General features: G+C 45.7%; 1 protein-coding gene across 1 annotated transcript; it reads left to right on the top strand.

Moving 5' to 3' along the window:
• Positions 1-3306: 3306 nt before the first annotated feature.
• On the top strand, positions 3307-241159 carry NEGR1 (neuronal growth regulator 1; the record flags this gene model as incomplete). The annotated part of the gene is made up of 7 exons (XM_084290681.1): positions 3307-3614; positions 113307-113539; positions 150179-150304; positions 163984-164115; positions 186538-186658; positions 191582-191733; positions 241035-241159. The coding sequence occupies 7 exons, from the start codon at positions 3307-3309 to the stop codon at positions 241157-241159; spliced, it is 1197 nt and encodes a 398-aa protein (XP_084146807.1).
• Between the last annotated feature and the right edge of the window lie 47199 nt (positions 241160-288358).

Genomic DNA, 288358 nt, shown 5'->3' on the forward strand with positions numbered 1-288358 from the left:
GTTTGTTTGCTCTTCGTTGTTTTTCTTCCACGTTGTTCCAAAAGACTCCAAGTTTTCCAAAATACCTATCATGCATTTAGAAAGCAGAAACAAAGTTTTTGTTACCAGGGTTCGTATCACGGCAGTTCTCAGGTGGCTGTTCCCAGTCAATGTACAACATTAAAGTCATTTGGCAACTATGTTGAAATTCTTGAATACTTTTCAAAATATGTATCTCAGAAGTGAACAAATCACAAAATCAAAGCATCTCAGAATTGCTGAGGTAGGAAGACGCCTCTGGAAATCATCTGGTCCAAACATTACACGGGATGGTTTTGAATATCTGCAGAGAAGGAGTCTCCAGAGAAGGAGACTCCAGAAACTCTCTGGGCCATTGGATAGATGGGAATTGGAGCTCCGTGTAACAAGATTTTGATCTGAGCCATTAACAAGACTACAGGGCAGAACGCCTCCCGTTACCGCAGTGTGCTTGTTTCAGAAGACCAGAGGTACCTTGGAAATGCCACTGGCGTGGATGCTGTTAGGACCTGAAATACAACACGCGTGTTTCCAGCCAATGTTAGAATGTGAAGAAATGGTCAACTTCTTGACCAACTCACGGGTTACTAGCCGTTGGTGGTTCTGTCCAAAGGACGTAAAAATGAAACCAGCTGGAATTTGCTGTGACCAGGCATTAGGATCTGACTGAACTGGCAGAGCTCACTGAAAATCAGCCGCCTGCCAGCTCCCCACTGTGCCACGCGAGGGGCATCCAGGAGCAGGTTACTGCACCCAAGAGCAGCACCTGGGTCCGTGCAGAGCAAGCAGGGTACCGCAGGGCTCTGCCCGCAGATGTCTGAATTACTTGTTACTCTGCTCATGGTGAACGCTACCTTCAGGATGCTGACCGACCATACCCAGTCTCAGAGTTTTTTCTAGTCATTCAGCTTCCATCTTCTGTCACTAGCATTAAGATGTTCAGGAGAGGAAGAAAAGAAACAAAAAGGCAAGTGTGAAGTTTGTGAACCAGTCTTGAATATCTGTGCAAACTGTCAAACAAGTACTTGCAAGCCACCAATACATGTAGCTGTTCCAAATGACTCCAAACAAAAATACGCTGCCAAATCACAGGAAATACCATACGGCCTCACCACTGCTCTGTGTGAAGTACCTGGCTCCTTGAGGAGAAACTAACGTGCTACAACGGCCACGTGGCATTCACAGTAAACTAGCTGAAGTGGCAGAGTGTGTCTGTGTCCCTGTGTCATGTCCATTCCCCCCCCTTCCTGCCCCTGGAAATATTTTTTCTGTGTGTGTGTACAGCTGGTACAAGATCATTTTTTTTTTCTGCAAGCTTCCTGGACTGGGGGGACGTGAGGGAGATTCAGATGAAAGAATTTAGTCTCTGGAGCAACCCTGATTGGCATAGCTGTTATTGACTCCTGACCTGCTTTCTTTCTCCATTGCTCTGCAACTAGCCTGAGAGCCAGGGAAAAGGAATCCAAAAGTGAAAAAAAAAAAATATATTGGCTATTGTTGATTGAGATTTATGTGATCTCCCATGAAATTAATAGAATGTTATTGAGGAAATGTCTTTTCTGCTTCCTATTTAAGGAGGAGCAAATTATTTGATTGTTCATTAAGGTCAAGTAAAAGCGACATCATGTGACTCATTAAAGATTGCAGAGCTCTCCCTAAAATTAGATCTCGACTATTATATCACATCTTTCACTAGGTGATCCGAGTACTTAATGCATCAAAACACTTCAACGGCCTCTCCAGTTCCCACGTGGTTACAGGGCTTCCTCTTCTCCATACCAACACGACATACTTGTGGAAAGCATCGCACCTTGGACAGGTCTTTCCCCCAAAGACTAGGACGTGTCACTGAAGATCAGAGATACATTCCTAAGTGTTCTGTCCCAAATACTTGGGAAAAGATCAATAGATTTGACAAATGTTGTCAGAGCTGCTGTAATAGAAATGTTTTGCGTACCAGTTGCACTAGGAGCCACATTGCACTGGGGACTGCAGGGTAAGGGGCTGAGCTCATGGATCTGTACTCTTTTGTCTGTTTGCTATGAAATAATGGCATTATCTAGTCTGGGTGCTTAGCTTAGTTGTTGAAAGGAAGAGCAGAAAGGCAGCCTTGAGAAACTTTTTTTTTTCTCCTAACAAACAAAAAAGAAACCACCTTCAGGTTAACCTGAAAAATAGTGAGGTGTGCACTGATTTAGGAAGTGGTGGAAGGGACCATTTTGCAGCAGAGATGAGGGATTGTGCTTGTGTTACACCTGAGAGACTCTGAGCAGTGGGATGGGAGCCGTGCAGAGGAGATGGCTGCTGGACCGCAGCCTCTGCAGGAACAGCCGCTGGTGGCAGTGGGGTGGTGACGGTGGTGGCGTGGGCCAGGCCAGTCTGTGTCAAATGGCCTCTGGTCAGTGAGGGAAATGGAAATGCGTGGTTAGAGGCTGTCCTGCTGGGAGGTGGGTGTCTGAATGCACGGTGCTGTGCTGGAAATTCTCCTGGCAGCGTTTCTGATGCCCAATGTTCAGCTTGTGCGTGCAGGAGGTTCCCAGGGCTGTGCAGGGCTGGCTGAGGAGCCCTGCATGGGGCAGCAGCAGCGCAGGGAGCTGTTGGAGCTGTCTCCTGGTGGGGCTGCGTTGTGGTGAGGGCGAGTCCTCCACATCAAGCATTGCGAGCCGTCCTCTCCCCCTCTTCGTTTACCGAGGGAAGGGGCAGGCCCCCTGCAGTGGGGCGCAGTGAGCAAGGGCAAAGCGCCCAGGGGAAGGAGCGCGTGTCCCCCTAACGCTGAGCTTAGAGGCACGGGTTAGCGGAGGGCTGGTCAGTGCCAGCTCAGAGCCGGGACCCGGTGATCTCGAGGTCCCTGCCCACCCGGCAGTAATTCTGTGGTGCTGTGGCAGAGCCCTGGCGGGGTGCTGGCTGCTGGAGACGCTCGCCGGGCGCTCGCTGCCCTCACACGCTGCCGCTGCCCACCGGGAGCGGGGGGGGAGCCGCGGGACCCCAGGCCGTGCCCCGGGGGCAGAGCAGGGGGCGTGCGGGCGGCTCGGGGCCGAGCGGGGCCGCTGCGGGCTCCTCCCGCGGTCCCCGTCGCGGCCGCCGCGCGCCCCCGCTCCGCCCGCCCGCGCGCGCGCGCGTCCCCGCTCGTCCCTTGCGCGCGCCCGCGCGCCGCCAGGCCGGTTGCCGGGGCAACGGCTGCATGGCAACGCGCCGGCAGCCCGGGGGCCGCCCGCCGCCGCCGCCGCCGCCGCGGCGCGCAGAGCGCAGAGCGCAGAGCGGGCTGGCTGCCCTCCTCCCGCGCAATAGATGCTGCGGCGGCCGCCCGGGAGCAGCCACGCGCCGCGCTCGGGCGCCGACCGCGGGCAGCACCAAGGGGCCGCCGCCGCCGGGGGCCGCGCTCGGGCGCCGCCGGGCCCAGGGGCAGCAGCGCGGAGCGGCGCGGGGATGGCGCGGCCGGTGCGGGGCGCAGGGGGCTCCCAGCAGTGGCTGGCGGCCGTGCTGCTCGGCCTCTGCTGCCTCCTGCCCCCCGGCCGCATCGCCGCGCCGGGCGGCGACTTCCCCGGGGCGGCCGCGGACAGCCTGGTGGTGCGGAAGGGGGACACGGCCGTGCTGAGGTACGGGGCGGCGGCGGGGGACGGGGGGTCCCGGCGGGGGGCAGCGGGCGGGGGGCAGTCGGCACGGCTCGGGAGGGGAGGGGAGGGGAGGGGAGGGGAGGAGAGGGGGCTGCAGCCCCGGGGCCGTCCCGGTGGCTCGGCGGGGCAGGGCGGCACGGCACGGCACGGGACGGGACGGGACGGGACGAGTCCCTCGCCCCCCGGTGCCCCCGGTGCCGTGTCCCGGCGAGGAGCGCATCGAGCCCCGCGGCAGCGCAGTGTCCCCGGTCCTAACTTTTATCCGTACTTTGGTGCCGCGTTGCCGTGGTTACGGGCACCGCAGCTCCCCCGGTGCGGAGCTGGTGCCGGTGGGGCTGTGCCGGGTCCCTCCCGGCCCGTCCCGTGCCCGGTGCCCGTCCCGGCTGCGCCCGAGCCCGGCGCGGTGCCAGCGGCTGGGACGCGCCGTGAGCGGCTCGGGAGGTGCCGCCGGCAGGAGCTGGGAGCTGGGGGCCGGGAGCCGCCGCGCAGCCCGCCCGGCCCTGCTGCAGGAGCTGCTGGAGATACAGCAGGGGTCTGTGTCGGGCTGTGTGTGTGCGCCTCGGCTCGGCGCTGTGTTTGGAGGCGTCCTGAAGTCCTCGTGCGTTCTGCCTGCGGAATCGGGGAGCGAAGGAAGCACAGCAATACGCCTGCCTTCCTCGTGCCGCTCCGGATCTAAAGGTTGCACAGAAGGGAGCTCGGTGAGCTGGCAGGCACGCAGGTGCTCAGCCGGTACCGAGCGTTTTCAGGACGTAAGCGAACGTATATTTAGAGCCACCTCATTCAGACGTCGTACAGGTGCTCTAAAGGTTTCCTCTGGGCGGCTTTCCGCCAGAATACGTGCTGTTTCCTAGGCCTGGGGTTGTGTCTGAAACTCAGCGTCTGTGCCGCTGGATAGGTTACATAAATGAAATCAGGGCTTTAAGATTAAAGCGTTGCTGTTGTCTCACAAGCGAGGGAGAATTTCTGTTTTGTGAAGAGCTGGTGTGAAAGGGAGCATGAACATCGCCGCTTAACTCCGGAACAAAGCAATTAGGTGGTGAAATAACATGGGGTTGTAGCTGGGTGGTGTTTTTTCATTCTCTTGCTCTGTGATTAATTTCTTTCATTTCTTACGCCTTTCGTAGGCTTTCCTTCAAATAGCAGCTTGTTTTGTTTTCAGCTGGGAATGCAACTTGAAGGGGGAGTGCAGGAAGCCTACAGGAAGGCACCTTCCAAACAGGGCACGGGAGAGGGGCAGAGCTGCTCGGTGTGTATCTCAGGGTGCGCATCGGCGCTGCTCCTCCTGAATTCTTCCTCACCAGATCTCTGTAACTTAACGTGTTTAAATACACAGGAGAAGAAATGCTATTAGTGCCCTCGTTATTGGAAGCTGGCCGTTTATTTAGATGCAGATCCTGGTGAGCTGGATGAAGCAGTTTAGGGGTTAAAGAGGAGTGTTTTCTTCCAGCTCTGTAGCCCTCTGGATTTAGCTCCTCTCGGTTTCTGTAGGCTGCAGCATCCCAAGTTGGCTGCGTGCAGTAGGTCCCTGCCTCCTACTGCAAGATGGCCATCGGTGCCTTCCTGCTGCCATGTGTTGATTCACCCCTCAGCTCCTCGCTGCTCTCCGGCAATGAGGGCTCGGAAAGTTACCTCCTTACCCATTACAGATCGCACAGCGCTCCGCTTAAAGCGTCTGGTGTTCTTGCTTCAATAATTAATGCTAGGAAAGGGGAGCGATTCACGTGGCTTTGAGTCAGCGTTTTGCTGGCCGAAAGAAGATCGCGGTGATTTACGAGACGCACGTTTGCGTTTCCACGCACCCCCTGGCAGGGCACATCCCACGCGGTGCCCTCGGCTGTGTGCCAACCCGTGCGGGGGGCTCTGCACCCCGCGGGGACATGGCCAGTCGCCTGTGTCAGGCCTCTGCCCGTGCGCCTCGCTCCTACCCAAAATGTGAGGGCAGGGGGCTCGTGGCACCTCCCAGTGAGCACCGCGGGGGCTGGACGCGCCGCAGCCCAGCCTCAGTCCTCGCGATCGCTTTCCATCATCGTCACTACAAATGAGGGCTGACGCCTCCTGTACGGGTTTCCAGGTAAAGCTTCCCCGTGCTAACACACAGCACATAAACCCCGCGTGCCCCTTGCCTTGCAGCAGTTAGCTCCCGCCTGTCGAGCCCACGCAGCACCAGCATCGCCCCGCGTGCTCGTGGCACCGCCGCACACAGCGGCAGCAGCTGTGAGAGCGCGCCCAGCTCCCTCAGAGGGCCGGGGTGGGGTGTGCCGGGGAAAGCCTCTCGTGAATGACTCTAAGGAAAACCCGTCCTTCTGCAAGGTGTTCTTTCTGGTGATGAGCTCTTTCTGTAGCCTGAACAATTAAAAGCTGGGTCTTGTTTGTTTTCAGTCCGTGTTTGGTCCATGCTGCCCCAACACTGTTTGTTTTACCAGTTATTGAAATCTGAAGGAATTCTGTCTGACAGGCAGTTGTTTTGTATGACAAAGTAATTTGAGGAAATGCTTGTTTTCAAAGTATAAATTCTGTCCTGCACCTGCTCTGTATGCTTCCCAGGTACTTGCCTAGGATTTAACGAGAAGTCCTGAGGAAGGAGAGAGAAAGTTGTAAAAATGTTTTTATGAAAGCAACGGATTGCTACGTGGTGAATCGCTAGGAGTGCAGCCGGCAGTCTGCCTTTGCAGAACCGGGCTGCTCTGCTGATCCTTCCAAAGCCCCCCCGTGAGACAGGGATCGCCCTCGGCTGTCTCTGGAGCCCCGACACGCCGGCAGCACCGGGGAAGTGGCGGTGCAAGGGAGGTGCCAACCGCGGTGCAGCGGGCTGGGAGCAGCCGGGGGGACGGCTCCGCTCCTGTGGGGCTGCGGCTGAGGCCTCGCTGCTCTGGGGGGCTGAGGCTGCCTCTGCTCGCCCTGGGGAGGCAGCGAGGGCCCCGGGGCTGAGGGTACAGTGGTCCCCAGGCTGGCGTTTCCTGGGCTGTGGCCACGCTGCCCTCGTGGCTTCACAGACCCGAGAGAATGGTGTTTGGTTACTAACAGCTCCTATTTACCTGTCTGTGATGTGTAAACAGATCCCGCTTAGAATCCCTAAAGGTACAAATCTGAGGATGATCAAAATGGTTTCTGGAACAAGCAGCCTCTTTTCCTGCATTTTGTGTTTCTATAGCTCATGGCTGATAAAAGCTAGTGTACCTGGTAGTTCTTTTGTATTGTGCAGTCACAGGAAATTAGGGGTTAAACCTGGCACATTTCTAAACCAACAGACTTCTCTCTGCTGTGCGGGTATGGAGTAATTTATTAGATGTATGCTGTGGAATACATTAAATGGAGGGTCTTTAAAAGACATCTAGATGTGGAGCTCAGTGATACGGGTTAGTGGAGGACTGGTTAGTGCTAGGTCAGAGGTTGGACTTGGTGATCTTGGAGGTCTCTGCCAACCTAGACAATTCTGTGATTCTGTGTGGATTAATCACTGTGTGGATGAATCACTGCAAAGGCTGAAGCCTCCAGCAGCTGGGTCAAGGCTCCCAAAGATGTGTGAAGATGTGTGACATCCTCCTGGTCTGGGAGATGGGGCTGTGACTGCAGGGCTGCCGGTGGCACCACGCAGGAGCTGTGCCTGCCAGGCCAGGGGCCGTGCAGCCGCCCCGAGGGACCTCGCAGGCTGGGCTGGCCGGAGCCTCCCAGCTCCACACGGGGAGGTGAGGAGCTGTTCTGCACGTGGAGGGGTCACCAGAAGGAGGTGTCGTGAACATTCGGCATGACCAAATATTTGGAGTGGCTCTTGTTTTCTCACATAAGGCTCAGGTCCTACATTCGTTTTTGGTTTTCTTTTTTTGTTGTTGCTGCTTTCTTGGACACACGGTGCCTTTACTGAGAAGTGAGTTCCTGCGTGCTGGCTGCTCTCTGATAAATAAATGAGAAATTATACACTAGGCAGGGTGTGAAGCTGCGTATAAAGAAGTCATCACAGAAAATGAAATAAATTCTAGCAAAGAAAATGAGAGGTGTTTATGGTAAATGAACTCAAGTCCCTCCCAGGCTGGTGTCCGGAGGTGAGGTGTCACAGCGCTGCAGCACAGGCTTTATGGAGCGAGGGGTTGCAGCTTTCTGTCTTGTAAACATGCTTCGAGGCGTGTTAATCGCTGTCAAGCTCGCTGAGTTCTTTATCACCGTTTGACTGGCCCAGGTGCTTGCTGTGTTTTCTGTTTGCTGCCCTCTTGCTTTCCCTCTGGATGCAGTAAGGGCCGTGTTTGAGCCACTTTGGAATCGGCCTGGTACGGGGACGGATTCTGTTTTGGCACCAGCAGGTTGGCAGCAGCAGCAGCATCCTAGCCCACGCCTCCAGCTTCTCTGGCTCTGCAAACATCCTGGTTTCCAGACCGGGCTTCCCTTTGCAGGGGGTACAGCAGTGTCTGACCGCAGGCACGGGGGAGCCCTGGCCAAACAAAACCTTCCTGGGACCACTTCCAGTTCCCGACTCTGCTTCCCCTGGCTGCGGGCAGTCAGGAGTGCAACTGGAGGTTTGTGGTCGTCGGCTGGGATTCTCGTGGGGGCTCTGTGCCAGTACGCCCGGAGCTGCGAGTCCCACAGAATCACACTTCAGTGGTCCCGAGGAGCAGCCCCCGGCCTCGGCCAGCTCGGCGAAGGTGCCTGTGGGGGTCAGGCAGGGGGTCAGGCAGGATCTCACCCCGAAGCTGTTGGGGTCTTCAGGGGAGGGCTGTGGGTGCCTAACTCGTGTCTAAGTGGGGGGTGCTGACTGTTGGGCTTGGGAGTTCAGTGCCGCTTTTGCCTTCCCTTCCAACAAGAGCTGTCCTTCAGCAGCAAATGGCCTTTGCCAAGGGAGCTGCAATGGTCACGGAAAGCTGGTGACACGTCCACAAAACATTCTCCATCCGCTGTCATTCGCATTACTGGGGAGTGGCATTTGGAATGAGAGTTTTGTAGTTTGACTAAGAGAAGCCTATCAAGAGTGTATGGCATATGTAAACATTAAGAGACTGTGCATATTCTGACATTACAGTCCCTCTGATGCGCGTCCGTACGCCAGTGTTGGATGCAGTTGTGTGCAAGCATGTACAAATGCAGGTTTGTCTTTGGGGACAGGTGGTGAAATAAATATAAAAAGAAATCCTCTTTCCTTTATGATTTCAGCAGGTACATTTCTTGACTTCCGTACTCTTTTGGTATTCCTGTGCAGTTCAGGATCATAAATTATTTGGCTGTGTGAAGCTTTGTTCCTGTTTCTCTGAAATACAGCTGTGTTACGTGTAGACTGAGGTGCACACACACCCCTGTAAGATCAGGCTGGTGTTTGGGTAACAATTGCACGTTCCAAATCTCTACCAATTTTTAAATAAGTGTATTATGGCACTTGCCTCTCATCCATGAGGTTTACATACATAAATTCATAGAAAATGAAGATAATTTATCTTTTTAAACCACTGCGAGTGTTTCAGGTGTTACACAGAGGAAACAATAAAACAAGGAATCAAGAGTGGAAAAAAAGAGTTTGGTCCAAAGGGCTGTTTGATGGTGCAAGAAACAGACCTGATTTCCCTTTTTGTCATCCCACACAAGAGGTGGCCGCAGCCCCTGGCCCAGGGCAGCCGCCGGGCCCCACAGCCCAGCAGCAGCAGGGGGCATTGGCTCCGCGCTGCTGGCAGGAGCCTGACCCAGGGCTGTGCCTGGAGACACAGAGCTGTGCTGCAGCGGGATCGGGGACCGCTCTGGAGACATCTCAGTGCTTTAGAGACGTGTGTGTGTGGGTGGGTGGTGCGGAGGGGCTTGCACTCCAGGTGTGAACATGGGTGCGCTCCTGATGCCGGCTCTGGTGCCGTGGCTCTGCGGCTCCCGAGCACTGCCATGGGTGAGTTCTCCCTGGCCATGGTGTGCTGTGGTGCCCTGCAGTACTGGAAGCACACTGAACTGCTTTAACATGGCAGGCCGGGCTTTCAGAGTCATTCTGGCCCTCGCTTGGACCCCTCTGCACGCGGTAACAGAACCAGCAGGGAGAAGGTGGTGATGCCGGCACTGCCTCTGCGGCTCTAACCCCCCGTGGCAGGGGTGTGAACCAGACGATCTGTGAGGCCCCTTTGAAGCCAAGCCCCCCTGGGACTCTGTGAAGGCTCCCCCAGCCCCGGCCGGCCGGTGGGAGCCTGTCCCCACCCCTCTCGGCCCCCTCAGCCCCGGGAGGTGCAGGTTTCTCGCCCTGCCGTGGCTCCATCCAAGCTCAGCGAGGTGCCGCGGGTGGCAGTGGCAGCGGCAGGCAGCCCAGGGCTCCGTCTGGGTTGGTGCTGAGGGCTGCCTCACCCTGCTTCAGCTGCGTGTCAATTGTCTGGAAGGGCAAGGAGCAAAGACAAACCTTTGTCTCCCCGTGAGTGCTATTCCCCATGAGGAGCACGGGGAGGATTTTTGGTTAAATAACCCTCTGTTAAGGCTCTGCCTGCTGGCAGAGGTGGGGGTGGTCTTCGGAGTCCTCTTCGGTCTTGGCTCTCTGTCAGCCTTTGAGAAGAGATGATCAGTACGAAATCCACGTCCTTGTGCGAACAGAAAGGTCCCGCTTAAAGCAGAGGAAGGAACTCTGCGAATTTGTAGATTTTCCCCAACTCAGCCCAGACTTCGGTTCGAGGTTCATGCCAATGCAGCGATGTGCTCCTGTAAGCCGTAGGCAGCCAGGGCTGTCCCTCCCTGCGGCTGTGTGAGCACCCCATGGCATGGGTCAGTGTGCGAGGTGGGTGTGCAGGGGCACCCCCAGGGAAAGCCCCGGTGTGCAGCCTGGCAGAGGGGGCTGAGCACAGCCCTCCCCGTGCTGCGGGGCCGCCGTGGCCCCTTGTCCTGCACAGCCCTACCAAACACCTCGCGCCTTGGCGCTGCCGTACCAGGAGCTACCGGGCTACCCGCTGGTTTTCGGCTCCGCAGAGAAAACAAGCCAGAGGCCTGACGGTCAGCATGGCCCGGCACTGGGCTCAGCATGGGGTCTGGCTGCTCTACCTGCTAGTGGTGGTTCTGCAGTTCCTGGGCATCTTCAGGCTTATATCGTCACTGTCTGGGGTGGCTGTGGACGTATGCCAGGGTGGAAGGATTATGTCATTGTGCACAGGCAAAGTTTGGATTTTTATACCTGCAAAGCTCTTTCAAAAACACGAGATGAGCTAGAACATGCTCTGTTTTATAACAGAGAAGCTGTCAATCTATTTTAAAAGATTTTCCCTTGGCAACAGCAGACAATCTGGTGGTCAGACAGCCAAACAGCTATCATTAGTCATGCATAATTAAAACAAAGAGAGTATCCAACTGTTAGCAGTATCAGTTTTGTCTTGGAAAATCTAATTAACATACAATACTTCTTGCAGAAATCTCCTGCAATTTTTCTTATGCAAACGTCAATGTAAATGAAGGAAATTATATATATTTATGTGCAGCAGGCTGCGTTTTTTCTGTGTTTATTTAAATACACAGGAATAAGATATCCGTCCAGTTCAGTACAGCATCTGCGATGCACCCGTTGAATTTACATAACGCGCTTCTGTTGGAAGAGTGCAGGAACCTTACTGCCTACAAACACAGGCATACACAACGCACGGTACAGTTGTACGTCTTGGATACTTCACTGGGTTCGCATTAAAAATGTTTTTGGCTGGGTGTGATCCACCAGCACGGGACTGCCATGGGGAACCAAGGGCTCCCTTCCTGACCACCCACCCCCGTTGGGCGAGGACACGCCTGCTGGGTTTGTTCTACGTGGGAGAAGGAGATGCAGGTCTTGGGCCCTGGTTTCCTCGGGAGGGACCGAAGGCTTATTGTGTTGCAGCGCACGGCTTTGAGGCTTGCTCCACGTGCCATTAGGTGCAGAGGGGATGGGGCTGCCCAGGGCACGGCGCAGGCATCGGTGGTGTGCAGGGCCGAGAGCTGCTGGGGTGCTCCGAGAGGTGGGAAGCTGCACCACGAGTGTTGTAAGTAACCAGCTAAAGAAGAAAGCAAGGCTCCAAACCACGCTTGTGTTTCTCACTGGGATGGTGGCTTCTGGTAACCTCGTCCAGAGGCACTGAGGCTGTGCTACCAGCTACAGACTCGGCGTGCTCCATTAGGCGGGGGTGACACTGAAGGCAGTTCTCTCCAAGGAAAACGTGATTGAAGAAGGGAAGGAGACGTTTCAAACAAAGTTCTTGTTGATTTAGCATGATTAAGACATATGTGAGCATCCAGAATAAATGGTGGCACCATCCCGCCTCACCCCAGCAGTGGATCCCGCAGCTGCCCTGGGAGGCAGGGTTGGTGCCGGCAGGACTCTGCCCCGTGCTGCCGCTGGCCCCTTCCTCCTGCGGCCTGGCAGCCAGCCCCGGGCTGCTGCGTGGCTGTCCCCAGGTGTCACGCTGGTACCTGCCTGGTGCTTCCTGAGAAGGTGCTTGGCCATCCACCAGGCAGCTGTTCTCTCCCAGGAAAACCCTTCGGTATGATAGTGTGATTTCTGGCTAAGGTGACAGATACACAGATACACAGGCACACGTAAGGGTTTTTTGTTTGTTTTTTATAGACCTAGCGCTGGGTTTTTATCTTAAAGCTGTTAATTTGATGTAGAGGCTGATAGTTTCTCTTACCCATGAAATTGGAGCGCATTCCTCACGTCTCCAGCTGTCCCCTAGGGCGAGCTCAGGCAGCAGGGGGCTCCCCGGGCGCCTGTCCTGGCTGCCCCCCGCCTGGGGAAGGTGCTGGGTGCTCGTGGCGCTGCCAGCGCGGGGAGGGAGTGGTGGAGGGGATTGTGCTGCTGGTAAACACAAATGCTGCCGGAGGAAGTGAAGCCGGATTTTGCTAAACCATTTTTTTCCCTTTTTTTCCCCTGCTCTTTCTGCTTGTCGATGCTCACTGCCTAGAACTTTCTCTTCCACTTGTCCCCTGACCTGTTGTGGGAAGTGCTGCGTGTGCCAGTCGGCTCTGTAAGTGGCAGGATAAGGTTCCTGGTGCAGCCGAGTGCATTTAAAATCCAAGTGGGTAGTCCAGCATGACCCTTGTGTGAAAACTCTTCAATAATTTTTTTAGCATGTTTTAATAAGCCTGCCGCAGTGCTGAAATATCTATGAAAGCGCTTTTACCTCCATTTCACTGGTTCTGGGTTTTAATAACAGCGGTGAAGGTTTGCAGAGACAACATGTTGGAGCACTTCATTCCCGTGGGAACAGGAGCACAAGACCTTCTCTAGAAGATAAGCAATGTGCGATTGCTCTCTGCAATTTCTGGTTTATTTAATCCAGCCAATTTTACTCTCTTTCGAAATAAGAGACCTGGTAACAGCGAAAGCACTCGGGAGGGCTGTGCCAGCCAGGAGGGTGTTTGCTCCACAGCAGCCTCACCCTGCGCAGCGCCAGGGCCGCGGGCGCTCCCGGCTCCCCAGCCAGGCAGCTCCGGCAGGGCAGAGGGGGTGTTCTCGGGTATTTCTTCGTGAGCTCAAGCTAGTCTGGAAAGCTCGTAGTGGTTATTATTATCGGTGGGTGGGCACTGCTCCACCAGAAGGGGAGAACCCGTGCAAATAGCGCAGCGTGGGCCTGGCGCAGCAATCCATCGCCGCCGCAGCCGAGGAGTGGTGCTGCTGCGAGCTGGGCACCAGGGCCTGCCTGGGACACGGTGCTCTGGGGAAACAGCTCCTGTGCCTCGGTTCAACCACTGTAATCCCAATTTGCTGGTTTTTACTTATCTGAAGGAAGTTTAGCGGGGAGGGTAGCTTAGCACACCCTGTTTGCCCGTTCTCCGTGACTGTGAGTGCTACTCACTAAAAACATTCAGCTTGACACAGGAGCTCCAGGCATAACCTTAGCGTTTGATAAATTGTGGTGTCACTTAATTTTAAAATAGAGCTGTAAACGTGTGACAGAAAAATGAAAATGTTAAATATTGAAGCCAATATTTTAAGTAAGTGATACGTTGCAGTCTGGGGATAAGCGCGTTTTTACGTTGTGCGACACACTTCGACATAAAGTGTATATTGCTACTGCTCAGATTTCGTATCGGATCAGCTACTCTGTGCTGTACGGTACAGAGCAGCCTGTCCTGTGCTGGAGGTTGGGAACTCTGTGATGCTGTGGTGTGTGTAGGAACTGGGAGGGCTGCTGGTGCCCTCCAGGTGCGTGCGCAGGGGAACGCTGCGCTGCATTGGGTGTGAAGGGCGCTTGGCACAGCTGGTGCTGGATGTCAGAACCACGGCCCGTGCCTCGTTCCTTCCCAGGGGAGGCTGTAATAGCCGGGGCCTCTGTGGACTTCTGCTTGGGTAGCTTTGGACCCGTGAGCACTGAGATTCCTGCGAGAGAAACCGGTGCCCACAGTGCCTCCCTGGGGGGTTCCTGCCTCAGCATCCTTCACTTGGTGCGGCCTGGCCCCTGAATGGGCTCACACAGGTAAAGCACGCTGTGAAGCCCAAACGGATGGGCCATACTGCGGTGAAGACTCAGCAAGATGTAAAACACTGTGAATTTTCTCCGAATTGGCTGAGTAAAGATCAAGAGTTCTTCCTGACAGCAGAGGAGGAGAACTTCCTTGCCATCACCCATGAGTGTGAGGGAGAACAGCAGAGGTTTAGGTGCCTCGGGTGGAGAACAAAACTGCTCATTTTCCACGGAGGCTTTTCTGCCTGTTCAGGACGCCCAGCACTGAAGTGCAGAGCAGACAACAGCAGCCAGCAGTCACCCGGAGCTGTGGGCTCCCGACTGCACGGCGATGGTGGCAGTGGCCGGCGCTCCACCACGGCACGGGGAGCTGGAGGCTGCGTCCTCCTGCATCGAGGGGCACGGCCGGGCTCTGCTGCCCTGGTGGTGCCCAGGCACAGCCCGTGCTGCCTGTGTGTGGGGACAGGGTGGGTGCTGTGGTGCCGGCAGCGAGGCAGGGGTTAGCCAGGGGCAGACGTGGACGTGGCAGGGCTTGCAGGGAGCCCGTTGGCGGCTTCTTAATTCTCAAAGGTGTGTTGACTTCCCTGAGTGCCCCAAATTGTCCTCATGTAGCGTTTCCTACTGATTGATTGTGGTTTCTTGCTGAAGGAGTAGGAGTTACAAGGCATGCTATACCAGATTTTTAGGTTGATGAGACTCTCCTTTAGCTTTGTAGCAGAAATTGGGAAATGGTCCTAGAAGAACTTGAATGGTGTCAGCACACTTTGAGGTGGATTATAGATGAGGTTGTACCAGACCATGAATGCTTACCATCTGCAGGAGACTGATTGATTTGGGGAGTGAAATCCCAAATAATTCAATAATCCTGAACTGTCCTATCAAGAGTTTTTCAAAGGTGGCCAGAGGTATGTATGCCTTGGCAGGAATAAACAGAGAAATACAAGTAGTCTGTGTTTGTCTACTGTGGCACAAAGCCCGAAAGGCTGAGGTCTTTTCTACAACATAAATGAACCCAGCCTTGTTTAAAACATGATTTAAAATTGGAAACTCTATCAGGTCTAAAAGCAATTATTGCAGTTATTCTGTTTCTGACCATCATAATGTAGCAGTTTTTAATGAGGGATTTGAATCAGATGAACTAAATTAGTTAAAAAATGAGCACAGCTGTATATGAAGGTCTCAGAAAGGACTTACGTTATTAAATTGACTTATTTTAGAATCCGTGCTTATGAAGTATTGAGTCATCTGTTACAGTGCGTAACTGAGCTGTGATGAAAGATCTCATACCTAGTGAGAGTCAAAAAGGCAATGTGTTTGCAGGTGTGTGTTGCTTACAGAACCAAATAATGCATACTAATATAATGTTGAAACATGCATGTGTACAGTATTTATTCTTTTTTAATTTGATGGTATATTAAAAAATTACAAGTTAATGCATTAAAAACTACGTATGCGCTTATCTCGATGTGTCATGTCATAATTACCTTGAATATTATGCGTTTACCATAGCAATTAAATCAGTAAACTGACAAAATCGCATACTTCTCAAATTTGTTATATTTACAGAAATGTTGGAGTGTTTCACTGTCTAACTACTCCTGTAGGTCATCTTGGTATAAGTTAAGTTGTATTGCAGCTCTCAAGACACTCCTTGTGATTGGACTCACGCGGCCGCTTCCTAACTTCTAATCACGCTCCCACTCCAGCAGCGTTATATTGCTAATAACTAACTGGAATGGAAATTAGAAGTAAATCTAAAACGAAATATTTTAAATGTCGCTGAAGTGCTACTATAAACAGTCAGAAATAAGTTGATCAGTCTAAGGTGTTTGCTGCACTGAGGCTCTCTCATATGCCAGGATGCCACCCCAATCTTCACAATCTTTTCAGTGTGGCTGTAGCAATGCGCTAAAGCTTCCTTGCGTCTCTCTGCAATGGCAATGGTAGTTTCCCTTCCACAAAGAAAATTCTGACCTTTACTGTTGAAGTTACTTTAATCAGGATTTTTTAGTAATGCATTTCAGGGTGTAAATTTACATAATGGTTTGAGAATCGTGGCATGCACCGTCCAAATAATTTAGAAAATCCTTTGGAAGATGTTGGTGTGTTGAATTGCATCATTCCTCATTAAGTCTGGAAATCCTTCAGGGCTGTTTCTGGAGAAAGAGGGGCCACGAAATAAACTGTTGATCAGACATTTCAGCTAGAAATTAAAATATCAGCATCCAGTTCCAACATCTACATGACTATTGCCCTCCAGGAATTTGGAAATCCATGCTTCCAAACCAGGAGATTCATCTACTAGCAAAACGTGCACCTAGCACTTGTCGGGGCTCTCGCGGAGAGGAGCCCTTTCTTCTTCTGTTTGTTCTTCAGCCTCATAGTCCTGCTTTCTAAAACAGCCGTGCCCTCTGGTGCTGCCCAGGGGCTGGCTGACCATCCGAAGGCAGTGCCAGTGCTCCCCGGTGCCTCTCTGCTCCTGGCGGCACGAGCCATGAGCCCGTGGTGCCCGGGGCTGCTGCGTCCCCTGCCAACCGATCAGCCATGTACCAGACACGGCAAGTGCAGGGAAAAGAGCAAGGCTGCAGTTCTGTGAAAGATCCCAGAAATCATCAAGGTGTCTTACCATGAAGACCTGCCTGAAAGCTCCTGGTGGCGTGGCACAGCTCTGCGGCTGCAGGTCGGGGGGGCCTGGATTCGGGGGCCACGGATGGCAATGCTGTGCTCAGCGGTTACCTGGCTGGCAGGTGGGGTATGGGGGGTGCTCTGGTGCTAGAGCTGCCAGCCGTGTGTCCTCTGAGGTCACGCGTGAGGATCCCATCAATCTTCCAAGGAAAACGTTGCAGTAAGCCCACACAAGTTGTTTGTCCTGTAGGAGTCTCCCTGGCAGTACCCGTGCAGTGAGCGCCGTGCCGGGCTGTCTGAGGGGGCACCCAGGGCCGTGGCACACAGACGGTCATCTCCGTGTGTCCCCCGGCACTTCCTCAGCTCGGCTTTTGGCCTGGGCCCATGGCCTGAGCCCTGCACAGGTACGGAGCGAGGCCAGGGGCGGGTGAGAGCGCAGGAGGCTGTGGGGAAATGACTGATGGTCGGGGTGCGGGCACCAACCCGCAGGTGCGGTGCGTGGTCACATTCACAGGAGCCTGGGCGATGAGTAGATACGTTATGAAAGCAGCCTAATTATGATGAGCAATTTTCCCCCTGGCTGGAACAATTGGACTAGAAAATTGTGCTAGGCTTTCCATTCGGAGGCTATTAAATAGCAGAAGAAAAGAGAAGGAAACACAGTTTTTGTCGCGGTTACATTTCCTTTTTTTTTTTTTCAGTGTAGTCTTGCACATGGCCAGGACTTAATTTAGAATTAATTTAATTATCGCGTTCAACACGTGACTTTTTTCCTCACCTGCACGTTCAGCTCCTGGCAGAGGCGGGTGCAGGAGCCGGAGGGAGGCTGGGCTCGCTCGGGGCACCTCGAGGCTCGGGCTGGGCGCGGGGCTGGCTCCGTGAGGACACGGCCGGGGAGCTGGGGCATGGGCACAGAGCCGGGGGCAGGCAGTGCTGCTCGCAGGCCCGACCAGCAGGCAGAGCTCGGAGCCATCTGTGGTGATCAAGGGGTGAGGGCAGGGGGAAGGTGGCGAGTCCCGAGCACCCCGAGCCCGTCAGTGGGTATCTGTGGGATGCCAGATGCGGCTCGACGTTTCAGATGAAGCTTGGGACGCAGCTGTGGAGTGGAGAAGATCCGGGAGTCATTAGCACAGATACAGCACACTGATTTTCTGTGGTTTTGCGTCCTTCTGCCTGTTCTGCCAGGAGACTGGAGAGCTGCCACCCCCGACAGACCTGGTGCCTGGGTGGGCCCGGCGTGACCGTGCCTTGTGTTTGGATTTCTCCTCTTTGTCTTCGTGTGACGTGTCTAAACGCCCGATCACGAATTTTTGTCTCTGTAGGACACGCTTGTGACTCATTCCTGCTGGTTTTGTCTCTGGGCAATGGGTTCGAGATGAGTCCTGGCTTTGGAGCTGAGCAGAGCGCTCTGTGTGATACTCGTCTCGCCGGGTGCAGTGGTTTTGTTCACATATTTCCAGTTAACGTGTGTTCTTTGACAAATACTGCTACGACTTAAGTGGTAATATAAATAATTAATATCTTCGGATGCCTGGGATTTCTAAATATAGGTGCCTGGCACACCGGAGTAGTTCTACCACCTGGCATGTTATTTCTTTTCTGTACCTGTGGCCTTCTGTCCCCAGCAGTAGTTCACCTTTCTCTCCCCACCATCTATTTCAGCATTAATGTTTGCTGCAATGAAGGTACTCATGCCTGGGGAACGCATTATTCTGTTTATGAAAACAGTAATAACCCTGAGCGCTGCACATAGATCTGGACTTAATTCAAATAACTCTCGAAGCATTGCTCTTCCAATGGATTATGCTGATTCCTGCTTTTTTTTTATATTAGCTAGGTAAAGTGAACAGTGAAGGAGAAGATTTTATATAGCTAAATTTATTTCTAAATCAAATATAATACTTCTAGAATTACTGTCTTGAAAGGCATACTTTTTAATATTTTAGACACATCTGAATAAATTTTACAAGATTAACCAAGTGAAGGATCACAGGGAATATTGTTGTGAAGCATTCATGGAAGTAATGCTAGTGTGGCAAATGCAATACGAAGCTAAGGATGGTTCAGCACATTTCTGTCTGCGAGCCACAAGTCGTGGCTCAGGGAAGAGCCAAGCCTCGAGCAGCGACCAAGGGAGGAGACACCCAGCCAGTCACTCACAGGGCGTACACGGGGTTTTCATGTAAAACCTACGGCTAGTTAACCTGCTGATTGCAGCTGCAGCAAATCACAGAGAGGATCCGCTATCTCACTAAGATTACAGTTCATGATAAAACATTTTTGGTTGCAATGCTCAGTGATTGTGAGTACATAAAACAAAAGCAGCCACCAAACAACGCGTAGGCATGAAGCTTCAGATGCTCACTGAGCACGAATGGGTTGGAAATTGCTGTGGTGCCTCGCAGGGGAGCGGGGGCTAGATGTGCATTAACATTTTTGGAAAACCTTTTGAATTCTTAGATGGAAGGTAATACATTGTAATAGCAGCAAGTAATATTATTTGGTACAGTAGCAAATGATGTTCAGTATTTACAATTCATCAAAGTTTATGTTACCCAGAATACAATTTCTGTGCAAATGTTTGCTGTCTTTGGAGAGGACTTGACACATTATTCATAAGTTAAATTACAATATCCAAAGCGCATCTGCTAGTAAAATTTCTGACTGGGTGCAGAAGATCAATACAAATCTATTCATAGCAGACTAAAATACTTCTTTTTTTCTTGTTTAAGAACATTAGTTTGACTACATGGGTATGCTGATTAATAATGTACACCCGAACCTCTGTGACGGCAGGATCAGGAATGTTCTTACGCTTTATCTGGAGAAGAGTCAGCAACCTTCCCCTGAAACAGCCAGAGACATTCATTGGACTGGTCTTTGAAGGCGTCAACCCCTTTACGAAGTTGCAGTCTTGCACATCAGTTAATCAGTTGATAATAGAGAAACATTCAGGGAATGAGTAAGCGCCGTGGGCAGTGCTTGGTTCTAGTTTTGGCCATTTTTAACAGCGGTGGCTCCGTGGGGCTGGGGTTAGCTGCTCGAGGTGCTGGGTGTTGGATGGCGCCGTGCCACTGACGGGCACGCTGCTGCCGAGTGCCCACGGCGAGCCCCGTGCTGCCAGCGGGATGGAGCAGCTCCCGCACACCTCCTCTGAGAACCGCGGCTGCGTCTCCTCCTCTGGTCTCCCTTCTGCCGGCACTGTGCAGTATTGCAGATTGAGTTATTTTTGGAAAACACTTACTGTAGTTAGCCCCCCCCCAGCTCGCTGACGTGGAGTTTCCCCATCCAGCAAAGCTCTGTGATTGCATAATTGCGGCCGTTGTTCTGGGGAGCTGCACTTTTTAGCACGCATTGGGCTTTAACAAAAAGTGGATAGTTCCTGTAATGGCTCCAAAAGCACTTTCACTAGCAAAGGAGTTCTTTAAATAGTACTCGCTGAGCGAACCGCTAATTTGCATGACAGCTTGATTAAACGTAACCTGGTTCCACACGTAATTTATTTTGAAATTGTCGAACATTTCCATTCCATCCCATTTATTTTAAATTAGTAGACTAGTTCAATTAGATTATTTAAGAAAAAAAAAGTAATTTTTATTATCTTAATTTGTGTAAACTCAAATTCATACTTTAAAGTGGTTTGAAAGTGGTTATAAATAACAAAGCTGTTTGTGTCAGCATAAAGATCTGTTGTACTTGTTACTGTGATGCATAATGGAATGAAGAATTAGGGCTATTAATGTTCATCTTTAATTTTAGAGGAAGTTCTGTTGCAAATTTTGCTCTGTATTACAACAAATATTCCTGACTATGTGGTTTCTGGGAGAAATGAACCCGAAAAGATAGCATATAAGAATTCATTTTACACAGCTCTTCAGGAGGACGCTGTTCTCAACAGAACGGGATTGCCAGCCTGGGAAAGTTTCGGAGCTGGTTCTTAATTGCGTGTGAGATGGCAAGCAAGAGTTGTTTTGAACAATTAGTGATGCTGAGCTGCTCTTGCATTTTTCTTTTCTGCTTTACTCTTGGTTCAAGTAAATCCTTTGTAAAGATTTCAGAAGTCTTAAAATCCAGCCCTGGCTGCCCTAGACAGCAGGGAATGAAGCTATGCCAGGGCTTGTGCTTGTGTTCTGGGTGCTTGGGAGTTCAAAAGATATTTGCAGTTATATAGGTAGAAAAAAATACATCTTCTTTGAAGCTGGGCTAAATGTCAATACAGTTTAGGAACTTTTTGTTAAGCTGCAGTTGGAATAATTGCTGGGAATACCCCTTCAGCTCCAGGCGAGATCTTCCCAAATTTATTTCTAGGTTCCTTTCGTTAGCTTCTCCTTCTAGGGGAAGACCTGCACAGCAGTTAGAAGTGAATTTCAGATCCGATATGAGTATGGACCCATCATTTTATCTGACCTACCACCTATTCCAAACTGGTGTTCTCTTGGGTATGTCTGCGTACCCACCTAGGTACAGATTATGTCAGACTTCTTCAAATGTGTTTTGATCACTTTTCAGAGTGCTGTTGTCATTATTTGTGTCTCATGGCAAGAATGAATAGCAAGTGTTTGTTATAAATTAAATTTTCGCTATTGGAAACAGTAGAGAAGGTTCAGCTTGCATTCTGGCTACGTAATGGATGCTACTTTTGTGGATAGTAATAAGTATTTCTTTTTAATTTCTTTCCTTAGACCCATACTAAGGCTGTTTTGATGATTCATTGACCATGTTAATTAATTTTAAAGGCTTTTTTAAAATCCTCTTTTCATGATATCTTAAAAAAATCTAAGTGACATGGGAGCCTGCAGCTTATTTCCAATGTAGTTTTAACAATTAGGAGCCTAAGTGTTTTTGACTTGCTTGTGTCTGAGTTATTTCTGAAACCAGGGGAAGAGGCTTCTGCAAATTGTAACCTGGTTATTGGTCAGGCCCGCTGGGACTGACACCTGCACAAACCCAGCGACCAGCGGTGCCGGCACAGGAGCAAGAAGCTGCTCTCCTTTCTGTCTCCATCCAGCTCATGGCTGGAGCTGTAACAGGTTTAATAGCCGACCTGCGGTGCGTTTTTCCCAAACGTGTTTGTGAACATATCTCTGTTTGTTTACTTTTCAAACTTATCCTTGGGATTGTTAGTTACACAAAGCATCTGAAAGGCTTTTTGTGGTTCTGCAAGGCAGCAAGCATTTTTAGATTGGTTAAAGTAACTTGTAAAACATGTCAAGTGCTGATTTTTCTGTGCATAGTAATTTTGTGTCAGGAACAGTAAAAATAACAACAAAACCCAAAGGCCAGGTGTGCTGTGAAATATGATTTATATTCATGCTAATGTAGCATAAGAGATATTTGATCAGGGCGGGTTCATCTTAATTCACTGCTGGAGATTAAGGTTTCTGGATTAGAACCCAAATCTACTGCTAAAGATAGAAACAAATGCTTTCAGAGGGCAATCTGGACACCCGAAATCTGCGTATGAATGTCTTGGGATGGGTGGAATAATCTTCTTTAAATTAAAATAATTTGTAACTTAGGAAAGCCTTTGTTAATGTATGGCCTCTGAGATTGGTGGCGTAAACGAGTTGAATAAATCCTAAACCCATAAAAATACTCTGGAGAAAATCTTATCCTCCTGGAGCAATGTATGGCAGACAAAAAAATCTCAGAGCCACTGGGCAAAGAGCTCAATATACTCCCCAGGAACATTGAAAATGAGTGTGTAGAGGACAGGCAGGAGTTTTGCCAAAACCCAGTCAGTTTGCATTTATTGTCATCCAACTTAACATGGCCAGCTGCACTCTTCTTGAAAGCTGCTTGACTTGTAAGTCTGTCCTCTTTATTTATTTATTTGTTTATTTATTTGTCCCATAAGTACATCTTTTAAAGGGTCCTACTCCATGTCTTTGCTACATGGGGAGGCTTTGGATCTCCTTTATTATTTACTCCCTCATTTCCTGTCTCTGTTCTTGACAATTTAACTTGCTATCTGCATGAAGATGACAGATACATTTTCATTTGAAATTTGCATCCTAGATTTGCAAACGAAAATAGCCATTTCTTCCTCTGAAATCTCTTTGTAGATGCCTGCCAAGGAGATCAAGCTTTTTTTTTTTTTTTTTTTTTTAAAAAAAAGATCACATCTTCATTTCTGCCCATCTCTCCCAGATGTCCTCTCTGCTAGCTCCCTCTTGCCCACGCCCGCAGCCTGGCTGCCTGTGCCCCTCTCTCGGTTCCCCTGCCCGTGCTGCCTCTGAGCCTTGCTGGTTCCTCCTGTCCAACTGCCCCAGACTGGAACTTTTGACCTGTGAAATGAGAACTCCTATTCAGTTCTTTGTCAACTAGATTAACAAATTATTTTCCTCTGATTTTAAGAAACACAATCTGCTATGCTCCATTTCTTTATACCACCGCGACAAACTGTCCTTCTGGTATCCTGCTTCAGTTTCTTCTGGCTCCAGCTTCTTCGTCTCATCCGGGATAATGTGTTTGTTTTAACATTCAGGTTATCAGGTAGTAATAACCAGCCATGAAAATGAATGTCTTTAATTTGGCCACTGCCCTGGATGTGACAGTGACAAAGACAGCTCATTGTCCGTGATGGGGCGTGTAGCACCTCATAGGTCTTCATCTGCAACTCTCACTGCTAAGTTTACAATTACAGAACGGAAAACAATGAAGACAGAAAGGAGAACATTTTACCATTTTAATGAAAGCACCGAGACATGTGACACTAAATATATTTCTAAAAGATAATTTATTTCCTAAATCACTTTCACTTTTGAATATGAATAGTAGTTGTGGAAGAAAAATACCTGCGTCTAATCTGGAAGTGAATGAGCATTGGGAAAAATACTGTGGGCATGCTAGTAAATATTTATTTGTGATAGATGTGCATAAGTGAAAGATAGAATTCAGCATTCACTAAGGTTGAATCCATCTCATGTTGTAATTTATAAATTCCAAATTTATGAATATATGTATGAATGACTGAATATAGACTCTGCTTTGAATGCCAGCAGTTGAAGGTCATGCCATATTTCATTGGAAAGCTAATATTCCTAGTGTATATAATAAGATTTCACATCTGATCTCAAAGTAATGATTACTGGAGCATTTTAATACTCTATTATTGTGTAAGTAAATGTAAGTATGTAAATATTTTTCTTACACTTGAAGAAGCAAGTACTGTTTCTGTTATGTAAGAGGTACCCGATCCCATCAGCGTTCATGGCCATGAAACCTTACCAATAGGAGAGGCTCAGACTAGAAGGAAACAGTACGTTGCCTGTCTTTACATCAGTGTTAAAGTTTCCAACAAGCAGCCGTTCTTCTTCTGGAAGGAAGTGGACTGATGCCACTTGGGAATCATGAAATGCTTTCTGAAGCAGGTGTTGAACACCATCTAGGACTGATAGCCATCTGTCACCCAGGGGATCTGGATGCTCTGAACCTTGGAGTGCTACAAAACTTGGCTGAGAAGATCCCCGTCTGAGTGAAAAACCCAGCAGATTCACGTAATTAACAAAAACAGTACTATGTATAAATATATATACATGTATAGCTCCTTTATGAAGAAGGAACTGCTCCAAATCGATCAAAGTTCCTTGAGATTTGTCTGAAAGGCTGCATGTACTGAGCACTGGCCTTACTGCTGCTCACTGTTTGAGTTAGTGCTATAAAAGTTCTTCTGTTCTTAAAAAATAGGGCAAGTTGCAACATCAGTAGGGCTATGTTGAGTGGTTTGAGATCTAGATACGTACGAGAAGAATCATCAATGTGAAATCAGCGCTGCGTGGTGGGAAGGGGTATTTCTGTCATTGCCCATGGAGTCAGCCTGGTAAACTAGAAGCATTTCTGTGCTGTTTTCTCCCCGCAGTTATTTAGCAAACAATTTATTCACGTGTCCTCTGTTCATAAACCCATAAATCTTTTCTATAAATAAACAGTTCAATTTTGCTTTAATAGTCAATTCTACCTTTGGATTATGGAAGGCGGTACTTCTAGAACCAGTGATTTCTGCCAGGAAAAAAAAAAAAAGAAAAAGATGCCTTGGTATTAGAGCGTGCTGGGCTCTGGTTCCCTCCTGAAAACCCGGCGGTGGGGACGCTCACCCTGCTGTTTGATGCAGCACTGCTGAGGAGTGTTTGCTTAAAGTGCCTCACTGACATCTTTCAATTCCGGATGCATATTAAAATATTGCGAGTAAAGAACAAAATGCCCGAAGCAGTTACTACTGCTCTGTTTTTGTATTCTTTTGGGCTCTTTCTTAGCTAGGCTTTGACTTTGTCACCAACCTGGATAATGAATGCCGGGAGAGTCGACGGCTGCTGCTGGTTAGCGGAGTGAGCTAATTGGAGGGGCCTGCATCGGTGACAATTAGGAGGAAGAACAGTGGAGCAGATCAATATCCTTGAGAGCAGGCTTTGCGTCCGCTGGGAATCTCTGCCATGACGGGGCTGCCGTGTCACGGAGAAATTAGGATATAGCTGATTGCTGTGGGTAATTTATTTGCTTCAACTTCTATACCTATCAGGTATCAGGTGTATGTTTCACACGGTAAGCTGCATTAGAGATTCAGGTATCAGATTTTGACTGATACCCCGCCAGCAGGCTCAGGATGCTGCAGTGGTTATACATTTATATTATTTTCCTTTGTGAGAGTGTAACATTTACGCACGTGACGCGCTGTCTGGTATGTTAATTATTAGGAAGGTGATTAAATGCCTGCTGCCGTGGCGGGGCGGTGAGCAGCGTGGTGCCGAGGCAGCAGCTCGCCCGTCCCCGGGGCTGGGAGCAGCGCAGTGCCGCGGGGTGGGCAGGGAGCGGAGCGGGGCCCAGAGCTGGGGCCTGCAGCTCCCCGACACGGAGCCAGCTCGGACAGTGCCTGCGGCACCCCCATGGTACCATCTGGTGTCCTCGTGTTCCCCTTCCAGCTGACCACGATACCCAAAACGTGGAAACACCGCCTGTGGGTAGAAGCGCTCACTCGGCATTCTCAGGCAGAGATTGTAGGCGTAGGCACAGAGTCGGTAACGGGGGAAAAGACCTCTTGGAGCATCTTTCTGCCAGCCACACTGATGAATTCACCATTTCTGAGGCTGCCAGAGGTGGATGGGAAGTGCTGTTCCTGCTGGTCGGCCTTGCTGAGGTGCTGGTTGAGGAGCGGTCGCTGTGGCTCCACGAGTTGCTGCTGTGAAGATGAACTGGCTGGGTTAACGGGGGGAAGACCCATGCACATCTGGCACAGGATGAGCTTGAAGCTTCCTGTGTGATTTTGGTTTAAAAATATTGCTAAAAGTTTTCAGAAAGTTTCTGCTAATGTGCCAAGAAGTCGGCGGTGCCCGTGATAAGTCACGTTGCGGGGCCCTGACAAGCGGCGCTGGAGCTCGCTGCGAGGCGATACAAATGTGCCTGCGCCGCCGCTCCTGGCATTACCCAGATGTAATGAAGATATCCTATAATCTTGAGGATCCAATTTACTAACTGTCAGTGTTAATGTAATCTCTATAGAAGTAAAACTCCGGGTTTGACATTAACGTGGACATAGACAGAATCCGTTTCAGGTGAGCATAAAAATTCAGTCTGTGAGGTACCTGTGACTGTCACAGGTGAAAATATTTGCTAATGAAGTGTGTATTAGTCCTAGACAGGTAGAGAACTCCCTTAGTCTCTTAATTTACTTTGAATAATTCATTAGCTAGCACTCTTCACCCATGACAGTCATAGGTAAATCCCAGGCTGGAGCTGCTAATTAAAGTTGCAGGATGAAGGGAAGCTACTAACAAGACGCTAGACGAGTCCTCGAACAATGCAGAGGTAATTCTAAGCGCAGGAAGTTTTATTGTTGGTTTTCACAGAAGGGTAAGGAAATGCTGAGGAATTTACACTTGTTATAACAAATAATTAGAAGTGTGTGTGAACGTAAATGCGAGGCTGAGCGAGGGCGAGATGCTCCCCTGGTGCCAGCCGGTGCCTGCAGAGCTGCAGAGCAGTCCTGAGGGATCATTCAACAGCTTGTTGTGAAAATTTGTTGAATATTTCACATTAAAAAAAAAAAAAAAAAAAGATAAGCAATGAATTTGTGGCGTTTTTTTTTTTTCCAACACATTTTGGGATAAATATATAGCTAAAATATGACCCGTGTCAGCTTAATAAAAACTTGTTACCCATGTGATGATCTGTACATGCGCTGTTGTCAAGTGAAACTCCATAGTGTGTTTGTGGAATGAAAACATAAACGTACACTTTTGGATGGTAGAAATTAACCTTTTGCTGTTTCTACTGTAACATGAAAGTTAGAACCCTCCAAATAATGTTTTATTGGAGGCTACAGAAGACTGGATCTGTGCTCTTACTGCTGCCTGCTGGGTTCAGCACACAGAAACATCTGATGTCGGAATACATTTAAATTGTTATATATTAGGAATGAGATCTCTAGAAATTTCTGTGGGAATATTGGGGAGGATAAAAGCACATCTTAATGCCTTATTTCAATATATAAAATACAACAGTGTATTTAGACAAAATGAAATGTGTTAAAGCAGTTTATCTTATTTAAAGAAAGTGTTTAATAGGAAAGCCTGCAGAGCAGAGCTTCACCCGACCTGGGAAAGGCGAGAGGAGTAACTTCCAAAGCACAGAGCAGCCCAGGTGCCGTAGGCCTCCCGAAACTTCTGGGGACAGGGGGCTGGGGGACAGTTACGCTTCCACAGGTGCACATCAACGTGAAAGAAAGGGTATCGCACAGAAGGCAGCTTGGTCTTTTGATCTGAACTCCAGGACAAATATCTGTTGTTACAAGAAGTGGCACTTGATGTGGAATTACCGGAAAGAAGTTGTGCCAAACCCGCCGAGTGTCCCTCACAGCACTGCAGCAGGATGTGGCGCTGCGGGCAGGGAGCGGTGCTGGTGGCAGCACGCTTTCCTGGGGCCTGCCTTGTCCAAGGGGAAAATAAATAGAATTTCCTTCTTATATCTAATCTAAACCTACCCTCTGTGAGCTTAGAGCCATTACTCCTTGTCCCGTCACTGTGCTCCCTTGACAGAGGAACTTTCTGGAAGAGCAGAACATGAAGTGGTTGAGGTAGAAATGTAGTGGTAATGGCGAGGATGTTAAGATTGTGGAAAATGGATCTTATGTTGGTGAACTAGCTCGTAAAGCAAACAGTTTTAAAGCATTTCAGTGTATGAACCACAGCAACCCCCCTGTGCTTGGGAAAAACAAAGAAATGCAAACTGCCATATAGCTACGCGTAGATCCCAGGCCTTAACAAGGAAATCTCCTGATGAATTCTCTGTAATTTAGCATGTTTTTGGGTTCTGAAGGGATTCGAGCTAATTCCATTTGCAGCTCCCAGCTGAATGTGCCTGTGCCACCTACTGCCCCAGACAGTCACCGCTGCTGACCAAATGTCCAGGTGAAGCGCTCAGCCATCGTCTGACATAGCTGGCCGACTGCCGGGCTCCTCCAGCTCCTAATGAAACTCGGCGTTTGGAGAAGTTGAGCAGATTCTCTGTTTTCATCATTTTTCTGTGGGATACCAGCAAATATAGAAACTGTGATTTCAGAATCACATTTTGATGCTGTGCAGTCTTCCCGTTTGGGGCGCTCTGCCAATTGCTGCTGGTCCAGGAAAGCTTTGTGCTTGCGAGCAGCTCTGCGGTGATCCGTGTGCGGATGTTTGCAGAAGGTCTAATCCAGCAGTACGCTTTCCAGTTCATACAACTTTCTGATTTCATTCGTGCAGCAGGTGACTTTGCACCGACTGAAAGTGATTTTGACCAAAGCCACATTGTGATTCATTTCCCATCTGTATTCAAGCGGGATCTATTTTTATGCTTACATAGAGAATGGGGTGACTACAGACAACTTGCATGCTCTCCTTAGAGTGTTTCCAGCTGCAGGTTACTGAGATGAAACAACACTGTACCTATCCAATAAATAAGAGATAATACCAATTTCCCTACATCACAAGAATCAACAGTGCATCCGAAGAGGTGAACAAACTGTAGCATCTGCTAAGAAAGACAAAAATAAATCAAGGGTTTGATTTGTACAGACCATTAATTGGGTGTTTCAGTGCGTGTGGGTGAGGGAAGTAAAAATTGGTTTGTTTTATGCTGCAGTTCTTGCTGTGGAGAAATTTGAAAGAGAACTGCAGCAAATCAAAGGGAAGATGAGCAACAGTGGCAATCCGAACTGTATCAGCAATGCGTGATATTTACGCCTATAAAGAAACCACTTAGGGAAATTAAAAGTGCAGTTGTAATTATGGATTGGTCCCAAAAGCAAAGGGAGCCTGAGACCCCGTGGTCTGTATAAATGCTTACCTGTGCAAGGGCCCGTGGTGGGTTTGGATGCAGCACTACAGACTGAAGCCCCTTACTTTGCAGCAGGTTCTGTGCCTAAGGCATCGGCAAGTAAAGAAGCAAACCTCTCCGCAGAGCCCCTTTGGCTTGATGACTAAATTCCCTTTCAGTAGAGGCATGTTTGGGAAACGTTTACATCACGGAATGGATGCGGTGTGTTGTTCAGGGCTTTTATACCCGTCTTGGATCTTCTAAAAGATGCTGGCATGTTTTCTTCCACCTCAGTCTGACTTTGAGGAAGATGAAATGCAGCGATGTACTGCGCTGGTGACAGTGTTGGAAAGGGATCTTCGTGTCTAAAGCACTTAATGTACAGGGCAGGGAGGTTTAGGAGCAGCTGATGGCCTGCTGTGTGCAGCACGGAGGAATTGCATTGCATTGCAGCGCCCGCAGCTGCACTCAGCAAGGAGCCAGGCACACGGGTCTCGGTCCCGCGAGGTGCTTGGGAGGCAAGGCCCCGGCACCCCATGCGTGTGATCTTTCAGCGTGTTTGACCTTGGCGGCTCCAAGCACGTTGGTGCTCAGCGCGGTGCGGGGCGGTTCTCCGCAGTGTCCCCGTGGTGCTGATGGAAGAGCTGTTCGTTCTCTCGCATTAGTGAAGAGGCTGAGGAAGTCCTGGTGGCTGAAGAGCATCCTGTACCTCAGGCTTTGTTTTGATTCCTCCAGACCCCTTCTTTTCCAACAGTAATGTTTAAAGACACACAACTTCACCCTACGGCCCTACTGCCCACTTAAACAGTGTCTCATCTGCTGAACCCCAGTACTCACCTCTATTTCCACTTAACTTGCACAGTTTTGTTTTTTGAACTGTGAACTAAATTAAAGAAGTGCTCAGAGCGGCGTGGTCTGCTGTCACAGGCTGACGGTAACCATGCCCGTGGTCCTCAAAGTCCGCCTGTGACTGAGGGGTTCACAGCAGGCAGGGCTCAGGGAGGGAAACTTTGAGAAGAGCTGGTGCAATTGGCTATTTTCTGAGAAAATGAGGAAACATTACCATTGCACCTCCATAATAAAGTACATTGAATTGCAAATGGCAAGCACGTAGTTGTGATTTAAAATGCGAGCAGCTCTTGCAAATCAATACTAGCTATATAAAAAGAGTTCAAAATGATAATAAGAATTAATCCTACAGAGAAATATTCATGGCAGTCATGATACACTGATTTCTGCCAGTCACGGCTTGATTGCGTTTACAGTTACATTTGTGGTACTCTTGATAAATCCGTGATTGGAAGATAATGCTCCCGTCTGAACTAAATGCATCTCGGAAAAAGTCTCAGGACAGCGAAATGCAGAGCAGACCCCAGGCCTCACCTCTCCGGTCAGCCCAGGTTTGGGGCAATGGGGCTGTCCCTGTGCTGGGGCCCAGCGGTGCCGTGGCTGGCTGACAGCCTGCTGAAACCCACCCGCCCCTGGCAGGGGCCTTCACCGCCCCAGGGAGCTCCCCTTCCCCACAGAAAAAGGAGGAGATTTCTGCCCCAGCTTTCCAGGAAGAAATGGTTTGCCTTGATCTTAAATGGGGCGTGCTGGCACCGGGAGCTCCCTTTCCCTTTCCATGGGCTGTGACTCTGCTGGGTTTTGTCCTGCTATCTAGGAATAGCTGTGCTCTGTTGGCACTGGTGCACCAGGGTCCTGTATTTTCTACAAGTCCACGAAACACCATCGTTATTCAAAGTTGTATGTTCAAACAATTTGACTTGCTGGGATGCGTTATGGATAGCGTATCTGGGTGCCTTGTGCTCGGTTTTGTTGTAATTCCAGTTCTTTTGAGAAGACCGAATGCTTCGCTTTCTAAGCTATGAACATCATATTGCCACATTTGCTCTATTTTATTTTTTTCTGACAGCTTAATATTAGGCGGTTTCTTCTTTTCTCACTTTGTTTGTTTCACGTTGGTTTTAGAGATTTGAACTCTTCTCTCTGGAAGCTGCTCTCTTCCTAAAGGTCCATTACTGCCCACAAACAGGCAGTTTGTGATTTCAAAATTGCATTTAAAGCTTAGAAGAGACTTTAGGCAGCAACCTTCTTTTCTTGTTCATGTGTAAAGCAACCAAATGATATTTGGAAAATGAATTAAATAATTGCGGAAACCTTGGAAAAGAGTATGAAAATTTGCAGACATTTTCACATAAGAGCTTTTTTTTGGTACTGTTGCACATTATTAAATTTACACAGGAGCCTTAAGTGATTTCTAAATCCAGGCTTCATTGCAAAACATATGCCTACTTCAGTTCCTCCACGGCATTCAACCTCTAGTGAATATTTTGTAACACATCCTGTTATTATCACATCCTTCCAAATTACTTTAGCTTTCATCTTCCTATGATCTCCATCTAGACTTGTGCTAACACGTTCTCATCCACGTGTTTCTCTGGTGGGATATTTTGCCTATTTCTCACGATCAGTCTGTGGATCCAGAAGCTCTTGGTGTCTGGGGAGCCCCCACGTGTCTCGGAGGCACTGCAGGACTGCAGGAGGTGCAGAGGTGCCCCCGCACCCAGGCTGGAGGGTGTGCGCTGCCCGCACAGCAGGGTCTGGGGCGCATGTGGAGGGGAGCTTGGAGAAAGGCTCCCTGCATGCAAGAGCTGCTAAAGATGAAGTTTGTATCTTCTCCTTCTCTTTCTTCCATTCTTCTCCTTAATATGAGGATTTTTATTTTGTTGATTCATAGGTTATCTAAATATGAATAGGTTCGCATCAATCAGCACTGCTAGCACTGCAGGATGAATATAAACATTGTGTTCGGTACTTCCCTAAAAGAATGAGGATGTGTCTGAAATGTAAATCCTCATCCTGCAGTCTTTTCACATGAATCCTTGAAGCCTAACTCTTTAGGTTTTTTCCCTTTTTCCTTAACATTAATCAATTATTTTCCTCCAGAGTTCTAAATCGGTTTGCAAGAATTTATGTTATCTCTGGCTTTATGTTAATTTCTGGAGGTTGGTAACAATCAAGTATTATACAAAGCACAAAAGTTAGAAATGAGAAATTTTCACTCATTCCTCCAGATGAATGTTTGAAATGTATATAGTCTGTTCAGATTTCCTATTTATTCAGTGACCAAGTTTTAAATTGCACATGGTAATTACTCGCTGTTCTCCATACTAACACATTCTGGAGCACTGAGGGAAAATTACGGTGCGCTCCTCATAGTGTGAGGAAGTGAACGGAGGCAGGATGCACCCCATGCAGGGGCTCCAGGGAGACAAAGAGCACGTGTACTGCTGCCCGTACGGAAGGTGCGTGCCGGGTTGTAGTGGTGCCATTGCCATTAAGTAAAGCTGCAGGTAGAAGTTTCCTGCAAGCCCTGTACGTGAAGGCATTAAAAGATAACGCCCTGAACCTAAAAGCCTTCCCCTACAAATTGGGGCCCCTAATTGTTGCTTCAAACACAACAACCCCAGAGCTAATCCCAGCTTAGCCCACAGCACCCAGGCGTGCCCCCTGCTCCGAGCCGGCACGGCTGGAGGCCGGGGCACGAAGCCGTGCATGGGGAGCAGCCCCAGTCAGCCCCAGCCAGCCCGCTGCTTCACGGGGCATCCCGCAGGCTCCGAGGACAAACCGCCTCACTGCAGGGTGTCGTTGAGCTTCTGCAGCATCTCCACAAATATTTGTATTTAAACTCGACGATTAGAATGAACAGCAAACAGTGCGCACGAGGAATCATTAGCAGAAAATGTGATTATTGCACCTTACGTTTAAAATGGTTTAAGTTAGTATTCTTGACAAATAAAACACCTGACCTTTTATTAAAGGGGATGATTGGTGTTAGTAATTAAAATACGGCACACTAAAGATAATACATCTTCCAAGTATCCCCGGCTAATTTGTCTTTTCTTTCCTCATTTGAAGATTTTTCTCACTTTTTGAGGTTTTTCTTCTAATGATTCTAACTGAAATAGTTTAGTGCTTATTGAACTGAAAAATAATTCCCTAACCTTAAGCTAGAAGTTCTTGGAGATACATGGGCTTCCTTGCAACACGAGAAACACTTTGCTGCTGCACCTTTGTTATTTAACAGTTTCTTGATGTTGGAAAGAAAAATGGTCAGAGATGGTACTCCAGCAGTACAGGAGCTGCTACACTCAACCTGCATGGCCACAAAAAATTGGGTTTTCAGTCCCCTCATGGTGATGTTCTGCAGTAGATGGTTATTGAGGTGTCAGAGGTGGAGTTCAGTTGACGTGTCAGATGCAGGAATTCACACTCCACTTTCAGGCAAAAGTCCAGGCCTGCGCGGGGTTGGTCATAACATTTGCATCACGTTTATCAGCTGAGATTGAATGCTACTACTACCCTTGGTTGAGCACTAAAGTTCCAGGTGCTTTTTTCCAGAAGACCTGGCCGAGTGCTCTGCCTTCCTGGAAGAGGCCAGGCCTTGCCCCGGGCAGCGGGGGAGCTGCGGCTGGTGTCGGCAGGGCTGGCACAGCCTGCTCTGGCGTGCTATCAGTAGCAGTGTAACAAGTCAGGAACGGGAAGAAAAGCTTTTTTATAACCACAGTCAGGTCAGTGGGATGAAATAGGAGTTCAGGACTGCAGGAGTTCAGAAACAAAAGGCTTCCAGAGAGGTGGTGCATCCTCCCGGGGTGCGTTGTGGTTGGGTTTATGTTGGGCAGGAGAGCAGAGCTCTCAGTTCCCTCTTGCATCATTTCTGATGGTTTTTCACTCATTGTGTGCATTAATATGAAAAATGTGTATGGCGAGCACCTTATATCAGGGGTGGTCTATAAATTAAGATTGATTTTTATAGTCTTTGATACACAGCTGTTAAAGCATTAGTTCTCAAAGACTTTCCTTCCTATGGTTCTGCGTAAAGTAGTGGTGGCCAGACTTTTAGGGTATTTCAGAGTCCTACAGGTTTGGACAGGCAGCTACTTCTCTTTCTAAGAACTGTCTGAGCACACAAATTCCATGTCATTCAGTGGGAGCTGAATGTTGCTGAGTAGCCATTTCTGGAGTTCTGTTTCAGTCTTTAGGTAATTCAGGTGTCATTTTTAATCTTGCCACTAATGTGCTCTATGCAACAAAAATTTCAGCAGTGAAACTAGCTCATCTCTTACCTAAAACTTACTAAAATTTATTCTCCTTTTCCTTACCACCTGAATTTTCCATTCCTCCATACAAATCATGATAGTCAATTTTTAATGCAAATGAAAATGTTGACCTACAATTACAGAGAACAGATTCAACCAGTCTTTATCATCTGGGGGCAAAGGCAGACCTTTTGTGTTGTAATGCATTAGTTAGCCAATACATCTGAATTTACATTTTCTTGGATGAATATCTGGAGCAATACTTGGAAGTCTGAAGCTTAGTGCATTTTTATTGTAGTTAGCAGCTTTTGACTTGCTGTAACCCACTGTTTACTGAAGGTCTCGCTCAGTCTCAGGTGATTGCGCTGCACGAGGGCATCTCAATAAGAGGTAAGAGCAGACTCTTAAGGCAACTTGATTTAGTTTCATTGATGGCAATGAAACGATGGCAATCTAGGTGGTTGAGAGAGAGAATAAATCTAAAACATAAAATAATGACACAGATGTTCCCACAAACAGGAGTAAGTTTCACTTCTGCCCAGGAAAGCCCCACCTCACCGCACAGCCGCAGGAAGCGCTGCAGGGCGAAGCCGGTGAGCGCCGTTTCCCAAGCTGGAGAACACGGGTCAGGGCCCTGAGCGGGCTGGGGAGGAGGTGCCCAGGATGCTGTGGGGGATTTGGGGGATTTGGTGTGCAGAGCACAGCATCCCTCATCCCTCAGGCATCTGCTGATAGCTTGGTGAGTGAGCACGGTAAGCACGGAGGGCTGGCCGGAGAGCACGGCCCTCACAGCACGGCCCTCAGAGCACGTCCCTCAGACTTCAGCATGGGAACCTCTTCCAGGCGGGTGCAGCAAGGACTTGGCCTGTCGCTGGGTGGGGACCCAACCCGCATGGGTTGATGAAAAAATTACCTCCTGGCTCCTCCACACCCCCTCCTTACATCAGGAGCAGAGCTGGCTCCCCGCTGTCTAAGCAGAAGGAGGAGCTTTGTGTCTTGCGCAGGAAAAGCAGGCACAGACATATTAGGTCCTTTCCTGTGTTTTCTGTAGGCTTAGGCCTCGTGTGCAGAAGGGGCAGACCGTCAGGCAGAGGGGTTTGAGGTCTGTCCTGTAGACAAGGCTTCTCAAAGCTGCATGTTGAAGTGCCTGGTTTTGAGGCTGTCGTTAGCTGGTCCTTACGCTTGTAATTGTGAAATTTATCAATCAAGAAAGAGCAGATATTTTTACAATCTTTTAGATGCTTCTCAACTGAATCCTGATTAAATTTAGGCTCTTCATTAGATTTCTGCTAAGTTTTTAGACTAACAGAGAGCATTTGAGAAAGTTTGGGCATTTTCCTGTAATCAGGTCTCCATTATAAGTGCTGCAATTCTGTTCAGCTGCTGCTCGCCTTCGCTCTTTGTTCAGCATCTCCCTTGGGTTTGGATGCGGTAATTGATAGGATCGCTGGAAGGACTTCCATCGGTGACTCACTGGGTGGGAATGCTAAGCATTCCTGCGGTGTGAAGCCTACTCACAATTCGATTGGGAAAAGAAAATGCCATATTTCACTGTAGCACAAAGGCTGCATTGACTGTCATTTGCAAAATAGTTGAGAAATGACTAGTAACTGCTAATTTTGGGTGACTAGCTGTGCTTGTGTAACGCTGTGAACACGATAGGGAAATGAACCCCTCAAAAAATAATTGAGCACTGGGCTTTCTGCAGTGAAGGCCTGCAATGCTTCCCAAAAGTACTTTGTGAGATCTTGCATAAGTTTTCCTTTTTTTTTCTATTCAGAGACGAATACTTGTAATGAGTAAAGGGAGAAGAGCAAGTCACAGCAAGACTGTTAATGAGAAAACAGATTTATGTCTGTAACTCGGATGGAAAGGACAACAGAAACAGGGAACAGGTCAGGCACCCACAGCTCGGCTGGGAGCACCTCGTGCCCAGGCAGCTGCCGGAGGTGCCAGAGGAAGGGTCCCGAGGGGGCTCCGTGCGGGGGCAGCATGCTGAGTGCCACACCAACACACCGCAACACTCCCCAGGCAATGCACACCCTCACATCCACAGGCCCTGGTCCTCCTCATGAGTTGCTGGAGCCTCCTCCTTGGTGGTATTCAAAGGACAAGGTCCCGAGCAACCACCCCTGTCCCATGCCTGTCCTCACCGCCACTGCAGCCACTGAAACTGCAGCGGTTTAGGAGGGCTTTGCCTATACAGCTGGGTTCTGCCTATACAAAGCACAAAGGCACGTTATATATTACGCCAGGGGAGACCATCCTTTTTCTGGGCAGAAATCTAGATAGTTCTCACCAATTCCATCCGTGTCAGAAGTTAAAAGGCAAAAACCCGGTAAGACATCCATCCTTGTGCGAGGTGCGCTGTGAGGCTGGGAGCGCGCATCTCCCTGCTGAATTCACGTTTTTGCTAGCTGCAGGAAATGCTGCGCTGCCTTCCTCCATCTTAGCTCGCTGCCTCCTGAGACTTTTGTCTTTCCCCATCACGGAGTGTTTGCAGTGACTTTGAATTCAGGTGGCAAGGCACGCGGTGAGACAGCAACACTCGTGGTCTTTTTCAGCTAAGCTGGAATAGGAGCGTGCTCAGGGAACTGTTCATGTTAAGAGCGAGTTTCAAACATTTTTATCTGTGTTTTCAGAGGACCTTCACTCACCTGACCCTCCCGACTGGGAGCAGGTGCCCATTCGGAGCACCCCTTTGCAGTGGGGTGGGCGTGACGAGGATGGGGACGGGAACGGGGATGGGGATGGGGATGGGAATGGGGATGGGGATGGGGACGGGGACAGGAGGTACGCCGGGGTAGCCAGTGGATCCGGCAGGAGGGAGCGTGTCGGTGCCCAGGGCTCCTGAAACCTGGAGTATCTGCAGAGCAGCAGCGTGAGGGAGCAAGAAAAGCAGCTGGCTCCAGCAGCAACGAGCGTGCTCCTGCAGCGGCCAGTTTCCCAGCCAGCAGCGCCTCGACGAGCTGTGGGCCCGGAGACGCGGCCCTGGGCCGGCACAGCGCTCTCCGCAGCACGTCCCTGCGTCCTGTCCTCATGAGCACAATTACTGGACTTTGTAGAGCCTTTCAGATTATTAACGTCGCTTGGATCAGTTTTCCTTCTCTGATTGTCAGACTTATTTTTCATACCTCCTACTTTGATCCAGGTTTTCGCTTATTGCCTAATCATTACTAAGAGATGACAACAAAAATGTCTTGTGTTATCTTCCTCCTCTCAGTGTGAGCTCTCATTAGCTTTGAAGTATTTTATCAAAAAAATAAGATAAATTTGTAATTGGGCATCTTTGCTGCAGGCGAGACTATTTTTTAACAAGATTTGCTCTGCGGTTTTCACTTCTAGATCCTTTCTGTTGAACTGACGATGTTTTGAGACACTGCAACAGGTCGCCCAAGGAAGCTGTGGGTTGGCCTAGATGATCTGAAGGGCCCCTTCCAACCCAAAACCTTTGGTGGTTCTGTACCAGAGCCGAGTGCTGCCTGCAGTGCCACTTGCACAGTGAAGTAGGGCAGAAGTTTAGCATCCCGTAACCTGTCAGTGTAGCATCTCCTCTGGCGCTCCCTGAAGTCCTGCCATCTTTTACCAACGTTACATTGCTAGTCTGAGACTGGGAACGTTCCTAAGGGTGGAAGTAAGGCCGCTGGAAATGCTTCTGACCAGGGTTTGGTAGGATGCAGGTGACCTAAGAGCAGGCAGAACGAACCCTCTGGGATTACAGCTCCTGCTCCCAGGCTGAAGGCAGCAGGACGGTACGACGAGTCCTGGAGGTCTGCAGTGCCAAGAGAAAGGCATGGGCAGCAGAGATGGGAGGGGACGGGGGCACAAGGGGAGGTTTGGCTGCTCCAGGCCATGATGCGATGAGGGAGCAGCAGCTATCAGGGCTGCCCCCAGCCCCCTGCCCTCCCGCTGGCACGGCCGCAGCAGCGCTGCCCAGTAGCGGGGCGAAGGAGCGGGGCCACGTGTGTGTGTGGGGGACTCTGGCTGCAGCACGTCATAGCACGCCTGTGCTTTTTTAAGTTTCAACAACCACGAAACACAAATGGTATTAAATTATCCATTCCTGTCCGTGAGTTCCCACAGTCACACCTGGACAAGCTGTTTTCCTGGCGGTAGGTCACACGCACCACCAGCTTTCCTAAGCCAGATGTGGTTGCTCCCAGCACCCCAATAAATCGGATTTTTGTTCAAAATTAGTACCGCAAGAAAGGAGGTCTGCAGCTACCTGGCTTTGTAGGTGTTGGACTTGTGGAGTTCTGATGTGCTGAATTTCAGAATTAAAAAGCACTTGCAGACCAGCTTACTGTAAGGGATTTTTTTCTTACTTAACACGCATTTTAATAGAATTTAGTATATATATATATATCTTTTCTCCAAATCTGCTTCTTGTATTTTCTTATTTGCTTAAAGCATTATTGTATTTTTTTAATAAATTAACTTTCTTTTTCTAGCTTTTTATTTTTTAAAGAAAGTTACAGGAAGGAGGTATGTTGGAGCTTTCATTATTTGGGAAAGCAAAGCTCCGAATTAAGGTGCACGTTTAACCAATATCCTAATTTATAAGGCGTCTATAGCGATTCCACTAGAATTAAAAGGCAGAAATCAATTAAAAAATAAATGGTACGCTGTGCAGAGGTGTCAGAGCAGCAGCACCATGACGATCCCAGTGCCCCACGAGCTCTGGGCTCTGTTCTGCTGGCTGAGGTGGGCTCCCAGAGAAAGCAGTTGCCGCCCTGCAGACCGTGCCCGGGATGGTGCAGAGCACTGCAAGTGCAGCTGTGCGAGGCTCTCCCCAGGGCAGCACCACGGCCCATGGGTTCTGGCCATCAGCACCCTCGGGAGTGCCCCCCAGGGCCGCAGCTCCTCGCGCTCCTGCTTCGTGCTGCTGGGAGCCAGGCTGCTGGCTCGCAGAGCGTCCAGGAGAGCTGTGCCTGGCTCCCTGAGGCAGCTCTCGTGCCAAAGGCACCCCGTATTAATTGCAAAATAATGGAGGGGTGAAGGTGAGTAACAAAAACATTTCCCTCTCCTCTCCTGTCTCAAAATATTTTGGGGGTTTAATTTCCTTTCCCAGCTGAGTACTTTAGGGAATGTCAAAGTGTTTTTGATACGGTGTTCTAGCGAGAGAAGTTATCACCAAATGGCCTGTTCCTTTTAGCAGTAATACCGTTCATGCATCAGCACCTGCCTCTTCATCCATGGTAGCAGCTGTTTGAGCTGCAAACAGGAATGAAACCTTGATGGCTTCCTGCTCCGTGCTGGAGCGTGCTGCACCACCCAGCCCCGTGCTCCAGCGGTCCCCTGGGGGACGCCTCCGCTGCTGGGCAGAGAGCATCGTGCCTGTCCGTGAGGGCTTTGGGCAGCCTTTGCCTAGCAAAAGCAAAGACGGCTGGTTTTTGTGCAAAGGTTTCAGTGTAAAATCACTCTGAAATGGAGGAACATGAGGCTGCAATGAGACCTGGGGAGTTTACCCTGAGCGCTCAGGCGCACGTGGGCCGTGCCGTGCAGGCGGCAGGCACTGCGCTGTTGTCTTCCAGCTCCACGTGGGAGAAGTTACAGGCGCAAATCCCTCAGCAGCAGGGCAGTTCAGAATGATTACACCCTCCCACCTTAACGGCTGGGGGATAGTGCTAGCGAAGTACACTGAAGTACTCCTTTAATTGACTTTGCAACTTGGTTTTCCCATCCTAAAATCTCACAGTCCTGCTCCCAGAGGGCTGTACCGCAGGCAGCTATCCCAGCCCGGCCATAGCCCTGTAAATATTGCACCCCCACACACTCTCATGCCGTGCACGTGGTTTTAGAAAAACTCAGCAGAACATCATCTGCACGTTGATATCGCTGGAGACAGCTCTGGGGTGAGCTGCAAAGATCTCAGTGAGGCTCTGCTCTCAGCGTACAAGGGGCTCTTGCCAGCATCTCTTCAGGTCCTCCTCTGCTCCGCAGGCTGCCCCTCGGGGCCACCCCGCCATGGGGCTGCCGGTGGTGCTGGGATCACACCCGCAGGAACAGGCATAGCCAGACGCTTGTGTTCTCCCAGTGCAATTCCCTAAAATACAAAGCGAACGAGGTGGCTCGGTTTTGTTGCTGGTGCCCAAGTGGGCAGGAATCTCCTGTGGCATGTAGGTTTTTTTACCCTGTGTTCCCAGCGAGGTGTGCGTGGGGAGCCCCCGGAGAGCCCCTGCGGGACCGTGGTGACCAGCAGGGGGAAGGCCCCGCAGCTCCTGGTGGTCGCTGTTAACTGTGGGTGTCTTAAAACTGCCCCGTTTTGTGCCCGGTGGGTTTGTTTTGAGGAGCTGCTCCGGCTGCTAACGCTGGGTCACCCAACTTGCAGAGATGCCGTCCTGGTGCCGCGGGCAGCCGGGCTGCGAGGCGGCCGGCGGGGCAGCACGAGGGACGGCTGTGGCTCGCTGCCAACGAGGCAGCTTCCAAACTGGATGCTTAGCATAAGTAAGGAGATAGCCAGTGTGATTTCTCATCATTAGGGTGAAACCTCATTCCTTTTCAGTTGCTTTTTCATGTTAATTTTGATGGCTTTCATTGGGAAGATTCAGTTATTTTATTCCTGCTCCATTACAAAATGAAACAATGGTGCAAGCTAAATAGTATTAGGAAAAAATAAGGTGTGGGGAATTGACTGTGATTGCACAGCGGTGGAATAAAACCATATTTTATTGGAAAAATAATAAGTATGGATTGGCGCCGCCGTATGGAGCAGGCTGGTCTTATTAAAGCAATCTAACTACGTATATAAAAAGGGCAAGTATTTGTTGAAATGCTGCAAAGAGGAACTGGGTCTGTACTGTCCATCACTGGGAAAATGCAATTTTTATGTTTAATCTAAATTCCCTTTTTCACTCAGAAAAGTTGTTTAGTATTCCTTGGAAGCTTTATTGATCTAGGAACTCTGCCTAGAGCTGAAAACTGTCTGAGCTGCTTCCACAAGCAGGTTTTGTAAGGGACAGTTGAAGCAGGGACGTTGGCTCCGGTTGAACCCTGGCAGCCCAGCCGCCCCGGTACAGATCTTCCTTCACTTCTGCGTTTGCTCTCCTGGTCGTCTCGTGCTGGGGTGAGGGATGAACGTAATAAATGGTGGTAATCAGTAGAGTAAAATGTTTCCTACGAGTAGGGAAGAATTGAATCTGCTGAGCTGCAAAGAGTTTGGATTTTTCTTCTTTCAACAAAGATTTTGTCTGTCTGCCATCAGCGTTGTGCAGCCCCGCAGTATTTCCTCTCTTCAGCCCCTGCGGCTCCTTCCTCCTCCCACTCCTCCTCTTCCTCCTCCTCCTCCTCCCGCCCAGCAGAGCGGCTGTCGAGCAGCCGGAGGGGTGGCTGCAGGCCAGGACGTGGCCGCACCGTGCTCCTCGCCTCCCAGCCAGGGGAGAGGGCAGGTTTTCTGAAGCTCCTGTAGGCTTCACGTCTTTGGGAGCCCCACGGCTCCATTCGCTGGGGCTGTCACACGGTGGGATCAGCAGGCAGGGGGCCGTGTGGGCAGGCGGGCAGCATCCCTTCACGTGGCAGTGAGGATGAAAGGCCGGTGCCTGCAAGCACCGCTGCCCACGTAGCGCAAATAATGTTAACTATCCATTTTGCAGAAGGAGTATTTCTTTTTAAAGGACTCGTGGTTTTTAAATTACAGGGGAGCTGTCACCACGAACAGACGATGCCGGTTAACGTGTGCTCAGCTTCCCTGTGGCGCGGGCACAGCGGCCCCTCCTTCGGGTGCAGAGTTCAGCCGCGTTTCGGGGGGCTGCTGTCATCCAGAACACGGGCTTCCAGCCCGCCGCCCATTTGTCTCAAATCAAGCAAAAAGTGTTTGAGCAGTGGCTGGTTACGGGGAAGCCATCCTCACAGAACCAGAGTGTGGGGGCTGGCAGTCGGGCCGAGGCTGGGCCCGCACCGTAACAGGAGCCGCGTGCGGGGTCCCCGGGGAGCTGCACAGCCCGGCCACGCTGCTCGCCGCTGCAGTGACAGGGGCTTGGCGATGAGGCTGCCGTTCGGGCACTTTGCCTGATCCCCTCGCTATAAAATGCAAGTTTTTAAAGGCTAGCCTACTTGCCAACTGTTAATTATTGAAAATAAAGTATAACTGCCTTTAGGTTATTGACTAAGCCACTAATTATTAATTTAGTCGCTGTTGAAACAACGTCCTTTAAATAAGTGCTGGTTTGGATGTATTCAATAAATTATTGTCCTTTACTGAAAGGTATTATTAATCTCCCATCACCGTTTAAACGTTTGAATTTGCAATGAGCCGTTCCTGATATTCAAGATATTATTCACTTTGTTAAATCTTAAAGCAGGATTTTCTGATGTGAATACCTAATGTATGTATTTATCAATACTTCTGTAGCACTTGGCACCACAGAATAAAAGCTTATTGCTGCGTATCCTCCACATATCCTTCATAAATCCATGACTCTGTCTTTTTCTAATTAAGTTGGAGAGAAATAGAGAATGCAGACCAAAAAAATAAATAAAAAATCAGCCCTTGAGAGAGTCATCCTCTAAGAGTGTGTGAAAGCAGAAAGGGAAGTTTGACAGAGAGGACTCAAACTTATTAGGCAGATACTGAAATAAATCAAGACATCCCTCTTGACACAAGAGGCTTTCTGCAGTGTGAAACAGAGTCAGACGTAAGGACTCAATCTATCAAGTATTGGTGATGGAGTTCAGATACAGTGCATGGCAAGTGAAAACACAGCGCGGTGATGGACCTGGGTACCTACAAGCTAAGATTTCCAGTCCAGGCTTGCACTGGATCCTCTCTAAATCATATTCAGTGTTTAGGTTTAATGTAGGGTATTTTGTCCTTTTAACTTCAGCGTGTCTAAGGAATGTAGGCATTTTCTGTCCTTGCTACACTGTTTGTACTATTCGCAACTATGCAGAAAGTGAATGACCTGCTCCATCTACCTGGATTTTACCTCTGTGAGAGGCATACACCAGCTAATATAAAGAGAGACTGATCTTCGACGTAAAAATAGTATTATATTGACCCAGATGGGGAAGGATCTGGCAATGTGGCAGTTAAAATCTTGCACTAGACGTAGAGGAATTTCTGTGTAGCTTCTGTGTAGAGTCTAACTATTTTCCGTGGAGTTATTGGTGTGCTGCTTTTGAGGATCTGGCCCTTCGTAAGTTTGATGATGACACTAAGAGTATAATAACTAAAATATAATGGCTTATTCCTTCAGTGTAACAGCCTGAGGAGATTTTTAAAACTGTAATAACTCTCTTTACAGAATGTATTGTTTTCTATAAAGTAACTTCTTAATGTGTTTTCATGCTCTGTATTTTTAATTCTTGATTCTTGAACTGGAAGTTAAATTCTGATGTTGATCTGGTGTTAAAATACTTGATACCTATTACCCATCAGACACTTTGCTAGACAAGGTGTGAGTGGTATGCATTGCCTCAGAACCAGTTTTCACTCTACATCTTGATCAAAGTTACATTTTCTTATTTGTACAGGCTCTGATAAAAGTGAATTTAGAACTACTCAATGCTTAGATAATTTCCAAAGGTCCACCAAATTTCTCACGTTGGAGTAAAATACAATGTATATGCTTTGAAGTATTCTATTTAACACCACAAAAAAAAAAAAAAAAATCTGAACTGGGAAATTTGCAATGATCAAGCAGCTCACTCAAATGAGACCTAGAATTTTCCAAATAGAGTCTCAGAAAATTCTGTCCTTTTAATCCAGCTCCCTTTCTTTCCAGTTGCTTTTAAACACGGTTAGTGCAAAGATTTTTCTATTCCAATCACTTAAACTCCCATCTTTAATGGAGAGAGCTCAGCCAGGATCCTTTTTTCATTATGCATTCCTTTAAAAAAATAATAAATTGCTTTTTCTTTCCAAGACAACGTGTCAGTTACAAACTCGTGGTATCTTTCCAGGCTGAAAGGCTTGTTCCTCATGACAGGTGTCAGGATCACTGGTGATGCAAATTAATATTAAAGAACAATAAATGAGTGGCAGAGGAAATCTTCAAAATCTTCTCCACCTAAGACACTCAGCTGTGGACCTTTAATGCCCATAAAATATGAATTGCAGCTAGGCAAATTATTGAAGGATTCAGAGCATTGATATGTGAAGAGCACGAGAAGATCCAGCTGACAGGCTCTTAGAAAACCAACCAAAGCGTTTTAGATGCCACTTGGGCGTATAAATAGCTTCCATACAAGAGTGGTACTTGGGTAGTTCGGTGTAAGGATCAAAATTGCAGTCATTATTATTCAGGTTTTATTTATTACTCATAATTCATAGCTAAATTATTTTACAAGTACATGCCTCTAAACACTACTGTTTGAAAATACAACTTTTATCATAGAAAACAGGGGTGTGTACTTGGGGCTGAAAGTGAACAGAGAAAACTTCTCGGATTACCTAGGGAAACCTAGCGTTTTGAGAATGTCTCTGTTCCCCACATCATATTAAGCGTTATTTTTGGCCCTGAGCACTGCGTGTCCACCCCTCTGGCGGGATGGTGCCTGGGGCTGTGCAGGGTCGAGGTGCTCCGTCAGGCCCCGCGCCCCGCTCGGCCTTGCCAGCCCCAGGGACGGTGCTCCCGGGAGCAGCTGCTTTCCCTGCAGGAGATGCTTCCTGTGCCCAAAACGTTCCCTCATGTGAGATGCCTGACGCTTTACTGCTCAGGGTGTAATAAATACATGGGGGAATCAGGCTGTAGGATCGCGCAGATCATAAACGTGACCGTACGCCACTCTCCACAACAAGGGAGAGACAACACAGAAGAAAGGGCTCCGTACAGGAGGCTGTGTCTGTGCTGAACCCCTGGGCTCCACTGAGGTTCCCAAGCTTTTCGCAGGGCACAGGGAAGGCAGGAGCTGCTCACAGGGCAGCCGCAGAGCGGCAGCGGGCCCACCTCAGCCCGGCGCCTCGCTGGGCCGCGGGGCCTGCACAGCGCCCACACAGCCAGGCGGCGGCACGGCTCTCTCTTTTCCCCGGGCAGACTTCTCCACGTCAGGAACGGAGATATGTCCACGGGAATCCATACTTAGGGTGTCTTCAAGACATGCAAACAACCAACCTTCGGAGAGGCGGCTGTGCATCGTGTTTAAAAGGAGGCTGTCCAAAACGCATCCACGAAGGCAGTTCTTACAGATTCTTTAGGTTGATTCATCCTTTGTTACGAGGCACTGGCTTTGTATGGTCCCATTCACCTTTTCTGCGGTGAATTCTTAATTATAACCTTGGTGTCACTGGGAAAATCTGTAATTGTCTGAGTATTGGTTCTAGCAATTTACTTTTTTTGGAGTCTTCACTGCTATAAAATGCAGTATTATGAAATAGCACAGGAAAGCTTAGTGTAAGTAATTTTTTAGGATCGATAAGTGCATACACAACTGCAGCTGCAGATACGTCTGAGGGGCTGTGTGCCACAGCCATCATTTATTCCGAGACTCCGGTCAGACATGCAGGGTTTGTTATCTCTGCTCTCATTGTTGAACTGCTCGTGCTTTCTGTAGAAAATAAATTTATTGACATCTTAGTCTGTATTGATTAAAGCCCAGCTCTTCTTCAGGCATGAATTTTCCTGTTTTTTAACGTGAAAATGCTATGGATAGCAAGCAGAAACAGTGGAAGGACACCTCGCACATTCACAGGCCCACAGCTGGCATGCTTGCAGGTCTTCATTCAGCTCACATTACACAGGTGAGACCAATATCTAATAGATAAAGGGAAAGGTCCCAGCCTGCTGGCATGCTCTGTAACTTGTTGTGGCTATTCCCATAGCCAATTTTCAATAACTCAGTTTTTACACAGGATACCTGTGAGCATTCTGCTTAGTTTTTCCTTATATATTTTTAATAGCATGACTCCTGAATTGCTTCTGGTCAATAACCCCTTTACATTGTTGGCTATCTTTTATACATGATACAGTGAATTAAACATGGAGAAAAAATCTTTTGAAATACAGTTTCTATACATGCTTCTCAAACACATTGGTTTAGTGAGACAAAGTAAGATAAAGTAAAGTAAAATATAAAGCAAAATAAAATAAAATCTCCCTGAAGGGGACTGCTTTGTTTTTGTGGAAGTTCAACATAAATATTTATACAACTAATCCCAAATATTAAGGAAAGTAAAAAAGTAAAAATCACTACTGTTCACCATAGTGAAATCCTACTTTGTTTTTTTTTTTTTAGCAATATCAACTTGCTTTTATTTCATAACTGTTGGACTAAGTGACCGGAAAAATTAATGATAGGAAATGCTTGCTCTTTAGCGAGTACTTTACATAAGAACAAAATCGTAGTGGCTGGACTGTATGTTGTTTTGGCAATAGTAAAGACCACGGTGGTGAAGGAAGTGCTGCAGTTGTTATCTTCTCATCCTCCTACCTTCGTGTGCCTAGGTGCTGGGAAGTACAGTATCTCGTGTATTTGATGCACACAGGGCAAGCAATTGCGTGGCCAGAAAGGCTTCCAAAAGCCTTCTTAGTCCAAAAGGACTTCTTAGTCCTGCCTATTTATCACACATCCTCCTATAGAAATGATTTTTTTTCTCATCCTTATATATTACTTGCACCTTATTTAATGCACTTGAGATCTGGGTGGTGAGAGGAGAGAGATGGGGATGTTTTATAAGCGTCTCTGCTTCTGCAGGAAGCTTGCGTTCCCAGCCGGGCAGTGAGCATCTCACCAGGGCGTTCGCACAGCTCCTGCCCAGACTTCAGCGAGAGGCGGAGATGTTCGGTCTCTGCAGCTTTCCTGCAGGGTCCTCTTCTGAGCGCTACGTTTGTGTCCAGGTTTGAGAAGACGAGAGCCTAATGTCCATTCCCTTTCTGCACTGGACAGACCCTTCAAAATGACACTGAAATTCTTTCTGATGTGATGGCCTTCTATTTCATTACATATGCAAATCAGGTAATTACTTGCTGGTATGCAACCACATGCACATTTTTTGCATGGATAATTCAGAAAATTGTGCCTCAGGTGTTAAATGTTAATCTTTTTCCACACATGCCACTCAATTATTTATTTTAATGCACTTTTTTCACATACACATCTATGTCTGCCTTGACACAAGCAAAAAATTACATCCCTTGAAAATTCAACACTGTGTTAGAAGATAATTGCAGTTTCCCATAGGAGAGAAGAATAGTTCTTTTTTTTTTTTTTTTGATCCATAGTTTATTTTGTAGTGGGAATAAGCTCTTTGTAGAATATTTGCAATAAAAAGCTTTGAGATTGATTAAATGCCTTAGGTTCCTCTTGGCCATTAATCAAACTTGGCAGCCATTTATTGCTTTGAACAGTGCAAGGCAGGAGAGATAATCCTTTAAATATAATAAGTCCCTTCAATATAATGAAGTATAAATACTAGCATGGTGATGTAAAAGTTATATCTTTTAGTAATGACATAGTAATAATGCATTACTCATAACTGATGCTCCTACTTTCTAAATTTCTGACAAGCACAAGCGGTTTATCATTTATGTGGGGAAAAAAAAGTTACCTAGAAAGAATTTACCTTTTTAACTTCTAGTTAGTAAACAAGCAAACAAACAAAACAACAAACTGGATAAAAGGGAGAGGAAAAAGACAATCTGCTAGGAAATCAGCCCTTTATTTTAAGTATTGCAGAACCTTTGGGATTAGTCATCATTTCCTTTCTAAGTGCAGCACAGCAGCACAGCAGCAGGCTGGGTGCTGACCCTTTGGCTGTGGCCACCATCCGTGGTCCCACACGCGCCAGGCGCCGAGCACCACGCGGTGATCCCGGAGTGACGAGCAGCGCTGGGACTCCTGGGGACACCGGCTGTTCACAGGGCATCGCACTGCCTTGCTTGGGAAATGCTACGAGGTGTTTAGAAGTATTTGTGAGGTTGCCTGACAGACACATGTAAATGCAGACACCCCAGAAGCTGCCCCCTGGCCTGGCACCCCCAGATGCCTGAGCAGGGTCTCGCCTCCCCATGCCAACTGCCCCAGCTTCACCGGTCTCTTTTTCGTTGCAGACAGCAGATCTTTCTGGAACGTGCACCAGAATTTACTGTGTGCTAGAGCCTTGGGTTTTCTAGGACACTTGCTTACCCTAAATATTTTTCCTTTCTAGTCTCCGTCTGTTTGCGGATAGACCCAATTAGTCAGATTTCAATCAGCACTGAGCTCTCGGCCTCAGGTTTAATGAAGGCTTGCTTTGAAGCTGCTATGTCTGAGACTCAGGCGGCTGCTGCTCCCCGTTGCCTGCTTGCGAGAGCTGTGCACATCGCTGCAGACAAGTTCTGGTTTTCTGTCGTGTTTTACTTGACGCCAGAAGGGCCCGTTTCATCAGGCGATGGTTCAAGGCCTGGAGTCTTGGTGGTGGAGATGGGACCCAGAAGGGGACGTCAGGTCCTCCAGTGGAGTTCGAGCAAGGGGTAGTTCTTGCTCTTACCCAACACGGATTGCCCACAAGAACGATGTCATCTGTTTCTGGATGCCAAAAGCATCCTCCTTCTGCAGCGGTGACCTCTGGTTTGGCACAGCTGGGCAGGGAGGTCTCAACGAGATGGGCACGGCTGCTGCCGAAGGGCTGACCCCTCCAGGGGCCGGGGGCTGCGGGGACTGCAGTAGCAGGGCTCAGGTCTCCAGCAGAACCTGCCCTCGCTGTGGTCTCCGCTCATCAAACTCAGGTTTGCAAACCCCAGTGAAGCCCCCAAATGCTACGCGAGGACTTGTCCTCCCTTTACACAGACTGTTCTGAAGACTTTATACCTGGAGTTCTGCTGATTTTCATTTTTATTATTTTTCATCTCCTTATCTTGATTTGTACTTCTATGGATAATTATGTTTTGCATTCTTCTACTCTGAAGAGTGCCTAAAAATACAAAATTTACCCACTTCACAAGCATCCTTCGATGCATAGGCGCAGAAGATCCCAGAGGACAGCGCATCTTTCTGTTCATGTTATTACAGACGTGCACATTCCCTTTTTCTGATTAGGGGAGCTTCTGCCCTCATAAATCCCCTGGAGCCCGCAGGAGGGCACAGCGTTCCCCCGGCTGTATTTCACCACTGACCCCTGGGAGTGCAAACCAAAGCAAGTGACAAGAAGGAAGATGCAGGGATCCATTTCACATTACTTCTGTCAAAACGCGCAGGGCTAATTGCCTGCGGTGGTTAGCAGTGCCAGCAGAAGGGAGCTCCCGGGGAGCTGCGGGTGGAGGCAGCGCCGAGCGGCTGCCACGTCAGGCACAGGAGGAGCTCTCCTTTGGTAGCTGCACCCATCGCAGGGCAAAGTGACTTACAGAGCACGGATCTAGCAGCTCCACCCGAGAGCCAAGCAAGGCTCCTCACCTTGCCATTCGTGGTGTTTTGTGTCGTGGATCTGTTCTTTTCCTGTTGTATTTAGTCCTGCCTTGAGTTTTGGGGATGGTCACAGCCGTGGTTATCTCTCCCTGGCGGCAGAGCATCACTGACTCCAGGGCCTGTCCCTGCAGCTGTGCAGCGGGGTCAGTGCAGGGGCATTCGGAGACAAGAGGGAGTGTTTGATATGATGCTTTCTTTAAACATTTATAACATTACCGAGTTTGAACTTTAGATATAGAAAAGATACTGGTTCCGAGTCCGGAAAACACACAGGATGCCTTAGAGGTTATTTATCAGAAATTAACATCATCAACTGGAATGAGCGATATTGGCATCATCTCTCTGGTTTTATTTCAGAGCTTCAGTGTAAAGTCTTACTTCCGTATAAATTTATTATTTACCTTTGTTGATGGAGACCTTGTCTCAAGTTATTTATCATATATATCATGTATGATTATATTTCAACTTCAAATTATTACTGGCAGATATGTCTATTTTCTGGCACCTCTCTTTATTACACTTTGTGCTGGGCAATTCATTTTTCCTGATCAAGTCAGGGTGTCAGACATACAGGCCCCATGATTTATTACTCTGCTTCCATACTATTTGTCTTGAGTATCCAGCTGTTCTCCAGCTGTTATTTTAGCACGTGTCCTACCTTTGGAAGGTTTGAGCTGTACTGTAACACCTCTAATGTAACTCATCTTCATAATCTAGTGTGATTATATTACGTACGGTAATCATTGCTGGTAATCTTCTTGCTCTTCTAATTATTATTTTTTTGAGTATTTTTATATCCTATAGCTAATTAATAATTTTTGTTGCTCTATGTGGTTGAAACATCAAAGGAAACTGTAGTTTTTGTTCGGGTAGTTCAGAGGTCAAAACAAACAGAACTTCTGCAGCACTGCATTATAAGCACATACTCTGTGTTTATTTGTATGGTCAGCAGCGAGCACAAAGGCTGCCGTGAGAGAAATGATGCTCTTACATAGCACTAGAGCCTGTAGCAGTTCAACAGTAGCTGTTTAAGGACATGTTAATTGTTATAAGCATTATCAGATATGTTTATTTTAGTAATAGTACTTAATTTGGGTTATAATTTTAAAATTTGACTATATCTTTAATTGGTGACTTTAATTCAACCTGTGATATAGTGAAGGAATTTTTCCATAAGACGAAGGATGTTTTACCCCATCAAAGTTTTTTACTGTTCCTGATTACATTATTTTATATCCTGTCAAGTGCTGCCTAATTTGTGTCTTCAGTGAAAACATTGCATCAAACTAACCACAGATACAAGGTGTTCTGCCATGTTTGATTGAAAAATTAGTTTGTTTTTTTGTTAGCTTGGCCCCATGGTAGTGTTTGTTGGTGGGTTTTCTGTTTTTTTTCTTTTCTTTTTTTTTTTTTCTTTTTTTCTTTTCTTTTCAGGAGGAGGGGTTCACTTTATGCAATACAGGAAAAAAACTCTTACAGTGAGGGTGCTCAGACACTGGAAGGAGCTGCCCGGGTTGTGGTAGCTCCATTGGTGCAGGTATTCAAACCCAGCTGGACGTGGACTCTCCCAACAACTCCTTTACAGAAACTTGGCTCTTTCAGCAGTCAGACACCGACCTCAGAGCCTGCTGACCCTCGGGGCAGACTGCAGGGCTTCAGGGTGCGCCCAGCCTTTAGTCTGGGAGGATGGGGTGAGAGCGCTGGAGCTGGTTACCAATATCCTAGAGTCCTCAATAAAACGTGGTGTTGGCTAAGGCACGTTTTGTTGTGCTCGGTCTGTCCCTGGCACGTTCTGTAGAACAGACACACATGGACCTAAAGTTCATTTTGTCTGCTGAGGACGGAACGATTTAAGGATTTTGGTGTTGCATGATTGGTTGTGGAAAGAAGGGATGTATGTAAAGCTGGCTATTCGTTTCCATAACAGTAATGCTAATTATTTTCAGCTGTGCAGTCTTTAAGAAACAGAAATGAAGTTTTTTGGAGAGGTTTAGGACTTGCTGAGGGCAGAGGGGCTGCAGTGGTGTGTGCGGCCGGGCCGTGGGAGGGCTGCAGCTCCTCATCTCTGGGAGGTCCGAGGCCGCCCACTGAGGCGGTGGGGACAAAGCGAGCTGGGCACTGCCCTGCTTGGTGCCGCTGGTCCTTGAGCGGCTTCACTTACATTTTGGGAAACCAGACCAAACACAAATTTATTCCATTTCCTATTCGTAAATGGCTACCGTGTCCCTTTTCACATGCCGAGCAGACCTCCTCATATTTAACTAAGGTGTTTTCTGTAGCCTGTCTGCTCAAAGTTCCTGTTGTTTTAGAACATTTCCTTGGGAATATTTCTTAGTGAGAGGTCTGTTTCTGCAGCTGGCACCCAGTCAGTACCTGTAACCCCTCCCGCATGGCACAAGCGGCGGGCAATGGGGGGCAGCGGGGCCCAGCCCACGGCACTGCCCAGCACTGTGCCAGCACCGGCACACGGGCGTGCAAGGGCAGGTCCCTATCCCGTGTGTTTGCACACCCATCTGTCATAACGGTGGTCACTCGGAACAACGGGGAGCTGAGGAGCTGTATGTATGCCTGAAGGCTTCCAGGAAGTTTGACAAATAGAGAAAGGTGCATATTTGTGTCTTCCTCACAAATTAGAAATAATTTCCCGTTTGTAAAGAAGTAATTTATTACACCGATCATGTTAAATTAGTAGGTGGGCCAGACTCTACTCTAATGTTAATGAATTATTTTGGTGCCATGATGCTTAATATCGAGTCTGGATACTGCCCAATATTTCACGTCGTGTTTTTCCTTTACCTCGACGTATAAGGGAAATACATTATGTGGAAGCAATCTTGTTTTACCAGATTGGAACTGACTCGTGAATTAAACTTAGAAGAGGAATCTTTCTTGTGTTTTAATTATACAAAGACAGTACGTCTGCAGTGCTGTCACATTGTGTTCCCTGAAATGACTTGTCTGGATTGCCATTTTGCTAAATCGGAGGTAATTGAGCAGGGATTATCCACAGCACTGGAAACATAGCCATTGCCTTTGTTAAGCCAGCTCCACAAAGACTTTATTTGTGAGCAAGCATAAAGTTTTTTAAAGGGCTTGGGACTAAAATGCACAGCCCCTCTGCCAAGTGTTCATACTGCACATTTGTGAGTGTGCGTGCAAAGGCCAGTTCTTTACAAATAGGGTCCGGAGGGATTGTTAACAGCAGATGAAGGTTTCTGTGTATTCACCAGCTCTGGGATTCCCCATTTGCCAACACTAGAAGAGCACTGTATTATAAATGAGAACAGCTTGCCGAGAGCTGTGGTTTCATGTTCTCTGAGAAGAGATGAAGTCAACATGTTCCGATAAATTTGCAATGAAATGTAAGAGTGGGTTTACTTCCAGTGGAATGCATCTTCCACGCTGAGAGGAGGCTGTTTTTAATTATTGCTTCCTTACTGAAGTGCTTTGTAAATGTGGTTTTGTGAGATTCTTTGCGACAACTTGTAGACATCTCAGAAAGGATTTTGAAACGCTTTTCTGGGGTGACAGCATTAGGGAGTTGGCAAAAATGTGAACCTGTGTTCATAATAGCCAGCCAGTTTCTCTATTTTGAGGAAAATTAAATAAAAACCATTTAATTAAATCATTCCCTACTTCCCTGACTGTTTGCGTGTGGCAGCGTCTCCAAAGATGGGATCAAAGGTCTGTGGAACAGGAGTCCTTCCTGGGAGAAAACACAGCCCTGGTCACACAGCCACGGAGCGGAGAGGGGAGGGCAGGGCAGGGCAGGACAGGGCAGGAGACGTATTCCAGGCGTGTTTTCAGGTCCATGGGGGGCTCTGGCACAGCTCCGCTTTCTGCTGCGGCCTCTCCAAGAGGGTAATGTGGATCTCCGATGGGACGGGCAGCGTTCAATCAGTTCCATCTGAGTTCTTATTTCACAGCACACATGTGTCCTGGAAAGGCTTTCAAACAGCACCTGGCACATCATTTAAATGATGCCGCAGGGAATATGCAAGCAAAACTGGGTGAAAATTTAGGTAAACTGTTGTCTCTGGGGTAAATCTGTAGGACTTGTGTTGGTTTGCCAGGCTAAGGACTTTACGTGCAGCGTGCGAGAAGTGAGGCTGCAGTACACGAAGGAAATTCTACACAAAGAATTCAAAATAAATTTGTATTTTCAGGCTGAAGAAATAAGGTCTGTTGAGTTAAATACATCTGTTATTTTCCACGTGCACAGTAAGAATGTAAAACTTTTACGGACAGTTACGTGCAAGATTTGTGTAACTGGAGTCGGTATTTTACATAGCAGTTGAAACCAGCAGCCAGCCTAGTGGCAGTGCGAAGAAGAAAACCACCTGGAAGCAGAGACAGGCAATGCTCGGTTTCTTTCAGAATTCAGGTCTGGACTCCAAAATAAATGTTGGGACCCAGGTACGGCCGGCACCGAGCTGCTCCCAGCCTGGTGCCCACCTTCGGGGAAGAGGAAGAGAGGGAAAAGGGAGAGTTTCCTGCAACTCCTACCAAAAAATGCAGTGCCAATTTATATTCATATTTATAATGCTTATTAATTGTCCAGTTTATAACCCAATTTGCAAATCTCACTGGAATGGTCAACTTAATTAATCAGGTTACAGCTGCTCTGCACTGAGAAAGATTAAAAAGGGAGGGACAGAGAGGGGAAGAAAAGGAAGTGAACAGAAGGGGAGGATAGGATAGGATAGGATAGGATAGGATAGGATAGGATAGGATAGGATAGGATAGGATAGGATAGGATAGGATAGGGCAGGGCTTTCAAGTGTGCTGCCATGGGTACAGCATGTTTGTGTCGTGTTGGGCGGCCCTGGGGAGCCAGGACTGCGGAGGATGCTCAGAGGAGTAGCAGGATCTTACTGTAAGACCTCCAAAAAAGGCTTCCTGAATGATCGTCTGTCCCAGTGAGAAGCAGATACTCATACCAGTATAATTAATTAAATAATTATAAGTATTTGGGGCAAAATATTGCCTTTCCTTTTGCCTCTGACTACCCAAAAATGAGAGCATGGTGCGCTCTAACTAATACTGCCGAATTACTGCCAGCCGGTACACTCCGTGTGCTGGCTAATTCTGCAGCCTGTGTCCGTGAGAGCTGCGCTGCCTTTCTACATCAGGCTGTTGGGCTCCTCAGTCTCAAAATTTTTGCATGCTGGCAGGAACAAGCTATTAGGTTTATCACCGGCTTCTTGCCATAATGCTAAAAGTGACACCTACAATAGCAGAAAATACACGTCTCTCAGACATGCTATTTAATTCCAGCCATTCCCTTCTGACTTCTGGGTATTACACAGATGGTTATCCTTTGCTTGGTGCATTAGAAAAGGGCTTTCCACAGGCTTGCTCACCCGGAGCGTGCGTGGCAGCCCCTGATGGCAAAGCACAGCTCCTTCAAGGACTTCGTATTTATCTGCCGAGGCCTGAAATGGAAGTGCCTTTAGCCTTTTTTTGTAGATATTGTGGCTTTTGACCCCTAATGGCCTTTCTCCTTGTCACGTAAGGTTGTTCTATTTCAAGGAGGGCTCCAAGCCCTGCATATGGCACGTCCGAGGGAACACCCTGCGTGTGGTGCCAGCCTCCCGATGGATGACCTCGGGGCGCTGCGCACCATCTGCATCTCCTCAGCACACCGATGGAGACCTCTCCGCTCAGCATACAGGGTACCTGGTGCCGGGCGCTCTGCTGCTGCTCCCTTCTCACCCCCCTTGCACAGGGTTTCTGTGCTCCGGGCAGGCTCTCAGGAGGTTTCAGAGCTGCTGATGGGGCGCGTGGCATTCGTGGGGCGCAAAGAAAAAATCGGTGATTGAACATAGGCACGTAGAGGAGCTGGATTTAAGAGAAATAGCGTCACATTCACTTTCAAAATGTCTCTGACGACTTGCTTTGGAAACACTTCCCAACACCCCACGTGATGGTTTGCTTGGCCTGTCCCTGCAGTGGCTGCCGGGGGCACGCCGTGGTGTGCGCGTCCACGTGCTGGCACGCCGTGTGCCTCCCGCGGGGAAACGGCACCTGCCCAGCCTGCACCGAGCTCCTGAAAGGCACGATTCAGGGAACAATACGGTGCCACGCTGTACAACTTGCATTTTCAGTATTCAGAGAACTTAAAGAATTTGTTTCTTCTTGTGAACGATGGAATATGCGACTGCTGAAATATCCCAGCAGGGCCTCCTTAGGCTTTGCTGTGGAAATTGCAGTAAAAGTAAACAGAAACAGAGAACGAGACAGGCAGAAAAAAATATTTCCATGAAGCTGACATGGAGCTTTTCCAATTTCAATTCTGTTAGAAGTATGTAAAAATGGAGTGTTAAATAAAAATAATAATAATAAAAAAAAAGATTAATTATCAATTCTCAAACACCTCTGGGTGCATTATGTGGGTTTCAGCCATACTTATTAAAAGACACAGCTTTGGTGTTTATGACCCTTTTGTAGTTTAGCTTCATTTTTCAAAGGAGAATACAACAAACCCGGTACGCTCAGGGTGTGTCTGGCTTAGAGGGGGTTTGTGTCCTCTGTGCTGTTGGCCTGGTAAATCCGTCCTGATCGCTGCTGAGGTTTTGGTTTCCACACCACACTGCTTGTGGTTGCTGAAGGATGTGGGGATGGTTTCTAATTTCCAAGCTTAGCTACATTATTGGAGCCACCTGGGAGGCGCATCAGACGGGGCTGTGCTGGGACCCGAAGTTCAGGAGCTCCTCAGAAGAAACTTGCTTGGAGAGGTACATGAGATATGGTTTTCTCTGGTGCCGTACAAACTGGGAAAAAAATGGTATTGAGCAACAAAAAACAGCAATAGCAAAGTCAGCAAAGTTTATTATATCTGTTGCTTCCATAGCAGTCAAAGCTTTGCTTGCATACAAGCAGTATATTCAGGGAGTAAAGAGCGTGCCCTGACAGGGATACGGTGGCTACAAAAATACAGAGTGTATTCGATTAGGGCAGAATTCATTGCTCTGGTTCCACAAACAGTGTCCCTGCATGCATGCAGAGGTGGTAAAGGATCAGTTTAAAATCCTGTGGGAAAGGAGCCTGGGGCAGGCTGTGGCAAGCCTCCCTGGGGGCTGGCACCTCCCCGTGCCCACCAAGCCAGCCGCCCTCCCTCTGGTCACCATGCCCTTACTGAGGGGTCACCCGCACTGTCCCGGCGCTGTGTCTGCTCTGTTTGCGGAGGGAATTTTAATAAAACACGGTTCTGTGTGGGTCGTGGTGACCGCTGGTATTTATTGCAGTAGGAAAGAAAAGATTCCCGTGAAAATGTGAAAAATGTCTTCAACACACCGTATCCCAAAGCTTTCTGAGGAGAAAAATCCCATTTTTATGATAGTTTAATTGTTCTCAAACTGGCTGTTTGTGACGAGGTAATTCAGCACCCAGAGTGAGTAATGGGCGCGAATTGCCGAGCAGGCAGAGCAGTTATTTGCCATGGTTACACCGGGAGATGCAGAAAGGTGCAATTATTCTGAGAGGTGCTGCAGATCCTGTTTACTTTTTATTCTTACCGTCTTTCCAATGTGCTTTTTCTGTCTTCATACAAACAAAAAACAATTAGGCGTATTTATCCAATTTTGGTGCACAGCGCCTGTAATTAAAAGCCTGCTCATGGCCTGGGGGCTGGCGGCGGTGGCAGGGGTGGGCCGGGGCTGGGAGGAGAAGCCGGCGGCCCCATGGTTTGGAGGTGGAAGCTGGAAACACCTCTGGGTGGGTTGGGGCCGCGGCCGTGCCCGGGGGGGCTCAGGCCAGGACGTGTGGGCGCAGTGCTGCACCTGCTCTTGCCTCACCGCGGGTGCCGGTTCCCCCGAAGACCACGGAGCCTTTGGGGCCGTGGCTGGGAGCACACCCTGGGAAATGTCAAAGGACGTGCATTTTGGCACACCTCAACTCAGAAGTGGCATAACTGATCAGTTCCCAGGTGCTGTTGTAGTGCCAGCAACACGCTTCTTTGCTCGGACACTTCCACAAGGCCTCCTGAGCCCTGGGCACCTCCTGCATCCATCCAGGTGTGTTGCCCAGGCTTCCTTTTCCCCTGTCCTTCTCCGGGGCAGCTTCCTGTCTGCTGCTGGAGGGAGTGCCACTTCTGCCCCTCGCACCCCCAGCTTGTGAGCATCCCACCACCCCTCGGAGCTGCCCCGAGGGAGGCAGGGTGAGGATGGGGCCCAGCACAAACCCTCCCGGCCAGCACAGCACAGCACCAGGCCGGAGCAGCCCGGTGTGCTCTGTGCCACCACACGCACAGCCTTCCTCCCGGGCTCCAGCTGCCTCTGCCTCGTGCCCTCGTTTAGCAGGCATGGCTTTGATCAGTCCCGCTAAATGCACAGAGCTGAGAGGATATTTGGGGTTTGATCAGTCTCACTAAGCACACAGAAATAAAAGGATGCTTTTTCCTTGAAAGAATTATTTTTCACGTCGTAGGAGCAGGTTAGTGGAGGAATTTCAAAGGAGTTGCTCTCCCGGGTGCCCCTTCTCGCTTGTTCGGAGCCTGTTCCAGTCAGCGGAGCAGGGAAAAGGAAGATGGATTTGTCATGAAAATATAAACTGTTGGTTACCACCTTCAGTACACAGGCAGGTGATGGCTAACCTGAAATTCAGCGCTGCGCTGTCCTTTGCTTGTCAGAAGTTCCACTCCTGTTCCATAGGCTGTTCCCCTTACAAAATGCTTTGAGACAGAATTAAGTAAAATAACAGAATGTGTTGTGACTTCTGCTGCTCTTTCATCTTTCAGAGGTTTTGTTTTAATATTTAACAATATTTTAATATTTAATAAAACTGGAGCTTCTATATAAGCTTGTTACTCCAGACCCTCTGGTGTGACGCTAGGATGCTGCCCAGCCATAGGATTACTAAAACACCTGATGTACGGTTGTTTGGCTGCTCGGTAACACGCCTCTCTGCGAACAGAGCAAGCCAGGCACCATCAGGTGTCTGCTCTGGCTTTACAAAGTTCCTCTGACAGCCACCCTGAAAACAGCTCGTGCTGTAGACAGCGGCCGCTCAGCCAGCTCAGAGCAGAGGTCGGTGGCACTGCCTCCTCGGTCAGCGCTGGCATACACTGCCAGCATCCCTCTAACAGCTCTAGCTGCATGCGGCTGTTCTCTTCCCATGAAAGCGTGACTTGTCCTTCCAAGTGTTTTTTGAGCATCCTGGAGAAAAACTCAGACCTGTGTAGAGTTTTATGATTTTTTATTCCTTAAAAGAATTTAAATAAATAAAGCACCACCACTCCAAACAAGCAACTTTAAGTGCATGAGTTGGTAGTGGTGGTGTAGTCGTGTTACTCTGGGTATTCCCTGATGGACTGTGGCTCTGCAGTACCAACCTGTGCTCAGTTTGGGAGAAGACAATCTCCAGCCTGCAGTTTTGTGATGGTAAACTTATGGGTGAAAGTGGCTACACATCCAAGAACTGGATCAAAATCTTTTCATCTTTATCTGTGCAGTTTTCTCTCTCAGTTTATGTTCATGCCGATAGGCGTGGTTTGGGGGGCTGTGGGTTTTATGGAGATGATTGCAAACCAGCAATTAACACTCCTGCTGACTGCTTTTCTCCTTGCTTGTGACATTGTATTTTGTAAGGCTGTGCAGACACAGTGAGAAAAGAAAATTTCTCAAATAAAAGCAAATAACAAACTCAGCCCAGATTTTGTGAAGGCTCTATTCCACAAATACTCTCACATTTTCATTTCATTGCTGCATTTAGGTCATTGAGGTGTTGAATATTTCTTCAGCTATTTGTTTGAAACACAGCACATCTTGGCAGGAAATACATTTTGACGTCCATAATCTCTGTTCTTCTACCCCCAATACCGTAAGCCAAGAAAAACTCTGACCAGCCTTCAGCCACACTAGCAGATGATGCAAGGTGCAGAGCGAAGCGAGGGAGCTTCGGTCTTCTCACTCAGCGCACTCCAGGCTGCTTCTGTCTTTTTTCCCACCGAGGAGCTCTGTGAGTTTCCTTTCCAGCTGCTCCACTGATTTCCTCATTTCCCTTTTTCTATTTTGTTCTCAGAAGCAGCAGGGAGGAGTGAGCAATCACTGCTTCTGAGATATGCTTTCTAAAAATTTCACCGTCAGGACTTAGGGTATGTTTTTTGGTCTTATTATTTTATGTTTGATGAAAACAGAAGATAGCCAATAGCCAGCATGAGCTGACGATCACACCCCATCATTGCATGCCCCATCAATAGAGCCTTCAAAAGAATTACATAGTGAAATTTTCACACTGGATGTATGTGCATCACTGCTTACTGAAATTGAGTTTGAGTGCTTGAGCACATTTCTACTTTTTACCGTGATAGAGCACATTTGAAAATGTGATAGAAACTCTTCAGGCCTGTTACAGTATATAAAAGATGCATTTTTCTCCCATGCCAGACCATCTTTGATTTTTTTTGTAGCCAGTCTAATAAGTATTGTTATTTTTTCTTCACATTAATTAATAGCTTGTCTTGTGCTAGTTGAACTCACTGTTCATAGTGGTGTTGGTCTTTGCAATGCCTCAGATCTAGTATTAGGAAAGTCATAATCCATATGACTATAATTTACTATGAGAAAACACGGGACTCATCTCTATCTGACGTTCTTAGGCTTAACTCCTTCTATAGATTAAACATAAATTAAATTCCCTAGGTATGGAAATTAAAGAAAACTATAAACAGTCGTTATTTAAAATGCACTTATAGCAGCTGTAATTGAAACGCAGGCAGGGTAACAATAGGGAGTTGTGTTTGCTGTCGTGCTTCGCTCTGTGAAGAGGAGGTGTGCGGTACCACAACAGCCACCGTGAACTCGCCGCCGTGCTCTGTGCTCAGTTCCTGGTACCGGCACTTTCCTGGCTTACCATCTGCGTGCATGTACAGACACACGCACAGTGTGCTCAATGAATACACGTACATGTTCACACGTGTATATGAACATGGATAACACACGTATGATGCAGCCTTTAAGAAGTATCGGAGCCCGTTGAAGCAAAGGGGGCAGCTCTGTGGGCGCTCCTGCCCACAGGCTCTGGTGGGAGGCAGCAGCAGCAGCAGCACATGGCCTCCCCCACGTTGGAGCTGCTGTAGCACCCATGCTGGAAGCAGAGCTCAGCACCTGCTCGTTTCACTGCCCACACAGCACTAAGTTGGTTGCTTCCAAACCCAGCGCTGGCTTGTTCTCCAGACAGTGCCCTGTACCCGGCCGGCAGGCTCGCAATATCAGACGACCACATGCACATCCAGGGAGATGTCTGCTGGTGGCCTGCAGGCAACTGGCTGTACCCAGCCTCAGAGAAAGAATAAAAGCGTTCCTCCCCAGCCATTTTGGAAAAACGGCCTGCAGACTGAGGAGGTCCCATAGTGCTGGTGTTGCTGGGGGTAAGCTCACCGCGATGTGCCGGTGGCTGTGCCAAGCCTGCTCGGGGTGCGCGGCACCTTCACAGGTCTGCAAACCTTCCCTGTGATTGGAAGAACCGTTTTCAAGATGTGAAAAGCTCCTTATGAATCCTTCCAGTTTGGCTAGAATTTCCCTTACTTTGTATGTCTTACCGGTTTTAATTTGGGTAAGTTATTCTTTGTGAAAATACCAGTTATTAATGATTCTCCTATAAGTTTTTGGCACAGATGGAGCCTGGGAATGGCTCCGCCCCATTGCTTTCAGAAGCCACTGCATATTCTCTTGGCTTCTCTTCTCCCAAGTACAAAATGGTTTTCCTACTTCTCTTGTAAAGAGCTGTTCTTAAATCACCCTTCCAGTCAATTAAATTCATTAATTAAAAAAAGATAAAGATCAGTGAGTAAAGGCTGAGCTAATATATGCTTAATGCATTGTTATATCATGCTTTGTCGAACATACTAGTAATTGCTCATTTAATTTATTCATTTCAGCATTACCGATTTAAGTGTCTTTCTGGACTTTTTGGACTCAGCTGTCATTTTTTTATGTCTGCTGGTTGCATATCAAAATGTCAGTTTGTTATGCTCAATACATTATCTACGACTTCAGTTTCCTTAAACCCTCTAATTGATATGACAGTTTTCACAAAGTTTACTCGTAATCTGAGAATTATTTCAATCCTAATATGAAAAGGCAGCTCTGTTTGCCTAGAGGTTTTATTTGTATGTCACCTTTGCATAATTGCAATGTCATGGGGACTGTTCCTCTCCCAGCTGCCTCACTTTTCAAAGCGTTATTGAAGATAGTCACAGCCTTTATAATATAAGGTCAAGTTGTGCGGTCCTTCATGTGACTTCTCCTGGCCTGTCATATCAAGTCATTTGCTTCTTTTGCTTGTTATTTGTGTGCAAAGAAACATGAATTAACATATTGCAAAATAACCTGGTAGTCTTCAGCAGCCCCTGCTGCATCCAGAGAAGCTATTAAATCTCAAGGGCTCTCTATATGTTTGGCCATCCAAGGGAAAAATTGAAAGTTTCATAAATGGTGTGAATTCTCATGAAACCAGAAAGCAAACTGAATTGCACAGGCATCTGTTGAATAATAATGATTTGAAAAAAATTAATTAAAATATATAAATTGAGGAAATATTTGCCTACTGCTCAAAGAAGAATGTACCTGGCTGAACGCAGAATTAGTACAAATCTGATCCTGTCTTGAGACATCATCTAGCAGAAGCCTAGGCAACAACAAAAGACTTTACCTAAAATGTTAAAATAATTATTCTTACATGAGAGAAAAAAATAGATGAAATATTCAATAACATGTCAATTTCTTAAAGGTCTTGAGACAAATTGATCATTGTGAGGTTTTCTAAAAAGGATTTGGTTATAAACTTTCAGCAATAGTCCATGGTAACTTGTGTGTGCATGCGTGTGTGTATATACATACAGAAACATATACACATTGCCTTTTTTCTGTCGGTGGATCAGGAAGGCTAGATGGGCTGTGCACAGGAAGGATTGCTGCAAATGTCACTGCGCTGAGCTGGAGACAATGCAGAGAATGTCAGCACTTCCCTGCGCACGGGCTGGCTCCAGAACACTTTCCTTGTCAGTGTCCTGAGAATATTCAGTATTTTCTAAGTTTCCTTTCTCCAGGTCATTAATGAAGATTAAAAAACAAGTGTTCAAATAGCATTCCCTTTGACAAAACAACTAATTCTTTCAATCGTTTCTTACCGCCCAGGGTCCTAATCATTTTTGCTCTCCTCTGGGTTCTTTCGAGTTCCTTCTCCTTGGAGCTGGTGGGGCTGAAGCAGCTCAGGCAGGCGCTGGCTCTCGTCAGCCAGCTGCAGCTGCTGGGTGGGCACGAGCAGCAGCAAAAACACACATCTGCCCACAGGCTGTTTGGTCAGAAATTAAAGGCTTGATTCGAGAATAACAATGTGATTGAAACATACTGGCCTTTTTTATAAGGAGGACTCAGGTTATCATAGTGACTTCTCTTACGATACATGCTTGTGCTATGTATAGGACTGAAAATCAGTTGGAGCCTTTGCTCTCGCTCTCACGTAGCTGGGAGTACAAAGTAACAGCAAAAAGTTAGGCTGGCTCTTTGTTAATTTGCGGTGGAAATGGGAATCACACCAAACTGCGCTATGGTTCACAATGAGAAACCAGGAGCAACCTCCATGTTTGTCCTACTGACAAGTGCTCTGACACTTTCTTGACATAATTTTGGGGTTTGTGTGAATGTGTCCCAGCTCCTTTCCTGCAGGGAGAAGAGGGCTCAGTTTGGTCAATGCTATGTAGAGAGTGAGCACAAGTGAAGGGCAGTGAATAAGAGAGCACCAGATGCAGGAATAAGCTCAAGTATAGTTAAATGACACTTACAAAGAAGATCCTTGTATCTCATCTTCATTTCTATTAACCTGTGCATCTATTAATGCCAGGTTGGATGGGGCTTTGAGCAGCCTGGGCCAGTGGAAGGTGCCCCTGCCCATGGCAGGGGGTTGGAACTGGATGAGCTTTAAGGTCCCTTCCCACACAAACCATTCTGTGATTTATGACTGTAAATCTATTTTTTTTCTTCTGTAGTTTATGTGGTCTATATCTATGGCCTTACATTATTATCTAGACACTGATTTTAGCCTATGTACTTATCTGTCTGAGATTCTTGTGTAGCTATATGAAGCTGTGAATCAACCTTCAAACTACCTGATATTCAGTCGTAGGCTAAATATTTTAATATTTTGAACTAATTAACTATTGAATAAGGTGGTTTTTTTAATAGCAAATGTTGGTGGCTTATTCATTCTTTAATTTTGTCAAAGTACAAACAAGTCTGGGTAAAACAGTTACCAATGAAGACACATACAAGGAACGGTTTGGAAATCTGTTGATTTTGCTAAAATGCCATGTGCCTACTCTATTGTTCCTTGTAATCCTGTTCAGCTTTCATGAGAAACTATGAGCTGAGCTATCTTATTTTGGATATTTACTGATGAATAAATACTTTGTTTACAACTGGTAATGGCAGCAATCAGGAGAGAAATGATGGTTCAGTGCTGAAGATACTATCTCAAAAATAAGTTCACATGCATATAACAGAAAAACAAGAACATTCATATTAAAAGTAGACTTTGGCAGCAAGAGAAGTACTTAAAATAAGCTTAACCTTGGGATACTCTGCTTAAGAGTCTCATGTTTTGTAGAGACTGTTAGAGATCAGCAATCTGTGCTGATGAGAGAAGGCACAAGTCAACATCCTCCTCTCTTGATCAGCGCTATCTCCTGCTCCATGCATGGGCAAAAATAGGGATAGCACCAGATGTCACGAGGCAGTATCTTTTTGAAGGTAGAATCACTCTAGGGAAGGCAAAGTAGCTATATGTCAAGATTTTATTTCTTTACTCCTAATGTATATGAAGTCCTTTTCCTCTTATCGCTGTACCTTCCTTCTCTCGTCAGTCGGGCGTCACCTCACTGGTGGCAAAAGGTTGGCAAACCCCCACCACCTACAGAGCTGGCTCACAGCACAGTGCAGCAGCAGGTGCAAGAGTCTATGAACTGAAGAATTTGAACAGAATATTACTTGTGTTTTTACTAGTTCCTGTAATAAATATATTCTTATGATGTCAGGTTATGCAGAAAAATAAATTTCATCTGAAATGAAAATTATAGAGGAAATCTGATGAAAAGGAACAGGCGAGAAGGGGTCACAGGCATATCTAAAAATGTGTTGTTCCTTGCGTCCCATTGGTTGGCCTCCAGTAAGCTTCATGTTCAGAAATTCTTTTTTTCTTTGAAATTTTCACTTTGAAGTGCTTTTTTTTTTTATCAACAAATTTATTTTTGAAACAAAATAGTAAGACTAGTGTAAGTGGTATGACTAATAGTGGTAAGAGTACTTTAATAAATAATAAAACCATGTGGGATGGAAATATGCATAACAGAAAGATGGGGACATTCACAGGTAAAACCGATCGGACTCGCTGGTGGTGGTTTCCTCAAGAAAGTGCAGAGCCTAGTTGCTCTGAGTGTAACTCAGACTGGAAAGAGACAGGACCTGTCAAGGTCACTGATATTTTGCTCTGAATGTCAGGCTCTGATTTATCTCCCTCTGCAATATTACTCGAACCTTGGATGGTAAACAGCAATTACGTGCTGTTCTCCTGGCCAGTGTCACAGTGCTCTGTGCATATCAGGGTCCTGTAAATTCTTCAGCCATTTTTGATCCACCTCCCAGAGCTTTTTGTAGTTTGTTTTATAATAAAAACGATTGATATGCTGTCTTTGTATCTTCTTTTTCTTGGTGGATTACATCCAGGGCCACCCAAGCTCTGAAGACTTCATTTTGAAGGTATTTTCTTTTTCTGTTTTATCACTGGTCTTAACCCGTTTTCTGTTAAACCGAAGCACATTATTCTATTGCTGCATTTTAGTATAGGTACTAAACTGCCACTGGAAATATAAAGGCTTTCAAAAATCATCTTAGAAATGTGCATACTCTGTTCTCACGTCTGCAAACAGAACGCGTGTGTTATTTTTGTTCTAATTCTCACTTCACTTCAATTAAGAGATGATTTAAGTAGTACAGCTTTATGATGCTGCCAATTTTCCTGACTTAAAAAAAAAAAAAAGGGGGGGGTGGAATAAAAAGGTGCAAAACCATGTAGGAGCCATCGTAGTTAGTGAGTGACTTACAAAAGCTACCTGAGGCATCTGCGTATTTCTGGAAGCCTTGCTAGTAGCCTTACAGCAGCTTCCAGGCCTTGCTGCCGGCCTCTCTCCAGCTGCTCGTCCCATCCCAGCCCTGATGCCCCGGGCACGGTCTGCAGCTGAATTCATGGTGCAACTCCGCCTGCCTGCAGGGCCGTGCTCCTCCTCGGCCTGCGTCTGCACCAGCACCGCTGGTGCCAGCTGATGGAGAGCAGAAACACGGGCAGGGCTGACAGGCACCGGGTTTATCGTTCATGTGGGGCCACGCTGGGTGCTCCTCCTGCTCCGTTCCCTCCAGCAGGCACCATTCAGGTCGGTGTCGGGACACAAAGAAAGAAAGAGGGTTGGTTCTTCATGCAGAGCAGTTCTGTTGCTGCAGAGGTGTGGCAAGCCCTAACCCCGTAATGTGGTGCTTCAGGAGCCTGAGATGCTCTGCTAACCTGCACCAATTGTTGGTAATTACTGCTTTTCTGATTCATTTACTGATATTGGATTTATAAGACAGTTTGTCTATGGTCCCCATAATGAATTGTAAAGTGATGCCAATGCCTTTTGAAAAAGATGTGAGGTTACTAATTATATTTAGCCAGTGAATTGAAATTGCTAGCGTGACTGTTTGGGACCATTTTGGCAAGTTGCTTATTTGTAAGTAATGAGAAATGTGTATTACTGGAATTTTATTTATTTATTTATTTTGAATTACTCCGTTAAAAAGAAGTTGTTACAGGATAAAGTTGTAGGTAGGTAGGAAAAAAATGAACATGACAGCAGCATTGCAGGCTTAGTGATTGGTATAGATTAGAGGAAATGAAAAATGATAGGATGCAGAGTAGCAATTCAAACATTTGACAGTTTTCATAATAAAAAAGCAGTTCATCTTATGCTGAAAGCCTCTGGTAAAATTTTTATAACTTCTGAAGGGAAACCAAGTGGTGTCCTGAAAAAGGAGCGAAGTATCCAACCCATTTGGACAAGCACAGCCTTGAGAGGCTGGAAGGTCTGTGACACCGCCTGCTGCAGGTGGCGTTTCTGTAGCGTGGAGTTTGATGGACCTGGACCTAGCGTGATGGGGAAAGGGCTCAGCACTCAGAGATGCAGACAAAGCCTGCTGGCAGGGCTGTTTGAATTCTCACTGAAATTAGCGTTGGCCAGGCTGGGCCCATGACCTGCCCGGGAGCACAAGGCCTAGCAGCTTGGTGTGTCTCTGCAGCACAGGTACAGGGCCGAGGGGGCTCGGTGTGCCCCCCAGCAGCCCCACCGCTCCACCTAGGAGGTGGCCATCGTTCACTCACTTCTGTCCCCACTGAGTCTCACCACCAGCCATAAAAATCTACCAGGGGCTGGCAGCAGGTGGTGTCACAGAATCCCACAGAGCCCCAGTCGTGCTTCCTATAACCGACATTGTGTAATGGAAGTCAACGCAGCCCCCTTGTCCGGGCTTCGGGTCTGCCTGACGTGTGTGGCACCATTGCATGTTCACACCAAGCACGGCCATACCCGCTGCAGCGTTACAGCACTCTGCGTTGCAAGCAGATCAGCAGTCTTACACTTGTATTCCTGCTGTGTCCTTAACTCAAAATATAAGGAATATGGGAAAACCTGCAAGTTTTTATAAGCACATGCTCATGCAATAGCAGTTGGCATTAGAAGCTGGCTGGCAGGAGTTTGCCTCATGCTATTTTGCTTGCTGGGTTTCAAGTGACAAGGCTGTAACAGGGGAAATGTGAGAAAAAAAACAGTAAGCGATTGCTTTAGGTTTATTTGGTGACTGTTCTTTCCAGGAAAAACAAAACAACAACAACAAAAAAAAAAAAACACAGAAAAACAGAAAAACAGCCCCAAGACTGGCTCCATCCAGTAATGGCAGCAGGGCCGGGAATGAGTTTCCTTTTCATTAACTCCCGAGTTCTCCGCACAGCTTCCAGTGAGATGGCGGGGGCAGAAAAGGCCCTGCCCGTGCGGTGGGGGCGGCCGCAGGCTGAGGGCAGCTACGGGAGGGCTGCCTGCGGGGACACGGGGCCTGGGGCAGCACTCCCAGATGTGTCCCAGCGGCCGGGTGGTGTCTGATGGCACATCCTCTCATTTTCTCTCTCATTTTGTTCATCCTGACTGCGTTTTACAGAATTTCCCCGAATCGCTTCAGTTGTGTTCTGGGGCTGTGGTACCCTTAAAGTACAAAGTAAAGCACTCTCCTTGCTGTTTGGGCCCAGCTGGGTTTGTTTCTCCTGGCTAACGGGTCGGGCTGGGGGATAACCCTGCAATAGGAAATCTCCTCAGGCTGCATGGGCCAGCATGGTTGTGTCCTGCAGCACGGCTCTGTGCTATGACAAACCCCAAACCCTGGAAACATCAGCACACAATTCATTAACGGCTGCGTAAATTTAATGTGATTGCTTTTGTTTAACTCCAGTGAGAGAACATGCTTAGACCTGGCCCAAGCACAGGGCAATTATGCTAATAACATATGTTAGAAACTAATTTAAGACATAAATAATGTATTATTGACCATGAGATTACACTCGGGCCTGGGTTTGATTCCTTCATCACCTCGCCGCAGGGCCCAGATGCCTTGGGGGAGGTGGCGTTGGGGTCCCCGGGGCTCTGGCAGCAGCAGTGCTCCCAGGGCCACCTCGTGCCCATGGGGAGGGCCGCAGGCGCTGCCCAAACCCCACTCCTGGGCTGCCGGCCTGGGCAGGGAGCTGACCGAGGAGAGGCCGAGCTGCTCCGGCCATGGCGCATCCCCACGTCCCCGGTGACGTGCTGCTCCTGAGCGGGGTGGGACCCCCTCCTTGCAAAGCTGGGGTACAAATCCAGACCTGAGCCAGTTCCCAGTCCTCAGTGGGTAGGAACCAGTGGTTTGTAGGTTCTGGTTGCCTGGCAGCCTTGCAGTAGGAAGTCATTTCATCTGCATTAGTGGAGGCCCAGCCAGGGTGCCCTCAGTGGGCTGCTGACATTTCAGCACCTGTGGTCCCGAACCGGGGGCAGCCTTGGGTCTGTCCTGGGCACTGCTCCTCACCGAGCATCACACAGACACAGGGCATCCCTGCTGAGTGCTGCCCGTGCTGAGAGCTGATGATAGCCGTCAGTAGGGGCAGCACCACGTGGCACCACCACTGCTCCTCCGGCACGAGGCCTTTTCTCCTGCTCTCTTGTTTTCCTCTTGGGGATCCCCTCCCTTTCCTTTGTTTAAGAGTATGTGGCTGCTTTCGAAACCCTCATTTTAACAGTGTTTTCCAACCAGGAGTCTTTCTTCTTCTCTGCCAAATGCAATGTGAAAATACTCTGTCAATACTGTGTCTTACTTCATGCTGGTGTGGCAGGCCAGGGAGTCTGAACAGCACCGCCGTAACAGGGGACATGTGCTCAGCAGCTGGCAGCTGGGAACTGTATGCTCCGGACCATGCAAATGTTGTTTTTTCATGTAGGAATTCTTTCTTAAAATTACTGATACGGAAAAAGATATGTTCACACATATGCACCACTGTTCCGTTTTTTATAAAAGTATTTGTTGGGTTGGATCTCGGTGTTTGTGCATTAAGATCAGCATTCCTGCAGTGTGATATGGCATTCATGTTCCTCCCTCACTTAGCTCACTCATTGACTACTTGCTGAAAGTGAGATGATGAATTTGGCGTTCCTGCCCTGCTGCACGGTGCCAGTGGGGTATCTGAGGTATTTTAGCATGCCGTGCCAGGAATGTCAGGGATGCATTGTGCAGAGTCAAAAGTTAAAGAAAGAAGAGTGCTTTTCTGGAGTTTTTGGGAAGTAAAGTAGACAATTAACATGCACGTGTGGCTGTGTGGGGAAAGCTTGCAGCTGACCCGCGTTTCAGTGCCTGCACACCAACAGTTCTTACGTTCCCCAACATAACGGTACATAATTTTGGATGATATTTTAGTTAAATTAAAGAATAATAAATGAGCCTTTATGTTTGATCTCAGCAGTGAGAAACAGACAATTAGTGGACAGGATTGGCAGTGTAATCCTCCCAGAACCAGTGCTGTGTTAGTTCCGAGCTAGTAAGCACAGAAAGTACATCCTTGCTGCATTGTGTTGTTTATTAAATTTCTCTTTGTGGCTAATAATTATAATTATTTATCACAGCTATTTACTTGTGCCATGTAGGAATGCAGAGACATTCAACTAATCTCTTCAAACTGGCAGCCAGACAGAAAGAGAAGGTGCTGGGAGCTGCTGGCTTCCCCTGGTCCACAGTTTGTGCATCTCATAAAGCTCAGGTGCCCGGCGTGCAGCACGGAGGGCGTGTAGCCACCGTACAGAGAGCAGTGCCGAAGGGGGACCTAGCACTGGGTCCTGGTTTAGGCACCTTGCAGTTCAGAGTCTTTTGCAGGTGCGTGATGGTGGTGACCCGGGTGGGCACCGCGTGCTGCAGGGCACGTCTCCGATGGCCCGTGTCAAGGAGCCCCGGGCTGGCACCACTTGGAGACGGTGCTGAACCCACCGCGATGCTGAATGTTCTGCCAAGCGTGTCAGAAGTATAAACTGCGATTCACATCTGAAGCATGGAACACATCCAAGACATTTCTGCCACAGTGACCTCAGGAAGAAATTCAAGTGGTTTCTCTCAGAGATTTCCTGAAACGCCGGTTCAATTTTAGGTGTTATATTGCTGTATCTGAATAATATTTCAACTTTTCTTTACTCTCTGAAACTTGTGCTAATAATCTGAAAAGACTTGGCAGGCTTTTAAAATCATTCATTTGATAATTCCTCTTTACCAAATTGCTAGCTAACAATATGATCAGTTGAGAGAAAAAGATTAAATTGCACAAAGATAATTTTCTGAGACAGTGATGATTTACACCGTCTCTTCCAGGTCTGGCTGGAAGTCAGACTGTCTGCTGCCATCAACAGGGAAAGTCGTCCGGCTGTACAGCTCGTCTGCTGGAATTTGTGCATTGAAAATCAAAGCTCTGCAGCGCCAGGACTGGCATTCTGAACTCCTCTTCTGATATTTGCTGAAAGAATTCCATTCAAACAGAAATGTTCTAGCGAACAAAAATGAAATGTCATCTTTTATATCTCTTAAAGGCTTATATTGTGAGGCTGTACTACAGTCACTATAACTCTTTAGACCGAGAAAGTTTCTGCACGTCGAGTTTTTACCAGGGAGCATTGTATATTGTCTTCCCTAAATGTCACTCTTTGTGCACTGCCGCACGGAAGCCTGGACTCAAAGTGACAATGCAAACTTACATAAAACTGCCTTCCTATTAATGTTTCCTTTGGTGTTCGTAGTAATTATAATCAGGATTAATTCATTCAGTCTGAGAGCAGATACTATACACTATAGGAATTTTAAAGTACTGTTTTTTGAGCATGGCAATGAACGCAGCCTTGCCTTGCTGCTTCGGTGAATCCAGGTACAGCTCCAAGCTGCAAAAGGACGCCGCTGGTCCCATGTCAGGACCACGCGCACTGCGGCGCTGCTTCCCAGCAGGACAGCCCTACTCATCCTCCTCCTCCTCCTCCTCCTCCTCCTCCTCCTCCTCCTCCTCCTCCTCCTCCTGCTGCTGTCCTCCCCTGCTTCGTGGAGTGGTGGCACCCTCTGACAGTCCTCCTGTCTGCCTCGAAACTGCCTCTAGCCCCAGGCAAGAGGGCAAGGCGAAGGGAACTCAGTGCTCGCCTCTGCAGGCAGGGCAGGAGCCTGCGAGAACACCTTGGTTCTCCAGGAGATGCTGCCTTCCATGGGCTGAATGGCAGAGGCCGGACGCCCAGCTGGGGCACACGGCTGTAGGTGTCTGAACTAAGCTGTAAAAAGATTTCCTTAGCAGCTCTGCAGTTCGGAAAGAAATCGCAAAAATGCATTGCATGGAACAACTCCTGCCTGAGTTGCTACTGGTGGGTTGCAACTTCATGGCTTTCTGAGTGTCTTGGGGAAAAAAGAAAGACTGTATATGAAATACAGCCATAACGTGAGAAATTTCAGTTCTACAAGGGATAGAAAACAGCATCAAGCTGTAATTAAAAAGTTATTGGAGACCTCCATAAGTCTCCAATTCAATTGTATTAATGCAACTCTCCCTCCATCAGGAAGGCAGTAATCATTGCAGCAGCATTTCAGAGGCTGCAGAGATCTGGAGTCTACCCGTTTGGAATGCTGGATGTAATGGTCACTTTCTGCTATCCACCCGCTTTTCCTAGCAGAAGTTAAAATTCTGCAAAACTGGACTCTGTAGTGGGGTCTCGCAGTGCTCATTGTTGCACCAGCCCAACAGTGTCAAGGAAAACAGTTTTGGAGCATTATGCACAATAGTGCTGCTGCTGAGAAGAGGAGACTACACAACTTGTGCTTGTCTGCATATTAATAAAAAGGGAAAGTGGGCTGTCGAAGCCAAGAATTAAAAACTCCTGTTGATTAGCTTCATTAGCAATCAGTGTGTGTTATTTTTCTGTCAGGCCCCTTTTCTTCCGCAGACTTTCAGAGACGCGTTTAATAATTAGAAGAACAAAAATGGAAGGAGCTCTGGAGGTTTACAGCCAGAAGCTCAGCACTTCTCGCACGGTGTGGCTGGGATCCCTCACTGAGCTGGGGCTGAGCTCTCCCCGCGCTCCTCGGAGCTGCCCCAGCAGCTTCTGTGTGCTTTGGTGAGGGAGGGTGTTGGGGGGTGAAATTTAGGAAGGGCACCATTTTGGACAATAAGGATTTCTCTCTTTTTTGTACAGGCACAAAGGCAAATTCCTGAAATAGCACAGGCTGAGGACCAAAATCAGTGTTCTTAAAAACCACGCGTGCCAGGCCGGCCTCTGTGGAACTATTCTTTACTAGTTTTTCGCTTAAAAATGCCAGTTTCTGATCTTTTCTAGGAAGAGGATCAAATTAATACTCTTTGCTTAGGACACTTGTTTGTTTGTTGGCACAGCCTGCCTGGTATGTTATTTGCTAAATGTTTCCAAAATGCCAGCTGTGGTTGTTCTGGCAATGTTTTAATCTCTTTAGCAAATCAATTCATTTTAATTGAGTTTATCTAGATGATAATGAAATTACTCAACTCCGAGTCTTACAGACTTTGTGGTGTTACTTTATATACTTTCAGATTGGTAATATATGCAAAGGCAGCAACATTTTCAGTAATTGGGTGCCTTTTTAGTACAATAGATATTACTTCTGTCCACCTAATTGATTAAATGGATTCACTCTGAGCCCTGCAAGGACTTTACCCTACTAAGGAAATGATGCCATATACACTGAATTTAATGTCAGCATTTTTTATTTCTTACCAACATTGCACTGATGTTCCAAAAAAAATATATATACATTTTTACGTGCCAGATCTATGAAAAAATAATTTTCACTTTACGATGTGCTGTTGTGTGTGTATATATAGATATATAACCAATACATCTGTTTAGAAAATCAAAGATGCAGTACTGTGAGGAAAAAAAAAAAAAAAAAAAAAAACACTAATCAGAAATATAAACTTGTGTTTAACTGAAATCATCAACACATTCTAGAGAATATTGGACTTCTTTTTCCGTTTGGTATTTTTGTATAATCCCAGAAGACCTTATGGCATTTTTATCCTACAGCTTTCCAAGTTACAAAACTGAAATTTGAGCATAACTCACAAATGGATCAGAGTATCGCTGTTGTGATGTGTTTGCACAAGCAGCAGGTTTGCCAAGTAGCACAGAGTTTGGATTTCACATCCTAATTTTTCAGCTTAGCAAATGTCTCAGTCATATCCTACTACTGGAATTTATAATTTGAGATAGAAGTATCCAATAGTCAATATGTTTGATAGGAAACATTCGCTTACACAGCTAACTGTAACTTTTCCTGTGCTGTTCCGTTTCAGATCTTGTTTTGAGATGCATCCATTTGGAGTCGTTTGCATTCAGCGCGCCTCGCTTTGGTGTAGCAGTGTCAGTAATCCACGGCTGATACTCGCTGTCATTTTATTCCTGTCTAGATTCTAAATTACAAGAAAAATGCTTTTCAATTCAGTATGATTTCTTAAATCTTGCAAAATAACCCTAGCTGTAATTTTTTTCATAAGTGAAAGGCTATTAGCATAATAAGAATTTGTAGTACGTTCACTCGGCATTAAATAGGCTGGGGCATCTCAACATAATCAGGAGCAGATTTAAACTTTGCAAAGCAATGTTCTGGCATCAGCTGAGGCACACAGCGTTAACCTCCTCCCTGAGCTCCCTGTACGTGCCCTCAGCCCCTCGGGACCCTGCTCCTGCCCTGGCACGACACAGGTGGGAGCAGGAGCAGCCGTGCGGGGGCCGCTGGGGAAGCAGCAACAGCCCTGGTAGTTCCTAGGTGTACCATTGCTGGCATTTTCAGTGTTTGTGTGTGTGTAGTTAATTTACAGGCACCTTTTTGTTCTGTAGCAGCGTTCCAGCAGCTATGGGAAGGTGCAGCCGTGTGTCTGCAGCAGCCACTGCTCCCCTGCACGGTGCTGTGCGGTGCTGTGCGGTGCTGCACCCCCAGCCAGCCCCTGGGAACGGCAGCTCCGAGGTACCCGCGGCAGGAGGGGAGCACCGCACGACTGGTGATGGATGTTGTGTCAATAGCAGGATCCGCGTCTTTGTGTTTAATGGGCTTTGATGGACTTTTCTTCCATTAATTTGTCTAATTGCTTTTCGAATCCATTTGTGTGTTTGGCTTCCCCAGCATCCCGTGATAATGAGTTCCACAGTTTAATTATACAGTATGTGAAAAATACTTTCTTTTGTGTGTTTTGCACCTACTGTCTAATTCTTTTCTGACAACCCTTTGTTCTTGCGTTCCGAGAAACAACAAATAATTGTTTGCCATTTCCCACTTCTGCTGCCATACAGGATTTCATATACATCTTTTCCAAGTGCTTTATCCATCTTCCCTTGACTAGAACCCCTTCCAGTTGGTTAACCATTCTTGTCTCAGTTCTCACACCTTTTCTAAGTCTTGTAAATCCTTTTTGGGGTAGGTTGCCCAGGGTCCCCCCAGAGCAGGGGAGGCCCGGCAGGACGGTGCCCTCGCTGTGCTGCGGCTGGGCCGGCTGCACCGAGCGCCTTCCCCGCAGGGCAGCTCTGGGGGAATCTCTCCTGCTGCCTGGATATAGGCGTGTAACTAAATTAGACACGTGCTTAATAAAGGGGCCTGTGTCTGCAGATAAGCAGCATCCAAAGCGTGGAGAAATACGGTCAAGATGTGTGCATCCTCCCTGTCCCAGCGGCACACGGGTTTGCAGCACCCAGAGCAGGAGCTGGGCTGCAGCCGGGCGGTGGGGCTGAGCACAGAAATCAGAAATGAAGCCCTTCTGATGACAAAGAAATTAAGGTCAGGTTACCTGAAAGGCTCAGTTCTCTACCCCTTAAATGCAGTAAATGTAGAATATTAAATGCCCTAATGTGCAGGCGGGGTCACTATATGGCTCTTAGACAGTGAGTGCTAAGAGGTAAGAGATACCTCTTATGGCTGATAAATATTGAAATTATTGTAATGAGATTCATAATGAAGTAATTGGTGGTTTTCTTTCCGTGCTTAGGCAAAAACTGCTTTGGAGAGTCTCTTGTCGGTTTGCTGGGGTTAATGGATGGAGTGGAAAAGCACGGGTTCGGAGCCTCTGTGTCCAGTTAAAACATCTCCACATGAGAAGTTAGGTTTCTAAGTTCAGTCTTTTTCTTTTTTTGGAGATGAATCAACAGTTCTATATATTCTGAAACGAAGCTGCTGCTTTAATTTGATGAACTTTCTGCATAATGATAATTCCGAGTTTGGTTGAAAAGTCTCATCAGCTTAATGACTCACCCAGAAGTGCGTGTTTATCTTAAGCAACCGCAGAATCTGTTATTTGAACGCGAGTGTGCCTTTTAGCTTATTTGTTCTTTTACCTTTTCTCTCTTAGTCATCTACCGCACCTTCAGACATCCCTTCAGGTTGTGTACTGCCCGACCAATCTAAACCAAAACAGTAAGGGTAACAGATCGCTGGCTGGGCTTTGAATGGAAGCACAGGCAGAGAGCAGGGAGGGCAGAGTCGCTGCATTGTGTCTGTGCTGAGGGCAGGAGCTCCGTTTGCCCTGCTCATGGCCGGGCAGTGGGTGCTGCATGCAGCAGGGCTCCCGGCACCATCACAGCCCCCTCCTGTCCTCTGTAGGGCTGCTGTAGCTGGAGCACGGCCCTACACGGCGTGGCTGCGTGCAGCCGCAGCTCTCTGCAAAGGGTTACCGGCATCAACTCCTCTTCCTAACGAGACAGCTGTAAATAAACTGTTTATTAAAGCTGACTGTAAATGATGCAGATCCTTCATTAAATGTTCCTAGGCAAGCAGAACTACGTAGGCTTACCTCATAAAGATTAGAGGCTAAGTTAGAGGGTAATTGTATTTTGCATCCAAATGTAATAAGCTGCTGCTGCTGGGGAGGGCGCAGGCTGCCCAGCTGCCAGGACAGGCGATGAAACACCCGGCTTTACCTACACATCCCAGCACCTCGCCTGAGTTCAGAGCTTAAACTTCTGATCTTGGTGCCACACCGGGGCTGTGAAATGTGGCAGACGAGAGCCACAACCCCACTGTGAGTCCTTGGGGCTGAAGTCCCTCGGACCCTTCTGTCGCCTGCACCACTGGAACGCCTTCTGCATTTTGTTTTTTCCCACCTTGTTTTTATTTTCTGTTTTTTTTATAGTTCTTTTAATTTGAGTCAGACTTCTGGTAGCAAACTGAGAAACAGGGGGCAGGACAGGGCAGCAGCAGGCAGAACTGGCCCCGTTCCTCCTGGTGGCGGCAGGCACTGCAGCCTGCTCCAGCTCTGCCTCAGAAGCTGACATTTCAAAAGCACGGTGAGACTGTAAGACTGCAAGAGAGCATGTACAGTAAAAATAATTAGTAAAGTAAGATCCGCTCCATAACCTAGTCAATGTGGTGTGAATCTTTCTGCCCTACACCTGCAGAGGGACAGGGTATCCTTCTGCTCTGTTTCTAATCTCTATTTTAATCCTTTGCTGCAGTGTGATCCTAATGAGATCAGAGGCTTAAAATGATTCTCTACTACATTATTTAACATACCAGACAACTTCTGTAACCATGGTTTCCTTCGCATGCCTTTTTCACCAGAGCAGGAGCTTTCTCTTCAGTAGGGATAAATACATTTGTCAGGAAATTCTGATAAAGCCTGAGCCCAACCATGTTTATAGTGGTGCCAAACCAACCACCCTGTCAGTGAAACCAACAGCCTCGCTATTCCAGCATCATGCGGAAGGACAGTGGGTCCATAACGAGGGCTGAGGAGTATCACTCACACCGTTCCTACAAAAGTAACGTGCCCCTTGTCCCTGGGGGGTTTGGATGCTCGGTATCCCCTCCCAGGACAGCTAAGCACACTGGACTCGGAAACACTTTGGCCATCCTCATGGCTGGACTGTGGGGCTGGGAGGCCAGCACGGGGCCTCGCAGCCTGTTTGCAGGTCTCACCTAGGGACACAAAGAATGCTGTTTGCAGAAAGCCCCGTTGGCCTAACAGGTAGATACATAAATGCGGGGCTATTTTTGCTCACAATGCCAGGATAAGAAGACCGGGGCTTGGCGTACCGGCTCCCTGCTCCGGGCTGCCCGCACAGCTGGCGCTCACGGAAATCAGTGGCCCTGGACCTTCTGTAGGGAGTTTGCTCTTCAGCGTCCCTCCTGCTGTGTTAATGGAATTGCCAGTTTCACGTTTAATGCATGTTTCTGCAACCAGAAAAGCGCTTCTGGTCATTTCAGAATTACTTTATTTTCCTTTGCTGTGGCAGAGAAGAAAAACATTGCAACTTCTTCCATTCTCAATTTGAGATCAAGTCATACCAAAATGGTATTTTATGTTGTTTTTAGCTGTTTACATTCAGTCCGTATAGCACAACGTTAACAGCTCGTTTACCAACTTGGGAAGCAGGAACGAGAGCAGGGAACGCGTTCGGCTCACAGAATTTAGACCAGCGAACTGACGAAGTGATTGCAACCATACGGGAGAAAGTTCAAAGCACTGCAGAAGACAGGCAAGCAATTATTTTCCAGTACAGGTAAAAGTACTTCATCCCATCAGATTATGTGAAACAAGCAGAACCTGCCATGGGCTTGTAAAAGCTTAGCTAAGCTTGTTAAGGACAAGGATAGGGCCTTTGCCAAAATCTTAAGTAAACAGTGTTGGAAGCTGCCCAGCTCCGCACGGCTCAGCAGAGACAGCGCTGAGGAAAAGCTCCCAGCTGCTGTGCTCTGTAACCCCTGCACAAACACAGAGCCCCAACACCGTGAGCCTCGTAAATCTACGGGCATCTCCTGAAGGCAGTTCGGTGTGATAGGGGAAGGGGCCACTTGGTTTGTATGCTTCTGGTAACTAAGGTTTAATACTTGAATTTACTGAGAGGAAAAAAATACATTTTTTCTGTGTTAGAGTAATCGTTGACATTGGCTACCTATGGATGACAACAGATCATTAACTCAAACGTGGGTGTTTTCCTAATATTGCAGGAACCCAGAGCTGCCAGCTGCACTAACTGTAGTTGGAGCCTGCTCTAACAGTAAGAAATACGGATGTTTCGGGGAGGGCTGCAATAGAGGCATCTTCAGTTAGGGAAAGAAATAATGGTTAAAAAGGGGAAACAAAACAAAACAAGAAAATCCAAACAAAATACCGTATCTGTAAACTTCAAGAGGAAAATCAAGAATGGCAGTGAAGTGGACAGTGCAGTGCAGTGCCTGGTGCTGCTGCAGCCGTCGTGTGCTCGGACGTGGGAATCTGAGCTCCCCATCTACCTGGTTGCTGTAGCCACTAAGCCCCCTCTGGTTCCTGCTTAGCTCGATACGCAGTTGGGACGGCTGCTGTCACAGAAAGCAGCCCAGGCACCGAGGGGCGTCCTGCGAGGCCCACCGCCTCCCTCATCCCACCGAGGAGCACCGCCACCACCCTGGGGAGAGCCGCAAATGTTCTCCGTGCTGCAGGTTTTCCTGCCCTCTTGCTGAAAAACATATCACAGTACTTGTAGATTACAGTCTGTGGTCATGGTTCTGCGGTTAATGCTGTTGCCCTTGCTCAGAAGACTTCATTTTTCAAGTGAAAAGACAAGAGGCATCATTTTTTGCCCCTCTTTATACGTAGGGTTTCCATGGTTAAGACTGGTGCCTTGGGAAGTTTTAAAAGCTTTGCACGTCCATTTTCTAACTTTTTCTACGTCTCTCATGTCATTTTTTTCCTCTAGAAAATACAATTTCTCTTGACTAAGTTAAAATATTTCCTTTCTTATCTAGGTTATTGTTCTACTATCACTGGATATCGCTTCATTTAGATTATTGCTTTCCTTTAGAAGGCTTTTGAATTTATTTATTTTTTGTCTCCAGCAATTGCTCTTAAAACCTATTAAGGATCCTTGAGATTTCAGGATTCCTATTGGCCTGTGGCTCTTCACATAAAATGTTCATTTCTTTGCACTTCAGCATAATTTAAGAAAAACATCAGATTCTGAAATATTTACAGGTAGACATTCTCTGAAGATGAAAATGTATAACAAAGACTGATCATCCGTGTGTCTGACAACTTTCTGTTCCTAAAGCATATATTAGAATACAAGAACATGGTAGATCTGGCCAGAGCTGTCAGGCGCTGTAGTCTTTGTTAATGAATTTTTCATCACTGACATGCCAGCCAAATGTTAAGGCTGGATTTCTGAAATAACTGGTTGCACTCTTGTCATCGCCGGGGCTGCTCTGCTCTCCTGTCCACGCGTGTTTCTCACAGCTCGTGCCATCCCTCCGCCTGCACTGCGGGCTCCCAGGGGCTGTGGCTGCACCAGCGAGTGCCGGGACTCCTAGGAGAGGATCTGTGGGGCAGAGCAGAGGGCCCAGAGGACCACGATGTGCTGCTCCCGGCTGCGTGCGTGCGTGCCCGTTAGCTGGTGCAGCGCATCGCGTGCCTTCCCCTTACCTGGTCCAGAGATGTTTCTTCTGGAAGCAGTCCGGCTCGGGTGGTGTCAACCAGAAGACGATACAGAGGCAGGATCCAGGACACCCGCCTCCATCTGCTGCAGAGACATGTACAGTGCAGCGTGCTGTTGCCACTGAATTCATTTATAAATTGTAAGCCTTGAAGAACTCATCGATTATCTAATCGATGTGCTCTGTAACCTCACCATCGTTATTTATCTGGTGCACAGGCTCTTTCTCAGCTTAAACACATCTTCTAGGAAGGAAATCCTTTACCTGAGGACTCGCATGTGACACAGGAAACTTATGTTATCATGGGATGAACTCTCCAGTATTAATTTAAACAGACTTCAAAATCTGTCTTGAAATTTTAGTCACTGCATATGTTGTGATAGTTCAAAGAGTCATCTCCTTTCAGAGATACTTTTCTTCAAGTGTACTTGGGTACTTTTTTTAGGTCATCAAGTCATATCAGTCCCTTCTAATGACAGATTCGGTACGACTTGACATACCCATTTTAGATAGCAGATCGTAGGAGTGGTTTTATCAGTGTGATATCACCTTAGCTTGGTAGTCCATCCAAATATACATAATAACTTTGTCTGTTACCATGACATTCTTATCTCTACACATGAAAAGAAAGAAGAAGAGACATGGATAGCCTGACCAAAAAATTAAGATAGAGCAAAAATGCTATGAATAAGCCAGACGACTTAGAGGTGTCGAACTTAGTCTTCAGCAGAACAAACCAGAAATCAGTCTTGGTGAGCTGGCAGTCCAGTGGAAGGCACGGACCTCGGGGAGGTGGGACGGCACGGGCACCAGGCAGGGAACAAGAAGTTGAGCAGCCGTGTCTGGTTGTACTGCCATGGATACTGCACATGGTTTTTTTTGCACTGAAAGTGCTAAACACAGCTAACAGCTGTAAGAGAACTGGGTGGAGAAATCAGGGTAACGTGCAGTGCCTTTGGGCTGCTGGAGGGCACAGGTACAACTCGCCTGTTTCTGCAGCCTCGTGAGCACCAAGCGCATCCCAGGGCAGGGCGGCGTGGTGGGGCGGGCAGGGAACCTCCAGGTCCCTTATGGCCAGGCAGTGTGAGCTCTTCCCCAAATCGTTCGGGCTCCCTAGAGAGCACCATTTCTAATGCTAGAGCATGTGAAGTGTAGCAGCCAGGGGAAAAGCAGAGAGCTGGCAGCAAGATCATGCACACTGCTCCTGGCTAGGAGCCAGTGGTTATGGGGTGGCTGGTTGTGGTTACCGAGAGGTTTTCAGTGGAGCTGCGGAGAGGCACTGTGGTGTGCTGTCTGCTATAGGGGACGCGCTTACGCTGCTGGAGATGAATGCGATTACCTAACCTAATCAAATTGTTTGCATAGCTACCTAATTTCTATTATTCTATTAGCATCAGAAAAAGAGAATAAATATGCATAAATCAGAAATGATGTTCAAATAAAACGAAGCCAGCAACTATTCTTCCCTGGTGATCAAAGCCAATTAAAAAGTTAGTCGCATGTGTTGCTAGTTTTCCATACAAGAAAATTCTAAAATACCTTTAAAATCTGTTTCAATTCCAGTTCATTTATTATATTAATTCATTATAAAACCTTTTAGTTAATTCACTTTATCCTTAAAGGCTTATGACTTTACGATTTTAATTAAATTTCACTTCATATCCTACATTCATTAATATAGTCCTTTAAAAGCATTTATAATTCATTGTCCTTATCCATTTTACAATTAAAAATATTATTGTGGTTTGTATCTCAATAATAAGCAGCAGCTGCATCTCCAAGCAACACTAAAAAGACACTGAAAAACCTCCAACCTTATCTCCACATTTCTTTTTACTTCTTGTATCCTAATCGGCGCTTGCAGAGTTGTCAGTGACTCAACAAAAGAGTCTCTTCCTGGCAGGCAGCATCCCTGACCTTGCTAATTCTTCACATTACCATAAGCTGGAGTACATTTGGTAAAGCCGTCAGTAGTCATGCAGCAGTGGGAGGCTCATGTTTTCTCCAACTAAAGGACTTATTTAGGGGATTACTTCAAAAGTCTGTTGTTTTTTGTTTTTTTCTGAAACAGAAATGACGATTTTCTAACTAGGCACACTCCTTGGAAACTGTGCTGGTTAGGGTGGCTGTACACTTGGTCGTTAGTAGTGCTTGATTTGCATTATTAATGTGGTTTTTTAAAAACTGTTGTATAAAGAGCAAACTGAGAATACTTTGCACAATCACCATTGAAATGAGAGTTTAAAAAATCAGCATCTGGTAGTACTGCCAATGGCCAGCAAAAGACCTCCCACTAGGGCGAATCTGTGCAGACAAGAAGAATTCTTTAGGTGGAAACTTGGGTAGAAGAGAGAGAAAGGATGTGCAAGTCTCATGTCGGGTCCAGGACCCAATACCAGCATTTTATAGGCCATTTTACGTACAGAAGACTTGTGGCTGGATAAAAACACTCTGGTCTTAGTTCAGAATTTCAGGTTCTGAAAAAAACAAAACCCAACATGCATGGTTTAATTTGCACAAAACTTAGCTTGGAAATAGGAGACATTTCTTCTCAGAAAGAGCGGTCAGGCATTGGGATGGGTTGCCCGGGGAGGTGGTGGAGTCACCGTCCCTGGGGGTGTTTAAGGAAGGTTGGACCTGGTGCCTGGGGACAGGGTTCAGTGGGGACAGTGGTGGGGGGGATGGCTGGACCAGATGTTGGAGGGCTTTTCCAGCCAGAGCAGTTCTGTGATTCCGTGTTCCCTGTAGACAAGTTAGGCCAAGATGGAAGGGCTGACTGGAGTCCTTGGGAAGAACAGAGGTTTGAACGACAAGACACAATTATTGTGGCCAAATCCCAGCTGGGACTGCCTCTGGCTGGGCAGTGCTGGCGCTGAAGCAGCAGCAGGCTCACGGCTTTGCTGCTCGGCTTTGCTGCAAGGCTCGGGCGCTTGTGGTCCTGCACTCGTGGGCTGTTCAGGTAAAACCAGAGTGACAAATCCTGCATTACCCCCACACCCCGCCGTGGGGCCAGCTGCCCGCAGCCCTGCTGTGCTCCCACCTTGTGGCAGCGCTCCCAGGCCGTGCTCCTTGTGTGCTGCCCCGGGGGAATACGTGCAGTGAAAACAGCCATTTCAAGGTAGTCCTCTAAAAAACACTTCACTTTGTTGTCATTTCTGATTATATAGGCATACAAACAAACATCGATGTCGTGTTAGACACATACATTGCCTTAGGTTGCAGTGCTGAAAACCTAAGAAGATAATTTAATTCCGACAGTGGCATCAATTTGATCAGTGCTCTAAACGGACATTCGATTTAGCGTCTTTTCTGACATAGAATAATTATGCCAGAAATTAGAGAGGAGATGCTGGCAAGTATTTGCATCATATTTTCAGCCTAAAGGGCACAGCTTTTGTAATGCTAATGTTCTACCTTGTTGAGTTTGTAAAGGTTTTGCTCCTCGTGCGCGCTGAGTAGCGGCGTGCTCACGGCCTGGCGCCGAGTGCTCAGCAGATCCCAGCCCAGCGCTGAGAAGCACCACTCCATCGGCCGTGGGAGTGCTATGCTCATTTACACCACTGAGAAAATGTTTTCTGTTTTCTTACCTTCCCGCTGTGCCTTTCATTTCTGAAAAGCCAGAGGTGCTTTATAAGCTAGTTCTCATTCACATATCTAGCTAGGTAATGCTTCCATTGCTGCACCTCATGATATAATGCCTGGGTTTCCCTCTCTACTCCTATCACTGCAGAAGAGGGCTGTGTCCCGGTACAGTGCAGGCACTCCTCACGTCTGCCCACGAGTGCCCTGATCTGGGTCTCGTTGATGCTGAGGACCACCGCTGGCAGTCCCAGAGCTCACGCTGGCACCGATGCTCTGGTCGTCAGCGCTCCCGCACGCCCCTCCTGCACTGCTGTCCCCACGGCAGCGCAGCCAGACCAGCAGGCTCGGTTTTTGCCAGCAGCAGGGCATGGCAGTGTCGGGCTGCTGCTCCTGAGCACGGCCGTGCAGGTGTGTGCTGTGCAGGAACAGCAGAGCCGCTGCTCCTCCCGAGGCAGGACCGCGTGCGCCCGCACACACCTGTAGCACGAAGGACTCATCTCGAGAGCAGTCCCATCGTTTGTTACAGAATTGCAATCAATATTGAGTGACAAGAAGCTTTGATCTGTATTAATGTCGGCAAATTCTTCAATTTTAAAGTGGTGAAGATGCTATCACATACCCTAATGCTTTCTTGTCCTGTAATGCGATGTTTAATAGCAAATATGTGGTGGCAGCAGCAACAATGTAAATTGTGTTTGTTTTACATTTCCAACTGCCTCCTGCCTGTTGGCGTTCTGTATCCTACTCAAAACTGATAAACATTAATTTCTTTTTGACCTCGGCCTTTCTGCATTATTATGCATGCATAATTTTAGGCTAATTTGGTTAGCTAACCCTCTTCCTTCTTCTTTGTAGTTAGGTACTTGGACATAAGGGATCTATTTGTGCAGAAAGAAAAAAAACAAAACAAAACAACAACAAACAAACATTAAGCTAAAAAGTAAAATGAAATCAGAATTCAGAATGTCTACATTCCATACACCTAAAATGCACGGTCTTTGTTTCTGGCATTTATAGCTGTGAATATATGACAGCATCTATTAAAGGAAGTGGTTTCCAGGTTTTAAGAGGCTAGTGCTGCGTGGTTCTTGCTGACAGTAAAAAGTTATAATTATGACGAAGATTACTTTTTGTTATTTTACTGCATTTGAGCCCAACTATATTGGGCTGGTCTGATTGACTTTATCTGCTTCTGCGAAGCGTGATGATCCCATAAAAACCCACTGGCTGTCTTACTGGTGGTATGTAACGCAGTGTATGAATAACATTGTGCAATGAAACCCAGCAGTAAGCGCAGGGCACACGTGGCTCTGTCACACGGATGGCACCACGAGAGCATTTCCAGCTGACAGGGAGCTGTGGCCGTGCAGACACGTTGCTGGTGTGCACCAGGGGCTGGAGCAGTCGCTGTGTGGTGCTGGGGCTCCCTGGCTCGTGGGGACACAACGTTGGCCTTTGGGGACGGCTGCTCCTCGCGTTTCGAGCAAACCTCTGGGCTGCCTCTCAAGCCTGGTGGTTTAGAACATTGTTTGCCTCTTCACAGCCTGGTGATTTCCCTTCTGTTAAAGAACCAGGCTCTCCCAAGGTCTGCAAATATTAATATTATGCTATTAGTGTGCCTAATGGTGATGTGACTTGACTGTTCAAGTGAAGGATATGATGTCTGCTGGGCTGTGGTGCCTCCGTCCTGGTGATGCCTGGATTCTGTCTGATGGACGCGAGCACGATCAGGCGCAGTGGCTGCTGCCTGTGCTGGGCTCGGCCTCACGCTTGTGTAACTGCTACTCACATAACTAATCCCACAAATCCAAGGCTACTACTTACAGAAATGGGTAAATCCCATACACCGGGTGGTGCGGCACAGGCTCCCTGCTGTACATCGTGCGAGCGGAGGACATGCAGGAGGTTTTCTCTCCAGACTGCAGGGTACTTGCTGGAAGACTGGGAGACTTCGTGGCTCTGTCTTGGTTCCTTTGTACCAAAGCAGGGTTGAATTGTTTTAATATAACTCTCAAGTGGCAAATTATTTCAACAACTCCACGAGCAACCACATTTGCACAGTCTGACTGGCTACCCTACAGGCAGAGCCAATTTAATTATGCCGATATGCTAATGCGCACAGAAATCTGGACTCACCTTTCAAGACATCAGAGTACGTCGTCCTTTTAAAGCAATGAGGTCGATGTGGTCAGACTTTATGTTAAAAGTGATGGGTGACAGGTCTGTAATTGTCACATTTAGCAAGCTAGCAACATTCATATGTTTCCTAATAGTGCTGAAGCATTTCATGTGACGATAAATACCATGCTGAGTGCAGCGATCACCGTGATGGAGTGCAGTGCGGCTCTGGAAACATTCCAGAAGATCAGGTTTTGCATTTTTATGTGCCATTCCCGGTAACCTAGGGAAGATTGTCTGAAAATTTGTTCATTAGAATTTCAGTATAAAGACATCTTGCTTGCCTTGCTAATAAAATATATCAGCAAATATAGACTTTTTCCTCAGGTGTGTGTTTTATAACTTAAAAACTTTTAATAGCTTTGTGGCACTGCTTGCTGAGAGGCATTATTTTATCTCACAATATTCTGGTCAAAAGGATTTGCTCCTAAGACTGAGTGAAGAACTGTGAGTGTGCTGCTGATGAGAATTCACTTAAATTGTGTAACAGTTTCACTTAGAATAAAACTGATCACTGTTATATAACATCATATACAGGTGCAGAAAGTCTTGATGTTCATGGAAAAATTGCTTAGCTATTGATTTTGAAATTTATGTGCCCCATTGCCATTGACACGTGCATGCATGTTTGGACCCAGCCTGCATTTAGAGTATTGAGACTGGGAGACAGACCTTAACCACAGAAATGCATGCACTTACATGAACCGCTGTCCCTATTTACACTACCAGTATGGATTCATTGTGTAACCTTGGCTTTGGGGAAGTCCTCGTGCCTTGTTGTGCTGGTGGTTAGAGGACAGGAGAAGCCACCCAGTGAAGTTACTTGAGCACACGTTACATTTCTCAGCAGACATGTACCAGCCACTGAACTCTGACGGCCTTGGTAAATTCTGCAGTGTACAGAATAGCAGTTTATTATAACTTTAATTTTCACATGAAGCATTTTAAGGAAACAATGGGCTGAAATACCCCAGGTTACACCCAGGATTTTGAAACTCTTCCCAAAAACCAGGAGTCCTTCAGGATTCCTTCTACGAAGCTGCACTTTACATTTCTTGGTAAGCTGTGGCAGCGATGCCCCATGCACGCACCGCATGCTCTCCTGTTCCCTCCACAGGCACTTTTTTTCTCCTCCTGTTCTTCTCTGTGCCATCTGAGTTCTCATCAGCACCTGCTGAGCAAAGATTGGAGTGTGCTGAGTTTGTCCAGGTCACCTGAAGGGGATCTGTGATACAGCAGTGGAGCTTGTTGGTAGGAAATTGTGCCACTTTTCCTCCTCTGCCTTCTTCTTTACATCCACTGTTTTGCAAGATGTGTGACACATCCTCCCTTGTTTGATTAATCTCCTGACAGTGCGTTTAGGAAAGACTTATCATAATTGCCCTCTCAAATTTGGCATTGAACTAATGATGATACCAAAGGCACCTCCAGCAGATCGCCCTTACCCTCATTAAAGAAGATGCTTCCTCAGATGATCCAGGGCAGAAGAGTCAGAGAGGAAGATGAAGGAGGAGATGTCCCTGTGCAGAAGACACACAGCGGCAGCATTCCTGTGCCAGTGCACCCTCACCCATCCTGGGGACTCGCTAACCAACCCGTCTGTGTGGGAAGAGCTGTGAAGTGTGCAGGCAGTGAGCTCTTGTAGGTCATGGGCCACCTGCAAGAGAGCTTGTGGATGTAGCAGGTCCTCTGAAAAGGGAATTGGCACTCATTGCTGCAGGGTTCGTGCGATGGCAACTGCAGCTACGTGCAATTCAGTAACTAGAGACTAATCTTCAATATTTCCATATTTATTTTTACCATCATCCCTGGGGACAAGTATTTGAGCCAAGAGAGATGTAACATGCTGTTTGCCAATGATGGGTGCGCAGCCGTCACCGAGGAGATGTAGGAACCAGCCCACTTTGTACAGTCACGCAGAGTGAATCGGGTTGCTGCCAGAGCTGGCCACCCTGGAGAATCCTTTCCTAAAGCAGATCACACCTGCATTTCTCTCCTGTCTGTGAGCAGATGCAGAACTGTGCTCCCCCCGCTGGCTGGATGCGTGTCACCTGTGTTTGTAGAAGTCTTTGCTGGAAGGAGTGCAAGCCGTGCTGCTGCTCTTCGCTCTCATTTGCTTCCATGAACGTAACCCAGCTCTGTACCCCAGGCTTTCAGTCCACCCCATTTTCCAAAACTGACTTGTACCACATGGCTCACTCATCTTCAAATCAGCTATTTTACCCTTTCTGTGGAAACCCAAGATGCCATAGCATGTAGGACATTTCTCACAACGAGCTGTGTACAAAGATCAGCCAGAAATAACGTTATTTTTCTTAGCTTAGTAGTTTACTGTATGGCAGCAATAGCACTGGAGCTGTATGCATGTGTATTTAGCGAGCTCATCTAAGTACATCACGGGAATTTTGCCTGAAGAGGGAACGCAGGTTTTGGCAACCGTACCTACCTCCGCTTGGTGCCTGCTATGAGTGATTTCAGTGTCTGTGGTTTCGTTTCCTTTTTTTGTTTCCTTTTGTTTTGTTTTCCAGATTTTGTTGTTGTTGTTTTAACTATCGTCAAACCTCCAGTTTTATAACTTTTCCCCAGACTTTTTTGTTATTTTCTCTTCTGGTGCATTAAGATGCAATTATGTACTTTGCCTAATTGCTAGTTACTTAATGTCAACACACAGAATGTGTCTGAAATGTCCTCTATTTTTCTCTGTCAAAATCATACATAGTGCAGAAAAAAAGGCAGCTATTAAGGTTATGTCTTGTCAAGAATTTACCTGAAAAGCTGGCTGGTTTTTTTTGTTTTGTTTTGTTTTTTCCCCAATGGAACTTATCTCACATTTTTGGATGCAGTGCTATGATTACAGGCATCTAAAGTGCACAACCTGTTTCTGTTACATATTCTTAGTTCTTGAAGGACCTTATGTGTGGGACTTATTTAGTCAGAATTATAAATTCATATTTATATGTTTGGCATATTCTTGGGGGCTGATAAAGCTGGAAATATTTTACAGACTAATGTAACTGGACAGAGGCAAGTGCCAAAAAGCATTAGGAAAATGGAAATCTATTCCGTTTCACAGCTGAATGTACCCTTTTTTAGACACTGAATATGTTTGCATATTTTATTTCAAATCTGTATGTGGCAGAGGAAAAATGGTTAAAATTAATAAATGACATAATTAATAGCAGAAATAATAACGGCACACCTGGTTGCCTACTAGAAATATGTTTTCATCTGAAAAATGAGTTTTTTGCAGTTCACATTGGAAGACTACTATACTCTTATTTAAGAGCTGTGGAGGCACATCATACCTAGCATACAATAAGCATATAATAATTTACTCTAAATGAAAGTTATGAAAGATACGGAGTCGGCATTTGGGGTAGGGAAGGCTGGAAAGAGCTGCCCTGGTACAGTTGGCTATGGCTTGTTGTGCCGAGAATAGTTTCATGCTCAACTGGAAAAATATTAGTTTTTTATTTAAATAAACTCCATGTCCTAGCACAGGTGACAGCAGGCCAATTTAAGGCTGTGGGGAAAAAATATCCTGTCATTTTCTTCTCAGCTGGAAAAGCCGAGCCTCAGAAGGACACTTGGGGCCGGCAACAGGTCGTGTGCGTTGTCTGCCTTGTTCTCTGTCGGAAGAGCAGTCCCCTCAAAACGATCCATTTAAATCTCTGGCATAATTGAAAGTTAGCCAGAATTTGGCATTCCAAAGCATTTTCCAGTTGAATCACCAGTTCACAAACATTTCAGTGAGCAACCTCCCCCAAAACTGAAACCAAAGTAAAGGCGTGCAAGAAGCACATCCCTCCGTGCGGCCCTCCCCTCAGCTGTCCCATGGTAGTGACGCTGGGCACTGCCCTGTCAGCCCTGTCAGCCCCGTCGGCCCTGTTGGCCCTGTCGGCCCCGTCAGCCCTGTTGGCCTTGTTGGCCCTATTGGCCCTGTTGGCCCTGTCAGCCCTATTGGCCTGCCTGTGGCGGCCCCAAATGCGGCAGCCCCCCTGTTGTGGGCACAGGCCGCGGCTCCGTGCCACTGGTGCAGGGGCACGTCCATCCCTGCTGTGAATGGACGGGCACAGCCTGCAGCTCTGCAGTTTGTTTGGGTTGGTGGGATCCCGCAGTCCTCCAAAACCAAAAGCCTGATTTATTGAGACTAGTCAGTTGAAGTAACGCCCAAAGGCAGAAGCCCCCTGTCCTGCACCTGCAGCCCTGGGGGCTCCCCGTGCGGTCCCGCTCCGCGGTGCCCTTCCTTCCCCGCTTCTCTGCCAGGCTCAGCAGACCCCAGCTGCGCTCGCCGTTCCTCTCGCTGCCTGTCCTCTCTTTCCCTGGGGCTCTCGTCTCTTCCTCCTCGCCTTATTTTCCATTTCCAAACTCTTTTTCTTCCTGTCGGTGTTACTTTCTCATTAAATTTGTCTCAGCTCTCTCCAGACTGACCGGGCATGTGTGGCTGGCAGGGTACATTTCACTATGCTGCTTTTTGTCTGCTTGAAGTACAAAAATATTGATATTTACAGAGCTTGTTGTAAAAATCGATATTGCACTAGGCAGAGCAGAGCAGCTGCTGTGTTGTAAAGCCAGCCCTGTCAGCCTTAAAAACTGATAGGGTTTTAAGAAATCGGGAAAAGAGTGAGCAAACCTGTGTTTATCACTGATGTACTTGTAGAAGCCCTTATGCTGCCCTTGACGTCCCTGGCCAGATTCAATTCTGCCTGGGCTTCAGCTTTCCTAACTTCATCCCTTGGTGCTCGGACAGCATTGCTGTGTTCCTCCCAGAATACGAGTTTATGAGACTTCAGTGAACAAGCACTGTGATACCATGATGCTATTTCTTTTCTTGCTTGCAAAGAGATGAGTTTGTTATGAAGCAGACCATTCTCCAGCATCATTTTTTGGTACTGCAGTAGCTTTGGTATGTGTCACCCTCAGTTCAAACCTCCTCAGCGTATATTCTCTTGAAGTTGTGGCTATCAGGTGCCTGGTGATTCATGCAGGAGAAAACATCAGTCAGTTAATTAGCTCAAGGGTGAAGCAGGTAGCAGCTACTTCCTTGCTTCAGAGAATGAAGTTTGTCACTTCTATTTGGAAAGCAGGCGTGCTGGCTCCTTCAGAGCACACCTGGGCTATGGCCCTAAGTGCAAGGCACGTTAGCATTGGCAAGAGCAGTCAGGGGTTTGGGAGCCACTGGCCAAAACAACCCCAACAGCTTTTTGCCAAGCAGAGCAGGGTGAGCGTCGGGACCTGCTGCACCCCACGGCTGCAAGCTTCACCCCAGCGCTGCGGGCACCGAGTCGGTGTGAATTCGGTCCTCAGCAGGTCAGCACCACTCCTCTGCTTTCACACGAGCAGCCTCTGTGCATGGACAGAGGTGCAAATCCTTTCTGCGAGTGCTGGCGCTCCGTTCAGATGGGTGCGAGCACTCGCCTGGCCCCACACAGCTGGGTGGGCTCTGGACCAAGCTGCATGTCATTATGTACCCTAATGAAATACGGTATTGAGACTGAGTTCATTTCATTAATTTCAAAATATTAAATAGTTTAAAAATTGATCTTTTGGGGGTCTTTTTCGCATCTAAGCAGCATTTTTAAAGCAATTTTCTAATTTAAGGACTCCACTTTCAAAAATGTTCTTTTTACATGCCAGAGGGAAAAACCACCCGTAAACAGATCTGTGAATTGATACTAATGCAAATTCCTCATGAATTTCACAGCTTCATGAACCTCTTAGCTCTTAAAAGCCTTTGGAAACCTCTTGATCCTGGTTTTATTTGGCAAATTGTTGTCAATATCTCATGAATTTCTGTTTTCCTGAGTGCTAGCTTGCTGTCCACAAATATAATTACAGACTTCCTTTCCTTTGGAATTTGAAAAATTTATCTTTCACTTCTGTTCCTTGAAAAATATTTTGACACTGTCAGTAGATTATGAGGCTTGCTCTTTAAGCTTAGGAGTGGTCTAAGAAATACAAGAATTCCAATCAATTACCAGATGTGCAACGTCAGCCCGGGGCCCAGAGGCTCCCTGGGCAGCACCGCTGTGCCGGGAGGGTGCTGAGCCCTGCGCAGGGACCAGGAGGTGCTGGGGGGATTCGGGGGGAGCTCCGGGGCTGCCTGGGACTGGGGCTGGGCCCTGCTCAGGGGGGGCCCTGCTGGGGCTTGGGGGGCTGGAGGGACCCCCAGCCTCAACCAGCCCGGGACTCTGTGAACCTTTTTACAAGATTTTTAGTTCTAACTGATTTCCAACAGCAGACGAGACCAGGGTCTTACTGAAGTTAGTAGAAACTTGATTACTAACTACAGGGATGGGGTTTGGTTTGTTGGGTTTTGTTTTTTTTTCTAATTTATTATAAGAAATGGCTTCGTGATGGGAGCTCAGAATGTACATGCACAATGAGTCATTTACTTTTCATCCATATGGGGAAAGGTTAATTGTTGTTCAAACATGCTTTTTGTCTTTTTTTTTTTTTTTTTTTCATTCCTATACTAGAATTTAGAAGGGAAATAAGAGCTTAGCCTCTGAGCAAATCATTAATAATTGCTAGTATCACAGTATATGTAAAATTCAACCTTGATAATTTGCTAAATAAGTCCATCTTCCTCCACTTGAAGCTGCCTTAGGGAAACTATAACTAAGAAATCATTTTTTTCTTAATTCCTCTCAAAAATCTATATCCTGGGATAAGTACTTCTTGCTGACTCAGGACACTACCAAAATGAGATGAAGGTGCTCCAGCCACACTTTCCAGTCCACATTCTGAAAATAAGATTTGTACAGAACCCTTCCCCTAGGAATCAAATCTCCAAGCAAGAGCGATGTTCCCGTTTTACCTTTCCAGGCATGCCCTCTCTTTGTGGGCTAACACAGGAGCCTGTCTGAGATATTTCAGTAATTCCCCTAATTAATCTCTATAAAATGTGTTTGCAGTTGTAGAATATTTGCGGTAAATTCTAAGCGCTTCACAAAATCTTAAATATTTACCAGTATGTGCTACCCTATTCTCTGTGAATCTTCCACAAATGGGATTTTTAAATCCTGAAGCAACTCGAATGTTTAAAGTCTGTTTAATTCCTCTCTGTCTGAGGGCTGCAGTGGGTAGCTGGCATATTGCTGTCATGGAGCTCTGTTTGGTGCTCAGCAGCACGATGAGTTACCTCCTTGGCCAGACTTCCAAACATACGTGGTGGCAATCGAGCCTGGCGAGCTGAGTGCTGCAAGAGCTACCAGCGGAGGACCTGAGCTATCTGCTCAGACCTGAAGCTGGTCTCTTCTGCACCAGGATTAGGGTGAGGATTCGTGAGGGACTCGTGTGACACTTCTGGAGCATGCAATTTGAATGCTAATTATGAGTTCTACATGCCATTAAAGAAAAAAGTTAAAATGTAGATAGTGGTTAAGCACTACAAAAATGCTACCGTGTGCTTGGAAATGGCTTCTCTGATTTGTTTGTATTTTCTCCTTTTTGAATTTCTCCTCTTCTCTCTTCATTTTTTATTTTGTTTCCCCTGATACGGGACCATAGTTGATATTGAATGGAGATAGCTTATGTCTAACAACTGTAAGGCATTACTCCTGTCATTTCCACAGCACTGTCAGTCAGTGTTGTTGGTGGATTTCAGTAGTCCTAAGTACTTGCTGGGAATGGAGTCACTCTGAAATCACAGTTACGATTCCTGTTGCAGTAAGGATTGCAGGTTAGATGTGATCACCTACAGCAAAAGGAATTTTGGAGGTTGTGGTTGTTTTTTTTTATTTTTTTATTTTTTGTTTTGTTTTGTTTTGTTTTGTATTTTCCATTTTCCTTTGTCAATCCTTGAGTCTAGAGAGAGAACAGAAAGAAATGAAAGAGCATCTCCATCTCAACTAGCACGCCCCTCTGGCTGCTGCTCGTGGTTATCTCCTGATATCTTCCTTACACTTCATGGAGGAATCAGGTAACACAGCGTGAGAAAGGAAGGGCATTTAAATCATCTTCTCTCCGATGTCAGAAAACGTGCTGGGGAGAAGAGGTGTGGCAGTAGGAACGCAGACCCCTGGCTGCCTGTCGGGTGGGTGGCAGTGCTTCCACGCTGTGGGCAGGTCGCCGCAGCCTTGCTGGGTGCTGGGTGGGCACGGGCTGTGCTTTATAAAGGGTCTGCAGGGCTGAACGGGGCGGGTGCCAGAGCATGGCCTGGTGAGGAAGTCACCGCTGTGCTGGGCCAGAGGCAGACCCTGGAGCCCCCCGGAGCCCTCCCAGCCCACGCTGCCCCACGGCTCTGCCCCGCTGCGCTGCTCCGTGGTGCTGGGGCTCCTGGGCACGGCTCCTCTGTTTGCTGCACGCTGCCCCTGGGGCTGCTTCGGGCAGATGCCCACAGCACAGGAGCTGGCTCGTACGTGCAGTTTTGTTCTGTTTCCCACACACGACGTTGCCTGCTCTTCCTCTGCAGTGGGAGCTGGCCGTGTCCACAGGCGCAGCCTTTGCTCCGCAGCAGTTCGCATCACCTCCTCCTTGACTTTACAAACGCCTCCTCCACCACGTCCTACATCCATGGGCAACCGCCCTTTGCATTGGCCCCTTGGCCCACCCTCTAAGTCTGGGGTGCCAGCAGCATCCCGTCCCTTTTCAGTGCGATCCCAGGGAGGTGTTGCGAGAGGCTGTCATTTGTCAAGTGGCCGCGAGCCAGGGAGCTGCCAGGTCTGATCGGCTGGCATGGCTGAGGAAGCTAAATGGGACTTGCCTGCAGGAACGGCTTAAATGGAGAACTGGCAGAGTTCTTTCCAGAAAACTCCTGGAAATTGAGACTCCATTACTCCCTTTGGCTTGAAAGGGCTTTTAATTTGTGAGAAAGGCAAGTAAATGCGGCTATTTTAGTGGCAGTGGGTGACAGGAGGAAATAAAGTTTTGTGACAGTTCAGGTAAGGAAGTTTGACATTTGTACAGTTTTATGCAGAGAAAAGTTTTTGATGTGCTAGTGGTATTTGAGAGTTTGTCGAATTGCCTTTTTAATTATTTGTCAAGGGCACCTAGAGTCTCGGAAATGTATTATTTTATGTTTTATAGGTTGAAATCTAAATAAATAAATGTTGTTGAGAGCTCAAATGACTGTGTGCACAGTGTGCAACAGCAGTTAAAATGCTTTGGTGCATTAAAAGTACGGAATATATTACAGCAGCATATTGAACAATGGTACATCTCATCTGGAGCCACGCATTCAATTTTGTTTGCCTACCCTAAGCTATAATTAAGATTGACAAGGTTATCCACAGAAGGAGAATAAATATTACAGGAATTTTTGATATGTTGACACATGAGTGAAGAACTGTAAAAATTAAATTTCCGGACAACAAATGTGAGTACAATTAAGACAAGGTTACTCCAGAAGAGGAGGGAGGGGGATACTGGTGAGGAAATGCCTTGACGTGGAGCCCTTTCGCCGTCGGAGGGGTCTGTGTGCCCCTGGCACCGGGCGAGCACCATGAGCAGGCTGCAGAAGGGCTGGAGTATTTCTTGATGTTCTCTCTGTGCAGAATACTTTCAGGCTGAAACATGAATGCTACACGTACAAACGCTGCTCCTGTGCTTGTCCTAGCAGCTGCCTTGCTGTGACCTGGCAGCCCCAGCAGGCTGTGGCTGGACGCGGTGGGACGCAGCTCCCCATGGCAGCCACTGCTCCTCCTGATGCTCTCCCAGCACAGCAATGCATTTCTATCATTTTTTGTGTTAGCCACCTCTGCAAGCGTGCTAGGGGCCCTTTGAACCTCTTTCAAAGGTATTCCCTGTGCAGGCACATGGCAGGCACTGCTCAGCCCCTCCAACAGCAGCCAGCACTGGGATTGCTGTGGAAATCTGAGCCCTGCAGCTCCCCATATACCTAAAGCTTTTCTTCCCCTGCTCACTCCTACCTCTGCTCCTAACTTATCTGCTGCTGCTCTTTTTTTTGACCATAGCCAGCATCACACACTCCATCTTTCATTCCTCTTTTCCCCTGGGGCTAACCACCTACATCCTATTTTAAGATCTATTTTCAGCTCACTCTAGCAATTAACATGCAATATTGAAATAAGTCTGGCCAGCAAAATTATTGGGTCATTCCACTGAAATGCCCATTATAGATAAACATGCAATCAGGCATCTGTGGCAGTGCACGAAGTCAGCCCTCCATTATCCTGCAGTGCATGGATAGCCATAAACACGCTTCTGTACACACAAACAGGATTTGTATTAAAAATATTGGAAATAATTAAGTCAAATTCTTCCCTGGATATAAACACAGAGCTTTCACTGCAGTTAATTGGAGCTGAGTATGTGTAACAGTTGAAAGCTAGGTCATTATTTTTTACAATGGTCTGCAAATATGTAATTTATGTGCAATTATGTAGGTAAATTCTCAGTCTTCTGCTAACAAAAACAAGAAACAAAGGCCAAACATGCTTACTTTTAAAAACCATGAGGTTCCAATTCTCCACTCTTTGCAACTAATATCATCCCTTGAAATGCATAATGTCAATCCTTGCAATCAGGCCCGTCAGTTTTATTCCCGTGCTGCCATCAAAGTGCTGTCAGCGTGGTGATGCCCAGCAGCACGTGCATCCTGCCGGCACCCGCACGCGCTGTGGCTCCGAGGGGAGAGCACAGTGGGGGTAATCCTGCGGCGGGGCAGCACAGCAGCAGCTTTCCCTGCTTCTGCGGATTGTGTAAGTCAAAAGTTGGAATGCAGCAGCTTCGGAAATTTGATTATCTGTCAAAATGATAGTGTGGTTCCCTGAGCCACAGCCCTGCCATTCTGAGTTCGTGTTTTGGGTCTCTTCCACGTATTTGCAAATTTTCTTAGAAGGTCCTTCCTGGGACCAGACCAGGGACTTTGGGGGATGGCACTGACTTACGTTTTTGTTTGGGGAAGTCAAGAAAGCTCTGAAATTTGCAGACACCAATCTCTTTGATTAATCAGAGATAATATTATTCCTTTAACAAAAAATAAAGCGTATTGCATGTACATCTACATCGTTGCAGTGAAAGGAATAACAACTTTAATATCAGAAAGTTGCTAATTGTCTAGCCAAGCACCACCCTGAAAATGTATACAGGTAAATGAACATACATTACGTGTGTGACAGTATCGGGTGGGTCTGGACCATTTTTTTGAAGGGTTCTTTAATTTCCAGGGAAAGCCCCAGCCCCGAGCCCCAGCACTCAGGCTGCGATACCCACGGCGTCACCCCGCAGCGCGGGAAGCTCCCTGCGGGGACATCCCGCACCCACCTGGGGCAGCCAGCTCCGTGGGGCTGGGGCCGTGGGCAGGCAGTGCCCAGCTCATGGCTTGGTCCACGCTTTCTTAATAAGCCCGTAAATTGCAGCCCGTTGCCTTTCCTCTGTTATAGATCAGGCTAAATTATTGATGTTTGCCTAGTTGCTGTTAAAAAAAGAAGCTTTATTTTAATATTTTACAATGGGGATGTGATTTTAAGATGAGGAAAAGAGGTTAATGCCGATGTCTGTTCTTTAGGAAGATGCTTTTCTTTTTTGTTCTGGAGTTGCAGATACTGTTTACGAGACAAGCTGATTAATCTCAGTTGTATATGGCTCTCGAAGATTAATAACCTCATTCTGATTCGTGCTATTTATGGTGCAAATGCAGGATGTTTAAAAATACTGAGAAGATGTAGAGCAAATATTTTCCAGCCATCCCAGCTCACCATCCCAGGCTGACTGTATTCCTTCTGTTCTTGAAACCCTCGCTTAAAAGCACGTAGCTGCTTTCTGTCGCACCCTGCAGCAGGACTATCAGCACCGACAGCGTGCGGCTGGATGTGTTAGTGCCTGTGGGGATCAGACTTTTTTCTTGATTTTTTTTTTTCTTTTAATGCAGTTGCTAGAGTAAGGTCTTTGACCCTAATTCTTACATAAAAATATGCTTGGGATATTGCTTGCAGTCGGTGAAGCCTCTGTTCCCGTTCAGCCCTCACTTTGCGAAGCAGTTACCCGAGGAGAGCCGCGTGGAGGAGGAGCTGCGACGTGGGGATAATGCTGGTGTGCCCCTGCCCTGCGTGCCCACCCGAGGACAAGCACTGCTCCATCGCTCTGTGTCTGCTTCTGAGCATTTTTATATCAGTGTGGCTGCTGCATTAATAAAAGCAACAGATAAAAGGAAACCCAGAAACCTAAAACTGGCTCAAAGTGGGCGGGCGGCTGAAACCCTTCTGTGCTCTCTGGGAAGCAGCATTTAAAGTGTTTGTCTAGGAAGGAGTGGGAAAGGTGCATTAGCAGTCATAGCAAATGTAGCTATTTTTAATGAAGTCACTCTTTAGAAATGTCACGGTGAGGTTCTGCATGGACTTTCAATTATTTCTGCCCGGAATGTGGTCAGGTTTGGGGTTTGTTTGGGTGTTTTTTTATTTTTTCTCTTTCCCAGCACTCTGAATTCAGCTTACTGCTGAGAGTCAAGCTAAATTCCTTCCAGTTATATTTAATCAAAAACAGAAAAAAAAAAAGTGTTTGTTTCTTATGCTGAAGGCTCCCAAGCTCCACGGGGCTGTAACCCTTTGGTGTTCAGCAGTCCTGTGCGTGCTCGGGGTGTAACAGGCTGTGCCTGCCGGCTGGCTCTTGCCTGGCTCCAGGAATTAAAGAAGGAAACATATTTTTTCCATTAATTTCAATAAACATTGATAAATAGATGTGTGTGTGGGGGACGAATGTTTAAGCAGGATGGTGTACTGCATAGCTCCTTCAGGGCAGCGTTCCCGTTCCTGATGCGGGATGTGCAGCACGCCCTGGGGGGACGGGGGCCGTGCTGGGGGGGTCCCACTGCCAGCGGCCCCACAGGGCAATGCATGGTGTCACTGCATCGCTTGGCCGCTGCCTTTCCATCCTTCACAGCGTGCTACCTGGTCGTGTTTGGGTTTGGCCGTGACTGATTTTACCTTCAAACAGCCTTCCAAGAAGGTGTAGGGATCCTAAGTGTTCCTACAGTGACTGCACAGCGATGGGCGCACAGCACGTACAGTTACTGCATCAGTTGTCATTGATTATGTGCTCGGTGTGTGTAGCTGTGTCATACGGAAAAAGGAGAGTCATACGCTGCCTGGGTAGGGACTTGGTTTGTTTTGCTTCCAGAGCCTCCGTCACTGCAGTGGAGCAGGGAGAGACACAGGAGGTGCTGTGATCCAGCCACGCAGCCCAGTTACTTGCTGAGTTACTTACTGAGTAACTCACTGAGTTACTCACTGAGTTTCTCACTGAGGACGTTGATGGGGCAGCCCGAGTGCTCCCAGCTCTGCCCAACGCGAGGAGCCAGCCGTGCCCAGCAAAGGGCCAGCCGTGGGACGGGAGGAATTGTTGCTGCTTCTACCACCAATTAGCTACAGTTTGTAAAACAAGTGCCCGCGCAATCGTTCTCTGGCCAGCACTGGTTTTATTAGTCAAAAATGCGTAAGACATTATTTAATGTAGAAACGTACAGAGATTTGTTTGCAGCTGTTCTAGTTAAATATGAATTTTAATGTACGTGGTATGTTTGCAGTCTGATTACCTCACCTGTTAATCCACTCGGCATTTTAATACAGCACACACGGAGGTTATCAATAATTGATTCATTGTTAAGCAGCCTATTTGTTCTGTGACACCGGCGATGTGAGATCGTGGCTTTCAAAAGAGGCGGTTCTGGCGTTCCACCTCTTTTGCAAGTCAAATGATCAGCTAACATATTTTGAACATCAGTAAGACAGCTGGATATTTTTTCAAATGGAAAACATAAAATGAAAAGAAAAAAAGGAATTCCCACTAGTTATTATTAAAGGTCTGTGTGTAGGTAATGTACTGAAGGAAACCACCGAAGAGCAGTTGGTTCTTACACAAAGGTTACACAAATGTTGTCGGGTTATATCCAACTGCCTCGGAGCAGTCACACAACCTACAGTCACCTCTGATCAGGTTCAAAAGTGGCTTTCCCAGTGATTATAAAGATATTTGCATGCAGTAAGTCGATGGATTTTTTTTTGTATAGATTGCTCATCACCTCCGTGTGCCCTGGTCGCTCACATCTTCAGCAGAGAACCTGGTGAGCGGTGCCTGGCGGGCGGGCACCATCCCGAGGAGCTGCTGCTGCACGGAGGCAGCGGGCAGGCATCAGACCTAACAGGCCAACATCGGTGTGGTGACCGGGCTCGTCTCTGAGCTCTGCACGACTGACGCTGAGCAGTCAGCATCGGGTGGGTGTGCCGGGCTGCTTCCCACCGGGAGGCTGGGAACAGGAAGAAAGTTTGGCAGACTGGGCATCGCGTTTGGCAGGGCTGCAGGTAAGGAGCAGGAGTAGGAACTGAGCAGCACCGTGCGGGTGCTGCTGGAGCGGCCAGCTTCTGGAGGGCCATGGTTGGCGCTGCCCTGAGGCAGGCTGAGCAGAGCCGGTGACATCCTGCCTTGCCCAGACCCCGCACCCTGCGGGCAGCATCTCACGGCAGCCCCCGCGCAGGTGTCTGCTGCGAGCACAGAGCCAGCCGAGCGGAGGTGGCGGTGTGCTAAGGCATCTGCTGCCTCGACTGCCTTCTGGAAAGGCTGCACTGCTCTGGTAGCGTTTATTTTTGCAATGAATGTGTCCGGTGGAAATACGGCATGGAAAATGAGAATAGGCTGCTAAGGTGCTCAGGAAGCGTTCATCCCATTAGCAGTAGAGGCATAAAAATGACAAGTCTAGGCACAATATTTGAAGATCTGTAAAAATTTAAGGCATCCTCTCAGATTTATAATAACCCATTTGTGTCTTAAGCTCAGTCCATTTTAAGAGACACGCGTAGGCCAGTTCTTACCCTCTCAGTTTGTTTGTGAGAGTGCGGAGCTTCACGCTGCTGCCCGTCCTGCGTTGTGGTGGCTCAGCATCACCCCACAGGGACAGGCAACACTGCTGCAGCTGGGGTAACCGAAACCCCCGGTACTGTCCTCACACTTTGCAACATGGAGTTAAAGATAGGCAGACAGTGTGTGGGATTACACAGGGGTTTCGTCTATAAAAACTAAAAAACTAAGCAGTACGTGAAACAAGAGCTCAGATTTATTATCTTATTCCAAAGCCTTTCTGCTCTGCTTTGCCATTCTGAAAGCAAATGCTTTTCTGAACCTTTTCCATTATCATGCGTGGCAAGAGTTGTTTGAATCTTCAATGTTAGTGGTAGGGAAGGGACTGGATCCGGGATACAGCCTTTAAAAGGTGAAAATTCATCGAGTGCTGGGACTACAGAACAGATGGCGTTCGGGGCCATGCTGCTGCAGTGAAGCGAGGCCTTTACCTGCCTTTCCTCGCAGAGTGCTTAAACAGAGAGACCAGGACCAGCACGGGGACGTGTCCAGCACAGGGCACCTCGCAGGGACCCCCTGCGGTTACTCCACAGGCACAGTTACAAAACCCTCGAGACACCGATGGGTTACATCAGTACAAAGGTTTGCCCTGAGGGCTGCAGACCCTGCCGAGCAGCCCCGCTGGTTTACAGGGGTGCTGCTGACACTGGGGAGCTCGCCCAGTGGCGATGACACCTGAGCAGTGCCGCTGGCAGCACCAGGGAGCTGTGCTGTTGGCAGCGGTGCTGCGGGGCCAGCGGTGGCTGCAGCCGGGCTCCTGGGTGTGCGCGAGGCAGCGCAGCTCCGGCTCGAACCTCATCTCTTCTGAGAGCAGAGGTCATTCTTCTTCCTCCTGAAAGCTTCGTAATAATGAAGGGTTGCAGCACAATTAGATTTCCATGATTTTTATTTATTACTAAGATTCCAAACAGCAGTATATCAGAAAACTAAATGTTCCGGGAGATAAGCACAGACGAAATCATGTATCAGCCCTAGTAGAAGTCATGTGAATTGAGTTATTTAGTTATTAGTTTGGGTGGAAAATTCTATTTCATGGAAGCCTCTGAGATTTTAAATTTTATTTTCATTTTGCAGTGGGTTGAAAATAACCTCTCAAATATTTCCACAAAAATGGAATTGGTGAAATGGCCTTGTCTGCTGGCTGCACTTCCCTAAATGTATTAGATCCTGACCTGAAATATAGTACACCTGCACGTAGTCTCTGCTCTGCCTGACAAAGAGCAAAGATTTCAGCCATAGATCATTCCAAGTCGGGAGCAGGGACTGAAGCCCAGGCCTATGATCATGTCAGAAACTTCAGAGAAATGGGCTGCTTCTCTTGCGCTGCCTTTGGATTATTTGCGCGGTGATGAAAGAAGCAACAGTGGCTGCTCTCACACAGCACCCTGCCAGGCTGCCGAGAAATTGCTGCAGGGAAGTGTGTAAAAATGCCAAAATACAATACAGAATGCCAGAATATTTTAGTTCGTTTTTTTTTTGTTTGTTTGTTGTTTTTTTTTTTTTCTTTCTTTTTAAAAATTAATATATTTTCACAATCTGCTTCTCTTAAAAAAAAAAAAAAAAAAAAAAAAAAAAAAAAAAAAGGCAAGGGAATTCTCAAATTGTTACAACAAAAATCCTAAAATATTGCACCATTAGCTGACCCAGACAGCTTGGAATTTGCAGACAAGGAGGAAAAATACCAACACAGATGTGCAGCACCCGCAGGGGGTTTGGCGGGGTGGGAGTGCGGCTGCTCCGCTGCACCCAGGACGCAGCCGTGGGAGAGCGCCGTGCCCTGCCATTTGCAGTGTGTACTGGGGCACCACTGCTGCTGGATTCCTACTTCTTTTTCTGCCTTTTTTTCTTTTTTCTCATACACACATCTTCTTTCCCTGAAGTTCTGTCGTGCGCCCTTTCCCCATGGCTCTGTTCCCAGCACGTGCCGGCCGGCGCAGGGCAGCGGCCGGAGGCACCCATGTGTGTGGTGCTTCTCTGAGCGCTGGTGTTAGAGATGGCTTCGTGTGGAGAATGCTCCTCTTCGGCATGTGGTGGGCAAGCAGCACGTGTGTGCACATGGATGCAGACGTTCCGGCCCGACTCCTGTTCTCTCCTTTTCGTCTCGCTTTGACCAGCCTCACGGCGTTGCTGTGCCAGGCCACTGAACCGCGCGGAGAGCCTGGCTGTCCTGGCTGGACTCGCAGCTGCCTCTGTGGCTGGTTATTTATTTCTAAGCTTGCCATCTCCGCTATAAAAAGATTTGCAATACCCCAATAATAAATGCATTCATCACCACATCTTCTGTAATCACTACAGTTCCTGAGCTGCTATTTGGCACTCATTAGCTGAAACTCCCATTCACCTATAATTTATGAGAAGCATACAATTATGTGTTATCACTACTTCAAGTGATTACTACACTGTATGTTTTTAAGATAATGGCATGAAACACTCCATGATGAATTATACCTCTCTAGGTAGCTTTGCTTCTGTCATTAACTCTATTATTTTACTTAAACCAACCTGGAGAGAATTGTATTGCAGGGTTAGCATTACCTCCTCGAACAAGAGTCCCGGGTCAATACCGATCCGATAAAGGACACGACACGGTACACAATCATCTCCTGTCTTGTGTATCTTATTTACCCATAGTGTCGATATTATTATAAGTAAATCTTAAAGTACAACTTGTTTCACTTGGAAATAATGTTTTTTTCATTAAGTCTTGAGTGAAAAATAGGCTATTCAGAAAAAAAATAAATAAAATAATACATGTGAAACATTAAACCTGAATATTAAGAAATCAGAAGGCAAAGGAAACAGCCCAATCACTTTATCCTTTTTAGAGTGACATGATTTGTGGTAATAGATAGCTCAGACAGACCGGTATGCCAGGAGTTAGTAACTTCTAAAAATACAGAGAAAAAAAGGTCTGCAGACCCGTGTGAAGGCCGGTAAAGGATCCCTGTGTTTTCTTTTCATTTTGCTTTTTCTTGTTGCATTTTTTTGTAAATGACCAAGTACCAGGAAGCACTCCTGGCTTGGCTCCCCGGGGCTGTTGGGGTGCAGCCCGGTGTCCCCACGGTGCCGGTGACAAACCCGGTGGCACGAGGGTGGCGGTGCCCTTTGGGGAGCGGGGCAGCTCCTGGCCGGCCTCCCCCCCGGCCACGCTGCCCACCTGGGCTCTCCTCTGCCTCCTGCCACCCCTGGAGCTGGCACAGCCGCGCTGCCGTGTTCGTTAGCAAATTGCCGTGTTTGTGTTGCTGAGGAGCCGAGCAGCCACCCCACACTCATTATATTTTCCCTAGTGTGTGAGACCGTAATAATCTCCAGTTGTTAGCCCTCTTTTTTTGTCAGAACTTCAGTGAGGAAATCTTTGTTTTGTTTTAGCATTAAAAATGAGGACTGATGTATCTGTTTTGAATCAGAACTAACCGCAGTTAATTAGTATCATAGCTGTTTTAATTCCGCCATATATTTCTGAATGCTAACATCCTTGAAGAAAATGCTGTGATATTGAAGATTTGGAAAGTAACACAGCGTTTTCATAGCCCCGATGCTTTCTCATCCTCTAGGCAAGATCCTTTGCCTAGATCCATGGTCTCAGAGCTTATGTTGCTTTTCATTCCTTTAATTTGTGTTTCATTGTCATGTGGCGAAAAGCAGGGAAAGAATTTACCATCTGGATTGGCTTTCACCATCAGAAGAAACAGCTGACTTATCTATTGCTGTAAAACAAACATGATGGGCTCTCAAATTTTCAAAGACTCCTCTCCCTTAAGAAATAGTGCAGAATAATGAGGACAAAACCACGCAGCAAATTGTTTACTGGCTGTTCGGCATGGGAAAATTCTTTTCCTTAATTTTGGGAAGTGCGTGTTCCTGTATCACAAACCTGCAGAGTTAATAAATATCAAATGCAGCAGCCAGCACTTTGCGAAGTTTCAAACAATAGGACTGAGCCAGGAGTTACTAAAAATGAAACCAAGACAGTCAGAGCCAGTAACCTTGGTCGGTGCTGTTTCTGGGTCTTCAAAGAGAAAATCTGTGCTTCCACGAGGTAATTAAAAATAATAATTTGCAGCTTTGCGCTGTACCTTTTGTTCATTTTGATATGAAAGCATCTGAGAAAAAGGGTGGGAATATATAAGTAAAAACCCAGCCACAATTGAGTTCTGGCAGCTGGGATGCTTTCCCTGTCCCTGTCCCTGTCCCTGCCCAACGGGGCCACCTCCTGGGGCAGACGGGGGTGCAGGATGTCCCCGGGGGTGCTGAGCAAGAGCAGCAGGCAGGGCGGATCGAAAAAGCAGACGGAGAAGTACTTCTGCAGCCAGTTTGTCACTGCAGCTCGTGGTGAGCTTGTTTGGGATTGAACAAATGAATTTGCCAAAGCTCTTTTGGAGCATCCCTGGGGGACACCAGAACCTCCCTGGTTCCTGTGGCTCCGTCCCGAGTGTCCGGAGGTCTGATGTCTGCTTGCGTATGGTGAAAATGGGAAGGGCCTCGTGAAGAGTTACGTTAATGACTTATCAATTTCGGTTTGAACATACAGCCTTTGCATCACATACATCCCATAGTTACCACTGCTGAAATCACCTGTTATGTCCTAAAGTCCTAAAGGATTTTAATTAATCTTTTAACTAATCCTTAATTATTTAATCCCTTAATTAATATTTAATTAATTAATCACCCTTTATATCCTAAAATCACCCTTTAGCACAGAAACAGATAAGCACTGAATTAGAGCAGGGTCTGCTTAAATTAATGCAGATATTCTGGCCCTTGATTGGGAAAATATTTTTAGAGAATTAAAATGTTTTTCACAGAAAAAAAAATAAATTATACTTTCAGTTAAAAATCTTATTATGCTACATTTTACTTATATTCTACTGCTTTTCCATTACAAAGTTTCCTATGTAGATGTCACTGCACCTTTGCTCTGCAGGCAGCTGTAATCCCGAGGTGTCTCAGGGCAGCACGGAGCTGATGGGTGCTGTGCCGGGCTCGCCGCCCCCCTGCCCTTCCCTCTCCATCGTCTGTCTCCTCAGTGGGTCGGTGGGTACCAGGCAACTTTGTTGTGCCCCACTACAGGGCACAAAAGCTGACCTGTCCTGGCGTTACAAGCTCTGTGTCGGTGCTCTGGAACGGTGGAAATGGCACAGGAGCAGAGCAGGGAGGTTAATTATGCTAATTACTCATAACAGTTCAGGTAGCGTGAATCCCCATTTATCTCAGGCAGTTTGCCAGATAAAACGCTCATACGGTTATCTATTCCTTTTGAAAAAGTCCATGGGTCAGCAAATATTTAAAGAGTTATCTTGGTTTCTGCCTGAACTTGCAGTTCTCCATTCCAAATGGCTGCTCTGGACGGCAGCGTGACTGCTGCGGAGCGCCACTGAACAGGCAGGTCGGTGGGGGAGAAAGTCTCCCTCTAAAGGAGAGTTATTAGCCTTACTCTAATTATGAGTAAGGGCAGTGATACCGTGCTAAATGAGTTACTTAGATGCAAACAGCAGGTAAAAAAGTCTCAGACGTGTCTAGTGTGCTCAGCTTGAAAGGGGAAGATGCTGAGACATCGCTCACTTGTTTGCTGTCAGCGTGAGGCATTTGTGTGCTGCCTGCCCAGGGTGGCTCCGAGCACGGCTGGTGGGAGGCTCATCCTGGTGGAGGCTGCTCCTGGCTGGAGGCTCGTCCCTGATGGAGGCTCATCCTGATGGAGGCTCACCCCAGCCTCATGTGGGATATGATATTTTTACTGGAGGGATCCTGCCTGAGCAGCTCCGGAGGGGCCCCTCTCCTCCAGCACCTACTTCCCCAATGCATGGGCAGAGATGGGCTTGGAGACCTCCTTCCCCAGTCAGGGAGGCACACAACATCTGAACCTGGAAAGAAAACCTCCTCTAGAAGGGTTTGGTACCGACTACAGCTTGCGGTGATTTGACAGCTGAGCACTTTCAGAGCAAAGATCAGAGGAAAAAGGCTCGTTTGTGCATGCTCCCACTTCAGCACGGAGCCAGAGCTCCTTGTACCACCAACACAACGGGAACGCCGGGACTGCTGGGTGTGGAAGGAGGCTGGGTACCGAGCGGGAAGGAGAGGGCTTGGCGGCCCCACAGCCACCGGGGTGCCGGGGAGGAGAAGCTGCGGTGGCCACGGTGAGGTGGTGCTGTAGTGACACGGTGATGTGGTGACCTGGTGGGGCTGGGGCATGCACGGGGGACAGAAGTGAGGGGCTTTCTGGGGAAACAACACAACGCTTGCAGTGTTTGCAGGACCTTTAAATCGAACGCTGCAAAGTTCACAAGCATTTGCTGGGAACCAGTGGCTGCAGTGAGGAAAGGACCTGAAATCTATACTCCATCCATTAGCACCACTTATCTTCTAATGCTGGCCCATCTGCTGCTGTTGCAGACATGTAGCACACGCATCTGCAATGGGTTTTTATTTGCTGTGAGCCAGGAAAGGGCACAGGGCTCAGCACAGGGGGGTGAGTGTGTGCGGGGAAGGTGCACCATTACGCACAGAAGCCCCATCACATCCCGGCTGAACGCTGCTGATATTTTTTGAGCAGAAAGCATTTTTACCATAGAGCTAAGGACCTGCCGTACAATGGAGGTGCCAGGCAAAGCCAAGTTACGTGTTAGGTCTGTTGATGTTGCTGCGAGACCAAGCTTTGTGGGTCTGATTTCAGATGCTGTTTCGCGGCAGCTGCTGGTCTCCCCGGCTTTACATAACTCCTGTTTATCAGACTTTCCAGAAACCGTCTGCAGATTTCCGGCCATTTGCGACACAACAGTCTCCCTCTGCAGGATATTTTAACATCTGCATGTTTCCTAAATAGTGTAGCTTCTTGGGGAAAGATGTTGCTTCTCTGGGTGTCCTCCCCAGCCCATCCCCGACCCCCTGTTTCTCCCCTCCCCTCCCCTACCACTTGGCCCGCGGCCGATCCCGCGGTAAGGCCGGGACATTTCAGCAGCGCTGCTTTTTGCAGAGGTTTCCTGCGCTCTGCAGAAAGGCTCCCTTTGAATGAAAAGCAGCTATAGCTCAGTGCCTAAACCAATTTCACTGGAGAAAAGATGCTGCAGTAAGCAATAACAGCTCCATTAAGCGCCTCACACCTGCTTTCCCCACGGCGAGAGCTCGCCCACCGCCGGCTGCTGGCAGGGGGACGCTGCCGGCTGCTGAGGGAGCTGGCACCCAGAGCAGCGCTTACAGCACACTGCAGACATCCTTCACGTCAAATCCTTCTCGCTTTTCGGGGAAAAAGGAAGGATTCCGGGGCTTTAGGTACACGCCATAGGCCTTGCCACACAGACGGCAGCAGGACTGCTGGTGTCAGACAGGCAGCCTACACACGAGCGGTTCGTGTCCCACCTGGGGCCTGCCTTACTGCTGGGGATCTATGGAGGAAGCACCCCGGGGTGCCACAAGCTGCCCCCAGCAGAGGGGCCGGGGGGTGGGAGCACCGCGGGGAGGCACACGGGGCCGGGGGGACCCGAAGGGTTTGGGGCCTGCGTTCAACTGCGGGCCTGTAGGGCAGCGTGTAGGGTTCTTATCCGCGGCTGTGCGATTCAGGTCAAGTAAGTAATTGCACGAGGACTGGGGATAATGGTGGCTTTTGGTCTTACTTAATGAAGATTTTTTTTTTGTAATTTTTAAGTACTGGCCAAGCACCATCCAGATTTAGCCCCAGACCGTGCATTTAGGGCAGTTTGGAGACAAGCAGATTGGACAGGCACATGCAGGGCAGACCTGCTGCGTGTGTGTGCCCCGGGCACGGGGCACAAGCTCCACTGCGGCACTCTGGGGGCAGTCATGGAAAAGGACGTGCACAGCCCTAATTAAACAAGTGGGAAGGGATGCTTTTACGGAGATTAATAGGTCTGTGTTTTCATTATTGGGAAATAATGGACTGGGGAGCTAGGGGAGTGGGAGGCATCAAAAAGAAAGGATTAAAAACTTTGAGGAAACTGGGTGAGACTGTATTTCTCTGTGCTTACAAATTACAGAAGATCATCCCCATTAATAATGATTAGAAACATTGTAAAATACCTTCATCCGCATGACAACTAACATTAAAATCTAGTTTTTATGCTTGTTGAGTAGAGAATTTCTGATTACCATCATCAGTTACAAAATAAATTGTTTTTTTCCAATCTTCTAAGTTTAGAAATAGAAGAAATATCTTCTGAGTTCAGCTGTAATTTAATCGATAATTTTCCAAGCAATGTAAAGGTAAAAAGAGCAAAACTCTCTTTTATTCAAAGATTGTTACGCTTTCCTTAATTGTACTCCTATGCTATTATTAACTTATAAAAATAATCGGTGCTGTGCATAGAGTTGAAAACGTGCGCTGGCAAAGTGCTGCCGTGATGCGCAGGGAGCTCCAACGGAGGCAGAGGTGAGGAGGGGGCATCGGGCACCTCCCGTGGGGTCGGCCTGTGGGGCCCGGTGCTCTGCGGGGCTCCGGCATCATCGGGTGCCGCGTCTGCTGCTCGTAGACCCAGAAGGTGCTGAGCAGGAGTCGGGCTCCTCGCTGGAGGACCAGGCTAATCGCGAGGAACTGCAGTGGAGGCTCCCAGTTCTTCATAGAGTTGCATGGAAGCAACCCTCTGCTCACACTCTCTTGAAAACGTTCGTGGGTGTGCTTCAGGTCCCTGGAAGGTCTGCAAGCCTCCAGGGCAAATCTTTCCACAGCACAAAAACAAATTTTAGGCTTTTCGTAAAGCTTAGCTTGGCGACTCCTCTTTGAGGCTTTTTATCACGTTTTGCTCCAGTGCTCTGCTGCAGTCCGAAGGCCAAGGCTTGGCTCAGCTCCCCGCTGTGCCCCATCCCAACTCACCTCCCACAGCTCTCGCTGGCTCCCCCGGGAGGCCCCTGTCTCCTCCCCACTGCCTCCTGCCCACTCCTTGCCCCCAGGACGCGACAGCTTTGTTGTTCCTGGTGGTTCTTTGCAAACATTCATCCATACAAAGTCAGTTGGTTACACCCCATATTTGGGGTATGGAAAGACTGCTTTTAGTAGAAAATTATAAATGCATGGAAAAACTGGAGACCAATCCTTCATTTAAAGGGAAAAAAATTCTCATTTGTCACCCTCGTTCCCCTGAAATTAGGTGTGGAGAGCGGAAGCTTTGCTGCAGTGCCCGGTCCCACGCCTGGGCGAATGCGCAATCCAAGCTGCCTGCGGGACACTTTGGAGCCATAAATGCATTTTCAGAAATGAGAAGTGATTTGTACACAGAAAGGGATTAAATTGGCTAGATTAGAAAACATTTCTGAGATGAATCATTTGATTGCTTCTTCCATGGAGTAAATATGCACTTTATACATTGTGTATTGCGTGCATACTGGGAAAATACTGCACGTTGGCTGCTATTTAATTCAAAGGCTACTCTGTGCAAAATATTTCTGCCAAATTCTGCAACATTTTCACGTCATCTCATTCTCACAGGGTTAGGGAATATGCGTGGGTTCTGAGTAAATGTAGAGAAAAGGTTGCTCTGGGGTACTGAAGGAGCCTGTTTGGGGAAGGACCTGTATCTGAGCCCTTTTGAATACCATCTTCTGTTGGACCCGATGTGCTTCCACAACCCAACACGCTCAGACAGTCTGAACAAGAGCCCCAAATGGTTTCTCCTTGGTACATTTGTAGAAATACCTTTTTTTTTTTTCCATCAAACTTGAAAGTCTTCCACAACAACTAAAACTCTCTTCCATCTTTATCACTCGGTTTTCATGTTTTACACCGCAGTTGTGCACTGCATTCCTGTTGTTAATTAGCACTGCATAAAAGACAGCTGGTTTTATCAGGTTTTCACCTCTATCCACGACACCCCTGCACTAGGAGAGTACAGGCATTAATACTCAAAGCTTCTTTGTTTTACAAAGCTATTGCACGTAAAATACTTTTGTGTATCAGATGAAACAGCCAGAGGTCCCACGTTGCCTTCCGTGCTGCTCCGTTGTGCCTTTTCTCAGCGTGCCAGCCCCAACACCCCCAGGCAGTGTTCATGGGCAGAGCGCTCGGGAGGCTGGGCTCGGTCGGACCCGTGCCGCTCCCAGCCAGGACAGCAGCCGCCGTCCTGGGGCTCGCTTTAAATCTGATGGGAATCCTGCTTCTGTCATGAATTCTTAACCACAAATCTCAACTTCTGTTAGCCCTTTTCTTCCTAAGCCAAGCTAATTTGTTCTTATGAGCTGCCCAGGCAGCGGGGCACTTGTGAGGCTGTTTTGTGTGCTGGGCAAGGAGGGGTTGGCTTCATCTTGGTGAGAATGCCTTCCTGCATGGTGGAGGGGGACAGTGACACATAAATAAATGTCAGCACCAGTGTGAAGTGAAATTGTACTGTCAGAAACACCCATCGGTAACTGACTGCCCCCAACCGCTGCAGAAACGCGCTGTAGAAATACCGGGGAACGTCTGAGGTTTCCCTGCTTCACCCCAGCCCTCTGTTGGCTCTCATCAATATGTCAGCGTTTGGAGGACTTTCAGAGCTGCTCCTTGCACTTGTAGAACGAGTCCAGAGCCCACAGAAGTCCTGCAGGGACCCACAAGCTTCTGCTGAGCTCTGTCCTCAAAGCGATGCTTCCCCCTGACATCCCAATTCTCAGCTATATAAACTGGTTTCTTACCCCGTGCCGCACACAGCTGCTATCAGAGTTATCTTTCTATTCAGATTCCATGTTGAGATCATTAATTAAATGACTGAATAGTTATTTTCATGATCCATTTGTGAAGAATTTCAGCCCGATGCTTCTAGTTTCTTATTCCTAATGGGAATGTCATTTTTCCCTTTAAACAATGCCACCATATGCTTAAGCTACTAAATCACCATTTTCTTCTATTTAACAGTTTCCATAGTTGCACTATTTTAATGTTTTATCAAAGAGATTTATTGCATTATCTTCTGCTGTTGGATTTCCTTCATGTAAAGAACCTCTTTATCAAATAAAAATGTCCCATTAGTCTGTTGCACTTTGAATTACTTTCCTTCAACTTTTGAAGTCATTTTAAAGCCCTGAGTTCCATTGTGGTCCCAGTGGTTAGCCTAACATTTGCCTGATTCACTCTCCCCATTTCCTTAAATGTAGATAATGGTGATTATTTTCCAGTCACATAGTACCTTTTTAGTACATTTTCTTTTTTTTGGATTTGCAGTTTCCTGCTCTCAGACATGGATCCGTTCAGACTTTTCCCTGCCCTGGACCCCGTCAGGCGCTCTGCCTGGTCCGTGCGGCGCGCTGCTGGGCACTGCTCGTTCCGGGTCCGAGCTGCTCCTCCTGGACACGCTTCCCCCAGCCTTGTTTCCCTGTGCTTGCTGCCCAAGCTCTGATTTCTTTTGCTCAGGTCTCACCTCCTGTCTCCTGGCCTTCGCTTCTTGCAGCTAGTGTTTCCTTGCCTGTGGCCAGGTGGCACTTGCAGTATCTCCAGTGCCTGCATTCTCGCTGTATTCCCGTACTTCGCACAGCCTGTGCTTTGCTGGTGTTTAATGGTTTTCTTCCCGTCATTATGCTTTCTTTCCTGGCTCTCTGCTCCTTCATGTGTTTTCCTTGTGGCTCACAAAAATCATCTCTCTGACTGCAGTTCAAGAGTGCATCCCTAGTCGAGACAGCCTTTGCTCATCATTATTTGCAGCCGGGTGGAACCCAGATGGCGCTGCCCTAGCACATGTCGCAGTGCCCCTGGGACTGCCGAGTGCCTGCGAATGCTGCCCAGCCTCCCGCTCTCCCACCCATCACCGGTGTCCCCAGGCTCTCTCCAGATGTTTCAGAAAGATTAATCCAAGCCCTAAGCCATCAGGATCCGTGCCTCTGTGCTGCCGCTCCCGCACCTCCACGGCTGCAGGCAGGGGAAGGCGCGAGCTGCCCTTCCCAGCGAGGTGCTCGCCTCTTCCTCAAGAGCCAGTTGCTGAGAAATGCCATCAGAATTCCTCACTAGCTTCTTACCTGCTTCCTTTATTCCTTCTTATCCCTTCCTTATTCCTGCTTTTACAAGTTTTAGTAACTGTGCTGGATGCCCTGCCCCTGGGACTTGTCAGTGACCCGTTGTAGTATCCCTGAGAGTGCGTTTCTCCTCGTCCCAGTGTGCAAGCGAGCAACATGAGAGGAAAAGCTATTTTAGAGAAATTGCAAATGTTTTCTAACGCATGACACAAAATACTGACAACAGCAGTATATTGCAGGGCCTAATTACCTTAGGAGAAGGTTGTACTGCCGTTATGCTGGGATGTTGGCTTGGGTTTTCTTTTTTGGTCGCATATCTACAGAAAAGATTTTCAATTAGCACTGACCTTTAATAGTCCTACTGGGATTTGATTCTACAGATGGTGAAATGGACTACGGATTAGATTTTTCAATACACCTTGTTCTTTGTATTTTCCAACTGATTACTTTTGGACAGTTGGCAGTACCGGGGCTGGTGCATTCAGCTCACAATTCCCTCGCAATCTCCAGTGCCGTGTTCAAACCCCTGAGGTATTGTGTCGAAATGCTGTCAAACTCTTCAGATAGATGTATTTTCATTCTACAGCTGCACTTTTTACTCAGTCAAAAAAAAAGTCTTTATGGAGGAATACTTCTGAACTACAATGTAGAAAGAAAGGGATCTGTCTGGGGTGCAGCTGCGTCTGTTGCACGGTGTCGGTACTCCCCGGGCTCTGATTAAGGCGACTCTTCTGCCCCTAAGGACACCGTGTTTGATGTGATTGTGCTAATAAACAATAACTGTGCAAAAGCTAAAGAATGGCATTTTAAACAAATCACGCTTACTTGTGTCACTACCATACCACGAATGTCTTAAAAAGGTTGTAGCAGAACTATGCTTTACCTTTCATTGCTGTCTGCAGGAAACTCCGTGCTAACTGAGTGCACGCTTACTTCAAACAAGATGTCCTGAGCAGGAGATCAGCAATTTCTTCTCTGTTGAGAAGAAAAAGACATTTTTTAGATTCTAAGGTGTCATTATAATTTTTGGTGGAGAAAGTTTTTTGGTTCCTTAACTAAACGAGCAGAAGTTTATTGCATCTTAGGAAAAGGACAGCAGTTCTGCACAGGCCCATGGCTGGTCCTCGTGGGCTGACCCTGGATGGGCTACGACAGGCAGGCACTGAGCTGAGCTCAGGAAAAACGAGGCTTCCTCCCTGCTGCTGCCCTGAGCACTCACAGCAGGGAAATCAGACAGGGAGAGCATAGCAAAAGACTTATTTGTTTATTGCCTGTTTGTAAGATTGGTTTTTGGTTTTAGGATGATTTGCGAATTAACAAATGACTCATGTATTTTGAGGTTCAAGTCTAAGGTACTGTAGCTGTATTCGGTGTAAAAAATCAATGGCAGGTTAATGGTGTTTGAAAATGTTTAGATTTGCGTACTTAATGGTTTCACTTTTTTTTCCCCAGGTGTTATTTGGAAGATGGAGCGTCAAAAGGTGCCTGGCTGAATCGGTCAAGTATTATTTTTGCTGGAAGTGATAAGTGGTCAGTAGATCCCCGAGTTTCAATCGCGACAGCAAATAGAAGAGAATACAGCCTGCAGATACAGGACGTAGATGTGACAGACGATGGTCCCTACACCTGCTCTGTGCAAACTCAGCATACTCCGAGAACCATGCAGGTGCACTTAACTGTACAAGGTATGTGTTTAAACTAATTGCAAATTGTCATGGAAAATGTACTAGAAAAATCTGTGTTTATAGATGAGAAAAGCCAGCTAAGCACTTTTTTTTTTTTTTTGGTATATGCAGCCATAGACTGTATATATTTTATAGAAAGTGTTTTCGCAATCCAATCTTTGATCTATTTAAGTCTACCTGCCCTTCACTGGTCATGCATAAAATTGGAATGTATGTTGACAGTCGGTTCCAGGTCCCAGCAAATAGATAGTACTGAATGGTTCAGCAGTTGACGCTAGCTCTGATTGCCCGTTTTTGGTAAAATTTCTGACATTGCCTGGCTTACCTGCAGCCTCTGCTGGGGGAGCAGATCCCCAGCTGCAGTCATTCCTTTGGGGGCTAGAAGTGGCCAGGAGTCCTAGCAGGCCATTTCAAGACAGACATGTGCTCTGTTGTAGCTCATGATGGCTGTCTCAGTGCACAGTTTAATGAAAGATACCTGAACATGGTTGTTATGTGGAGGGCAAAAATACGAAAGGAAAATACAAGTACAGCAGTTTTGTTCCCTGGAGTGGTATTGTGCAGGTGTCTCTCTGTTTGCTGTAGTCTCCTGTGTGGCTCAAAATGTGTTTGCTTTGCATTGTGCTCAGCCTAGGCATCGAGTATGGGTGCATGCTCATGTAGAGAGTTGGGAGAAGGTTTCCAGCCTCTGCATTGTCACACTGAAACCCAGTATTGCCAGAAACAACCTCACTGTCTTCGTGCTGCCAAGACGTGTTCAGAAATAAGAACGGGGCCGGGCAGGAGCGGTGCCAGGGCCGTGCTGCATGCCAGCGGTGAGCCACGGCTCCGGGGGCTTCTGGCTGTGCCCATCGCCCTCAGCCTGGCCGTGGGGTGGGCGTCCTGTCCCCGGGGCTCTCACCCAGGTGTCTGCATTCAGCTGGTGTGTGAAAGGCAGAGTCATTCATCTGAGCACCTCGAGTGTCTTCTCTGGTGTGTGCCATCACAAACACGGTTATAACAGCAAGAATTAACTCATCAGCCAAATGAGAGTGAGTAAAGCAGGTTTCTTTCAAAAATATAAACGCACAATTCATTAAGAGCAAAATAAACAGGTTAAGACAAATGTAAGCTGATTTTGCTGTAACATAAAAATCCATAGTTTTTCTTTCAATGAGACCACAATTTTCTCATGGAAGTACTGACTAAGATCCCAATATCGTTAAGTAGAGAAGTCCATTTATTTCCAGGAGATGGTTTTCTGTTACAGGTGCTGCAGAACAGGGGTGTCAGCTTTACGCAGTATTGATAGCACTGTTCCAGGGTGAACAGTTCTTAGTTCTGATTATCTTTGTAATAGCTAATGCCCTCGCACAAGGGGCTAAAAAAATAGTTGGAAATTAATTGCATTTATAAAACATATAAACAGGAGCTTAAAATTAATTAGGCAAACTGCAAAAATATAGAGAAATAATAACTCAATAGTTAAAATATGCATAATTATTAAGCGATTGCATTTATATCTTCAGAAATGCAAAGTATAACCTAAGGCTTTAATTTATTAGTCTTTGGTGTAATCATCATTAACATTTTCTTTTGCATTTTTATGAGTAATAAAGCAATGAATATAAAACAGAAGAATTGAAATGGCAATCTCTATTAATCCATATGGCACACCAGAATCCCTTACAAGTAACACGTATGAAATGCTTCTCAGACTAATTATTCTTAACCGCTGGACCTTCAGACCCCGATGGTTTGTATGTTAGACTCTAACTCTGTAAGCGCTAAGGGTAGTTGTGGCAGAAAGAATATCAGGAGAGCCAGAAAGCCATCACTCAGTCATTTTTACAACTTTTCCTCAGAGGCAGCTGTTCTGTGAAGACCTGTGTGTGTTCTGCTTATATGGGGGCTTCAGGGAACACAGACGGATTTCTTTATAAGCAGTTGGGTTGGGAAGTTGAAATGAAGAAGCTGTGACAGCATCAATTATTATTTCAGTTGTGTATATATTCAATTTCTTCAATATTAATTCAGTTTTATGTAAGAAAGAAGTAGCAGCTCTGTGAATCGCAGCTAGGACAAGAGAACCATTTTCAAGACAAAGCTGAAAAAAATCACCAACTACTTTTTCCTGTGCCGTGCCATTAGCACTTAGCTAATAGCACTTAGGTAATTGCAAGCCCTGCACTCGTGCTTGCTGCTGCCTTCAGCTGCCCAGCCCTGCACCGCGGCGTGCCCGCGCACAGCGTCCGGAGCGGGTCACCCATGGCTGCGCTGCTAACAAAGCTCGTGCTTCACCTTCCCTGTGCCGGGGCTCGGGAGGTGCGGCGTGAGATTTATGTGTCCTTTGAGATGGAGGCAGACCTGTCGGAAAGTAACTGAGGCTGTAAAGGAAACATCAAACAGCTAATTGGTGCTGTAGCTTATGTGTGCTTTCCTCCAGAACGGGGTTCGCGGGGATGACATAATAACATTTTATGGAGGCAGTTTTATGTTTCCCTTTTATATTGTTCATGACTTTGTATTGAAAGATTAGAAATAACTTCTGCTAGTGGGGAAAAATAAATGAAGGGAAAAGCAGATCTTTAGCCAAAGTAAAATCATTCAGTCAAAGGGCTGGGTTTCCATTTACACTGTGAATAAATGATCAGCAGCAGATCTGGAGCGGCACATGAAATAAAGGAGCAAAGAAAAATTTAAAAGCAAAGACTTAGCCCTTTAAAATTCCTCTGCCCTACAGGCTGTATTCCATCGAATAACACTGAAAGAAGACATTCTCTTTCTGAAAATAGCAGAACTGGAGGAGCCAGGGGTGTATGCAGTGGGTTGTAAATTAAATGAATAAAGACTTATGTCTGATCATAAGCTCTCAAATAGGTTAAACTCCAGACTGAAAAATTATTTGCTGTGAAACCTCCACTTCAAAAGCTGTGTAAATCCAACTCTGCTTCCCTCTCTGTCTTCTCTCCCTCTCTCTCTCTTTGGTGAGATCTTTCTATACACACAGATTCTGTAGCTCTCATTTTGAATACTCTCTACTCTGCTATTTGGGCTGACAGTTTCTGATCTTATTTATCTAAGTGTTTCAGAGAATAAATACATTTTAGTGGGTTAAGGATGTCTTAATTTCCGTGACTAAAACATAGAAAGGTAAAGAGGTCCAAGCCACAAAATCAGCATTTCTGCCAGCCTCCCTGGCTAAGCCTGTGGATGGTTCCTGTTTTGTTTTCCTTGGCACGAACGTTCAATAAATTCATCCCGCCTCCATTACTTCTCTTCCACTTTTATCTGTTTTCTGGCACTTTACAAGAGGATCCCCAAACACAGTTTTGGCTGCGTTGGACCACAGGTTGTACACTCGCAGGTTAAACCACAGATCTTGTGCACAAAAAATTCCCATCCCGTGAGATGATCAGTAAAACAGCTGAAGGTAAGGAGGTGCCACTGCATCCCTGCCCCATGTGCAAACACGGGGAGAGACCCGGCAGCGTTTGGTGAGCTGGCCACCAGCAGAGCCTGACATTGAACTTCAGCCTGCCAAATCCCTGCACAAAGCTGTAGCAAGACCTCCAAGTCAAGTTTAGATCAGTGCTACTTATTGCATAGCTAGACCTTTTTGCACCATGAGAATTATTTGAGATAATTGTTAAAAAAATAAAAAAGCCTAATGTGTCTTTAGTCCCATTTACATCAGTGAAAGAAAAAACAGATGAAAGAGAGGAAGATAATCCAGTTAACTTTATTTCGGTGACCTTATTAAATGGGAGTGAGAATTATGAAGTAATTAATTAAAAGTTTAGAAGGTAGGAGTTTGTAATCAACTTAATCTACATCAGAGCCAGATGCTTGATCTGCAGAGTCGTGAACTGCAGATGATTTAAATATCAGGAGCTTGCTGTAGTTAAGTCAAAAAATGAAATACCTCTTACCATACTACATTGCCCATAATTTTCCTACGGAAAGGTTGCCATTTCTGCCATTTCTAATCTGGCATTTATTCTATCAAAGTGTAGCTTGCATCCTCCGAGCTGTGTTTCCCCTTCAAGGTGCAGAAATACTAAGACACGTTTACCAGCAGCCCCGAGAGTTAATTCTGCCCACGAGCTGAGCCGAAGGTCACAGCCCCACTGCCACCCGCGTGCAGGTGTCAGGACGTGGTGCTGGCCGTGCTGGCCACCAGTGATGGGGGGCACCGTGTACGACCCCCTGACACCCAGGGAGGGCCTCTGGGCTCCTTGGGGAACGCAGGACACACCAGAGGCGATTGCTGCGCTCAAGATAGCAAAATGAGGGCTGGGAGGGAATTTCGTGACGTTTAATGATACGTGTGGTGTGGGTCCCAGGACAGAGGGACAAACGTACAGCTTGAAGGACCGCACCACTACAAGACCCCAACGCCTTCGGCGTAGCAGCCCCACTGATGACACGTCAGTGCTTTCCGTGGGCACCAAAGTGCTGACACTGTGGAGCTGGGGACACAAACAGTCTCCTACACTAGTCTCTTGAGGCTATAACTTTGATTTTGATGTGCTCTGTGCTGGGCTGGATACACCATGCTCTTGGGACCACGCTGGGAGCAGCCCCGGGGCATGCAAGCTGCTGCCGTGCCCCTGTGCTGCCCCTGGCATCCCGTGCCTGTGTGCAGTCTGTGCTTGGAACTCCGTGCGTGTAAATAATTCAGTTGTCTATGCAAATGCAATTTATAGATTCAGTCAGAAACCACAACCTATATTTTTGATTTAAACATGTATAATATTTCCAAAGTAATACTCAAGGCCCTTTTTCTGTTTAATAAACCTCCTTAATGTCCCCTAAATATTAATGTATTGATTTAGTCTTTGCAATGTTTGCAAAGTCTAATTTGTTTCCTCAATCAGGCCGAGAGGGACTTGCGTTTGGAGCTAACGAGATAAATCTTACCCAAATTTATTTAAAGTGGGACAAAATAAATATGCAAAAGACTTCTAAAATCATATAACAACCACTTTCCAGCTAAAACTGACAATCCATTACTCTTTTAAATTGCCAGCACTCGAGTAGGATGTCAGTTTTCGTTATAAAATTAACTCACAAGTGCCAGCCACTGTTATCATCTTGTCCCTGCTCAGCACACGAAGAAAAAGGCCCAGAGGCATGGTTGCAGGGGTGGGGTGGCTCAGCCAGGGGCTCAGCAGCAGAGCCCCACCGCTGACCACGCCGCCTGCTCCCGGACCCACCTGTGGGGCTGGCTGCTACCAGGGGCTGCATCCGCAGCAGAGTTCGTTAATGACTTGTCAGGACATTTTCTCCAGTTCTTGTATTTTTCATCCATTCATTCAATCCCTCCCACATTTGTAGAGCTCAGGGCATTCAAATGAGCTGCAGGGGCTCGTTCGCTCTGAGATGGGTACGTATGGCTTTTACCCTTCTTTAAAAGCCTTAAATCATAGAAAATGTTTGCATTAGCAGGTGATCTCATTTACCAGGATGTAAATCGGGAATATTTTATCTGAAGTACAGCAGGGCTCTACTAGTCTGAAACTCATAATTCTGTGATGTTGGAGCTGCTTTACAGTCACGGCTGCAACTGAATTTCCATTATAAGCCTGAAATTTCCATCTTCTGAAATCTGCAGGCAAAGGATAATCAACACAAAATAATCATTTGCTCTCTGGTCCAAAGTATATTAGTTCTGTTACATTTGAATTAATTTGAATGAGTTGTTTTGTGACCTGTGAGAGCCTTACAAAAGATGTGTCCAGCAGAGCCCAAGGTGACTTTCAGCAGCTCCTTGCACTATACAACAGTGCCGGAAGCAGAAGGGAGAAGGGAAAAATAAGGCGTAAAGCAAAAATGCACAGCTTAGTTTAATGAGCATAGTAATTGAATGCGAAGGGCAAAAATGTGGATGATTAAATTCTGCATTTGGAGTCAGTTAGCTTAGTTAGGGTGTCCACTGCTGCCCCCACAGCACGGGAGGGGGCCGTGAGCAGCCCCGTGGCTGCGGCCTGGGGAGCTCTGTGAGCACGAGATCACCCCGAATACAGCAAAAACAGCCAGCTGGAAAAGCTGTGTGGCACTCAACTCGTCGAAAGAATGACAAACCCTTTTGAAGGAAAGATTTTAAAAAGGCTTTTAGAGAGACAGCGAATTCGGAATGCTTAGAATGTATCAAAGGGAGCTGCTGGCTGTGTCAGCGCTGTGGGGCGGTTGTCTTCTGGGGCTTATCAGCATTACAGCAAGCACAGGGCAAATCCATAGCTTTGCATAAGAATAACTGAAGTGGATGGTGTGAATAAAAACTGGGACCCACAAGGATTATTGAATCCAACTCCTGGCTCCACACAGGACCACACAAAAACCAGACCCTGTGTCTGAGAGCGTTGTCCAAACGCTTCCTGAACTCCAGCAGGGTTGATGCCCTGACCACATCCCTGGGAGCCTGTGCCAGTGCCCGACCACCTCTGGGTGCAGACCCTTTCCCTAACCCCCAGCCTGACCCTCCCCTGTCCCAGCTCCATGCCGTCCCCTCGGGTCCTGTCGCTGTCCCCAGAGAGCAGAGCTCAGCGCCTGCCCCTCCGCTCGCTGTGAGGGAGCTGCAGGCCGCCATGAGGCCTCCCCTCAGCCTGCTCTGCTCAGGGCTGAACACACCAGGGACCTCAGCCACCCCTCACACGTCTTGTCCTCTACATCCTTCACCACCTTCATAGCCCTCCTTTGGACACTGCCTAATTGTTTTATGTCCTTCTCATCTTGTGGCACCCAGAGCTGCATCCAGATTTTTAATTTCTTCCTATTTCTACTGAAAGTGCAGATGACCTCCCTACTCTTCCCCATCTCAACAAAAAGACTTTTTGTCAAGGAATTTGCAGCTGGAAGTGTTTGACTTGGAACACATGAAGGCAATTCCCAGGTTAATGCCCCTTGGCAGCACCTGGCACGCTGAGCCAGTGCCGGGGCTGCCAGGGCTGCTCGCTCTGGGAGCTTTCATGGTCACCCAATGTGCTGCTCCCACAGAATTTCGCAGCACAATCACTGATGGTCTTTTTCACTCGAGTCAATACTCTGTCAGGAGGTTCTTGGAAGACTAAAATTAAAATGCTCTTTTTTTTTGGTTATACTACCTCAGAAATACAATCACCAGCTGAAAATAGGTTGTGGCAATGCCGAGACTTTAGTTACAATTACTTTATTCAAATGCAAGTTCATTTGAACACATCCTCAAGAACCTTATTTCATAACGGCAATGAAGTACAGGAGTATTATTTTAAAGATGTAAAATCTGGCTTATAACACTTCGAAGGGTTTGGTTACATGTAAGCACATGCTCTTCTGACTGTTGTTCCTACAGGCTCTATTATTCCTTCTCTGAATGCCTCTTCACAGTCCTGTTGTTTCAATTAAAGGCAATTGGGCTGGCCTGGAAAAACTGAGATGGTAATTATTTTGTTATTCATTACCATCATTGCAACACTGCAAGCAGCTTTGGTAGTCTCTACCCTGAGTAAACAGTGTAATATTTTATTGAGCTTTCTGCTGCCTGTCACTGTGATCACTGTGATTACTGTGATTTATCTGATTCTTTTTTCATTGGATTTCCTGTTATTTACGCTTCTGTAGTTCTAGACTGTCAGTTGACAGGAGAAAAAAGGTGTCCCATGTTTTAAAGTTAATTTTTTCCTCAGAGCATTGTTAACAAAGACAGAAAGTTAAATATATGTGGAAATTATCCCACCTGATGCAGGTTACATCTAGAATCTTTTGTTTTTCTCTTGCAGAAAGGGCTTTAATCTAAATGTTTAGTGAAGTTCAACTAGGAGGCTGCAAAAACACTTATTTTCCCTAGATGAATTCTAAGCATTTTGGAAAATCCTTATCTTCTGTTTCTATGAGGTTGAGGAGAAAAGATATAAAAGTATTTTTAGAGTGAAAACTTTGGCATGGTAAGGTTTTCAGTAAGTTCTTCTGCACAGCATTCTGCATAGTAATTACAAGGTGCTACTTCCAGCATTCTGCTCATTCCAAACTAGGAAAGGAACTGATCCACATATGAAATCCACCTCAGTAAAGATGGAATGGAAGGAGATGGTAAAATGGAGCAACCCCTCAAAGAGCACTGTGCCGTGAGGTTGGGTGGTAGATGTGGTTTGCTCCTCGCTCCCAGGCCCAGGTGGGCGCCCCAAGGCCGTGTCCGAGCATCCTGAGCCTGCCTGCTGGGTGCTGGGCGCTTCTGCGGGAACGGCCTCTGTCAGCAGCGTGCTCTTAGACTGACTAAAACTAATGGCAGCTGACATACCAAATATCGTAGCTGAAATACGATAATCTGATAAAAATCTTTTGTCAAGTTCCGTTAATGTTTAAAAAGTGAAATAAATGGCAACTGAATTTATGGTCCCCATCCCTGCTTCCCAAAGAGTGAGGCTTTCCCTGCAGCATCACTTGTCTTCTGGTGCTGCTGAGGGATGATGGAGAGGATCGTGCCTCCATGGACATCAGGCTCTGTCCACATGTACTTTTAGAACCCATCGCTCATTTACAGTAACAAATAGACTGTTCAAGGCTCCAGGGCACAAAAGATGATTCATTTTACCACAAATGCAATTAAACGGCACCTCAACAGCATGAAGATTTGCTCTGTGGGAATCTAGGTGCCAGCCGAGTCATGCTTCCCCTCTGTCACGTTAGCCAAAATCCTGCAGTCATTGATTGGAGTGCAGGGGCGGCCACGAGCCCCCAGCAGGGCAGGGGGCTCCTGTTTGGCATCGGGTGCGGGTGCTGAGGATGGGACAGTGGCACCCGTCCTGCTTGGCAGGGATGGTAGCGGGCAGGGCAAACCTGGCATTACAGGCCGCACACCCATTGCTCTGCATGAGAAAGGTGACGTTACAGAGAGGCTGGGAAAGTGTTCAAACTATTTATTGATGCTGAGTGTCATGTTTGCAGAGGTGATGGCGTAGCAGGACCACCAGTGAGTCTGAGCTGTCGGACCTGCAAGTGCTGGGCAGCCTCCTTGGCAAGGCTGAACATGGAAATGGCCACGGGCAGCCAGTGGCATTGCAGCCACTCACACATCTTCTGTAGTTATTTACAGAGGGAAAATGAGCGATGCTCTGATCTCAAACATCTCGTACTTAAAAATAAGCAGTAGGGCAGCATAAAACAAAACAGAGACATGCCTTCTGCAAACTTCTTAAAGCCAGAGAGAAGAGCACCATGGAAACCTGAGGGCAGAACCAATTTTGTGTGTGTTGTTGTATACCGTGACATCGCCTGGTTAACAGCAAAGACTTGGAGAATTACCCAGTCTTTTGCTGCAATAATGAAATTCCACATTACCTTTTAAACTGCTTGGCTGGCTATATTGCAGGTCAAAGAACTGTAATTGTAAACACTGGGAATAGTGTTCCTAGTACCAGTGCAGGTGATTATGGGCATTTGAATGTAATTAAAATTACTCTAATTAAACAAACAAACAAAAACCTTTATAACACTTCACCTTTTGAAATTATGAAAACCTAGGTGCAAGTTTTCATTAACACATCACTTTGCTGAAGTGCCCCGTGGAGGCTGCAAGCTGCTGCTCTGGCTCTGGTTCCGCAGCTGCGTGCAGCCCCTGCTGCCCGGCGGCCCGGAGCCGTGGGGTCAGACCCAGCTGCCTGTCCGGGACGGTCCCAGCCTGCCTAAATTCACCAGTGCCCAAAGCATTTCAAAAGGTTCAAGCTGTAAACACTTTATGCTGTTGAAAGGCAACACGTTCTGAGAACAAGTACAAAAATGATAAACCGCAGTGATGTGATGCTTTCCAAGAAGATTTGCAGGAACCACTACAGGAGGATGCTGCTGCTAGCACCTTCCTGCCCTGCGTCTCCCACCCCTCCTGCCTCCACCCCAGCCTTGATCCCACTTTTTACTGCAGACCAAGAGAGAGGGGCTGGAAATAGGGTAAAAATAAAGAAGCTGACAGTAATTTCTTTTAGGGAACCACTGCTAGAGCAATGCAACATGATAGAAATAACAGCCCTAACTTTCTGTTACTTCTTCAAAAAGCAGGCAGTTGGCTGCCAGCTGTGCACCCTGCCACGTTCCAGCTCCTGGTGCTCTTTGCTTGATTTTGTCACCGTTCTGAATTTGCTCTCAAATCATTCTAAATTTGGTCTCTTGCACTGTACTGATCAGACATATTGGAAACTTAAACAGTGAAAAGTTTTTTACATTAGCTATGGACTAAAATCAATGCATTGTCAACAAATAAATAATGACTGTCCTTTTATAGCTGGACTCTGTTTAAACTAGGATTAAATTTATATAACTACTGCTAAAGAGAGAAAAGTATTATCTTGCATTTTAAGAGTGGGGACCATTACAGACTAGAGAGAATGAAAATGGGCACAATTCACAGCATGAAATTGCACTTATGATGCTTAGCAATATGAAAATCCAGCCAGCAGGGCATTGGTGGAGATAAATAAAATCGGTGGATATTTCATCCACATTTATTTTTAAGTGACATGTCCACAGTCATACACCAGATAACTGGCAGGAAGAGATTTTAGAGTCCTTGTGCCTTAATGCCATCTGTTAGTGATGGCTGTACTGGGGTGCATGAGCATATGCACGTGGTGTTTATGTGCCCAGCAGTTGTATTCAGATTTTAGGTTGAATTATGGCATCGTTCAGTACAAATAGGATGAATATAAAGGCTGAATATGGAGGGATATTTTGTAAAATTTGTCTTTCATAACAGATAAGATTCTGTAATTGCGAGGGATCGCTGTGTTAGCAGTGCGTGTCAGTAGCGAATGTTTAGAAGTCAGAAGTAGAAGATTTGGCTCTCTTCCAGTCCAAAAGTTCTTCTACTTACTGACTGTAATTCTGCACATAACTTTTGCTTTTTCTAACAGGTAAAAATGTTGTGCCCTAAACCCAACCAGTTGTAAGTGTCAATATAATGCGCTTAAAAAACTAAAAACATTGAAATTACTGTCTGGAATTTTGAAACCCTATTAAGCATTAGTCTTATTGGAATAATTAGACAGTAAAATCTGTAAAAGTGTGAAATGACTTGTAGTTTGGGCTCTTCAGAAAGTTGTTGACAGATCTGTTTTAGATTTCCCTTTCTATGAAATTTAAACAATCAAGCTGTCTTCTCTGAGGAACACAGCTGTAATTAGTCTCTACCATTTTTATTTTATTTGTCCCTGTACAGTCTTTGCCGATATACTTCACTTTGCTTCTGTGTCTATACACAGCTACAGAAGCAGCATTGTATCTGCTAACACTTGCAGCAGTGTTAAAGCCAGGACGAGCAAGGGCTGTGCACTGCATTAGATGGGACAGGGCAACGCGCTTGCTTCTGAGGAGGCAGGAGCATGGTCCCTCACACCGGTGTGGTTCTCAGATAATTCCTCCTCTCTGACCTAACAGGGGTCCACAGGCAGCATTTCTCCCAGATCCACTGTGGCAGCGAGGTGCTGCTCATGCTCCTCGTCGCTGCGTGGGGAACACCGTGCACGTCTGCCCGGGTGTAAGCTGGGCTCAAAGGCCTGTCACCCAAACACGCAAAGCCAAAATGCCGGGCGATTTGTGCTGTAACTTCCTGGATCGTTCAGAGTGCCTCGGTGAAGCATCAGCAAAATTCTGGTCTTAAGTGTGTTAGATTTGCATCAGCAGCGTTCTCCTTTAAAATGGACTGTTATCTAAAAGTACCACCGTCAGCCTTATTTCTGTAGCACCAAGCCAGGTTTGCAGTTTGCAAGGTTTTCTTATTCCCTCCCACCTCGCCCCCCATCCCAACATCGCCTTTGGAGCTCGATGCTCGCCGTGCAAGGAAGCCCAGCCCGGCCGTGCCGGCCAGCAGGAAGGTGTTCGGGGCGTGGGCTGCCTTGTGGTTGTTGTTTTAAATGCTTTGCAATTCATATTTCTTTGTCAGCCTCTTCCCACACTGCTTTTCTTTGCAGAAGCATCAGCTGTAGGAATGAAACTAGGCCAAGCACCAGTAGGAATGGGATGGGGGTTGTAAGCAGTGATGAGGAGTAAACTTGGAGGACCCTGATAGGATACGTGCAATAAAAGGAGCTGGATGCTCCATGATGCATTTCCATCTTTAATGCTAGAGAAGCTCATGGCAGAGAGAACGTGTTTGTCTTTTATTTCTCTATACAACACGTGGCATTTAAACCTGCACTGCATGCTGCTGCTCTGCTTCCAGCCATAGTCTGGTTGAAGGAAATTGCGGAGCTTGTGTACCTGCTTTTAAATTAATGACATCCTTGAGAGATGGCATTATTATCCAGAACAGTGTAGAGGATGGTGATTTATATCCTTTGTAGCTAACTCTGCTTTAGTAAAAGCTGATGCATGACCTCGTAGCATACCAGAGTATTTCATAAAGCTGAATAAATTATACATAGGCAAAAATATTCTACCTCCAGTGACCAGTCCATTAATAGAAATCCATACACAGGAAGGGGTGGAAAGATCTCATTAGGAAAACCAGACGACAGTAAAATACCTGAACTCGAACAACTGGAGATTCTGTCAAAGAAAGCGACTGTTTAGGCTGAGAAGAGGAATTCCCTTTGCTTCAGAAGCAGCCATAGGTTGCACTGCAGAACTGCAGCAGCTTTCTAGAAATTAACAGGGATCTCAATCCATAAGCACACACACAGAATATTAAATAAAGATGTGACCTTTCTCCATTAATTACAGAATATCTGCAGGTGTTTATAGTTGCAAGATAATCAGTCTTGAAAAAAATACATATATGTGCCATGCCCTTCTTTGTAAGGTTTTTATGTGGAGGCTGTCTGATCTATCACTGGGTGAAGCCCAGTAGGATAAAAAAATTCCCACAGTACTAAACAGTGCAGAGAGGATATTTGCGTCCATTGACGAGGATATTGCTGCATCTGGTTCTGTTGCATGTTCATGCATCTTTCCCTGAGCTACGGCAAACTTTTCTGCATTGCACAGGTGATTTAATTAAACAAAAAAATAATAATTGTGAATTAGATTAAATTAAATCCCAGCTCCAGTGTATGAGGATGTGGTTCTTCCCTTTGAATTTACTTGGTGCTACATCTTTGCATGCCTTTATGAACTGGGAACTTACAGAAGAGGAATATTTTGTATGAGGCGTTTCTTGGATTCATAGCTATGAGAGAATTGCCAAGAATGAACAAGCATGGGGAGGATTTATCGAAGCGGTTCCTTTTCACACACTTTTCTTTCTGGAATCCTCTGCAGCTTAGTTTTGGTTTTCTGGCTTAAGCGAGGGAAGGAGGATGGTGACGATGTTCTAAAGCAGCAAAATCCACCAGTTGGAAAGAGCAAAATAAATGTGTATCTTTAAACAGAACTCCCGGTGTTAGTTTAGGAAAAAACCTGGAAAGTGAAGTCACAGATCTCTACTGCAATACCGAGTTGTAAGGAATTTGAAAGAAAGCTTTAAAGGACATGGCTTAAGTGTTTCCTGCCTGGAAAATCTCCATTTGAAAAAGTTCATCTTTCATTGTACAGCTTTCGTAAAGATGTAAAGAAAACTTTACGGCTTTTATGTATCAGATTATTCTGGGCCAGCGAATGCGGAGGTTACCTGACCTGAGGCTGCATGGTGCAGTCTCTGTGGGGGAAATAAAGATGCTGTTGTTCCCAATTCCACCATCTGAAATACCTTCATACTGAGGTCTAATTTTGGAGGGTTTAGTTTTCTAAATTGGGCCCTCAGCAGAGGAAGCTTCTGCTGCTCTGCTCTCCAGCTGGCAGCAGGGAGAGGATTTTGCCCTTTCCAAAGCTCTGCGCGTGGGAAGCCGGAGGCTGCGTGCCCCTCCAGGCTGAGCGCTCCCTGCATGACCTCCCGCCTCCCCATCGCCTTCAGGGCCTCTCTTACAGGTACAGCATATCTGCAGGACTGGTAGGAATGTATCTGAGCTAGGATTTTACAAATAGGGAAATATTTCAGGGAAATGACTCATAGTTCTGGTATGCCCCAGTCTTTAGGTAACAAAGGAGCATTAGATGCAGAATAACTGCGAGGACATCCCATTTGTACTGACCGACCCGGTGTAACCAAATAGCTGCAGGTTTCATCTGGAAAGGGCCTGCATGTGGTATATGAAACGGTAATTATAATATCATTAACAAGTTGCAAAAAACAGCCCAGTAGTGACCGCAAGCATGAATTAATCTGGAATCCCTTAACAGAAAGAACAAAGGAAAGAAGTTTTTAAAATGTATTTGTTAATACTCAGGGTTTATGGTAGAGAATAATCCTAATTATTCTCTTTTCTATTTGATACTTACAGTGGTGATGTAGAGTTTTGGAATATATTCACTAAGAAAATATTTTTGGCTCTCCTGCCAGGAGACCTGGCTATGTCAAAGGCCACTATGTCTCAATCTTGGTCTACTGCAAGCCCAGTCTACGAAGAAAAAAAACATGTCATACAAAGAACCGAGGGAACCAATTTCAGCAGAAAAGTTCAGCGAGACCCAAGTACTGCCATACTCAAACGCAGCTGCAGGCTCACAGGATAAACTAAATTAGAATACTGTTTGTAGCAAACAGTAAATCGAAGACCTCTTTGAGGCAATTAGCAAAATCAGAGCCTCCTTTGAAGCAAACAGGCATGAAAATGCCGTTCTTGCACTGATTTTGCAAATGCTTAATTTTACAACTTTCTGGAGTGTCGTGCAGTGTGCTCAAAGGGCAGCAGAGCCGAGCATCTAACACAACACTGAGTTTGGTGAGTTGTTTTTTTTTATTCATCCAGATATATAAGCATATTTTCAATAAAATGAGTGATGAAGGAGAGTCATTGACATAACCCCCACTTCTGGTGAGTTACAGTTGCAGCCAGATGCCCTTTTGGATTTCCACCTTACACCCAGTGAGCAGTGACAATGACAGGCGGCAGTCACCGCGGGGACAGGGGAAGTGCCGAGCAGCAGTAAAGGGGAGAAAGGCAGAAAGATAAAACCACGGCTTCATCCAGATCTGAAGAAGTATACGTGTTGTTGTTCTTCTGTGATATTTAATTCCATCTGATATATCCAGCAAAACACTTGGTTACAAAGCGAAAATATAGACAGTCCCTGTACCCTAAAGTCACGGTTCACATCTTTATCCTTCAATACTTTAGTAAAACCATTTAATTTTTAAAGGGCTTACATTCACATTTATGCTTTCATCAGATAATGCTCAGGATTTGAATATACCTCAGGATTTTATCTCCCTTTATCCAGCGTGACTAAGTGATATGTTGTTCCCTTGGAAGAACAAGTCGTATAACACTAACTGTTCATTTATAGGAACAAATCCTTCACAGAAGTATTTTGAAGACTTTCCTTAAAGGAACCATGTAATAGAAACTGTACGACATAAATTACTGGGGCTGTATTTCTTGTATATTATAATTTATGATCGAGTAACAAGGATAATAAATGGTACAAGATATAATATATTGCACACCACACAAGAAAACTCTGTAGCAAAATGAAAACTGTATAGCTTTGATTTTTTGCGCAATCCTATAATATGACTCTAACTTCTATTATACTACAGCTCACAGGTCTTTTATCCTAGCTATTCAGATAATGGCTTAGGAATTTTTGCAAATAGAATAGCCTAGCCCCATGGGTAAATTTTGAAAACTGTGCTCAAGGAGATGCACATACAAAATTTGTTAATTTATGATGTATTTTTGGCATTCTTTTCACATGTGATGTTTTGAACATTCATCGCTTTGGGTTAATGTGTTGATTTAAAAGAAAAAAAAAAAAGAGAAAAAAAAAAGAGAAAGAAAAAAAAATGAACAAGAGAGTTGTGAACTTGAATTTGAGTGCCCAGATTTGAATGGATTATAAAGCACTTTAGGAACTGGATAAAACAAGCACATTCATAAGCCTGTGATTTTTAAACCTACCTCAGGGCCAGTACTGCTAAAGACATTACAGAGAAAAAAAAATAAATAGTTAAATTTTGGCTTACTTGTAATGCTTTATAATACTAAGGCCTAAAGTACAGAAATGTAAGGCAGTTATTATATTGTCCCCAACAGATTACTTGTTTTGTTGTCTTTAGGATTCAGAAATGTTCTTATTTTACTTAGACTGAAGTTTTAATGATCCCCACTTTGCCTTTTACATATATTAGTTCCCCTTCTATCATCTGTAAGAGAAAACTGGAAAATTTCCTTAAAAGTTGGCAGATTTGCTAGATTTGCTTTGTTATGTAAAATAGATCCTTGGGGGGAAAAATAAAGATAATTAACACAGAACTTCCATTATATAATAAGAGTTGTTTTATGAAAAAAGAATCTTTCTGTTTGAAATAGTTCAAAGGAAGCATATTGTTTTGTTTTGGCAGTGAATTGAACGGACTGAATGTGTTAAAGTGCTTTGCCCAGAAATACCTCAAAACCCGTGCGTGTGGTAAGAGCAAGCGGGGGGGAAGCGCCTCGCCGCTTGCTTGTGAGTCGTGCCCAAGGTTTTCACAGTTTGAAAGTACTTGCCATAAGTCTCTTCCTGCATCTCTTTTCAGATTAAAACCTCTCCTTAAGTTAGACAATTTTCTGCAGACACCTCTGTGTCACCATTCATGCAATAACTCCAGTGTTAAACACCGCATTAAATAATGGGGCACTAATTGCCTCTGCCTTTCGGACTGCTCCGCTGTCTTTCAGAAGGCTGATAAGAAGGTGGCTGATTGAATCAGGCTTTTCCAGGAAGATGTATTTTCAATATAAGACCATTATTGCATTGTCCTCGATGGCTTATTCTCTTTATTGTGACACAGACTGAATAGAAATGAAGAACAGAATCAGTACATAAATATTGTGATTAATATTTAATATAGCAATATAGATAATACTATGCTATAATATGATTCAAATAGATATTCAATGCAAGCCACCTGAAAAATACCTACAACTCTAGGTTTACAAGAATTGTTTTGCATCGCACATGTAATCTTTAAATGTTACAGTAATTTATTTCCCAATGCTGTATTCATCTCAAACATTTTGTAAGGTGCTGATCTTTTTAAAATTTGCTGAAGATTATATAGCTTGCTTAGACAAATACACCCCTTTGTCACTGTGACTGAAAAAGCAGAAATATTAGGCTGCAAATTTTTGCTATTTCTAATATCAGACTTAGAGAGTATTTGTTTAAAAAATATGAATGTTATATATATTATATCTCACAAGCTTTCCTACCAAAACCAGCTTTGTAGATTAATGATTTTAAAACATTCAATTTCTGTATCTGATAGACTACAGGCAATACTTTAATAATGTTGATGAAAAAAATACAGGCCCAAATTAGGGAGATGGAAAGATAAGAACTAATTCAGGGTTCACACAAATACAGTGAAATCAGGAAGGTTTCACCCATAGGCATTCAGTCCTTTTTGTCAAGAGTTTGAAAGCAGTTTGTAAAATCCAGATCCCATTCAAGTCAGCGTTAAATTTAAATGCCATTACGTGAATGGGGTCATATTTGTCATTTACTTATCACACGATACGGCCCAAGGGGTGAATTAGGGATGACAGCCCCCTTAATGAGATGCAGGAACAGATAATTAGAATAACTCTTTAGAAATCAGTGCCTCATGCCTTCAGCTTCTTCAGCTGTCCTTTTTAAACAACTTCTGTAACCTGAAAAAGGAACACGGTTTTGGTTAAGATTTGGTTAAGATTGAATGAAACATTCATATTTCCCCAAAGAAATTGTATTGTTCTTCATTTAAATCCTCAGTAAATTGCATTCAATACAACATTGTGGCTAAATATTCAGCGGGGTTCCCTGACTACATCCCAGGTACCTGGAAGCACATGCAGATGGCCAGCCCCAAATGACCAATTTCACAAGTAGACGCGGGTCTTGCACCTTTACACTCACTCGTGCACGTGCCCATTTTGAGTACTGCCAGGTACAGCAGGGATATTTGTACAAGTAAGTCTGATCCCAGCAGGCAGGTGGAAACGTACCTAATGTTCTGATGGGGTTTCTGTGATCGTTTCTGCAGGGCACTTGCACACGGGGGGGGGGTGTCTGCGAGCTCTGCTTTCTGCTCTGTAGCAGCTTGGCTTGTTGGTCAGAGACGTTGCACCACTTCTGATCTGCTCCCACAAGTGCACTTGGCAGGTTTCTCCCGTCTGGCTTTTCTTCTTTAATTTCCATTTCTAACGGGGACACTCGTGGCAGTGTGTGCCCTTCAGCAGGGCCCGCAGGCTCTCCAGCAGTGCCCCAGAAGCGCGCTGCCCCCTGAATGCTGCTCCAGCTGTAGCACATGAGCTACGGTAAATTATTTCCTTCCTAATTCTGTTTCGAACAGATAGGCTGAGTCTGCTATGAACAAGAAGTAATTTCTTACTCAAAGTTTCCATTAATTTCTGTAAACAAGCCGTTAACAGCCAAGTTTCTGTGTGAAGAGATTCCCCACTCATTTCAAAGGGAAAGATTTTGGTTTCAAGGAACTCCAGCTCTCTGAGGGAGCTCTTTACACCCCATTGACAGCTCAGCAAGCAAAATTTGCATTTTATTTTACTTTAAAAAGGCATAACAAGAGAGGCAGCTATCTCCCTTCCCATGGGATATATGGAAAGGCATGTAAATTGACATGGGAAACTACTGAAACACAGGGAAAGTTGTGTGGTTTCTTTCGTAGGACAGGTGCGGTGCTGCTTGGTTTGAAATTCACAGACCTTCCTTCTTCTGTCATGGTCCAGGATGGTGAGAAACGACATCCAGTGTGCATGCCTGGCATCCATAAGATCTTGTGGAAATGTTCAGTTTGCATAAATATGGTTTTGTTTGGCTTTACAAGCTCTGCTTTTTTATTTATTTGGATTGTAATCTTCCCTTCTCCCTGTTACAGCACTCACATTTGGCCACTAGAGCCAGCAGCATCTGGACTTGAGCATTCGATGACTCTTGTGGGTCCCTTCCAGCTCAGGACACTGAGAATCTGTGGCTGCATCACACCCTCAAAGCCCAAATTCGGATTTGTTCCCAGGTCTTCGTGAGCTGTTCAGGGCCATCCTGAGGTCAGCACACGTGCCTCCTCTGTCACATACGCTTTGGCCCCGGCAAGGAGCCACGAAGCTCAAAACGAAAGTTAACATATTATCTTTTGCTTCAGCCATGACCCCATAATCTTTCCTAAATGAATGTAAAAAAAAAATAGTTCAAGCACAAATAAGAAGTTCCATACTTAATTCATAATTTTAGACAATTATATCTGCTCCAGAACTGCAGTTGTATGGACAGAAAGGCCTCAACTGGTGAAGTGGTTTTAACTCTGTGAGTCTTTAATCTATTTCCAGCATGGAAAAATTCATTAAAATGGAGTCCCAAAACTAATATTTTACAGGATGTTCTTAATAACCTCTGCTACTGAGCAGTGGAAAGAATAAAAACAATGTTGAGCAAATCCTCAAACCCCACACTGCAAATACCGATTTCATCCTGACAGAAGTACCCACCGATGGCAATGTTTGATCGTGAGGCTTTCGTGCTGCAGAGGCGCCTTTTAACAGCTGGAAAAGTCTCACTAAGGATCACTGTTAAATTAAAAAATTAATTAAAATTGAAAATGGTGATGGCAGCCCCCCAACCTAGCATCCTAGCAGCGCATGACTGCATCCAGCACAAGCATCTCTGCCGTTGTTTGTATTTTCATGGGACAGGCACGTTAATGGGTAGGAGGAACAAGAGCTTTGCCAGCTCCTTGCTGGTTATCTCTTCTTGGAAAAGGGAGAGTGGCAGAGACCCGGGCAGGCTGAACAGCGTGACTGCATTCTGCACACCCGTCCCTTCCCTTCAAAATCCATTGAGCTGGACGTTAATACGTGCATATTAACATCCCATAATAGTAGTGCTTCCCATGTCCACGCAGCATCCTACTGCTTGCATTTACGTGCAGTGGGGGGAGCTCTGCAGAGACTCTAGGGAAGAAATTAACAGCATGGAAAGCAGTCCCAGGTTTAAATGCTATATAATCATCACAGATTTCTAGGCTGCATATTGAGCATAAAAATAAACACCGAATACCTCCCTACCTACTGACTGCATTTGTGAAAAAATAAAAATAAAAAATCTCATAAACAGCCAAGGGATAATAAAGGACAAATAAGCGACATTCATTTTTAAAGCAGGCATTATGAAAGACCAGCCTAATCTCCTTCCCAAGGTAACTTGCTCCTGGGAAAAGGTCAGGCAGCAGATGGGAGTCACACCATGACGTTAGGGAGGTGCTCACACAGTCAGCCCTGGCTTTCTCATCCAAAAATCAAGGAGAGACAGTCCAGAATGTGTGTGTGCAGCTTGTTGAAAATAATGCTGGAGAAACGGCTGTCACTGACTTACTGTCTGGTGAGAGGGGGTCTGTGGTGATTCCAGGAGGATTTGGGACTGATTTCAATGGATGAATTAGATGACATACTGGAGAATACCTACACAATATGCAGGTGACATTGAAGTGCAAGTATTTGGGGCAACAGGCTTCAAATTCAAGATGATGGATTTCAGAAATTGTCCGGAATCAATACGATGAAATTCAATAACGACAGAGCAAGAGAGCAGCCCTAAGGAGAAATCAGATAAACAAATGTCTGGAAAGTGCCTCGTGCTTCAGAAGAGGTTAGGGGAGTTGTGGTGGGCCGTGAATGAAACCCCAGACAGCGACATAACACTGCTGGAAAGGAGCAGGTGCCAGCCAGAGACACATCCATAGGAAGCTGCTGCGTGGGAAGGGGTCAGGGGAAGGGGAAGGGGAAGGAAAAGGGGTCTGTGCCCCTTCTGCTTCATCTGCCCTGATGAAGCCTTAGCTGCAATGGGATGCCCAGTTTGGGAAAAATAGTTTAAAAATAAAACGGATGGAGACAAGGTAGAGAAAGTTCAAAGGAGATACAAATAAAAGCATTAGGAAGAAAAGAAATAAAACCAGCCAACAAAAATGTGAAACGTGTCCTTCCTGCGCAGCAGCAAGCGCTGGGGTTTGAAGCAGTCCTTTAAATATCCACCCGGCTGCCACAAAGACGGCAGGACAAACACCCAGGAAACCCTCAGAGCACGGAGAGCCAGAGCAGGAGGCAGTCTCTGGTCTGTGAGGGGACAGGAGCCCGAGCAGGTCGCCTCAGGAGCTCGCCACAGAGCAAGGCTAGCGCTGCGCCGTGCCCACGGTGCCTCTGGCGCAGGCGGGGGCAGCTCCTTCCAGCTGCCCTCACTGAACTTGTACCTCCTATGTACCGCGGGCCCACGCCACTGCTGAGGCCTCCCTGACCATCAAAAGCTTTTGGGATCCCAGGAGCTGACACTCGGCAGCGTCTCTGAAGGAGGTGCGGGTGGGTGCAGGCCACGGAGCCCTGTGCTCGCTGCTGCCAGGCCGCTGGGGCGGCTGGAGGAGCAGGGGCAGGCGCTGCCTGCAGAGAGAGAGGCGAAAAATGCAGAGGAACCGGGCACATATGGTGGGGATTCAGAGAAGGGGGAGTGATGCAGTCAGGGATCTGTCAAGGGAAATGATTTTAATAACTATTTTGGGAATACAGTGTAAGTGTGTCAGCCAGCCTTACTGGAGAAAAATCAAACCCATAAAATTCTAAGAAAGAAAAAAAATGTACGGTTACAAGAAAGCATCTTGGGTCGTTACAGATCTTTTATATAGTTCATAACACAGCAAGAGTGGCAACAAGTCTATTCTTGTTAATCTGCCAAAACTGTCAAATATTCTCATTTTGCCTATCAGATTACCCATAGTGTTTGCCTCTAATTTTCTATTCTAAAATTTTATTCCCACCACTAGATGTATTTTATACATTGCATAAAAATATCTCAGTGCAAATCTCCGAGCCCACTTATGTTTTATTTCATTTCCAAAGTCTAATCCAAACCAATTTCAGCATTTTACCTGCTTCTCACTTCCCAATGGCCTCTGTTTCTGTTTGTGTATAAGTACCTAAACATGCACAACAGCAGCAGCCTGTAACCCAGCAGCCTACAACCTGCACACCCCAAATAAGCAGCCTCCCCGTTTTGCTGTGAACACAATTGTTGCTTTATCTACAATAATACGGAAAGGGAAATACAAATTTACTCCGAATTGTTACGTTATGTGGCATTGGTTTGAGCAAGCTGTGATTGTCTCTGAGCTGAATTTAAACTGGACCTCGTAGCATTTTGGTTATTGACTGCGAAGGAAAGAGGAATTGTAGGGGTTTAAGCAAATAATGTCTGTACGTCCTAGCCTAATAACCAGCAAATTATTGACATCTTCTGGAGAAATGAGGATAGTGTAGCCCACATCTAGTGGCACAGGAAGAAAGGAAGGATTAAGAACGTTTTTGGCAGACTGTAAGGACTGGGCCATGTGCTGCTTGCAGGCACCAGGCACCATGCTCAGCCCTCGCCCCTCGCACTGCCACCATGGGGGCAGGCACCAGCCCCAGCACCACGGGCTGCTCCCCAGGGCCAGAGCCAGCCTCTGCTGGGGGAGCTGCTGGTTCAGGGGCCTCAGCAGATGTAGGTATTTATGTAATGGCACCAGATGTAGGTATTTAATGGCACCAGATGTAGGTATTTAATGGTACCTCACAGAGGGAAGTGTCTCTGTGCAGATCTATTTATACATCTTTGCTTTGATATTACCATCCTCTTCCAGCCTAAGTCAGCTGAACTGCAGAGAGATCTTCAGGAAGCTCCCATGGACCGTGAGGTTTCTGAAGCATTCTCACTCTTTTATGCAAATTTATTCAGATTGTATTTTAACTGAAAAATGTTTATGCTGTTCCACCCAGCTGTTCCTTCCTTACCCTGTGTAAGGACTTTCTTCTTATCGTAGCCATCATTCCCCTGAAATGCTGGTGTGTGAAGTTAAGCTGGGGGGAGTCATTTTCTGAGCTAGATTGCATGCTGCATTATTCTCACCTCTGACCATTCTCATATTTTTAATCATTTTTTTTTTTTCTTTTTGGTGTACCTATTTTCTGTAATGATACACCATTAAAGCCACATTGTAGTCTAGGTGTGGATGTGCTGAATGTTTGAAATCACAAAATTGGAAAGAATCTTTAAGAACAACCTTTGTGTCTAATATTTATTTACACTATTAATGATTTAGAATAACTTCAGTAGTCAAACACTACCACTGCTACTGCATATTAGGCTTTTGCATTGATTATCTGAGATAACGCTTCCCCACATCCCCCCAGGATTGCATTCAGGTCCGTACAGAAGCAGATGTGTGGGCATGAGCCGAGTTTCCAGTGCAGGACAGAGGGCTGGGTTTGCTGGGTGTGCAGGAGGATCAGAAGCAGAAAAGGAACCCTCACAGCATCAAGATGAGAAGTAAAATTGATGTAATTTGACAATGAAATAATTAAATAAATCACTTATTTATCAGTCTGTAAGGTACACAGAAAGAATCCCTGATTTTTTTCAGAGTACTTTCAGATCGGTATGTGCTAAATTAGCTTAAACAATGCAACTAAAATAGAATATTGTCTGCGACTCAGACCTTCTACTTTGATAGCAATCAGTCACCAGCTGGGAAAACCTTAGTTTTAGCCAGTAGGTTATTGCTTTTTTCTTTCTTTCTTTTTTTTTTTTCTTTTTCTTTTTTTTTTTTTCTTTTAACATATCCATGATTAAATCCTTAGTGGTTTGATTGAAGAGTGTTGCTTACTGAAGGTGAGAGGCCTGAAATCTCCTGCAGGTAGCGGGAGAGCCCGCTGGGCAGCTCACCTCCTCCCTGCGGGCGGCACGGCGCGATCCCGCACACAGACCTTCCTCTTCTGCACCCGCACGGGAAGAATTCCCATGCAAAATAATTCTTTTTCTGCCCTTGCTCTGACAGCCCTTATTTTGCACAAACGGGGCTCCTCTCTGCAGCCAGAAAGCATCCCTCTGGTCCCTGCCCAAGGCACACGTGTGGGATGGGAACGCTTCGAGGAATTACCGGCTTGCAGAAACACTTTTTTCTCATTTTCTGTTATTTCAATTTTCTACACCAGGAAGACCACACTGCATCATCCCACAGCAGTGGTATTAGAAGCAGGAATCAGTAAGGGCTGCTGTAACTCAAGTGCCCTGCTTTTCATTTTAACCAATTTCAGTTGTGCTTAAAAAAGTTAAGAATAATTTCATCACCAACAGAACAATGCCGAAGTATTTTCAGCTTGCTAAGTACAGCTGAGATTGTGATTGAAAGAGGAGAAGTCCTGGAGTCAGAGGGAAATGCACTTGGTCAGAACCAACATCACCCAGAGGGGATGGTCCTGGGGACGGGCAGTGGGGGCTTTCTGTGCTCGCCCGAGCCCCTCTGCTGGAGCCCAGGGACCCACCAAGGGGACGAGCGGGCTGGGGAGCCAGCAGTGGGCACGGGAGCGAGCCTGTGGGCAGCTCCCCACCCGGGGGAAAAAGGTGGAAAGCTGTGAAAGAAAAATAAAATAGCGCTGGCTTTTTGTTTCTGTAAGCTTTTTCTGCTTTAAAACTAGATTTTTGCAAATCAATTAACAGAAATGGCTACTGTATTTTCTACATTTCTTCTGCTTTACAAAGCATCAAACTGCTGATAACAAATCCATCTCAAGGCAAAGAATATAGCTTTTCTATTTCTGTATTTTCTCAGTGATAAATTGAGTACAGTAATGAAAAAATGTAGGAGAGTGATGAAAGGGCTGCAGAGAGAACAAGTGCTCGTCCTTTCCCTTCTCTCTGCATTTACCAGGTGAACAATATGAGTCACAGAAAATAGGGAAAATCTATGGCATCAGAAATTGAAGAATGATTATCTGCAGAGAGCCTGCTTCTTCATTGATGGAAAAATGGTTGCATGACAAAATAACTGTGGGTAAGAGATGAAGATCCTTCGATTTACTTGGAAAAAAGAAAGCTGTCATGTTCACCTCTCAAAGAACTTTCAGCGTCACAGCGCATTGTGCCCACAGCCTTTGTGCAGGGCCCGTCCCCTCGCGCTGCAGGGCAGGCTCCTGCTCCAGGTGAGGTTTTGGGGCTGTTCTCTGCCTCCCCTCCTCTGGAAATGCCGGGGCTCGGGCCGAGGTGCTTGCTGCACGGGTTGCTTGTGGGTCTTTGACTTGATCTCTCCTTCCAGTTCTGCATAGCACAACTCTGTGGGACTTTTCTGTAATTTAAGGCTATTGTTCAGAACAGTCTAAAATAAATTGATTGCTGATAACAGGTAATTTACAGATTACATACACAGATAACATGATGATAAACTTCCAGTTAAAATATAGAGGATGTTACGGTACTTTATACAAATGATGGTTATACTGCTAATGATACGAGCAAGGTAAGAGGCAAAGAATTTAATCAAAACCTAGTAGAAAAGTACTACTTTTATGAGGTTTTCCTCACACTTTTACATTGACATAAATTGGGAAAAAAAATGATAAATCAAAATACAGCCATCTTTCTTCACTGCCCACCCACGAGTTACTCTATGGGAAGCAGCGTGCCCGTGCCGCTCCCGCACACGAGACCAAGTGTGTTTAATAAGGAAGAGGTGGGGACCGTAAGGCAATGCTCTTCAATCATGCGGCTGTTAAGATCTAATCATGTAAATGCAAAGAAGGAAAAAAAACCTTCTCGGTTCTCCCAGTTGGTGACTGATTGCCCTGGAAGTGAAGGTCTGAGCCACGCCAGCACAGGCTGGTGGCTGTTTCCTTGTGTTATTTAGGCTACTAATTTACAAACTGTGCTAAACATGCTCTCAAAACCATACACGTTTGGGGGCTATGTTATACGCTACTGAATGCTGGGCACGGCTATTCTGTGCTGTCACTCTGTGCTCCGGCAGGGCTGTGTTGGGCAGGGCTGCCCCGAGCTCGCTGCTCCCCCTCCCTCTGCCTAGGGCTGCCCCCCGGACCCCCTGTGCCGCCTGCTCGGGCACACGGCCCCCGGAGAGGAGCAGAAGGGTCTCGTGGTGTGCCAGGTTCAGGGGAGGCCCCGTGCTGCAGCGTTTGCCTGTGGCAAAGCAGCAGAATATAATAATATTTCTTGGGTGGCAGTTGTAGTGCATTCTGAAAAAGTAATAAAAAAAGAAGTATATGAAAGTGGAGCAGGCTTTTTTTTTTTTTTTTTTTTAAGCATTGATGAATGATTTTAGAACTCTAAAAAGCACAATTATGTTTTTTTATGATAGTCTGTGGTGCAATATGTTCGACTACAAAAATGATTTTGTTGAAAAAATCTTTTCTGTGGTGCTTAGGGTTGTGGGTTGTTGTTTGTTTGTTTAAATAAGGTATTTCGGATGTGGCATTTAGAGGCGTACAGAGGACTGTGAAAATTTTGTTTACAGGTCTGAGGATGAAAACAGTGTACATGTTTGCCAGAAAGGCAGAGGATTTATGTAGATACAAATAATTTTAAATTCTCGACAAATTTAAGGGCTTTTTGGAACAGTGAAATAGTTGCTTGCTATTATTCGTATTCAAAGCACCCTGATTTATGAGAACTTCTGCATTCTGTACCGTGATGCTGTGACTTTCCCTTACCACTGGGCTGACGGTGATCTGCACAAAGCTCAGCCTGAAGGAGTTCCCTGAGACCCTGCCCAAGGAGCTGGCACCAGGCAGTGCCCGGGCTGGGGGCGGCCTCGCTCAGACACCCCCAGGAGCTGGGCTGGGACTCGAGGACAAGCAGCGAGGCCTCGCCAGCACGGGCGGGCACTGTGCAGGGCGAGCGCGGCCCCGCTGGCTAATTAGCCGCTCCGCTGGATTAGCAGTATCAGCTGCTGCGCGGGACTTCGGCCAGCATAATCTCCTGGAAATAAATTACATCTGTTTCTGCTAATTAATACACCTCACTGTAGTCGCCATGGTCCGCAGTTGGCAATATTATGACTTTTGTGTTGCTGGGTGGTTGTTAGTGGCGAGCTCTGCAGATGGTGCAGTGGCCTTTGCGGGCACTGCTGGCGGTTGTTGTACCCACACCCCCCTTCCATTTACATATGGCTCAAACGCAGTCCTTACTCCTAATAGCCACGTCTCAACCTAGGAGATATTTGCTTATTTATTTTCATAAGAGCTTTCCTTTGATTAACTGCCTTTTCTTTTCTTTTTCTTTTTTTTTTTTTTTTTATTTTCACATACTTTTCACATACCTGGGTGTTATGGTTGCGTTTGGTTATGTGAGTCACAAGTTGCTTTGTCTTTCTGTCTAACACGGAAGGAGATGGAAGGAAAGGAAAGAAGAGCAAATTAGGGTTTTCTTACCAAAACCAAATCTCAGTGCAAGTGCTGGTGCTAAAATTCATGAAAACTTTTGGAATGCAGAATCATTTGCAAAATGCAGGTTTTCCGGATGCTGGGAGATCTGATGGTTGCGAACTGAAGCCGTATAGATTCTCAATCAGTGGCAAATGGAGTTCATCACTGGTTTTAATAACCCTCATAAGCACACTTTAATTTTTTTCTTTTTATTTGTCATACAAACTAATTATTATGTCCAAGCCATAAAAAGAAGAACAATAATCTATTTCTTATGTCATGTTAGTGATTTCTAGATACTATACAAGTTAATGAAATCAATATGCATATTAGGAAAGCGAAGCGATGAATTATTCTGGCTGCAAAGAGAAATCAATTTTCACCTCGTTCTTTCCAGCACCCACACCAGACAGCTCAGGGCAGAAGCTCCCAGCCCCAGGCTTGCAGTGGTGCAGAGGCAGGGGAGGTTTTTTAAGCGGCCCCTCTCCATTCACAGCCGGGGGATTTGCACCACACATCGCTCCTGCCAGTGAGTGGGGTCTGGGCCGCTTTGCTGCAAGAGGAACCAGTTTCAATGAGTTGCACTTCAGCAGCATCAGGGTGGAATAAAATTATGGTAGTTATTATTAACATGATCATTATTATTGCACACTTGCTTCTTTAGTAGCTCACTATTAAGGCTTGTCTGAACTTCATTCTCATTCCATTTGTTTTAATTGCTTTGGGAAGCATAAACAAATTTATTTCTCTCTGTTACAAACAGCCCAAGGGAAAATGAACACGTCGCTGTGTCCCTCGTGCCTGTGGGTATGCGCTCCTAATAGAGGTGATTCATTCATTTAATGCAGTAGTGGATATAAGCCATGGTAAATATTTAAACAAAACACTGTGAAAAACAACCAGATAAACAACAGGTTCTGAGAGTGTCCCTTGTCCTTTTTGCTATCATATAATGTGGAGAAATTGCATATTAAAGTTGTGTATGATGACTACTCTCAACAAAGAATTGAAAAAATCAAGTAATGGAAAATTCTGAAATTTTGCAGGTGCTTATCATATACAGAAATGTTTTAGAGAGCACAGTCATCCACGCAGGGCCAGATGCACATATAAAACTTTGTAAGGAGGGGCTGGCACCCGAGGATCACGCTGTAACACGGGGGATGTTGCATTGCCTGCCTGCCTCACTGAGAGGTTGAAGTACCCTTTGGTTCTCTGTGTTGCTCTTTTGCTCCGGGTTTTTCTCCCAATTAATCTAAATTAAGTAGAGCAACATAATAGACTGCTTTCTGAACAGAAGATGAAGCTCTGCTGAAATGTAAGGAAAATGTAAGATTTTTATCATCACTTTAAATTCCATCAGCAAAACCAGAAAGAGTCATTTAATTTTTTCTCATTTGTTTTAGATAACACTGAAATGTTTCCATTTATTTTGGACTCTTGGAAGATGACCAAGGGCAAAAGGGCCTTTAATATTTGATATGGCTGGCAGTGTAATGTTGGAAAGGTACCAGAGGCTGGGGGGGTCGGTAAGATGCTTCCATCTCGCAGAACACGAGGTAGCCAAGAACATTTCCTCTGTGCAGCACTTCCCACGCCCCTTCAGTGGCTGCGTTCAGGTCCAAGGGCAGATGGTGGCACCCTGCAGGATCAGGCTCCTGGTGTATTCCTCTCTAAGCTGTAACAAGGCTATATATAAAGTTCTTAAACAGGAGCGTTGCAGAGCTTGTACATGTTGGTTTGGGGGAATTTCTCAAGCTCCTAGTTCTGTTTCTTGGAGATGCTTTTCCACTGCACTGCAGTGCTGTCTGCCTGGGTAGCGTGCTGCCTGCGCTGCTGCTGGCACCGCTCTCGGCTCTGTCTGGTTCTCCTAGCCCTGCAGAGGTGATGTGCAGTGTTCCCGGCACTGCCGAGGGGCCCTGGAGCAGCCGTGCCCTGCTGCACCCCGTACCTGTACCCTACAGGCACGTCCTGCTGCACCCCGCTTCCCCGTACCCATCCCCGCAGCCGTGCCCTGCTGCGCCCTGTGCAGACACCAGCCCTGGCTGCTGGCGCTGGGGGCATGAGCGCATCCCCTGGCAAGCAGGGTGCACACAGAGAGCGAGTGTCACAGGTGTTTAAGGGCACATTTTAGGAGGTCTTTTGTGGAAGTGCAATGCTGCTCCACCTGGTCCCACGCTGCTCCTGCCCCCGCCAGGCTCTGTGCCGTGCCTCGTCTCCCTGCTGCAGCGGGGAGTGCTGGCCATGCCTGAAAAGTTCGTGTTGTCAGCTGCAGAACGAAGCTTCTGTAGGCAGCCTCTGCTTCAAAACTGGTCAAAGATCTTTGAGAACCTTCCTGCTCCAGCCCGGCAGGCTCTGGAGGTCTCTGCTTGCTCTTGCTTTGCTTTGTTTTGTTTTCCCTGTTGTGTTGTTCCCTCCCAGCTCTGGCAGGGTGTGCTGAGCTGTTCCTGTACGGCTGCCATGGAGAGCTCCCTGCTGCTCGGAGGAAAGCACCGGGATCAATACAGAGCTCACCGGAGGCACGGCAGCTCTGTAATTTGAAGTTTGCAGTGGGGGAATTGGTGCCCAATCACTCAAAATACTTAATTGGAAAGTCAGGCCAGGGGCTAGGCTGTAGCAAGGCAGCCCTGCGGCTGTTCCCCCCAGCGCCCACCCTGTCTGTGGGCGTGCTGCCCACACAAACCCCAGCGGGGCAGAGCTGCTCCCCTGTGCTGTCCCACGGGGTCTGTGTCTGGGACCAGCCCTGGCTCCCCACAGGGGCCTGAGAGGGCTCCACCACCTGCCCTGGACGCAGATCTCCCGGCTTCGCCCTGGCAAAGACCAGACTGCTCCCAGGCTGAAGGCCAGGCTTGATGTGCAAGCTCACCCATCGCATCTAACCATGCCATAGTGCGATTTGTTACAGCTATGGAAAGCAGACATCCAGCTTTGATTCCTTTCCCCGTGTAGTTCCTGCAGTCTCTATACCTCGCCCTAAATGGGAAAGTACATGTATTCTTTTAAAACCATCTTAAAAATGTTAATGGCTGTGAAGCACTTTTCATTTTGGACCCCTGCGCAGAATTCAGCTGTGACTTTAATTCATCTGCCATCCCTGCTTCTCATCATGTTCCTTATGCGTTTCTTTAATCTATTTACTGCACAAGTGTTTATTCATTGCTCTGTTGCAGTTTTTTTCTGACCCTCTCTGTCTCCATGTGGGAGAGGTGAAAGACTGGGGCTGCTCAAAGGGCTGGGAGCTCTGGAGGGGATTTAATCTGTCTGGGGAGCTCAGCGGAGCAGATATTAAAAGCTAAACCTGCTCGTAGATCATAGTATTAAAAGGTATTATGGGAAGCATGTATACAAAATGAACGGTTTTTAAGTCTTCCTAAAATGTTAACCTTCCTTTGTGAGCATGCATACATATTCTAGCCATAATTAATACATTTCACGGATGTTGGTGATCTGGGTGTAATGATCCCTGAGAGTCAGTAAGGAGCAGAAGATGTAGCAGCTACCAGCCTGCCGGGAAGCATTGCCTCGAACACCGAGGTGCCAGAAATACTTGCTAGAGAAGCCAATTTCTATCCTAGCAAAGTTCTTCGTAGAAAATAATTGATAAAATAAAATCTACAATTGTTCATGAGTATGATCCTATTGTGTAGTTTCTGTAATTGTACAGAATTACATTATAGAGCAGGACTGCTCTGCCAGGTTTACCTGGGTGTTACTTCAGTTAATGCATCGCTTGTATTCATTTGTTTTCTAATTCTGTTGTGGAAATGAGTAAATTGTGCAACCTGTTCAGTCTCATTGCAATAAGACTTTCAAACATCTTCTACTAGATTGTATTTAATTTCCCCATTACAAACCCTAGATTAAAGCAGAACCCAAGCAATTAGAAAATAAACAAGGCGTGTACTTGAGAGAAAATCACTTAATCTGCACTCTGTAAGCCTGAAAAAACTCTCCGTCATCTACCATGTCGCAGCTGAAATCTTCCCTTCAAAATATCGCAGAGTTCCTGGTGATAATCCTTAGAAAGAAGCACAGGCGTGTGCACTTGTAGATCAGACCCTCCTCGGCTGTGGTCCTGCAGCAGACATGGGGCAGGCCGTGGGGAAAGGAGCGCCCTGTGGAGCGGACACCGGTGGGGAAGGACAGTGGTGGGCACCCTTGCACTGCAGCCTCCCTTGTGAAAAGAGGCACTTTGCCTGGTTATAGCCATTCTCCTAGGCGTGGCATAAGTGCTATTACGAAATACCACACGTTTCAAAGCCATGTGTGTGCATTGTTCATGTTGGAGGTGCCGGATGGGGCACCAAGTACCGCTAGCAGGGTGGCACACGTGCATCCTGCAGGCTCCCAACAGCCATGGGAGGAGAATCGTGAGTTGTCCCTTGGGGTGTCTGCCCTTGGGGTGTCCTGCCTCCGGGAGGCATGGCAAGGTGCAGGAAATGCCACATGAAGGAGCAAATTCCTGCTGTGCATGGGGAATGCGAGTTACCGCACGGTGCCCGTGCCGATGCCCCAGCCAGCATGGCCACAGTGTGCGTGGAGCGGCCGAGAAGCTCCAGGGGCTCACTGCGAGCTCCTGCTGCTGGGCAGGGCTCTGCCTGTCCCAGTCCCTGTGGCCTCCAGCAGCAGCAGGTCTGCCTGCCTTACGCCTGCTGCTGCCTCTGCAGCTGGATCAGGGCCGGGCCAGGCAGTGCTGCGCCGAGCTGCTCTGCTGCCGGGGCTGAGCCCTCGCACCTCACGCTCCGGCTGCCCTCCGCTGCAGCCCTGATCCCAAACTGCATCCCTGGTGCCCCAACACAGCCTGTAGCGTGGCAGTGCATAGTGCAGGGGAGCCCTGGCATGTGGGGAGTGGATGTTTCCCACCCTCCTGTGTCATTGCTGCTGCCTGCTAGGAGTACACGGGCATTTGCACAGATGGATCAGTCAGCGAATTAATTCCAGTCCAGGAGAAACGGCCAGTTAAGCTGCTGAAACCAGCATCTTCCCTCCCCACTCCATGTTTATGGCTTAATTATGAAATTATAATCAGCAAAAAATCAAATTACCACTGCAGACAGAGAGGTGGGGCGTGCAGCCCAGCGTTTGGTTGAAGAACTTCAGGGTATTGGGGATTTTGGAGAAGAGGCTCTGCAATGCTTCCCTTTCACCAAAAAAAAGTCACTCCTCATTGGAAAGAAAGCACACGGACATTCAGCTAAGCTGATACCAGCACAAAAGCTGTACTTGCAGCACCTGGGAGGGATGAAGTAGGTAATTCTGCAGATTCTGGTGGCAAAATCTCTCTTTCCAAAGTCCCAGATGTAGCACTTCTATACTTACAATCCAATCCTTCTCGCAGCTTTTGTATGTTCTGTCAGGTTTGCCTACATTCGGTATATGAAGGGAATTATTGCATTGTGATCTGAGAAGGGATTGGCTGCCATATGTCTTAATGAACGTTACTATGAAATCGTGGTTCATAGCTTACCACCTTTACCGGGGACACTTCCCAAAGAAACCGAGCTGCTCGTCTGGCCACACAGGTTGTGGGCTGGGGCCGTGCGGAGCTGCTGGCAGCGAGGGGCTGGTTCCAGCGGGGAAGAGCTCAGCACATATCTTAAGGATCAGGATGAGTCCGTGTGTGCTGAGGCCCCGGGTTATTTATCTGGTGATTCTAAGTTGTGATGAAAATCGGGCATCCTATCCCATCTTCAAAAAGCAACAGCAGCCACAGGAGCAGCTCGGCCCTGCAGTAATTCCCACCCCAGCAGTAATCTTTATTACGCTGCATCATTTATGTGCACTTGAATGTAACTGAGAATATAATTCCAGTCCTTGGAAATGAGAAATGAGGCTCGGTGAAGTGCGGGCTCGCCATCAGTCCCACGCAAAGTAATGGCTCCCATAATTCTGGTCCGCAGGCAGAGCTATGGGCTCAGACATGCTGTCACCTCCATCAGGTCCCTTCCGCGGCCGAGAGGCACCTGAGAGGCTCCCGTCTGCCTCCTCCTGCCTGCAGGCACCAGCTTGGGTCTGCACGGTTCCCAGGAGGAAAGTTCCCAATGTTTCTCGTAGGCAAAGAGGTTCCCAGGGGAGTGCTCAGGAGGGAGCTGCAGGTGGACACGCAATAGGGCCAGCAGGAGCCTCTGGGTAGTCAGGTCATTCCTAAATCATTTAGCAATTCCTAAATAATTCAGGAATAATAATTTAGCATTTAGGTCATTCCTAACTCATTTAGAAATTCCTAAATAATTTAGCAATAATAATTTAAAATTTGGGTCACTCCTCCTCACACGTAAGGGATGTTTTTGGCCATGCAGGGGACACGTGCAGCAAGCCGCCCACCTCCAGCACTGCCATTCGCAGCCCCCAGCCCCTGCTGCTGGGCGGGCTGCAGCGGGCAGGGGAATGGGACAAGGGCCTGGAGGAGAGCAGTGGCACCAGGACAGAGGGAACACAGCTGAGGTAACACGGCAGGCTGACTGCTGTACGCAGCGTTGTGCAGAGTGGCTCGCTGGGCCATTATGCCTCGTTCCACTGTTCACATGTCAGGATGATTCAGATGGTCCTCGGAAGAGAGAAACAAATATTATCGAGGAAGCCTTACAAAAATTAAGCTTGTGGTGCTTAAATCATCTGCAGAGAAAGATGAAAAGGGAGGTGATTTATCATGTTTTATGGGTCCTTACTCATAGAAAAGATACTTGATAGTAAGGGGGATGTTCAGTCTTGCAGACAAAAACATAATAAGATCTGATTTCTGAAAGCTGAATTTAGCGAAATGCAATTTTGAAGTAAGATGCTATTTCCCAGCAGCGAAGGGGGTATTTAATCGCTGGCAGTGCTTACGGCAGCGTGAGCATCACCTGGAGCTGCAGGACAGGCTGAGGCAGCTCCCTCCAACACAGCACTTAGCCAAGCTTCTGGGACACATCTGGAGTCTGAGGGTCTGAGCCCAGGCTGCCCCGAGCAGCCCCTCTGGGCAGGCATCCCTCAGTCACCCGAATTTCACTCACGTCGGAGCTGTGCTCCGTGACTGTGGCTTGCTTGTGAAATCATCGGGGAAAGATTTTCTGAATGTTTGCCTTTAGAACGTACGATTTTATCAAAATCCAAACTTTTGACAAAATAGGATGGATTTGTTTTTTGAGCAACGTGGGCAAAACCTGCCTCAAAGGGCGAGCGGCAGCGGCACCACGGCGCTTCGGGGCGCAGGGTTCAGGGGGCACGGCCTGCGGTAGGACAGGCTTCTGCAGGGTGAATTTGAGCGATGGGCTCATTGCAGGGATCCGCAAAGAGACCTGATTAAGGAGTTGTTCCTTTCCTGGAAATAAATCTGTTGCACATTTCAGCTCCTGCAAGCTCTCTGCAAGGACTGGGTGCTTTTTCAGGTCCTGAAGGGAAGGAGGAAGGGTGGATTACTGCCTCTGAGCTGGGCTGGCAAACTCACAGCTCTCCTGTGTCAGTGGCTGTGTGTAAACCTGTTTGAACTTCAAAGGATGGCAACAGTGAACTTCCCTCTCGTAGGAGATGGGGAGGGCTGAGCATGCCCCAGCCCTCTGATTTCCCTGCAGACGTGTTTCTCTGCTAATTAACAATACACCACACAGACTTTTAATTTTCTTTGCTCACAAATGCATAGCCACGAGCAAGCGCTGAGGATTTGCGGCTTGTTTGAAGCCTCCCGACCCCGGCTCGTTTTGATGAAACAACTTCCAGTCAATGACCGGTGACAGGGCTGGGGAACGTCTGCAGGTGGAGGTCCCAGAGCACGCAGAGCCACTCGGGGCAGGAGCCTTGTTAATCCCAGAAGAGACGAGGTGCCTGGCCCCGCAGAGGCAGCCCGCGGCCCCCATGCTGGGCACAGAGGTTTGCACCCGTGCAGGGTGCGGGCTGCAGCCACCAGCCCTGGGGCTGGGTGCGGGGCTGTGTGTGGGCACGGCCATGGGGAAAACTTCCTGACAGTGCCTGCCAGGGGCTGCGCTCAGCATCTAAAGACAAAACCCACCACCACAACAAGCAGCTCACTGTAAACAGCAGCTCGGAGTCATTCAGGCAGCCTGCAAGTGTCTGAGGGAGGGACGTGAACAGTGGCTGATTGTGCAGCGCAGCCACGGCCTTGGCTCAGCTGCTGCAGGTGCTGGTGTGCCGCCCCAGCGCCAACCCTACAGCTGCCCATTCCCACCCCAGCTGGGGCCCTTCGCACGCCATGAAACGTGGAGTTGGGTCACTGAAAGGCAACTTGCTTTCCTTGACACCGCAGGTTGTTATTTCTGAAAAGGCTCTGTACTTCCCAGGGCACACAGAGGGGATGCTGACAGCACATCCCAGGGGATGGACTGGTTGCTGCAATGGTCACACAGGTGTGTGTTGGTGGGATTTGGGCTCTGACAAACGGGAGCAACCCAGTGAGACATGACTGGGGCATTAGGGAGAGTAAAGCTCCAGCTTGGAGTGTCCATTTAGGAAACAGGAAGATCGACATATATTTCATTTCTCATTTCATTGGTACTCATTTATCTTGCAGAATGCTTTGATTTTAACTCAGTCCTTACGGAAGGTTCTGAAACACCCACGTGTCAGAGCTGCGACTTCCACACGTTAGTTATTAATTACTTACAGAACGGTGCCTTTCCGAAACATCAATAGGGCATGACTTGTTCCTGTATCGATTTGCTTTCTATAGCAAGCATACAATGAAATAGGTAAAGGAATAATAATCCAAAATGAATAGTAATTTTGAAATCCCAAATCCCTGCCTTTATTGCTGGAGTCCCGAGATCCCTTCTTCCCTGTTTAAGGTTACAAGTCCTGGTGCGCTCCTGTAAGGGCAGGCCACTTACAGCTTCCCGTTGTTTTCCATCCACGTGGAGCTCTGCTGGTGTATGACCAGGTGTGTGGATACTACAGAAAGTGGAGTTTAGAAAATAATTCTGCTGATGATTTTCTTCCTTAGCTGTGTTGATATCGCAGGCCAAAAAGAAGTACAAAGCAACAGAAACAAATGTATTTTGGTCTTCTCCATGAACAGATATGACACTCAAAGTACATATGGAGTAGAGGCAATAAGCATCATTGTTTTCAAAAGTAGAAGAAAAATTTCATTTTGTTTTATTTTCAAGCTGTCACAGGCCAGCTCAGCCTTCTCCCACAAAAAGAGCATCCTTCAGTAGCCATTCACTGGGAACCCAATAGCAATGCCTGCCCTGCACAAACCAGAGGAAATCGCTGCTTTCTTATTTGCAGCATTTCTAATCCATGGGCTGTGCCTCTGCAGACATGATGGAAATAGCTGTGGTCACACTGTAACACGATTTACACAGCTTCGTTTTGCATAGGTGCATGCTTTGTGTATTCCTGGAGGTAATGGCGATACGCGTATCCCGGCTCGGCTCTGCTACCTGGGGCCTGGGGGGGTTGCTCTGGTTTGGCTGCTTTCCCTCACAGCTTCCTCTTGGTTTCCTTTCAGTTTCTCCGAAGATATTTCGTATTTCAAGTGACATCATCGTGAACGAAGGCAGCAATGTTACCCTCGTGTGCCTGGCCACAGGGAAACCAGAGCCTTCCATTTCGTGGAGACACATCTCACCATCTGGTAAGCGCACGTAGCTGTCACTTCGGGCTTTCTGCAAAGTCTCACCACTAACAGCTTTTGCATTTTCAGTTTCGGAAGTGGGACAGCATTACTTTTGCATGCCTTAAAGAACGTGTGCCTAACTAGACTTGTAGAAAAGGAAGGCTTCAGAGCAGGTTTAAGCTGAGATCACTGAAAACCGTAATGCTACTGTAAACTGGGAAGGTAGAAATAAAGGCACCCTAAACAAGAATATGTTTTTAATTTGGGCCTGGGTGGCTCCCCGAGGACACAGGTTAGAGGCAGTGTCAGTAATAGCCCAAGACCTCTGAGCCGAAGCTCGTTTTAACAGGCTGCAGACGTTTATCAGATAAACCCAGCCAAGGAAATAATGAAGAACACAAAGGACTCTCCACAAGTAGGAGTGAGGGCTGAAGGCACCAACACATCATGCACCAGACTCGATGGAATTTCACTCCCGTTCGACCTTTCAGTCACTCCATGACACGGTGCTGCTTCTTAGGATGGTTTTATCAAACACACTTACACGGGCATAAGAAAAACTGCAAACAAAATGCCATCTAAACCTACCGCTTCTATTTAATCCGATGTTCCCTTTTGTACTCGTAATCCCTCATCACACATTTGAACGAAACATTTAGCCCCACACGACAGCACCCCCGCAGTGATGGGGGCAGCCCCGGCAGCTCCCCTCTGCCCGCGGCCACCTCCCGCGCTGCCGCACGCAGCCCCGGGTGCGAGGCTCTTTGACAGGGCCCTGCAATTCTCATTCCTTCTGAAGCGAAGGGCTTTCTGTTTGTTCACACAACTTCTCTGAAGCCCGTGTAATTGCAGGGAAGAGCGGTTTCATGGGCTATTGCAGCTTTCCGCAGGGTGTCATAAGCCCGGTAACAGTTTCCCCTACGAAGCGAGAGTTGGAAAAAAAAACAACTTTTGACCTTTAAGACAATGACAATGAATTCTGCTGGAAGTGTCCATCGAGGGAGTAGGGAAAAAATCAGTTGCAGCAAAAAATGGATTTTAACTAAATGTCAAATAAAATTTTATTGGAAATTGTGGTGATACTTCAGAGTAATAGCTTAAAGCATTAGGTTTCCTACAGAAAGCAGCCATTACAATTTTTTTTTTTGAGAGGAAAAAAACAGAAGAGGAGAATTAGTCCACTCAGACTGGAGAAGGGGCCTGAGAAAGCGCTAGATCCTCCTCATCTCGAGTCCAGACAAAATTGGTGCACATCATCACAAGGGCTTTCAGTGAACCGCTGATTTTGTGTCTTGACCGAAGGACTGAGAATGGCAAGAGTAAAAATGCGATCCGTGTGGCAAGGGACTCGTTGCACGTACCACGGTGACAACAGAAATGAAATGTGAAGAAAAGGCACCCACACCTCCCCTGGGGCAGGCTGAGTCTGCTCTGGGGATCCCCAAGGCTGCACACAACCTCTGCTGGTGCTTGGTGCCTCACATTGGAAAAAAAAAAAAATATATATATATATATATATATACATGTGTGTATATATATATATATATGTTTAAATGGCAACTCCCGTGTTTCAACGTGAGCCCTTTGCCTCATGTCCTGTCACTGCCACCCCTGAGAAGTTTGGGTCCATCGCCTTCTGCCCCCATCGGGTACAAGACCCCAGAGCCCTCTCCTCTGCAAACTGGACACGGGTGGTTTCATCCTGGGGGTGTCACGGGGACTTGTTGGCATCCAGGGTCCTTTACCAGCAATATGATGCTCGTGTTTGAGGTTTCTTCTTCCCCCCGCTCAGATGCCTTCAGGGTCCATCTACATGCCTGATGCCCGTACACCTCCCCCCTCATTGCTCTGCAGCTCCGTGGTGCCCCTGGCTTCCTGCACGCCGTGCCTCTGCATGCACCCGATGCTGTTCCTTGAGCTCCCCCTTACCCCGTGCCCACCCTCTCTAGCCCCGATCCCCACCTCATTACCCACCCAGGGCACGCTGCTCATGGCCGTGGGGTCTCGGGTGCTTTGTGCCCAGAGCCCCTGCAGCACGCAGCGGGAGCAAGCAGAGGGTGAGCAGGACGCGTCCTGCCTCCGTGTCTGACCAAACAGAGAATGTTTTTCCCATCTCAGTAACACCAGGCCAGCTCTGGTTCTGGGTCTGGAGTAGGGACAGTTATAAATGGCACTAAACTCCAGTAAAAGGCAGGAGAGTTGAAAATCTCAGATTTCTGTAAGGGTTTATGTTTTGTCTGCAGCAAGTTACCTTTATCTACACATAAGCTTCATCTGCACTTTATAATTTCTATCAGTTTTCTCCCGTAATTCCCAGTGGCACTAATGAGGATTACGTACAAGCATCACATCTAGAATACAACAGTAAATTATATTAAAGAATTATATTTATAATATTCTGGAATTGTTTGTCAAAGCTGCTACTGGAAGATAAGAAACTGAAAACTCTGAATACAAATGATTCAATGTAGACTAATGCCAAAATATTATCGTGATTTGCATCGATGCAGCCTTTACTTGGATAAGGTCGGATTCAATTTTTTTTGAACAAGAGATAAAATGAACCTTTCAGAGGAATAAAACTAAAACGTATTTAGAGGTGATTTTTAACTTAGTACATAAATTATTGGCCTGTAATCTTTATGGTGCATGTTTAACTTGCAGTCATTATGTAAATACATTCATTATATAAATATTCATTATAGAAAGCCATTATGTAAATCCACAAAATCTACACATTCAGCATAACACCGTAAGGAACACAGAGCTGTAGCTTGTAATCTGAAAATCTTCTATTGTTGAAATGTCATCGGAATAAATTGCAGGTATTACTTATTTTGTTCTGACATTTAGGAGCAAAGTGCAGCATCAATACTTTAAGAATGAAACCAGAATTTTAAAGAATTAAGGTCTGCCTGAGCCGTAATTCCAGCTCGTAGCACTTGTAGGCACGGTGTTACATTTTCATTTTTGAGAAGCAACCTCTGCAAACGCTGCCACGAACAGCAAAACCAAAAGCTGCTCAAAAGACTTCAGATCAATGTTACTACTTGTCAAAATCCAGGTGCCTTGCACGTTGAAGCCCCTTCCCGCTTGGGTTTTGCCCGCGCTTTCCAGAGGAAGCTCTGCCGGGAGCCGGGGTCTTGGCTGGGCAGCCACGCTCCGACACGGGACGCAGTGAGCCCTTGGTGCCTTTCTGTTTGAAGCCAGCTCCCTGAGAGGCACCGAGCTGCTTCCCACTGCCCGGCGGGGTGTCTGCCGTGGCCCTGCTGCTCCCCTGGGAAGGGCACAGAGCTGGCAGGGCCCGACACGCGCGGCTGCGTCCTGCCACACCAGCCGAGCCCCTGCGTCCGTGCTCCTGGTGTGACTGACGGACACCTGCGGGTAGGCAGCAGTGACCAGGGCAGGTCTCGATCAAATGCATATGGAGAGAGGGGCATACATAATTGCAAGAGCAGCCCCACCTTTGTGTTTAAGGTGCTTGACTCCACCGTCGTATTTACCATGAGTGTTTTCAGATGAAGCGTCACACATTTCAAACATTTCAAACAAGCATTTTAACCCCAGCTTGTTCGTGCTCGAGCTGCATCGTTCCCAGAGCGCTCACGAGCGAGGTTAGGATGTGACACTCCTGCTGCAGTCCCTGGCAGTTTAATGGGGCTGGACCTGCCCGAAGCAAAGCCCCCAAGTACCCACCCTGAGGCTGTGGGTCCTCAGTGCAGTGCTAACCTCCACATCTCCCCCATCGTGTGCACCACCTGCTCACGCAGACTGAGCAGCAGCCTCTCAACAACAGGCAGGTGTGGTGGTGTGCGTTTTGCTAGCAGGACTCACAGCTGCAGGCAGAAAAAGTGACTGAGATATAAGAATGTCCTTTTTTCTGCAACTGTGCTGTGGTGTTTACTGACCCCACTGTTGTGGCTTATTCATACCGAACGAACCCGTGTCCCCTCTGCCTTCCATGACTCCCTGCTCTGGATCCTCAGCACGGTCCCTGGTGACTCCGAGCTTCATCTTTTCCAGCACTTCCCTATCCTTTTGCCCTTTTCTCACAGCTTTATCACCATTGTTTCCAGTCTAGTTTCCTGTTATTTTCCTAAAACACGAGGATGAGCAGCACATACATATACACATGCATTTGGGAGTGCAGTTTTTCAGAAATTATTAGTTTAGCCGAATGCAGACAGTTTTTCCCATGCTGAGTGAAAGGCCACTCCCTACCACCAGGGCACTCTTGTTTTGCTCATGCGAAATAACAGATTTTTCACAAACACTGAGGAGAGCTACGATTTTCCAGAAATTGCCCTGACTTCAGGTTTGAACATACTCGCATCGTGCTCCCTCTGCTTCACGCTCACATTTCAGTTGCCGTTGGGGGGTGTGTGCGTGAGCGCGATATGACTGAACTGAGCCTAACAGCGGTCCTATTGTTTCTGGACAGCCCTAAAGCTGCGAAGATGTATTGCATTAATGTATCATCATAGCTCTGTCGTTCTGACGATGTATTAGTGTAATACATCTTTGGCACGCTCAAATGATAGGGCTGTCTGGGAAGAAGGGTCTAAGAGCTGATTCAATTCAATTACAGGACAAAAGGCGATGCCAGCCCCTGAACATGCAGAGTGTGATTCCTGCGAGATGTAGTCTGCTACAGAAGGCTGGGATTTTATCCGGGGGGGGAAGTGTGAAGAAATCAAAAAGGCTTTTTTTAAACTTCTAGCTAAATCCTAAGAAACAAACAAAAGCTTGATATGAGCTCAGCTAATGTCAAATATTTTGTTCCATTTGCACTTCTGCTGGAGAACCACAATTTTTCAGATGTTATCCACACATCCACACGTGACAGAAATAAGAAGCATTTCCTTGACGTGCAAGTACTCTGAACCTGGATTTTCAGGCTGAAAATACTTAACTGACATGAATTATTATCAGATTTCCAGGGCTTTGTGGGTGTACAAAGTGTGAACTTGTCTTTTTAAATGCTGCTTCTATTGATTCAAAATGGTTTTAAAGCTGAAAGTTTCAGCAGAAAAAAATGTTTCTGGCTTATATCTTTTGCCCTTCTAAATACTGAAAAGCTACCTGGCAGCACTGCTGCTGAGGGTTATCCCACACCCACCATTTCCCTCTAACATACTTGCTTTGTGCATGATGGGGGGTAAGAAGCTGCTACCACCCCCCCTCTGCTCGCTGCCAGCACTGCCTGGCAGAGCCCATCCCAGCACTAACCAGGCTGGGTGCAGGAGCTCACTGCAGAATCACATCTCCCAATTTCACAGCCCCACACCCAGCCTGCAGGGGCTTGGGCAGCCTGGGAGCTGTCCCACCTGCAAGAGCTCCCTGGTGGGGCCTGGTGAGGGTGCCAGGTCTCATTCACTGCATCTGCATCGTCCCAAAGAGCTTAAAACAGGTGATTATTTGTGTTCTTGCTTCTTGGTTTGGATTTGCAGTGTGCTGAGAGCCACTGTTCAGTGGTCTCCCTCCTCCAGTGACCCCACCTCTTTTCTCCAGCACAAGTAAAAGCTTTTCTAACAGTGGAGCCATCTCTGCTCAGTGGGATGTCCCGCAGGAGAGGTGCTCTGAGCCTGGATCCAGCGATGTGCTCGAGCACTGTGGGGTGTCACGGGCACCTGTGCCACTGGAGACGTGGGCTGCTGGGTGGCCCTGCCGCCCGCCACCTCCCCTACCTGTGGGCAGATTTATGGCCGCGTCATACCAAAAGCACAGCTCGTTCCCTCCAGCTGTCCGGGAAGCAGAATGTAAAATAATTCAGCGCTCTAATCTGATAAGCAGCGACAGTGATGTGCCTCCCTTATGCCATCATCACTCATCTCGCCGGCAACAGCTTCATTACGGGCCCAGCGCTGAGCTCCTCGTTCAGGTGAAGCATTACCCGGCTGAGCCGAAACATCTGCTCCTTGCAGCTGAGCTGGGAGGGCTGGAGACAAGCCAGGAAGCCTCCAGAGCTCCACCAGGGCGAGGATGATCGGTGCCAGTGTCAGATGAGGCCGGATGGGCAGGGGTGCCAACACGGCTCCGTGTGTTCCCGGCCACCCGCCCATGGCTCCATGCTGGCTGTGAGGGGACAGGGATGGGTGCTCGGCCCTCTGGAGCCACAAATGGAGCTCACAAATTGCACCTCTGCTTTGGAAACGTGGCACCAGCTGGTGCCAGAAGTAATGCCTTTGTTTCCAGTGCATGGTGCTGACAAAGACAAATGCTAATCTGGGGCTCAGGTGCCTCGGGGTTGTACAAAGCCTTCGTGTGCTGATCCCAGACTGGGTTTGTGGAGGAGACCCCTTCTTCTTCTACCTCGACTTGAGCTCTCCATTCTGTGCTGGCCGAGGCAGCCCCTTGGCCCTCAGACCTCGGTCACAGCCCCACGTTTCAGGGCTTTGGGCAAGCCCCTTGCCCTGCACTGCTCCTGGAGCGGGGGTGCCTGCCCCAAACGTGGCTGCGTCCCGCCTGGTGCCCTTGGGCCTGACGGCCTGTGCTGGAGCCCCGCTGGGCGGCAGGGCTCGGTGCTGCCTGCCAGCAGAGGCTTGCCCAAGGTGTGCAGCTCATGGGCTTGCTGAAAGCCCAAAATGGAGCTGCTTCACTGCTGTCACCTGCCTGAGTCACTTTTTCCCCTGAGGTGCTGCGGGCCAGGCCGGCAACTCCTGGGGGACACGGCGAGGCTGGGGCCTGCCTCAGTCCCCATGGCAAGGGGGTGCGGGGGACACCTGGACGTGGTGGGCAGGCGGCGATTGCGTGGGTAGATCAGTCTGTGTTACACCCGCTTGGGGAATTAAAGTTTTGTGATTAATACTGGATATGAATGTAATGGCCCGAATGTGATTCTGAAGTGTTCGGCTGGGGAAGGCACCACGTGCTGGTAAATCAGCGGTCCCGTAACATTAAACAGGCTGGCAGCTTCCCAGGAACTCAGGAGGAGATGGTGTGGAGTTCCACGCAGAGTAAATGAGGGGATTAATTAATAGTTTAAAGGCAGCAATGCAAATATTAGCACTTAATATAAACTGCTTGTTGCGATTCTTTCCTTTGCCTTTGGATAAAGGGAAAATAATGATCCTCCAAAATCACACCTCGCCCGTACAAAATATGATGGCTTCTGATTTCAGGCTATGGGCCTTTTGGCCTTCTTTTTTCCTTAATGATACTCGTAATACCATTGCTGGGGGATACGCGGCGTATTAGGATCCAATTAAGTGACATTCAGCATCACGATCCGTCGCACCGGGGTCAAGTGACATTACACTGGCTGCGATTAGTGGGAGAATTCTTAGAAAAACGTCGTTATTATCAGGCCTGTTCCTGAACTTTGAGCATCCCTTCAGGAACAATTAAAGGTATTCCTAGAAATCCTCGTGTCTTTTAAAAACTTTAAACAGCCTGAAAAAAAACCCTCTTGTTAGAATGCAGTTGTCAGGAGAAGAATATTCACGCTAAGATGGTCAAATAATTGGGTCTTTGTGAAGGAACTGAGGGCTGAGAGTAAGATTACAGTCTTAGTGATATAAGGAGGTGAAAACCGTACAAAAGCATAGCATAGAAATAATTATGGATTTTTGACAATTTTATAACAACAGGAAAGAATTTCTTGCTTTTCAATAAAAGTAGATTAGCTCATTAATAACTCATAAAATGCTATGAAAATTTAAGTTTTAATGCATGCTTAGTTTACTGCCCCTGATATTAGTTCATTTTTATTTGAGAGTAATGCACTCCTGAGTGAGCGGTTTATGAATCATTGAAGATATTTCAGTGAAACAAAGTCTTTAGTGTTCAAAACCAAACAACTGCAGATTCCCCCTCTCTCTCTCCTTCCTTTGATGGAGCATCCTTCACGGCTGTTTTGATACTGGTCTTTGAACAGAGCGTGCCAGTGCTGGGGCTTGCACAAATATTTTGAGAAAAGTAAGAGCTGATCTCCAAAATCCAAAAAGATTCTCCTTTTTCCTATTTAACTTCTCAAATACATTTTATTATTATTATTCCTTTATGTATATTATTGTCGTTTCTACCTTTCCCCATGTTGATGGCTTGAGCACCTCGTGCTGTCCCTGCCCGGGGCTGCAGGCAGATGTTGCAGGCTGGGCACACTCTGGGGAGGTGACAGCGAGCGAGCTGCAGGTACCAGGCTCGCAGTACTTCCTTTTAATTTCCTAGAATCATCTCTTCTGGCCATGTTTATGAATAAATCATATTTTAAACATATTGAGAATTATTTTAAAATGCACACATTTTATAAAAACTGGTAATACCTTTTGAGGGATATGAAGAAATATGAAAAAAAAAATAGTCATTAATGATTCATTTAACTCTAGTAATGCCTCCAGTTTCAACAAACTACAGGCAGAAAATTAATGGGAGGGATCAGCAAATGTGCTTGAGTCGGATAGATCTAGCCAAGTAGCTAATAGGATATCACCTGCAGTGCATCATTTTGAGATAACAACGTGCAGAAGGGCTGCCGTGCAGGCATCGAGCATCAGAAAGGCTTTGCGAAGGCTGTGCTGCCGTCCTTTGCTGCAGGGCACACGCGGGGGTGACACTGTCCTGTCCCCCACTCCTGGCTGGCTGGGGCACCGTGCCTGCCGCCGGCTGCGGGCAGGAGGAGAGGACTGGCCCCTGCCAGGGACTGGGCAACAAGGAAACCGCTCATGGGCTTCACTGGGAATAATTAGCCCTTCCCAAGAGCCAAATCCCCACGTGAAGTGCTATGCATTATAAATAAGCTCAAGTGAGATTTAATTGTGTAGCTTTCATATTATAAAGAATATTTTCCCGTTCTTCTCTACACGGGTTTAATTTTGTTTTTGTAGAGAAAGATTTTCTAGGCTGCGTTAAGAAGATGCTCATGCTTAGCTATTTTCTGCAGTAAGAGGATCTCTTCCCAGCTCCTCCTGCCAAAGGGGGCTTTGCATGTCCCGACGCATGACGGCCCTCATTACGGCAGTGAGGCTGTCAAACCCTGAAGTAATGATGCCAGGGGAAAGCCTGGCATCTGTGGCAGGTTGCACTTGCACCTCTGCAGAAGTACCAATATTTGAAGAGCTCAAAAGAGATCAAAGAGTGCAATCTGATAGCCATGAATCTAAATATCCAGAAGACATGCCATGCAGATACCTAAAAACACTACCGTCTCAAGTGGCTGGTTTTCTCTTCCCAAATAACATCTGGTTGACCATGTTGTCTCTACGAGTGCTGAAACAGAGCTGTCTCTCCATCATACTGGTATTCAGCTGCTAAGGCAGAAAAGTCAGCACATATTCTGGAGCATGAGCTGACCGTGTGTTCCCTGGCATGAAGTCTGCAACTGAAAGATTCAATATTGCTCCAAAATGCCATAACGTAACGTGTCCCAGGTACCTAGTGCAGCATGGCAGCTGTCCCGTGCAGAGACAGAAACCAATGAATGTAGCTTCAGAGAAGGAGGAAAACTAAATGTGCCTGCTTCCCTTGTAGGACCAGCCTGTACTCCAGTGAGTCAGAGAAGCTCCAAAGAAACAGTGGTGAATGAAATATCCATTGCCCTTCTGTCTCTGTTAGATGAAAAAAAAAAAAAAAAAAAAAAAAAAACAAGAACAAAGGGAAAATGTGTTTTCCTTTAATGTGTTACTTGCTGACTTACCCTTCATGGTAAAGGGACACTGTCACACAGCTTGATCAGAAAAATGCGAATTATTGTGACACACGGCGTCCCTTGGTAGCTGTCTGAGATTTGCATTGCCCGTGCGATGAGCACGCACACAGCCGGCTCTCCGAATGCTTCCCTCTGTACCGATATATGCACATACAGATGTAACCTTGTTTGTCTCCACCTCTGAAACTTTCAACTTTGTCAACCTGTGTTCACATCTCTTTGCTTTTATCAGCACGCCTTTCTTGCAGAACTGCTCTACCCGCTTTTCTTGTTTTGTGCCTTCAGCTGGGAGATCTCCTCCAGCTCTCAATTTATCTGGCAGTTTCAGATATTTTTTTCTTTACATTTTATCTGATTTTTCTTTTCAAATGTGGAGCATGCCTTCTCTAAAGCTAAACGGCCTTACACCGTCAATGTTTAAATGGTGCCTAATGCAAGCTGCTCGGATTACCTGCAGTTCCTGGGAGAGGAGCACATCCTATACAATTACAGCATTTGATGTAATTTTAAACCCTGAATGCATAGCAAGTAATAGTAACAGCTTCAGACTGTGAATCCAATTGCTTAGCTTGTTCTCAGCATCCAGTGACAACTCTGGGAAAGAATCAAGGTGCCTCTGTGCCTCCTGGATCCTCTGTCTCCTCCCAGCCCCTGAGATCAAGAAGGACCTTATGGACTACGGGCTGCTTAAAGCCTCAGTGATAACGGGATGGCATCCTGACAGCATCACTGCTGGAGACCGCCTGCTCGCTGATACTGTGCCCATACGAGGCAGTGTACCTGCGGATGAGCCCATGCCGGGACCTTCACGCCGCACAGGAGACACCAGCCACGAGAGCTGGACGGGTTTCACAGCTCCTAAGCTGGGGCTGTGCTGTAGTTCTTTAATATCCCAGCAAATAAGGGAACGACAACAAAACAGACTTGGCCCAGATGAAGTCCTCAGTGTTTTTCCGAGCTACCCTGGACTTACACCAGATTTTTCCTCTTACTGACTTATGTTTAACACCGGGGGAGGAAAATGCTGCCGTTGTAAAGCTCATCCATCCACGCCTCGAAAACCTGTCCATATGGCTAGGTGTATGTGTGCTACACCTGATGCCAGATACCATATGCGTGGTAAGAAAACACAGTCTTAATTGTGTACTCTCCTGGGGAATTACAAATGTGATGATTAACAGGCACCTCACCACCGGGCAGCAGCAGGAAGCAGGCATTCGAGCTCAGTTGCACAGTGCTTCCCTTCCTGGCTGGAGAACCCAGCCCTATAACCCGAGATATCCACGCAGATTCCTACAAATCCATAAGCATTTCAGCATGCTGAATTAAGAGATGTTCTGCAGACCCATCAGGGGCTCCTCGGACCCGAGGCACTCTGGTGGTTGGTTGTTCAGCAAGCAGTGGTTCCCGTCACCCAGCCGAGGCCTCCTGAAACTATTCACTCTATTCACTATTCGCTCCTGATCTATTCACTCTTTCTCTTGCCAGTCTTTTTGGGAGGCATTGCAGAAGCGGATCTGAACAGTGAGAAAACCAAATTGTTGCCTGATGCTCTTCGTACCCCACTATCCCCATACACAATTTATTCTCTCAGATGCCCATGGATATCTTCTTTGAGCTGGACATGTGCGCAATGTAACATAATGTTACATACACTTATGCATCTATTGTTCACATAACACAATTTAATTTCTTCCACATAGCCACGGGAAATCTCTGAAACTAAAAACAAGTTAAGGAAGATGGAATATTTTGTGAAAGAATAGGAAAGATGAAACACAGTGTCTGTATATTCCCCAAGAAAAATATTTATCTCTAATATTTACTAAAAGCTTCCTCATGTGATCAGGATGCAAAATTTCAGGGGGTATGAGGGTTTAAAAATGATTTAGTTTTGAATTTCCAAGCGCGTGTGTGTGAATTGCATAAAACGGGGCTTGCAGCTTTATAAAAATACATACATAGTTGTGCAGCATAAATCAGACCAACAGCTCTGCGTAAGATCCTGTAAATGCAGGGCCGTGGAAGGTGCAGATGGATGTTTGATGGGCGCAGCGTGTCTGCGTAGCGCTCCAGCAGGCAGGACCGCGGGATGCCCAGCCCAGCCCCACAGCACAGCCCTTTGGGGTGCAGCCCCTCCGCCCGCAGCAGCACCCAAGGCTGCCACCAGCACCGCCAGCAGGATTTGCTGTCCCAGCAGATGTGGCTCCTGTTGGTGTTTTTTGGCCAGAGCAGTGCCTGCTCACCCGAGCCGAGGCCCAGCACAGAAACCTGTCAGCTCTGCCTGCGGTGGCCGGGGGCGCTGAGCGCTGCCACATGCAGGTGGCAAAGCACACCCAAAACACAGCTGCAGGCAAGGAACTGTTAGAAAAGCAACAACGGGAGAGGAGGAACTAGGTGCTATGTTTGCATTAAAGCAAAGGTTCAAAGCGGAGGTTTTAGCTGTACTAAACTCAAACGGGAACGGCTATTTTTATGAAGTTCCAGGCACTTGGAGAATTCTGTTTTATTTTATTTTCAAACTGATGCTGGGGACTGGGACAGAATGTGATGTAAATAGACTGCAGGATTCAGTACATGATATTTTGGTGCACACCGTATAGCCGGAGATGTACTTACACCGGAGAGCATTACGACCTCATAACTTAATAGTCGTTTTTAATATGAAACACAGGCGAGTCCTGCAGTCTACAGGATTTTATTGGTACCAGAAAAAAAGCAGAAGCAAACATATAATGTGCACTTTGTGTGGTAGAGACGGAAAACATATTTCTCTGTTCAAAGCAATAGGAAGTTCTGGAGATCGAGTGAGCCTGGCCAAGTGGAGCAGGACAGTGCCCACTGTGTGAAGAGAAACAGCTGGGACCCCTGGGGGCTGGGGAGGGTGCAGAGTTCATTCCTATGGACTGCAGGGAATGGCATAAAAATCATCCCCACACGATTTTTCACATACTGTGTGTCATTTCATTGCATTTCATTTTATGAGTGTTCGGTTCGATGCACAACCGTTTTCCAGTCTCAGTGCTATCTCTCTGCTTTGCAAAATCACTGCTTTCCCGGGCTCTGTCCCATGAACAAGGCATGTGGCATGCCAGGTGAGTGCCATCGTGGTAGGCAACGCGCTGCCATAGCTGCTGTGCTGAACCTCACTCACCTCAAAACACCGATCTGCAACAGAGAAGGAAATGAAATTATCTGCTGTGATGGACACGGGCATGATATTTCTACTTGCTTCTCACTACCCAGCTCCAGTTTTAGTCACTGCTCTGTAAATTGTAAAGTTATTAGCAGTCAATAAGTATAGTTAACATTTTTTTTCTTTTATTATGTGGTAAACGCCCTCTGAGGAATCTGGGGTAATTAATTTGTTCTCTGCTGGCAGCACACTGCTCTGCAGACATGGGCAGACTTTGAAGCAGGTAGCAGTTTTCATCTGACGGGTGTCAGAGGGCTCACAGCACGGCAGGCACCGCAGGAAGGCACAGCCAGGAGATGCTGGGAGTTAGAAAACTGCAAAAATTTCAGGGTGGGTTATGATTCTGTGCCAAGTGGACAGAAATTACCTTCCAAATTACAATTTTCTTCTTGCTCTGCAAAAAAGTTACCATTTTCAGATGTGGTGCCCTGAGGAGTTGTATGTACCAGTTTCTCAGCTGTGTCTTTGTTTTGCATCAGACAGATCCGATCTGTAACTCTGATGTCTGCCAATTTTCACAGGAGCTCACGACGACTGTCCTTACTTCTGTGCAGAAGTCAGGCAGTGTGGGTTGTGTTCCTTGGGTCTGTGCACGCAGGGACAGGAGAGCTATTATTTTATTTTTTTATTCTTCATTAAAATCTGAAACATTTGTTAGGGCAGAGCACACCCGGCCTGGCCTCCCCGGGAGGGATGTGCCCCCTCGGGGGGTGGCTGCTGCTCGGGGTGGGCCGGCTGCGCCCCAGCCTTGCTCTTCTCAGGCAGGACTGTGCGGGTGTAAGAGCGGAGCCAGATGGACGTTGTCGCTTTGTGCTCAGCCTCCTGTAATTTCGTTCTCTGCTTATTTCATTTCAGCAAAACCATTTGAGAGCGGACAGTACCTGGACATCTATGGAATTACGAGAGACCAGGCTGGGGAATACGAATGCAGTGCAGAGAACGACGTCTCAGTCCCAGACGTGAAAAAAGTAAAAGTCACAGTAAACTGTAAGTCGTGTTGTTTTTTAATCGCTAAATCCAATGGAGAAGAGGGACGCGGCTGAGAAGAAAAGTCTAATGCACTGTACTGCTGCTCGTGCTGGAGCTGTAGGTCGGAGGGGGTTTTGGTGCTGCAGGAGCAAAAAGCCTGCGGTGTTTGAGTTGGTCTGGCCCCAGGCAGGTAATGCAGGATTGGGGCTCGGATCCTGCTGTTGTCTGCCTGCGGTGCTGGCATGTGGTGATGGGCTGAGCTGCCTGTGCTCACTGCAAGCTGGGCTCTGCTGCCGGGCTCGGAATTTTTGGGTAATCCTTGGAGTAATTAGCTGCGGACTCTGAGTACTTTCCGAGGACTGCTGTGATTGTTGGACTCAATGTTTCTGGTTTAATTCGTCTCTGTTGTGCAACAACATAGGGAGATGAGAAACTTGGTGAGTTTTTTTGTTGGATGATTGGGTGGTGATGGACACCATGGACACGTGCGGTGCTCTCACCAGGGCTGGGGGACGTTCAGGCGCTGCCTGCCCCTGCATGGGGGGAGCCTGCCAAGTGCCCCCGGGTGCCCCCAGCCCCCGGTGCGCAGCGGGCGGTGCTGCAGCAGGCAGGCACAGCCGGGGACGTGGTACTGCAGCCCACCAGCTCTGACCTTGTCGGGTTTCTACAGAAACGGGCTGCTTTCCGGTTGGGATTGAATTTGGTTTAACATTCAGTACAACATGAAACATTCAGAACAGTGTTCTTTTTCCCTCCAAATTGTAAAAAATGGAAAGAATATATGAATAATTACACTAATTCATTCCACTTACGAATTTTCTTAGGCTAAGTGCAATTACCTTGTAATTTGTAGCAGTTCCTACTTTGAAAATTGCTGCGGCATCATTACTGACTCTATAAACGTTTGAGGCGCTGGCTTTGTGTCCCCTCAGCGGGTGCCGTCCCCGTCCATGTGCTGTGGGAGCAAAGCCCCAGTCCCCAGGCTGCCGGTGTGGTTATGGGCTCCCAGTGGGCTCTCCTCGCTTCCCAACAGCTATCAAATAGTTCGAGTGTGCCACAAGTCTCACAGTTTCTGTGCTGCTGAGTCATGTGCAAGCAGCAGTGCAAGCAGCCTCGTGCTGAATCCATCATGGTTGTCTCTAAAAACTGTGGGCTACTTGGGAAGAAAAAAATGGGGGGGGGGTGGCCCATGGAGCAAGTGACCGCTGTTTTTTGTTGAGTGTGTTGTTACTGGGACACTGTTGGTAAGGGAAGTTGAGCAGACACTTGCATAGATGTGGCCTGGGTGTTGTGGTGTGACACCTTTCACGCAACCTGTGCTCCAAAATATTTCGTGTTGTTAAATGACTTGTGATAGAGACCCGGGAGGAACAGGGAGCTCAGTTTAGTTTTATCAAAACAAAAACTGCTTCTAAGCAACTTCATGCGATGGGAGTTTTAATAAGGGTGGCTGGGTCAGGAGCTTTCTAAGGGATGGCGAAAAGGGAGAAGTTGATAATGCTCCTTCACGCTTGTTTTGTTTGAGAAAACAGAGAGGAGGTGATAAAATCATCAAATCCACAATTCTCCCTCACCTCCCGAGCCAAGGCTGAGGCTTCTGTGAGTCCTAATTCAGAGGAAAGCATCAACTTGGTTGGCCAAAGCCAAAACTCAAGCTTAAATGCAACGCAGGGCTGGTGTGCTGGTTGGCGCGTGCCCTGAGCTGTCCTGTCAAAGCCCTCCCTCGACACCAAGCTGGGAGCACTGGGAGAAATGGTGCTGTGAGCTGGAGGACGGGCAGGCTGGGAGGGCTGACCACAGGCAGGGCTGCTCAGCTCCGGCTGCAGCAACTCCTGTCCGTCAGGAAGCACCTTTGGCCGTGGTGGGATGCACCTGGCTCTGAATTCCTGTGCCAGGTTCAGGCGAACTGCTAAGTCTGCACTGGGGACATGCAGAGCATTTTTTTTCTATTTCTTACAACTAAAGAAGAAAATGGCCCAAAAAAAAAAAAAAAAGCAATGCAAAACTAGGATGTGGCTGCAGCATGAAGCCGTTTGTCTATGTGAAAGATTTGTCATAGTCAGCTAATTGCTTACACGCTTCTGTTTGATTTGTACATTGTCCCCAAGCCAGTTGAGCGCAATGCAAAAGCTCTCCCAACATCTGCTCCCCGCTGCTAACGCTCATTAATTCTGACCAGGCAGAAAAGTGGCTCGCTGCGATCAGGAGAGGCCTGGACAGGAGCTCACCAAAGCTGGGAGGGCTCGCCCCGTGCCCACCGTCCCCACGAGCCCACCCCCAGACCTGGACAGCCCAGTACTGAGGGTGTCCGGCTGCTCCCAGCCCTCTCGCCCATGCTCTGCACCCCTGGAGGAGCTCCATGCACGTGGCCAGTCAGCCAGGGCTGAATGTCTCCTCCAGGCGGGCTGTGGTTTGTCTAACCAGCTCTGGTGCTATTTAAAAGAAATTTGTATTAAAATTATTTTCAAGTGTAAAACTGGGAAGGACTTAATGACAGAAATACGCAAGAAAAGAGGAAGATTTGGGGTGCTTTTGTCACACTGGGTTGGGCAGAATTTTCTTGGTTGAACATTCTTCGGCTCTGTTTCTTTTGCTAAGGAGATTCTTGTTCAATAAAGAGCAAGGCTTTCTGCCCCCAGCTCCCCCCAGAGTCCCATCCCTTTACTTCCTTCGGTTTTGCAGCCTCCCTCAACTCCTACAGCGTGGGCTCAGTGCTAGCTCGGCAGCACCTCTCCCTCCTCACCCCGCGTGCGTTATTCTGTGATCACACTTCTGGTACAGGGATTTGTGCCCACCATCCGGGTGGCTCCAGCGGGTGTTTAATTCCTTTACCTGTGACCCAGCTCCTCGGTGAGTGTCACTTAGCAGCGACCAGAACAGCCGACTCACTGGCAGCGGGCCTGCTCTGGCCTTACAGGGCCCTGACTGTACTCCACAAAACACCTATCGCCTTGCCCACATACAGTGCTTACTGCAGGGAAGGGCCTTGCTGTAGGAAATAGGACTCCTACACTTGATAGGGGTGTGCTGGGAGCTGGAGCAACCCCTGCTGCATCTCGGCCCTCCTCTGCTGCAGCTCGTGGCGCAGCGCCCCGACGGACCGTGCCCGGCGCAGGGGGTGATGGCAGCACCACACCGCATGAGCATGATCGCTTAACTGCTGCTTCTGACAATTTTAATGCTGTTTGCTTGTTATTAAAAGGAATGTTCTTTATGGCAGACCTGATAAGTGGAGAATAAATCAAGGCTTTATTGTGTCCAGCTAATAGAATGTATCAATGAACCCCGAGCGGCTACAGTGAATATAAGCATAATTGTGAATATGGATACTCATTTCGTATAGCGGTTGTTCAGTCATCCAAGCAAATACAAGAAAATGACCAGGTTTAAATTACTTTCTGAATTTCAAGTTCCTTAGCTGGGCAGCCCCCAGCCAGACATAAAGCACCGGTCTGCTCCCTGCCCTACAGCGCATCCATTGTAACTCCGATGACTTTGGTTTAGGTTGTTGTTTTTTTCTTTATACTGTTTCACATTGCATAATCTACATTTTCTACTTAATTTATGTACATCTCCCATCACTTCTCTTTTTAAAATGGTGGCCTGAGAATTGTGGTGTGTTTGTCTGAACTCAGAGAGAGGGAAAAAAACGAGATCCTAGCATAAGATTGTGTGAGGATGCTGGTTTCTGAAGGAACACTATACCAAACGAAGTTAAAATAGATAAAATATAATCCAATTTCACTTCAGAAGCAAATCTTATTAGCATTTTCTATTATATTTTATAAAGCAAATACTGATTTATGGATGATAATCTTGAAGCCCCCTTTGAACAAACCAGTGTGTGGATTAGGAAGATTTTAATGTCATCTGAAAGCTGCTCTGTAACTATACACATGTTGCTGTAGCTCCACTGCCCCTCTGGTTTGTTACTGACAGACTTTAAAAGATTAAAGGCAGTTGCTAAATGCAAAAATCTCCGGAAGTGCTGAGGCCACGCTGAGATGATGAAGAATGAGACGTGTGCATCATGAAGCTGGCATTTATTTTAATTTACGTAAAATTGTCAATTACCTAAATAAATAGCAAACGTGGGCTTATTTTAAGGTGGAGCTGCACTGTAGTGATCCTTCTTCTCAGATGCCCTTATCATACACACTCGGGGCCTGTTTTTCTGTAATTGTGTCTCAGACAGCTCTGTTAAAGCTGGGTCTTGCGGACCTTACTGAATTACAAACCAGTGGCTTCGAAGAGGAAAAAAAGCCATTCAGCAAAAATTAGGAGGCAGTGCTGTAACTCCAGCCTCTGAGAACCCCATCACACTGCAAACCGATGGCCGAGCTCACCGCTGCTGAGCGGGGAGGTGAAAGCCAGCTGCAGCGGCACAGCTGCACCCCAAGCAGGAGTCCAGGGGGATGGGGTGCAGTGGATGGGGTGGTACGGAGGGAACTCAAAATACTCCACATCCTGACCAAAGCTTGCTTGGAAAGCTTTGATTAAATTTTTCTTTTATATCGGTGGTCAAACAAGCCCAATCCTGTGTTTGGAATGGTGCTGCCTTTCACAGAACCGCAGCATGGGTTGGGTTGGAAGGGACCTTAAAGACCATGGGGTTCCAATACCCAGCCACGGGCAGGGGCACCTCGCACCGGGCTGGAGGGGCTTTGGGCAGCCTGGGTGGGGGCACTCTCTGGGTAAGGAGCTCGTCGGGGTGCTCCTGGAGCAGCACGCCAACAGCAACAGGTGGCTGTGCACACATCTGCCTCGCTCCCTGCCTGCTTCTTCCCTGCTGCGATGGCTTGATAAGATATTTTATGTCATGGGCTGTTTTTCTGTTGTGGTGGTGGTGGTTTTTGTTGGTTTTTTTTTGTGATTTTTTTTTCTAATAGAAGGAATGTGTGAGTTTCTTGTATGAATTTTAAGTAATGTGTTTGTTTTTGCTTGGACAGGTTAGGGTTTTTGCAGAACAGCTTATCTCATTAGCATTTCATGGAAGTCTGCCTTACTGTTGCTATGGCACTTGCATAATATTATGCATAATACTCTGATTTTACTTTGAAATCAGACATACTGTACAAGCCACTCTAACCTAATTATATCTGTAACCTTAGGCCTACTGGGAAAAACATTATAGGGCTTCGGTGTTTGCTGGGGTTCCTGATAGCTGGACACAGGGCCGTGACTTTATGCTCCCAGAAAGCGCATGGCTGTGCATCGCTGATGACCTAAGAAAAACATTTCCTGAGCAAGGTTTTTTATTTTAGGTTCAACAAAGAAAATTTCCTTCAATCAAGCTGAATAAAAAGATGACCCAAACATTTTGCAAAGGTCTCGTTTCTGTCCTGCTTTGGTACCAAGCATGAAAACAGCCAGGGCAATTGGCAGTTTTAATTTCCATTTTCTTTTGATATGGGAGGGGACGGAGGGATTCTGTTTAAGCATAAATAAGCAACTTTGATTCTTTCCCTTTTTAATAGCCACAGATGTGCAGCCTGACTAACGCCAGAAGGCAGGGGTATGGTCAGCAGCAGCTCTAGGAGAGCAAGTGAGCGGGGTCCTCGTGTCAGAGAAACCAGGAGGTTGGCAGAAGTTTGTTCTGAGCCGTAGGTGCAACTTCATTGTTTTTCTTAAAGTAGCACGGACGGTGTACCAAACAACTGCAAGCATCTGCGTGCAGCTTTGCTTATGCAAGGCTTTTTTGTTTGCTTTCATGATGCCAGGATGGCAAACGCAGCCTGAGGAAGCAAATTCTCTGGTGCCTGCCCTGGGTGCAGCTTACAGACTAGTTGTGGGTTGACACTGAGGTGTTTGGGGACCTCTAGGTGTCTGTCTGGGGGTTCTCAAAGCTGTGTGGGGATACTTTTGCATACAATTATGGGCACAGTTGGGGCTGAGCGAGCTCACAGCCCACCAGCCAGAGGTACAGCCCCTGTGCCTGTTGTGCCGCACGTGGAGCACAGCGGCTGCAGGCAAGGGTACGCCTGATGACATCTGACAGCCTGAAGGACCTCAAACTGGGCCAGAATTTTTTCTGTTGGTGAGGACAACTCCATGCAATGACAAAGATTTTTTCTTTTCAACCAGTTAACACCAGTTCCCGTAAAGAACATAACCGTGTGGAAAAGTTATTGCTTTTCTTTCCCGTGCCTTTTATATACAGTAAACTCGGTCACATCAACTCTTCAAACACTATTGCACCCAGATGAGATGAACTTGTATGTTCATATTTGACCGTGGTGCAGAAGGACCTTATCTTGAGGTGGCAGTGGCTGATGTTATCCGTTTGGCTGAAATTCACACGTTTAAAATTGCATCATGTGAGCCAGCCTTTCTTTAATCACAAGGGTCTGAAGTATTGCTCGGCGTTGTAGCAACACAGAGCAATTTGCAGGCACTGGGTAGCCACAATTCCCACTGACCATTTCAGGAGTTACGTGTGCACAGTGCCTTAGAAGATTGAACTTTGCAATACTGTTTTGAAGTATCTAAATTACACTTTTAAAAGTTAAAAGCACTCCGGAGTGCGGTTTCATTGACTTCCTGTGAAACATGCTTCTCTGAATTCTCCAGTTAACTTTCAAAATGGGATTTTGGCTTCTAAGTCACACTGGGGACTCCTGAAAATCTGACTGCTGGTTAATATTTGATTCTGTTAATAGATTGGCGGAGCTCAGTGTGTGTGAGCTTTCCAGAAGTCAACTCCTTACTCTGTTCAAGTCTTCTTGGTGTCAGATCTGCAGGTGAGGGCAGTGCTGGTGCGCACCATGGGCTTGCATCGTAGGGCTGAGTCTGTGGTCATTGGAGAGGACTATGGCCAGGAACGAGCTGTGTCCGTAGTGTCACTTCAGGCTGCCCCGTTTTTCACAGATTTTCTGTTTTCTTTGGGATGAAGGCTGAGTATTGGTCCCCTTTCATCTTGCCCATCTAGCACAGACCCGGGGAACACACAGAGTCCTCCCCTTGCTGCACTCTTCTGTTTGGAAAAGCTGTCCCAGCAGAGCAAACACACAGAGCTGGGTGGATGATCTGGGTGGTAAGAACAGCGCTGCTCCACGGCGTGCTGCTGGGGACCAAGGAGCAGCTTCTGGAAGGACATGTTGGCAGGGAGTCAGCGCGACGTGGGTGTGGGGTTTGTGCATCAGGACCATCCCCTGACCTGTTTGTCCTGCCGTTGTTAAATATTAACCTAATTCTCAAAATCAGGTTCTCTGCGTTGTACCGATGTTCTGGTTCAGTAGGTGTAACATTTATGTCTGAGCTACTATTTTAATTAAAAAGATGTAGGAAGACCTTTACTTGGAAGGATGGAGAAGATGTCTTTCCTGCATCACAGAATACACAGCTGAGAGCAGAGAAATAATGGTGTAATTAGTTTCTGTATCTGCGGGTCAACTACATGAGGACACAGAGCCACCCACCCTAGCTAAAGGAGGTGAGGTGCTAACGCAGTTGGTAGGAAAACTTGGATTGTGATTTGAGTCAATAATAGCAGAGCTTGTCTTTGGGTCCAGCCATCCAGAAGAGGAGCTAATAGCAGAATATTTCAAGTTAAACTTGTGCTTGTAAGAATAGTTATTCTGACCTAAGATAAAGATCTTTGAGGAATTTTCTGCTATTCTTTAAATGGAGATTTAAAATTTGATCATGCACAATGTAACCAGGGTTGCAGTTTTATACTGTGGTTTTGTTGGGTTTTTGGTCAGCATTAGGGCTAAATTCTGGTTTATTTAATTTGCAAACTATTCTTATCACTGACTGAGATAACTTGTATGAGTTATATGATGTACCATCTCATAGTAACACTTAATGAAAAACAACTTATACCGGTTCAGATCAATAAAAACTAGTCATGTGTTTAAATCCATCTCAACTGGAGTGGGGAGGAGAATATAGTTGATATGAAGAAAATAGTTTTCTCCTCACTGGTGGGGAAAGAAGCCTCTTATGAAAGTAATGTTTGTCATTTTATGTCCTTCAGGTATTTTTATTAGCATTTCAGAAGTCAGATTAAAACAATATAGTTCAGGTTTCTGACTCAAGTGCAATTTGGCTCCGAAATTAACATTGATTTCTTTCTGTGGTGTAGTAGTTTACTATTAGGTTCTGCAAACTGCTGCGTGGTTGCTGCTTATTTCTGAAAAGTGTTGCTTATATTGAAGCGTGACAGAATTGATTATAATGTTCCTTCACGTAGATGGCATTCTGCTGCCACAGCTCATAATCAAGGGCTCTGGCAACATGAAATGAGGTCTTGTATTTGAAGTTAGAGTATTAGTACTTAAGATATCCCTCCAGTAGATAAGGAGTCTCTATTTCATATTGAAGAAAATTCTGCCTAGCCCCTCCGAGTGATTCTTGGCTTATTTTGGGGGTGAGCAGGGGGCTGCACCCCGTGTTTGGCAGCGGTTAAGTTAATGAAGTTTTTAACAACTATTGTGTACTTTTCTACTTGTGCTATAATTTCAAAACCAAAACAAGGTTACGGTGAGGTTGCAGACATCTCTGTGTATCCGCTGCTGGCGAGGCTCCCTTTCTTGCACCTCCCGGAGGCAGCAGACCGATGGGCAGGAGCAGCAGCGCAGCTCTCCCCGCGGGGCTGGCTTCGCAGGGTGCCCTCCTGGCCCCCCGGAGGCTCCACGTGTGGCTTGCTGTTATGTTCAGAGGTGATCAAATTCCAGATCTGCAGGTGGGATGTGAACTCCCTCAAACCTGGAGGGATGCAAAGTGAAAAAAATGTATGTAGTGACTGAAGAAAAGCACTTCTGGGCAGTAAATCCTGTCTGGAGAGAGTGCTTTCTCCCAGCTCTGGGCCACTGCTAGCTCCTCAGCCTCCAGGTGATCCCACTTTAAACACTAGCTGAAATACAGTTCACAAAAATTAAAGTATTAATAGAAGATGACTCATCTGTAAAGAGCTTATGCATTTCAAGAAGCAATTTAAAGTATACAGCAGGCTCTGTAATACCCCAGACTAGAGCCAAAATTAATGGAGAGCTCTTCAGCTTCCAGGAGTGTTCACTTGCCCAGATTGCTCTTCAGCAAAAACAATTACTTAAAATATTTCTTGTAATAGTCTGCACATTGTAAAGCAATATTTCTCCTGGTAGCTGTAGTATTCCTTGTTGCTGTCGGCCTGTCCTCCCTGCCCCTTGCAAGGGAAGAGCCTTCACAGGGCGAGAGTCTAAAGGGCTTCTGAGTGCAGCTGGTGACGCCAACTGGAGCCAGGAAAGGCAAGCCTGAGGAGCGTGCCACTCTTTCAAAACTCTCAGTCCCCTGATTATTATTTTTATCTATTTCTTCCAACAGCAGCCACGGCTGCTTTGAAATGGTTCTGCAACAGAGATCTGTTTAGCATAACTCGTGGCTGCCTGGTATGGCCACGATGCCACACAGCGACAGTCCCGCTTGGCTCCTACCCCGACTACGCTCGGCATTTCAGAGAGACATCCAGTCCCTGATAAGGCTGTAATGATATTGTTACAACTTGTTTGTACCCTGGTGAGATTGCTAAATTAGGTTTTAATAACTTCTGCAATTTGGCTGGTATTAGGAAGTGTGTGGTATAGGCACTAGATCTGAGCTAGGGGAGCTTTGAGAAGTAATATTTCTGCTTTTATAGTTTAAAACAAAGCAGTGCAGTCGACACGGAAGAAAGGAAAAATTGCCAACGTCGTTCTTCAGGTGTTACAATCCATAAAGCTTTTGTCTGCTTCTCTTCATATTTTCTACCTCTTCTCAAATAAGAAGGAACTATTTTGAGGTTGGTATGTTTTTTGGATTTTGCAGGTACAAAACAAACACAAACACTTGCAATGAAAGCTCTGAAGCCTTGCAGCAGGGCTGCACTTGGTGCTCCTTCCTGAAGACGGAGTAACATCACGGACCATATTGCTTCAGTGCTTCAGCTGGTTCAATAGCTGTTGCACGCTGTGCAATAAGAACGCAATCGGCATTTCTAGACTGAAAGAAGATAAAAATGCAATTCAGAATGCACAGTCTCCAGTGTAATTTGAACAAAAATATGATTGATATCAAAGTCAAAATTCAGGTGCTCACTGCTTCTGCACCTGGTATTATTAATGGCAAAAGAGCATCTCAGGAATTATCTTTCAGTGCAGCCACTGAATGTGTGAGGGGAAAATCCCAGTATCCCAGACTTCAGGAAAAGAAAGTCATGTCTGCATCCTTGTGCTGAGTTGAGATATACTGTCTACTCTTAAAGAACATGTAGACATTATTTAAAGACAAGCAGTTGTAAGAAAAATACTAAATGTTTATCAGTGACAAAGCTGCAGAGCCCTGGAGGTTTCTGGTGTCCATAGGTGGCTGCCGTCTTTTGGCTTTGGTCTTCCTCAGAACAAGGGCGCATTCTTTGTTTTAAGCAGTGATCTCAAAATCGAAGGTGGCATCCATTGTACGCACTTCATTGGCTTTTATCCATTGAAACACCACAAAACTGAGGGAGAATGAATTACTTTATATGAACAATCTTATAAATAAATGCAGAGAGAGACCCCTGAGATGCATTTGCTTCAATAAAATGCCTCCTTTACAGCAGCCAGCTAATTTTTGGTGATGTGTACACACAGATGATGTGTGCAGTGACGACTCTGAGGTTCTGCAACAGAAACGATTCTGTGCATGCACTGAGATGATCGAGGAAGCGGGCACTGCGCTGGCCACACAGCAGTGGCGGTGGTGGCTTTGCACGGGTGTTTGGGGTGTGCTACGGGAAGCAGAAGCTGATGATCCCTGTCCCACAGAGCTGCCAGTCGAAGGCATCGACGCAGATGCAGTATGTAAGAGAAAGTAAAATGTGATTCTAAGTGAACTGGTTCTTCTTTGAGTCACAGTTCCCTGAGAAGGATGTACTCCAGTGGATCCCCCTCTGGGCTAGCAGGAGGTCTGGGAAGCCTTACCTGCCTGTCAGAGTGCCACTGGGTTTTATTTCTATAATTACTTTGTTTTGGGCTACAGAAACTTTTCCTGCGAGTGTCTGAAAACAATCAGTACTTCTGTGACTTTATTGGTTTTAGTTAGAAGAGGGACTCTGCCTTGCCTTGGTGCGCATGTGTGCTTGTCACATAGCAGTACGCTGTCCTGTTCCTGCAAACGTGTACCTGCTGCAGATTAACACGGGGGGAGGTGACAGGGGGACACGTTTATGTAAACTTCACTTCTTTTTAATATAGAGCAATTGCTTCTAGACTCTTTATGGCTCTTTCTCATTCTTCATGAGATACATATGTATATCAGCTATAACACACTGTCAGCGAACAGTGGTTTTCAATCAAAAAGACTGTCAGTAAAGCTGATTCACTAACAAGAAAGCTGTCAAGCTGTGACAGCTGCTGTCTTTGCAACCCCAAACAATCTGTTCAGTGCTAACTCTGTCTTATGCTTCCATTTATTATACAGTAGTAATGAGTACTGTCCTTAGAAATATCATTTTGGAGAGTACACCTAGCTACTTTGTTATGTATGTAGAATATATCAAATCAGATCCAAGCTGTAGGAGATAAGTTTTCTACAAAAAAGTTCTACTTGTCATCTGATTTATTTTTTTTCTGAATTCTATATCCTTTTTCAGTATTTATTTCATTTTTGTAGCTAAGCATAAACCTAAAGATTTTATTACTATTGGAAGTGTGGACAAGTATAATTTCTCTTTTTCCCATTGTGCTGAAGAATGGTACCCAACCTTAAATACAACACTAGGATCTACAGAACTGAGTAAAGGAGATTGCCATTAAAGGAGCTGTTCTGATGCTTAATAATTCCAATGTCTGGGAGATCACAAAAATCCAACCCAAAGGAGGAACTGAGCAGTCAATCTGATGCTGCTGTCCAAATGCAGGTGCTGATATTTTTTTAATTAAATAAAAACACATCAACATTCTCTTTAAGCAACCTCTTTCAGCAATAAGTTAGCTTTGCAAACCTGAACCTCTCTTGATTCAGTTTCAATTTATCATTGCCTGACCTGCCATAAATGAGATAGGGAAGAGCTGATTCCATTTTTCTTCTTGTGCATATTTAGTGATGTAATGCATTGCTAGTAAGTCATCTCTTTCAGCTACACCAACCCCAAGTCCTTCAGCTTTTCTGCACTTGGTACTTCAGCTGAGACCATACCAGTGCCCCATCAAGGCCGCGGTTGATAACACAACTGTCTTGCCTCTCTGGGAAGGGCTGGCCTCCCTTCGCGGTGCTGTGCATTGCCAGCTGCCTTCCTGCAGCTCCTCTGTGCTGTGGTCTCACAAGAGTAGGCTGTGGACAGACTAATAGTGCTCAGCCTGCAGTCAGTAGGGAACAGTCTTGTATAAGCTGTTTTCTGGACACATCAGATGATCCTGGTAGACTTCATCGAAGCTCTGCATAAAGCAAACCGTGATGAAACCATTGCTTCTGGGACCTTGGGAAGGCTGGTCGAGGTGCTGGGAACTGAGCACCCGTGTGCCTGATGCTCAGAGGTGCCACCACGGGTGTTTTGGTGGTCTGGGCACCATACAGGGGTAGTACTGAGTAGCAGAATAGTCGGGCCCTGCTGTCTTTTTCCTATAATGCTACTAATGTACCTATGGCATGGTTTCTCACTACCCTTGATGTCTCCTGCCTACTTCATCTGCTTCTGTGCTTTGACTTCCCAAAGGTGCTCACGTAGGACTTGAGCAGCTCTCTTACTGCACTTACGACCTGCGCTGGGGTATTTTGTGTGTTTGTTCCAAAATATCTTTCCTTGAAAAACTACCAGCTTGCTTTAATTCCCTTTCTCCTCAGCTTTACTGCCAAAAGACCTACTCAGTAATTCCTGGAACTTGTTGAAGTCCGTTGCTTTTATCTTCCTTGGAGGAAGAGAAGTAGCACAGTAAAAGCACTCCTGTTTGTTCTCGCCCAGGCTCCCAGCCAATTCTTCCTTCTGGATCGGCATCAAATGCACAGAAGCATCCCCTCTCCTCCTCCTCTTTCCTTAGTACGGCTCCAGGATGCTGACACTCATTTTTCCCCTCTCACCTCCACACACACATTTGAATAACTCTCTGAGATAAAGGAAGGGCGGCAGAGCCGCGGGCTCACTGCCTCAGAGGAAGGTTTCCCACTCAGCTGCCGAGCGAGGGGGAGCCTTGTGGGTGCGAAGGCCTGGGGGGGCCGGGGCCGGCCGGCAGAGCCCCCAGCCCCACGTCCTTCTCCCCCACAGACTGAGGGGTGCTACTCCTGCCCTTGTGGGTACGGCCCCGTCCCAAGGTAGCTGCACTCCTCCAGCCTTGCCCCAAGACATTGCTCTTGCACATGCCGTGCACTGCAGCCTTTAACAGCGAGCTGGCCCGAGTGAAATATTTCTCTTTGCCCCTCACAGCTGTTGCCTGCCTTGCAGCACAAAGCTCATGGCCTCTGGGATCTCCTGGCCCCAGGGACTGCCCGGGCCCACGCAGCAAAGGCACCGCTCTGCTTCTTCATCGGCTGGGGCTCGGTGATATGCCCCTCCACCTCCCTGCAGACCACAGTCAGAGCCTGAAATCCTCCCCTACAGATCCCCTTTAGGTGCTGCAGAGCAGACAGTGGTTCTGCTGGTTCCCCCCAATGCTGTGTTTCTGTTGTGAGCCAGAAAAGTATCTTCTTTTGACTCAGGTAATTACAGACCCTCAGCCATTCTTTGCTGATGAGAAAGTGTCGATGACAACTTTTCCCTCAAATTACAGCAGTAAGAGCAATGGTGCACAAAAAGAGGCATCACATGACAGGAGTTATTTTGTTTCACTGGTGCTCTTTCGAGTTGCTTTTTTTGCCTTGTTTGTTTGTTGGCTTGTTTTGAAGACTGTGAAATTCCCTTTTATTGCAGGTCTTTCCGGGCCTCATTCGAAACCCGCTGAAGTCGACACAAAGTCTTTGACTTCAGTTAAATTTGAATCAAGCTTCAATGGCCAATGAAAGATTAAAACCAACTCCACTGTATCAAACAATGCCAAACACCAAGCGTTTATAGCCCCCTTTATGTCTCGTGCATCTGTTCCTTCCAATGACAAACAAGCCTTGTATGCAAACGTGGGATTAGCTTCGTGCTCGTTCATCGTGGATGGGTGCAGGCAGCCATCGGACGGGTGTGGGTGGGAGAAGCGCTGGGCCTGGTGCCAGGTCCCATGGCACAGGGCAAGGCCTGGGCAGAGGGGGCACAAATGGGGCCGGGGGCCCGGCCTGGTGCTGGTGGAGGTCCCGCAGCAGCGTCTGGCAGCAACGTGGGCCCAGGCAGCACCAACTTGGAGGCAGGGAACGTGGTCAAGGAAAGTGCCTGCATTCACAGACAGGTTTTGCTGACCCGCTGTAAAGTTGCAGCTGTCCCTGCTACAGAAATCACAAACACCGTGCGTGGCCCCACGAACAGGTAATGCCACGACTGTCCGAGCGATGAAGTGCTGGCTGGCGTGGCTGTGGCAAGAGGAACCTGCCCTGAGGCCACGAGGGGAGCCCGGGCATTGCTCCAACACCAGAACATCCCACTGAGCATGAGACAGAAGTACCTGCACAGGGGCACCTGAAGGGAACGCGGTTAGGAAAAGGCTTTGATGGAAAATGGATTAGGTAGATGAAGCAGTAAGATAAAATCTGCTGGACAAAAAAGCAAAGCTGCCCTTCCATCTATGTGCTCGCCTGCTTACACTGCCTTATGTAGAACTCTAGAGGTACACATTTGCTTTGTTGGGTCTTGGAGTTAAGTTTATTCCTCTTCTTTCTTGTCGTGCAAGTACTTGTAAAACACATTGTTAGGAATTCCTGTCTGCTAGCCTATTATTTACCAAGTATTATTTTGTGTTGCTGTTTTGGGTTTTTTGTTTTGTTGTTTTTGTTGTTGTTTTTTTTTTTCCACAAAACAATTACTTACGGATTTTAAGCTTTCCTCTCAACTTAGCACTGGGAGGTTTTATATTCAAAAAATATAAATTGCACAGCAGCCGGTGATTTTGATGATCTGTTATAATGCAATCCATTAGACACAGCTGAGGGAGACGCACATTCCAGGAAATTCTGATGCACCCTGCAACATGCAAAATGAAGCTAAAGGATGCTTGAGATTCTGCTTACTCTCTGGCAGCTAGCTCAAGGTATTTGCGTGTCTGTTTAATTAATCCATGTATAAAGTATAATGTTTGGTGAAGTTAAGTTCTGAATCGGAAAGAGGAGCAGAAAAGAGATGTTAGGTCACATCCAGAAATGCAGAAGCTGAACTGAATGCTTACTTACAGGTTGTATGTTTGCATTTAAAATGTATATGCATAAATACATCAAGACCCTACTGAATTCAGTTTTTTTTTCAGAAGTCATCAAGAAGAGATGGAAAAAATAAGCCTTTTACTTGTTTAGCAGAGTGATTGCTTAAGGACGCTTATCTCAAATATTGCCACAGCCTGGAGAAGTTTCTGATATGAAGAGGCAGCTATCAAACTATTCGTTTGGGAAGGGCTGGGGCTGCTGCTCTGAACAAGATAGAGAAAATATAGCCTCTAGACTATGGGAAGACCACCTTTATTAGTTAAAGTACAAGTAATACTGTTTCACTTACAAAGATTCGTTCCTTTATTGGGAGGATGCAATACATCTATAAAAAGTAAATATATGAATATTGCTTGTACCTGTTTTTCTGTAGCCTAAAACAGATCTTAGAAAACCTGTTTTCTTACCTGAAAGGCTCAATCTTGACACACTGGAGAGCAATTTCACTAATAAAAGAGTACGTTAGGATGCCAAATTAAAATCTGATGGAAACAGGAAAAATAAAAGACTTTTTTGACATTTACAATTAATGCCACAAAAATGTTAGTTTAATCAGACAATATGGTTAATCACAAAGGTGAAATTGAAAGTTGCCAGCCCTGAATGCTAGTGTAAAAGTTAATAAATTCAGCTCTTAATCATTATGCACATGCTAGTTATAATAATTTACTGTCCATACCAAATCTTTATAAGCATTGTAATTAAATATAAAATGCACATTAGAATTATAATGAGTAATTAGGGCAACATAACTAATATGCATAAAAGTCCCGAAGCTCATTAAAATGTTAAAAGATGAAACCTGTTCTAGCTGGAGGTTTTTTGCATATTTTCTGCGCCTGTCTGAATGCCAGTGTATTTCATGCATTGTTTTTAGTGTTCCTTCAGACATTTAAAAGCAAAATGAAAATATTTGGGTAGGAAACCAGACTCTGCAGTACTTTGCGTCGTTTTTGGATGGAACATAAGTTGTAGAATTTGATTTCCCAGCACAAACGCCTGACTCATGCAAACATGTTGGTGGTATCAGATGAGCAGCAACTGAGCAGAACGCAATTACAGAGCCCTTTTAGCAGAGGAGAGGGAGACGAAGATGATAGTTTTCACGTCTTTCTCATTAACGCCCTGGGGGAGAGATGAAGTGCAGCGAGTACTCAGCACCATCACATCAAGCTTTAATAGGAGTATTTTTAAAAGCTTCAGTTGTTTCACCAAAATGTAAGGGGATTTGCACCCACCGAGTGTTGTGTTGCCTGCTCCCCCTGCTGTTGTGTCCCCCTGCTCCCACCCTGACTCGCAGACATCTCCTCTTGCATTGGGTCAGGACAGGAGCACCCCAGCTGCTGGCACTGCACTGTGCTCCCATCCTGCTTGGGGCTTCCTTGTGCTGCTTCTGATAAGAAGTACAAATACATTTAAACTATTAGTGTTACACAAGGGTTCCTCGTTACCATCAGATTTACATGTCACTGCAGCATCCTCTGTGAGCCCACTGGCTTTTGTGCTCTCGCTCTGCACCAACCTGCGGCTGCCGTCCCCTCCTCGCGGAGGCTCTCCCTGCCCTGCTTTCACTCTACTCTGTTGAGACAAGTTTCTCTTTCGTCACTCGCTTGTGTATTTATTGCTGTTTGCAGTGAAGTGCTACAGGCACACCCAGAAATACATCTGTGCCTCTACAACACAAACAGAATCTTTTCCTGCATAAGCTGAGGGAGAAGAGACAGTGACATCTTCAGCTCTGAGGCTGTGGAGTTTAAGGGATGGCTGAAGCCTTATCCACCCAGTGCCTCCCTTTGGCCTTGGATTCTCTTGTATTGATAAATTTCTCATGTATTTCCACTATTGTTTCCAGTTGTAATTAGTTTATTTTAATTCTGCCTTTTAAAGCTGCTCATCCTGTTTACCTTTATTAACTTTTTTGTCAGGTCTTTAAGCTTTTGCCCACCTGTATTTATTCCTTACCTTCTATTGCCCACTAAAGACATGTGCTAGCATCTGTACGTTCAGTCAGTCAGCAGAATATAGCAGGACTGAATCCTTAATGACACTAAATGCTTTTCTGCAGCAGTTTGTCATCACTATTAAACTCCAGAATGAAGGTGGCGTGCTGGATGTGCAGTCCGCACCCTGTCGATTCACCGAGCAGCAGCAGGACCAAGGCACAGCCTCCCACTGTCGGCACAGCTCAGCAGGGTTTGGTGTGACGGCGCGATGACTTGTGGTGTCAGCGGCAGGAATGCTAACACCACTTGGAGAGCTCACTATGGCCTCGCACGAAGCCTGCCAGGAGGCTGGGGAGGCCTCTAATTGCCTTCGGGTTGAGCAGGATTGAAATCTTCTCCCTCGCAGCATGAGAGAACTGGGTCCCCTGGCCCTTAGCAGGGTGGGCGCGCTGGGTGCCCCCTGCGTGTTCGGAGCCGCGGGCTGGCCAGGCCAGGCAAGGCAAAGGGAAATAACAGGAGCTAGCGAGGGGTAGGTGTGGCAGGGACCTTCGGGGCTGGGAAGTGCCGGGTGCTGTCCCGGCGTGCAGAGGGCTGTGAAGAGCCCCCCTGCAGGCCATGCTGCCGCCTGGGACATCCAGGGACAGGCTGGTGGAGCTGCTGTGGGACGAGCTGGGACCCAGGGAGACGTCCGCGTGTGGTGGCAGCTGCCACGGCTCGAGCCTCCGCCTGCTTCAGCACCTCACCAAGGGAGGCTGGGCCACGCTGGCCTCCGGGAGGGTGAACTGAAAGCATTACAGCAAGGCTGATAGCAAAGACAAGATCAAACCATAAATGTCTTCTCCAAAATGGGTTTTTGCTGGCTGAATGGAAAACATTTAGAAAATATATGAAATTGGAAGCCTGAGAATCTCCTCCCATGTGTTTTTCCTCTCCAAAACAAACCTTGGCAGCCTGAAGCAGCAGGTCTTCAGGTGCATAATCTCATCTGAATTACCCTCTCTCCCGTACCAATGGGAGCAGGAGGCTCTGAGGAATTTGGGCTCAGTGCCCTGATCACTGCACTCAAAGTGTACCTGAATCACATAATTTGTCCTTACACTATAAACGAGAAAATAACCTGACAACAAAAAATATGAGAGAACGATGATTCTAAGCTGTCTTTGGTTTGTGTTTTAATATCAATGTTAGCCAGGGGTTTCCTAGAGCAAAGAATATTGATTTTTATTTGTATTTTTTTCTGAACTCTGAGCAAACAGAAGCTGGGCTCCTTCTGAGAGGCGATCTGAGGAAACCTCGGGCTCCTGCCGGATGGGGCTCAAAGCCATCATGGTGGGAGCGACAGGAGGGCAGGCAATGGCGTGGGCGACAAGGCTGCTGCTGCAGCAGGTCCGAGACCCCAGCGTCTGCCTCAAGTTCTGCTGAGCTCTGCCTGGGGCTTCTGAGCTGCTCTGCTCTGTGTCTGGAAAGTTACTCCAAATCGTTAAGGCTAGATTGAATTGATCTTTTGACTGCATGGTCATACAGATATAAAGAGCAGCGCCTAACTGTACATTTTTATGGATCAGTTTATTTTTAAATTTATTGCCAAGAGATGGTCTGCATTTATTAACACACGCACACACACAAAAAAAGCAAAAGGTGAGCAGGCCACATTGAGAAGTTTGAAAGTGGTACTTTGGAAAAAAACTTCCTGTATTACGCAGGTCTTTGCTGGCCTTCTATTTTCTGTTCTTGCCTAACTCATAAGGATTGTATATTGTCCATGTAGTGTCCACACAGTGTGGTGTATTTATTTCAATTCCAACTTTGTTGCTAATAATCCTGCCCACTCTGAGTTACAAGAGCAAGCACTCCCACTCCCCAGGCATAATGCAGAACAGCGTTCACCTACGAGGAAGCTTTGCCAGGAGGCACCGTGCAGGGCTGTTACAGGGGGTTTGGATGATGTACCCATGCCTGCTGCTTTAGGGCTGCAGGCTGAGCACGCCGAAACCACACGGAGCCGGGGTGGCCGGGCTGTCCTGCGCAGGACAGGCCCCATGGCCACAGCACCAAGACTCAATGCCACGCAGGATCTGTGGCACTGCCTGCCGATGCCCTGCAGCCGTGGGACGTGGGACCTCATCCCCGTGTCAGGGGAGGGATTGTCATGCTCGAGCACGGCTGGGCACAGCCACACGCTGCTGGTGGGCGAGGTGGTGCCGGGCTGCGGGCACCGGGCAGGAGCTGGGCCCAGCACTGCCCTGGGGCGCCTGCTGGCAGAGCAGCAGCGGGGCCATGTGCTGCCGCCTCACTGGGTGCTGCTCACCCTCCTGCTGTGTCTTTCATCTCTGACTCTAAAATATTGCCTCTCCATCACACACACACCTTGGTATTTCTTGTTCCATGTTGAGATCTCATAAGCAAGAGAGGTTTTGCAGGTGCCCACACCAAGATGAGAGCCTGGGCTTGCTGTGGGGATCCTGTCCAGCTGCTGACTGGTGCGCGTTTGAGTAAATTGTGACTGAAATACGTGAGATGGCAACAGCTTAAACCAAACTTTCAGTGCATGAAAGGTGTCTGCGGGGCCTGGCCCAGGGGTGGGGATGGATGCTGGGACATATGGACTTGCCAAAGCTCTGATACTACCCCTCGGAGCAGACAGGATCTGGAGATGTTCCCAACAAAAATGAAAAGCTGTGGTGAAAATAAAGGGGAAAAGAGAAGCGTGGGGTGGCATCTATGCACAGGATGCTGACTCGTCAGGTGTAAGACGGGCAGTCAGGCTAACTGGGGCAGTGGGGGAAGAAGTACCTCAGTGAGGCAGCATTGTGGGACATCAGCATGGCTTGTGTGTATAAAAACGTCGCATGCAGACTGTACGGGGCCATCCCTCTGCTCCACTTGGCAACGTCTCCCTGATTGCACTGCGTCTCGTTTCGGGTGTGGGTTTCCAGACACCAGAAAAAACAACAAGCAAGTTTTTGGGGGAGTGTGATCTCTGAGATGAAAGAACTGAGAACCTTTTAGACTGAGTGTGTTTAGATAAATGAGGACTGAGAGTAAGAGTGCACAAGTCTTTAAATGGGTTAAAGCCTCGCTCCAAGAGCAACTCAGTGGCACTCTTCCTATCCTGGGGGGTAACCCAGTGGCAGCTCAGAGCCAGGGCTCTCCCACCACGCAGCCAGGCAAGCAGCAGGACCAGGTCCCAGCTTTCGGCAGCCTTTGCTTGCCAGGTGCCTGTGCAGGTGGCTTCAGTGTTCTTCTGCCGCTCAGGTGCTGCTTTTGTATGGTTTATCTTGAACAATTTTCATATTACTCCTTTGAACACTTCGGGATTAGGAGCTGAGTTGTGAACTTTGTGGTGCTTTTGGCAGCTGCTGGTGTCCTTCAGTGCTGCTGGAGCAGCAGCAAATGTAACCGGTGTCTTCATGTGCTCCATCTCACTCAAACTTATGCCTTAAAAGCCGCGGCTGCATGAACTGCAGCATTGCTCAGGAAGGAGTCAGGTTTATAAGTACTTGCTATTTTCATGGAGTCACAGTTTTGACAAAAAGATCTCATTTGTTCCTGTGTGCTTTATGGAGAAGTAGTCATGCAAATTGGTTATGCTGATTATCCACTTGAAATTTTAATGTTACCAGTTGAAAGTGAATATTTATTCACAGACGTTTGTATGGGTTTGTTCCATGTAATCATTGGGAAGAGGAAGCAGAAGGGTGAGGGTGTGTTTGCCCGTGGCAGAGGAAGCTGCTCCCACATCCCCAGCAGCAGGGCAGCCCGGGCCTGGCCCCCTGCTCCCTTCCTGCCCCACACTTTTACCAGGAGCAGAGTTTCTACAGGCTGGGCCCACTGCTCCCATCCCATCCCACACTTTCACCCAGGTGCAGTGTTTCCAGCTGTGGGGACAGTGCATGGGACCCCGTCCGGCCCGCGGTCACTGCGGTGCCAGCAGTGCCACCAGCTCCGGAGATAGCTTTAATTACACTTCAGGGCAATTTGTGACGATGAGTGCCCGTGTGCAGCGATGGGAGCGCCAAGGGGAGCACTGTGAGTGAATGCCTACTTTGTGGGCTCTTTCATGACATCGAGCTCCTGCCTCCTGCCCAGCACATCCATGGTGCGGTGCAGCCCGTGCAGGCTGCGTGGCTGCTGCTCTGCTCAGGAGTGTATCCAGAGCTCCCTGGGCGTAGCTCCTGCCATAAAAGATTATGGCCTCTTAGCGTGGCGTGCTGAACTGTGGATGAGGTGGGGAAGGAACAGATGCGAGGCAGTCAGCGTTTTACACGTACATAAACACCTTAAAGCAACATCTGGAAAATTGCTTGGGAAAAAAAAAAAAAAATCAACAGATTTTTATTTATAAGTTCTGTGGTTTAGATTTTATAGCATTTTACGATGCACATAAATTGTTGTTTAAAAACAGAGAGTGTAAAAGAAATTCCAGGGGGAAGGCAATTGTTGTTCAGACTTAACTTCGATAATCTCTTTCCTGAGGAATTCACTGTCTTCTGTTTTCAGCTTACAGTTGCCTTTCGCTGGCAACTGGAAAAGCCAACAATCGCCTTTTACCTTTATTTGTATCCGTAATTCCAAGTTTAAAATGTTTGTTCAGATTTATGATGTTTGCTATTTAAGACAAAATGTACTTTCTGAAATAAATCCATACCCAGTGTAACAGTGGGAAGGTCATGCCTGCTATACGGTATTTGGGCTGAGTCATACTTGTGAAGGTAAGTTTGTCTTTTTACTATGCAACAAGAGATCCCAAAGGCCACCCGTGCCTGGGGGCGTTTTGGAAGGCCTGATGCAGAAGATGGTGGCACGAGGCACGGCATGGCTCGGGGCTCAGCACCCCAGGGCGGGCGCACCGCTCGCCTCCCCCGACCCAGCCCCTGCGGCACCGCACCGTGCCCGTCGGGGGGGTCTCAGGAGCCGAAAGCACCCTGCGTGACAGCGACAGCCACGCGACATTGTACTTCACACTGGGTGACCGAGGTGAACAAACAGATCGTTCGGTATGGGATTAATACTCTTTGTGTCTCAGTTATGTTTTCACACCAGATACAGAGATCTGTGTCAGTCTGCTGTGTGGGATAAGTTTTACACTGCTGGAGGAAAGCATGGTTGAATGTGAATCAAGCTGGAAAACACGCACCAGGCTGAGTAACGCAAAGCGTGCTGAAGAGAAGCGGAGTTAAACAGTCTTCGTATTTATGTGCAAATGTCTATTTTACAATTTTTTTTTCAGTTGCCCCCACAATTCAGGAACTTAAGTCCAGCGGCGTGATGCTCGGAGGGAACGGACTGATACGGTGTGAAGGTGCAGGCGTTCCTGCCCCGGTCTTTGAGTGGTACAGAGGAGAGAGGAAGTAAGTAGCCCTGCCTGCCCTCGCTTGGTGCCGCTGGGGCCACTGGTGCCACTCGCGTGTCCCCGCAGGGACCGGGCTGCAGGAGAGCTGAGGCAGGGGCAGAGCTCATGGTGGCAGCGGGTGCTGGGGTTTTTCCCCCCAAAAAACACAGCACAGGCTGCTGCCCTCACACCGCTCCCCTCGCTGCAGAGCTGTGCACGGCTTGAGCAGCGCAGCTTCGGAGGTGCTGGCTGCCAGCAGCTGTGCTGTGTGCCTTCTGAGGGAGTTTCTTCGTTTTCTTGCAGTCTTAGCTTTTGTGCTCATAAATGAGGCATAATAGGACTGTCCGTGGCTGGGCTGTGATGGTGATAATTGCCATAATGAGCCTAAGGTTTAAACATGCTTTAGTAATTGCAGCCTTATAAGTATAGTAACCAGAAAGGCCCTGAAAATGCCTGATGAAAAAGCCTACTAAAAAGAGGTATTTTTTTTATAGAAGGCTTTTTTAAAAAGAAAAAAAAAAAAAAAAAAAGCCATCATAGCTTTCCTACTGAGAGCTTCGGGGGTGAGAAGGCGGGCTGATTAGCAAGACTTTCAGCCAAATCTTCATGGCTACAGTTCTTCACCCAGTTGCACCGTTGGCAGTGTGGGCCATGGGTTTTCAGTCCACTGGCTTGAGCAGAGCTGCTGCACCTCCCAGCATCTGAAGGCGGCCAGGGGCACACTGCCAGTCCGAACCCTAAAACTTCATCATGTGCTTTGGTGTTGTTCACAGCCAGCTTTGCTTTCATGTCCTTAATGCTATGTGATGATAACTGGCATCTCTGTAGGATCTTTTTTTTCGAACAGATTTTGTTTTACAACTCTTACCTTACCTAAGGTATTATTTCTCTTAAGTTTGAGTATTGGTGCAGGTGACAGTGGCTGTTCTCCCTGATAGGCAGCTGTCCACACACATCTACTGGGTTCTGGAATTTCCCGGCTTCTGAGTGCTGGGTTTCTCATCAGCTCTAAGATCCCATTAAACCTGGGAGCTGACATGAGAATATTAATGACCATATTTCATAGGAAACCATCTGTCAGCTCATTGCTCAGTGGCCAGCTGCTCCCCTTTAGGAACACTGCTCTTCTTCCTTTCCAACTTCTCACGGCAGTCATAACCATCGCCCTTTGACCATTTATTAAAGCATTCTTAAAAACAATATAATTGACCTTTACTGTATATAACAGTAGAGGTTTTCCCTCTGTTGGATAAATTAATCTACATCCTGTTTCTAAAGATGCGTATTATATTGTACATATGTTGGGGGGAGATGTAACAAATATATTTTATGTACTAACTATTGTAGCACAGGTTTTAGTATAAACCATAGCATTCTGGATTCAATTAACCATTTCCAGCATGATAATCACCTTCCTATTTATGAAAGTCACCAATTCCTTTCTTCATGAGTGCATTCAGTGTCACAAGAGCAGCAGGAAGGAATAAACAGAGCATTTCAGGACACCGAAGCTGTGCCTTCTGTTTTCCATTTCAGTTGTTGTATCACCTGAGGCTTGCTGTAATCAGCAAGACATGTACTGTCCTATTGTGTCTTACCGCTCAAATATTCTGCTAAATCTAATGGTACATCTTTTTTTGCTAAACTGCTTTTTACAGACATGCTAAACACACATGACTACAAAGGTACTGGGAACCTCCAAACCACCACTTGCAGGACAGAGGAAGGTGTACACACGTTGTTTTGCCTCCAGTATTTCCCCTTTACCTTGCAAAGATGGAAGGCCAGCACAGAACGAGCCTTGGACAGCTCATTCATTGTTATAAGACAAAACTGAGAAGAGTTGGCTTTCATAAATAGCGGAGAGTAGCATGTACATTACCCTGCAGATAATTTGCTGGTGTATTGCAAGACTATATACGGGGAGTTCACACCCTGCTATGTCTTTGGCTAATAGAATAGAGAGAATCCCATTTTCTTCTGTTAGTCTTGGACTGAAACCCTTTTTTCTTTTTGTAAAGCAGGATGAATCTTTGAATAAATGAATAGTGGGAGTTAGAGCCGAAATCCTAATATATGTTCAGTGTCTGAAAGGAGCCTTTTGGGTCTGTAAATTGCATTGTTGTTACTTAGGTTGATGTAAATCAAAACCCACAGTTTCCAGGCTCCTGGGATCATCTCATCGTAAAACAGTCATTAAACCTAAAAATAAAAGCAGTCACAGACTCCATCCAGTTACACCTACAAGGAGCTCGCAGGGCTAATTGTACCTCATCACCAGGCTTACAGCAGTTCTTGCTCATTAATTTTCCTTAAGCGTTGGCTATGAGCGTGCTGTGCCATGTCCTTCCACAGCCCAAGGTGAGAAGCATGAAGCCCTCAACGTGTAGCCCTGGGACCTGTGCTTTTTACCTGAACGTGCAGGTTGACCACTTCTCCTGTCCTGTCGCTGGGGAAAGGCGAGGAGGGGTCTTGTAGTCACTTTAATCTGCAAAAATGGTGCCATGAGCTCCGTGCAGGAGCCTGTGCTGGCTGAGATGCCGGGGGTGCCCAGCAGCTCCCGGCGGTGGCACCGTGGGGAGGGAGCTGAGGAAGGGCCATCGCAGTGACTGGGTCTGAGCACTTTGACTCCCCATTAGGAACCAAAACACACAATTGCATCCCACTGAAAAGGGACTGAAAGTTTGGGGAAGAGTTAGTAAAAACTTCTTAAAATCATAATAGCATTTGGCTTCTAAACCTGCACAGGGATCCCCTGTGCGGGGGGGAGGCTTTGCTGTGCTGACTCCTCGCATCTGAAACTCACAGCTCAAGTATATTATATTACAGGGCTACGCAGAAATTACATCTCAGAAATTAAACAGCCACAGGGAAGAAGCCCAGAAGTCACTAATCTAAAAATATTAATTCTCTTATACTTGATAAAGCAAAGAAGACCTACATTTGAAATAACAAAACTCATTATAATGGCTTAATATATTGTAATAATATGAAGGTATTCAAATATGAAACGAAAGGTAGATATCCCTTGGGGCTGGTACTGACACATGGTCTTCTCTCCATGCGTAGGCATAGTCTCTGAAATCAGACTGCATTTCCCTGTGCAGCTTGTGGTACAAAGCAGGAAGGTGAAGCAATGTGCAGGGTGGCTGCACACAAGTGAACACGCTGTTGCAGTCTGAAGTGTGGCTTGGTGAAACCCACTCAAGTAGTAAACTCCACGTGCAGTAGAGTAGGTAGAGCAGCACATGGCAGTAATTAATTTAAACCTAAAAGCATCGGGTTCTTACAATGGAAAACAGAAGTCTTTGAAGCTGCTGAGTGTACCCTAACTAGAGCTGATTGCTCTGTCCCGTGGTCCTGTGGCTCCCCTCTGCCTCCCCGCACAGGGAGGGCAGGCAGCTCTGGGCTTCCTCTCTCAGCGGGGTGGGAAAAGGAGGGAAGAACATCATCAGGAACAAGGAGAACCTCCACATGCAGTAGCATGCGTGCAGGTTGGAAGGACAAACTTCTCTGCCTTTCATCAGCCCGGAGAAAAGACGGGTCTCCCAGCGGCAGTGCTCACCCAAAGCTGAGCATCTCAGCCTCAGCATTTTACACTCCCCACAAAGCAACGTGCATCCCCAGGACGTGCTCTGTCCTCTGCCGGGGGCTGCACAGCCCGGCCCCGCAGCAGCAAGGGGCAGAGCAGGACCTGCAGCGGGGTGTGGGGTATGTGGAGGCAGAGGTGTCCTTGTAATGCTAAAAGCGTTCAGTGCTTGGTATGCAGAAGTGCAACTAATGGTAGAATATTTTTAGACAGAATGCTGGAAGACCACATTCGTTTCCAGGATATACGTTTGTATATTCTAGTGTATCAAATAGAAGTTGGATATTTCATCCAGACCTCTGCTCTTTATGGGAAATACAAGGAAGTAGGAGTAATCAGCTATTGCTAGAATCTTAATCGTGTGGTTACCCTTCTCAGCTAGCTGTCTGACAACAGCCAGCTGCCTACAACAACAACATTTAAATTGGTCATCACCCTTTGTGCCAGTGCAGTGGTATTTATGACCTGGCTTGGAAGCTACACTAACTTACCTGGACAGTGCGTGTGAAATTTGACCATGGAAAGCTCAAAGTCAGGGGAACAGAGCCCAGGCAAACAGTAGTGTTTTGGCGTTTTCCTGTGTTTTGTTGCCTGGTTTCTGTTCAGGTTGCTGTCTCAGGGTGCAGTGTTGCCGTAGCACATCCTTCTAATTGCAAGTATAATTTGTTGCTATAGAAGCTTGTAAAATAAATTGTGGTCACAATCCTAATTAGTCACTTTTCTAGCTACCTAATCCTCATCAGCCATCAGTTAAAGGTGCGTAACGTCACAAGCAATCACCAGAGACTGAAAAAACACTCACTCAAAGATCTACCATAGCACTGAGAGGTGGGTGCAGAGTTCCTTTTAGGGTAGCACTCACTCTCCCCTGCTTCCCATTCTTACCACGTGTCCTACTAAAGCCTCCCTGCTGCCCCACTGAGCCCCACATGAGCTGGCCACCCCACTGACTGCCCACAGTCCTCAGGCGCATACCCACAGGGCCAGGAGGGAGCACTCCAGTGCCAGCACATCCTCCTCCGGCTCCCTGAACGGGCAGCATGGCGGCTTTGAACACTACCATTTGTGCCCTCAGTAGAGTATTTAAAGTTTCAGTCAGTTTTGCCCAATTTAAAATCTAAGCTCCCCAGGTGACGCTGGTGCTGTCAGGTGGCAGGGCAGGGGGTGCTCTTCTCTCATTCCTTTAGACTGCAGGACAAGCTGGCAGGAGCTGTTCTCACTGCCCTACACCTCCAGCGTTGCCAGTAGCCTCCCAGATCAGCCCCTGTGGTAAATTATATGAGTTATAGAGGTAGACTCATATATGGTATATGAGTTATAGACTTTTTTTTTTTTTTTTTTTTTGCCTTCTAGACTGATCAATGGTCAACAAGGAATAACTATTAAAAATTATAGTACAAGATCGCTTCTTACTGTTACCAATGTGACAGAAGAGCATTTTGGCAACTATACCTGTGTTGCTGCCAACAAGCTTGGGACGACAAATGCCAGCCTGCCTCTCAACCGTAAGTAACGTGGACATGTGGCAAGTGTTCGTGGTTGTTTGTTTCCACATACACGGATTCAAAAGAAAAAAAAAACAGTAGTATGTTTTTGTTTTCCCTGGTTTGCTTCACAAGGCGTATAAATACCATTGCAGTCCTCAGCGGTGGGAAATAGTACACCTGGCTGTTTATTCTGTGCTGCGGAAGGGTTTCTGTTTGGAAAGTGATGATACATTTTGGGGGCATCAACAGATTATGAATCTACAAAGAAACACACAAGGAAACCCAGCCTGCTGTCAGGGTACAGCATCGCAAGTAGCATGACAAAACCTTTAAACCTTCCTGCTCAGAGCAGCGATAATTGGTGGCCAAGCACTGTAAGCACCATTAAGAGCCCTTTTGGAGAGCTTTATGGGGTGCTGCTGGGCTGCACCACTGCTGTGGGCTCACCACGGGTCGGGCTGCCCTTGGCCTCCTGAACGGGCGCTTGGGTGAGCCGAGGGGACGTGCCGCTGAATCTTCTGTTGGAAACAATAAGCACCGACGTAGGCAAAGTGCTGAGATATTTTAACATGAAGCTTACATAAAACGGGTCTCAAATGTCCTACATGAAAGATATTTTTAACCATGATTTCATAGTATTTCACATTTGTTGACTATCTAGCCATCTGCTAGTGGCATCCAAAGATGTTCATAGTTGAACTTCAGTGATAATCTGTTCTGTTTCAATAGTGATAGCACTGAAAGGCAGACGTACTCTTCCCTACATAAAGATACTCCTTACTGAGTGAAAATTGGAGTGCAGATTTTCAGTTCCTTAAATCCTAGGGTTATTACCTTCTAACTATGAAGTTTCGTTCTTATATAGTTACTCTGTGATACGTATTGTGATACATATTTGAAATTACTGCAGAAGTGTAATAAGCAGAAAATAGCACGAAGGCTTTCCTTCCGTTCTATTTAGTATTTGAGAAATCATTAACAAAGTGAAAACATCATAGCACATCTTTTAAAGAGAAAATGCAAAAAGCGAAAACAAAGGAATATTATCCTAGAAGCAGATAGTATTTGGTGCATTTGCAATTCAGAGAAGGTAACATTAAGGTTTGGTTTAATTTTGAACAGAGCAGAGCTGAGTCTGTCTCTTAGTTGCTGCTGGGATCTTATCAGCTTTATATTGTCGGGATAATAAGTACCGCGTGCCAACTGTTAAAAAGCACTTTGAGGTGCAGAGGTTGAAAATGTCAGATTAGTACCAAGTTCATTGTTACAAATAATAAAAATACATGTTCTCCATTATGAAAGAGACGGGCTATGTGAAGCAGAACAGTGTTAGAGCAAATGCTGAATTCTGGATCTGATCCTGATCTCCCTGAATGAAATACGGGGTTGGTGTTAGCTCCAAGGTTTGTCTGAAAGACTGAGATGAAATGGCTTATTTTATACTGTGATCTTTCTGATTCTAATCAAAACAAGGAGAGGTTGCCAAAAGGTGGTGATCTAGATTTCAGTTGGGAATTAAGATCAATTTACATGGGGTTGGGCATTTCTCCTTCCTCACAGTTTGCATTAGTATCATCTAGAAAGAGGTTTTTTTGTTTGTTTGTTTGTTTTTGTTTTTTTGTTTGTTTTGTTTTTTAATAAAAAGAAAAAAACCTCACAGAGTAGCAACGTATTAAATATGGATTCCTTAATACTTCAGAGGGAATTTTCTCTTGTAAAATGGTACTTGCATTTTATTTTGTTGGCAATGACAGAGCGGAACATATGCGCTGGTTCAGGTATGCGCGGGGGAAGCATCAGCAGTTACTGGTTGGTTGATAGTCAAATACGGTGTTAAGCATAATCTGATCATCACATTACTTGACAAATGTTAAAAATTAGAGATGGATGCCTTATTTTAGAGTAATTTTGAAGTGTTAGCTGCGTTGGCACGGCACAGAGCGAGGTGTGGCTGCCCTGCACCCTGCAGTGGGAGCTTGGGGACAGTGCGGCTGTGTCAGGACCACGCAGCTCTGCTGTCAGTGCTGGCACGCTGTCCAGCGTCTTGGAGGAGCTGCTAATTAGCTGCTTCTCTCTGCTCCTCGTGTATTTTAAGGAAATTCTGTATAGCAGAGAATCTGTATTTTCTTTCTTTGTACATTCCCACACTACACATAATCGGGAACTTCGCTGCGCACAGCTGGGAGCACCTCTCAGGGGCAGAACTAAGCATGGGCTCTGCTCCCAGGGTCTGCATCCTGTGCAGACACACAGCTCAAGGTTCCTAGGAGAAGGATTATTTCTTCTACTACCAGGAGGGGTTGGGTTTCAGTGATCCATGAAAGCAACCTTGAGCTAACTGAAGTCACACGGGGATGTCAGGTAACAGCTGGCTGTGTGCAGCTGCGGACCCTGGGCTGAGCAGAGGACCCGCGGTTGAACAGAGCGGTGCAGGACGGTGCCAGCAGGGTGCACGGGGCAGGAGGCTGCAGATGCTCCTCGGGGCCTCGGGGCAGGCACACCACAGAGTGCCAGGAGCCCAGCCTGCGGGGCTGGGGCATCCCACGTCCCACCAACGGAGCCAACATTGCCACTGCCCTGGCTGAAGGCTTGGTGGTCACGTCTAAGATCTAGCTATTAATAATAAATCCAGCAGCTGTAAAATGCAAAGACTGAGCCTTGCGGGAAAAATACAGAGCAGTAGTCATTCCAATAAATTAATAATGAATGGCAATTTGCTAATTATTCATGGCCAAGTCCTTCATATCATCCAAATGTGTTGTTTTTTGAAACTATTCCTGCCTGTCCTGTGGCTAAGCTTATGATGTAGAGGATCCCCCCAGAGCACCGGCGTGATGAGTGTTTGTTGGACAGTCCCATCCTGCCATCTATGGGCCTAATTTATCAGATGCTTAGTGCTGCCGTTGGTGGCTTTTCCCAGAAGTTTTGGCACTTAAGAAGAATGTAGTCTTTACTGTAAGTAAAGCCTGGACTTGCTGATTCATTAAACAGTTTCTGCAGTAAACACAATATGGTACGGGCACAGGGCAAAAGGTTCAATCTACCAGTGAGGAATGGAGTGGCCTTTTTTATAATTAAGCAGATCTTGCTTTTAAATTACTGCAATTTTAATTCAAGACAAAAGACATGTTCCTACAAACAAGTTTGCAAGGCCACCGTGATGGGAGTGAGTTGCCATTAACGCCTGGCGCTGAGGTGGGTTTATTCTACCATTTGCACTGACAAATGGCCAGAAGGGAGGCGGTTGCATTGCTGCCAGCAGCAGTGTCCCTGTGAGAGCGGCCCCTGTCCGGGCACTCTCCTGCCTCTTGGCCACACACAGCGCCCACCTGCATCCCAGCACATGGATTCGGGGCTGGATTGCTTGTTTTCTCTTTACCAAAGCTGAGTCACAGTGGAAGACTTTCTTCTCCACCTGAGCACTTGTTACATTATGGCAGGAAACTGGGCAGCTGTTGAAATCCTGCATTTATAATCTGAATGTAGATTTAATCTGTACACCTCTAGAAACTATAAATCTACTTAGGAAGAGACTGTTCACAGAGGCATAAAATTCCCTGCTACACATGAGCTCTGTGTCCCCACAAGATAAGATATACACAAAAGTCCGGATTCATGTAAACCATCACCTCACAGAAGACGAAAATAATCATCGAGTCTCTAGTAGACATGGTTTTGTTTATTCTTAGGTAAAGGTATTAGTTTGTTTGTGTTTTTAGAGAGCATCTCCTGTACATTCCTGATTATTTTGTACGAATGCTATAAATGGCTCACCCGTGAAGTGGTGCCTTCTTAAGGAAACTTGCAATACAGAGGAAGCGTCCGTGTCTGCTAGTAGCAGCTGCCATAGAAATGACTGCTCTTAAAAGGCTGGGTTTGTCTTCCACAGTGTTACAGGGAGTTGCACTTGGAGGATGTGGCTTGTACAGAAATCTTAGACATAGTGTCAGGAGTTGTTCTAAAACATAAATAATTGCGCAGGGCTGCAGCAAAGGTCAGTCGTGACGTTTGGAAGGGGAAGGAGAGCATTGCAAGGTGTGTGAGCAATGTGGTAGTATTTTCTGTGCTAATGTAATTGCTGCAGCTAAACAGAACTACTTTATTGAATAAGCATCCAACTGTGAACTTATGGTTAGTGCAACATGCTTATAATCTTGTCTCAAACATTTCTGCAAGCCAGAAAGCACCAGACCGTGCCCTCGATTTATATGCGCTGATTGCATTGTGTCCTGGTCCCTACATAAAGACTCCTAATCAAACTGCTGCGCCAATATTTTTAATACATTGAGTTTCAAGTCTGAAATGCAAAAACTTAATATTCTTCCCCAAATCTATATTAACTTACTATAAACAACACACTGGATGTAATGATATGCGTGCTCCTTAGTATCATGGGAGCAGCATTGGATATGTCTAAGGGAACGGGCGATCAGAGGCACCGTGGGTATCTGCAGAGCGGTGTACTGGTCTTGCAATGCCACATCTTCTAAATAAAGTTAGTACTGAGACAGAAAGACATTTTCCTTGGCAATTTCCTGGCAGTCTTAGTCATGGGATAGGAATCTGCAAACTTTCCCCCTTCTGCCGTTGGAGCCATAAAAATCAAAGCAAGCAGGGATTTAGGGGACTTCAGAGATTGTGCCAGTCGTCTGACCGAGGGCATGGCAATGATACTCCTGGCAGCTGTCAGACCCGCTCCCCATCGTCCATGACCATCACAGTCAGGCTGGACCCAGGTGGTCTTTAAGGCCCCTTCCATCCCAAACCACCCTGCAGTTCTGTGACTCTGTGACCCAGTCGTGGTCCCAGGCTGCGGTGGCTGTGCTGCTGGGCAGCACGGTGCCAGGCCCATCCTGTGTGCTGGCTGCAGCCCCGACCTCCTTCACCTGGAGCAGAAGTTATCCCGCCCAGAACCACGTGCTAGCGATGCCAGCAGCTGCATCACCGCTGTGCCACCCCTTCTGGGCTCTGGGGAAGCTCCCCCGGCTGCCTGCCAGCCCCAGAGGGACAGCGCTGGCACAGGTGCTGTTAGCAGCAGTAACCTAGGGGGCTGTTAGAAACCACGTGAAGACTGCTTGGGACTTCTGCTCATATGGTTTGTTGTCATTGTAAAACTCAGCAGTTTATTTTTATTGACAGAAATTGCATTTTACTGTATTTTCCGATGTGAAAAAATCCTATTGTTTAGCTTTGGCTGACCTACCACATTTGACATTTCTCGAAAGAAATTTACTCCCCGTGGAAATTCCCTTTGTGTCCACAGTTTCAACCCTTGTCCAATTACCTAAGAAATATTTTACTATTTTACTTCTCAAATGCTGGTCCTCAGAACAAATCACCCTTTAATTGGCATTGTTTTACATTATGTCTTAGTCAGGTGGGACAGCTTGCACACACACGAATTGCTTAGATATATCCATACAGCTATAAAAATTTATGTGAAAATTCCTGTATTCAGTAGAAGCCTATTCAAAGACTACTGCAGTCAGCCAAAGACGTTTAATGATGTAACAAGGTTTGGCTCAAGTTCAAAGTCTCCTGCAGGCATCACAGTGCAGAGAACTGGTTCGATAGCCCCAGATTTTTCATTTGGGGTGCCCGGTCCTGCCGCCAGGGCTGCAGTCGGTACCCCAACCTGCTTCCCCAGCTCCTGCTGAACATGAAGCAAAAGCCTCTGCCTTCACTTCCCAGGAGTGGTGTTGGACAAGAAGCAGATTTGCAATCCATTTTGGGGCCTCAAAATCATTTGTAAAGGGATTGTAAAATGCCCGAGCCAACACACTTCTTGTGGTGGCTGTAAGGGACATCTGGGTGAGGGTCAGCCAGGTCCATGCCTATAGGTTTTCATGGTATGTCCCTTAACAAAGCCAGGTCAAACCTTTTTGTGGTGTGTTGTCCCATCTGGAAACTCATAACGTCTGTCCTACATTTCTTCTGTTACAGACTGAAGGTAATTTGTTCTGCCCTTGGTTTTGCTCGCCATGTCCTAGTTGGCCTGACAGGGCTGGCTGCAGCGGGAGAGGTGAGGCGCCGCGGGAAGGAGCTGGAGACGGAGCCTGAGAGGGACACCCAGCTCCTGGTCCTGTGGTTGAATCAGGGAATTAGGGAAGGGAGTTATAAATCTGGAAGTCAGTTCCTTGGGGACCTGCCTCAAAGATCAAGGTATTCTTCCAGGAGATTTTAATTGAGTGAATGTTTTCCTAATGGAAAACCACTACCTGAAACCTTCCAACGCCTGCAGTGTGATTCACAGCAAGGCACAAACCTCTCTTGTCTCCCCTTTCTCACACAGGGTAAAAAGCAGATGAATGATGCAGTTGAACAGTGCACAAGTAAAACCGAGTTTTCTTAAATCAGAAATACACCTGAGGGACTGGTTTCCTAAAGTCCTGCTGAGACAGGTAGCCCAGCAGTGTTAAAAAATCAGCACCTTGAATTCATATATTCACACAGAATAAGACAAATGGCCAAATCTTCCATTTATGCAAGTCATAATAATTCTGTTAGATGTTGGGTTTGAGATGCTTCCATAAGCATGCCAAGTACTGCTCCGGGTAGCAATTACTGGGAGTTAAGGACAAATTTTCTCTATATCCATTTTCCAGGTTGAGCTTTATTCTGAATTATGTGACAATGTGACTGAGATGGGACTGGGTAGAAATAACCAGTCCAAGTAAAACCAGTCACGTATGATTCTCCTTGACATTTAGAAGAAACTTTAAAGGCCTAAAAGCATATTTGTGTTTGAGGGGAAAAAATGGCTTTACTGTGGATTCTTACAGAAGTTGCCTTGTTGCCTTTTATGTTCCCTTTCATTGAATTTGTATTCATATTCTTAAACTGTGTAGTTGTAGCCGTATGTTTTAGACATGTATTTCTACTGAAAAATGATGATTTGGAGAGGCTGAAGTATGTGTAGAAGCGTGTCTAGCAGCATATCTAGATCTTCACTCTAAGTATCAGTTAATTACAGTGATTAAAACATTCAAGGTGATCTAAGGAGCTCCCCTACAACATGCCCCTGTCAGGGGGAGGCGCACCAGAGGTCAGAGCTCCTTTTGAGCTGGAGTTTCTTTTCATGATACAGAAGGGGTAGGAAAACTTGAAGTTAACTTCTCAGAAAAACTGAAAAATCCAAAGAAAACGCATAACAAAGTGTGGGAAAGCTAGAAGTGCTATAAATACCGAAATAAATATATTTTACGACTCAATCTGGTATGCAGACTGCAGACAGTATGAGAAATTCTGCAGAATGGGGGGGGGGAGGGAGGGAGGGAAGGTTCATAAAGGGGTAGTAGGAAACAAAGGGTGAAAAAATCCTCTGTCAAGAGATTAGAGATGAGTACTGTTTATCTTGTAAAGCAGAAGGCTTACTGAAATACTGGCTAGCCTACAGAAGGCATATTAGAAAGTTTTCTCTTAAAACAAGCCCAAAAGAGCTTTAACTAATCAGTGGCAGGTTTCACCCCAAATGCAAAACACTTGTTCATTAAAAATATACTGTTAAATGGAGAATCTGTTTTTATAAGATGTTGTTCAGGCCAAGGTTTATGGGACTTTGAAAAAAAATTAGCTATTGATCAAGAATAACAACAAAAAAGAATAAAATAAAATCATGAAAAACATAGAATTGATTTTAAACTCAAGACTTCTGTATTTAAGTGATTATCTGATTACTACACATTAGGTGAAAGCCTGAATTCTGCTCATGTTACCTGTTGGGAACTTCTTTTTTTATATTTTTTAAATTATTTTTTTAACAGCAACACAAATATGATTTGACTAACAGAGAAGATGATTTACAAACTAAATTCTAGGTTATTTAACAGAAACAGTCACTTGAAACCAAACAATATTTATCTGAAAAATTTGCTTGCATATATCATGCCATGTGTTCTCTAATAAGATTACTAAAAAAATAGATGTAGATGATCTCCACAGCATTTATTTACATTTCCCTCAAAGCTGTGACATATTCCTAAGCATCCAGTTTGTGAAGTGAGGAAAATTAGAAAGAAATTTCTTTTTTTTTTTTCTTCTTCTTTTTTTTTTTTTTTCCCCTGCAGGAAAGCTAAAAATAGATTCAGAGGTTTAAAACTGAGAGCTTTCTCTGTGAGCCCACACTATAAACACTATCTCTTCTGTACTCAATCACCTAAGAAATAAAATGCTGAGATATTTCAGTAAGTCTCTCAAATAAAGAACTCAAGCAATGTTTTCCTTAATTCAACCTACAGATTTATCTTTTTCTAAACCTCAGACAACAACCATTAGCAGCAGATACTTAGATATTTCTTGTAATATTAGAAATATTTAGTGAAAAAGATCTGTGATTTATTTTTCAGAAATACACTTTTTTTCCATGCATTATCACAAGTAACAAAACAGATATCTTGACTTTATAATGGTCTGCTTTGAAGCCTTTACAACAGTAATCTGAATTTTACTATGCAGTAAGATGCTGTTTCTGTCATAGACCTTTTCTGTAAAATAGATTCAGATTTTCAGATTATGCAATATTTAGATTTCATGAATTTTATTCAAACATAAAAAAACTTTGAGAACCTGATTGTTTATCTTCTGTTAATTTGCTCAGTTAAAACACTATACCTAGAAAAAGAATAAAATGTTTAATTATAAATTATGGGGGACGTGAAGGAGAAAACAACAAATCCCATGAAGTAATTACACCATAAACTAAAGGTACCACACAATATAGCACTGATGTACAGCTTTTATTTATTTAGCCAATAAAAAGTACATCTGGTACCAGTCCCTTTTCTTTGCTAATGCAGTTGCTGAGCTTTCCACGGTGTTGCAAATCTGTAAGAAAATGTCCTTCAGATTAGAGAAACAAACTTTGGAGTGAACAAAGTTTTGTCTAAATCAATAGAGATTTAAATGCTTTCTAAATTATAGTTTTACGGCTAAAGATAGTTAGCTGTGCATTTTGTCATCTTCATTTTTTAAGCAATGTAATTTCATTGTTCTTCTTAACCTGGAGATGAGATTAAAAAATAAATTCCTGAGCAAGTGGTTGATGTTCTGAGGCAAAATAGCACTTTTTGTGAAATACCAAAAGGCTTTCCCTGAATTCAGATTTCTGAATTTCAGTACGTCGCCCATCAGACGTGTGCTGTCCCACCAAGGAAGCTTTGCCAGCCAGTCTGTTTGTGCTTGCGAATGAAAGGCTTCTTCTTGACCTTTCTGCATTTGCTCTCGACCAGCAGTTGCTTAAAGTGCTTTGGGCTCTGTAAATACTGCTCCATAGCCTGGTGCACAGCCGGAGCAGGTCGGCACATCCAGGATACACAAGGGGCAATGCAGGTGAGAAAGGGGTCTCGGCTCGATGTGGTCTTCGTAGCTGTTGTACAGAACACCCTACAAAACTTGCATTAGTCTAAGCAAAATTCCCCATCTGGGGCACGAAACTATCACTCCGACTCTTGTATGAAGAGTTTCCCCAAGTGCCTGGGGCTTTTCTTGGACATAAAAGTGCTCCCACTCATCCTCTCTGTGCACTTGCACAGTGATGGGCTCAGCACTTGGGGGTCAGGAGCGCGGTGTGCCCAGCCTGCCGGCAGCAGCTGTGGTGGGAGACAGTTACTGAGCTGCTAATTATTTTTAATTTCTGCTGGGAGCTCAGTTTGTCCAGGGTTTTGGAACCGGGACCTGGCTGTGATGCTGCATGTGACAACAGAGTGAAAGGAAATTGCCCTTGAATAAATATTTGAGTAATGCTGGTCAAGCAAAGCAAAGCCTCGAGTAGATTGTCTCTACGTGTTAATCAGTGCACTAAAGCCCTGCCTGGGAGAAGAACCATTTAGGCTAAGGGATGAAGCCAGTCCAAAAATGAATGGATATGGTCTTGTCATGAACAAATCCAGGCTGAGAGTGGAAGATTTCTAACTGATGGGACAGCTGGGTTCTGCACCATTCTTCCATGGGGAGCCATGGGGAAAGCAGACACAGTTTTTCAACCACAAAGTTTAGTGAGTTTATCAAAGGGATTTGTTTTCAGTGCTAAAGAAATGAACCTAAAGCCTCAAGCCTGCTCCACAGAAAAAAAATCACAAAGAGAAGATGCAATTTCCTTTCTGCTGTCTCCCCTTGGAAGGTGTGTGCAGGGAAGCCCCTGGTCCTCCTGCACTCCCAGTGGCTCCAGGTGGCCTTGAGCTTTGAACACAGCCCTAGGTTTATGCAGTTCTCACCCTCTCCTCTGGGATAGCAATCCACATTTGCAGGGATCTCAACAGCTCAGTTGTCTTGTCTTTGATTTTGCTGAAAGTACAGTATCCAAAAGAACAGAGAAGACTCTTTCCAGAAATAATATGCTCAGCTCTTGCGTGCTACTGGTATACTGATAACGTGTTCCTAGTCGTCCACCTGTGTGACAAGACTCCACGCTGCAGCATGCTGCTTGGGTTTACGGCTCAGGCTGAGCAGAAGCAGCAGCAGAAGGGCAGGTCCACCTTGGGCCTTGGCAGGGAGTCCTCCTTGTTTGGGGTTGGATATTCTGAGGCAGGATCCTGACACCTGAATAACAGGTAATACAGTGTTTTGTACTTCCCTACTTTGACCAGGAAAAAGTTACATGCTTTGACAAGTCACCACAGTCTGAGGAATCACAATCCCTCACCGGAGAGGATAAGTGAGTTCTTTGCAAAGTACCTGCTGCTGTTTATGTTAACCCACTGGTGTGCATGCTCGGATCCTCTGTGTTCTTGTAGGCTATTTGCAGCAAACTTCTGTTCCTTGATCTCAGCTTTTAATAGCTCCCTAGGCAATAAAAGCATTTCCTTCCTCTGTGTGTCTGCATGATGACTTGTTCTAGAGATCTGTTTCTCTTCTACCTATTTTCTAAACCACACCTGTGCCAAATGAGAAGCAGTTGTGCTTCTCTGTAACTCATTTATCACTTGAATAATCCACATGAACTTTCACCGTTGTGTTCCTCTCCTTTCTCTTGGAGGCTAACTCAGAGCACTTCGTAGCATTATGTGGCTCTGTTTTTCTTGGAAAAGTTCAAAGTCAAATCATATAATGTGCTCCTTCTGCAACTCTGGCTAGGGATGTGCAACTCTAACTCCAGCTTAATTAAGTTTCCTTTTACAGACATTATAGATGGTTTGTGAATTTCATCATGACATTGGCACATTTCACCATGTAATTTATAGAAATTTATAATGATTCATTTGATAGGCATTGTCTGCGGATTTCAGTTCATCAGGGATCAGTAGAGCTATAATTACATAGTAATTATTAAATAATTATTCACAAATTGCTATGCCAGTGAGATCAAATATCAGAGCAGTTGAGCAGCATCTAGCTCTTCTAAGCACTTGTGATATACATACAAGGGCTGCGGAGATCAGGGTGCTTCCTCTAAACCTGCTGTAGAGCGTGGAGCAGGCAAGAAACTCATCAAAATTAAAATGAAACTTGAGTTCAGGAAAGAGTTGTCAATGCCTGCATTGCCAGAGCTGGAAGTGGCAGGACAAGACTTTCACCGTTCCACAAACAGCTTTCTCATCTAAGCGTATACCTCAGTGTGATACAATATCCCGTGGAAAAATGGGAAAAGCAGAACTACTCTTGCTGGTTGCAGAGCGCAGCCTTTTACAGTGCTTCTGGCCCACAGATAAAATCTTTTGCACAGCCTGGATCAGGCATACACATGAGAGAGCAAGTGCTGCCAGGCAGACCAAGGAAAGCCAACGGGTTTGGGGTCAGCTTTTGGGATGGGGCTGCCCCTCCTGCAGGTAGCGCGCAGCTCCCGCTGTGTGCCCCAAAAAGCAAGGGCACCTCCCTGCATCCAGGCTGCCTGTCCCGCAGTTCGGCAGGGTGACAAATGTTCTTTTCTGACTCGGCTTTATGCAATTATATATTTACTACTTTATGCTTATTGCCATGAACCTGGCAGAAACATTTGTTCAGAAGTGTTATCGGTGGCAGGCCCACCGCTATAAACACAGCAAGGAGGTAGCTCGGTGGCACGCACCGCATTGCATCTCCGAGGCGTGTTTTGCCTTATTTGCTTCCAGAAATATAACGACGGTTGTGCAGATTTAAAGAATGACCTCTGAGAACAAGAATATAATTGTTGGGAAGTGAGAGCAATGCTAATCATATGTTTCTGAACAGCAAAAATGCTAACAGATTTCTGTGTCTACATTATTCATGAGGTTTCAATGTATACATATGAATGAAGGACAGAGCTAAAAAGAAGCAGACCAGTTTGTCACTTTTCCTTCATTTTGTTGTGGCCTCAACAGCTGTAAAAATAATTAAAGCAGCAGTTTTCTCTGGAAAAAATCTGAAATAGGAAATAAGAAGGAACATGTAAATACAGTATGTCCTCTATAATATTAGAAGTTGAATAAGTATATAAAAATATTTTATTTCATGTAACTTTCATTATGTAGACATAATTAAAATATTGATAGGAACTAGAAATCCAGTAAGTTTCTCTATTTGCTTCACCTTTTTTTTTTTTTGCCTATATCATAGACCACACATAGGTGACATGACACCAGGAAAGAAGTAGACTCATTAGCAGTCTCATTAAACCTCTGGCATCAGAAGAATTTCATATTCAGTATCATGGCCCTGAAAATTAGGCTGTCTATCTTTTCTGTTTCTTTGTTCGCTGTGCACTGTGGCCATGCTGCTCTGTTCTGTAAACTTGAGTTAGAACAAGCTGGGAGGGGGTTAGTTAAGCATTTATAGATTACTTTCAGAAGACTCTGAAGATGTTCCCTTTACTCTTCCAGAAACAGAACCGTTTCTTCTCCTTCATTCATTTTAATTAAGAACCATGCCATTTACTTTAAAGCTTTTTCTTTTGTGAGGATCATCCTCGCTGGTTTCCAGCGAGATGCTTCACATGTGCAATGGAAGGAAATTTTATAAATCATATCCGCAACAGTGCTCTTCAGGTAAAAGTTACAGGAAAAATTGTAAACCATGTGGAAGTCTTCTTAAATACAGGTCCTCCATAGATGTCTGCAAACTGGCTCTGCCATTTCTGGTGATTCTTTGTAGTGCCTGGTCGCTGAGAGAAGTGCTTTTTGTTTGACAACAACATCCTCTTGGTGCGTTTTCTCAGAATGCAAAAGTTCGGGCTGAGGTATCCCTCCTTTGGGAAAGCAAAGAGTTCATAAACTGCGGTTGGTGTCCCTAGGATAGAAGTTGGGTGCTTTAGAAACCGTTGTGCAGACACCTGAAGGGTCCTCGATTGCTTTGGAAAAAAACTACCCTGCGTGACTTTCTGTGGAATCAGCAGTCTGTCCCTAATAGCTGGGTGCCCAGACAGTTTAGATAACTGTGGTGTTTGGCAAAAAAAGCAAGGTCTGCAAGTTCTGAGGTCTGTGCTGAAATCTGTAAAGATCTCATTATGCAAATTATTTTTCTTCCTTGAAATGAGTTATGCTTTACTTTTTCATTTTTGAGTGCTTTAGTCTTGTGAATGTCAGTGCAAATATAAGACCTTAAACTAGTGGGTATATTTTTGCAATACTCTAAAAGAAGGCTGCAGTATGGATGGGGGCTTTTGCAAAAATCCCTTTGCTCAGGATGAAAGGTTCCCTGATTTGTTCATCTCCTCAGACTGCAGGCATTCCTGAGAAAGATGAAGCCTTGAGCAAATACAGGTGTTACAAAGGCAAAACTCTTGTCATTAGGGTTGGGGGGAAGTACTGAAACTGAATATGTTAACTGGCAAGAATATCAAATGCATGACGGGTATTTTAAATAGTATTTTGAATGTCTTGTGTGTGGTTCTCTCATCCAACTAAAAAAAGAAATACGCCCACCTCCTGGACAGTTTTTTTCATGCTATAAAATATTTTATCCCATATAAAGTGATTATTCATTCTGGAACTTACTAAAATGAAAATTAAAAGGTAAAGACTTGGGTAGACTCCACAGTTAAGCAATGTGTTATTGCACAAGAAAATCAAATTCCATTGGAATTTTAAGTAAAACTCTAGAATCGTCCCAGGACTTTCTGTGTGCCAGCTGAGTGTGCGTGCTCAGGCCTGGCACTCCACAGCGATGAATTTCAGTGAGTGCCTTCATTAGCTTTCATTGAGCTTCTTTTAAAAGGATACACTAAATCACTAAATGGTGTCATTAACATCGTTTTCTACAGGCTTCAAAATATCGGGATATTTATTGAAAAAAAATCTTGCTATCAAGCAAAACCAAGCTACATTAGGTGCAGCATAGTGAGGATGGCAAGAAGGATGGAATGTGTAAACTGCTTAGCAATTTCAGGTTTCAAATTCAAAGTTGTTGTGTTGTGTTTTTTTTAAATGTCCCCCAGACATTGAGCTATTAAATACTTGTCATCCTGTAATAAAGGAACAAACCATTTTAATGAAATAAACCATCACTTGGCAATTAAGGTGTAATAAGTCAAACGTGTAAAGGAGCTCAACTTGTAATTGCAAGATATTAATGGTGAGTAAAAGACACAGAATAAATTAAGGTCATGTCTGTCCCCAATCCACTTGCACTTTCCATCCAAAAGATTTATTATTAAATATGTTTTTCCATTTACCATTGTACTCAAACAGTCTTTGGTTTACCTAGGCTTAAGGAGCTTTATTTCAAAGGAAATCATTAATCTTCAGCATAGCTGACATAGCCCAGGGGAGATTAGATTAAATAAGCCTGGTTAATTATCAAAGGCCAAAAATGAAAATAGTTGTGAGGTTTTTCTTTCAATGAATCCATATGTTAGTATTTGATTGCCAGCTACATTCTAGACCAGTTATTGATTTATCTAATACATGGAAAGTCTAAATATTATTACAGCGAAATCCAACAATTTTACTGATGCAGACAGTAAGAAACAAGCTTTCTTTATTCTTATGTTACAGAATGCTTTCCATATGATCTGTAAGTGTGCTAGTCTGGTGGCATCATGTTTTGACATTTTTTCAGAGTTAGAAATGGCACTCTCATTAGATAAGGTGCTGCTGATACAACCACCTGTCCTATAATGAAATACCTCATAAAGTTGGGGGGAGTGGTTCCTATGCAGTGTATGTAAAAGCCATTGTAGTGTGAATATGAATATCTAATCATGCATTTTCAAATCATTTGCATTTATCTTAGCAAAACACATGGCGTTTTAAACTGAGTATAAGGAAATTGGATTTTTAGAGTATTGATGATTAATATCGAGATTGCAAAACACTAGAATAAATAAGAATAATGCTAGAAGGAGGAAAAATTGAGTTTGTGCTGATGCTATGGTTTTGTCAAATGAAATGAGTGTCCTTTCTTCGTTGTGTGTCTGACTGCACCCCTGTATACTCCTCTGCTTTCGTAAGAAAATCCTATTGAGCAGAGTGGATTTCCATACTCTTGTGTGTGCCATATCCTAAAACGCAATTTCAAGAACCATCAATTTTTAGCTGAAGGCAACTTGTGCTTCCTCCTGTAGTCGTTTCACACATGGGATCCAAATACCTGAAGAGTGGCAGCAGCTGATGTTACAATGTTGAGGGCTACAGAAATCAATTAAAATATTTCATAGTTTCTGTTCATCATAGCTATTATAAAATAGGATAGACTTTCAGTCACTAGAATAATGAAAAATAAAAAAATATATATTTCAGATGTGTAGAACTTTGCTTTTTGTTCTGAAATACAGTATTTGAGTGTAGTGTATGATTTTAATGATAATGGGAAAGATTGTTCATTTTTAAAAACTGGCATCCTCCTAATAATATCAATTACACTAGCCAAAACAATTTCATTTGCGAGCAGCTGCAGAGTGTAAAAATAGGCTCTCTTTGAAATAAAAAACTGAGTCCATAGCTTTAACTCATCTCTTCTTCTGCAATGGCCCCAGTGATGGGCTGGTGCTGGTCTTGTGCTGGGAGGGTCTTCATGGCACTGGAAAGAGCCCCATCATTTCTGTACATCTGAAGAATTTTCCTTTCGTCGTGGATTGACCTGGGCTCTGCCATGGTGCTAACACCCACTGGGAGCAGCCGGAGAGTGCAGGTGGATGGCCCCAGTGTCAGCAGCAACGTACGCCTGCATCTGCAGCCGTGCAGCCCAGGGACGGCGCCTGTCACACGTCGAGGCACCCGGCTTTGCTTCAGGGAGGCTGGTAAGTGGAAAGATCATTGCTAAGCCTCTGGCTCTTCCCTTTCTAAGCATGGAGCAGTACTGGATTGGTTCAATGTCAGTGAAAGCCTTCTGTGCTTTGTGATGTGTGGCTTTTAAAGGCCTTGGGTGGCAGAGAATATCCCTACAGTCTTCACAGACACACACATATATATATATACAGTTTAAATATTATTAATATGAAATTAATTAGAATATTTGAAGCAGAACTGGGCTCCAGCAGTGCCATCCACAAAGATGCTTTGTTTTCTGTTACTTCGGAGGCGATAGTTTTTTAAGGGGTAAAATCGTCTCAGCAGACTCAGAAGGGCAAGTACTGAGTCCAGGTGCTTCATGAGCCTTGTCCTTCCCAATTTCTCACTAAAGGTGGGAGTACATGAGGAGTAGGGAAGGGTACTGTGAACAGGAACCTCGTGCTGTCACAAGTTCTGTGTATTGTTGATGGATAATATTTTGCAAGCTATAGAGGAGGTGGGGAAGGAAGGGGAGTGGGAATACTGACTGACCCCTCTTCTCTTTGTGTTTGTACAGAACCGGTGCTGGAAAAGCAGCCACCTCCGAGAGGAAGGAGACCGAAGGCCTACATCTGATGTGGCCCCGTTGTGTTCCACACTCCTGCAAACCTCGTATTTTTGTATCTTCACCATTGCTGCTCCCTTTTGGGATCTAACGCTGTACTAACGCGTGGCTGGCAGCCCCACCAGCACGGGAGGTGCGGCTCCAGGGGAGCTGCAGTGCAGCCCCTCCCCTGCAGCCCGGACGGGGTTGTGCAGGGCTGAGCAAACAATAAATTAACTTGCAACACCAAGGGGTTTCAGTGATTACATCTCCATTAAACAGCAAGCAGGTTTGGGTTCTATCAAATTTCTTTTTAATTCGATTTTATTTAAACTTGCCGTGTTAGAAAACTTGCAGTGTATGCAAGTGCAGACTGGGGTTTTTGTAGTTCTTGTGGCTTTACCAGCAGATCCTCCTGTGGGGACCGCAGCATTTTGTAACTGGACGCATCCAGCGCCAGTTTGAGGTCTGCTGCGTTCCTGAATTATGGCCCCACTCGGCAGATTGCGGTGTGTCAATGAAACTGTTCACAGTGCTGATGTGGTAAAGTCCACGAGGACAAACTGTGTTTGGGGGAAAACTGACGACACCTTTCTGTGTGGGACTGTACGGTTAGGTTTGAGCCCAGTGGCGCTGGCTGTGCTGCGTGGGCAGGGGGCAGGGGGATCGAGCTGTACCTCATGGGGAAGGACGGTTCAGCGGGGTGTGCGGGTGTCAGGAGTAGTGATGCACCCGTCGCTGTCATGTCTGGGCATTGTGAATGGGAGATGTGAAGGATTTTGGGGTGTGTGCCGTGGGTGCTGCTGTGCCTGCTCGTGGTGGTTTGGGGAGATGGGAGGAGGGGATGGGGCCCTTGCGCTCGGGCTTGCTGCGGCCCTGCCCACGCACTGGGGGCTCGCAGGCGGGTGCACTGCAGGCAGCAGACAGAAGTGTTGTATTGCTCGCTTCTGCTGAGGTTTTTTTGTATTCCCTTGGGAAGAGAGGTGGCTGCACACCATCGAGATGCTGGGACTGGCAGAACTGCTGGGCCAGCGAACGTGAACCCCTTGTGGCGCGGGCTGCTCCCAGGCAACCCCTTCCGAACTGGCTGGGTTTCCTCTCGGCAGGAGCTGGTTTTCCTTCACAGGACCCCTGCTGGGGGGGCAGCGTGAGGGCAGCAGTGTGTAAAGGCTGCAAGGCCACTGCTGACTCTGAATGTGCCCACTCAGTCCCTGCCTGTTGGCTCGTGCATTGCTCGGTGCAGAGCCCGACCGCTGCCGTGCTGCCCGCACTGCCCTCCCTGAACATGTCCAGGACTCTCAGCCCTGCTGGACCCGCTCTCATCCCTGTGAAGTCACTGCTGGTTTGATCATTTTGTGTGCAAATTTATTAAAACCCCTCTGATAAGAGTACCCTGAGCTGCTTGAATTTTGCTTTAACTTCAGTCTGGCAATTTCCATTTCCATTTCATTATTCAGCATGCCATTTTTTAAGCTTTTGCTAAAACTGAACCAAAAAAATATTTTTAGGTCCATGCTTAATTTCTCCACCCTGCCTTTGTGAACAGAGCTGCTTGCATTTTTATTATTGTAGGGGTGGGGATGAAGTGTTTCGCAGCAGGTCGCTGTAGTTTCCTTTCCACAGTGCCAACCAGCTTGTGGCTGGGCAATTCCCTCCTCATCCCAGCTCTGCTGGGGTTCCCAGGCATAGCTTCTGTAATGGCCAGTCCTTCTTCCTTGCAATTTTCCTCCTCGTGCTTTGTAGCCTTTCTTAGGGTGGTTTCCCATTATGTTAAGAGGTTTTCTCTGCAAGCTTTTTCTGCCTGGGATCAGAAAGATACTATCTGCTGCCTGTTGCTAAAAGGCAGTGTTAAGTGTCTGTGACATTAAGCTGTACCTCCTCGTCCTAGATTTCTCTTTCAAGGTTTAGAGCTGTAGTTACAACTCTATGGGGTTTATTCTTCCACTTTAGTTAAACTCTCTCATCTGCTGATTCTCTAAGATTATTTCCAGCAGTCTGCTCTAAAATATGCTCACCACTGCCAAGCAAAAATGATTTTAGAGGCATATTGCATTTTCAGTGACTGTGTGGTAAAGCTACCTGTAAATCTTGCACCACGTTCCTTGTTCCTTCACCTCTGAGATGCCAGCCTTTACACCAAGACCTGCAGGTGCGCTTCTCCATTTAACTCTCTTTGTCTTTACCAACACCTGACTTTGCAGATAAAGATTTTGTTGCTTTGTCCTAAGATGACTTTTCTCTACCTTTCTTTCTCAAAGCCAAACTAACCCAGATAGGTCATTTTACCCATGCTATCAGTTCTTACCTCTCTGTACTCCATCACAACACTGGTGGAGGTCGTAATGCTCTTCTTTGTCTGGTTGCTGCCCTTTCCCACCCTTGCTCCAGGCACTGCAAGGCTTGTCCCCACCTTGTGGCCAGGACTCTGCATTGCTTACAAGCGTTGCTGTCACTTCTCCCTGGACACATTGCCCCTTCTTGTGGCAGCCACACTCTGCTTCTCCCCCTTTCCTTCTCAGAGCTGCCCAGCTCAGCAGTGCCACCTCCACCCATGCTCCAGAAGCCAGGCCGTAACCCCACAGGCTGGCAGTGCGCAGAAGCACCTTGGAAATGGCAGGGCAGAAGCTTTAAACTCCAGACATGCCTGCTGCAAACCAGTGGTGTGAAGCCCTGCCTTTCCTGGTGACACCTCTGGCAGCAGCAGGTTGGCAGGTGCCAGCCCCTGTTGGAGTTTTTGTCCCAGGAGAGCTGAGCCAGGAGCTTTGGGGCTGCAGGAGGGGTCCCAGCGGGTGCTCCCTGCGCAGCCCACGCAGGAGATCGTCCCGTAACACTGGGATGCTGCTAACACAGGCAGGCTGACAGCTCATACTTCACGGGGTTATGGCATTCAGGCCTTGGTAGAAGTTACTGCTTTCCTGTGTACATTTATTTATCAGCCAGTGCTGCAGCAGCAGGATCCCTGTGCCCAAGGTGCTCCAGTTTCTGTCTTTTGGTCCCAGCTTGTATTAATATTTTCTTTTGAAATGGTAAGATGCTGCTACCAGTGTTCGTGTCTGTCTCTGGCAGTCAGAAACCACATGGCCTTTGGCTTCATTGCATTGGTAAGAGGTGTTAGCAATCTCCCCAGTCTCACTGCTGCTGTGCTCGTGACTTCAGCCTCTTGCACTTCTGCAGCAGGGGGATTACAGCGGCGAGGTCTTCGGGTTGCAGCGGTTCTTCCAGGGTCTTAAACTTCATCTTGTACCAAAACATTTTGTGAACATTTATCCATAATTCAGGTGTTCAGCAAAGACAGCAAGTTTGCTCATGAATACAGTCATGCTGTACACGAGAAGGAAAAGCTCCATCAGTTCCTCACTTAGCAGTGCTTTATACGGAGTGTGTGATTACAGCTATTCAGGTTAAGCTACCAGAGATCTAATAGACTCCCCACCAAGACATCAGCTGAGCTGAGCAGCGTGCTGCTAGTAGGGCACATCACCCTACAGGCAATGCCTTTTCCTGTCCTTCCTTGTCACTTGGCTGACGACTGCCTCACCAGGACAGATGGGTCTGAACACAGCAGCACGGATCCTGCACGCAGCAGCTCCTGTGGCACCCAGTCTGTAAGGAGCAAACTGCAGAGATGGTGTAAACGTGTCGTTTGTTCTGTGGGTTTGGGGCATCTAGGAAGTGTTGCTTAAGGAGAATTCTCCACTGAAGTCACAGGAATGTCCCAGAATATGATGTTTTTCCATTATACTTTCATATTTTTCCCACAACCTTCCTTGAAAATTTGAGTGCTCCTGCTGTTGTAGCACTGGGGTCCAAGGGCACTGAAGTACAGACACTGCCCCTGCTCCACACCCATCCCTTCCTCCCAGGGTTACCGAGACATCATTAATTTTAATGTACCAGCCTAACACAGAGAAACCAGCTGGTTTTGTTTTCTCTCTGCAGACCTGAACAATTTCATAAATAAAGATTTCCAAGCAGTTTTAGAACTTGAATTTAGCAACATCCATTGCCCCAAATCTTTGTTCTATTAATGTATGAGAGCAAGGTCTTTGCCAGAGTACATGGTATTCTAGTCTTTTCTTGCAGTCTCGGTGATGCTGCAGTTCTGCGGCTTTATGAAGCACTACCTTTAAGCACCTATGATTAAGTCTAGATCACACTTTTGCAGAAGAAACACAAACCTAGTAAAAATTCTGCTGTTTTAGGTATGGTATTTTGCCTTTTAATGGAAAATTGCATTCAGTAAGTGTTGTGTTTTTGGATCGTTGCAAAGAACGTTGTTGTTCTGCAGCAAGAGGAATCTTTCCCTTTACAGGAAGCCATAGCAACAAGCGGGGCTGACTTGTGAATTTGCAAGAAAAAGATCTTGTAATTTTAGGGCAACCCAAAAAATAACTTTAGTCATCATTGTACACTGCCTTTGAAGCAAAGCTGATAAATATAGGCGAGAAGCACGATGTAATTACTCAGAACATCAAGATTTGGAAGAAATTAAGGACTACTAAGGCAAATGATTATAAAATGTGCAAGACTGTTGTTAAAATACTAAGCTGAAGGATTCTTGATAATCCTTCGGGGTTTTTTGGGTCTCTTGTTCTGGCACAATCTCCCCTTCTCCTGGTAAAATCGTGTTTGCTGTGTGCAGGCGTACAGCCCTGTTTCACAGGCTGTGTTTCTGTAGGCAGCAGGGGGGTTTGGTGGCGCTGGGCTGCGCTGCCCCTTGCCCCCAGCCCCATCCCCTGCCCTCGGGTCCTCCCCATCAGCAGGAAGGCAGAACTGGGGTTTCAGGCTCCAAACCCTCAGCCCCATTGCTATGGCTATTGCACAGGCTTCTCATCCATGCCAACATAACAAAGCCCATGTTTTTTTAAATTGCACATTGCCGAAATCAGTTGAGCTCATCAGTCATCACTGTGCGATCATTATTTCTGCAGCCTTGTCTAATTTCGTTTTATATCTGTGAACACACGGGGGGAAAAAACTGCCTGCACAGCAGCCAGTTAAGCAGCGTCCTTACCTGAGACACACCGCAAACCCCAGGAGAATCCCCTCCGATGGTTTGTTCCCTGCAGTGGGATTGCCTCAGGCAGCATCTTTCTGTGCCTGGTGTCCTGGAGAGCACCCACATCCCATTCTCCCGGAGGCCAAATTGCCATGCCAGGATGCCCGGGCACTGACTGACAGTCACAGCCCTCCCCAGCCCCCCTTCTCACCCCTGTCCCAGCTGCACAGAGCTCCCCTGAGCAGCGGGGGGACATCTCAGTGCTAGACCTTGAAGCCTTTTTATCTTACAGGCTGCTGAACATGTCACCAATTTTAAATTTCAAATAAAATTGTAAAGTTGCAGTAATACAGTTGGAATTCCATTTTATTCTACAAATTATTTGAATTTGTCAGCAGCAGTGATGTGTTTGTCAAGAAGTCAAACAAATATTTTTAAAACCAGAAACGTTCATCCATGTGGGCAGAACTCTTAGAGACGGTAATTTGGTAAAGAAACTTTGTAACTTTTTAATTAAGAAAATGTTTATCTGTTACTTCACTTAGAATCATTTTTGATTCATATTGACCTGAAAAGTAATTGTTGGAGAAAAAATGCAAAATTGGATGAGCATGGAGAGTGTGTTCAGATCTTCGGCTATTACCTGCACATCCATTGTTGTCAACTGGCTCACATTTTTTTTCATTAGTTTCTTGTTATAGTCAAGATGCGGTCAATGATCTTTTGAGCTTGGTAATTTTGTTAAATCTTTTTTATTACAATTATTGAATTGCTACATTGAAATGGTAGCTTGCTTCCATGCAAGATTGATTGGATCTGGTATTTCATTTTGCATAGCACTATATGATGCTAATAAAAAGGCACAGAATAATGAATTTTAAAGTAAAATTATAATGAAATCCACAAATGATTGTTTCATTAGACAGAATGCTGGAGAATTGTGGTCTTCTGTTAACTTTTTCTGTTGTTTGTATTGGTCGCCCCAGGTGAAGTAAACATCTTCAAAATGTGTTTGATGTTTTTGATAAATGTTTTCTCCTGAAAAGTTCAATAATTAAAAAGATGTGCATTTCAAAAGTTCACAAAAGTGCAAAACTATTTCTTAAAAACATTCCATGCTCAAACTTGTTACCTTGGCTTATATCCATCGTAAAAAAATACCTTCAATAAATTGAGGGGGGGAGGAAGGAAAAAAAAAAAAAAAAAAAAAAAAAAGCTTTTTCTAGGCAGGTTTCAGTATATCCCAGGAGAAATGTTGAGAGCTTCAAGGGCAGCTTTGCAAAGGTGCCAAGCAAAAATATTTGCATATTTGGAGTGTGATAGTCCTCATGTTGTAAACCACTGACACATGAATAAAGTAGCTGGAAAAAGAAAGACATTGATGTGTAGTTCACAGAAACACAAGTCTGGTCTACTGCATGTTCGTCCCCGGCCTCGGATGGCCAGCCGAGTCTTAAAATAAAATCGTTGTGTGTGTCTGTTGCATGACTGTTTGCTGTCTCATTCTGTATTTGTCTTCCATGTGTGATTAACTCCCAAATGTTCTCTTTTTTTTTTCCTTTTCCCTTTTTGTAGAAATTATTGAGCCTACTACCTCTAGTCCTGTCTCAAGCCCAGGTCAGTAGCCACATACATTCACAAAGTATGTCTGGGTACTTTTCTCAAGGAATCGTGACTGATGCATTGCCATATCAATAACAAGAATTGATTACGGGCAGTTTTGTCGTGGTGGTGCTGAACTGTCTCCTTCCTGTCTTTGTGCATTCATTGCTTTGTCTTTCCTCAAAACGTTTATATTTTATTCTGTTCTTAAATTTCCCCTTTTGAGAAAACTCTTCCTTGCATCTCTTTTTCTCTCTCTCATTCTTTTGCTGCCCCAGGGTTGTGTCGTAGATGTACACAGGGCAATGCAGCCGTGCAGTATAATTATTGTGTGTTTTCTCTGTGATAACCTGACTGTTCTCTGCTGTAAACATGAACGTTGGTTTGAGGCTTATACATTTCTTCCTGTGTCATTGCTGAATAACCCATAGGACAGCTCTAGGTCACTGCTGTGAGGTCCTCCTCGCTCGCGCTAGGGTGCCAGAAGGTGTTCCTAAAGAGGTAAAAGCCTGCTCTTGTGCTTGGCCATCAGTAAGAGGTCCTGACCACCTGTGGTAGCTCCCCATTTCACAGGGTTTTCCCTTTTTTCTCCCCAGCACACAGCCAGTGGAGCCGGTCAGCCTGGGGCTGGCCTCTGACCGGGGGCTGCCCAGAGCCTGCTAAAGGATGGCACTGGGCCGGCCCCTGGGAGCATGGCCAAGCACTGCCAGCTGGGCTTGGGACTGGCTGAGTCTGCTCTAGCTCCCATTCCTCCACGTTAAACGTCTTCCCAGGACATGGTTACAGGGGCAGGGCAAGCAGGTTAATATTATTTCCATGTGCATACGTGGTAAGATGCGCAATGGTCAGGGGAGGGGAGTGGCATTGCCGTTGGGATGTGCCGTTTGTCTTACATAATTAAATAATTCTGTCATATTCCCTTTACTTTTCTTATTTTAGCCTGGTAAATATCCAGCTAATACCATCAATATTGCTGTGAAGTTACATAGCTGCAGAGGCAATTAGAAAGTTTCCAGCGTCAGACACGAGTCCCTGGTGTGCTGCAGATCGGCAGCAGGGAGGGGTGGGAGATCATGGCACAAAAACAGGTGCCTTGCTCTGTAGCTGATGATGACAGTAAAATATGTGTAACTTTGTTTAAAGTCAGACTCATTTAGCAATTGTTTGAATACATTCTTCCTTGTATTCACTCTGATTCTGTTAGCAAAACGGGAAAATTGTATTAATACTGCCATTATTCAGGGATAATACTTGGGTTTGGCCTGAGAGCAGGGAAGGCAGTAGTTGTATCCATTTTGTGTAGACTGAATTTATTTGTAAACCCACATTTTGCACACATTCTGTACCAGTCGGACAGGGATCAGTTTGACTTTCTTACACAAGTGTAGCTGCTGAGCGGTGGACTTGCCTCTTGCTTCCCTGGATAACGAGACTTTGTGAACTCGGTATTGGTATCAATAGTACTGTAACCTGCGGGGCAGTTTCCTTATCTTTGACCAGCCAAGCACCACAGGAGCAGTCTGCCTGAGGTCGAAGGCTGAGGAGCATCCGCTCCAGCCCTGCCCAGGCAGGGGCAGCCAAGGAGGTTGCTCAGGGCCATGCCCAGCTGCATTTTGATATTGCCACAGCTGCAGATGCCACAGCCTCCCTGGGCAACCTGTGCCCAGTGCTGGGCCACTCTCACAGGGAAACAAAGATCTTCCCTTTTGTGGCTGCTGCCCTGTCCCGTCACTGGGCCCCTCTCAGAAGAGCCATCCCCATTCCCCCATGCACTGGAGTGCATGGAGAAGGTCCCCAGAACCTTCTCAAGGCAGAAAAGCCCCAGGGTTTTAGCTACAACGTCCATCAGACCCCATCTGTCGGTCTGCTTACCCATGTGCAGGGATGGGAATGAAAAACATGGATAAAGCAGTACAAATGCATTTCTCCTTGTGTCTTGCATCGGTCAGAAACTGAAGCATCAGCCTCCTTCCTGAATCTAGGGCTTGCAACTAGTTAATTTATTAGTACTGTCATTTGTAACTTCACTGCAGCTTCAGTGGGGGCTTTTCCTGGAGAAGGTCTTGTTGCTGGAAGGAGATGGAAACTTCTCAGAAGGAGGAGTGCAAATGAACAAAGTCACTGGCATCTTCGGATGCTCAGACCTGGAGCTGCTCCTGCCTCTGGCTCGCACAGTTCACTTGTCTTATCAGTCATCTATTTTATCAGTTTTGCTTAAGCACTGGTTAGGCAAAGAATAACAATAACTCCCACCTAAACAGCCAAAATACAGCACCGATGATGAGGTTCCAGCATTTTCTACTTCTCTTAGTGTGCAAACTCTGTCAGCATTGAAACTGGTACATATAAAAGACCTTTCATCTGACTGATTTTCCTTCTCATATTCCGTATAATTATTCTAAGTAACTACTTCTATTGTTAACACTTCTATTGTTAAAAGTTATTTATAAGATATGTGTAAAATTTTATTGCAGAAGTTTTATGACATTTTGTAGATGTTCATAAGCCATGTGACAACAGCCTCAAAATGTCTTTCAACACTTGCCTATCAAAACCAATGTGGTTTAAAAAAAAAATCCTTAATGACTCCTTGCAGTCCAAACAATAAGCTACAAACCAGTCAAAACATTTATAACAAATGCAAAACTACGAGTGTGTTTGAGAGCCGTGGTCACGTATGTGTGCATTCCACTTCTGGAACATTTGGGAGTTTACTTTCTCCATCTTTAAGCGCAAATGCTTAAAGCACATAGAATTAGCTGCAAAAGTTAAAAATTTGGGGCCACAGTTGGTATCTCTTTTGTTAGCCATTTCCAGGAGCTGTAGTTACTTACAAGTCCTTCATCCTTCGGTGTAATTAGTTCACAGGTGGTGTCTGGGAAAGTCTTTGAAGAAGCTGCTGAATTCTTAACGCTGACTAAATAACTAACAGTGACAGGTCAGAGAGAATAATTGAGGAATCTTCTTTAATTAATGATTTCACATGTTATAAGGCACTTTTATAAAAATTGGACTTAGAGAGAGGGGGCTTTAACTTATTTAATATTCTCAGGAACAAAACCTATGCTTAAATGAGCTGTCTGGGCAGGTTGGACAGCTCCTTGAACTTCAGCTACTTCTCCCTGATCTGCCTCACTGCATATCTAGGATGTTTTAATATGTCAGGATACCAAAATAATACCTGCTTTCCAGCAGGCTCTGTTTGTTTCACAGGAAACATGTCAGTTCCCCGTTATTTTTTCTGTTCTCATGAAGTTGCAGTTCCCATTTTAATCAATACATGATTTGTATAAGGAAAATCTAGAGTTGTATTCTGAATCTCAGAATTTATGGCGTTGTTTCTTGCCATTAATTTTGTCTTTATGTGAAGAAGGCATCGTGTCCACTGAGCTAGAGACTTCTGCATGTGGGCAGCAGCCACGCGGTGCAGCCACGGCTGGCGCAGCAGCGAACCCTGCGGCTCGGGTGAGTGCTCAGCCACGAGCCCCAGGAGGGAAGGAGGCTGTCCCCGAGTGCCCTCCTTCTGTATTTGACCATTAGGTCACCTTTCAGAAACATAACAACACCATAGGTCATGTAGCTCCAGTTTACAGGTATAAAGGCATACATAAGGTTACTGAGACTTGCTATGAGAGCAGGCATCAAAAAATGCATTAATCCTATCTAGTAATTTTGTAAAGTTTCATATTCATAATGTATTGTTGGCATTTCATGTATTTCAGAGTGCCAGGCAGATGTGAAACTCCAGCATGGTGCTCTCTGCTGGAATAAACACAGTTTATATGTTCACCCACTATTATGCATCTGCACACTTTATCCGGTGTGCAATGTGTTACTGCAGGAACGTGCAGCAGCTCGATGCAGGTTCTTAAACCAGTAACTCTTCAAATTATATACCCGCTACACTATGGGGAACAACTGCCTTAAAAGCATTATATTCACCTGCTGTTACAATCAATTAATGTATGTTTCAAAAATGTTTCTAAATCAGTATGTGAAAGCTGCATTCTCAAAATCTGTGGCAATAGGTAAATGTTTAAGTAAAATGCATGTTTCAAGTTACAGTCTATGCTCTGTGACATTCTCTAAACTTTAAAGCCTGCATCATTTGAGAAGTGTACTATTCACTGCTCGCTGACTAGATGTATTGTTTAATATAAAAAGGACTACTTTCTATCAGCTGAAAAATAGGATTAGAAATAGGTCATTGTGAGTCCATTGATAACCTACTTGCTAAGCTAAAATGTAAAATGCAAGAGTATCTTTTCTGATATTTATTGCCTACGGGCCTTCTGTCATGGGGGATTTCAATATTAATGAGTTTTCCCACAAACCTGAGAAGCCCACATGGGTGGCAAAGCTGCTCTGACACTCACCAGCTTGCTCAGCCAGGGCTTCACACAGAAATGAGAACACCCGAATATTTCAGAACAGAATTCATTGATCATTTTGCTGAAATATCATGTTTTAACCAAGAAGAGCTCTTGGGAAATGCCAGGAAAGCAGTGCAGGGACATCTTTGAAATGATGCTTGTAGCATATGAGGAGGGTAGAGGAATTGGGAGGCAGGCAGGGACTGCTATCCCAGGAGCTGCTGCTGCCTCGGTGCCCCCCTCTGTCCGATGCAGGGCAATGAGCCCCCTGCCCGGGGCTCTCGGTGCTTCGGGGCATGCTGAACGCCACACCCCAAGGCCTGGTGTCAGTGCTTTATCCTTACAAAAGCCATTAATCCGCCCTGGGGCTGGGAGCACTTGTTCCCAGGCAGGCTGGGGCAGTAAGCCCTGGGCTTCTGCTTTTCATCTGCAAGTGTTGCTTACTGCCCCAAAGCATGCCAGAAATCAGGTGTTTGCACACTTGGCGTGTAGCACACAAGGTGTGACCCCATGCCAGGGACTCCCAGCCATGAGCTGCAGTGCTGCACCAGCACAGCAAGGGCACACCAGTACTGGGTCTCCCAGTCTGCGACTGCAAGACAGTCAAGCTGCTCCAGAAGAACCTGCATATACGGACATGTTGCGATTGAGCAACGAGAAGTTGGAGATCCAGAATGTGATTCATTAGCAAAAAGAGAGCAGTCTTTGTTTCTATTTATCACATAAGGGTATGTTTTATGTGAAGGTTTTATCAGCCAGAATTGGCTGACTACAGTCATTCATAGAGGAATAAATATGCATATATCCATCTAGATGAGATGTGCAGCCATGTGCAGAACTTGAAAATGTGTATGTAACTGTGTATATATAACTTCTGGGAGGGTCCCAACTCTGCACAGAATGTAAAAGAGTCTGCAGCTACAGGTTGGGAAGGCTCTGACAGCCTTGGGTTGCTGCAGGAGGGAAGGCTTGGGGGAATAGGGGACTTGTCAGAAAATGCCCATTTGAAAGCTCCACGAATATGTCAGTTTTAAAGAAATTCAAATACAGGACTGTTGAGTTTTGAGTGGAAAAAAAAATACTGGCTTCCTTCCAGGCTACCCATCTTTTCCCAGGCTGCACTTCTTTTCTTGTCTTTCCCTGTCTGAATTTCTCACCAAATGGAAATTTCAGTTTCTTGCCAGCTTCATCTACAGTATCTATGCAACGTGGACATTTAGATGCAGTTGGCAGCAATATCTCTAGCTATGTCAGATGAAAACCGACATCCAAAGATAATGTGGGATCAGCCATTTCCTTATTCTGAACCCAATATTTAAAGGCATATCTTTGCATCTTTATCTTTCCTTATTAAATACCAATCACGAGGCAGTCTACCAAACTGTTTTTTAAATAGCTTGGTCCTTTCTAGATGAAATCTTAAGCATCTCATCAGGCAACCCAAGAAAGACTGGATTATGCATTTTTCTTCCAATATTCTCTTCTTTGTTAAAGAAAGTAGAAACTTATAGGGAAAAATGTAGACATGATAGTTGGGCCACCTCATGTCCTTCGAGGTGTGCAGTCATGAAAGGCTTACGCAGCAGCTCTGAATAGTAAAACAAATGTTGATTTGTCATGAGTTGTCACTGCTCCCAGGGTGGTGCATCTTGGTTTTAGCCTGTTTTGGTGCAGGACTCTACAATTTTTGAAGATGAACCTTCCACAGAATAGGAAATGGTTTTAGAGGCACAAACACAGCAGTAAGTGCAGCAGAGCAGCCCCTGAACACTCGCAGTGGCAGGAACAGCCCCTGGCTGCGAGCAGATGGAGGTCACTCACTTCTGGAGCTGCACTGAATAAAACAGAGATGGTTTGCTCAGAGCTGGACCAGAGCTCAGCATCTCGCCTGTATCGTTCAGGTTATATACAGAAGCCACTTACACAGTGTCCTGCAGCACCATGACCTTTGCTGTCTTCCGGGCCCAGGTTGCTAATGAGGATTTATGACCTGAATACTAAAAAATGAACAATCTCTTTTGAAGGGCATAGGGCAACACTCAGTGTGCGTGTGGTAGTACCAGAGGTTTGTCTCTTTGAGCAGCAAGTCTTCATGGGAACCTTACACCCATTTAGGACCTAATATAAAAGTAGAAGGAAAAACATTAAGAGCCCAGATGTCAGGCCCAATTCACCATATGCTACTCCATTTATCCAGTAAGTTTTACAAGGAAAATTTACCTTGTAACTGTTCCTATGATTTGGCTTGTGTATATGATTTTCATTAAATCCAGATTTTAATTGAACCTCTGAATTTTGAGGTATTGGAAAACCTGTGGAGCCAGCTGGTGAAAGTTTTAAAGATGGTTTTCTTCAAGATGAAAGTTTTGCCAAGTATTTTGCCACTTATCCACCTCTGAGTCAGGCATTCTGCTAAGAATCTCTTGGTGTTAGGCAACAGGAGGCTAACCTGTCCTGCAGCAAGGTCCCGTGCTGCACCATACTGCCGTTGGTGACACTGGGCGAGAGGGGGACGCGCAGTGCTGCGTGTCGAAACACACACGAAACAAAGTGATTGACCCTGAGCCGTTTGCACGTTAAGTACAAAATGTTCTCTCATTGTTAAGGTCCATGTCTCAGCTTGCATTTCTCTCAGTCATATTCCAAATGGTGGGGATGCATCTTTTTGGCTTCAGAAATTTTTTGATAGAATTTGTCCTTCTTAATATCTCTGATTGCGACTGAAATGATTGCCTACCATTCAGCCTCCTTATTCAACAAGCACAGTATATAAAAATACACCGAATGAGTTTTCTGCCAAACTGAGGCAATTCAGAGAACAACTCAGATTTGAAAGATCAAGAGCATGTTCACTTGAATGAGCAGGGTATGGATTTTATAATAGGAAAACAGCAAGTAATTTGAATAGTCCGCAGTAAATTGTCAAAGCAAAGCACTCGAGCTATAGAGACATTTCGGGAATAAGTAATGCCTGCAATGTTGTTTGTAAGGTTTCCATACCTGTGGTCCCCCATGGCCTCCCATTTAGAGTACTTCATTTTAAATGAAGGAGGAGATGTGTTTTACAAAGAGGTAGAAAGCCTCACCCCGGTAAACGCAGATTATCGCTACCCAGGTCTCATTGAGTTATGTGGAAGGTTCATTTTGCAGAAACATGAAGAATTTTTGTAGCTTAAGGGTTATATGCAGTACAATTTAGAAAAAAAATAAAAATGAATTGTGTATGGAACAGAATATGTCCTTCTCCCCTGTGTCTCAAATAGTATCAGAGGCAGTTTTAAAGGACTCCAAATCCATCTCTGTCTTCCAAAAAGCCTAGCTCTTTAGAAAGGCATGACATAGGGTATGCACACAAACTGTGACTCCAAAAGCACCCTTCATTCCCACCGGGGTTAGAGAAAGAGAAAGGTGAAACTTTCATCACCGACTGCCAAGCTTTCCTACTGCCCAGAGGGGGACATACACCATTTTCCCTGCCATTACTTTTTTTTTTTTTTTTTTTTTTAATAATATGACATCCATAACTACTTTGAAAGTTGCTAGCATTCCTGCCCAGTGCCATGTATTGTCTTCTGTCCCGTCTCTTAAAATCCTGCTTTTGTGCCAAAATTGATGGCAAACTGAAATTGCCCATTGGCCGGATGGGAAACATTCTGACTGTCTGTGTGCTGCTTTCACGTGATCCAAGGGACATACACGACATTAAGATTATCTGGTTGCTACCTCCAAATGCTGCGTTATGTGAAGAAGAGCTGAGCTGCAGCTCACATACAAGGTGATTGCTGAGGATATTAAAGAACCTTTTTTGGCATGCTATTTTCCTGCTTCGAAGTGCATTTCAATATTAAGTGCAGCATATTTCTACTGAAAAGAACAAATTCGTGAATTCAGAAGGGTGTTGAGAGCAGAAGGCTCTTGGCAGCTGTCCCCAGGCCCCCAACAGCTCTGCGGCTCGTGTCAGGCCCTTTGTGACAGGAGCTCAGGCAGCGGGGAGCAGCCCCGTGTGCCTTTGCTGGTGTTGTCCCCAGCCTTCCTGCATGTGTCACTCACGAGGCCGTAGCCGCTGTAGCTCATCTTCTCTTTTCACCATGGGGTACCTCCTCTATATGTTGTGCCAGCAGTGCATGCAGATGCAGATACGCGTCCACACAGAGCCATTTGCAAAAATCTGGATGGTTTCAGGCCCAGCTGCCTCCATACCACTGACAGTATTTCATTGATAATTCCACTTCTGGAAAAAAAAAAAAAAAACAAACACGTATTTATAGATCAAGATACAGCAAGGTGCAGACTTTCATTAGTGCCCAACAGGTTTATATGTTAGCTGGTCAGGGACCAGTAACTGCAAGAAGTGGGGGACAGAGTACCAGGGCTGATGCAGGCAGCCTACAGGTGGGGAAGGGGCCTCCTGCTGAGGCACGCACTGTCCCTTCTTTCAGCGGTCTTCACCAAAATGTTATATTAATGGATAGAGACTTTCAAAGTCACGAGTCTTAACAGGAGTCTTATGCCTAAAGCTGCCAGTCACATTTGAAAAATCCGTTTTGTGTGTTGTTTTTTTTTTTCTCTCTCTCTCTTCTACATAATAACACATGCAGAGCTGAGCCATAATGTCTCCAAAATCCTCTGGATTAAGCTGAAAAGCAGGTGGGGAAGGCTGGTGCATGAAAAGCCTCCGAGTGCCAAATCCTCCACCAGCAGCACCTGGAGGGGGCCTGGGTCTGTGCAGGCCTTCCTTCAGTGCGGGGGCCTTCACTGCGGGGTCCAGCGTGTGCAGCCGGAGGCAGGGGGTGCCCAGTTCCCCCACAGCCTCCCCCAGAACCCAAAGCAGCTGCTGCTGTGTCCTGAGCTGGGATAACCCCACACTGCTCATCGCGGGCAGCAGTGGCTGGAGATAAACCACACAGCATGCTCTGGTGCTGCACTGCTGCTAAAGGCCCCATGTCCCCAGGCCGTCCCCCTATGTCCCCAGGCCATCCCCAGGCCATCCCCGTATTTACATTTACACCAGAAAGTGTGACTTTTATCCGCTACTGTACTATCATAGAAAAAAAAAGCAGGAATAAGTACAACATAGATTTGGTCATGTCAATGGCCTGCTAGCACACCATTTTCCATTACAGGATGCACATCAATGAAAAGTAGCTAAAACTGATCTTTATAGTAAGAGCTTCTGGTTTGCAGTAAGGAATTAAAACACTCAGTTCAGTTTCAGTTTAGAGTTAGCACTTCAGAGGGACTCAGTAGGTCATGGTGATGGTTGGATTGGATGATCCTGAAGGTCTTTTCCAACCGAGGTGATTCTGTGATGATAAGCGCTTTCTCTATTTTTTGTGGCTGTAGTTTATGTGATGTTTGCTAAATCCTCAGCTCACAGATGGTGGACCCCAGAATTAAAGCAACAGCTTTAAATAAAGGAATTAAAATAACAGCTTTAAAGCAACAGCTTGTGTCCCTGCACAAGCAAGAGGTTGTCAGCCTCAAAGGATTAAACCTTATCACAGAGAGGGGAGGATGTGCCTGAAATTCATATGCTTACATCACTGTTGTATAACATGAACACACTGAAGACCAATTTAAATTCATTGAAATGAGGATCCCATATCCAGTCATACTGACAGCAGGGTGTGTTGCACAGTCTCAAAAAACAATTAAAGCATAAAATAGCTTCTAGAGTCAGACAACAGGTTTTCACAGTTTAAAAGCTGCTTCGCGCTTTCCCCTAGGATCACCATCTTGCAAGCAAGGAGAACTGTAGGTGCAAAAAGATACTTGGGTAGCTGGGTAAGAATAGCTACAGGTGCGATTTATGCTTAAGAAAGGAGAAAGCAAGTTGTCAAAAGGAAAAATCTGCTTTGCTAAGTGCTGCTGCAGAAGGGTTTGTTATACCTGGAGAGTTTAGCATATGTTAAAGAAGAAAGGAAGAAATCACATTTTCGTAACGCGCAAGGTGGCCTGGTTCCTGCCACCTGCGGTTTGTTTCCCAGAGCCCCACGTGCTGCGCAACAGCCAAATTGTCCTAATGGGGGTGAAGTGACAGAGGAGATGAATGCCTTTCCCTTGAGTCATTTTCTGATAAAGACACATCGCTTAGCTGCAAGATGACAAACTATATGTTCAAAGTGACAAATCATTTAATTAAAATTTACAAGCGGTTAAATACTGTTTGACCCAAATGGAGGCAGTTATCATGAATCAATTCATGGAGGAGGAACTAGGCTTCCCAGCAGATCGATAGCTCACAGCTACAGTACCTGGACAGTCTCTGCATTTCTTATGTGTTAAGAGCCCTTTTGCTGGCTGCTGTGCAGTCTAGCTCACAAAAGATCTCAATCAAGTTGAAAAGTAGTAACAATTTTACTTAGGCAGTGTTTGAACACTCAAGTTTCATGAATAGTTAATGTCACATCATGAGTCCAAGAAAAATGGTCTTCTATCTTAAGAGCAAATAGCTCAACTTTTGATGAGTTATGTTTTTTTATTGCATATACAGGCCAGTGGAAATTGTAATCATCTTTCATGAAAAGGCTCGACAGTTTTTATTATAGGAAAGTAAGGGTGGCCATTGCATTTACTAACTAACGTAGTAATGTGAAATTGCCAGGGTAACACACTTTTTTATTTATGCTGCCAAGCACATAATGTTCTGGTAGTTTCATAAAAATATATATTAGAGGAATTTCACATGCCAGCAAGCTGTAGATCTCTTTTATGTATATGACTTATCCGGTGTCCTTCAATTTAAGACATACCCCATTACAAAGAACAAGATTAAGCAGTATTGACATACAAGACAAACTCAAGAGATAATACTGGTCTGACCAGACATAATTCAAAGTGGCACTGTATTTAAACTCTTTTGGAATTACTAAACAGTTTGACTTTGCTATTTATTTCATCCATCACCTTATTATAATGAGAGCACTATTGATGATTGATTAGATATCAGCGTGGTTCAGCAGTAGACTTCCATGAATTCAGGGGGGTTCAATTCACCTCTAAAACCAGAGCAGTATATACACAATGCAGAAATACGACCAAGAGAATTCCCAAAGAAGTGCTTGAGAAATTCAGCAGAATAGATGAATAAAAAATAAATCTTTAGAAATCATCTGACAACTTCCCCATTGGAATATTTGTTTAAGGGTTGTCAGCTCCTCCAGCAAAAATGTTCCTTTTTCATACACATTCACCAAAAAGGCAAGAAATCATGTACTAACCTGTTAACTCAATATCCTTTGTCAAGATCAGAAGAATGATGTTCAAATTGTCCAGAAGCTGTAAAGTTCAGTGTAACAAAATTGTCATTCGCAATGTTATATGACGTAGCCTGAATGTAGCAGAACCAACAAAATCTTAATGATATATGAGGACTATCAAAGGTTGCCACTGAATACATAGATTTAATATGCTGCTTAATTCAAAAGCTTATTTACAATGTCACGCTTCATATTGAGGAAAATGATTCTGACAACCAATCATTTAAAATACAGAAAGAATGATTTACAAAAGGTCAGAAGTACAAATATTTTACATATTAGCTACTATCAAATTCATTTCCTCTAAAAGTTAGAAGGATCAGCAAATGTCTTGAAAGCTATTTACAATATTTCAGCATAAGACCCAACCTCTAATTACCAATATAAGTCATAAATAATTGTCAAGTATGCAAATGAACCCAAAAAATCTATCAAATTAAAGTAATTAGCTCCCAAGTCAAATTTTTCTGTCGCATTAAAATGCTTTTACTTTTCTTAAATGTGACATTTAAAAATGAAGGCAACATTGTCAGGGAAGCAGTTATTGTAAGCTGTCAAAATTACATGCATAAGTACCCAATTGCACATGCCATGCATATTATTTCAGAAACAATCTGACTGTCTGTGTCTTGGCAATTGGCTTTATAACCCATAGCTGCTGGTACAGCACCACACTTCTGAACTGGGCCCATTTATCAAACCCGGACCCTTGCAGGAGACTCAGAATTGCCCACTTTATATGAAGATCTGAGCGTGGTTATCTGGCACAGGGAGCAGCAGTTCTTGGCCAGGCTACCCTGGAGAGCCTTTCAGACATGGTGCTTTGGGGTCTGGATGGGAATGGGTCCCCCCACGTGAGGGACCACAACGCAGATATGGGGGAGCAGTGTGGGGCAGCTGGCTTGCTTGTCCCAGTGCTTTCTCCAGCACTTTTCTAGTTGTCTTCTCAATGGCATCTTCTCCAAATCTGCATTTGCCATGTCCAATGGAAGGCCATGACCATCCAAATCCATTTAATTTTGGATGTCCATAGCAACAAGAAATTGTAATTTATTTGTTCCTTGCCTGCAAGTTTCCCTCAGAATGATCCCTTTCTATTGCCATCCCATTCTACCTCTGTAGTTGTTGCTATTCTGCATCTGCCATTCAAAAAAAAGGGATCTAGACTCAAAATTACACGCAGGTTTTGTGTTTCCTTTACCATGGCTGTGCCAGGAGTGACAAGGGCGAAGCATGCTCCTGGTGTGCTCTTCCCACAGGGGTGGCCCCGTGCTGCCGACTCCTCCTGAGCACAGCGGCACGCTTCTCGAGCATGCATCTGCAAGGGAAGGCTTTCACAGGGGGAATAACACTCTGGTAAGACCTGCAGTTGAAAGCTATAGTGTATCTCTTAAAACATAGAAATGTATGTCATACTTAGCATGTTAGCAAGCACATCGGTCTGCTGAGCACTTTTGTGAAATGAGAAAGAATTGCTTACTTTTGAATAATGAGAAACATGTATGCTAAGACATTGGAATAAATTTTTTGCAAGCCTAAAATAGTAAAAGAAAAAAAATGAAAAAAAAAAAAAGCAAAAGTATCAAATAGAAAATGTGTCAATAAAAAAAAATAGCGTACATATGTGCATCAGAGACAGTGTGTATGTTGTACTGCAGGCATACAAAAAGTCATCCTGCTGTAAGCAAATCTTGGAAGACAACTGTGACATCCATATTTACTGACTGTAGTGGAGCTCCAGAACTAGGTAGCCACATGCATTACATGGGCCTACAGTACATGGGACCTGTTATTGCCTAATATATTAAGTTTTCACATAAATAAGTTCAATAGAATTAGTTCTGGTATCAGTTACAAGGAAGAATTTTCAAGTAATGAAGGGCTTTAGTAGACACATCATTTACAGAACTGATCTAAAAGTGTTTGTTCATTCTCAACAAAGAGCTTATTTTCTCCAAAATCTGAGGTTTTGCATACATAAACTACAGAAGAAAAAAAAAAAAAAAAAAATGGTTTTCTTCCCAAAGCTGGGGCAAGAAGGACAGTTTGGGATTTGTACATCTTTCTTTTGGATTACAGCTGAAAATATGCAATAATTACAAATAGTCCCAGTTCAGTATGTAGTCAGAACTTGTGTCTGAGTCCATACATTTCTCAAAACCAGACATGTAGATATCTCTACTGATGTCTTTTTGGAAATCTTGGGACATATGATGAGGAAGTCATCAATTCTGTTTGCGATTATCGTGCACTATCCCATAAAAATACAGCGCAGGTACTCCTGTATCAGACCACTCAGACTGCTGCGCAGTGATGCCGTACATCTCTACATATACACACCAGCACATTTTAATTCTGAGGTCATTATTTTTTACCATATTCTCTCCTAACAGCTAGAATATGCTGTTCTGAGCAATGAACAGCTTTCTTGTAAGCGAAGTCAGACCCAAGCTGCGTTTCCTGGCTTTGTTGACCACACTGATGTTACTGAATTATTTTTCTGCTGGCAGATAATAGGATGCTGTATGTTGTACTATTCAGTTTACACAAGTCTGTATCAAGGTGTCACCCTTCCTCTATAAAGCAGTAGTAATTCTGAAAGGCAGTGAAACAACAAGCAGTCATGTCAAATTCTCCATTCAAGGAATTAATGCTTTAGCCAGGACATTTAGTGAGCCTCAGGCATCTACCAAAGTGCCTGGTTGGTGAAACCAGCCCCCAGCCAAAGCCTGTGGCACCACGGCACCATCAGCCGGGTTACACGGGGGTCACTTTTATTTCAGGTCTGTGCAGCTGTGTTTCAGCCTAGGAGGCACAGCGCTAATGGAGACATCTGCGATTAGACTCATCTTGAGGGACTTTGGGGTTTTTGGCAGAAAAGGGTTTTGTCTGGGGCTTGTTTTCTGCCTAGACGTGCTTGTGGACAGGTTACACGTCTGAAGGCAACCTCGTGGCCGTGCCTGCAGCACCAAGCTGGGCAGACAGCCAGGCCTTACCATCCCCTGACTTCTGTTTGAATTTTGAATTGCAATTCTTGCCATTTCGAGGACCAGTTTTATTAAATAAGCCTTGTATTGTTAATAAAATCCTAGCCAGTGTTTCTAGCTCATTAATATGCAGTATCAGATCGTATAAAAATGACTATCAAGCTGTGTTAGGCTTGCATTTATTCAGCTTTTCTCATATATGCTCCGAAGCGGCAGGGTGGATCTGATTCCAGAAAGCACTCTTCACTTGGCCTTTGGGCTAGGCAATAACTTTTATTTGAAAGCAAAGTTATTTGAGTCACAGAAGGTAACCTTTCCAAAGATATTACTGCTGAAATAAAACAGGAAATAATATTCCCCATCCCCCCCAAAAATCTTACTTTTTTAATAATACCTTGGGTATATTATTTTTAGCATACCTGAAGAAGGGGAGGAAAGCCAGGCAACCTCAAAGAAAATGGAAGTCAGGTTTTCTTTCAAGCCATAGAAACAGTAGAGCCCTTTGACTTATTAACAGTTCTAAGGTGGGAACATCTGTGATAATTATAGCCCTTTGAAATCAGATACCACAGAGAAATGGGTTAAAACTGCAAGTCAAGTATTTGAATCTGGTTTTGATCTTACTATGTAAAAAGAAAGAGGAGAAAGAGGACGGGGACTAGAGGAGGGTGCCTACTCCAACCAAACACAGCCGCACACTGCAGGTGCCTGTGGGCACGGGCAGCGAGGACTGCAAGGGAAGGCTGCCCTCCGCAGCAACACACGAGCATCGTCAAGCCAAAGATAAATTTATCCTGCAAACAAGAGGACTCCAACCCATTCCGAAGTGCAGCTGTAGAACTTTCCATGGCTTGCTCCCAGTGGAGGAAAAGTAGCTGCTTGTATGATAGATCTGAAATTGTTTTTGAGGGAAATCACCAGATACGTGCAAGAGCAGAGCTGGATGTGATAAGACAAGAGGCTAATTGCAGATTTTACAGCTGTGCTCATTTTTCTGTGAGAATTAAATATCTGTTTAAAGTTTTCTGCACATATTGCATACAACACGCATGTCCTTAAGGCATAGGAAAGAACTTGGAGCCAATTTCTAGGGAACGGAACCGGAGCCCCAGCACAGCCCATGCACAGACTGGGGAGCTGGCTCCGAGAGCCCCCGGCTCAGGTGGCTGATGCCTGTCTCTGCCAGCACCCACTCGTCTTTTCTTCCTGTGGAATATGTTATATCTCAGGTTCTAGAAGAGAAATGAATGTTTCAGTCACCTCTACTTATGCTGTCTTCCTGGAGTTTTTTAGTTTTTTAAAAGGCCTGAAGAGAACACCTGGAAGGCTCTCTTCCCACCAGCAGGAGTTGGATATTTAGTGTCAGTTTTGACAGATATTTGTCCACACTACTCTCAGATCCAGCAATGACCCAGATTCCTCACCCTCCCCACACAACCCTGTGCTGAGTTTTCCTTCATAGCTCTTCTGGCCCCTACCTGCTGCAGCTCAGTCCTGCTGCTTCTGTTCTACCTGCTGCAGACACGGGAAGTACTGCCTTACCTTCTCCAGGGCAATCTTCATGTACATGTATATCCCATCAATACTATTCCTCCTCCTTGGCTTTTAAACTGCCCTGCTATTCCAGCCTCCCTCGTGGCTGAGATGTTCTCCGTGTTCCTCTCGGGGCTGTGTCCAGGCTGTGTGTCCGTCCCTGAGGTGACCCATCTGCACAAGACACCAGCTGCCTCGCTGCATTGCCTGCACTTCTGTTTACATATCACAGAAAATATTTGTCCTCTCATGGCAAAATAGCATCGATGATTCACCGAAATCACAGATGCGTTTCTGAGGAATTGTCAGAGTCAAGCCTTGTGCTTCCAGTAAGCATGCAGTTGGCTATTTTTGTTAAAGTGCAGGTGTTTTTTGTTTGTTTGTTTGTTTGGGGGGATAATTAAATTGAATGTTTTCTGTTTTTGTGTGTGTGTGTGTGTTTGTTTTTACTAAGTTTAATTCACTATTCACTAAGTTTAATTTGAATAACCCTGCCTTCCAGGATGCTCGTGGCTCCTTCCCCTGGCAGCACATGCAGCTTTGGCACCTGGAGGTCTGTGCATTAAAATGCCAGCTCAGGTGGCCCTGGCACGGTCTTTGTGTCAGCGCTAGAAGAGCAAGGGCATGTGATTTAGGACTTGCCCACATTGCTGTGTGTTCCTGCTTCTGAGCAGCTATGTTCAGGCTCAGTCTGCGTGGAAGGCAGCGAGGTGTCAGCTCACTGCTGTCGATTACCTTCTCTGCTTCACTCCCCAGACAAAGCACTTGGCCATTTTCTTCTGTCCCCTTTCCTGGTTAGATGTGGAGCCCGCATGGTTGCACAGGTTCATCCCAGCACAGTGGCTGGTACTTGTCTGTCTGCCAGAAGTGGTTTCTGACCTTCGAGGCCAGTGTACATCAGAAATTCTCAAATTCTTGAAGGACATTTCATTTGTTCCAATACGAGTGCACAGTTCATCTGTGGAAAGAAATTTGAGATAACTTGAATATAAAGGTTGATGTATGAAGCCAAATTTTATTTGATTCCTTCACAGTAATTTTCCTCATAAATACTTCTTGGTATTAAGAAATATTACTTGCAGTAGGAATGGGGTATGTTAGGGCTGTACTATTTTATCCTGCTAAACATTAAGGCAGTCTGTGCTTAGTGCCTGCTTCGTTTATCCCATTAATGTATTAGCAGGGCTCTTTTCCTTTGCATTATTTAATGGAAGGTTTTTTATTTTAAATGATCAAATCCATCTGTGTCTAAATGAAATTCCATTAAAGACACACCGTACAACAATGTAGGAGGGTTTAAAATTGTTTTTGTTTTTGCAGTTGCAACAAAGGCATGTCTGTAATATCCGAAAGATTAGAGTGAGCCTGCTTTGTCTGAGCAGCACTGTTTTTCTGATTTTATGATACCCAGCGACATTTGCTTGAAGAAAAAACTTGATAGACAGCAGCATGTGGGGAATCTATTATTTACACTGATTATCTACCAAACAGGCTTGTGTGTTAGGGCTGCTATTGTTAAGAGTCTCTCCAAATCACCATTGCCCATTTTTCCTGAGTTATCTGAATCCATTGTAAACATGTAAATGTGGAGTAACAAAAAGGGTGCGTGCCTGGCCCCATTGAGAAGCCCACACTTAGAAGCCATGGAGTAAGAACAGCATCAAGACCATATAATTAGAGTGAGCAATAACTATGGGGATTTTAGGTACCACTGCGTGATAATTGCTTTTAAACTGGAACTTTTCTGTTGGCAACCATATGCTAAAATTTAAAATGCAAGTTTGAAAACAAATCACACCTAGGCAATAAAGTTTTAACAATACCTTTTCGTTGTGAAAACAGTCGCGGTATAATTGTGCTTGCATTCAATGTATTCCAATGCAGGAGGTCGGGTTGTGTCACGTTTCTTAACAATTTGACGGCGTGCTTAAAAGATGCTGAACAGAAAATGCTCACAGCCGCGGTGGGTGCTGTGTGTTACAGCAGTAGCAGGTCGGTGCCGAGCTCCTTTAGGAGCACACGTTGGCACCGATGCCCAGGGTGCTTCCTCTGCAGGTGGACGGGCGATGGCTCTGCAGCCAAGCGCTGTGCACCGGGGTGTGTAACACATCGTATGGATCATATGGATTATAACTTCCGTAACAGAGGAAGTGTCCAAAATTGAGGGTTTTTTAGCTATACAGACCTTCTGTCTGATTATAAGACATGCCATGTGCCTTCCTCCTTAGAAAGGGTTTTTCTTCTGATATGTGAAATGCTCTTCAGCAGTAGCATCCATTTAATTGGAATGAAAAGGTTATCTTACCTTCTCTCAATTAAGTTACCCAGATTTTGCCCATCTGTCTGTTACTTTACTTATGATCAAACTACCATCATTTTTTTAAGTACTCATTATCGAGAAAACTTACTATTTATAAGTTAGAAAATCTATAAATTTGTCTTTCTCTAAAATAATGCTACTTTTCCTACACCAAATGTTTTACTGTAAATAATTGTCAGATTTAAGCCTGCATTTCCACAAGAAGAGTCACTGACAATTTGGAAAATTAAACATTAGATTTTTTAGGGTTCCAGTTGTTATCACAGCTGTTGGCAGTGGGCTGTCAATAGGGGAGAGGCTGCAGGGAGGCTGTTGACCCAGGTGGATTATCCTAAAAGGCAGTGAAAATGGGGAGATGCAAATAGGAGACAGCAAAAATGCTGAAGACAAGCAGATTGGGCAGCCCCTTGGCACCATCAGCACCCACGGGGCATGGCTGCTGCCCACCAAAGCTCTTCCCAGCTCCAGGGTCACATTTCCAAACACAGCTCTGCCGAATTGCCAGGTACATCTCTGACTGCATCCTCTGCCAGAGCACGGGATGCCGCACGTACCAGTAGGTCTGCCCCAGGCACTTCTCAGAAGTTGCTGACTTTGGAAATGCTTTGTTCCAGAGGGTTATTTGAGAGCAGAAATCAAGACAGTTAGAAACCTTTTGCACGTAGTTAACAACCTCCATCAGTCATGGTTTTGCTTTCTCTATCACCTTAATGAAACGCAGCTGTTAAGTGTTCACTAAGGAGGTGCAGTTTTAACAACTGCAAAATGTGTCAGGCATGCCCCAGCCCATTAATAAGCAAGCAAAAGCCATCTTACTTAAATTTTACATTTCTGTGTATACTTTTTAGCTGCTTTCAGGTTAGTACTTCACCACTGACAACATCCAGCGTGAATTATTTGTGGGTATCCGAGTGGGAGCGCTGGGAAGGGCAGCTCTGCCTGCCGCAGGGGGCAGGGAGGGGATCGCACCTGAGCTCACACCTGGCTGCTGCCCCACGGACCTGGCTCTGCACAGCCAGGGAACCCGAATTCCCAGGCAAAGATCTCCTCGCTGATGAAGTTACAATGATGAATCGCTGAGCTAATTGCCATGCTTTGATTATTCCTCTTTCTTTTTAGCCCTGTAAATATAGCATTTTATATTGGAACTCAGTCAGAAGTATCAAGTACCGGTATCAAATTAGATACAGAGCATGTTGCAAATGGGGTCCTTATGACTGAAACAGGAAATCCTAAATTATTAGTGTTAGGTCAGAGGTTGGACTCAATGATCTTGAGGTCTCTTCCAACCTAGAAATTCTGTGATTCTGTGATTATTTTCTGTGTATTCACTAAGATACATGCAAACATACATGGGGGTAATATTTCATTTTAAAACATTGCTGATGGCATATTGATCCCAAGTATTTACCAAACTAAGCTTTAATATTTTAGTGCAACAAATAGTTGTTTTCTACTTTCACAGTTAGAGCAGTAATCTTGTATTCTTTGTATTCCTATCTAAAAACACAAAAATGCTGCATTATTCATTTAAATTAGAAATAAGGAACAAATCAGTATAAACCATTCATTTTTTACCATTTCTTCATCTAACAGCAGCTTTGTGCGCAGTGTGGATGAATAGGACCTGACAACTGCTATCATTATCAATCCCCTCAGTCTCTTTGGGGTTCAGCTTCTGAATCTTTCTGCCAACACTCACACTTCAAAGAATGACAAAGCCACTCCATTAAGGCCCTCGCAGTCTGTGTCCTCACAGCTCTGTGTCAGAAGAAGCTGAAGAAGTTGAGTAAATCCATCCAGGCAGAGTTAGCTGATAGGCAACCTGTGCAATATTGCCTGCCTTATTTCTCAAGTATTTTCATGTATTTGTCTCAGCAGTGCTAAGTGACTCCTGCCTACTAAATATATGAAGATGAAATTCTACCCCTTGACCTGGAGAATGGCTGTGTGGGTGATAACAGAGAGCCAAATGTGGCTGCTCCCTAGAGCAGAGCAGCGTATCAGATGTAGGTGAGGCTGCAGCGAGGTGCAGTCCCCAGCATCTTCCTCCCTGCTCCTGCCATCACCCTTGGCTCTGTGGTTTTGTAAGCAAGAACTGAGACAAGCGACCGCTGCGTGTAGGCAGGAACACGCCCAGCAGAGTGGAGCCACCTCGTCTCGCAGTCTGTCGTGCCCAGTAATGATGTTTGTCAGGCTCCGTGAGCCATTACATGACATGTTTTTCACTTCTCTGAGGGGTAGGGCTGCACCGCTCTTAACTGATCTCTTCTCTTGACTCCCATCACTGTGATAAGCAAAACATTTTGACCATACATCATTTATAAATAATCTCTTGCAAATGTATGCCTTTATTTAAAATATAAGCATTTTGCATTTCAAATGCGTTCTGGGGATTTCGGCCTGTGCCGTACGCAATGTTCCTCTCTCATTAGAATGAATTTCGGTGACTCATAGCAGTGACACAAGGACATCAGACTGGAGTGGACCTTCTGAGTCATCACCTCCAGCCCCCAGCCACCACAGACACGGGCTGAATGCCGTTCCACTTTCCTAAATTACCAGCATTTCCCAAGCAGTATCATTGTGGTCAAAGCTCTGCTTAATCAAAGTCTCCATCTGGCAGATACTTTGAAAGGTTCAGATTTATCAATTTAACTTAACCAGTGAATTTTCCATCACTGTAGATTTCCTGCCTGGAGAATGATTGCATTTGCATAAGACTAGACAAATTGGTGTCCTTGCTGATTCATTGCTATACACAGCTCTTGGGTTTTCTTCTCCCAAGGTCAAGCTCCCTGCAATCCCGTCTGGCCTGCAAGGCACAGAGCACGGTTTCTCTTCTGACAAACATTCCTTTGGCCAAAACACTCGTGTGCCTGCTCTCACACTCTCCGAGCAGATTACCTCTCCTATCACAAGTCATTGCTTTCTAATTCAGTCTTTTATAGACTGCCGGCCTGCTCCTCCAAAGCCATAAATCCTCAACTAACTTCAAGTGTCACAATATTTAGAGATGTTATCTGTGGGACTCAAGTGAGCCTTCAGAGTCCCATTATCTTACAATCTTCTCTTTCAAAAAACATTTTTGACAGCCCAGACTTCTTCGTCTTTTTCTTACTGCTTTGACCTTGAGTTACTTTATCCCTGTCTTCTCAGTATATTTGAAATTTTGCATGCAAACTATTAAGGCTTTCTTCATGCAAACTATTAAGGCTTTCCTATAATAAATCATTAACCTGAATATAGTTAAATGAAATGCTTATTAACTTCTCTGCGCATAATCCATTTAACAGAATTGCTCTTGCTTATTCAGACAACCCAAAGAGGTCCACGCTTTTGTCTACAAGGCATCACAATTAAAGCTTATAATTATTTCTGGTTAATGCAGTCCTTGGTGTTAGCAAATGTTGGTTTACACATATCAGCATAGTACTTTTCCTAATCTCTTGTGTTAATTAGAGATAGTGATATAATATTACTTTGCTCTTTTTTATTCACTACCAGGAGAGATGTAGGAATATAATCCTATCTGTGTGAAGAGTACGCTTAAACATTTTCACCACTGCTAAGTGTTATAAACCATTAGGATGGTGTGGAATAACCGGTAACTTAGGAGGAAGGAGTGCGTGCACTTGGGCGGGCGCTGTGGTGGTCACGCTGCGGGGCCAGGGCCAGGCTGGCAGGGGCCTTGCCTCCTGCAGGGTGTTTGGTTCAGGTCAGTCAGTGAGAATGGAACCACTTTATTGAGCAGTGCTGATAGCACAGGGAATTACTGAGCAAGAGCAGAATTACTGAGGCGAGAGCAGAAGCTTTCTCCATTTGTCTCTGTTCCTGCTGTAACTGGACTGGCTGCTCGCACAGGTCTGAGGACTATTTTAGTGTACTAAGGGCCCAAAGGTGCTCTAAGGACCCAGTGCAATACGTGCACACTAACCCAGTTCCTGCAGCCCATGGCTGTGTGCAGATACTGAGGGCTGCTCTTGGCACGTGCATGTTCCTGCAGCCCCAGCCACTGCCCAGCTCCTGGCAGAGCTCCCGCAGGACACGGCAGCAGCACAGCACAGAGCGGGCAGGCGATGCTCCTGGGGACACGGAGCAGCATGGCTGGTGTTGAGAGTCCTGGGAGAGCCACGGGACGAAGGCGGCCTGAAGGGGAAATCTGTAGGGCAGTGGAGAAGCCACCTCCCACGTGCTGTGTGTCTTTTCCAGATTAGGAGTAGTGTGGGAAAAGCATGATGGAGCTGGTCTGAAAATTCAGTTCAAAGTTCCTGAACAAGGAATCTGGAAAATTATCTTTGATTAATCTAACAATAAAATAAATTACTATCCCTCAATGACTGAAGCAGACATGTTTTAAATGTATTGCATCTTGTAAACGCTGGATGACATTATATTCCCAAACACCAGCCTTTTCATCAAGCTCATTTTAATCTTCTCCTAGATGAGAATTCACTTGCTTTCATGGTACCTCTACCACAGATTGGAGCAGAATTTGCACTGCCAGATCAGCACAAGGGGAACAAATAGTCTGACCTTGGTTTCTATTGGAGACAGTTACCAGGATGTTGTTCTGAACGAGTCTTCAGACAGAGCAGTAATCCTCTGCGGACCAACTGCTGCCCTCCTACTTGCTCTGTGCTCCGGAGCTTCTTATGCTGTGAAATCAGATATAAACAGAGTGCTCCACTGTAGTGGTAGTAGGAATTATGGAGGTGTCTAGGATAGCTGCAGATGTAATGAGGGAGTCCAATAATCCATGCTTTTATTTAATGACTAAGCATACGTACCTCTAGCACTATCTCACTGTAGAAATATAAAGACTGCAAATATGCGTGTCTGTGTGCAAAAAGAAGCTGTGAGTTTTGTGCTATTTTCAAGCATTTAAGGCTTTTTGCTAATTTCTAAACTTTTTTTAGAGCGATACAGAGATCCCTAAAAAAAAAACAGGATGAAAAGTAACCAGTCCAAGTCCAAAATGACCTTGCCTGGCACTGCATAGCAACGATAATGAAAGCAAGGACTTTTTTTTACTTATCAAAAATGATTATTCATTCTAGATGAATGGCCAGGCAGATCATACCAAGAATTTTTAAATTTCAATAGTAATTTTGTTTTCTGTACAACGTTCGTAACACATCACAAGAGATCTACAAAATTGTATTAATATTTGGGAACAAAAATATCTTTTGCCACCAAAACAATCCAAGTGACACAGGAAAAGTTAATCAGAATACCAAGGTGAGAAAGTAAGGAACTGCAGAAACTTGTTACATATTCAGGACTTTTTATGAGCCAGGCATGCCATTTTAAACTGTATGCCACAGCATACTCACTATGACATTGTAATTGATGCCATCCGTTTGGCACCAACAGTGAGAGGCAGGCATCTGCTTATAAATTCTCTTAGCAGCCCAGAAACACTTGGAGATTCCCAGAAGCCACATTAAAGTGGAGATGCACAAGAGCCTGGCAGGATTTCCAAAGCCGTGCTCTCCATCGGCAGCACCCCAGCAGCCACACAGGGGTCCCCTTGCTGGCACAGCCCTGCAGGGGTGCTGCCGTCTGGCCTGGAGCTGCAAAGCATGCCCTTAGAGCACGCCCAGCAATGCCAGGCTGTCTCCACTGACAACTGAATCAGAGGGCTGAAGCATCTCACCGTAATGTACGCGCTGTGCTTCTCATCCTTTGCACTTACACTTCAAGTGTTTTCCAGCTGCCAGTTCCAGTTTGGTGGGTGAGGACAAATGACCCAGCTTTTTGAGCCTGCCTGTCTCTCCTGTGGTATGCAGCTCCAAAAAACAGCCTGCAAGGCCAATTGCTGGTCAGATTGCCTGTAGGCATGGCATGGATTTGGGGACTTTCCATAGTGAGAGCACTGCCTTTGGGGTCTCTTCAGGCCTTCGTGGACCAAAACTGAATAGCTCCAGTTTGGTTTTGCTTTTCTACACTGAATACCACTGCAACTCTAAGGAAAACTTTATCCATTGGATTATTATTGGCAGCGCCTAGTGACAGCAGGCTTACACCAGCTTGCCCTCCTTAAAAAATGTGAAGAAATGGAACAGGTATTGGAAGGGCTGGGGAATAATTTTAAGTGTTGGCTTCATCTCTCTCCCAGCGCCAGTCCCTGTGAGCTGGCACAGGAGCACTGGCTGGGGTTCCCCATGGGAACACAGCCCCCCCACCGTGTATTCAAATTCAGTCCCTTACACTTCTCCAGATTTCTTTCCCCTTCCGTTTTCTATCACATCAAATGCTTTTGGTTTGTCAGCTTTGGGAGACATAATTCTTTTCTATTATTTACACAAGTATATGTGTTTTTCCCATTAATTCACCTAACACCTTTGTGCTGAAACGATCCAGATACGATTTAATAAGCTTTACAAAGATAGTGGTGGTTCATATGGAGGAAATCAGATTTACATAATTTTCCACTGGCTTTTAGAGCCACTGAAGTTCAAATTATCTTTACTTTGGGAAAACTCTTTTAATATGCTAAAACAAAATACCACCTCCACTATGCTTGAGCTTGATATCATGGTTTTTCTAATACATCAAATGTTTTTTTTTCTGATATGTTAAATGTTGGCTTGCCATGCAGGTTTATCACAGAAAGAGCCTTTTGAATGAGAATGGGAGTGCCCAGTCCTGTAGTTAGTCATGGTTGCAAGTCATTAAACTGACTGAAGGTGAAACTCTAAAAGCAAGAACTAATTTGGTTGTCGTTTTTTTTTTGTTTGGTTTACACATCTGACTTTGCGGAGTGTAAGATCAGGTGCGTCTGTGGGCTTTAGTGCTAGATAGAAAGTGGGTGAGCGGCAGAGGTAATGTGGTGCTCCCGGGCTCTGGGCAGGGTGTTTTACCGTCCCTTTTCTTTTCTGCTGTCTTGTATTTCACAAGAACAAGACCATTGGTTTCTGCTTCAGCCTTCTCCTGTGCTGCCCAGAAGGGCCAGCACACCGGCTGCTCACGGCGGCTGCAGACGGTTGTCTGTCTCCTCACTGTTTTCTTGTATTTTAACTCTTGTGCATGCATTTACTGTAATACTTAATTAGGAGTTCGAAAGAGGCTTTGTATTCAAGCAAGTAAATACAGTTTCATCAGAGACTGACAATAAATGTGTATCTCTTTGGCTAAGCAAAACTTTCAAACTTTGGCTCCAAAAGTTAAGTAGAAAACAAGTTGTTTTCCAACAGAGCTAAATATATTCACCTCTCATTGATTTCAGTGGAGATTTAATGCTCAGTAACTTAAAAACAGATAAATTATTCAGATGTTTAAACATGAAGCACTCATTTAATGTTAAGTATTCACATTTTAAAATGTTTGCATTAATAATGTTTTGTGCTCTTTAACACAACAAGTAATAGTCAGTGAGCATTGTCATGGGAGGGTTGTCTACTTTTGCAGCCTTTTCTCCTGTTTTCAGAAGAAAGCTTTTGCTGCTTTATATGTTATCGTAGAGGAAGTACTGAATTATAAGTATTTGGGGTTTAAGAGTAGGAATTTTCCCTTAACCCTTTTCTTTTCTCTTTGCAGCTCCCAGTACAGCCCAGTATGGGATCACCGGTGATGCCGAAGTCCTGTTCTCCTGCTGGTACCTTGTGTTGACACTGTCCTCTCTCACCAGCATATTCTACCTGAAGAACATCATTCTGCACTAAATGTAAAGAACCCTAAAAGGCTTTTAAGGATTCTCTGAAAGTGCTGATGACTGGATCCAATCTGGTAGAGTTTGTTAAAAGCAGCGTGGGATATAATCAGCAGTGCTTACGTGGGGATGATCGCCTTCTGTAGAATTGCTCATTATGTAAATACTTTAATTCTACTCCTTTTTTGATTAGCTGCATTACCTTGTGAAGCAGTACACATTGTCCTTTTTTAAGACGTGAAAGCTCTGAAATTACTTTTAGAGGATATTAATTGTGATTTCATGTTTGTAATCTACAAGTTTTCAAAAGCATTCAGTCATGGTCTGCTGAGTTGCAGACCGTAGTTTACAAAAAAAAAAAAAGATAAAAAGGAAAAAGAATATTGCAGTAAAAATGTGCTTCTTTAAGGCTGCAATACAACATTCAGTACCCTTCTTTAAAACATTCTATCCACATTTACACATAAACTTTTATTTCTTTTGATAAAAAAAAAAAAGAATCAATATTGCCTTCAAAATCTCTCTTCAAAATATTACACATATCTAGATTTTCTTCCAGCATGATATTCAGGTTTCAAGAATGAGCCTTGTATTATAACTGCATTGTGCAGTACTGCTTTTTGTTTTCTTCCTTTTTTCCTGCAAATTCAGCATGGGTGTGCCTTCATAAAACACTACTTTCCTCTTCCACTCCAACAATTTTGGAATGTGTTTTGGGAAATGCTAAAGCATCCTTTTGAGCATAACAGATCTCTAACTGAGGATGAAGGTGCTATTGGCTAGAAAGAAAACCTCCTCTCCCATCTCCAGTGGGTGACGGAACTGCTTCAGATGTATATTTTTAGGCAATCAGTGAAGGATAGCACCAATTCCTTTTATTTTTTCCTATCTATTAAGCAGTAGATGGTCTCTGTAAAAAACTAGTTTTCCCATTACAAAAGAGAACACAAATCATTTTGAAACATCTTTTGAACGTAAGAAGGTTTCTCTTAGTTATTCTAAATCAGAATTCTTAAATGGCTGTAAATGTGAGAAACTGAATTGTCCCTTTTATATTACCGGCAAAAAAAAAAAAAAAAATGTGAATTGGTATTTTTCTTGCACTTAATTTTGTACTGGTTTGGCTAATTTAGCAATGATAAAGGATGCTTTTAAATATTAGATATCTGAAAATACATAAAGTATCAAGCAGAATTTTATATATATATAATATATATATAAAATACATATATATATTAAAACAAGGTTGCTCTAATAATTGTACTGAATTGCATGCTGCCGTCAATGATGCATCTTTACAGACAGGACTTCATTACTGACATACTAATACTGTACAAATAGCTTACCACAGCAGTTTAGTTCTCATACATGATTTCCTAGGACTGCAGTCTATCAAGATAAGACTCTCATTAACCTCAATGAAGGATCAAGTTTCAAAATAGCATATAACATTACTATTTTTTCTAAGCAGCCCCATACTGCATCATTGCAAAATGTTGCTCACAGTTTACAGCTGAATTTAAAAATGCCATCCGTGTAAATTGCTGGGACATGACTGTGTCCAGCAGCCTTTGAATACAAGATCTCCTATTGACAACAATAATAAAACCATTATCTATGTTATTATTTCCCTGTTTCGTATGTGAACTCTAATAGGTGACACAGTTATTATAAATATGACATTCTTTCTCCTAACAATAAGGCTTTGTAGCTAGCAATACCAGATGAGTACTGTGCATATGCAGCAGTTCCAAATCGAGTTTACAAATATCCCAGTTCTGAAAAGGTAAATTGTGAGTTTGCTTAGACTCAATGTATATACTGTCCCATGCTAAAAGGTAGTCCAAATATGTGGTGAACCTGTTGTTACTGATTAGCTCAGATGCAGGGTATGAAGTGAAATATGCCGACTCCAAAATATGGCAATAAATTGTCCTAGGTCACTCTGCTTTTGTTCGGTGACAGGTTGTACTATTTCTATTATATCATTTGCAGCTGTGTGCTGAGCAGTTACTATTTTGAGAAATGTGGCATTTTTTTAAAAACCTTGAATAACATGACAAAATTAATTCTTTAAGGAAATGGTATAAGACCAATTCAAATTATATGATACACAGTCCTGATATTCTGATTTCCCTTGTATTGCAGCTTTAAAGTGCTATGTTATAGAACCCCTTCATAAGAAACAGAGGTGCTGCAGATATCATGTCAGTACAGTTTTATGAAGAAAGAAAAAGGGGTGCAAGTAACCCAACTCTTATGCCGTGTCTCATGTAAAACCGAGAGATGGTTGTATTCTGGGGCTGGATCAAATTATATATTTCAATTATATATATTTCATTTCAGTGATTCCTAATATCTGAAGCCTAACAATTCCAGCAACAGAATAGAATGAACAGCAGCTTTATTAAATGTGAAGAAAATGAGGAATGAGGTATTGACTGTTAGCAGACACAGAGCCACTGGGTAACATGGACAAGGCATTTGGTCCCAGCTCTGAATTTTCGCTTAAATTTGTGGGGACGTGATTGTTGTCAAGTCCAAAATAGAAAAAAAAAATATATATACAAATATTCCTAGGTGCCAATAGCATTTAGCATTTTCGTAGATGAGATAGGTTCTTAAACACCAGTCGGATCTGCGTGTTCAGCAGCGGACACGTGCGCACCCACCCGCTCAGCCCCGTGCACTCGGGCTCGCGCAGGCGCCCCGTGTGCCTCGGTGCCGCGGGGCTGGGCTCTGCAGGACTGCTCAATCCTGCAGCCCCGCACAGAGGCAGAGGAGCTTACCTTTATGCACTAATTAATTCAAAGGGCGTGGTGCATGAAGATAAGCGGCCTTGATTTTTTGCAGGATCAGAGCTATAGGCAGTATTGATTGAATAAAGGAACTTGGCTCCTTGGTTAACCTGTTCCTTGCGGTAAACTGGTAATTGTGCAGTTTGGGACTTACTGGGACATTCTTCCAACGCAGACTGTGCAGACTGCTGCCAATTGAACTCAACAGCATTTGACAAAATCCATTCACCCTTTAGTTTGTGGGGTGCGTTTGCTTTAGGCGACTGTTTGACGGTATGTTCTACGCTTCTTCAAATGGTTAACCCATACTGTTCATATCTGTTGGTCAAATATTATTATATTTATTCCCACCTTTAAAACGTGAAAAATAAATGGCTTAGCTCCAAGCAGTATAACTGAATATTTATATTAAGATCATTGTCCACATTGGAAACCCCGAAGTCTGTAACACCGTAAGTTCCTACTCATGCAATAACTCAGGTCTGCTAATTACCATTGCATCGGTGACGTACACAGAAGCAATGATGCTCTAATTATACCGTTGCTGATCCAGATTATACTAATACTGAATTAAAGGATGTCTCACAACTTCTTGAACAAATGCAGTTTCTCAAGGGTTTATAACTTGGCAGGAAATATACTCCTCATAGCTAAACAGCTTTTTTTAAACTTTTCAATATATATATTTTTTTTAGAAACTGTGCTGTTTTTAAGATACAGGAGTGTTAAAAACCATCACCAGGAAAAGCTGCTTTTTTGCACATTTTCAGAGTTAGCATTCTAGACCAACAATGGTAAATGTTACGCCTACCAAAATCTCTGCTTATTCCACATAACTGTGTTATAAAGAATGTGTATACCAAAATATGTATTTACGTGGATAAACAATATGCCTTAAAGACTAGATATGCATTTACTTCTGAGATTGGATCAGCTTTGTGCCCAGTCTGGAGGTAAATAATCCATATTTCGTAGCCTGCCATGGGAGGTTTTGTTTCTTTCAAAAAAAAAAAAAAAAAAAGGAAAAAAAAAGTGAAGAAAAACATTCAGTTTCTTTTAAAATAATCTTAACTAATTTTAAAATTCTTGCATAAGCTGACATATATGAGGAAGTTTAGGAAAAGGATGAAGTTTTAGCTCTAGCCCTGGTAGTGCACGGCCCCCTTTTCGGAGCTGTTCCAGCACCAGGCTGGGCCGGGGCAGCCCCAGGGCCGAGACCCCCCGTGCGTGGTCACAGGGCACAAGAGCTCGCTCGCACTCAACCTGCAGCCACCTTCCCAGCCCGGCACCTTCTCCTTCCCTCCACCTCCTGCCCCTGGGGACACGGCACTGCCCATCCCCACCTGTCCTCCTGCTGTGTCCCTGCTCAGCCTTGCCTCCAGAGCTCTCCAACTTTCTCCCTCCTGTCTTGGCCTGAGCCCCCATTAGCAGAATAAATTACATTTCCCAAAATTTAAAGTTGGAGGAAGGTGAGAGGGAGTGGGCATCGTGCTGCTGCTGCCACTACGGCCACAGGAATTTCCCCTCATATCTTCCAAATATGAAAGTATTCATTATTCCTCCAAACCTTTTTTTTTTTTTTTTTTATGCTGCCAGATAAAAAATGCTTGTAATGATGATATATATTATATTTGGTATCTAGAGGGCAAAATCTCTTCTCTCCTAATGCACATCCATCCTTCTTTTTATTATTTTTCAGCCAAAACCGAAACACAATTCGCACATTACATGATGCGATTTATGTGCAATAACATCAGCTTTTCCACTTATCAAAACCATTACAGTCATAAGCACATAACTCCCATTAACCTCAGCGACAGCAACTTAAATGTGAACCACAAGTGAGAATAAACCTTAAAGATGTCATTTAGCAGCAGCAGCCTTGTTTTCTGGTATGTGTCTAATGGCGAGATGGCAGGCTCATTTCTCTCCTCCCCCAACCCGCCTTTTTTTTTTTTTTTTTTTTTTTCCTCCTGACACGAAAGTACACTTTTCTCTTTGACAGGGAGATTAATTCGGGTCCGAAGGTGTAGTCATTTAGATGTGTTTAACGTTCCTGACGCATCGCTTCGGGCAGCGGTGCTCCGTTGGGGCGTGCGGGCGCGAGAGGTGAAGTGTCCTGGGGAGCCGCAGCGAGCTGGGCAGGCTGCTCCCACTCAATGCTAATGAGACAGCTTCTCGCGGAAATTTCGGCTCTGTAGAAGCTACGGGAGGTAGCACGGTTCATTAGGCTACGAAAGCTTTAAAATGTTAAAGGAACTGGTTTTCCTCTCTCATTTAAGTGAATTGCTAAAAGCACTGGGTTGTTCTTCCACGGAACTTCAAATTCACTATTTTCTTCATTAACTTTGACCTTTTTACATCTATTACAATAAGAAAAAAAAAGTTAACTTCAGAGTAAGCTACTGCAAACTCACTTCCCCCAGGCTTTTACAAAGCCTGAGAGCTTGGGCTGGGAAAGAAACAGATCTCGTTTGGCACTATTTCCTATACGAAAGGGATTTAGTGTTAAGGATCCTGAGGTCCTCTGAATCATTTCTAATTACTTTCGACAGGGCACGTGCATGTATGCTTTTCACCCCATGCTTATTGATAGCAAAAGGACAGAACGCCTGGTGGTGCTCCTGGCACGTGGCCCCTTCCCCGTAGGCACAATTCGGGGCAATTTTTATGGGATGTTCGAGTAAAGCTTTTGAAGCAGCTGAAGACACAGCCGTGTGCTTTAGCTGTAGGTGAGCAACAAGCCCGATTAAAGAGAGCAATGGTCCCATCCCACCTTCCTCCAGGTATCCCTAAAAAAACCTTTCCCAACCAAGCCTGGTTTAGTTCCTAAGGCTGCAAAGTTAAATGTTGTGACAATAACATATCAGCAAAGTGTTTTGCCCTTTCCAGCCCAACCCCGCTGCACTGCTGAGGCATCCACCACCAAAAGCCCTTCCATGTGTTGTTGTTTCCTCTTTTTTAAAGCAAAGGTGCAAGTAGTGTGCTGCTCTGCTGCTCTGTGCCTCATCTCATCAGGGCTTGTTTCCTGCATTATCTGACTCCCAGAGCTGCTGTCACGGCCGTGCACGGGGTGCAGGGCAATGCCTCCCTTCTGCCACTGCCCTTTCAGCTCCTCGCTTTTGGCAGGTGGCTGGGACGAGGAAACACCCCGTGTTTCTCTAACAGGGCTGGTTTAACACACGAAGCCGAAAGCTCAGTGGTGGTTACCTGACTCAGCCAAACCCTGCTCCCTACGCCGGGCACGTAAGTGCTGCTGGCACCAGCGCGGGGTGCAGTGTGCAGGTCTCCATCCACCCCTTTGACAGGGTGTCACTTCTGTCGCGGGAGTCTGGATAAGTGTTTCAGCCTTTGTTTCAGTGCCTTAAGCACCTTTTTTGCAACAGACCATAATGTAAGAGAGTACGTTTTTTAAATTAATTTCAGAAAGTTAATCACCCCCAGCATCTTGGCTCCCCGAGCAGCTGCTCCCAGGCCAGGCTTCACACCCGGCCCTCGGGAAGCGCGGCGGTGGCACGGTGGCTGCGAGGCCGCAGAGCTCTGCCCTTGTGATGGCTCTCGCCAGAGGGTCTGCCAGAAGGCACCTGGCTCTAATGAAAAACCTTGGCCGAGGGCTTTGACCTTCGATTTGAATGCAGAATTAGCACTCTGGTAAAGGTTAATGAACGGAAAGGAGTAGAGAGTTTTTGACTGAAATACTTCTGAAATGTTTAAACGCGTGAAGGTCACAGATCAGGCCCACTGCTGCAGAAAGCGCCTGCTTCCCCTCGGCACAGGAGGAGGAGGAGGAGGTCTGCTGGCATTTGGTGTAGAAATCTTCCCAAGTGATTAGGCTCTGAGCTCTTTTCACCTAAATATAGATTCATTCACCTAAATATAGATTATATCCCTGCATCCCTGCCGTGCCTGCTGCACTGTGCCTGGTCCCCTGGAGGTGACATTGGCCCCACAGCGAGCTGGCTGCGATCGGGCACAGCTCCAGTAGGCCCTCCTCGCCTGCTGGGCAGCTTCGGGGCGCTGGGCTGGCAGGGGACGAGGTGTGACCCATGGGCCTGTTGTGTTAGCTGCCCAGCTTGTCCCACAGGCAGGCGTTGGGGTTCTTCTGGTCTCGGCTGAGACCCCTGCAAGGACAGCGCGGGACTTGTCCTTTACTGTCTAAATGTGTTTGCTTTTCTGATAAACTGTGGTCTTGAAATGCAATTTTTTCCTTGTTTCTTCATCAAGTTGATGGTTGTGAAAAGTAATTATTTTAGCATATGGTGAAATGTGCAATTATTACTGCTAGGCTCTTCATCTAAGACAATCTGCATTAGCATGGATTGCCTATGAGCACTGACAACAAGGGGGTCAGCCAGTTCAGGCACAAAAAAAACCACTCTCCCCAAACAAGTTCTTAATTTCTAATTCCTGTCCCATCCAAAACCCATGACACCATTGTGGTAAATGGCAAATAATAATGGTAAATACAGGGATGGAGTCTTAAAGTGAATCACAACAGCTAGCTGTCATGGGCTGTTAGCTTAATAATTGCTTTCAACTATTGTGTTCATTATTTCGATTATTAAGGCATTTTGCCTACAGGTAATGCTCACACTATTAGCAAAACCTGTGACTTGTGAAAAGTTCTTTAATGTTGCAATAAATCAGAAGTTCTTTGGGAAGAACTCCTGCCTTCTTCCCCTGGCACAGGCAGAGAGCACGGGGCAGAAGCTTACCCCCCGAGGGGCTGAGGCCAGGTACCCCCTCCGGCTGTGCAGAGGTGCTCAGTAGCACCCAGCCGCTCATCAGGCAGTGTTTGGAAGGGTTAGTAAGATCAAATTAAGCATAGGAGAAAAAACACCCCATGGTTTGTATTTGTTGAAGGCAGAGAGGCGCCATTTTAAAACAAAAGCCAAGTCTCCTGGAGGCAGTGAGCCAAATCTGTGTGTAATTATCATTTACTTTTCAACAGAGTATTATTAAAATAGCTCAAGTTGCAGCACAGCCATCATGCCCAGTTTAGAAGAGGTATAAGGAATATGTATTTATTCCATAACAGAACATGTTTCCACTCCTCCATGCGATGGCACCTCCTCTGTCACAAGGCAGACCCCTTATGGGGTCCGTGCCAGGGGCTGAAGGCAAAGCCCCTGACCCCGCCGGCTGTTCTCCCCAGCCACAGCCCTGGCTTGTGCAGAGTGCTCTTTGCAGGGGCCATGCACTTTCTTCCAGAAAACCAAACCCCTTGCCAGAACTGACAGGTTTGAGAGTGGGTGACTGAGGAGCAAAGAGCGGTGCCGTGCTTAGGCAAGGATGGCTCAGCCCGGCCCAGGTTGGTGCCCCAGGCAGGTGCTGCCCAGCTGGGCAGGGGCCTGGCAGCCAGCACGCAGCTCAGCGCCAGCCCCTTCCTTCTTTTTCCCCCTAGGACCAGCTGCTGCTTGTCGGCAATAGCATCCCAATGTCAGGTCCGTGCCTAAGGGTGGCTGTCGTGGTCCCCTGGCAATCTCTGTGATGGATTTGTCAGCTTAACCCCCGGCGCTGGGAGGCTCACCCAGCAGCGCTGTCCCAGCCCACAGGCGCCTGCTGTCACCTCCTGCACTGCTCCAAGGAGGGGGCAGCTCCCAGCCCTGAATCTACAGCAGATATGCAAATGCACTTAGCAAAGCGCTCCCGCAGATGTTCTTAATTAAAACAACCCAAACCCACATAAAGTAATAACCCAAAAAACCGCCTCACCGCTCTCATATGTTCTGAATCACTGCTGCAGAATACTACAGGAATATTATTTTTATAAGAGTAAACCATTTGCTAAATAAGCCACCTGTTAAATAAACACTCCCTCTCTCCAAATATTGTTGTTTTGTTTTCCAGACTATGCACAATCTGGATTTATTTGAGATGAAAAAAGATAATCACTAAAGAAAAAAAACTGTATTTTGACTATTTGAAACTATCCATCTTGTGCGCACATCTGCTCCTTTGCAAGCTGGCAGAGCTCTTACATTAAAAGAGAATCATAGGTATTTATTCAGCCAGGAGCTAATGAATTTCCATCATCACACCATGGCAGTCTTCACTTTTTTAACTTCTTCAAGCCTCAAATTGTTTCTGATTCACCTGGCGTGACTCGCCAATAGAGGTGTCTTCTCACAGGGACAAATCCTGAACCAAGATTGTCTTAGCAAAGTTGACATGGGAGCAAGAACAGAAGGCAGCTCACTTTCATTGGATCCCTTTTTCCATGCTCCCAAAGCCAAGTTCGCCTTTATCCCACCTCCAGCCTGTCTGTACAGGAGCACCCTGCTGTGCACAGCCAGCACACAGCTGCTCCTTCAGCTGCCCCCTTCCCCTCCCGTCAGTGGGTTGCTTCCAGAAAGCACCCAGTTAGTCATACTGAATGCATGTCCCCACAAAATAACCACACACACACACACACATTAAATAGCAATTAGTTAAATAAAACATTGCATCTGGCATCTTTTCTTCAAGCAGTGGACAGCAGCTCCAAGCTTCCTGCCATCTCCTGGCCCCACACTGCTCCATCCTCCAGCTTGGTCTCGTTGCACCTCTCTTGGGTCATCTCAGAAACAAGATCACTCGACTCTTCATGCTACATAGAGAATAATTTTATTCTGATCCTTAAGGTGCTGTTTAGAGCAGGACATAAAAGGCTACAGTGAAAAAGTGAAGGGAGCAAAACCAAGCATAAAGGAGAGGGCTTTGGGCCAGGGCAAGCAGTGAATCCCAGGAGCCAGCTTCGCTCCTGCCAGGGTACCCTGGGCTGCAGCTGATCTCCTCTCTGAATCAGCTGCAGGAGCTTGCTGTTTGAAGGGTTTGGAGTTCACTTTTGAAGAACTTCTCAGAAACTAAGATTCAGAGTCCTAAAAGCTGCAGAATGAGTGTCTCCAGGCACTGTGTGATGTCCTTCCCGATCCCAGAGGAGCACTTTCCCACTGTGGGAAGTGAGGCCTTTGAGATGCTCATGCCCACACCCTGTTATCCAGCCTGACACAGACCTGGACCCAAAAGTCAGAGTGCAGATCTCTTGGGTGTGTTGTGCTTAGTCTGGGCTGAAATAGGTGCCAATGGCATGCAAAGCAGTCAAAGCAGTCCTGTCAATGTTTCTTCGAGCTTCACTGGTAAATGTGTGGCCAGAGAGATGCTTATCATCTATTGCTAATGCTGAGAACTGGTTGCAAGAAGCCACATGCATTCTGTGTGTGTGCAGTTGTTTACCAGGGATTTAAAATGGCTTTAGCTGATTTTGTGTCCTCAGATCTGAAAATAATACCTAGTTGTCACAAATAATTACGCAGCATAGACAGAGGCTTGCAGCAAGTTTGACATCCTCATCCGCGCAAGTCGTACTTGCACAAAGTCCGGTTAACTTGGTGAGCCTACTTGTGCATGCTATTACACTCTGTGCATAATGGTACCTGATATCTGGCCCATGGAAACCTCGCTGATTGGCAGTAAAAGCTGGGTAGGTGATCACCTAAGTGCATAAAATGTGGCCATAAAGATGCATCAGCATTATGAGTTCATATAAAATTGCAGGCACAGAACTGGACAAAACTGCTTTTCAAAATCAGCCCCATTATATCCTGTTCTTTTCCACAGAGAGCCTTTGTGATAATAATCCTGCTGCTATTTTGCATGTTCACACATATTTTCTTGCTCTTTGACACTCAGCACCTAGCAACTTGGCTCGTTCACCTTTAGCTGATGTTTTTCCCATGCCTTCTGAACAACACAGCAGCAAAATCCTCTATGCAAGTCTCACACTCTGTCCATAAAAAGAAGCCTTTTCTTCCAAGACAAGTTCAGTTTTCACCCAGCTACAGGCTCGCCTATATCTTTTAAGCGCTAAACCACATCAGGTTCTGATTTTTTCTCCAAGAGCTTTTATACATCTTGACTCTAACGCAGATTCTTAGAAAATTTCACAAAGGTTTTATTACTCATTTCACTTTGAATGCAGCTCACAAATTAATGGTGCCTGTTAATTAGGCAGCTAACCTGGAAAAAAAAAAAAAAAAAAAAAAAAAGTAATGCTTCCCTTTTGAAGGTAATCTGCTGTAAAACACATGAAAGAGTTGAGTCAGATTTTAATAACTAAGAAAGCCTTTAGCTTTGACATATGAACTGAGTAAGCCTGCAGTGCCCCCCACGTACACACACACACACAGAGCCGTGCCCCAGCACTCGCCCCCCTTGCCAACTACCTGGTGCTTGCAGCACCGACCTCCTTGGCCCCAAACCAGTAAATGCAGTGTGCAAGGACAACGCAGCCAGTCCCACCCACAAAGCATCCAGAGCAGGCTGCTGCCCACTTTGCTGCCCAGACCCGCATGCCTACTGCATGCCATGCAGCCCTGGCAAAAACTCAGCACCAGACCTAACTGCAAATGGTGCAAAACACAGCACAGGTCGGGTACTGCCTGATAGGTGAGCAGCACAGAAGACCCAAAATAGGCTGCCAGCTTTTGAAAGACTGCAGTCTTTGATGATTAGCAGGGAAGAAAGGAAAATGTTTTGCATACCTGAGTCTACGTTAAAGCACTAGTGCAAAAAGAAGTTTATTTGGAAATATTGCAATGGCTGTTAGGAAAAAAGAAAAGAGAATTGTATCCCTGTAAGACAGACCCTTCCCTTACCTCCCCATCTCATCCTCTTCCATATAAAAATCCAAGATTTGTTTCATTCAAAGAATAGACTTTAAATTTCTATACTCGTGTCAGGGCAACATTAAATATTAAAGCAAGATATTAAAATTTCAGAGAAACTAAATTAAACCTGAGGTATTCAAAAATAAGTGTTCCTGAATATTTAATACTAGAAATTTCATAATTAACTTTAGAAATCTCTCATATTAAGAAAATGAGGAGCTGCCTAAAAAAAATGTGACCACAGCTGTGACCTTCCAGGGGGCTGTGGTGGATGCGCTGAGGCACAGAAAGGTGCACAATGGGTTTGCTATGGGAGAGGCTTGGATTTACTAGGAATAAGAATGAGGCTGGAAGCAAAGTAAACCAAAGGTGGATTGATTGGGTTTGTGTATCTCTGCAAGCAGGGCTTTCCTCATTACCCATAAAGTCAGGTAGGGGCAGGTACAGGTGGGCCTCCTGCTAGTGTCTGCCAAAATTCCCCCAGCTGGCCTGCTCTGTGTCCCACCATCATAAAGCCTTTTGCAGCGTGCCTCTCCACTAACATGTCTAACATCTGCTCCAATATGCATATAAAACTGGGGGAGAGGTCCACATCAACACATGAGCTGGCCTAGTACTTAGTGTAATGGAAAAAAAATAAGGTGGAAAAAAAAAAAAAAAAAAGCTGGTTGGTGGCTGTCCCCACGCGGAAGGGTGCTGCTGGTTTGGGGACACCGCAGTGGGTGGGGAAGGGCTTGTTCTCCTCCATTCATCCCGAGCAAATCCTGCGTGCAGCAGCTGGCTGTCACCCTGGGTAGGTTTCGGATCAGCTAATGCATTAACCCAGTGCTTGCTCAGGCTCACTTGCCCAGCTGAGCTGGATGCCCAGGCACAGGGCATTTTTTTTCTCCCTTCACCTGAGATCCCAGGGCTGTGAAATAGCTCTAGTTATAAAATGGTTCATAGAGATTTAAAGCATCAGAATTTATTATTCTAATGTCTGCGTCCCACATGCATTTTTATAAATGGAAAGTTGCTTTAAATCAATGGTATGCCAAATTTTTAGCTCTCTCAGAGAATTTGAGCATAGCAAACAAGGCCAGTGATTTACAGCACAGCCTGCACGTGGCCAGAAGTCCTCCAGGTGCCATCACAAGCAGCCAGCTCGTACGCTGTGTGCTAAGGCTGTGGACTGAGTGATTGTGCCTCTGCTTAAAACTGCATAACTAATAGTACAATTAGCAGCACTCGTAGCAGAGACTGTGCCACGGCTTATGAACACTGTGTTCTGCCTCTGCTCATCCTACATCCATAGAAAAAGGTGATCTTTTCATCAAAGTCTCTTGTATCTGTGGAAATCAAGTAGAATTCACTGTGGATGGAATAGAGAAAGTTGGTGGATTCATTCACTGGATGGGTCTAAATGCCATCCCCCTGTAGAACATTACCCTGCAGTAATGGGCAGAGGAAAACCAGTAGATTCACTGGTACAGGCAGTAATTTGACATGGTCAAAGCAGCGCCCTTGGGACCTGGCCACAGCCACAGCCCTTGCCCTGGTGCTCCTGCTGCCGCTGCACACTCAGGCCCCCGGGAGCAGGGCGAGGAGCACCCATGGTGAGCAGGCCCACGACAGGCAGCAGGCTGCAGGTCACGCTGTGCTGGGCACCGCGGGCCATGACTCGTTATGGTGGCTGCTAATTTGCACAACTCAGCAGCGCGGTACGATAGCGGAACAACACTCACTCCCAGCAAAATGTCAGATTATGGATGGAGGGGAAGAGAAGGGGCTTGAAGAGATAAAACCATATACTGACAAAACAATAAAGGAAAAATCAATCTTTATGACAGATGAGAAAGGAGATTTACAGTGTAATCAGAAATCACAAAGAGATTCATGGCTTGCCAGAATGGTATCCAGGCAGCATTATTCTATAGAAGGCAACACAATCGTGCTGGCAAGATCTGTTTGCTTGTTTCTGAACAAATCTCTCAGCACGTTCTGTTGAAGTGGGCTGCTACAGGCACAGATCTCAGCACTTCATCTGCACGGGCATGTGTCTTCTTTCACTAAGCACTCAGCTCCACAATCCTTTGGCTTTTCCAATGCGATCAGCCGGCACAGAACATGTACTCCAAAAATTGCCCGAGATAAGGAGCCGCCCCGGCGGGAGATGCAGTGCCATGTGGCCTCCTCCTCACACAGCCAGAGCAGCAATTAGAGTGAAAATCAAGGCATACCCACTCTGCTAATGATCTTCTGGCTGTCAGGTGGTTGTATTAGTTCTGTTTAGTTTGATCTAATGTCTTTTAGATAAGGTCGAAATGACCAGTCAGCTAGCCTTCAAAGAAATCCTGATCTATAAATTTAATACCATGTAAAGCTTATACTTCAACCTAAACCAGTGTAGATTGCTTGGCATTTTTTATCTAAAAAGCAAGAATCACATAGCAAGACCCTTAGGTGATTTAATCATCCAGTTACAGCAGTGAAAAAACAAAATCTCTCTTTTTTCTTTTTTTTTTTTTTTCTTTTTTTCTCCTGTAAAACCTCTTCTTATTGTATTACTGATGTATATCGTGGCCTTCAAAATCTGTTCCTTCCTGTCACCAGAATCAACAGTGGTCATTTACAGTGGGTAAATTGGTTTGCCCCTGCGTATCTATGGAAAGGGTCCTCAGCATGTCCAAAACCTGAGCTTGGGCAATCCAAGTTCACCAAATCTGCTGCTGGGTTGCTCAAGTTCTTGTAGGAGGTGCGATTAAGTCTTGGCATGGGGCATTATTTCATTTTGGCTATGTCTTTGCTTTGCATCGCTTTGCCCTGAAGCCGAGCGAGGCAGCCTGGCAGCCCCTGCTCGCTTCTGCGCTTGACTTTGGGGAGGCCTGGCAGACTGGGCAGGGCTATTTCCCTACAGATGTGACAAATGTCAACTGAACGGAGAAATTAGTCATCACGTATGTCAGAATAGCTTCTAAAACCACCCTTTAGGATGCAAAAGGATCTGCTGAGGGAGATAGGACTGTCCCAGCTGGGACCTCATGCCCTCGCCTCGACCCTTTCGGTGCAGCGGGGCCATGGGGGCTGTGCTGGGCCGCGGGTTGTGCTCCCAGGGCCTGGTCTCCTGCCCTGGTGCCTGCCTGCTGGTGCTCACAGCACCTTGACCCCGTGTGGTGCCAGGCGGCCCGCAGAGCCCCAGCTCTGCCCTGGGGAGGGGAGGCCTCCCTGCCTCCCTCTGCTCGGCCTTCGGATGTCCTCGGCACCAGCTACAAGGCACACACATTTTGCACTCTGCCCCCGAGCCCCGGCATCACAGATGAGCAGTGAGATACATCGACAAGCTCAGACTCAGTCAGGGGAAGCAATCCAGTCTTTTTTTTTGTCCCCAGCACCTCTTAGAACATCTCAGAGGTGTTCTGGTGTCAAGTGCAGACCTAGAGGGAGCACAGAGGAGTTCCCTGGCAATATGCAGTTGCAAAACAAGGGTTAAACACAGGGGCAAGTCTCTAGTATGGATATAGGTCTGTAGGCCTTATCACTGGGTCAACTATGTAAAGAGTAATTGATGGAGAGCATCACAAAAGAACAAGTTAAAACAGGGACCCAGCAGACTGGTGGTGAATCTTCCAGTCTGTTCCCGGTTTGTCACCACTGACACCACCAAGGAGCCTTGGCTCTAATATAGTGACACAAGTTACATGAATGTCAACAAAATCATTAATTTGCACAGCACTATGAAAATGCATATCACTGCACACGGGATAAAAATGACTATGATACCAGATACAACATTTACATATTGTGGGGAATTAATTCATCCTTCATGCAGGTCTGCACCATTATGGCAATAAATCAGCTGTCTGATGAAGGCAGCAGCAATGAAAAATTACATGATCTTTTGGCCTACTGACTTGGTCAAGAAAATGACACAGATTGGAAACCACATCGCACTCTCCCTTGGTCTCTCTCTCCCTTTGCTCCAGTGAAGCCTTGGCTGGTGCTCACAGTGCTGCCTTTTGTGTTTAGAAAGAGTCAAGAGCAGAAATCTAATCAGAGCAAAACCTTGAAGGCATCAGGTTTATGCCACACTGCTGCAAGTAAAAGACGACTGAATATGATCCTTAATTTTCCCAAGATAGTTTCAAAACAATGAGTTTATCATTTTCAAGCCAAGCCATTTGTTTATGCCCTTTTCTCCTTTGTTCTCAGATGGTGGGCAACCTGGGTTTTATTTTGCACAAAGTTCTTTTGCTAGTATTCATCCATAATCATCAACAAAATAACTTAATATATGTAGGCGACTATAATGACAGTAAATGCCGTGTAGGTGGGATAATATGTGCTTCATTGTCAATGCTTGCATGCTGAATTAAATACCCTATTCTGGTCAAATGCTAATACATTCTATGAGCACTTGCCTATAAACACATTTTTAAAATGTGGTAGAATACAAAGGTGATATGAATAATATATTGAAATAATCTGATATGTGTGAGTTTAAGAACTGGTGTTTTTCTGCAGTGCGTTGCTTGGTACTGGCACTGAAATGATCTGCATGAAAAAAAGTATTCATAGTAGTATCAATTCAGTCCTAAATACAGTACACCCATCAGGACTACGGTAGCATCAGTCCTCATCTATAAAGGATGTATTCTTTTCTAAATGGACTCAGCCACAGCTGGCTGCTCAGCTGGTGCCAGAATTATGTAGCACATTACACTTCGACTTCTGATGAAAACCTAGGTGAGGTACAAAACAGGTGGAATTTAAATTTCTGCAGATCCTTAGAATTTAAAGCAGCTCAGACCTCAGCAGCACTTCTATCTCAAGAACACCTTAAAATCAATGGCAGCCTCTGTGCCTGATGGTATTCGGGTGGTTGGTTTTATGCTGGTGCTCAGTGTTGGGCCACTGGACAAAAAAGTGATTGCAATGACGTGAATCATCTGGCAGACAAAGTGCATAGTAGCTGTAAAGACTTTGTGTGTGAAGCTTTTATTGGATTCAGCAACAGCTATAGGGGCTGGGCTAGGGAAAGGCAGCAGACTCCCTGTGGGAACAGAGCACCCGGTGCCCTGGGGTCTCAGCTGCAGCACTCCTGGCTTGCCTTGGGATGTGTTTGCCATTTTCCCGAGACACCACCCGATGTCTGCAAAGCCGAAGAAAAAAAAAAAAAAAAAAAAAAAGTTAAGGCAGGGACAGACCAAGCCCATGGTCTGCACAAAGCAAAGTGGCAGCCCATGGGACTTTCTGGCAGCCTGGTTGCACCGTGCTGTCCCGTGCAGGATGGGCACGTCACTCTGCCTGGCCACAGACTAGGAGCAGGGGGGCTGCGAGTGGGGCTGGTGAAGGCAGGGCCATCACACTTCTTTTCTACTGGCAGGAGCAAGGTGTGCTCCCACTGGCAGGCATCAGCTGACAGCGAGGTAACGAGGGCTGGGGAGAGCCTTAGCAGAGCTGAGGACAGCTCTTCCAGCACTACCATGTGCTACCAGCCTGCAGAATGCCGAGCACGGGACTGGCAGCCGTACTAAACATGCCACAGGCTGATCAGCTTGATTGTTTATTCACTTCTCTTAGATCAGCGGATGTAAAATAGATTGTTCCTCATTACAGAGTCAGGCTTTTCAATTAAAATGTATAATGCACTGAACTAGGAGTATATGTATTCCGAACAATCAGGTTCAGTTCGACAAGAAATAAAATATGAGCAGTATTAGCTTGGTATAGCCAAATGTTTCTGCGGTTTCTGCAGCGCCCAGCCCCGTGATGCATGGCACAACCTGGCAGGGTGCTGCAGTGCAGACCTGGGGTGATGTGCCCCTCACTTTCAAGAAGTATTGCCTCATCTTTGAGAGCCCGTAACTATTGCTTATTCCGTCTCTCTGATACACTTTAGATTTTTTTTCTCTTCTGTTTTACATTGCAGCAATCTGGAAACCTAGGGATACCATGTTGTATCGATGCCTTGAGTACAAATGCCCCAGGTACCAGTGCATCTAGCTGATGTTTTAATTACTCTCCTAATACAGCAAGGATTTTAAAGAGCAGTAAACAGCAGTGCCCTGAATTAATGCCTTGCTTCTGGGTTGTCTGTTTTTCACAGATGCATTTTCCTTAGTGATCCGGAGCAAAAGGCTTAGTACATTACCATTGCATAAGACAACTTAAAAGAATAAATAAGTCCTGCAACACAGAGCTCAGTATTAAAAAGACAATGTGACAATAATGTCTGAATGATACTACATATTTTAGAGCTATAACTAGATTAGGAAAATCAAAGCACTTCTTGACAAGTAATGTAAATGGGTATTTAAGGTGATCTACTACAAACTACAAATCAGTTCTGGCTTTGTGCTGAGTGCTGAACAGTGAAATTGGAATAAATATAAGAATTCTGCTGCATTAATAATTTGATCTGAAAACATACATGTATATATAATATGCTCAGTGGTTGCCAAGTGAGGACCATGACTTAAAATACAGATTTTGTTTAAAACCTTTATCTATCTAGAAAAAAAAAAAATAGCAAAGATATAGATCCTGACCCTAAAAACAAGAAGGGAGAGGCGATGTTCTGTGTTGGTGATTTACTGCAATTTTTGCTCACTACGCTTCCTTGGGTCTCTCTCATGCCTACATGATGCAGTGCCACAGATCATGAGAACAGGTTGTAGATGTCTTAGGGCAGCCCACAAGTTGCAGAGGTTGGGGTGAAAAGCAGAGAGGCATCCTTGGGAGCTGTGGCAGCGTGCTCCCCATGATGTCAGGGCGCTGCTGAACGTCCCCTGGGACGCACGGAGACAGGAGGAGTTGGGGCTGGCAGTCCTGGCTCGGAGAGGGCTCTGACAGCCACAGGGAGAGACAGAGGTGAAGATGTCATGGGGGGACCAAACCAGATCTCTCTGTGCTGTGAAATAGATGAAATTTGCACAACCCAGGGAATAAAACACTATTTTTTATCCTTCTTTTCAAGTGGAACTCTGCCTGTAACGCTGCAGAGACCCCAAATGTCCATTAGCAATTTGTAGCTTCAATAGCTGCCATTGGAGTTGCTTTATGCAATATAAAGACCAGGCTCAAAGTGTTGTGTTATTAAAAATAAAAAAATAAATAAAATCTTTGCACCAGACCAGTTCTAACATGGCTAATGCCCAAATAATTCTGACCATTTCAAGGGTGCTTACTCTTAATTACAAACTTTTACTTTATTTACAAAGTATGCCACACTTAATTGCATGTCTTTCTAATATCTCTTGGTCGGGAAAATGAAGCAAATGCTAATCTGGTAGACCTAAAAATGAATGCCTCACTAGTGGAATTTGGAAATATAAAGCAACTGCAATGCAAATCTGCAAAATGTTCTGAAGTGCTTCTTGGAGGAGGAGCTGAGGTGCATCGCTGCCCATGGACTCAGCTGGTCACAGGAACCGAATGAATTACGTGAACCTGCGATGGCCTTGAATTTTCTCATTTGTTTCAGAATTAGCTCTCTTTTCAGTCTAATGTCAATACTTAGTGTTTGAACTCTGATGGGCTGGTTTGCTAATTATCATCAGTGTCTTTTGTGAAGCAGCTTACCCAGGCTTTTAGAGCACAATTACCAGCCTGTTTCAGCAGACAGAATGCCTGCAACATTTTACATGCTGAAAATAAATACATAAAATATAATAAAGTAAGATTTTTATTAGTAACATACTTCTAGGGAAGAGTATAAAATATCCATTAGAAACCCTGTTAACAGTATTGGTCATTATGACAAGAGGGAAAATAGCTTTCTTAGGGATTTGATTTCTTTTTTTCTTCTTAATGGATACTACCCTTTTGCTGTCACCAGTAGACAATGTTGTCTATTAACATTTACTCAGCAGTTATCATTTTTATATTTCTTCATAACCAGCGCAATTCAAATAATGTTGTTGCTCTACTTCTGTCTCTACTTTGATAAATACAGATAACGATCTGGCACCAAAAATGCCCCCACTCTCGTTGACATTGCACAAGTCACCAGGTAGGGTAATTTGGCTAATTCAATCCTGTACCATATTATTATTAATAATAATAATACATTTAACATCATCAAATAGAGTTTTGCAAAATGGTTGTTTCTCAATTTTTCTTCAACAAAATCTGGACACCTTGTGTCAATTGGACCAGGGACCTTGTGTCAATGGGACCTCTGCACAGGGTGGTCTCTCTCCAGGAATATCATATTGGTGCCTGCAGGAGCCTCAGCTGAACACGGCTGTTGATGCATGGCTTCATTCTGTAAGGACAGAGCTGGGAGAAAATAGTTGTATTAACAGGAGGCTCAAGTATATCCATTTAATATTTCCATACTGTATTTAATTGACACTCTGTGTGCGGTGCAAAATCAATTACAGTGTAACACCAGATTTAAATACGATGTCAATCCAGCTACGCTATTGCAGTTTGGTTTGACCTCTGTGAACCAGGGGCAGGCTATGTTAGAAAGCAGTGAAGCAACAACCATCTCAGACTTTTCCAATTAAAACTGGAATAGCAAATTATTAAAAGGGTCTGCATTATTTCTAACTGTGAAAAACATACAGCAGATAGGATGAGTTCCATAAGGAGTAGCTCAAAGCTCATTTCTAGGAGGAGAGGAATGAATTAGGAACACCCATGGATGCAATAAATCTGCCATAATGTACTTATTATTTTTTCTTACAGAGCAGGTCTCAAGTATCACAGTATGGTATATTTTGTATTATACCCTGGGCCCAAGATGTTGTCGTATCTGTTAAACTGGTCTGCATAAAAAGTTAGGGTACGAACTTGACATTCAAAGCTGAATCTTTCTGTTAGCATTTAATAGCTTTAAAAAGCTTGACAGATAAAACCCAATCTTAGCTATCAAGCACCAGCTCTTGATTACACAGTTCTGTAAACAAGATCAAAGTAAATTTATGAGCAAAATTACTTTCTGTTGTTAATGCCTCTTTCAAAAAATTAATACAGTTGATATAAGAATTGACACAGGTTACAAAGCTAAACCCCATTTTAAGCCATGTGCAGCAGCTTCATCATTTAAATATGTTCTTATGCAGTATATCTACAATAAAAAATTTGCTTACCATGGCAAGTCTTAATTTTTAATCTAATGAATGGATATCTCATATATGCTGACTTTGATCCTCAATCTCCCGAGTCCCACGCACACGTGGCCTTTGTTTTGGCAGGTTTGACACGTTTGACCTTTACACTGCCCGAGTTTGGTGTTTAATTACCAGGCGGTACTAGCTGGGCTGCAGAATGCAATCACTCGCTAGTAAAACCTGCATGCAGAGTGATGCTGCACACTGTGAGATTTGGCAAGTGCTGCTCAGTAGGACTCCTCTTGCATTTGGGAAATCACTCAGCAGAATTACAGCTTTTGATGGCAAAGCTACTTAAAAACAAATAAGGTCAAAAAAGCATTAAGAAGCCTGAAGGGAAAGCCTGGCATTATTCATCCGTTCAGAACATAAAGCTCCTGTGTCAACTGCGAGCAGTTACAGTAAACATTTGTACAATACTTCACCTACGTAAATCAGATTAATGCTAGCGAATGATTTCTGCTTGGTAATGTGATGACTTCCCTGCGAATAATGGAAGACGAAAGGGTGGGTGGAGTGCAGCACTGCTCCCAGGCACGTCTCCCCTCATAGCACGACCAGCAGCAGTGCCATGTCCCCACTCGGGGCTGCAGGGCACTGCCTCGCATGGAGGAGTGCTCCCTGTACCCACAAGAGAGGCTGCGGGGTTGGTCTTCAGCTCTCATGCTCGTGTGGCACAGCCTGTGAGAGCCCCAGCTGGATGAACCCGAGGAAGTGAGAATTGAAATAGTGCTTATTAAGATGAGCCTAAAAAAATCAAAAAAACTGTGGAAGGAACACAGCATGGGGAGAGCTGGAGGCTGCCCCTGAGAGGGGCATCCATTTTGCATACAGGTGACAAATGAAAACAGATGCTTTTCCATTCATTTTAATATCTTAAATGCTAAAAAGTCTTTTTGCAAAAGACCAGTATAGCTTTTATTACACAATAAGTTACTGGAACCTCAGTGTTATTTTGCAAATATAAAAACTATTCTTTCAAGAAGAGTATTTTAAATGGAACCTGCCAGGTGTAATGTGTGCTGTTATAGCTGATGACCCACAATTAAAAAAAAAAACAACTTATTAAAGTAAGTGCAAAATCAAAATGGAAGCACAAATCCCTTTATCATAAGACCAAAAGAAAAGCTCTAACTTTTGGGAGTTTGACTCACAGACCATATGGCAGAGGTGTGCTAGAGAGCACCACCAGGTTACTCCATCAGTAGAGCTCTTCCTGTAGATCTGTAAATACTGTACATAATCTCCAGAATTTCCATGCAAAATCAGATTTTCCCTTTGTTGCGCCAGTGCTGGCTTCTCCATGACAAATTCTGACACCTTTGAGCGAGGTATGTGCTTTTGTGCAGCAGGACTTTTTACCTGGCAGCATATTCCCAATCCCCAGCCGGGTTGCTTTGCAGAGCTGCTCTCTAACCACGTTTGCATGTACAGGGGAGCCATGCACATGTACAAGGAACTTGCAATACACGCTGTGTTCTGCTGCAGCTTCAGCTTTGCAGTCCTGGAACCTTCGTGGTTTAAGTGAAGCAAACCTTGCTGGGATTAGCATTGCAGAAAGTGGAATTAGGCCTAGTGTATTTATGGATGAATCTCCATCGTGCATTCATGGTAAATGTTGGGCTTCCCATCTCATTTCCACTCTACAGAAAATGAGGAAGAGCAATGACATTAAAACATGTAAAAGAATGAAATTCTGCCTATGAACTGAGGTGTCTGAATCTCATTCAGGGGCATAGTAAAAGAGACAGGCTAATACTAAGCAATTACAAAATGTTTCCTACAATCGACCTTATTGAATGAAATACATACTAGTAATCCAAAGAAAGGAAGGGTGCACTGCATGACATGGACTCAGACTCAAGACATGAATTTAAAAAACCACAGAGATAATTACATGCATTAAAGTTATCCTCCACACACACCTTAGGTGTAAAAGAAACCATTATTTTTCTATACTGCCCCAAACCTCAGCTTCGTTTAGGTTAGGTAAATTTCTTCTAATATTATTAGTAGTCAGACCAAACAAAAATCTGTCATGACAATCTACTCTTGATGAATTTCACAACTGTGAACATTTAGCTGAGGTATTAGCAAATGTCGTCAAACAATGCTCTATTTTATTCCAGAACAACTACGATATCATATAGATAAAAGAAAAAACTTCTGCCCATATTTGTGCCTAGGCAGCTTTCTCACAAGTAAATTGTTGCATAAATTCCAGAGTAAATCTAAGAATAATGCTGAGAGCAACTTGAAATGCTTCAGTATAATGTGCCACTCGCATCATGTCAGAGCCGGATTTCGCATTATGGATGATACCCATCACACCTTTATCTGTCTTCTGCTGATGAAATTTCTGCTGTGAGTCAATGTACAGCATCCGTGTCAAAAGATCAGATATTGTATTTGTTTGTTTTCCAGCTTGCTTATAGCTGATAACAGCATAAGCCAAGTGAATCCAAGGAAAAATAATTCATCACAGTACACTGGTCACCCTTGCACTGCCACAAAAAAAAACATTCCCGTGCCTAGTGTGAATCCAACTGCATCAAATTCTGCTTAAACATCATCAATCAGCAGCAGAGAAAGCACTTTTCTAGAGCTCCTGTAGGGGTTGATGGAGTGAAGCCCAACTGAATATATTGGCTTAAGCCCCAGTCAGGTCAGTGCATTTCTCAAAAACCAGACCCAACATTAAAAAAAAAAAAAAAAAAAAAAAAAAAAAAACAATTCCTGCTGCACACACCTCAGCCTGGCCAAGTGCCTGTGCAGTGCTGGGCTCCGTGGGGGTCTCTCTTTCTCCCTCCCTCCCTCCAGCTGTGCCATGTCCCCGTGGCTTGGCACCACGAGGCACCGCGTGGCTCAGGGACGTCGCAGCCCCTGTGCCTGCAGGGCCACTGGCCGCAGAGGAGATAAAGCCATCCCGGGACAGCGAATGCCTGGGTAACAGGAAATGGTTGAGTTACTTTTCCCTGTGTTCACGTTCCTTCTTTTGAGGATTGTATTTTATTCTAGAGTCAGGCTGGGGGTTGTGCCTCGCGTTACGACCAGAAACGTACCTATATATTTATATACTGCTCTTTTTTGTTTGTTTCTAAACAAATCATCTCAAGATGACAGGAAAGGGTGGGGGTTTAGTTTTTAAAAAGCGGTTTACAGTAACTAAATTAAACGGATGCCTTATTTACGAGGATTGAAGGATTTTTTTGGAGAAGCAATCCCTACTCCAAAGGTAGCCCAAGAAGCCCCAGCAGGGGACCCCTCAGCAGCAAGGAGCGGCAGCAGGCAGGACGTTTATGTGTGGAGCCCAGGCAAGGGGTGACAGCCCGAGCAGACAGAGATGCTGGTGTCTGAGAGGTGCCTGGGGGTCCCAGCCGTGGGGGCTGCGTGTACTGGGGGCACCCAGCACCTGTGCCCGGCCCCCGCAGCAGCCCAGGGCTCAGCACCCAGGGGTGGCCCTGGGCAGGGGATGCAAGCCGAGGGAGAACCAACGTCACGCGAGCAATGCTGCAGTGCTAACGGATCCGTCTGCATAGCCGGGCTGATCTTGATATTTGCAGTGAAAGAAAGAGCCTCTTCAAAACTTAGAGAAATGTTTTTCCAAAGCCACTCGGTAACTTCCTTGTGACCTTACTACTGTACAATGAGTAGGAAGAAAATCACTTTGCCATAGGCCATCAGAAAAGACTTGGTTAGGTGAACAGCAGAACTTCTCCCAGGATTAAAATACAGTGACATTTTCTGTTTTTTGGTTTGTTTGTCTGTTTTGGTTTTTGTTTTTTAATGAGTTTAACCTGGAGTCAACAGAGTCCCCAGTTCTTTCCAAATCTCAGCAACAGCCTACAGGGAAGAATATATTTATTTCCTGCATCTGTTCTCCAAATTAAATCAGAAAATGTTTATAAAGGAATAAATGGTTCTTGGTAGTCCCCGGGGAAGCTCTTATGGAAACCTGACATTATAGAGATGCTTGCTGCCAGTGATCTCTGTGTTGCAGCATGGCTGGAACCTTTCTTCACGGAACTTTTTTTCCTCCTTTTATATTGTACTAATTGTAAGGGAAATGTAACACCACTGCAGGGTTAAAATCTGGTTCCAGTGAAGTCAATGGCAAGAATTCCATTTATTTCATTGGATCAAGGATTTCATTTCAGATGTTTATTGTGCTGTCAGAACAGGGAGCAAGCAGACTGCGTGTCTGCAAGGCACGCAGGGTATCTAGCAATCAGCCTTGGTGTTATATTGCAGAATCATTTGCGTTTGCTCCGGCATTAGGAACATTGTTCGAGGGTGTTTTAATTGCACATATGAACACAAAGGAAGAGTCAGTGTGCCATTAATACAACATTGATGTTTAGCACTTACGATAAAGCACCGTGTGGAACTATGATCAAATCTGACAAGTCCAAACTTTAAACGATGTACAGCATTTTATGATGCATGTAGTATTTTTAGTAGCAACAGACTATGACATTTGAGGGCTGCAGCCTAGTAGGATATACCAGTGTTTCCCGCTTCTATGTAATATTTTGTATGGGTTTAGAGAAGATGGCCTCTGTTGTGCATTGTTTGTGAAATGTTTCTTATCCCAGAGAGGTGTATGATGTAAAATACGTCAGTGAAAAGTGTATATTTTATGTGAGAGGAAAATACATTTTAATAAAGGTAAGCTTTGTTAGCTGTAAAAATGGCAACTGTTCAAGTGTACAGTAACTTCTTACTAATGTACGAAAATCTGTGATATTTTTGATTTGATTGTATTTGTATTGCCCAAATAAAACATTTTGGCTGTATTGTTCTTAACTGTTACTTTTTTAAAAAAGTGATAATGTGCATTTATTTCTCAAGAATGTGGTTAGTGATGGTGGCATTTAAGCCATGATGCTTTTCCTTTTACCTATTTTTTTTTTCTTTACGGGAAGATATAAGCTAAAAAGTTACATCTGGAATTCCAGACAACATGAGTCAGCCATATCCAAATGTAAAACCACAAAAATGCCCATGCCAGAAAAGCAAAAGGATGATGAGACACCTTTATTTTATCAACATATATGGTAACTAAGTTCCTTTCAAAAACATCAGCAATAAAAGGATGCATCACCTGTCTAGAATGTCTGTTTGGGTGCAAATCTAATGAAAAGGACCCCCAGCTGCTCGGTTCCCAGTAAAATCAAACAGCAAGACACCTCTGGAGGCAGCGTGGAGATGGAGGGCAGGGCGGTAGCAGGCTCTGGAAGATGACAGGGTGATCCCACGGGATCTGAAGCAGCTGGGTCCCAAACGAACTGAGCTGATGAAGTGTCTCCTCCAGTAACCTACCACACATGGAACTGCCATCATCTATCAAAGAGTTTTTTTAGAAGCGTCAGCTACACCAACCATGTTTCCTAGCCAACCCTGCCAAGCAAATACTCATGCTTCAAACGTTTCCGTGGAATTATAATAATAATATAATAATAGGCCTCATAAAACAACTTTCATTTCAAAAGGGTCTAAAAACACTTTAGAAACATTTGCATACTGAAGAATTGTTTCACCTGACGCTGAACTGCAGCTGCCTGCAGGGTGCAACAGGGCGACCCGGCAAGAGCGCAGAGCTCACGGCGGCAGTTCTGAGCCCGAGATGAAGATGTGACAATGACAGCACGCTGCTCGAGTGGGAGCTTGTGGCAGGGAGGTGGGAACGAGGCTGCTCACTGAGATCTGTAAGACCCCAGGAGACGTGGAGCAGCTGCATCCCAAATGAGCCTGGCTTGATGAATTGATAGTTCAGAGGGAATTGAGGCAGGCTGAATACAAAAACTCACAGAAATTAGCACAGGATCTGAAGATTGTGATGCTACACTTCCCCAAGCAGTTGTACCTTTGATACACCACGTATCATAGCATTAATTATCTCCAGAAAGAGCTGCACAAACATGGTGAACATTACCTTTTCCTGTGGGGTGCCTGTGCCAAGCCTGGTGGCAGCGCAGCCCCCAGCACGGGGACTCTGCTGCTGCCTGGAAGAGATTTATCAAAAGCTGGGTGAGAACTCACATCACGCTAGTTCTTGGCCAAGCAAGCTGTTCACTGCTGTGGTATTCAAATATCCAGCTGTGATATCAGGCTTTCCCTCGAGATTTGTCCTCATTGTGGGCAGGGGCTGGGGCTGGAGTACAGCACCTGGTGGTGAGTGGTACTGGGGGCTGTGGGGAGAGGCCCAGGGCTGGGGGCACGAAGCCCTCAGTCCCAGGGCCTGTCCCCCCATGGCCTGGGAAGGGCAGCCATGCTCTCTTTAGGCTTTTAGGTATGAACGAGTCTGATTTTCTTTGGAGCTGGGAGCACACCGTGTACTCTGAGAAGCGGCTGCTCAGCACAGCATTTGGCCATGGCGATGCCAGTGTGCATTTCCTTGAAATTGTCTTGTTTCGCTGAAAAAAAAAAAAAAAAAAAGTCTTTTTTACATCAAATTGCATGCATTCTGGCTGGACAAAGTCACAAAGTTTGAGGTGTATAAGCACAGGTTATGTGTAGGAGCTGAGGGTGGCTATTACACTTAGGTCCCTCTCTGGCTTAGCTCCCATGAGGACAGCGGCTCACTCAGCCCCTTCCAAGAGGTCACAGCCAAAAGAGAATCCAGGTTTAGAAGAGGATAAAATCCAGAAGGCCAGGGGTACAGCTTCAAAGCAGGGCAGGTAGCTTTTACATGCAAAGCATTTAGTGCCACTTCGGAGCACACAGCCTGGAAAGCCTCGCTTACAAACAAGTGCTTGCCCCAGGAGCCCTGCTGACAAAACCGACCGACCCGTCCTTGTCCCCACAGTGTGCTCAAGAAGCAGTCAGTCCAAGCAGGACAGCCCCCAGTAACGGGGCTTCCTCCGAGCACAAAAGCACCCTTGCCACTGTGGTACCAGCTCCCATCTGCATGTTCTGCAATTACACCGAGTGCCACAGCTACGTGGTGGGGAAATGAATTGCATCGAGTGCTGAACCTTGCAACACTCCCAGTGATGGCATTACTGCACTCCCGAGAATTAATTTCTTTCTGTCTTCAGGTTAATGAGTTGAAAACAAAAATATATGGTCTCAGGCAACAACAACAAAAATATTTATCTAAAACGCACAATGTTTCCAGTTGTCAGATTTATTCCACTCTTTTTACAATGCTAATGTGTGATGCCAGGCTTCTTCTTTCAGGGAGAAGCACAAGGTTTATTTTTCCGGATCTGAGTCAGATGATGGCCTCATTTAATTGTTTGTTTTTCCCAGAGTGCATTCACCCTTACCTGCTGAATGGAGTCTTCTCAACTATGGGAAGGGAAAACAAATTGAATTTTAATCAAAGGGTTTCTATTCTGATCACTGCTGGTCTACTTTCACTTTATAGTTACCAATAAAATGTTAAAGAGAGTATCACCGGTGGATTTATTTTGATTGATTGCATCTGCCCACTCTCTTGCATTTTAAGGTACCTCATTACTGTACATTCAAGAATTGCATTTCTTAGCATGTTTAATAAGCCTTAAACTTTAGACAGCTAATTGGTTCAGCTGGCGTTTCTGTGCCTTAGCGGAAAAGCTAATAAAAAGAAGCACAAAAATTGAAGAATATTAATAGTTCCTACTTCGTAAAGATAAGCTTAACGGGCAGTTTATGCTTTAATTAATACATGGAAAGCAAAGAATGCTTAAAAAAGATAGATTACCATCTGAGTAAAGACTACCTTGCAATATTTTTTTTTTCTATCCCCCATACACATTTAGGTATTCATGTCCCATATAGATTCTTTACCTGACCTTTCAGATTGTGAGAAAAAGAGAATTTGTACATTTAAATCCTATAGCAGTAAGAAATGTACAAGAACATTTTAAATGTCATCTTTCACAATAGGATCTTCTCTAATAATTATCTTTATTAAAATTAAAACATATTGTTCGATCTCCCTCACCACAATTATTTTCAAACAGAGGGACAAAAAAAGAGGCAAAATGTGTCCTGACAATTTTTGGTGGGAATAACTAAAATGTACTTCTTTAAATACCTCAGTCTATAGCAAGTTAATTGATGATAATATGTCACCAAAATATAATAGAGAATTTTGCTGCAAGATACTTTAAAGCTTTTTTTTTTTTTTTTGCTTCTTGTTTATAGTGACTCAATGATAGTGATTCAGTGACTTAGACTCTTAGTGACTTTAGAGAACAAGTCTTAAGAGGAACAGCTGAGGGAGCTGGGGTTGTTCAGCCTGGAGAAAAGAAGGCTCAGAGGAAACCTTATTGTAGTTTACAATGACCTTAACGGAGGTGGTAGGAAGGTGGGGATCAGGCTCTTCTCCTAAGCACCAAGTGATGAGGGCAAATGGCCTCAAGTTGTGCCAGGGGAGGTTTAGGCTGGCTGTTAGGAGAAATCTCTACTGGAAGGTTGTGCAGCATTGGAATGGGCTGCCCAGGAAAGTGGTTGAAGGACTCAGAAAGGAGGAGTTATTAGCTGTGCACCTTGTCCTCGTTACAGCTGCAGCCCCGTGTCAAGTAGCCCAGGTGAAAGGAAACATATCCCTTGGTGTGACCAGGCATGAAGGGGGACACTCTCCTATAACATGACCCATGCCACATTTTGGCTACAACAAACTTCCCACCTCTCCAGAAATACAAATCAACCCTCCCTCTGCTGCTGATTCCTGTCCTGGCCAGGTTTGCCACTGGCACCAGCTGACTGCTGACACCCAGGACAGGCTTTTACCAGGAGACCTTGCCAGAGCACCACTAAGAGATCAGATTTTCAAGAGGGAAGCATTTGGTTCTTCCTTTCACGTCAGAGGTAAGAAAACATTTGTATCTGGATAAGAAGTGACTCAGCAACCCACACAAGCCTATGACCATCCTGAGTGGCTAAGGCCAGTCCTCCACATCCTAACGCCTTACATACAAGGCAGCTGGATTCTGGCCAGCTTGCTGGCCAGGCCACCAGGGAAAAGCTTCCATTAGATTTGTTTCTAATGAACAGCCTGTCTGGAAAATGTACTTTCTTGCTTTTTCTCCCTGGAAGTGCCAACTAACATTTTTAATAGGATATTTGATTTGCTTGAACAAATTCCGGCTCCATTAGTCATTGTTGGTGGTTCTTGTTTTTTTCCCAGTGATAGGCAGTAGTAAATCCCACACTAGACTTCTGAGACTGTGTCTGATAAATGTTGCCTACAGCCCTAGTACTATCTTTCAACAAGCACAAATCTTGCTGCTACAGTGTTTTGTGTTCTTTCTTCCAAAAAATAAATATCTGCTGATGCCTTATGCTTCCCCCAATCTGTCCTTTCTTGGTAGAAAGGCTCATTTTTTCCAAGACACCTGAGCTGAACAGGTATTATTGCCTATTCTTTTTAAAAAAGAACAAAAACAAAAGAAAACAAACTTTGTCTTTATTAGCTGACTGGTTTCTGAAGACGCTATGATGACAGTCACTTTCTGTAATACTGGTGTAGTCCTGCTACCAACCCTGCTATCAACACAATGGGCATAAAGTGATGCCTTGCGATGTCTGTGGATCATTATACCTTCTTACATGCTGCCGGGTGGAAGTTACTGATGATTTCTGTCTACCATCTAATGCCAGAGATCACCTTTTCAAGGCATATTTTTTTTCTCTATTGCTCTATAGTTTTATGGACTGATACACACCAGGAAAGTTATAGAGGACAAATCTGCAATATCATAGCACTTCACAACTGAACAAATATGCCTCTTCCCCCTTCCTGCTGTGGAAGAGTTAGAGAAATGTCTTTTAAAAATGTGACCTCTCCAGATCAGTTTATAGCAGAAAGATCAGAATGATGAAAGTTCTTATTTACTGCAAATAGTCTTCTGGGTCTGTTTTGCAAAGAGCATGAATTTTCTGTACATTTGCGTCATCCCTCTGAACACAAGGCAGACATAAAACTTTGGCAAAAAGGGGCAAGTCCCATTGCTGTGGGTAGCATGATGAGACAGTCCTCACAGTAAATCGGGCATGCTCCTCACATTCCCAGGGCCCTTTCACTTTTGTTTTTTTTAGTGGCAATTTTCCTTAAAGGTAGTGCCTGAGCAGCAAGAGGATGCCCAGGCGCTGCCTGCAGCCTGGCAGAGGCGCTGGCATGGAGGTGAGTAAAGGTGGCTCCACCATGGCACGACCGCAGCACCCTGCAGCACCTGACCAGCAGGCACAACTTTTCCAAATAACCTAATCTATGCATTCTTTCTCTCATTTAACACTTAAAATTAGTCCTTATCTTATGGATCAGTAATGGCTAAAGAGGAAACCGAAGCATCAAGCTATCTGGGAATATCTGAGGAATGCAACATTACAAATGGGTTAGCTTTATACCTCAGGAATAAATATTTTGTGTTTGTACCGACACTGCCAGACATCAGCAGGTATTTCGGTGAAGCCGAGTGTCAGACTATGATGCACAGCCCCACATCCCACAAGGTGGGTAAATGTGCCTGGAGGAGGTGGATGTTAACTCGCTGTGCTAACATTTGCATCTCATTTACATCTGGCTGAGGTTTCGCTGCATGGCTCCTCCTTACGCTACGCAGACGTGCCCCTGGTCTCCGAGGCTCCTGCTGCAGCTCCTGGGCCTGTGCTGGCAGAGACAGCAGGGACCTGTCACCGACGAGCTTCCCCAAGTACTGGTGCCTCTGCACTGCATTATTTATATATATATATATGAATTAAGCACTTGGTGCTTTTTCAGCCTGTAATTTAACACTTGTGTCATGGGAGTATGATGATAAGTTTCGGGGGCTGCACTTACCAGTATGCCCACTCTGCTCCTGCTTCACAGCCAGTAGATGTGGGAGTGCAGCAGACCTTGCCTGGCCACCAAACACAGCGAGTCACCCTGGCATGGCTATCGTGATTCATGCACAAAGGTCGTTTCAAAGCAGGTTTTTATTTGCTACCATTATTTTTAACATTAAAACAAGACCGTTACTGAGGAATCTGACTGTTACTCATTGTTGATAGTCATTGGGAAATCTTTTTCACTTGCTAGACTGAGGAACCTAAAAGAATAGGCTGTATTTCAGATATTGTGAGCTGCTAAATGTGTACTGTAACTCTTTAGCAGCTTTGGGAAAAATCAAGGCCCTGACAGTAAGTGCAGCTGCAGCGCGCTCTGAGAAGCCGGCCAGTCCCCTCAGAGGGGAGGTCTCTGCCCCGTGATTCTTCACAAAAGCAGTTTTCATCAATTTTTATCTGTCCTGCATCAGAGATTATTCACAACAAGCATTCAGCTAAAGTCAGTAGGACTACCAAAGCTGTAGGTGTTCGCCAGATGTGTCTTAAAGAAAGCAGCAGTTGGAAGCAAGGAATGCCTCCTCATACTGACTTCGATTGCCCTGTGCCCTCTGATTGTCCGTGCCCTTCTTTGCTTTTTGTAAATCCGTTTCGCAGGTCGATGACCAAAGCTCAAACACAAGGCTGTCCAGGCAGCTGTCTCTTTAGAAATGTGCTCTCTGAATGCAGTGCAGCAAAAGCTATCTCCTGTGAAATCTAATTTAATACATTAATGTGGATTCATAAAACAAAGTCACACATTGTGCGAGCAACATTATTTGTGGCACTGGAATCTTACTGATTACAACAATATATAATACAGTGTCTATCACTGGGAAAAAATATAAAATCAGCTAATCCACAAGAGCAATGAAGAGAACAGGAACAATTCTGTCCTCCTTGAGCGTGGTAATTTTGTAATGGTCTTCACAGTCTCACTTTCTGAAGCAGCCAGTCTCTACTCATGTGGTAATCACTCGGGGAAGATTCCCTCCTGCTCTTTATTATGTGAGTGAAGCTGCCTGTTGCTGCTTCAGACCAATGGGATTATAACTCTTCAATAGTCCCAGCATGACACTAGCAAGATTTCAGCTTAATCCAGGGCCACAGTTCAGCCAGTAGCAACCGCTTCAATTTCTATTGCAGTTTACTTAGGCTTAACACCAGCAGCAAAGTGCCGCACCCTCCCCGCCTGAACATGATTAAACCACTTTCATGGCATTACGTGGAAAGTAAAATCCACAGCTTTCCCTTACGTGACTGTTTTACATAACATGGGCATCAACCAGGAGGAATGACACTGCTATTACTTAAGAAAAAAAAAATAAAAGCTCTCAGAGTGCTTGCTGGCCAGTTGATTTATCGCCACTGCAGCTGCAGACATTTTCCTAAATGAGTCTCAAATTATGTATTTATATCACTTCTGGGCCCCGGCATAATGGGGCCAGATCTTCTACCTCTCCCCACTGCACTTCGTTTATATAGATCCAGGCCATTTTCCTCTAACTGGGGTTGGACCATGGCACTGATGTGCAGGCAGGTTTTGGATTATCAGTACCCTGGAAGAAATCTGCCAAACATTATACTCTGTGTGTTAATTACTTTCCCAAGATCTCTAATGTGCAGGCAAATGGTTCCCCCTGCTGCACTGAGCTATTCTTAAGTCTCCTCTAACCAAACACTTCTGTTTAATAGGCCATCCAGTGTAGAAGCACTAGTCCAGGGAAGTGTGTTAATTTATGGCAGGCTAAAGATACAGCTGTGCCTAGTTATATTTAGGTAGCCAAGGGGATAGTTTCCTTGCATTTATTCCCTTCAGAGGTGCATTTTTATACTAAAACCAGACATGATCTAGAACATAATACTTTGTCAATGTTCAGTGTCACCTGCCAGGAAAACACTGCATTTAAAAATATTCTCCAAAGTTTTTGGAATCTGTTCAGCAAGTGCTAAATTTATGAATTCTAGAAGCAGCTTTTGTGATCGTACTGAGAGGTGAACTTGGTAATGCACAAAGATGCAATTGTGGGTCTGCAGAAGTCCCGCAGTATCTGTCTCAAACTCAAATCAGTTTAGCAGCTCAAATGTGAGGCATCTGAGTTTGGAAATTTTTCCCAGACAGCCTTCTTTGGCTGAACAAGTTTTGATCAATAGTCTTGATTTTCAGTCATAGGGTCTGAAGTACACCATCAAGAGTCTATTTGAACATCTCAGAATGGCCATTTATATTCTTTCTGCACAGTTTTGCTATCTTGAAGATGCATATTTACCATCTCTCTGAGAATTCTGAAGAGCATCAAAGGATACTGTTGAGTTCAGAATAACAGGACAACTCTTGTGCTGAGTACCTTGTTACTTCAAAATATTCTGTATATCCACTGTGAATGGTATGTTTGTGGCAAGAGCTGAGAGGCTTGAGTTACAAGCAAGCTGTAAGCATGAAAATCAAGATTATTTTTCAAGTACAACTGTGGTCTATCTGGGTACCTTGGCTGCACCCTTCTGCATGCCACATACTCCACAGTCACTGGGTGGTCCAGGAACTCCCCAGCAAGCTATCTGCATGGTAAGGCAGTGGATATGGTGAGGAAATGGACCAGTTTGAAACCTAGATGATGTGCTAGACCCACACACAAGACTGCGCAGTCATGTGAGGCTGTGGTCAAGTGTATCATGAGAAGTGAGCAAAGCAGTGACTTGAGGAGTGTCTCCCAGAGCAAACTGCAGCTGTCGCTGCAAGGACTGCTGCAGCAGAGACTGCCACCACCGCTGGACAGCAGGCAGCCAGCCTGCTCAGGAGATCTGATTCCCCGTGGGAGCATTCCCCAGTGCCAAGATCTCTATATTTATTTATTTTCATTTTAACAAACACTGTGTCTGAGTTCTTGTGCAACATGATGAGGGGCAATGTGGAAGAAAAGGTAAACTTTCCTAATCTCCTGGTACTTTTAATGCTTTTCTAGTACACTGCTGACTCTTCGGTTGTTCCTCTCTAATTTCAGTGGCCGGATCTTCCTGTATTCCCTTGTGGAGGCAAAGAACCAGGGACAACCATGTTTAGGGATGGGCTTTTGCAGGTATTTCTTTTTAATGTCCAAATACAAATTCAGTGGAAATATTAAGCAGATGTATAAACAATGCCACCCCTTTTACACAGATGCGTGCGGTGCTGGCACTCTGTTTTATTGGAGCAGTTAACATTTGTAGCTCTAGAAAACAAAGCGCTCTGTTCACACTTGAAGGTGCTTTATATTTCCTCTTTAAACAGTAAGGCTGCATATGGGCTTTTCTAATGATGGTTTTTCACAGAAGAGCAGTGCCTAAGAGTAAATCATATTGCTTTTGTTCTCAATCTGAGGGCCACTGTCATTAAGTGCTCCATGAACAGGAGTTGCTTTAGTTATCCTGAGAAACCTCCATACAGTAATAAATTAATTTCTCACAAATAACCAACTGAGCTGAACTGTTCCGAAGGCAAAACTCTTTATGAACTGGAAATGCATAACCCAAAATATTCACCTATATTTGTTAGTAGAATAATCAAATATTTATCAGTAGTTTCAGAAATCTGACTATTGCTGTCTCATGTTCTCCTCCTTTTGATGTTCAGAGCTGCAAATGTCAAAAACACGCATCAGTTTTTTTGTGTTTACCTACATCATTCACAAATGCCTGGAGCTTCTCATTTGTCTAATTGTCCTCAGTTGCAAAAGGATACAAAAGGAAGTAAACAGCTATGAAAAGAACTGTTTATACCAGCCTGCCTGTACATCTCTCAGAGGTTTTTAGGCAACTTCTCAAATAATTGTATTTCCTTTAAGAAACATTCAGAGAGGGGTGCTTAGGCCCATAGTGAGACATTTTGGCACCCATGGGAGGATATTAATTTGATTTTCTTCATCTGTTGAATCTGTTGAAAGACAGCTACAGCTGGTAAGTGAAATACACACACAAACACAAACACACACACAGCATTGCAAGCTTTGGATTAAAGAAACAATTCATCCCATTGAAAAGGCTTTTTTTTTTTTTTTTTTTTTTTTTTTTGGATCCTTGTGATTTCATTGTGTTTCCTCCATTATTTTGGTGTTTCAGTGTTACGCTTGTTGTGGTTCATGCATTCCCTCAGTTTTAATAGCTAGCTTCCAGTATGGAATGTCGACTCTACTACAGTAGAAATTTTAAGAGAGAAAGTTTGATCTGAAAAGATTTAAAATCTATTATTCAAATAGAAGCAATTTGTTTAGTAAAAGCTTTGAGAGTTTCAGGGGGAAAACTAAAATTTTGTTCCTCCTCTCTCCCACAACAGATTACACTCTATGAATTGCCTACGAACCAGCCAAAATATGCGTGGGTATTTCTGTTTATATAGAACTGAAGATTGAAAGGAAAGCAGGCAGTTTTCCATACTGTTTTATGAGCTACCTGAACTTGTAAAAGGAATGTATGTCGGTCAAACTTTGCCAATAGAATTAGGAAAACAGAGTGTTTTGCATACACACTCCAAGATGACATGAAAAGGAGTACAGGTGCTGCACACCTAGGTGTGCTTCTGAGCACACAAGTGCACAAGCAAAGTATACATGTAATTCGGTTACACTTTGATTTCAAATGGGCTACACCAGCTGGTATTTCACAGTCACATTAAACCAGCATTGGCACCAAAAGAAACATTCTTCCTTTCCTCCAGCACCAGATATTTACTCCTTCTCTGTTTCTTATTTGTAGTGGCATAACCTTTTGTTTGGCTGCCTAGGAAATGTAACTGGAGAGGTAATCCTGGTTGAAACTAACCCCTTTTTTCTCAATATTTTTAATTGGTTCTACTTTCTCAGTCTGGTTTAGTACTACCAGAATACTTGTCTGTATTTGCATGGTCAGGATTTGTCTTTTGCAACATAAAGTAATGCAAATGCTTCAATAATTATTACAAATACCTATCCTGAGATATCTTTCAGGACTGAAATTTCAAAGGTTGAGGAATATGACAGATGCTTGACTTAATAACTGAATCTCAGTCTTCATCGGGGGGTTTCAGGTGGGACTGCCATCCTTAAGAAACCTCCCATCTCCAGGATCCTTCTGAAAAAGCAGAGTAAACTTTCCTTTACTCTTAAGTTTCAATACACATTTACATGATTGAAGGCTGGCAGTGGAGTTGAAAGAAATTTCACTGTCACTAGAAAGAATGCAGAAGGGGACACAAGCCGGATTCAGAGTCACCGCTCATGTACACATTTATAACTGCACTGCCATTGATTAAAAAAAAATGCTTCAGAGCAATTTCTTGGAATAGTAAGGATTTGTGTGATCAAAGCTATGGTTACTTGCAACCCAACATGATAGCAGTGAGAAGCTGTCTCAGTTTGATAAAGATTATGACTGACTCTTTTCAGGAAATTTCTCCCACAATTAAAAATGCATATTTTACACTTTGTTCATAATTTTGGAGGATCATTTTAATACACAGGTATATGCTTTTCCTCCAGTAATTTTTTCTTCCTTTTTAATCAACATATTTTGCTTTAGCTATCTGGAATTCCTATTTTTATCTCTAAAAAACAACCTTCCAGAGACATGCTGGATTCTGAGAGCAACTGATAAAACCACAGAAATTCAGAGATAACGGTAAAATTTGTCTTATGTATTTTTATTCTTCTCCCTCTACCAAGTTTGAAATGCAAATTATGGGAACCTGCACAGTGTAGTGCTTAAAGATAAGCACATGCCGTTTCAAGTAAAAAATATTGTAAGAAACAAAACTCACAGCAAGGATTCTCGGGTTCAGTCCATGCACCTCCAGCTCTGAAATGCCACGGAAGGCACGGCTCTTACATTTTGTCCAGAATATGACATGCCAGAACAATCTGTGCAGCAAATTAATGCAAATACTCACTATGTGACATTTATCTAAAGGGCCCATTTGCTAACTGGTGCTTTCTCCCTGCCATTATTTTTGATATTCAGCATTAATAAAATTCCTTGTGTTTTTGATTTTTGTGCTTCTATTTTATTTCAGCCACCAGTACAGGAATTTCCATTAGTGATTTTTCTAAAGGTTCCATATTCCAAAAGGTTAAAGGTGAAATGAAAGCCATCACATTGCTTCAAGAGAGACAAGAGGAATTGTCTTGCTTGCCTGCATCTGCCTCTTTCAGCAGACCAGTGAGAAATATCAAAGTTTTTTCTCATTCCAAAACTTTGAATTTTCTTCATAGGAACAATTCAAACTTTTTTATCTGTTGCTGATGTCTCTGAACAATTTACTGAATTCGAGTGTAAGGGAGAGGGGAAAGTTCAGGAAATTGCTAAGGACAATTCCTGCTGCATCAGACAGGTCTCACCCTGAAGAGCCGGGATTGTGGAGTGTTATTTTGGGCTCCAAGCATCTCTTAATACCTTTATACACTTCATACCTTTATGCCACAATGAACTCAGAGAAGACAAATTAGAATCATTTGTCTCTCGTCTGGCACATTCAAGTCATAAAACCCTGACAACCAAACTGTCTTGAGCATGGCCCAGGATCACGTGGAAGTTCTTTCCTCACCAGGTGTGCTCTGGCAACCCCTCTGCTGCAGAAGCACTGCTCTCACTGCAGAAAAGTGCTGAGGATTGGAGTGGTTCCATTCATCTTCTCTCTGCTGTGACATCCCTTCTCTGTCAGGGTCCTAAGTAGAGTTTAAGCATTTCTCTACAATGAATGCCACTGATATTGCCTGCCCTTCCCTCACATCATCTGAAGTTTGCTGCAGGCTGGCCAGACAGCTGCTCGTGAACTGGAGAGCATAACCCAAATCTGCTGCACTCAGGAGGGGGGACTGCAGCATATCTAGAGGCAGCAACAAAGCCGTGCTGCCTCTCACCTTGCTGCTGACAGGAGGTGGGCAAGCTCACCGTGACAGCAGACACCTCCTGCATTTGCACATCAGAGATGGGCATACATGGTGGATTGATGCCTTTAACAGCATTAAAATATTTCTTTTGTAATGTAAGTGACTTCAAATATTAAAAATTATATGCATATATCTTAAGTTGAAAGTGTTCAGAGGCTGGCTTTCTGCACTCAGAGCTGCCTGTGAATACTGTGGTTGTCAGTGGGCAACATTTCTAGGTCATGGCATCTGGTTTAGGTAGTGCTGCTACACAGGGCAGAAGGTCAATAGCCCTGACAAGGAACTTTAGCCTTGTCTTTCTCTTCTTTCTCTTAGGTGTTGGTATCACTCTAAGGACCCTCCTGTCTGTTTTTCTTTCCTTTTTTTTTTTTTTTTTTAATTATTTTTTTATTTTCCCAACTACATAGGTTGTAAGTGTGTGCTTTGCGTTTTCAGAATGTTAATAGAGTAGGTCAGGGACAATTGGTTTCATTAGATTACTGTATCTGAATAGACTCTTGATGCCTATTGGGCTTGCTTTCTTTTTCTTTATGTGTTACATTTAGCTGTGACCTTGAATTTTGTTGTCTTTTGTTCATTCGTTCGTTACAGAAAAGGTTTTTCTCTCTCTCCCTATCTTGACAAAGATGAGAAATGGATTTTTTTTTTCAAACTCATACACAAGCATAGTACATTTCCTAACAAAATGTGATGAGCATACAGCACTGGACTTTCCATCAGAAAGTGCTTTCATCTTTCTCATACCAGCTACGTAATATTCTCTTTTTCCTGCAGATGGACTGGTCATTGAACACGATTTCTTGTTAAGCAGGATTGTTTTGAAAAGCCACAAATGACAAAGTAGAGAATTCCCTTTTCTTTTACAGACTTTGCTTTGCATCTTGTGTTGTTTCTGTTAAGGACTTGGTAAGTGTAGCACAAAAGCAGACTGGTAGAGTCACTGGCCCCAGACTGGCTCCCCTTCTGCACCCTCCAAGGACTGGCAGGAGGGGTTTCTGTCAGTGTGGGGGGGCAGCGGCAGCCGTCACTGCACTGTCCCATCACCGCGAGGATACAGTGCTCCCTAACATTGCAGTGTCACCTTTGGATAGCAGCTATAGGACATGAAAGAAAATATTTACTCAGCATCCAGCATTGCTCCTCGGACGTTCCCTGAAAGGCAGCTTCTGGAAGCTGCGCTGAGGGCACGGGCACCGGGCATCTCCCCGTGCTGCACAGGGGCTCTGCTGCTCCCTGGCCGCCTCTGGCTCTGACAAGAGAGGGGTCCCAGGGCTTTGTGCAGGCTTCCTGACCCAGGCATAAATCCATTCAGTAGATTTTCTTGACTGAATAAACTCCAGAATTCTGATTTGAGTGAATGGGCATAGTGTTTGCATCAATGGTTGTGACAGCCTACAAAATTAACTTCCAGTATTTTATCTCCACTAATGTAAATATCAGAAATCAAGCACGACATCCCAGAAGACATAGTGTGAGCTTGACCATAATCTGCCACTGTACTCCACTAGGGAAAATGCAGAGCAGTCCCCAGACGTGCATCTGACAGTGGCTGTTTTCCTCGGCTGCGTGGCAAAGTGAGCGTGTTAACCTGTTGCTGCTGCTTCCTCAGCAGCACGGCAGCTAAAATTCAGTCTGCTAACACTCAGTCTGGTTGAACAAACAAATTCAAGCAAGGTACTGGAAACAATCTGACTGTGGAGGCAAAAGCTCCATGCAGGTTACATTTCCCTGCTGATTTTCTTTCTGTGTGGCAGTCAGTCACCTGTAGCTCAGGCATCTCTGCAATGCCTTGCTGTGTATAACGAAATACATCCTGACATGAGCCTGACAATTTTAATAAAAATCACCATCAGAAAAAATATATATAAATATATACATTAATAAGCTTTATTTCTTGATATTCTAAAGCTTGAGGTTTTGATAATCTATACTCTCCAGGGGAAAGCCCAGTAATTTCAATTTCTGCTTGCAAAGGTTTTTTGTGACTGCATTTCTTATTCACCTTAATAACACATACATCCTTTTCACTGACTGGTAGACTGTAAGCCTGCTATGACAATATAAAAAAAAAAAAGGCAAGGGACATCGGATAGATATCCAATATATCTATATTGGATTTCTGTATCCAAAGCATATAAGACAGACAGTTAAAACAACCCTATAACAGATAAAACAAAGCATACGGCCAGACAGATAAAACAGCCCGACTGAGGTCTGGCAGAGCAGCATTCAGAGCAAGAGCCCCGACTCCAGCAACCAGGCCAGCACCCGGGGAGTGGAGAAGCAGGCAGGGACAGTGGGCTCAGCCCGTAGCCACTGCTGCTTCGCTTGGGGAACAGCACTTAACCTTCTGCTGGCAGGAGAACGTATATAACATCAGGCTAAATGACAGGTTTTGAACAAAAATACAGCTCTGACTTCTAATCCTGGACTCAGTTTCAAAGCTATGATAACGTAAAGGTCAAAAGATGCAGCTTCTATTTCCAGAAGACCTGTTTTCCTTTAGAGATGTAATAGTTCAATCTTCAAGCTTTCCCACACTTTCAGGATTCCATTTCCTTTTATAACGTGCATATACTTGCGTTTAATAAAATCAAATCCAGTTGTCTTAGTAAGTCTTTGTTACTCCTATTTAGAAATATTTAAGAACTATGGAATCATAAAATACTGTAGCATATCACACAAGATTTTCTTATCCAAATCTTTTATCTAAACCAGATCTCCATTAATATACTCCCAGTCATGTTTCTCTGCATACTGCTTAGATTGCAAGACATGGATACTTTGGTGATGTGTGCGATTTTAAGATTCTTCACTAAAAAGCATTATGAAAGTTTTGTGTCACTAGGTGTTGTAGTTAGATGTGTGTAACGTGAGGAGCTGCAGTGATGCCACACTGCAGCCTCTGTTGGCTTCAGGCACAGTGCTGGCTCTGGGCACCTCAGTACCACAAAGAATGGTTGGAGTTTGACCAGATGACTTCCAGAGACCCCTTCCAACTGGAGCCATTCTGTGATTCTGTGAAGAGATGTGTGATCTTTCACAGGAGCATGACAGTCACATATATCCAAGCTAGCCAGCATGGCTGTGACAGTGCAGGGACGTTCTGCAATCCATTGCATCCAGTAGTGGACCATGATCTGAATCAATGTCTGTAGGAGCAGCCACCAAAGTGCTGTTCTCTCACACTTGTCACATGAGCGGATGTTTAAAGCTAAAAGCTACATTTTTATTTTATTTTTTTTCTCTGAGTATCTTTGACTCGATTGTGGAGAGATGGAGGCAGAACCTGATAAAGAATTCCTGCAGCCCCGTGGCACCTGATTATCTGCCACGGCGCCATCAATGAATCTGCAAAAAGGATCATTTGTCTTCCATTACCATAGCAACCGATAATTTCGATTCATGTGCATTCATGTGCATGTATGTGCTTGGCACCCTGTTTCCATGGCGAGACCACAGCATCGTGCAGAAATAGCAGGCGCCCTGCTCTGATCTCGCTCGCCCAGCCTGCGGTGCCGAGGCAGTCGGACTGCGGCTCTCTGAGAAACACGGCACTGTCAGGCTCGGGAGAGCTCCTCGCATCTCCTGCATTATCTAGCCCAGAACCAAGCAGTAGCCTGACATTTTACTAATCTTCAGAGCACGGTGCAAAAGATAAGGAGCAAAGGTCACCAGAAAGTTGAGATTCTTCATCAGTGCAAACACAAATCCAGGGGAAAAAAATGCATACATCTCAGGATAAAGAAAAAATAAATCTCAAAGATCAGACAATTTGTCCTTCCTCTTTCTTATATTTTCTTGCTCCATAAATCATTTTATTTATATAATGGAGAACAATAAAACAAGGCAGATTTAGAAAACATTTTTTTCCTGTCCAAGAGTAGAATGATTGATGCTGTACAAAAACACAGTATCTAAGTAAAAAAAAAAAAAAAAAAAAAAAAAAAAAGCTTTCAGGAATGATTTACTGAAATACACAGAAAGATTGGATTTGGACGCTGAAAAATGCCAACTATTCAGATGAAATAAATTAATTAAATATTTGGGCATGGCCTTGAATAGTTAGAACTGAACAGAAGGAAAAAAAATGTGTCAGATTGTCTTCAATTTAGACCCACTCTCCATATTATAAATAGAAATGATTTAAGAATAACAATGTAACCCAAATATCTCAAAACAGGAGTGAAGTTTTCAGCTTAAACAGTGGAACTCTTATCGGGCTGCCTTGGCATTTGTATGACAATGTATTAGCACAGCACTAGAATAATAATTCGCTGCTGATTGTAAGTAAACCATTTTTCTAAGTCTTGTGTTCCATTTTCCTTTTAAGATAAAGCTCTGGTGAAGTACCGTACAATGAACATGTATTGCATGAAGTGTCTAATAGAATTTGGGTTTATACGCTGCCTTTCGTACTCAAGTTGTCCCCAGGTACACTGCTTTAATGCAGTAAGTCAGAAACTGGTTGTGCTGTAAGCATGTAGGCAAGCATTGACTGTCATTGTGCACCAGCTATGGCTCACACAAAGGAGTATCTTTTTTAAAATGAAAATGAATAAAGAAACAGCAGCTTTGGAGCTGGCACTGGAAATGCGCCTGTGAGCTGATATTTCCACGTAATGAATCAATTGTGTAGACATTGACTCCCCTGAGCCAGTGGAAGCTGCACAGGCAACAACACGCAGCGTTAGGTCCTGGGACAGACACGTGTCCCGTCTCTGCTGACGGACAGAGGTCGTGCTCCCAGCTCTGACCTGCTGTGGGACTAAAATGTAAATCTGAGCTTTCACTTTAAACAATTTGTTCACCATCAACTACGTTCACGTCAGCTTCTGCTGTACCAGTTTGGGGGTCTGCCTGACAGCCAGAGCCAGCCTGAGCTCTGCTGAAACCCTCAGCTTAAGGTCTTCCATCAGGATGCACATGATGGAAGAGGGAGTGGGTAGCAGCAGTCAGCTACGTAATGAGGGACAAATCTGTGAAATGCCTTTTCCTGGCTTCTGTCTTCATCAAGAATTTGTGAGTATATTTGTTATGTCCTTCAGCCTGGCACCTGAGCAAGTTGTACCATATTGCCGTAAATGTGATAAATTAAATCCTGAACTTTATTAGATTGACTGTTGCTACTGTGCTGGAGCAGAGGCTTTCTGGGAAGAAAAAAAATAAAAAAAAAGGCAAGAGAGGCATTTATGTTTTAAATTCCAAGTCCTGTGCTCAGAGCTCTGTAATTCTGGTGCTTGCTGGCTGCATGTGCAAAAAGCACCCAGGAATGCAGATGAAAACACTGGTCAGGATGCTGAATGCCTGTTAGCAGGGCAAGGACTGGCCCCCCACCCAGCAGCTTTGCCTTTCCTTCAAATTGGTAGGAATGCCCTTGGTCAGTTGAACTATAGATGAGAAATATGGGTCTTATCACTTTGCTCTGAATATTTTGGGAGCTACCTAGCCTGAAATGCTTTTTGTTGTGGTATTGTGTGTTGTTTTTGTTTTTTTTTTTTTTTTCTTCCTTTTTCTTGCTTGGATTTGAAGCTTTGGCAATCCACAAACACTGCATTTATTCAAAGACTTTTCCATAGATCTTGACTGATCTGAAAATATGTTCCACAGATAAAAACATAAACTAATTCAAAGTTGCCAGCTCTCTGTATGTTGTGACCCAAATGGTTCTGTGATGCTCTTACTGGAAAAGGTCGTGTAGATCAGCATATGTGCTACTGGAACAATGCAGGCATGTCTGTTCGGCATGTTGCTGCGCACTTTTTACATTAAACCCCCTCCGCCTGTACTTTGAATCATCTGTCTGTGATCTTCGCACATTCTCTGCTTTGAATCCAGTCTCAGAGGTGGCTACAACTCTGTAGTGCCATACACAGAACACAGCAGAATGATTTCAGAAAAGTGCAGGGTGAGGAAGTAAAATATTGTGAACAAGTTTTCAATTTTTCTCTGTTGTAAATCATCACATTGAACTGTATTTCTGTTTGGAGTGAGTTGCTTCTGTTCTCCACAATACCCAGCTATGGCTCATGCTAGTGAGAAAAAAGCATCAGATATGATCAAATGCAATGCCATCAGTGAGGAAGATCAGAAAGACCTCGCAATGAGTGGGCAAAAAGATGGTGGAAGAACTTCAGTTAGGTAAATGTAAGATAGGGGATATAAGGAGGAAAACACTGGACATGCTGACGGGAAGGTGCTGAGCTCAGAACAGGCAGTCACAATTTGGAATGAAACCTTACAGACATCTCTGACAGCTTTCTGAAATCACTGACTGGCAGTATCAGACAAAAAAAAAGCCAAGGAAATGTTGAATGTCATCAGAATGGCTGTGGCAAACAGGATAAATGCATTGTTTGCCACTACAGAAATCTTGGTGTGCCCACTTCGTGTCCACTACGTCTCTGCATTTTAAAGATTTAGTGGACTTGGGGAAGGCACAAAGAAGGGCAACTGAAGACATCAGCAGAGAGAAGAGTTGTCTTAGAAGGAGGCAAGAAGGCAGCGCTTCTCCAGTCTGCCTCACGAGAAGACAGAAGGAGGACAGAGCTGACGCTTACAAAACCTGGAAGGCATTGAATAAACCGAACATGGAAGTGTTGTTCGGTCACACACAACGAGAACACAGAAGCAGCCCATGAGACTGGGAGGAAGATGGTTTAAAATAGATAAAAGAACATTTTCCTTCATGCAGCAGGTCATGAACCTGCTGCCACAGGAGACTGTGGAGACAAACAGGATCAGTGGACTCTGAAAGGGATTAGAGAAATTCACGAACAGCAGGTCAATGGCTGTTACAGATAATAGGAAGGGATTTGCCTTTTAACATTCCTAATACAACTCACCTGTGTGCTGGGGGAGTACATGGGGAATGGGCAGCAAAAATTAGTAAGACCTGGATGCTCTTCCTGACTTAGAGTGTTTATTGCCATGCAAAAGACAACATACTTAGCTAGATGGACCATCACTCCAACCCAGTAAGGCACTTATAATGGTGTTATATTCTTATCCATTTGCTTACATTTGGCAATCTTTTTACTCAGTTTGAATTTTAAATGTGAATCCATTCTACCCAGATTCAGACACTGATCCCAGGTAAGGGGGAATGCCCTGCCATTCAAGCTATTTCTCTTCATCGCCTTCAATGCTAGTGTAACTGACAACTAACTTTGGATAGGTAAAGTTAAACGAGACAAATCCTACAAATTACACTAACTCCAGTGTATCTGAATCCATGAATCAAACCTTAAAAGAACATTAGATTAGTTCTCAAATTGTCCCACACTTTCCCCAGCCATATACCTCTTTCTCTTCCCAACACACTACATTTTCATGCTTGTTTTTTGGCATCTCTCACATCAGATCACTTTGCAGGAGTGAGGTCAGGTATCTCCATGCCTTACCATCTACAGCTTACTTCTTATACACCAGGATGTCATTCTTGCAGCTCTGCCTGTCACACTTCACCCTAGGGAATTTGCACGTCATTGGCAGATTTAAAGTTTCACACCTTGACTAGAGAAATTTTAGATATCTGCAAACTCAAAAAGTTTGAAAAGTTACTCTTGGTCATTGGCTGGGTAAAAGGGGATGGGGTGGTAGGAACATTGCTCTACAGAAATCTGAATAAATTATTATTGTCTTTTTCCTTTGGGTAAGGTATATACCGGCCTTGCCAGACTACTGAAAGGAATATGCCAAGTTCCACTCAGCAGGGTAAGACGAGGATTTTGAGTTGTTCCCTGTTTGGCATTGAAGGTCACAATACAAAATTACAAGCTGCTGTTCTAAGGCACTGAAACACGGCAACCTTATTAAAGAAATCTGGTAATCTCCTTTTAAAACATGAAATAAACGAGTGTTTGCTACTAAGTGCCTGTATTTTTAATCTCTTTATTGATTTTTGTAAGAATTTCTAAAAGCTACAGGAACTATAGATTTAAGGAAATTTGGAATTTACTAGCATAGTCAAACCTCTGAGCATTTTCAGAGTGCCCATGCCTCCTTATCTTCACTTTGTGTAATTCAGAGACTCCTCAAGAAGGTGGGGGTAGGTGGAAAGGAACAGCTGAAGTTCATATGGGACTGTGTGCAGATTATTGCTCAGCATGTCTATGTGCAAAATGTGTGCTGTAAACTGCCTCTAATGACAGCTAATGAACCCGGTTGAGAGAGGTAATGCAAACAGTAAACAGTGTTGCTACAGCAATTTAAAATATATTTTATTAAACGTTAAAAGCAGCTGTTTAATGATAAGATTAACATGAAGTGAGGTGGATGATGATGAATTCACAGTTTAGTTAGTCTGCAGCTAAGTGTCTTCTGAGGATCTTCTTGGGCATTTCCAGAAAGCAGAGGAACATTCCTCAAACACAAACTAACAAAAAACTTATTTCATCCTATGTTTTGCCTTTTTTCACTGTTAAACAGGAAGATGGAAGTGTAGGTGTCCAGTGTAGTCCTGGACTGTGAATATATAAACTCAAATTCCACTGTAATTTACACTTCATGCAGTCCTACCACATTTCTCTGAGACTGCACGATACAAACCTGAAAGTACTGAATAGTGACTGTGGGCTCTTTACAGAATGGTCTTAGGAACCAAGACACCTGCAAGTCACTTTTTCATATGAAATGGCCGCTCAAGCACACCCCACCTCACACGCATGAGGGGGAATTACTCTTTGACGGTCTTGAGCCTTTACAGAAAGGTGCATTGGTGAGATCCACAGCAGCAGCAGCAGCTCGTGCTTGTCTACCAGCTCGCTATGGATGATCCCTCCTGCTGCCCGCGGTGTCAAGCTTCACTCCCCTGTGTGCTTCTCCACACCTTGGTGCAGAGGGAGCTGACAGACGGGCACTCACGGGAGATCCCCTGGCACTGCAGGGCCCCAGCAGGCACCTCTGCAATACCTGTGCTCCTGCAGCGGGGACATCCGACTTGGGGCTTGGCCAGGATGCCTTAGCACAGCATG

Source organism: Netta rufina, assembly GCF_964035555.1.
Source record: "Netta rufina genome assembly, chromosome: 8".
Taxonomy (NCBI): Eukaryota; Metazoa; Chordata; class Aves; order Anseriformes; family Anatidae; genus Netta; species Netta rufina.